At 40.9% G+C, this 288,358-nt stretch overlaps 2 protein-coding genes and 1 long non-coding RNA gene across 9 annotated transcripts; 1 reads left to right on the top strand and 2 right to left on the bottom strand.

Moving 5' to 3' along the window:
* Window positions 1–48,806: 48,806 nt before the first annotated feature.
* CRLF1 (cytokine receptor like factor 1) lies at window positions 48,807–255,680 on the bottom strand. 6 transcript variants are annotated; one of them, XM_077475929.1, is made up of 8 exons: window positions 255,316–255,666; window positions 169,945–170,223; window positions 145,174–145,303; window positions 142,742–142,911; window positions 133,348–133,505; window positions 126,398–126,566; window positions 87,608–87,790; window positions 48,807–49,264 (listed from the first exon to the last, which is right to left on the bottom strand). In XM_077475929.1, exons 1-8 carry the CDS (start codon window positions 255,368–255,370, stop codon window positions 49,176–49,178), a joined length of 1,233 nt encoding a protein of 410 aa, XP_077332055.1. In that variant the 5' UTR covers window positions 255,371–255,666; the 3' UTR covers window positions 48,807–49,175. The 6 variants fall into 6 exon arrangements, with proteins under 6 accessions (XP_077332055.1, XP_077332057.1, XP_077332059.1 ...); XM_077475931.1 differs by having other exon boundaries at window positions 87,612–87,790; window positions 255,316–255,664; XM_077475933.1 differs by having other exon boundaries at window positions 48,807–49,301; window positions 255,316–255,661.
* On the bottom strand, window positions 95,836–97,335 carry LOC143973890 (uncharacterized). Its single transcript, XM_077474771.1, has one exon. The coding sequence runs from the start codon at window positions 97,333–97,335 to the stop codon at window positions 95,836–95,838; it is 1,500 nt and encodes a 499-aa protein (XP_077330897.1).
* LOC143974480 (uncharacterized) lies at window positions 103,551–220,181 on the top strand. 2 transcript variants are annotated; one of them, XR_013272230.1, is made up of 5 exons: window positions 103,551–103,901; window positions 153,488–153,547; window positions 159,740–159,859; window positions 207,113–207,271; window positions 219,266–220,181. It is a non-coding gene; the product is annotated as an uncharacterized LOC143974480 (long non-coding RNA). The 2 variants fall into 2 exon arrangements; XR_013272231.1 differs by lacking the exon at window positions 153,488–153,547.
* Window positions 255,681–288,358: the final 32,678 nt, after the last annotated feature.

Raw genomic sequence — 288,358 nt, 5'->3', positions numbered from 1 at the left:
GACGACGCGGTCCGATAGGACACATTCCGATGGATTCTCCGACCGTGTGTACAAGGGTTTAGGTTCCCAATACTTAGACATGGATTTAGCAGCATTGTTTTACATATATGAACATAGTTCTTGAGGTGCTACCAGTTTTCTGAACTTAGTATGCACAATAAGGTTCAATAAAACTGTAACTGAATTAACCCCCCCCGCCCTGCACCCTTCCCAACTGGTGCAGGCTTGTTCCCTTAACTTTTTTTTGTTTTGCTTCAAAATGCAGCTTTATTGAGCATAAGAGACAGGTTAATGACAGCATTGCCTGGCGCAACAGGCGCCACTAACACAAACAGGTGCATTTCACATACAAGTGTTGGAAACATACAGGTAGTTGCAAGAGTAACTCATGAGACACAAAGCAGTGAGATGACTGTTTGACAGAGGTTGACATTAAGAAGGGGGATACAGTCCCTGCAGGAGATCCGCTGGCACAGCAGACTAAGAACAACTAGCCCTCGACGCTACAAGTGGAGGGGTCTTCCAACCACCCGTCCCAAATTTTATTAAATTTATGGGGGCAGCCTCTGTGAGAGTATAGCATTTTCTTATGGGGGAGAGTAACATTAATCGCTCTTATCCATTGTTGTATAGTAGGGGGATTTCCTCTCAACCATGTTCTGGCTATCTGCATTCTGGCCTGAAATAAGGTTTCTTGTAGAAAAATGTTAAGGTATTTATCGCTGTCAGATAGGGAGAGGAGCCCCAGAAGGCATTGTCTAGGGCATAACGACAGCGGGGAGCCCATGCGGTCATGGAGGAACTGGACAACCTGTGCCCAGTATCCCTGTATGATCGGACATGCCCAAATTAGATGGTAAAAGGAGGCGTCCAAGGAAGTGCAGCGGGGGCAGCGGGGATCATAATCAGGCCTGTACTTGGCTATACGATGGGGTGTAAGGTAGGACCTGTGTAGGACATAAAGGTGGGTAAGGCCGTCCGAGAGCCTAGGCGACACAATTTTGTGGTTCGCCAAAGCCTCGTCCCAGTCTTCAACCGATACCGCTCCGAGATCACCCTCCCACCGAGAACGGACCTGAGAGGCAACAGTCAAGGCAATGGGAGTCAACAGGTAAGTATACAGCCGTGAAATCAACTGTGCGTGCTCGAGACCCAACACTATATCAACCAAAGCCGGAGTTCCAAGTCTCGGGATATGATTGGCGAATTGGGTGTGGAGCGCGTGTCGGAGTTGAAGATAGCGGAATAGCATATAATTGGGGAGATCAAATTCGTCTTTAAGGGCCTGGAACAATTTAACCATCCCGTTGGACACTACCTGCGAGAGATAAATGACCCCCCTACTTGCCCACAGCCCAGGATCCGGGATGAGGGCAAGTTCTGGCATATCAGGATTGTCCCAAAGGGGCGTGTGAGAGTGGGGGGAGGGAGCCTGACCCAGCCGTGTTGCGAGGTGCCAGACTTTACAGTGGTGCAAAAGCATAGGGTGCCCGTGCCTTGAAGTGAGGGGGAGGGGGGGGCCGCAAAACAAAAGTTGAAAAGGGTGGGTCAGCGGGCCAGGGATCTGCGAACATACCAGGGCGGTGTATCGGGACCTGTCTGAGTGATGAAAGTGAAAAAAGTGGGAGAGCTGTGACGCGAGGTAATAAAGGAACAGGTCTGGGAGGGCAGTCCCGCCAGAATCTGGAGGGCATTTTAAAACCCGCCATGGCAGTTTGTGTCGGGACGAGCCCCGGACGAACGTGTTAAGGATCGATTCTAGAGATTTAAATATACGAAGGGGGATGCGTATTGGTGCCTGCCAAAAAACGTATAAAAGCTTGGGGAGGAGTATCATCTTAACTAAATTTATTCGGCCCATCACCCCCAGGGGGAGACGGGACCACACTTGCGTTTTGGATTTTAGGATATCAAATAGGGGCTCGACATTAAGGTCGAGGAAATCTAAGAGGGACCTGGAGACGTGCACTCCAAGATATTTAATGGTGCTTGCCCTAGCAAGCGGGAGAGCCGCCTGTTCGGCAGTGGGAGGCCCCAGGTCAAGTGGCAAAATTTGGGACTTGGTCCAATTGATCTGGAGCCCAGAAAAGGCTCCAAAGGCCGTGATGGTTCGCAGGGCCGCCTGCAATGAGGGGCCAGCGTCCACTAAATAAAGGAGCATATCGTCCGCGTAGAGACTGACCACCTCATGCAGACCGCCACAGCGAAGACCACGGATGTAAGGGTGAATCCTGAGGGCCGTGGCCAGGGGCTCCACCGCCAAAGCGCAAAGGAGCGGCGAGATGGGGCAGCCCTGATGAGTCCCCCTGGAGAGTGAGAAGGGAGGGGAGATCCTGCCGTTTACCTGAATACGTGCCATGGGAGCATAATAAAGTAGTTGGAGCCATTTAATAAAGTTGGGGCCTATACCGAATCTGCGCAGGCATTCCCACAGGTAACACAACTCGACAGTATCAAACGCCTTGGCGGCATCCAGGCTGACAACCACCCTGGAGCCAATGTCAGAGTGTTGGGCTTGTATATTCATGTGGAGTCTCCGAAGATTGAATGCCGTGTTTCTCTGGGGCATAAACCCGGTCTGGTCGGGGTGTATCAAGGAGTGAATGACTTTATTCAGGTGTAGGGCAAGGATTTTGGCCAAGATCTTAACATCTAGTTGGAGCAGGGAAATGGGTCGGTAAGACTCGGGAAGCAGCGGGTCTTTGCCTGATTTGGGGATAAGGACTATTAGGGCCTCGCCCATGGACCTAGGGAGGGTGGCGGAGTCAAATATGTGTGAGTATAATTTAGTCAATTGGGGGATCAGAGTCTCGCTAAACTGGGCATAGAACTCCAAGGGTAGGCCGTCGGACCCCGGGGCCTTGGAAGTAGGAAGTAGTGACAGGGCCTCCGCTACACAGTCAGAGGTGATGGGCGCTTCAAGTTGTAATTTTTGCTCAGGCGTGAGGGAAGGGAAGGGAACAGTGTCAAGGAACGCTTCAAGCTCATCCTGGGTGTACTGTGCAGTGGAGGAGTACAGGCCCGAGTAAAAAGACCCAAACTCCTCCGCCACCATGTCAGGATCAGTAATAATTCTCCAGAAAGGATTAAGTTTCCAGCCGCGGGGTCCAGGAGGGTTTGGCAGACGCAACCGGACCCAGTAAGGGGAGTGGTCGGAGAGCACCCGGGCCCCAAACCCCATGTCCAGGAGATGGGGAAGGAGAGGGGGCGAAATGAGGATCAGGTCTATGCGGGACATGGCTGAACGGGATGGAGTAAAGCAGGAGTAGTGTGCTAGTGAGGGATGTCTGTGTCTCCATGTGTCCGTGAGGGCAAACTCCCCCAGGAACCTCCCAAACCTAGTAACAACCGGGGACGGAAGTGAAGAGGGCAGCGGGCTCAGCCTATCAAGCAGGGGATTTATAACCATATTGAAATCACCCGCCCAAACAGCGGGCACCAGGGGGTACTGGGCCATAAATGTGACACCTTGCTGCAACACGGTATAGGTGAATGGTGGGGGAATGTAGAAAGCAAGGATAAGGAGTTCCAAGCCACCAATAGTGGCATGGAGAAATAGGAAGCGGCCCTGAGGGTCCGATTGCAAGCTATGTAGTTGGAACTGAGCCGTTTTTGCAATCAGGACCGCCACACCCCTAGAATTCGAGGTGTGGGGGGCCTGATAGAGCCAGCCCACCCATGGTTTTTTAAGGCATAACTGTGTTTGTCCCACCAGGTGAGTTTCAACCAGGATCGTAACCTCCGCCCGCTGCGACTTAATATGAGACAGGACCGCAGCCCACTTAGCTCGGTCACCCAGACCCCTCACATTCCACGTCAAGATCTTAAGGGATGCCATGTTGCATGCAATGAGTGTATGTACCCCCACCTCCAATAGCAGTAGTACACACATTAAAAGTCCCAAGTCCGGCAGGCACACGCCCTGCCCCAGCAGCCCGGGTCGCCGGAACCCCCCGAAAGCGCCCCCCAGAGCAAGCAGGGCCGAAACCCAGCATACACAACCAGAGAAGCACAGACCAGGGGGGGACCCGGCAACCGCGGGCAGCCGCAGCAGCGAACACAAGCACCACCGGAGAGGAGAAAACACATTGGATAATATAGCATAAGTCCCCTTGCAGCAAAAAGAAAAATACTGTAAAATGCACATAACAAAAAGTAACAAAAATACTGCTTTAACGCTGGACCGGCTAAGCAGGTTCAACTCTCCAGCCACCTCCGAAGGCAGAGGGGTGGAGGCCGGCCAGGGAAACGTAGGCTTACAACAGCAATGTCACAGAGTGAGCCTCGGTGGGGGGGCGAACAAACTACAGAGCACACATCAGTTTCTGAGGGAGTTCAAATCAGTACCAAACAGGACGGGTCGGCGAGGGCCGCCCGAGGCAAAGTGGCATAGGTGCGGGCATGTGATGCAGGATGTGGGCACGCCGTACCGGGGCCCGGGGACGGCAGAGGGTCCGCGAGGGGACCAAGGAGAAAAGGGCAGATGGCACAGGGAGGGGACAAATGAGACTCACATGTCCAAAACTTGCGCTCTGTCCGTAGGCCGGACAGGTGGTGTCCATCCCGGGAACCGGGCCTCAGGGATCAGGGTGGCCGGCCTCTCTGCGTCGCTCCAGCCAAGCGAAAACGGCCTGCGGGTCCTCGAAGAAGTGCGACCTGCCATCTCTGGTCACTCGGAGGCGAGCTGGGAAAAGCATCGCGTAGGGCAGGTGGAGCACACGTAGCTGGCGCTTTGCCTCAGCGAACTTGGCTCTCTTCTTCTGCACCTCCGCGGAGAAGTCCGGGTACACCGCGACTGTTACGTTGTCAACCGGTATGTTGCCCCGCTCCCGCGTAAGCCTCAAGATGGTGTCGCGGTCGCAGAAGTTAAGGAACTTGGCGATGAGGGTTCTCGGCGGGGCCCCTGCCGGGGGCGGTTTTGCGGCAAGGCGATGGGCGCGTTCCACCACGAAGGTCGTCGAGAACACCTCGCGGCCATAGGTGGTGACCAGTAAGTTCTCCAAGAATGTGGGGGGGTCAGCTCCCTCACAGCGCTCAGGTAGACCCACAAACCGGAGGTTACACCTCCGGAGACGGTTCTCCATATCGTCTTGCTTGGATAGGATGGAGGTCAGCTGGAATTGCATCTGCTCGGTGGCAACCTGAAGGGGATGCAAGCCGTCCTCCACGTGGCCGACCCGGCGCTCGGTCTCCGTCACCCGCTCCCGGAGTCTGTGGATATCCTGCCGTATTAAGAATATGTCCACCTTCACCTCCTCGATCCAGGAGGTGAGGGTCGATTGGCAGAGCGCTATGGCCTCGAGCACGCGGGCAGTGTCGTTGGCGGGCTGTGCACTGCCCTCGGAGGGCTGAGCGGCGCCATCTTCCTCGGCAGGGTCGCGGTCCTCCCGGCGGTATTTGTCAAGCTTAGAGGCCGTACCGGAGCATTTAGGGGGGGACATCCCAAGCAGCAGGGGAGTCCCAAGGCCCGGCAGCGCGTGGAATTCAATAAGAAAGGCCCAAAGGATCGGTAAAAGGATATGTCTCGAGCGGAGCTCCTACACCGCACGTCCTATTCCATGTAGCTCCAGACCACGCCCCCTTGTTCCCTTAACTTATGTGTTCCAACTGAGGAATACTCTGTCTTCCAAATTACATAGAAAAGGTAGTGCAACTGGTTGAGTCTCTGAGTTCTGAATAGGTCAATGCATGTCTCCCTTATCAAAATAGGTTAAAGTGAACCAAAGTTATTTGATCCCCCTGTTTCTACAAAAGGTATTGATCGAGCTCCAGAAAAAACTCCAGCAAACATGATAGCGACTCCCAGGGGTATGTGGGGCAAAGTCTCGCTGCTCAATGCATGTGGCTGGTAGGACTCCTGTGTCTCTGGAGCTACTGTGGTCAGTATGGTCTGGGGTATTATGTAGGGTTCAGTGATATAATGGGCAGGGGTAATAAGACTCCTGTATAGCAAGTGTCTGGGGTTTGTGTTCTGTACTCACATTGGTGTATAGATGGTTCCATATAGCATGCAGGAGCTTGCTGGGTGTGGCACGAGACGTTCCATGTCCATAAGTGGGTAGTTCTAATTAAAGTTCCATGCGACTTTGGGAAACAGTACAGTTATGCCATTCTGGAAAAAAATAGCACTAGAAATGATTGTGAGCACAAGAAATCTGAGTTGTATACCTGGGATTTGATCAGTCAGCCCTTTCAGGGGTAGCATGGCGCTCCAGCCAGGAAATAACTTCTTCCAGATCGTCCATAAAACCTTGGCGGTGCCGTTGTACCTCTACTGAGAAGTCTGGGAAGATGGTTACTTTAACATTCCCCACTGGGATATTACCTTTCTCCCTTGCCATTCTCAGAGCTGAGTCTCGGTCTTTATAGTTAAGGAGTTTAACTATAAATGTGCGGGGGGGCTCCCTGTGGGGGGAGGGGGTCTGGCTGGCATACCGTGTGCTTGCTCCACTACGAACATGGGGGAGGTGGATCGGGTGTACCAAGATGACTTTCCTGAATGCGCCGGCCGTCGCGTGGAAGATCCCCTCTCCGTTCTGGCCGCCATGTGGCTGAAGACTTATAAAGTTTAGCCAAGGTGTGTGGAGAGTAGGGATCGGCCGAACACCCCCCCCCCCCCGGTTCAGTTCGCACCATAACATACTGAACAGGCAAAACATTTGTGAGAACACATGAAAACGAACATGAATAATCAAAAGTACTCATTTTAAAGTCTTATATGCAAGTTATTGTCAGAAAATGTGTTTGGGGACCCGGGTCCTGCCCCAGAGGACATGTATTAATGAAAAAAAAGTTTTAAAAATTACAGTTTTTTTGGGAGCAGTGATTTTAATAATGCCTTAAAGTGAAACAATAAAAGTGAAATATTCCTTTAAATTTCGTACCTAGGGGGGTGTCTATAGTATGTCTGTAAAATTGCGCATTTTTCCCATGTTTAGAACAGTCCCTGCAAAAAATTACATTTCTAAAGGAAAAAAAGTCATTTAAAAGTACTTGCGGCTATAATGAATTGTCGGTCCTGGCAATACAGATAAAACTCATTGAAAAAAACGGCATGGGATTCCCCCAGACCCCCAGTCCATTACCAGGCCCTTTGGGTCTGATATGAATATTATGAATATTAAGGGGAGCCCCAAACCAAAATGTAAAAAAAAAATCACATGGGCGTCCCCCCAAATTCCATACCAGGCCCTTCAGGTATGGACATTAAGGGGAACCCCGTGCCAAAATTAAAAAAAAAGTCGGGGTTCCCCTCAAAATCCATACCAGACCCTTATCTGAGCACGCAACCTGGCAGGCTGCAGGAAAAGAGGGGGGATGAGGGAGTGCCCCCCTTCCTGAACCATACCAGGCCACATGCCCTCAACATTGGGGGGTGCTTTGGGGGGCTACCCCATGTTGATGGGGACAAGGTCCTCATCCCCACAACCCTTGCCCGGTGGTTGTGGGGGTCTGTGGGTGGGGGGGCTTATCGAAATCTGGAAGCCCCCTTTAACAAGGGGACCCCCAGATCCCGGCCTCCCCCCTGTGTAAAATGGTAACTGGGTACAAATGTACCCCTACCATTTCACAAAAGAGTGTCAAAATGGTACAAAAGACAAGACACAACTTGGACAAGTCCTTTATTAAAAAAAAAAAAAAATTAAAATGTCTTACGAAGTCCATTCATCTTCCACTCTCGCTCCCCGCAGACGGACCAAAAAAACCAAAGCCGTGATCGAACCGCCTCCAAGTGACCCGTGACCTCGCAGGTGATAGTTCTTTTATAACTGAGGGCGGAGCCACACAGTGACGTTCCTGGTCCCCCTCTAACACCCCAGGAATGCCATGGGGAAGTCCCCATGCATCAGAGGGGGACAGGGTTGTGGGAATGAGGTCCTTGTCCCCATCAACATGGGGACAAGGTGCTTTGGGGGCTATCAAAGGAGGGGGGTGCTTTCTCATTCCCCCCTATTTTCCTGCGGCCTGCCAGGTTGCGTGCTCGGATAAGGGTCTGGTATGGATTTTTGGGGGTACCCCCAAGATATTTTTTTTTGTCTCAGGGTACCCCTTAAAATCCATACCAGACCTGAGGCCTGGTATGGAATTTGGGGGCACCCCCATTAATTTTTTTTGATTAGGGGTACTGTTTAATAGTCATACCAGACCCAAAGGACCTGGTAATGAACTGGAGGAATCCCATGCCATCTTTTCAATGACTTTTAATGACTTTTAAAAGTCAATGACTTTTATCTGTATTGCCGGGACGGACAATTCATTATATTCACGAGTACTTTTAAATTACTTTTTTCCTTTAGAAATGTAATTTTGTGCAGGGACTGTTCTAAAAATGCGCCCCAGGGGAGGTTTTCCAGGTGGATGCCGGATTTTGTGGAGTTCAGGATGAGGTTTTACAGGAGTAATGGACGGAGCTCATGGCACACATGTCCTACTCCATGCTGCGTCAGGCCACGCCCCCTCAGGAGCTAATATTCTTAATTATTAACGTCTAAATGTGTAAACCCAGAGTAACCAACTAAAATTCACTGTGTTGAATGTTAACATGATAAACTATTAACATAAATCACAAATAATCACAAAGTGACAAAAAAAAGGATTGCATATTTGTAAGCAGTGTTACTCATTGGCCGGATTTTTCATATAGTTCCCAGCCTCAATGCAGAGTATGGATAGTGGGCTCGAAACCCCACTATGCCATCAACTAAACTGCTGCAGTACTGGCCCATTGATTTGGTTGGGGGTCGCTTACTTTGCAAAGCTGTGAATTGTTCTTGTTATTTAAGTCTAAAACTCAGCAAAGCATGTGGGGCCCATGAGACAAGTAGGGTTCAGGTCAACTGATGCATGCTTCATTTGAAGGATCCTCTACTCACCATCAGGTGGGTGACCTCTTTCCACTAGCCACCACCAGCTCCCAAACCGACCAAGATAAACATTGACACATCAAGCCAGAAGCCATATGTTTCTTCTTTTTTTTCTGCAACAAAACAATTCAACTTCCAAATAGTGGTGAAATAGAAAAACACTTTGTGAGCACTTCAGGTTCTTTTTTAAGTCCATGTGCCAATGTCCTCTGGTATTATCTTTGAGTTACCATTCCATACAGGTTAGCAGATAGTGCCCATGAGGGTGGAACCGAGAACACAGTTTCACTACGCCACTCCTATGTCTTGCTTCTCTGAAGGAACAGAACACTCTACTCTGCTCTACACTATATATGGGAATCTGCTAGAAGGGGGAGAGTTAAAATGTCACTTCCTGCAAGGAGGGGCCCAATTTAAAAGGGGATTGATCCTTCAAGGCCCTAGTACAGGTTGGACATTTTGAAATTTTCCTATCATTGTGGCATCCAGTAGACTAAGCAGTGGTTGGATAGAGCTAATTTATAGGTGTGGAGTGCTTACTTTAGGGTTGTGAGTCAGTTTTCTTCATAGGGGGATTTTAGTGTTGTAATTCCTAGGAGAAACAATAAACCAGATAACACAGACTACAATTTTGCCTCCCATAAATTTTGGCAAACTGATGAGTGGGCTTTTAGCCCACTGTACACAATGATGATAGCACTATCATTGAACTGGGCCGTCCTTTTTTATATAGTGTATGCTTGACTGACATTATGTTTTTAAGTGTCTGAGAAATGAGTCATTGTACAAAAAATTGTGATCTGATATACTGTATATACAAAAGATATAAACAAAGACACTGTTTATTTTAAAAGCGTAACAATCATTACACATTTTTAAGTGTTAACAAAAAAAGTGTGTTCATGCATTAATAGTAATGTTTTATTTGTGAGATACCCCTTTTTATAATTTTCCAAATTCATTAGATTAATCAGAGTACACAGTAGAAGATTGCTTTTTTATTTTTCGTATACAGCAAATGTTTAGAGATCTTCATTCTCATAAACCTAACAGTATGCAACACCATGCATTTTACTTTGTCTTTCCCACCAGACATCTTGAAATCTACAAGTATTGTAGTGACCAAAACAACAGTTCATGGTAATAAATAATCTTCAATGTTCTGACCAAATGCAAATGAAAAGTTACAGGACTATTCTAAATCATCTGATACTATACAGCAATCTAAGCTGACAATATCAAGTCAAAAGTTTAAAGGAATTCCAGCTTGCAGATTGACTTATGTAGTTGGTGCATACCTAGATAATGTCTTGCTCTTTTTAAAAAGATCAAACAGTTAACAAAGACCACAGTCAAGAAATGGCAATATGCACTAAAAAATACACTGAATTTTGGTAATACCATAAATGTTTGTGTATGGGTCGATCCCTGAGAACATGTTAAGGTGTTAAAATGTCTCCTCAATGCTTGATTTAACTCTATAATGCCACAATACCGCATCTCAGTTGCATGCATTGTAGGCATGTCAAACTCTGCACACCAAGTTAAAAATTCCACAGCCGCAAAGTATTGCAGCATTGGCAACTGTACAGTCCAGTCCAACTGTGTTCCAGTGGGAGATGGTAAAATCATAGCTCAACCTCCCATTTTTACCTCCCCAGGCTGCATATTTGAAGGAGCACTAACAGAGATTTGGTACAGTATTCTGGCAGGGGCTGCTTTTGAAAGAAAAGGAACTGTAAAGCTGGCCATAGGCACATAATTTTTCTTTTCATTCAGGATACAGGCAAAACAAAAAAAACAGCTGATTCCTCCATCCGTAACAGATCTCCATGTGTAGCTATTGTATTCTGATAGAGCCGGTGGCTGTCACAATACCAGAACAGCAGCTGTATCTAATTGGTTCCAGCCACAATTTAGCTGTCTATTTTCTACTTGGCCCCCTTAATTTTTCAGTCAATGAATGTTGGGCAGGAGGGCGCCAATAATTAAATTTGGAACCAGCTGAAATTCAATAAGCATATGGTCAGCTTAAGACGTTGTACACCTTTTATTTTCGTACCTGGAATGTACTAGTTTGTTTATTTAAAAAGAATTTTCAGTCGGGCTTAAAGTGGTTGTAAACCCTTTACAACCACTTTAAACGACAGGCAAGCCTATACAGGCATACCCCACTTTTAAGTACACAATGGGGTTTATTTACTAAAGCTGGAAAGTGCAAAATCAGGCTCACTTCTGCATAGAAAGCAATGAGCTTCCAGGTTTTATTACCAAAGCTTAATGAAACAATCTGGGGTTAGAAGCTCATTGGTTTCTATGCAGAAGGGAGCCTGATTTTGCACTTTCTGGCTTTAGTAAATAAACCCCATTGTGTACTTAAAAGTGCGGTATGTCTATAATTAGGCTTACCTGTAGCTGCACTGGATATCTCCTAAACCTGCACGGTTTAGGAGATATCCCCTGTATCTGGCTTTAGTAAATAAACCCCATTGTGTACTTAAAAGTGCGGTATGTCTATAATTAGGCTTACCTGTAGCTGCACTGGATATCTCCTAAACCTGCACGGGTTAGGAGATATCCCCTGTATTTGCATGTGTCGACGTCATGCAGCACATGCACACTTAAGCCAACTGAAGCACCGTCACTTCAGTTGTACTGTGCCGATCCCGGCAGCTCTCGCACATGCGTGGGAGTGACGTCATCACGGCTCCGGCCAATCACAGCGCCAGAGCTGCAATACCAGGAGGAACCTCTGGGAAAATTGTCGCCGGCCGGAGGGGGAAAACGAGGACGGCTGTGGGGGCTTCATTCTTGAGTAAGTAATTCATAATGAGCTAGAATGCTATGCATACTAGCTCATTATGCCTTTATATATATATTTTTTTTCAGGAGGGTTTACAACCACTTTAAGGGCTTTATTGTCTACACAGAGAAAAATGAATCAATGTTCAAAATGCACCATTTTGGAGCAGCATGTATAATACCATCTACACTGCTGAAACTATAATTGCAGATGATCTGAACTTTTTTTTATTTTATCAAATATATGTGGGTGTTTTTTTTTTCACTACAAAATGGAATTAAGAATTTTTAAGAGACAGTTAAGTATTCCTCTTTGCATTTGATTTTAGAGCAACATTATCAAGAGGATATTACCGCTGATTCTTGATCATTTGTTCTTGTTCTGTTATTTCCTGTTTCTGTTTAGATTGACAATAGGAGAAAAGAAAAATGGGAGAGTGATCTCATAAGAGAGCCCTAAATTGTTGGACAACAATGGTCTGCTACCTCATGCTGAGAAAATCATTACACACAAAAAAACTAACCATTATATTTAAAGGACTATAATGGTACCAAAGGGATAATAAAGTATCAAAAATATTTATTATACAGAATAAAATATAGATTTTATTCAGTATAATAAATATATTTGATACTTTCTTATCCCTTGGTACCATTATAGTCCTTTAACCAGTTGAGATCTGCGCTATAGCCAAATGATGGCTACAGCGTGGACCTCCTTTGCCGGGACTACGTCTATTGACGTCGTCCCGTGCACGAGCGGCCTGCACGCCCCCTGAGGGCGAGTCTATGTGATCGCCGAGCAAGGGGTCGATCCCGACCCCTTACCACGTGATCAGCTGTCAGCCACCTGTCGTGCCACCCATCCGTGCCATCTTATCTGTGCCCATCTGTGCCATCACTGCCGCCTTATCTGTGCCCATCAGTACTACCTTATCTGTGCCTATCGGTGCCACCTTATCTGTGCCTATTGGTGCCACCTTAACTATGCCTATCAGTGCCCACCAGTGCAGCCTATCAGTGCCCACCAGTGCAGCCTATCAGTGCCGCCTCATCAGCGCACTTCAATGAAGGAGAAAAAGGACCTGTTTGCAAAATTTTATAACAAACTATTAAACACAATTTTTTTTTTTTTTGCATCTTTTTTTGTTTGTTTAGCTTTCACTATTCACTTCCTCTGCCAGGCTCTGACAGATGATATCATCTCTGTCAACTTTATTTACAGAAACCTGGGTCCATACTTTGAAGAACGTTCTGAATCACAAGCTGGGACAACCTGTCAGGGTAAGGTATTACTTGTGCCAAACTGTTAAAATCACCTTACTCCTCCTTATTCATTGCTTGGAATGTTGTATGTTTTTAACCACAGGGGGCTCACACCAGCGGGCATGCGTAGTGCACATACAAAAGATCAACATACATATCTGGCAGCACACCTTGGATCTTCAAGTAATGTCCAAGCGATTTTATTCAAAGAGGTTACATCAAAGAGAAAAAGTGCAATGTTTCAGGACCACGCAGGACCCACGTAGGACCCACACATCCCTAATGAAGGGGTCTTACATGGCCCTGAAATGTTGCACTTATTTTGCTGTGGTGTGGTCTCTTTCATTAAAATTGTGTGGACGATTTTCCCTCCTTGGACACGGAGGACTGGGAAGATGTATGGGAGTACCCTTTCCTACAGTTAGTGTCAGCCAGAGATAGATTGGTGCAATTCAAAATAGTGCATAGGGTATATTACACTCCGCAACGTCTTCACAGAATCTATCCATCTGTCCCTGATTCTTGTTGGAGATGCAACTCACTTTCGGCGGATTTCATACACATGTTCTGGAGCTGTCCTCAGATAGCTGGGTTCTGGGTGGAGGTGACTAATTTTATTCTGGCGGTTACCACCGTTAACGTACCTTTATCGGTCGAGATATGCCTCTTAGGACTGGTCGAGCCGCTGGCTACACGCCGAGCGCTCAGAACACTCCTGGGCTTATTGCTGTACTATGCCCGTAAGTCGATTGTTCTCAAATGGAAGGCCCCGGTAGCCCCCTCTATTAATTTTTGGAAGAACTTAGTGAATACGGCTCTCCCTCTTTACAGGGCCACCTACCTTTCGCGAGGGTGTGGCACTAAATTTCATAAAGTATGGGGCATTTGGACGGAGTCGCGCGACACCAACGCTGACTTGAATCCGGACTGATGGAGTTTCATTAGTGACTAGGGGAAGAGTTCTAAGTGGTGTGCTATTCATGTAACCTTGGGTCATTCTTTACGTGGGCAATAGGGGATTGGTAGGTGAAGGGTGATGTATGCATATTTTATCCTGGGTCTGAGTGTGGACTGTGGTGGAGCATGGGCGAATTAAGTAACTGTCCTGAGTAATGTGCAGTGGTGCTGGAGCGTACAGGGGGAGGGGGGGTTTTTCTTTTTTCTGTTGGATGCACACGCAGGTGGCGGTGTATCGGGTGGGGGGAGGGGGAGGGTTCATTGGTTGTTCCCTGATTGTTTGACTCAGGGGGGGTTTTGTAATAATCAGCCTGGGTATGCCCAATAGGCTGTAGGTTGTTTTATTGTTTTACTTGCAAATTAATAAAAATAATTTTCAAAAAAAAAAAAAATTGTGTGGACATTATTTGAAGAACCATGGTATGCTGGCAAATACGTTGATCTGTGGTGTTACCAGTTTCCAGCTGGTTGTTGCTGCAGCACAGTTTAGTTTTCAGCCTACTCCAGAATGTGTGGGATGGAAATATCAATAGTTGTCTACACTTAACACAGTAGCTGTTGTGCATTATTACAACACTAATCCTAGTGATCCTAGTGCTTGATTTTTTCCTTTTATTTTCCCCACTTATCTTACATTTCGTGGCGTGATGTAGTATTGTTCAATGCAATGTGTTTTTGTGTGTTTTGCTGTAAACACCTGGAGTATGTCTAAATTTTTAATGTCTAAATTCTAGGAATTCTCTAGTACAGTGCGGAGAAAAATAACTGTTGGTCCTGTCAGCCATCTTGTGTCCTTAAATTCCTATGGACTGAACTGAAATCTCAAACAGAATGTATGGGTCGATCACTGAGAACATGTTAAGGTGATGTAGTATTGTTCAATGCAATGTGTTTTTGTGTGCTTTGCTGTAAACACCTGAAGTATGTCTAAATTTTTAATGTCTAAATTCTAGGCACTCTCTAGTACAGTGCTTTGGTGTGAACCCGGCATATGGACAGCAAAACTTTTTCTGTGTCCTTTTATTGTGCCTGCACTGATCAACACAGCTCAACACACTAAGTAGGAACAAGCCCTGACTCCCTGCTTTTGCTCCAACAGTGATAATATAGGTAAGGGGAGAGGTAGTGAGAACCTCCACCTATTCTGACAAAAAAAGCCCAGACAACTATACATACTAAAATATACTAAATTCTGAAAGGATGATAACAAAAATATAGAAAGTAATTTGTGTATAGGAAAAATCCCTCCATATATATATATATATATATATATATATATATATATATTCAGAAAATATGAATATTATACATATGAATCTTATGAATCTTAGGTTTGAGAAAAGTGTTGTATCAATATTGAAAAATGCCTGTAATGTGTGCATTATCCAAGCAACTGGTATGTATTTTGGATGTATTGATAGAGTCAGATATACACTATTTTAAATCAAATAGAATTCACAACCTACTCTCCAAACTTTGCAACTGTTTCCATTTGTATTTGCTAACTGAAACTCAAGTGATAATGATATGTTCCAGATAAGTCTGGTTTTGCTTTAAGCTAGGCTAGAAGACAGAATATGGTGACAAATGTGCTTCCCTTTAAATGCCAAGCTTCTTTTCTTAAGATAAAGAGGATGAAAGGGAGGATTCTGCTATAATGTTCTGTAAAAGAGTAATCCTGCTTCAATTAAAAAGATAGGAGAGTGTGCTAAACAAAGCCATAGCTAAGCCGAAGATAAGAAAAGTTAATAATGTGCCATGCAGCTTAAGTCAACATATACAATCCTCTAATTAGCAGTTTCTGTATTTTATTTTCAATGCAGAATAGTTTAAATGTTGCATACATTTTTTTTTTTTTAATCCTCACTTTAAAAAGATAATTTTGCTTTAGATCATTAACATCTCAATAAATCCTACCTCGTAGCAAAACATGATCAATTAAATGGTAAACAATAGGGAGAAGATATGTGATTAGAACTGTTATACAAATTAATCAACTGAATTGATAATCAAATTCTTTTTTAAACTGATGTTTACCCTAGGTTCACACTTCTGCATTTCGTGCAGGCTGTGTTTGCGTGGGCACGGCATCCCATTTAAATGGATGGGCTGCTGTGCATGCGATTCCACACAAAAAGCTGCATGCACCTTTTCAAAAACGGAGCCGCAAGGAAATCTATTTGACCATGGGATTTCCTGCAGTTCCTGCACCTGCACACACACTGCAATTTTACATGTGTGTTTTCCCCGTGTGTTTTCACAGAACAGCGCATTTTGCTGCAGCACCCACGGCCACACGCAGAAATGTGACCCAAGCCCTAGGGAGAAGGCGCAAACATGGAAACTTGCAGTGATCTCCATCAAGCATTTTTCCTTAAACTGTAAAGTATTCAGATGTTTGTCAGCCACCTCCGTGGTCTTTTGGATGGATTCTAAATCCCCTTATACTTACTCACACTTTGCAACAATAAGTCAGAAACAGTGATGTATCTAGGAATATATACTGTAGAATACTGTAGAATCATAGGGCCCAGCACTTAGTATTTTCAGTAGGCTCTTTTATATGTTTACATCAGTGATACTCATCCAGAGCAGTCTGCCTCAGCCTAAAAGGAATCTGTAAGGACATATATATAGGCGCTAGCCCTGCCAACATGTTTTTGAAAGCGCAAACTCCCTAGCTTTCAACCTTGACTCCCATTGTGTGGTTGAGAAAGTATTTGGCACTCCCAAAAGTGTCAAGGGTTTACCAGAACTACACAGCTGATTATTGAAAAACAGCAGGATAAAAGCAGCTTAAAGTATTTCTAAACCCACAACAGTAAAATCAGTCTGTATATGCTTGTTATATTCACCGTGGAGCCTAAGGGGTTAATCATCTGCATTGTGTAAAAAGGCTGTTTGATCCTGTCTTCTCTGATACTCTCCTTCTTCGACAGTCCCCAATCCATCTCCTGATAGTACAGAGCCTTAGGGGCACTCTGCACTTGCTCAGTTTGTGTGCATTGCTAGAAAGTTTATTTTTTTCTTGTTTTTTTGGAAACTGACTCATAGGACAGTCAGAGGATAATGAAAACTCCTCCTACAAACTTTAACCATTGCTCGGCTGGGACACTGATAGAAGTCATAAGACTGCTATATACTTCTGAGGAAAAAAAGTTATTTCGCAGTTTATATTTACTAAAACAATTTCTATGTTCTGTGTATTGTGGGAGACCAGATATGGTGAATGCAGGGTCCTGGGTTTAGTAACACATTAAGTAAAGGTCTTGAATTACTCTTTTGCATTGTGGTACGTTTCCACAATGCATGTTAATGCACAATAATGCACCTTATATGAGTTAGCACATTACAGTGCTATTCATTATAAAGTCGCTCCTCTGCACATGCATTCCAGCACACCTCAGCACACAGTAATGCAACGCGTTATGGTGTGCTGCACTGAAAAAATGCTGCATGTACATTTTTTTTATTGTCCAAAAAGTTGGGTTGTATGCTGCTACTAACAGGACACTGACTAAAATAAAAAAAAAAGCTGAAAGCCAGCTTCCCTATAAACCCAGCTCTAACCGTCCAAGTCACAAATATTCCAATTAAGTTGGCCAGCACATCAAAGCGAATATCCTTATACCCCTTTTTACTGATGCATCAAAATTCACAAAGAAAGCAGGTTTTCACCAAATGTTTTTGGCAGAATGCTACTTTTTTTGTTGTAGTTTGATGCTTCAGTAAAAATAAACAAAAAACTATAAAACATATTTCTTTATTGTCCATTAAGGGACCTCGTAATGTTAGACATTTTTGAACAGTTGGGTTACACACTGTTGGAAGGTGAGACACTGACAAAAAAAATTTCAAGCCAACACCCATATAACCTTGCCTCCAATTGTCATGTCTCATTTTTTTTTGTGCTAGTTTCTAGGAGGTTAGGCGCTTTTCCCTCAGCTCTGCCAAAAAAAGGTATAATTATATTTTTTCTCAAGATACTTGGTACACTGTAGATATTTTTTTCTTCAGTGACTTCAATCAAGACTTCAAAAACGCTGCTTGAGCTATTCTCGACAAAGCAGCTATTCAGAACAGTGTATCCTCTACAAGAGCTATGGAGGCTATACCCAGACCCCGCCGGACTGCAACATTGAGGAGCCAGGTCCAGCAGTACATCCTGTGGTCTGAGCCATCTCAGACTCACTTGCCCTACCTTCCCACCTATGCTTTTTTTTGGGTGCATTTTGCAGAAATGCTCTACAGCCCATTTAACATGGATTTCATTTACATCTCTGCATTATGCTGTGCTGCGGTTTTTGAAAAGGAACGCAGATTGCGTTTTGCACGCAACAGACTTCAATGGAGTTGCACCAAAAATGCAAGTGTTGTAGTTTTGAAGCATTTTGCTGGGTTGTTTTTCTCATTAAACACACTGTGTAAAGCTGGTTGCTAAGGAGTGGCCCAGGAAGCCATCCGCCATGTCCTTAACAACCGATGAGTCATCAAAATGTAAAAAAATGTAATCTGAATGTAAAAAAAATAATCCATACCAGGCTCTTCAGGTCTGGCATGAATTTGGAGGGGAACCCCACCCCAATTTTTTCTTAAAAATAGAGTGAGGTCCCCCCAAAGCCATACTAGACCCTTATCCGAGCATGCAGTCAGACAGGTCAGGAAAAGGAGGGGATGAGCGAGTGTTGTAGGGATCTGTGGACAGGGGGCATTTTGGAATTTGGAAGACAAGGGTGCTTTGAGGTGAGGGGCCCCCCACCCCAATGCACCACCCCATGTTGAGGGCATGTGGCCTGGTATGGTTTAGGAGAGGGGGTGCTTGCTCATTCACTCCCTTTCACAGCTAGCAAGCAATTGTGCTGCAAGTTTGAAAATGATTTGCTAAGCTATTGCTAGACTTGCCAAGCTTCAAAAGTTTGTTACATAATTGCAGCAAGTCTGCATTGCATGACTCCAGATCAACCTTCCTTGCAAACATTCTGCAAGTCTGCTGCAAGTTCTGGTATAGTAGTGCTGTACAATAGTCACTCCACCACAGGGGTCACTGTGGCTGAATTTTCATGTTCTAGACTTGCAGAGCTCTTGCTGTAGACTCACCACTGAAACTTTGCTCTTGCTAGAGACTCGCTACACAATTTTCTACAAATTTGAAAAGTGTCAACTAGAACATGTGCTTCAAGTGCTCTGCAAGTGTACAACTTGCCAGTGAAAATGTGTAGCAAGTTAACTTACAATTCAACACTGCCACAAATTTGTGGCAAGTTATCCTTGCGATCTAGGTTCCTGACCTGTCGGGCTGCATGCTCAGATAAGGGTCTGGTATAGATTTGGGGGAACCCACACCATTTTTTTTTACATTTTGTTGTGGGGTTCCCCTCAAAATCCCTACCAGACCCAAAGAGCCTGATATGGATTTGGGGGGACCCCGCGCCGTATTTTTTCCCAATTTTTTTTACATTCAATAGTCAGCTGACTACTGAATGACAACTGATGACTCATCAGTTGTTAGTCCTTAGCAACCAGCTATGTACAGTGTGTTTACTGATGACTCATCAGTTGTTAGCCCTTAGCAACCAGCTATGTACAGTGTGTTTAAAGAGAAAAAAAACATAAAATGCATGGAAAAAACATGCAAAAACACATAAAAAACAATGGTTTAAAAGTGCAAAACACACCGCAAAGATGCTTCTGAAAAATGCATCAACCGCAACCACATAGATGTGAACCTAGACTAAATGAACAGGTCTCTGGACATGGTGAGGCTAGCCTGGAATTGTTACTTACTGGTCATTAAGATATCAATCATAGTGACTGATGTTGGATCTACATCACTGGATGACATGATTGACAAAGGATTTACAACATAGACTTATCATTCCTTGCATATACACAATGTCTAGCTCAAAAGGAAGAAGATCTGTAAGAAGTTAGCAAACGTTTCCAATGTGATGAGGAGTTTCCAGAGAGGTGCCATTAGGAGGAGGAGAGTGTCGAGAGTGGAATTGTTGGTGGTGGTGGTGTGGTGAGAGGGATAGTTCATGTAGCAGATCTAAGTGGAGGAAAGGTAAAGGTGGCAAGAAGCATCTTTTGCTACTAGTTCCTCATAAGACATGTCGGTCAAGTGACAATATACTGGTGAAAAGAACACAAGATGACTTGTCCCAAGGTCTGCAAATGCTTGTACTGCATATTTTGACATATTGTTACATATTGTAGTATACAGGAAATTTAATTTCCCCTTTCCAGTAACAACTCTGTTTAGTACGACCCTTTCCACCTTCTTCTATGTTATGTGGCAGTCTTTTTTTAAAAGAGAATTATTTTTTATTTTTTTTATTTTTTTTTCCATAAAGTATTTATTGGGTTTTCAAATAGTACAAAGAGAAACATGTGACAATAAAAGTACTAAGGGAGCACAGTACATATTATAACCGCAATCATCTAAGAATACAAAAGAAGTGTTGGAACATAGCAATAAGATGAAAGGTAACCTTTTTCCATACCTCCAACTTGATCCGAACTAATTGTCCCCATACTCCACTAAATGCTTGTGTCAAATCCCTGAGGGGACATTTTAGCTTATACTAGGGGGGTCCGTAGTCCAGGGGAGAAGACTCGTGTCTTGGGAAAGTCCAGTCATTAAAAGGTTACATTCTGTCTTCCTAAGGTTCAATGTGAAGTAAAGGGGAAAGGGCGAGGTGTCAGAGGGAGGGAGCAGTAAATAGAGGGCAGAGAGGGAACTTGCCCAGCTGGGGAGAAGCGGTCGAATGATCACGGAAGTGGAGCGTCACTGTAAGTTTTGGCAGAAAATCTTTAAGGGGGGGGGTCATAGGGTTGAAAAATCTAAGGGGGGGGGGGAGAGATAAAAAACTAGGCAGGGGAAAAGGGGAAAGGAAGGAGATGGGATGGTTAGAAAGAATGAGAGGAGAAAAAAAAAAAAAAGGGGGGGAAGGGGGGGGATCCTCTCTCCGGGCTCCCCCTGCTGCACAGGCAGATGTGTAGACGGGCAAGCAGCCCATCATGATGGCTCAATTTGTCTGAGTTAATAAGGGCATCTCTTGTCTGTGTAATAGCAAATACCGGGTCAGGCAGGGACCCGCGCGGGGTCTGAATAGGCGTATGGAATGGTCCCGGAGAGAATTATAGTCAAGATAACCACATAATCCTTTATAGTCAAACTCCTTACTTGTCCCAGATACACACTACTGATCTTCATATGGTATAAAGTTCTCCTCCCCCCTACTTTCCTCTAAGAATCTAAGAATAGCATGCAATGCCAAGCTGTGGTTTCCAAAGCAAGCAAAGTCCTTTCTTGTATTAGGAGAGGTATGGACTCCACAGAGAGAGATATCATTTTGCCCCTGTTCAAATCATTAGTAAGACCTCATCTGGAATATGCAGTTCAGTTTTGGGCACCAGTTCTCAAAAAGGATATTGGGGAACTGGAGAAAGTGCAGAGAAGGGCAACCAAACTGATAAGAGGCATGGAGGAACTCAGCTATGAGGAAAGATTAGAGGAACTGAATTTATTCACTCTTGATAAGAGGAGATTAGGGGAGGATATGATCAACATGTACAAATATATAAGGGGTCCATATAGTGAACTTGGTGTTGAGTTATTCACTTTACAGTCAACAAAGAGGACAAGAGGGCACTCTTTACATCTAGAGGAAAAGAGATTTCATTTCCAAATACGGAAAGGTTTCTTCACAGTAAGAGCTGTGAAAATGTGGAATAGACTCCCTGTAGAGGTGGTTCTGGCCAGCTCAGTAGATTGCTTTAAGAAAGGCCTGGATTATTTCCTAAATGTACATCATATAACTGGGTACTAACATTTATAGGTAAAGTTGATCTGGGGAAAAACCGATTGCCTCTCGGGGGATCAGGAAGGAATCTATTTCCCCTGCTTTAGCAAATTGGATCATGCTCTGCTGGGGTTTTTCACCTTCCTCTGGAACAACTGTGAGTATAGAATTGGGTATTTGGGATTGTATAACAATATTATTATTTTTTGTTTTGTGGTTCAACTGTGTAACTGTGTAACTATGTAATCTTAAGTCTTTTTCTCAACTACCCAAACAACATTGCTTCCATTAAAACTATTGTTTCACCATGTCAAACACAAAGTGCCCTATTGACCCTTTACCCCACTTGAACAGTTATTAAGAAGGCTGAATACCCTTAAATTAGTATCTACATATTATTCTGTCTTTGGTGCAGTTTCCAGACATATATAGTATATCATAAGTTTCAAGCTAGGTGGTCCACGCCACTTATTCATCTCACATACCAGGAATGGTCTGAATTTAGGGACACCTATAAAAGCTCTAAGGCTCCTCTAAAGGTAGAGTAATACTCTTGAAACTGTTTCACCAATTTCATCACATCCATACTAATTTAGTTCTATGCTCTTCTTCAAATTGTTTCTCAGGATGTAGAGAAGCTGTCAATGTATTCCACTGTTGCATGAACTCTGGTTAAAAGTTAATGACTTTTTTTTCTTTAGCACTGTGACTTCTTATTTTTTCTCACCCCAAAACCTGCTTTTTGGGTGTCACTTTTAATGTGGAAGTGACTATTGTCCCTAGAAAACACTGATAAACTCTAACCTGTGGCTGTACAAACTTACTGATGATCTCAGAAATGAGCAACAACTGTTTGATAACATTTGGGGATGCTAGGGTGCATTTACTCATACATTTCTATATTCATTTTACTGTCTGTGGAGATATACGTCATGACTATTGAATATGTTTTGATATAATGCTGTCAGTATTCATGAAATAAGGCATGAGATATTATTTTGTCTGTTATATTTGTTTATAGTGTTCAGGTTAAACTAACAAAAAAAAACCCCCACATCTTTAAAAAGTTCACATTGATAATCATGGGATATCAGAGGAAGGAGGTGGTGCGAAAGATCTAGAGCTACAACTTAGCATAACCAACCTGAAAAAATGTATCGTGCTAAGATTGCTGCTTAACCACTAGCCAACCAAATTTGCACCCACTGTGTTACTGAAGGGTGAAGGTAGACTTCAGGTGAAAACAGTCATTGTACATAGTAATCCAATTGAAAGGAAGGGCTAAATGTGCATGCTAAATTAGAGCAAAACTGACATGAAACATGTTTTATATACAACATTTCCACTAAATCTGCACAACAGAGAAAAATTCCCCTAGTGGTGTCCCAGTGTTAGCAGTGGTTTAAGCGTTTTATCAGTGTAAAAAAATACAAAGGTGGTGAGGTGTCAAAAGACAAACTATGGAAAAAAATCCAGTTTTTGATGGCAAATTTGGAACATTAACCATAGACACTAAAAATTAACCTACCCAGATAGAATGTAATATACGCTTGAGGGTTAAGCTCTTGTTCAAGCGATGTAGCTACAGTATATAGCTATTGCAATGATTTTTCTAAAATCCATGCTGTGTTTGCAAGAAAATTACTTCTTAACCACTTGCTTACTGGGCACTTAAACCCCCCTCAGTCCCAGACCAATTTTCAGCTTTCAGCGCTGATGCACTTTGAATGACAATTGCGCGGGCATACAACACTGTACCCAAATGACATTTTTATCATTTTTTTCCCACAAATAGAGCTTTCTTTTGGTGGTATTTAGTTACAGCTCGGAGTTTTATTTTTTGCTAAACAAACAAAAAAAGATGCAAAAAAATAAATCATGTTTAATAGTTTGTTATAAAATTTTGCAAACGGGTCATTTTTCTCCTTCATTGAAGTGCGCTGATTAGGCGGCACTGATAGGCTGCACTGGTGGGCACTGATGGGCTGCATTGGTGGGCACTGATAGGCTGCATTGGTGGGCACTGATAGGCTGCATTGATAGGCACTGATAGGCTGCACTGGTGGGCACTGATAGGTACAGTTAAGGCGGCACTAATAGGCACAGATAAGGCGGCACTGATGGGCAAAGATGGGCACAGATAAGATGGCACGGATGGGTGGCACGGATGGGTGGCACGGATGGGCACTGATAGGTACCACTGATAGATGGGACTGATGGGCACTAATAGGTGGCACTGATAGGTGGCAATGCTGGGCACTGATGGGCGGCACTGCTGGGCACTGGTAGATGACACTGATGGGCAGGGATATGAGGCACTGGGGTGCAGCACCTTTGAGGCAGATTGTGGGCACTGCTGGGTGGCACTGTGGGTGGCACTGCTGGGTGGCACTGTGGGCACTGCTGGGTGGCACTGTGGGCACTGCTGGGTGGCACTATGGGCACTGCTGGGTGGCACTGACGGGGGGCACTTACTTTTAATACATGTGGCACTGCAGGGGGCAGGTGGGCACTGGCAGGGGGCAGGTGGGCACTAGCAGGGCTGGCCGTGATCGGGACTGATGTCCCGATCACGGCCGCCGGTGATCGGCTTTTTTATTTTCTCCTCGCGCTATCAGCGCGAGGAGGAATAATAGCAGATTACCGGCTCCATTATATCACATGATCAGCTGTCATTGGCTGACAGCTGATCACGTGATAAGGGGTCGGGATCGACCCCTTGCACGGATCGGTGATCAGACGAGTCTCATGGACTCGCTGATCACAGAGCGCGCCGCGCGCCCCTCAGGGGGCGCGCAGGCCGCTCTAGCACGGGACGACGTCAATAGACATAGTCCCGGAAAAGGAGATCCACGCTGTAGCCGTCATTTGGCTATAGCGCGGATCTCAAGTGGTTAACCTAAAAAAAATCTATTTATTTTGTTGTTTCAAATTCCCACAAAATGCTTAAAAATCAAGAAAAGTGCTAATTTTACAATATGGCTTTTGTTAAATAGCCTGAAATGTCTACTTTCTTTAGCAGTGCCATTTTATTTGCTATCATAATATTTTAGCAATGCTGGGCCATTGCAAAGTCAGTATGGGTCAGAAAATGAACCATGAATGACGGCTACAGGGCGGTTTCTTAACTCTGGGAGGCCATCATATGACGTCCTCCCAGAATTCCGCTCTCGCGCACCCCTTGGGGCGCGCACTCGAGAGCATCCGTGACCGCCGGGTCCACAGGACCCGGCGCATCACGGATCACGGTAAACGGCCGCTCATAGCGGGCGTTTACCACGTGATCGCTCCGTCAAATGACGGAGTGATCACTTGTAAACAAACCGGCGTCATATCCCTCCCCCTCTCTGTACCGATCGGAACAGCGGAGGGGGAAGAGATCGGTGTCAGCAGCGATGTGGGCTGCGTCTGCAGTGCCCACATGGCTGCTCACCGAAAATTAACCCCTCAATTCCCTGCCAATACTTTGCATTACTCTGCATTACTCTGCATTACTCTGCAATACCCTGCAATACCCTGCAATACCCTGCAATACTCTGCAATACTCTGCATTACTCTGCATTACTCTGCAATACTCTGCATTACTCTGCAATACTCTGCATTACTCTGCAATACCCTGCAATACTCTGCAATACTCTGCAATACCCTGCAACACCCTGCAACACCCTGCAACACCCTGCAACACCCTGCAACACTCTGCAATACCCTGCAACGCTCTGCAACACCCGCCAATACCCTGCAACACTCTGCAATGCTCTGCAACACCCACCAATACCCTGCAACACTCTGCAATGCTCTGCAAAACCCGCCAATACCGTGCAACACTCTGCAATGCTCTGCAACCCCCTCCAATATCCTGAAGCGAAAGCATACGTAAGTACCGCCCACATATGAAAACGGTGTTCAAACCACACATGTGAGGTATCGCTGCGAACGTTAGAGCGAGAGCAATAATTCTAGCCCTAGACCTCCTCTGTAACTCAAAACATATAACCAGTAAAAAAAAATTAAATCGTCGCCTATGGGGATTTTTAAGTAGCGACGTTTGGTGCCATTCCACGAGCCTGTGCAATTTTGAAGAGTGACATGTTAGGTATCAATTTACTCGGTGTAACACTCTGCAATGCTCTGCAACACCCACCAATACCCTGTAACACTCTGCAATGCTCTGCAAAACCCGCCAATACCGTGCAACACTCTGCAATGCTCTGCAACACCCTCCAATATCCTGCAATGCTCTGCAACGCAATACTCTGCAACGCCATACTCTGAGATACCCAGCCATACTCTGAGATACCCAGCCATACCCAGCCATAGTCGGTGATACCCTGCAATACCCAGCCATAGACACCCCCCCCCCCTTCCGCCGCCCTCCGGTGCTTCTACCGACTCGCCAATACGATCAAATCCAGAATCTTTTTTTTTTTTTTTTCAGGCTTCCCAGCTTAGAGGTGAGATGCGGGGTCTTATTGACCCCATATCTCACTGTAAAGAGGACCTGTCATGCCATATCCCTATTACAAGGGATGTTTACATTCCTTGTAATAGGAATAAAAGTGATCAAAAAATTTATTTTTGGGGAAAAAAATGTCAAACTAAAATAAATAAAGCAAAATGAACAATTTTTTTTTTTTAAAGCGCCCCTGTCCCCATGTGCTCGCATGCAGAAGCGAAAGCATACGTAAGTACCGCCCACATATGAAAACGGTGTTCAAACCACACATGTGAGGTATCGCTGCGAACGTTAGAGCGAGAGCAATAATTCTAGCCCTAGACCTCCTCTGTAACTCAAAACATATAACCAGTAAAAAAAAATTAAATCGTCGCCTATGGGGATTTTTAAGTAGCGACGTTTGGTGCCATTCCACGAGCCTGTGCAATTTTGAAGAGTGACATGTTAGGTATCAATTTACTCGGTGTAACTTCATCTTTTACATTCTGCAAAAATTGGGCTAACTTTACTGTGTTTTTTTTTAAGCACAAAACAGTTTTTTTTCCAAAAAAAAAGCATTCGAAAAATTGCTGTGCAAATACCGTGCGAGATAAAAAGTTGCAACGACCACCATTGTATTCTCCAGGGTGTTTGCTAAAAAAACATATATAATGTTTTGGGATTCGATGTAATTTTCTAGCAAATAAATGATGATTCTTACATGTAGGAGAGAAATGTCAGAATTGTCCTGGGTGCTCCAGAACGCCTGATGGCGCTCCATGCATGTTGGTGCTCTGTATGTGGCCACACTGTGTAAAAGTCTCACACATGTGGTATCACCGTACTCGGGAGTAATAGCGGAATGTGTTTTGGGGTGTAATTTGTGGTATGCATATGCTGTGTGAGAAATAAACTGATAATATGACAATTTTGTGAAAAAAAAAAAAAAGTTAAAAAAATCTTGATTTTGCAAAGAATTGTGGGAAAAAATTACAACTTCAAAAAACTCATCATGCCTCTTACTAAATACCTTGGAATGTCTTCTTTCCAAAAAGGGGTCATATGGGGGGTATTTGTACTTTTCTGGCATGTTAGGGTCTCAAGAATTGAAATAGGCCGTCAGTACTTCAGGTGTGATCAATTTTCAGATATTGGCACCATAGCTTGTGGACTCTATAACTTTCACAAAGACCAAATAATATCCACCAATTTGTACTTATTTTTACCAAAGATATGTAGTAGTATACATTTTGGCCAAAATTTATGAAGAAAAAATTACTAATCTGCTAAATTTTATAACAGAAACAAAGAAAAATTCATTTTTTTACAGAATTTTCTGTATTTTTTCTTTTATAGCACAAAAAATAAAAAACCCAGCGGTGATTAAATACCACCAAAAGAAAGCTCCATTTGTGTGAAAAAAAGGACAAAAATTTCATATAGGTCCAGTGTTGCATGACTGAGTAATTGTCATTCAAAAATGTGAGAGCACCGAAAGCTGAAAATTGGTCTGGTTATTAAGGGTGTTTAGGTGCCCAGTGGTCAAGGGGGTAAAAGTTAAATTGTGCATTAATAACTCTAGGCTCTATAAAATGTATGAACAGAAAGTAATGCACATGTGGGATATTCACACTCAGAAGTAGCTGTGTAAATATAGAGGTACCTTTCTTTAGCATTGAGCTGTGAGGGCTAGTGAATTACAAGAGGTTTTACAGTTTAATGTACCAACAAAATTACTAGTGTTATACTTTCCAAACCACAAAGTGTCTACTTCTTCGCTTCTTAGTGGTGACTGTTTGTAGGTAATTTTAAAATATACATATACATATTGTTTGTTCTGGATACAGTTGGGAAAGGTTATACCCAATCAGGTATTTTTCTGTCTGCCCATGTCTTGTTGGGAATATTTCCCTTTCCTTCCAGTCTTAGAGGCCCATCAGGAAGTGAGTTGTACCAGGAGGTATAAAGAAATAAAAAAAAAACTGGCAGGGGCTCCAACCCTTCCCAACGCTATCCAAAATTGGATGCAGCAAGCCATTTAAACAATTACCCCATTTTAGTCAATAGGAGCCGAATATGTAAAATGAATTATTCCCATTTTCAAGGCTAATGGGCAAGGGATTGGCAAAAAAGGGGACGGGGGGCTAGAAGCTGCTCTGGGGGACTTTGCTTGGAAATATTATTTTGTACTATTCCTTTTAAAAAGCTGTGCATGAAGTGAAGTAAGATGTATGCAAAGTACTACTGACATTTAGAAAGAAAAAAAAATGCCATTTAAATTTCCAGTAATTTACATTTCCCTGTAAGCTTTCATTATTAAAACAGCATATATAAACTGCCATGATTCATGCCAGACCCTCAGGCCTAGTACACACATCAGAAAATCAAAAGAAAAAAACTGCTTTCCCAATAAGGATGAGGGTCGGGTATGTATATTGGGGGGTCCCAGTGTCATTTAAAAAAAAATTTAAGCTGGCTGGGAATTACTGGCTAATCTGGTAGGAACCCCATGCGGAAAAAAAATTGATAAAAAGGCAAGTAGAAGTAACATTAACAAAGAAAAAATGCTAGTAATTTAGCTTTTCCTGCAAGGTTTCTTTATTTTGTAATTTAACAATATATGTAAACCTCCAAGATATATAGCAAACCAGACCAGAGCTTATTTTGAGCACACAACCTTGCAGGACTCTTCTCAGCCATACCAGGCCATATGCCCCCAACATGAGGGAAAGGGTCCCTCCCTCACAACCATGGTCTGGTGATTGTGGAGTGCTGAGGTGTACTTATTAAAATCTGGAAGCCACGTTTAGGATAAGGGGGCCCCACATATTCTCCACCCCACAAATGAATGAGTAAGGTTACATACTCCTACTCATTCACAAAACAAAAAAAATGTAAACAGACACACACAAACTTTTGACAAGTCCTTTATTAAATAAAAATGTAAAAAAAACAACAATGCAAGTCCATAATAAGACCAGTGATGCAGATCCTCATCAGTCATGATGAAAGATACAGAAGAAAAGAAAAAAACCTCCCAATCCCGTTGACCCATCCACACCCACCTCAAACCCTGCTGCTAATGATGACCCCCCTAGCTGTCATGTGAAACATAAACAAAGGGGCAAGGATGGTGGCTGACATCATTGACCAAATATGGCCATGACCATATTTGGTCAGTGATGTTAGTCACTATTCCTTCCTTTTGTATACATGGCTAGGGATTCCCAGCCAGCAAATCAATGGGCCAGATGACACAATTAGTTGCTAAGCACACAGTGGGTGGCAGCACCCACCACTTCTATAGCAACCATTGACAGGAAAAAAAACATCATATATAGTAGCAGTAGAAATACCAATACTGTATATAACGTTTGACTTTTGATGAAAGGTTAAAAGTTTTGGGGTTTGGATAAACGACTGAACAAGTTAGGTTGTGTTCAGACCAAATGCAGAGCTCTTCTCTAGCCCTGAGAGTATTTACCCCAGAGTTCTAAGAAAAACAAATGATTTAGTTGTGGACCATTAACTGGCCTTTTTAATCAATCTCTTCTAGCAATTGAAGTTCACCATGACAGTAGGCAGATAATATTGTACTTATCCACAGGAAGGGTAGTAAGGACTGTAGGTAAGTAAATTCAACATCTATAGTAGTAATATTAATGGAATCTTTCCTAAAAATAAGAATCAGTGTTTATTTAAAAGCACACAACTTGATGGACCCAAAGCAGCATGACTACAGAGGACAAATCTTGTCATCCTAATCTGATGGATTGATTTTTTACTATATATCAAGTCTTTTTTATTTCAGCTTAAGACTGTTCCACATAATGATCTCATATAAAAGCTTTACAAGCTAAGACTAAAACCTTGGGTGATTCCATGGATAAGTAGTTGACTAAAGGATAGATATCACAAAGTGGTTGACAATGGGGTTCATCTGGAACAGAGAGCAGTCGCTGGTGGTATACCACAAGGCTCTGTACTAGTACTTGTTTTATTTATTCTGCTTGCAAATGATATAACGTTTTTTAGGCAAGGTCAGTCATTTTGCTATTGGCACAAAGATGTGCAATTGTGTTAATATTTCTGGAGGTGTTTGACATGAACGTGATTTGGCATTCCTGGAAGATTGGTCAAAGCAGTATAAACTATAGTGATTTTAAATATGCTTGTTACAAGCATATCTAAGCGCAGACAAAAAGGTAAAATAAAAAAAAAACCTTAACTGAATAACTTTTGCAACTCGTTTTCCACAAATAAACACAAGAGGGTTAGGTGTGCCCTGCTCATGACAGCTTACTATCTAAATGTGGAAGTTAAGTGATACAAAAATGTAATAACTGTGTGAGGATGAGTTGCAGACAAAGTAAAAATACAGTATTCTTTGGGCTGAAGGAATGCACATAAATCCCACGTGCCCCCTCCCCTGCCGTCTCTGCCAAGATCAATGGCACATCTGTTAGTCCGTCCTCACATGCCAGGGTGCTAGGGGTAACCTTAGACTCTGAACTGTCCTTTCAGGCCCACATTCAATCCCTGTCCAAATCAAATCATGCCGCCTTAGCATCTGCAACATTTCCAGAATATGCCCCTTTTTAACTGATGACACCACCAAGCTTCTAATTCACTTCCTGGTCATCTCTCACCTCGACTACTGAAACTCCCTCCTCACTGGATTACCTTTACATAGACTATCCCCCCTTTAGTTCATAATGAATGCCGCTGCAAGACTCATCCACCTTACCAACCATTCAGTGTCCTCCACCCCTCTCTGCCAATCCCTCCACTGACTTCCACTCACCCAATGAATAAAATTCAAAGTACGAACAATAATTTACAAAGCCATCCATAACTCTGCCCCCAGATACATCACTAACCTAGTCCCAAAATACCAACCAAGCCACTCTCTCTGGTCATTCCAAGACCTCCTGCTCTCTAGCTCCCCTGTCACCTCCTCCCATTGCTCGCCTCCGAGATTTCTCCAGAGTGCTCTCATGCTTTGGAACTCCCTACCCCAATCTGTCCGACTGTCCCCTAATCTATCCATCTTTAGGCAATCCCTGAAAACCCTTCTCTTCAAAGAAGCCTATCCTGCTTCTAACTAACACTATTTTACTTCCTCCATCAGCTCATCCCCCCACAGCTATTACGTTTTGTATTAATTTACCCTTCCTTTTTAGATTGTAAGCTCTAACGAGCAGGGTCCTCTGATTCCTCTTGTACCAAATTGTAATGTAACTGTAATGTCTGCCCTCATGTTGTAAAGCTCTGTGCAAACTGTTGACGCTATATGAAATGTGTTAAAATTATAATAATAATAAAAATAATAAATCACACCCTTTAGAGCAGTGACTCTCAACTCGTTTCCTCATGACCCACTAACAGGCCAGATTTTAAGTTTTTTTTTTTTACAAACAGCATGGTGGTTTATTGAGAATACAAGAAGAACAAAAAGGTAATATGCAGACATTGGTCAGTACAATGATCATGACAGTGGGGTAGTAGGAATATGTGCAGTGTGTGCGGCAGGGGGGACGCGCAGGTCCCAAGCAGATTTTAAGTTTTACCATGGATAGATGCAGACTGGAATACTGCAATCACTGAGCAGCAAATTATATCACCTGTCATGTATTTCAGTTATCTTGCAAACCTGGCCTGTTAGTGGGTCCTGAGGACAGGAGTTAAGAACCACTGCTTTAGAGTGAACTGTGCACATTTTCCTAACAATGTGGCCACTAAAAAGCCACAAAACACATTGATGGCATTTTAAGCTGTTTTTGTAAACAATATTAAATACTGACCTTTCTGAAGAATCCACGTGGAAACATATTTTTATTGTGGAAAAAATGCAGCGCTAGGAAATAACCAAACATATCCAAGCGTCACCTGTGAAGTGAGTGTTGTGTCACTAAATAATATGTGATAAGTGATAATACAAATGAGATGGTGAGTAATCTCATGCATCCATGGCACAAGAACATGCTGAAAATATCTATAGTCACATGACAAAGACCAATTAAAGTAGCAATAGACCTCTAAACAACAAAAGTATAAAGTCAATTGGAGATGACAGTGGGAAATATTCTTTCTTATGATAAAAAATGAAAGGTATATCATGTAGGAGCCAACATCCACATACAGCAATCTGGATTGTACATCAAACACCAAAGAAGGGGAAAGAATACTCTTACCCCAAAGCGTGGACACACCCACCGATGGCGGTGAGTCAATCAAGAATGAATCGATTATTGTGAACATCCAATACAGATCTCTCTGGATATAGACGCAGAACCATACTGTCCTACAACAGTTCTTGTTGAGGAGTTCATTGCATATGATCGATTCACCCATGGATATAGATGCAACTGTCCTAGCTGACAAGTTCGTTGGAGACGATCAATTCATGCTTGATTGACTCACCGCCATCTGCATGTGTGTCCACGCTTTGGGGTAAGAGTATTCATTCCCCTTCTTTGGTGTTTGATGTTGTTGTATGTCAGGGATCTGCAATTAGCGGACCTCCAGCTGTTGCAAAACTACAAGTTCCATCATGCTTCTGCCTCTGGGTGTCATGCTTGTGGCTTTCAGAGTCTTGCTATGCCTCATGGGACTTGTAGTTCTGCAACAGCTGGAGGTCCGCTAATTGCATATCCCTGTTGTATGTGAATGTCGGCTCATACATTATATACCTTTCATTTTTCATCATAAGAAAGAATATTTCCCACTATCATCTCCAATTAACTTTATACCTCCATCTGGAGGAATTTGGGTACTCTTTTTTGTTGTTTAGAGGTCCATTGCTACTTTAATTGGTGTTTTCTTATGACTATATATGTTTTCAGCACATTCTTGTGCATGGACTCATGAGATTACTCACCATCTTTTATACACTAAATGTTTTTAGTGTATTCTTACATATTTGTATTATCACTTATCACATATCATTTAGTGACACAACACTCACTTCACAGGTGACGTTTGGATGTGTTTGGTTATTTACTAGCACTTCTTTTGCTTTTCACCATTTATTTCACATACAATTTGTCACATTGTTGATGCTAGCTGCTGAGTTCATGTAAAAAAAAAAAATTGGGTTATTAGTAGCGCAACTTTTTCTTTATAACATCTTTTTATTTAATGTAGGCCTCTGCTGACCACACATTGGTTCCATTTTTGGGCCTCACCCTTGTTGCAAAACTAAAAGTTTAGTTCTTAGGTAGAGACGAGATTCCCTTCAGGAATTAGTTTTCCTGGATTGCAAAAAGGCAGGAAGAATAGGAGATGGGTGGACTGATTGTGGTAGGGAGTTCCAGAGGATGGAAGAGGCCCTGGAGAAGTCCTGGATGTGAGCATAGGAGGTGGGGAGAGAGCTAGAGAATAAGTGGCCTTCAGATGAGTGAAGAGGATGGTTTGGGTGATATTTTGAGACAAGATCGGTGATGTAACATGTGCATGGCTTTGTATGTTGTTGTTTGTATTTTGAATTGTAGGTATTGGGTGAGCAAAAGTCAATTAAGGAATTGACAGATAGGGGGGTAGTGGACAATGAGTGATTGGTAAGGTGGATGAGTCTGCCAGCAGCATTCATGATAGACTAAAGAGGGTATAGGCTGTGTAGAGGTAGGTTAAAGTGGATGTAAACCCGATTCATGAAATTTGAGCTGGGCACATAGATCTGCAGTGTTTTCTTATCTCTCTTCAAAGCACTACGTCCCATGGATTTCTCCTGCTCTGTTCTTCTTCTGACAAGTTCTCCGTCAACTGAGATAAAAGCAGCCTGAGTTTTTTGTTGGGGAGGATGCTATAAATAGATTAGCAGAAAGCTGAACTATTCAATGAACAGCTCTGAAAGTCTCTACCTATGAGGAGAGGGGTGTGCCTTTCCTCCAGTCAGCTGCTTTGGCTTTATGCCCAGGCTTCACTGCAGCGCTGAACAGGAAGAGAAAATATCCTAACATAATCTGAACTTTTTAAAGAATATATAGAGATGAAGACAGCAGATATGCAAATAAAACTTATGTAGGAGGATTTGTTTAATCCCTGTGTATCATCTGATGCTGTTCACTTCACTGGGTATATGTTAGCATTTCCATCCACTTTAAGGAGGAGGGAATTGCAAAAGTAGAGGCAAGAGATAACAAGAGTGTGAATTAGTAGCTCAGTGGTGCTATTGGATAAGAAGTGACATAGTGTGGAAATGTCATGGTAGTGAAGTCAGCAAGATTTGTACAGATGTGGTACTAAAGGGAAAGGTCAGAGTCCAGGATTACATCTAGGGCCCAGTTTTGAAAAGAGTTTTAGGCAGTAGTGTAACATCCACACTGATATATCAGTTTGTAAATAATTCTTTGTGAGGAGATTGAAGGGGTGATCTGATGAGTAAACAGATAGATTTGGGTGTCTTCAGCATAGAGAGGGTATTGGAAGCCATGGAAGGCTATCAACTTGTGGGCAGGCTTAAGACACCCTAGCATGGACACTGTTGAACTGCGTTCGCTATTGTCTAAACCTTAGGGAACAGCGGTGGTCACGTGAAATCAACATTAAGGCAGGACTCCAGACCTGGAAGCTAGCAGTACACTTGCCCAATTAACTCCTTGTAATCCATGGGCATTACTTCTCACACTGTTAACATTAAGCCCTTCGGACACAACTTCTGTCAGAGATCACCACTCCCAGGTGTGCGGCATTTCCAAGCAGGAACCAATGAACATGTGTACCAGTCTCCACCAACTCAGCAGTTCCGTCACCTCACTTCTGTCACCTCCTCTCAGTAACAATGTTCTGTATGTTGCTATTGAACAAAGAAAACACACTTCATTCATAATTCCATAACTCCATGCTTGTTCTCCTTCCCGAGGCCCCCATCTACATGCCTTTCTCTGTGACTTCAGGCTAGGTCCCTAGGTATTCCGTTTTTAGTGAAACCGGTCTCAGAATGCAAGGATCTGGTAGCTAGTGAAGGACTCAAGCATATCCCCCCTTCACTACCAACATATCCATCACCGCTGCCATGTCAACTATTTCCTGGCTGGTTGATTGATTTAGCAAGTGACACAAAAACTGTAGCCATTAGCAATGGCAATTTAGCTTCCTCTAGCAGAACTCTGCTTGTTACACCTCTGTACTGTATCATCTTTAACATTCCTAGTCCCTTGTTGTAAGCCCTGTCCTTTTGAAATGGCATGCATGCACCTCAATGCGTGTAAGGGTTTCCCTTTTTGTGCTTCTCTAGCAGGGATCTATTCCCCTCTCCAGAATGTCTAGGCACATCTGTGGTGATTATATCAATACAGTGGGTGGTTGTGTGAATAAGAATTATGTATAAATAATTTATAATAAAATATTATTCTATTTAGATTGTATGCTGTACAATTTTGTGTACCATAGGCTCCTCAAGAAGTGGACTAAGTCCAGGAAACGCATCAAGCCTCTTGATCATCATATGTGGACAAGATATATCATACTGACAACTTTGGCCCTTCTTGATCACTTATTGCAATATGAGAATTTTTTTTTATGTAATGTCTTTACATTTTAATGTGAAATAATAAAATGGTGTATTTTAAATACAAGAATGTTGTGCCTCAAAAGTCCAATTTTCCATTTTAAGATAATTGAAACATGCATAAAGTACATATTTTTCACACATATAAATCTGCAAGCCTATACATGGGATTGTGGTAAAGTGACAGAATGTAAAGTTGTTATTTAAAGATAGCCTGTACTGTTGGGGTATGGAAGCTGCCACTGCTGACCTTACATTTTGAAAATGCTAGTTACCTACCTGACTCAGCGGATTCAGTTCTCTCTGAGTGACTAACCTGAAACAAGTAAGCAGATAAAAGGTTCTGTCTTCACTCTGACATTTCTGATTTGCATGATTGAATGGGAATAATGACTTAAGATTGACTACAATCAGAAACAGTCAGTGAACTATAATTTTCAGAGGGAGGTCAGTAATGGTAGCCTTCACATTTTTCATAATACAGGTTTTCTTTAACATGCGATTGGGTTACCTATTTAAAAGGGGGCTTCCAGAATCAGCCCCCCACCCATACCCCCACATTCACTTGGCCAGGGTTGTGGGGAAGAAGTCTATCTTCTTATCAACAAGGGGACAAAATGTTTTTTCCAAGGGTGTCGAGGGCAAGGATTTTCCCAGTGTTGAGAGCACAAGACCTGGAATGGTTCAAGTGGGGGGTTGGGCGAACTGCTTCTTTCTTTCAAGCCTGTCTTTGTGCATGGGGTGCAATTTTACTTAAATGGCCGAAAGGGCCTGAGATCTAGGATGCACTAAAGAAAAGTAATTTAAATTGTGGTAATTGATATTGTCCTGCTGGCTTTTTTTTTTTAAGAACTGGATATAATTCACTCCATGGGTGGCGCTGCTGACTGTCTCCTGCCCAACATTCTTGGATCAGAAAATTGAAGGAGCCAGGTGGAAAATAGCACCTGCATACAATCAGAGGTGCAGAGGCAGCGATTGGGGATATTGACAGCTGACAGTGCTGGCTGTTAGAATACAATATCCACAGTGGAAGATTTATCTGTCATGGATGTAGGAATCTGTTCACTTTTTTTTTCCATTTATCCCACGTGCTAAATATATATAAAAAAAAATCTATGTATGGAAATTTTTTTTTTTTTTACTTTTTGATAGCATGGGGATAGATGAGTGGTTTTAAGGTTGTCTGAGTGTTAGAAAGATCTTCCCTTAGACTCCTTTCACACTGAAGTAACGCTAAAACAGTGCTAAAGCACCAGTAGTTTTTTTTTCGTTTTTTTTTAGGCTGGGTTCACACCGCTGCGGGTGGGAGACCCGGATGTGATTCGCACCGCACTGCAGTGCAAATCACATCCGATCTGTCTGTGCGATGCGAGTTTAGCCATACAGATAGTATGGCTGAATTCGCATCGCACCCGCCGCAAACTCGCACAGGACCCTTTTTTTGGTCTGCAGCAGAATCGGATCGCATGGGTGTTCACACCATGCAATCCGATTCCTGTCCGAGTTTGCAGATCGCACTGCGATATGCGGACTGGTCTGGGGGTGTCATTAAGATTTCATTGACACTCCCAGCAGTCCGCATAAGGCAGTGTGAACTGCCGGCGGGAGGCATGCGATGCGGGAAAACGCCGCGGATTCGCGGCGTTCCCGCATCCCTATGGTGTGAACCTAGCCTTAAGGTTAGAACATGACCTTAAGCCTAGGTTCACACCATAGCGATGCGGGAACGCCGCAAATCCGCGGCGTTTTCCCGCATCGCATGCCTCCCGCCGGCAGTTCACACTGCCCTATGCGGACTGCTGGGAGTGTCAATGAAATCTTAATGACACCCCCAGACCAGTCCGCATATCGCAGTGCGATCTGCAAACTCGGACAGGAATCAGATCGCATGGTGTGAACACCCATGCGATCCGATTCTGCTGCGGACCAAAAAAAGGGTCCTGTGCGAGTTTGCGGCGGGTGCGATGCGAATTCAGCCATACTATCTGTATGGCTGAACTCGCATCGCACAGACAGATCGGATGTGATTTGCACTGCAGTGCGGTGCGAATCACATCCGGGTCTCCCCCCCGCAGCGGTGTGAACCCAGCCTAAATAAAAAAGGAAAGAAGACCCATTTTGTGGCGCTTTTACATGGGCAGGGGCGTTTTGGGAGCGCTATCGTTCCCAAACTGCCCCAAAGATACAAAGAGATGTTTTCTAATGTTCAGCAAGCGCATTGCAATTGCAATGATTGGGAGGCGGTTTTCAGGTGCTTTTCAGAGGCTATTTCTAAAACAACTGAAAACTGCCTCAGTGTAAAAGGGGTCTTACTCGTTGTCCCAAGAACTTTTTCCCAGGCTGAAAGTGACAGAGAATTTTTACTGCAACACAGACAGACATTTTTTATTATTTTTGGGTTATATAGGAGAATGATAGAATAGTCTGTTTCCTGACAGCTCCATGTCAGCGCAGTGGAAGGTTGAAATGGACCTCACCAGGAAAGGAAAAATTGTAAATTGAAAAATTGTAAATTTGATATTCCATTTTCAATTTTCCTGAAAGCACCATGTCAGCCTACCACTGTGCTGCAATGGAGCTCATCAGGAAAGGAAAATTGCAGTAAGTATTTGATATTCAATTTTCAGTTTTTTATTGCTATTGGAGCATTCCCTTCAATTCCTTTCTGGTGAAAGACTGTCCCTGTGGCAGTGAGTAAGTAAGTGAGTAAGTAAATCACTCTAATAGAACTTTGGACTGCAGTAAAACTTGACAAGGGTTCAATTCTTTACCATTCTATCCAAAACTACAAAAAATGGCTATAGATAAACTTGAACAGTGAAGGAACAGCTGTAAGCGTATGAGGTCATGTCTCTGCTCTGTCCTCCTGCCGGCATGTTCTATATTGGCACAATTGCATACTGAATGTCTTCTAATACCCTCCTGTTCCAAGTCTGAATTTTATTGCACAATGGATAACAAAAGGTCTGTATCAAGTTGAATTTAGGAACTCACGCTAGTTGGTTTCAAAATACATTCAGTTATTTTTAATAGATACACAACTATTTAAACTGGTGTTTTTGTAAATCTGTCTGGAGTTTAGATCTAAAGAAAGCATTAGAATGAATATAATAATCATTCTAAAATTTAAACATTTCTGCTGTTTTGTCTTACTTTACCCTTTGCTACTAATGCTAGTAGATCCTAATGTCTGGTTTTGCTTTGAGCCAGGATGAGGGAAAAAATAAAGTGACAAGTACATGATTCCATTTGGAATCCAGGCTTCTTACACACCTGAAGTTAATCACTCTGTTGCCATAGAAGTACAAGCAAACCATGAAGACATAAATTATGATTATTAATAAAATGGGTAGAATTTGCCTGAAGGAGGGGTGATCTTGATTACAGCAATTAACACAACTCGTGCTAGGAAGGCGTGCTTCGTGATGACAGGCTGTTCAGACTTCATTATTCACCTAGAAGGAGCTGCCGTTCTGCGTAATCATCTCCTTTTGGCTCCAGCAGAAAGGGGAACCAAGCTCTGAGAAACTTCAAGGGCAGAGTTTTTAAAACCTGTTGCTTCCGACTAAGAAAAAAAAAAACACACCTACAGGTTTCTTTCACTCTAAATGATTATGTGTAATAGCAATAACTGGAGTCAATCTCTACAGAAAGCCTAATATTTATAAGGTGAGAACTTGCATAAAAACATACCACCTCAACAGAGTTTTCCAGGAAATATGATTATGTAAATGTATAAAAGGATAGCTGCTGTATCTATAATAGAAAACTAAACACGTTGTGATTAATATATTGGCAGCTGTGCTTCGGAAATTAATACCAGTAGATAATTGTTATGGCTTTTCCACATATGTGAGTCATAGCTAAGCAAGAGTTTCCCTGTACGTCAGCCAGCCTTTTCTTTTGTTGTCTGTTGGATGCCAACAAGGGATATCTGAATCAAACGGACTTGTTTTTAGCAACATAACATCATGGAGAGATCCACAATACACATGTTACTCAACAGGACCATTGGATGCCAAAAACAAGGTACTCCCGCTTTGAAGGCTCGATTGCTTTTAAATCAGTAACTGTCATTATGTAATTATGGTTATGATTAGTAATTGTTAGTAATTAATGTCATGATCTTGCATGTATTTCCCCTTCACATGCTACAGATGAAACCCATGTAAAAGCATATTCATTTAGTCATAACAATATATTTTCTGGTATAGGACATCCAACAGAAATAGTTTTGTTTAAAATATGAAGCATTTGATTGAAATGTGTGAGATCTTTATACTATAGAGTAAAATAAAAGTCAATAAAATGTCACAATATGCACATATGGTAAGCACATCTAGGAAAGTAAGTAAAAAAAGTGTTTCCTAATTGGGAACATTTACTTTGGCTTTCTACCCCAGGTGCTACCAGTTTAATGTATACTGTAGGAAGTGAGGGCAATTTTCCCCATGGCAACACAAACAGGAATAAAAAGCTTATGAAATCTATCAAAGACAGGGGGCGTGGCCAGCGCATGAGCTGAATGGAAGCTCTGTGAGAGAGCTCCGTGACACGAACGGGCATATTAGCGACAATTCACAGCGAATATCGGTAAAAAAGATACGAACAGACGACGGAAGAGTTCCTGAATCCGAAGGTGATGTCAAAAAAGCGGAAATAGACGAACGGAAAATGAAAAAACTAATGACATTCTCCTCTCAGTCAGCGGGAGGGAGAAAAAAAGATGGCACAGATCCTCTCACAGCTGCTGTACCAGCAACAGCCTCCTCAGGGAGAGCACAATACACTGACAGGCCTGATGCTGCTCTAGAAGAATCACCTCAGAAAACACATCTGGAATCTCCTCATGAGGAAGATTACCTCAGCCCTACATGTCGCAGCCCGGCTAAAACTCGTATCAAACTGGATTTCACAGGCCAGGAGGTAAGCTATAAAATACCTCATATTAGTCAAGATAACACAGTCATAACTCCTATAGCTTCACCTATAGCCGCATTCCCCACTAATAACCAGCCTATTCTGGACACCCAATTAAAAGAAATGCTATTAACTTTACATACTTCGCTTCATACGGATATTTTACAACTCACAAATCAATTCTCCAAAGCAGTGAACTCCTTAGGTGAAAGAGTACACACTATTGAGAACTCTATGGGAGACATGACCAATACTATTAATGATTTAATAGATGCTCATGAAGAAAATAAAGCTGAAAAAGAGTGGCTTAAATTTAAAATCGCAGATTTAGAAGACCGCTCAAGGAAGAACAATCTCAAAATCAGGGGTATCCCTGAAAATATACAGCAATCTGATCTTAAAAAATATGCCACTGACTTATTCTCCAACTTGCTGCCAGCTATACCAGCCTTAGAGCTCACAATTGATCGTATCCATCGGATTCCGAAACCGTCATTTCTCCCTCCACAGATACCACGTGATGTACTACTTAGAGTACACTTCTACCATGTTAAAGAACAAATTCTATATAAAGTGCGACATCTAGGACAACTTCCACAACCATATAATACAATCCAGATTTATGCTGACTTGTCTAAACATACTCTAGATATGAGAACACAACTTTCCACGATTACAAAAGCTCTGCGTAATCATAAAATTGAATACCGTTGGAAACAACCATCTAAACTACTGATACAGAAGAACGACACCTACCATACAATCACTTCTGTGGAACAAGGCATTAAGTTACTTCACGCATGGGGTATTATCCCCGAACCAACTCCACCTATCGGAGCTAAGAAGAATCCGGAGAAACTTACGCCACAATGGCATGAGCTTTCACTGACTAGATCCGGTCAAAATACAATCCTATCTATAGGAAACCGATCTATCAGCTTGCGCGCCGTGCCGTGCGATACTAAATCTTTGGAACAGCTGACCTTTGAACTAATTCCCCATTCTAATGTTGCAGTATACATTGAAATGTTTACCACTGCAAGTTAAGTTTAATGTTTGGTTATATTTTTGTTTGTGCTTTTACTTTTATTTTTTTCTTCACAGTATCCTATACACAACTCATAGCATTCAAAAGGACAGGTGTGTTGTGAATCTACAAAATTTGAATCAAAACTTTTCAGTCACTACATTTTTGGACATTCATAGTCATTTCAGACTACAGATTGTTCACATGGAAGTAGAATTTAAAGCTATTATCAGGCTAGTATGTACTTACTTTTTCCATCTTATTAATATCCTTTTATGAGTATAACATTAATATCTTTATATACTAATGGTCTTAACCATCCAGCAAAAAGAGCGTCGATGTGGCAAATGGCTAACACCCAGCGATGTCAAATATTGTGTATACAAGAAACCCATTTCAAAACAGGCGCTATTCCCACTTGCACCCATAAGAACTTTCCTCACATATTTACAGCATCAGGCCAACAGAAAAAAAGAGGAGTACTTATTGCCATACATCATTCAGTTAATTTTCAATTGCATGAATCTATTGTAGATACCAATGGACGATACCTAATATTAATATGTACCATTGATAATACACTTACTACATTGGTAAATGTGTATGCGCCTAATAAAAGGCAATCCCATTTTCTGAATGGCCTGATGAGAAAAATAGGTAAATGCCGAAAAGGTGCCTTAATAATTTGTGGAGACTTCAACACAATACATGAACAAGAACTAGACACTTCTAATCCCAAAACTAGAACCAACTGTGCACTTAAATTTTTTTGGAATAAAAGCGATCTCTATGATGTATGGAGATGCCATCATCCTGGAGATCGTGAATACACATATCATTCCCTGGTACATAATACCTATACTCGTATTGATTATATTTTTACGGATAAGTGGTTATTGCAGCGGGTGAGGGAGTCTGACATTGCACCCATCACTTGGACTGATCATGCCCCAATTAGTATGACTATTCTACCTAAACACTCTCAAACGACCCATTTTCTATGGAGAACAAATGCATATCTTATCAAAATGCCTACCTATGCTACAGCTATACAAAACCAGATAACTGAATTCTTTAAATATAATGTGGGATCGGTGTCAGACTCCGCCACCCTATGGGGTGCTCATAAAGCATTTAGTAGGGGAATCCTAATGCAACTGAATGCTCAATTCAGGAAAAATAAAACGAAACTAATTGAGAAACTTACTGCTGACATTAAAACATTAGATTCCCAAAACCAATCTCACCCATCACAACAACTGAAAACTAAACTACAAATATTACGACAGGAACTCAGAACGACTTTATTGGATACATTTGAAAAACATACTAGAAAACTTAAAGCTAAATATTACCATACTAGCAACAAAGCAGGAAAAAACATGGCACTTCGGATCAAAGGCAGATATTCCAAATCAAAGATTCCATATCTATACCACCCTATTACTAGAGAAAAATTGCAAGACCCCCAAGACATAGCGAATGCATTTAGCTGTTATTATAGCTCCCTTTACAATCTTAAAGATGATTCTCAAACTCCCACACCTACCCCAAAGATAATAAGAGATTTCTTAGATACTATTAGTCTCCCATCATTAACTACTGATCAAATCTCTGATCTTAACGTCCCATTTTCAGTGGAAGAAATTGCTAGAACTATAGACTCCCTGCCCAACAATAAATCTCCGGACCCAGACGGAATGATAGGAGAATACTATAAATTACTTCGAGATATACTGGCTCCCCACTTATGCTCACTTTTTAACGAAGCGGCATCCAAATCAGAATTTCCGGCTGAGATGCTTCAGGCCTTGATCATAACACTGCCAAAACCAGGAAAAGATCCCAATGCTCCCCAAAATTTCAGACCGATTTCATTATTGAACATTGACATCAAAATATACGCCAAAGCAATAGCGAATCGACTGATGAACTACATACCAGACCTCATTCACAAAGATCAATCTGGCTTTACTAAAGGTCGACAATCTTCAGATGCAACAAGACGTCTGATTGATATTATACACTTCACTGAGAGACATCAAACGCCTTCTCTGCTCCTTTCTTTGGATGCAGAGAAGGCGTTTGATAGGGTCCATTGGGGCTATTTACAGTCAGTGCTTTTAAAATTCGGCTTTCATGGAAATATTTTATCGGCAATTTTTGCACTGTATAAGGGCCCCTCAGCGAGAGTATACACAAATGATATGATGTCTAGGCCCTTTGGCATCTCGAATGGAACACGACAAGGTTGCCCCTTATCTCCTTTAATATTTAATTTAGCCATCGAACCTCTAGCAGAACGTATACGATCTGACACAAAACTATCTGGTATAAAAATTGGGCAAATAGATAATTAAATAAGTCTGTTCGCAGATGACATAGTGCTTATAGTGTCTGATCCTATTTCATCTCTCCCGAATCTCCAAAATATACTAACGACATTTGGAGCAGCATCATATTATAAAATCAATGAAACTAAGTCCAATATTTTAGACCTAGGATTAGATAACACAACCAGGCAGTTATTGTCTAATAAATACCCCTACCACTGGAAAGACGAGGGGATTTCTTACTTAGGAATCACTCTCACTAACAAAACAAAACAGTTATTTAAAACAAACTTTTTACCATTTAAGAAACATTTTGAAACAGATCTGACAACACTTAGTAAATTCGAATTTACATGGGCTGGTCGCCTGGCAGCTTTCAAAATGATGACCTTACCAAAATTATTATATCAACTCAGGTCCCTTCCAATATGTATCCCTAAATACTACTTTAAATCCTTACAAAGCAGTTTGGGAAAATATCTATGGAATGGCAAAAAATCCCGTTGTGCATACCATATACTAATTAACCACTTCAGTTCCGGACCAATAAACACCTTAAGGACCAGAGGTCTTTTTGCAATTTCGCACTGCGCTGCTTTAACTGGTAATTGCGCGGTCATGCAATATTGCACCCAAACGAAATTTGTGTCCTTTTCTTCCCACAAATAGAGCTTTCTTTTGATGGTATTTGATTGCCTCTGCGATTTTTTTTTTTTGCGATATAAATGAAAAAAGAGCGAAAATTTTGAAAAAAAAAGATATTTTCTTCTTTTTGTTATAAGAAAAATCGAATAAACTAAATTTTAGTCATACATTGAGGGCAAAATTTATTCAGCCACATGTCTTTAGTAAAAAAAATGTCAATAAGCGTATATTTTTTGGTTTGCGCAAAAGTTATAGCGTCTACAAACTAGAGTACATTTTCTGGAATTTACACAGCTTTTAATTTATGACTGCCGATCTAATTTCTTGAGGTGCTAAAATGGCAGGGCAGTACAAATCCCCCCCAAATGACCCCATTTTGGAAAGTAGACACCCCAAGGAAATTGCTGATGGGTATGTTGAGCCCATTGAATATTTATTTTTTTTGTCCTAAGGGATTGAATAATGACAAAAAAAAAAAAAAAAAATTTTTTTTACAAAAAGTTGTCACTAAATGATATATTGCTCACACATGCCATGGTTATATGTGAAATGACACCCCAAAATACATTCTGCTGCTTCTCCCGAGTACGGGGATACCACATGTGTGGGACTTTTTGGGAGTCTAGTCGCGCACGGCACCCCGAAAACCAATCACCACCTTCAGGATTTCTAAGGGTGCAAATTTTTGATTTAACTCCTCACTACCTATCACAGTTTCGAAGGCCATAAAATGCCAAAATAGCACAAAACCCCCCCAAATGACCCCATTTTGGAAAGTAGACACCCCAAGCTATTTACTGAGAGGCATGTTGAGTCCATGGAATATTTTATATTTTGCCAAAAGTTGCGGGAATATTACAAACTTTTTTTTGTTTGCACAAAGTTGTCACTAAATGATATATTGCTCACACATGCTATGGGCAGAAGTCAAATTACACCCCAAAATAAATTCTGCTGCTTCTCCCGAGTACGGGGATACCACATGTGGGGGACCTTTTGGGAGCCTAGTTAACTAGCTACCTAGCGACACTAGCGACACTGATGCAGCGTTCAGAAAAATTATCGCTTAGTGACACTGGCAAAAGGGGGTGAAAGGGTTAACTAGCGGAAATCAGGGGGTTAAAACCATTATTGGGTAGTATATCGGGGTACCTAGCGCTATAAAAACCTGGCGGTGAACCTAAAAAAATAACTAGCTACCTAGCGACTGTAGCGACACTAATGCAGCGATCAGAAAAACGATCGCTTAGTGACACTGGCAAAAGGGGGTGAAAGGGTTAACTAGCGGCAATCAGGGGGTTAAAAACATTATTGGGTAGTCTATCGGGGTACCTAGCGATATAAAAACCTGGCGGTGAACCTAAAAAAATAACTAGCTACCTAGCGACACATGCAGCGATCAGAAAAATGATCGCTTAGTGACACTGGCAAAAGGGGGTGAAAGGGTTAACTAGCGGCAATCAGGGGGTTAAAAACATTATTGGGTAGTATATCGGGGTACCTAGCGCTATAAAAACCTGGCGGTGAACCTAAAAAAATAACTAGCTACCTAGCGACTGTAGCGACACTAATGCAGCGATCAGAAAAACGATCGCTTAGTGACACTGGCAAAAGGGGGTGAAAGGGTTAACTAGCGGCAATCAGGGGGTTAAAAACATTATTGGGTAGTATATCGGGGTACCTAGCGATATAAAAACCTGGCGGTGAACCTAAAAAAATAACTAGCTACCTAGCGACACATGCAGCGATCAGAAAAATGATCGCTTAGTGACACTGGCAAAAGGGGGTGAAAGGGTTAACTCTAGGGGCAATCAGGGGGTTAAATCTTTATTGGGGGGTGATAGGGGGCTACCCTGGACCTAACACTAACTGTCCTGACAGTTTTTACTGTCACAACTGACACTGAATGCATTGATCAGTAAAGAAATGATCAATGCAATCAGTGACACTGTGACTGGGGGGGGAGGGGGGGCGGGGGGGGGATCGGGGGGCGATCGGGGGGGGGGATCGGGGGGGTTTGTGTGCCTGTGTGTACCTACATGTCAGTGTAGTGTTCGTGCAGACTTACTTTTACTCTTCTCCTCGTAGTCCGGTCAAAAAGACCGCCCCGAGGAGAATGACATCACTTCCTCCTTCCTGTGTAAACAATACACAGGGGAGGAAGCTTCTCATTGGCCAGGAGCGATCCAGAGGGGGTGGCCGAAAACGAACGGCCATCCCCTCATCACGGAGCGCTCCTGGACCGAATCGGACCGCCGTAACCAGCGGGAGGGGGTCCGATGGGACCCCCCACCCGCTGGAAGGCAATCACGTAGATGTACGTGATTATGCCTGCCTGTGCCATTGTGCTGACGTACAATGGCAATACGGCGGTCCTCAAGTGGTTAAACATAGAAATATAGGTGGTGCGACCGTACCTGATCTACAGGATTATTATGACGCAACTCTTTTGACCCAATTGCAAGAATGGTTCTTGCCTACTCCTAAAACTTTATGGGGACAAATTGAGAAAGACATCACACGACAGCCTAATATGCAATTCTGGTTACTTAGTAGGAAAATTAAGTCCACAATTACAGCTCAATACCCACCAACGGTGAAAGCGACGCTACACTCTTGGCAGAGAATCATCACATACAAATGGGATAAAACTCCAATAACGGTGTTAAACCCTCCTCTAACAATTATACCAACATTAATTCCTGGCGTACAAATACACGACTGGAATTTGGGTCGGGATATCAAACTTGGTTCCTTCTTCCAACAGGGCTCATTAAAGTATTTTTCTCAGTTAAGTAATGAATTACAGCTTCCGAATTCTGAGCGATCTACATATATTCAAATAGAAAAATGTCTGCTACACAATCCACAACTCAGAGCTTCAATCCCGGTTAAAATATGGTCTTTCCTCAATAACCATGCCACCTCACAGAAAGGAGTAGCTACAATATACCCAATTCTAGGGGAAAAAAACATACCCAGCAAACTACCTTCCTTCCTTAAATGGGAACAAGATTTGGGGCAAGACTTTTCAATTAAACAATGGATGGCTTCCCTACGAAGCATATATAGGGCCACTGCATGTGTTACACTATGGGAACTGGCACAAAAAATTGTTCAAAGACAATACCTGACTCCACATATCCTAGCAAAATTCAAGGGGAACTCGTCACCTAATTGCTGGAGAAATTGTACCCAATTGGGGACCCTATTTCATATTATGTGGGACTGCCCAAGCTTACATAACTACTGGCAGGCAATCTCCCATTTACTCACTTCCGTAACAGGTATTGTCCTTCAACTTTCACCAGAACTAGCCATTCTGAATATGAATTTACATACGATTCCCAAACAATATCGTAAAGTAGTAACACATATACTTTTAGCTGCGAGACTATCCATAACTAGAAAAGGGAAAACTGACTCTCTTCCTACTATGACAGAAGTTATAGAATTAACCCAACTCCACCACTCCTATGAATTGTTATTTCCTAATGACAAATCCCTATATATTAAGGAACAACAACTATGGGAACCTTGGAGTACATGGTACAAAAATTATACTTCCACAATTTAGATAATGCTGATTCTTTAATCATATAGAAGAAAGAACTCCTGTGCGTTTTAATATTTTTTTTTGGATGGCTTTAAAAATAATTTCATAACAAAGTGACAAATATATCACATGTTTGTTTATCTGAATTGAGCTGCGGAGTAAGAATAGATCTTTATTTTCCTTCATAAAAGATAACTACTGTGTTTGAATTTCCTTTAGGATGTTGGACTAGGTACTCCAAGACACAGATAGATCCCTGTGAGGGGTGTCTTGGGGCCCAGAAGTGGCCATTATCCATATCGCTATTTATAAATCTTACAATAATTATATTACGGACTTTATTATACAAATTCTAAGAGACTTACTCTTGTTCGAGTCCCTTTATGACTATGAATATTAGATACTTGGGAATACTACTTTATTCTTTATTGTGGATTATTTGTTTATATGCTATATTGTGCTGAGAAAACCCTGTCACTACATTATACTGTGTTATGTTACTTTTATTACTATATATTTTTTTTTTTTTGTTTTGTAACCCTTGTTGTAACTAACTCTGCTAAAAATCTCAATAAAAACATTTGAAAAGAAATCTATCAAAGACAAAATAAGTTCAAGCTGAAGCTTGAATTTAGTTAAAGTAATCCAGACATATCAAGTTGAGAAATTAAAAATAGACACCATCTTACTTTAGACAAAATATCATTTTAATTTTTGTTGACATTTGGATTCATAAAAAACAAAAACAAAAACAAAAACTGATAAAAAGAAAATGTAACCATTCAAAATAAAATCATAAAAAAGTAAAATTCTGTGAGCATTAAAAACATAGCCAACATTTACAAATTTTAAATAAGCATTAAAATAGTTAAAGCATTCAAAACACACAGTTCTGTAAAAGACAGTCTTTTGCAAGACTATTTGGTCACCTTCAAACCATGGTACCTGGAGGGGAATGCGATGCACGTTGAAATGAAAACACATAACTTCATCTCTGTCAGATTCTCTTTCCTCGGGACAGCAAAGCTCACCATCGCGATCTCAAAAGTCGAACTTAAAAGTCTTCTTCAGAGCGATGCTCAAGTTTTGCTGATGTTTTGTATAAAGTCCTCAGCTCCGCTTCTTTTGTGTCCTCCTGCCCGGCTAAAATAAGATGCTATAACTTATCACCTGGTAGAACCTGAAAGTATAGAAAACATCTTCAAGGCACTTTTTTCAGTTTTAAATGTGAAAACTTTTTGTTGGTGGTTATTTCGCTACAGTATTTGGATGGTCAATATCTTATTTTTGTTATATTAAAAGCTTACAAATTGAATTTAGATTAAATAGAATTTTAATTAAATAGATACATACTCATGATTTTAAAGACTGTGAGCTGCTTAGCATTGTAAAGTGAATACTTCCCTGTATACTGTATTTACACTGGTGGTCCTAATCTAACTAGAATGCCTTTGTTTATTTTTAATTTTATTCATTATTTTGTTCCAGAGGAGAGCAGATTAGCACAATAGCATATATCACATTAGACACATGAATATACAGAATGTGATTTATGCTGCTGTGTACATCTACTTAGTGTACTCCAATGGCACTGAACATTTTCCTCTATCGATTACAAGTTTATGTGCTAGTCTTATGCAGAATAGTTCTTTCAAGTTTTACTCTGTTTGCTCCAGATTTTAACATTTTCAAAAAACTAAAAAAACTAAATCAAAGATCATGGGGTAGGAGACATAAATAAGGGGCATGTGAAGTAAGGGAGGGGGAGGCGGGAAAAGACTGGACAGATGATGTAGGGGGTGAATCCCCAGTGAAAGCTCAGGGCCAATAAACTTGACCAGTGTTTTTTTTAATAGAAGGAAAGATTATCCCTTGTAATGGGTGTTCCCATAATTCTGCAGAGAGCGTAATTCGTTGTAGCATAGGTTTCTGTAAACTTTCATTTACCGTTACGTGAAACAGAAGAATCATTAGAAGAGAAGTGCAGCATTCAAAAACCATTTTTTTATATTAACTTATGAGGATGCAGCATTGATGCAATGCTGCATTTGTTCCCCGCGACCTCTACACCAAGAACTGAGCAATCAAAGACTGTCAATCACTGATTCTCAGATATGCCAGCCACTGTTCTGTGCTCTGCCCTTCCAGCACTCACTGGAGCACCGGACTGTGGGGACAGGAGTGGTTGGCTCAGGATCTCAGGAGCACGATGAGAGGCTGAGGCAGCTTTTGGTCCAGGCATCTGGGTGGATCCTGACAATATTGTTAGGATCCCTGCAGAGCCTGGAGCGGCTCTGTGACATCAGCCGCTTAGCAAGAAGCATTGCCAAAAAGAGCTTTGGCTTAATTCTTCTTGAAAACACTCAGGTCTCAACACTCAAACTCTCAGGTCCCCCCACCAGTGCTCCTGGTTCCTCCCTCCTGCCAAGTGCCCCCAAAGCAAGCGGCCGCTAGCAGACGAAAAGGGGTTAAATCCACCCGCAAAACACTGGGGAGCAATGGTGGAGGATCGGCGAATTCACCACTCCTTCACCGCTCCAAAGAAGCTGCTGGCAGGACTTTTTCTGATGCCCTGCCAGCGCACCGCTCCAGTGTGAAAGCCCGAGGGCTTTCACACTGGTGTGCATGGAGCAGCTGTTTTAGGGCGTTTTGCAGGCCCTGTTTTTAACGCTATAGCCCCTGCAAAACGCTCCAGTGTGAAAGGGGTCTAAGAGTGTATTGCATAGCACACCACATTTTTTAGCCATTATGTACCCTGTTATGATTTTGAACATCTCCCCAAGCATAGTTATGCCTGATTGAAGACACATACCCAGGAATTATTAAAGGCTAGTGAGACAGATTTTGTGACTTGCATGCGTTTTAAAAGTGGTACAGCATGCCCCAAATTCATGGACCTGTCTAGAAGTTGCACTTGATTTTGACACATGCTGTGGCACTTTTCTCTATATACTAAAATAAAATTTGTCCTAATAGCTCTATTATTATAAGATACTGTATGTCTTTATATCATTTTGAATTTGGTGCAGGCATTGCGCCACAATATAGAAGTGGAGCAAAGTAGAACTACGTGAATTTGACACAAAAAAGTTGCGGTCAAAACCAAAACTGTTGCACATGTTTTCTTTTCATTAGGCTCAACACATGTATAAATAAATATTTAATCTCAGTATATAGTTAGGAAAAGGTTCTTGGTGTTGGCTGATTTGGTGGAATAAGCCATTTATCTCTCCAAGTAATTACATTTGCTGCTTTTGTTAACAGAGAACCTCTTTATATGGCCGTTTATGTTTGAACAGGTTTCAATAAAATATGTATAGTGCAAAGTAATTTTTCCCTGTTCTCATAGGTATTGTACAGCTACTGGCCCACAAAGCAAAAATAAAAAATGTTTTCAACAAATTTAATTTTAGTGACGGTAGAAAATGGTAACCACATTATGCAATAAATCCAGTAAAAGAAAACAATGACCATCTTCTACAGACACTAAGGTCTAATACACTATAGATTTCATAAGAGATTCCAGCTGTCAACTTTACATATGTTTAAACCAGCCTTGTGCTCTTAGACCAAAAGGCCTTGTGCATACTTCTTATTAAGCACCCATGCTTTTGACTTTGTCACACTCATGATTACTTTTACTTTGACTGTCCCCAGACCACCCAGTCCAGCAGACACTCCAGTTAAATTCCTAATTAGCTTAAACTGCTGATGTGGTAAATCTTCAAATGGTATTTAGAATCCAAGAGTGATTTAGCACAGATGTTCACAGTGCATGCACATGCATTCCTTTTGGCAAAACCATTTTTATTGCAAATGTGCTGAAAAATGCAAAGTTTATCAGAATAGGAAAAAAATCTGAATGGGGACAGAAATACTATTATCCCTTTTGTCAACACTAGGCTAAGACCCCAAAGCTTAATTAATTTATAGAAGTTTACTCATTCTCAAGGAGATATCCCCCTATTTCTGACCCCCCAACCAGAAACTGCTATCCATTTATGAAATTACTTTTTTCACATGTCAATAAATTAGTCCATTACTGTCAACAGACAAAGAGTAAGTTTCCACAGGAGGTGGATGTAAAAGCGCATACAGTACTGCAATTATGTATCCTCTTATATTGGTTCTCCAAAATAGCATGAACTGAAATACAACAGTACTACAAGTTACAAATGTCCAGATCTAGCTTTTGGGACACTAAGTAGACATTGGAAATGCATGTCTTCAGCAATGGAAATTGTCAACCCCACCTACAGTAGACGATCAATAGGACATGTCCACTGTATAAATGTACCTTTTTTAGGAGTCATACACTGCTATTATTATTCTGCAATACACTGACTATTCTATCATCCTATATACTGTATGTACTATTTAATTTGGTATGGAAATGTTTTAATTTATTTGACCTGTTATACGCTGTATATGATGACTTATATACCTTAAATGGTTATTTCTTTTTTTGTATGTCTGTCCTACTAACATTTAATAAACATTTTCCTGTTACACTTAAAGCAAAAGTGCAGTGCTACCCTTCCAATTTATTTATGAATAATGGTGAAGCCCCCTCCTATTGTATAAGCTAAAGTATATCACAATTTACATCACTGTATGAAAATAAATATTATACGTGAAACAGTACTTTACTATGAAACCCAGTGGTTTCCAAGTGAAATGTGCAGATAAACACTACAAAGGAATGTGCATCTTTAAATACCAATATATGTGCTGTGATGAAACCATGGTTAAAACCCCTTAAAGAGGAAGTAAACCCTGATGGGTTTACTTCCTCTTTGATTCCCTGCAAAGGTAAAGCATAATGGACTACTATGCATCGCATAGTAGTCCATTATGTGTCACTTACCTGACACAGGAGTCAGCGAAGTCACTGCTGTCCCCTGTAGTTCCGAGCGTCCATCTTCTTGGTGGGTCTCGCTGCTCCGGTGCTGTGATTTGCTGGAGCAGCGATGACGTCACTCCCGTGCAAGCCGATCTGCCCAGTGTGCCTGCGCGCCGCTTTCTACAGCGCATGCGCCATAGACAGCGGTGGCTGTCTTCGGGTAAATATCTCCTAAACCATATAGGTTTAGGAGATATTTCTCTGACCTACAGATAAGCCTTAATCTAGGCTTACCTGTAAGTCAAAGTGGTTTGTAAGGGTCTACAACCACTTTAAAAAGAGCTTGCACAATCAGATAAATAAATATAGTGAAAAATCAAAAAAAGTCTGTATCAGTACTTCATATCAGCATGAAGTTAGGTGTCCAATCCCATATCTCTTTGGTGTACACCAACTCCAGCACCACGTGATCTGCCACCAATCAACCTATGCGCTCACCTTCCACTCAGACCTATCAACAGGTCCCAATACGTCTTCTCCCTCTGATGTTATTATCCAGTAGTTACAATATCTCCGGATTTACCAACACTTTCCCGCGTATGAATTTCAGCTATGGGATCACCAATCTTTAGCATTCATATCTTGAAATCTGGACCTGTACACACGGGCCGAATGTCGGCCAGTTTCTACTGTACCAGCTGATTTTAGCTGATATTCGACCAGTGTGTAGTGTACAGGGCTTTAGAACTTGTACAGTTCTATTATGACTTCATTTAATCCATTAAGGTGAAACAGGTGGTATACCAACAACATGTATAGCTACAGAATAGGCTTTACAGGCCCACCATGTGTACATGCATGCAATTTTGAGGAACATATATGACAAAGGACAAGGAATGGAGTTCAGAAAATAATTAATATGTACTGAAAGCACATGGTTTGCAAGCGTAACATATGCTGTTACTGCCGGATGGAGTAAGGTAGAGCTCAAACTTATATCTGATCTGGAGGTTATGAAGTTATCAAGATTGCAGAACACTGAGCATCAGTGTGAAAATAGTAATAATACTGTTTTATAAAATGTCACTTATGTCACAGTATTTAGATTTTTATTTTGTAATAATATTAGATTTTCTTCATTCAACATTTTAACTGCAACTTTTGCAGCTCTTGAAAGCTTGTTAATATTTTTTAAAGTCTGTTTCCTGTTCAAGGAATTAAGATTAATTCCTTTATTGAAATAAGCCAGTCTGGACCAGCTGTGACTTCTATTCCTGGCATTACGTCCTTACACTCCTCCAAAGCTTTCTCCCTGATGCCCGATAAATCCAAATGCGACTTTCTATTGTCAGATGACTCTAGCTGTAAAAGGTTCATGGTATTCGAGTTAACACTTAGAAAGGAGTAACAGTACTTGTTATTGCTAAATAGAGAAAAATACTTCACTTGTTCTATGAGTCATTTAAAAAGCAGGACATGTTCCTGTGTGACAGATCCTCCTTCTAGAGACTACGGACTGGAAATCAGGGAAAAGGTACATTATTATTGTTATTAAAGAGAAATTATAATAAAACTACCATATATGAAAGAGATTTTTTGATGTTTTGCTGATATACATATTAGTGGCGGCTGGTGCTCAATATTTTTTGGGGGAGGGCAGAAAACAAACCCCCCTCACTCACACTAATGCTATCACCCTCCTTCCCCACTGTAATGGGAGAAAGACGGGAAGGCGGCGATCAGCAATTGCTTCTCCTCCAGGCCAAACAGGAAGTGGGTCCTGAGACCCGATTGGCCGGGAGTCCTAATGGAACGGTTGCCACTGATAAGTACATTTGTATTTGTAAGAAAATATGGATCACAATGGGGCATGTGTTAGCATACTTTGAATTTATTTTTAAACCCAGGTCCAGCCAGGTGTAATCCTAAACCAGACTAATGGATCACAGGGGTATTAAACCCAAAACCTAAATTGTTATATTTTGCAGCTTACCAATAAATAAATGTGGTGGCTGCAGTAGTTTACTTTTTTAAAAGCTTTTATCCCTTTGTTTTCAGCTGGTGATTTATCCAGTAACCCACCTCCTGTATTAGAGTGCCTCCACTCTGGATGAAGGAGCACAGGGGATTCTCTGGACTGCAGAATTGTTAATCTTGGGGGAGGGGAGTGTTAGATGAACTAGTAGATTTAGATACACTAACAAATTGAAGCGGAACTCCAGCTAACACTTTATAAGCAGTTACAACAAACATTTTTTTCCTTTTGGGATAAAGATTTCACATAAATAAAAGTTGATCATTGTAGGCATCCCTGTCAGTAGTAAGTGGTTTGTCTTAACCCTGTAACTGTTACGTCCGCACGACAGCTTGTTCTTGAAAATCAACAGACTTAGTGGCTGGATCAACAGGTGCAAATAAAAGAAAGCCTAACAAGAACACTAATGCATTACATCAGAATGGCTGCATTTGGTGCATTAGGCTGCATGGCACAAGAATTTGTAAGCTGTAACATAATACATATTTGCTTTTGGGTTTAATACCACTTTAAGACTTTGGAAAGGTCAGCTTTAATTAACAGTTGAACCCAGTATTATTAATGCAGACAACACTGCCAAAGTGCTGACTTCCCTGCTGACAGCTGAATGAAGACAAAACCCATTGCTAACAATAGAAAAAAGTGAAAAAATTGGTGTAGGGTCCCCCCAAAATCCATTCCAAACCTTTATCCAGGCACGCAGCCTGGCAGAACAAACTGTTAAAAATAAATAAAGACAGGAGGCAGTTTTTGACAATGTCCCTCGATGTAGATTCATTGTCAATCACGACATCCGCCGACACCACCGGACCTCAAAAAAGAGAAAAAAAAACACTCAGCTCACGGCGAAGGCTAAGCGCCAAATGCCTGCTCTGACATTTTACAGTTCTTAAATAGGTATGGGACAGGATCAGTTGGTGACTCTACCTTTTGGCACCGCCCCCTTGTGATGTCACCACCAAGCATGTATCGGTCATGCAACAGTCTGGAATGTCACAAGGGGGTGGTACCACCAGGTGATGCCACCAGGTGGCCGCGCTCCTTACCTATTTAAACTCTGTGAAACAGCAGAGCAGGCATTTGGCGTTTAGCCTTTAACGTGGGTGGAGAGTTTTTTCTTTTTTCTGGTCCGGCAATGGTGGCGGGCATCATGATTGATGATCAATGGCAGAGCCTCTCCACCCCAAAGCACCCCTTCAAGTTGAGGGCATGTGGCCTGATATAGTTCTTTCCTGTCCTGCTGGGCTGCATGCTCCGATAAGGGTCTCATATGGATTTTGGGGGGACTCCGCAACGTTTTTTTTTTTATTTAGCACGGGGTTCCATTTAAAATTAATACTAGATTCATACTTTATCCTTATAAATGTCACTTTTGTTCTATGCACGTTACAGATGTACCACTTTGCAGGCGGACTAAGGGGACCCCCATGCCCTATATTTAAAGGAATTTTTTTTTTATTGTTTCACTTTAGCCATCATTAAAATCAGTGGTCCTGTAAAAACGATCTTTATGCAAAAATATTTTTTACATTGATACATGTCCCCCAGGGCAGTGCCCGGGCCCCCCTACACTTTTTATGGCCAATACTTTGCATATAAGCCTTGAAAATTGTAATAGGGTTCGGGTCCAACTTTTGCGATGTGCGAGAATTCAGGCATGAACCAAACCGGGGGGGGGGAGTTCTGCTTATCATATATATAGCTATATATAGATACATATATCTATCTATCTATCTATATAGATATATATATATATATCTATATATATATATATCTATATATATATATATATCTATATAGATATATATCTACATCTATATATATATATATATATATATATCTATATAGATATATATCTACATCTATATATATATATATATATATATATATATATATACACACAAAACGTATATATTTTCACCTTTTATGTTTCCTTTTTTTTCCCTGACTCAACGTGTCTTTACCATCTGTGTCTTACAGTACTCCACACTGGAGTCTATTTTATTCCCCCATTTCCACTCTCTCCATCTACTTGATACATTTAGCAGTGGATTCCCGGGTGGTGTTAAGCAAGTGTGACATGGTTAGTAAGTTAGCCATATGAAATAAGACATGCCATTAATCACAGGAAATAATTGTCCTTGGAGTCCACTGAAAAATATCAAGTATTCCTAAATAATGTAGTAATGTACTGAGAGTTTCACAATGGAAATGCAGAAAACAGAGAACATAATTGGAGTGGATTTACCTCTCTTAATTACAATTAAGGCTACGGGCCACTTTCTTACTTTTGTAACTGTCATCTGCAACTAGATCCCTTTCAGATAGATTTGTTTTAAAAGAACGGGTTCACTGAACTCTGTTATAACATTTAATATGACATCACCAGAGACATATAAACACATTAGATATTGAGCAGAGAACCGCTTGTAAAATGCTGTATACATTTTCTACATTTAAGTACTTTTTCACAGGAATAAAAGGTTTGGAAAAAGTATTATATTTTTGAAAGGCAGATATGGTAACCTCTGCAAATTAAAACTATCTTGTAGTAGGAAACAGCATGTTGCATTTTTAATTTGTATAGTTTTTAAGCCTTATGTATTATTAAAAGAGAAGTGTGAGAATTAAAAAAAAAACAATTATACTCACCTAGGTCAATGCTGCATCTGTCCCCCGCCACTTCTAAGTCCAAAAACTGAGTGATCAAAAACCACTGATCGCTCAGTTCTCGGGCTCCAGTGAGCAGAGAACCGGTGCATGTCAGTTACCGGCTCTCAGCTCTGCCCCTCCAGTGCTCACTGGACCACTAGGCCGTGGAAAGGATGGGAGTAGTTGGCTCAGTTTCCATTTGGCTTGCTAAGAGCCCGAGACAACTACCAGTCAAGGCATATGAGTGGATCACAACAATAACATCAGGATCCCTCCAGAGTCTGGACCGACCGAGTGATGTCAGCTAACAGCAGACTTTAGCCCAATGTCTGCTGAAAATGAGTCACAGGAGTGCAGAATGGAGTGCACTCCTGTAACCCACAGGAGAAGTAGGGCCAAAAGAGCTTTGTATTTGTATTTTGGAGTTTGGCTTTAAGCTACCTATTGAAACAGATGACAGACAAATCTGACAGCAGAACTAAAGATTTTCATAAACATGCAAGTATTACCCATGCTTGCATTCTTATGGAGAAAGAAGAAAATAAGATTTTATGGATGCCAGTTTTCTTGTGGAAAAACAATATTAATGATCTGGACAAATTTAACATGGCCATTAGATTCTTCCTTTGAGAATTAGCATAGCATATCTGGTCCAGAGCACCCATAAATATAAGATTATTTCCAAATCTGGCTACTACCAGCAGGACTGGAATAAATAATGTTATATCTAGGAGTATGCTAAGGAAAGTCCTGCACCATGAGTAAATGTCACCAGTATATTTCCGGGCAAGCTGCAAAATCATAGGGACTTAACTGACTGTACAGCGAATGCATTCTCATATTCCACAACATGAATGCAGGAAGTTGCCTTTCCGATTTTATGTTTTCAGTAGAAAAAACTCAGGTTATTGTTGCTCCAGTTGCATTCATTTTGTTTATTCATGAGAACCAAGTTTGACAAAAAAAAAAAAGAATTAGTGATAGTGCTACAACAATTCTATTAAACTGCACATATCCACTTTCAGTGTATTCACAAAAAAGAGAATTCCAAATATGGGGGATGGAAATTGTTCCTTTAAATTCCATACCAAACTATGTTTTCATAGCAACTACGTGGGATGGCACCTTTAAACACTGAAAAAGACATTATATAAATAGGAGTTATTGTGTAACTGCCTAACATACCAGTAACTCAAGTCTTTATGGTCTTATAAAAGCAGGTATATTATAGGGTATTCACCTCTGAGAAGGCCTTGTGGGTTTATAGGCAGCAATTAAGGCATGGTATGTATCAGAAATCTGAAAGCAAAATATACAAGACATTTTTAAAAGGTGAAATAGCTCTCCCACAACCATAAACGGCACTTCTCACCAGCAATAACTTAGTGAATTTGGCATAACATCAGGTTCCCACAGCAACTAACATAGGTACATGCATTGGCTTTCTAAATATGACATTTTTTTTCACGTCATAAAAAGATATAACGCTTTAGGTTTTATTCAGAGTATACATGTCCCAGATCAGTCACTAAAGCATCATATTTCAAAATTTGATGCCTTTAAGTCTAAGCTGATTTGGAAATAAAGTAGCTGATAGGGAAAATCCTTGCTTGTGGTCTATTAAAATTATTGTTATAATATATTTGCATTTTATCATATACGTGTCATTGTTTTCAATTAATGTACATTTTATTGTATTTAAAATGTTGCATAATGTATAGTAGATACACTATAAGCAAATGGCTGATTTAAAACGAATTACTGTTTTAAAATGTATCACAAATTTGAGAATAATTCAAAGCTTGTTCTCTCCAGGTGTCAGAAAGAAAATCTTCCAAATAAATGTAGGTCATAAGAAAATATAGGCAGTTGACAATTTGTGATGTTTTTCTGTATTTATGATGTAATCTAGGTTTCAAGACACACCAAACTCACAAAAAAACTAAATTGTTCCAGAGAAATTACCCCAAATATTAAAGAAACAATTTCAGGTTTTGTCCATACATGTTGCTAATATGCTCATTCACCCTTCTCCTCAAGGGTTCAGAGTAGCAACTTGCCATTAGGAGATGCAGATGTCCTCAAGGGCCAAGAGCAAGCACATTTCTTATTGCTGCTAATGTTCCCTTTTCTTCCTCCTTAAGGCTTCTAATGCACCCTTTCTTCCTTCTCTTAAAATGCGCCCCTTTTCACCTCCTCCTCACAACGAGGAGCCACTTTCCTGCAAGTGTTGCTAATTAGCCCTTTTCCTACACCTCATCAAGAGTGCAGAGCAGCCATTTGCATGCAGATGCTGATATTACACATTTATCCTTCATTCCTCCATATGAGTGCAGAGCAACCACTTGCTTACAAGTGCTGGTAATGTGCCCCTTTCCTGTTGCTCCTCCCCAAGTGGGCAGAGCAGTCATTTCCCTTTCTAGTCTTGCTAATGTGCTCTTGTTCTTCTCCCTCTCAAGGGTACAGAGTAGCCACTTGCCTGCAAATGCTGCTAATGCACCTTTCCACTTTGTTTGCAACATCACGTGGGCCTTAAGAAAAGGAGTCTAACAAAGCATGCAAAAATGTGCAATACACATAAGAACGCCCACACAAAAGTGTGTAGGTGGATGCACAGCATGTCCATCACAGATATTAGTGCCTATCGGCCTATTCAAAACAAGGTCCTGCATGAGATCATTGCTGAATAGTCTTTTAGCTTGAGTAGATCTTGAATCTGCTTGACCCTGTTATTGTCCCAGCTTTTATTTGACCCTTCCCTGTGTATGTTTGCTGCCTACCTTTGTGGGCAGCACAGTGGTGTAGTGGTTAGCACTTTCACCTAGCATCAATAGGGTCACTGGTTCATATCCTGACCATGACACCATCTTCCTGGAGTTTGCATGTTCTCCCTGTTCCTCCGGGTACTCCGGTTTCCTCCCACACTCCAAAGACATGCTAGTAGGTTAATTAGACCTTGTCTAAAAAAAATTGGCCTTAATATGTGTATGTGTATGTCAATGTTGTATGTGTTTGTAAGCGTGTCAGGACCTTACGGGGTAAAGGACCATGCAAAAAGCCGCAGATGGACTCTGGTGGCAAGAAAGTGCCCTGAGGCGATTCAGTTCACATAGGCAGCGCTATACAAGTCACTCACTGACCTCGGCCTGAATGCTTGACCAAGAAATCGCCTAATGATTCTGTACCTCTGCACATTGCCAACCTCTGCTAATCACTAATCTAGGTGTTTCACATGATTTTGTGCCTTCCTGCTCGACTGTTATCAAACTTGGTTTGTGACCTAGCTCTGCTCTCTACTGGACTTGATGAATTTCAGCTGTTCTCATTCCCAGATTTCTGGTTGCACCCTCCCATTGCTCTAGCAGCCCCTGTCCCAACTTCTAGGGGTGCTCAGGCAAGAATTGTGCATGAAGACATTCTTATCAAGCTCCTTGTGCATATATTTGACCCACCTCCTCAAGGGTGCAAAGCAGCCACTTGCCCACAAGTGCTGCTAATGCATCCTTTTCTTCCTCCTTCTCCTGAAGGACACAGAGTAGTCACTTTCCTTTCTAGTGTACTATTTCCCCCCTGTTCCTTAAGGGTGCAGAGCAGCCACTTGCCTGCAAGTCTGATAATGAGTAGTAATGACCTGTAGGTACTGAGGTTCAACTCGGTAAACATGCTCCAGAATCCAAACCCCAATGATATCAATGGGATCCAAACAATCCTTTCTGGTAATTTCCATTTTTTTTGTTATATTTCAATTAATCTTTTTTATGCTTTTTAAAAAAAAATTTAATTCAACTTTATTGCTATCACAAGGAGTAAACAAGACCCCTTGTGATAGCTTTGGCCAGCGATGCCGCAGCTGCAGCCATTATCCTGGCTTAACCACTTGCTGCCCAGGATGTATACAGTGGATATGTACCCTGGAGAGCACGTGTTTAAGCGCTTCCCAACCGGCGCACGGCGATGTACGCTGGCAGAATGGCACGGACGGGCAAATTGGCATACAGGTACGTCCATTTGAAATTGGCGGCGGGTGAAAGTGTGTGCGCTGCCGGCGACACACGCACGTGCCGGTCAGGACCCCCATGAGTCTGACTGCGGGTCCCGCGGACTCGATCACCATGGGGACACCCGCGATCGTCTCACGGGGAAGCTGAACGGGAAGATGCGGAAGTAAACAGCATCTCCCCATTCTGCCTAGCAACTGGTGACACTGACCTCTGCTCCCTGTGTTTGGAGCAGAGATCAATGTTCACTAACACACAGCTACGCTCCCCACAGTTAGTAACACGCCCCTAGGACACACTTAATCCCTAAACTGCTACCCCCTGGTTAACCCCTTCACTGCCAGTGTCATTTACACAGGAATCAGTGCATTTGTATAGCACTGATTGCTGTATAAATGACAATGGTCCCAAAAATGTGTCAAAAATGTCCGATGTGTCTGCCATAATGTTGCAATCACAATAAAAATTGCTGATCGCAGCCATTACTAGTAAAAAAAGATTATTAATAAAAATATAAATTTTGCGCAAACCAACCAATCGCTTATTGCGATTTTTTTTTTTAACTAAAAATATGTAGAAGAATATGTATCGGCCTAAACTGAGAACATTTTTTTTTAGATTTTATATATTTTTGGGGGATATTTATTATAGCAAAAAGTAAAAAATAATGCGTTTTTTTCAAAATTGTCGCTCTTTTTTTTGTTTATAGCGCAAAAAAAAAAAAACACAGAGGTGATCAAATACCACCAAAAGAAAGCTCTATTTGTGGGAAAAAAGTACGTAAATTTTGTTTGGGAGCCACGTCGCACGACCACGCAATTTTCAGTTAAAGCGACGCAGTGCCGAATCTCAAAAAGTGGTCTGGTCATTGGCCTGCAAAATGATCCAGTTTGAAAGTGGTTAAATAACAAGCTTGAGGGATGGCTGAAAGCTGTATGTGGAATTACAGAATATTGTGATTCTCACAGACAGGGTCAGCGACACCATATTTTGGCATCATATACATTGCAAATCTAATTATATACTTTACTTTTATCCAATTGCTTGGCCTACATAAATCAGTAGGAATTAGAGACCCTGTTTCACAGGGGTATGTAAGTAGAATTTGTGATATAGTATTTTACAGCAGGGCCCGTTCCTGCACCCACCAAGAGGCCGTATAGTATATATACTGCTGGTCAGAGTACCTAGGGGACCCTCCACACCATTTTTTTTTAATTTGGGTGCGGGTTCCCCTTAATATTTACACTAGACCCAAGCCGTTTTTTTCCACTATATTATAATAATAATTTCCCACTATATTGCCCGACACCCAAAACAAAATTGAAGTCCTGTTTTTCCCTGAAATAGAGCTTTGTTTTGGTGGTATATGATTGCCTCTACGGTTTGAATTTTTTTGCGCTATAAAAAAAAGAGCGACAATTTTGAAAAAAACACAATATTTGTTCACGCAAAAGTTATAGCGTCTACAAAATAGGGGATAGATGTATTTTTTTTTATACTTGTAATGGTGGCCATCTGCGACTTTTATAGAGACTGCAACATTATTTTGGACACATAAGACACTTTTGACACATTTTTGGGACCATTGGCATTTATACAGGGATCAGTGCTATAAAAATGCACTGATAACTGTAAAAATGTTACTGGCAGGGAAGGGGTTAACACTAGGGGGAGATAAATGTGTTCCCTGCTACGTGTTTCTAACTGAAGGGGGGAGGGGACTGACAACAGGAAGTGACGGATCGTGGTTCCTAGCTAATAGGAAAACACAATCTGTCACTCCTCTCAGAACAGAACAGGGAAGTGTGTGTTTACACACGCTTGTCCTTGTTCTGTCGCTTGTGCTCGCGATCGTTCATTGCCGGCGGTCATCGCAACTGATGATGCAATTATGGTGGCTGGTTGGCAAGCGGTTAAGCTTTATTAAAATCACTGCTCCCGAAAAATGGACAACTTTAAAACTTTTTTTTGCATTGATATTGCATATAAGCCTTTAAAATTAGCACTTTTGATTTTTCACATTCGTGTCCCATAGATATTAATGGTGTTTGCATGTTCGAAACAAATTTTTTTGCCTGTTCGCATGTTCTGCTGCGAACCGAACAGGGTGGTGTTCAGCTCATCCCTAGTAGCAATCATTAATCATGCTTTCAACTGCTAAAAATTATAGTTTTTCCCAAACTGTGTATCAGTAAAAAGCAATAATAACTTATTGGATGCATGTCTATACTTAAAAGAGAAGTATGGGAATCCATTTAAAAAAAAAACATACTATTCTAACTGGATGCAGCATCGGTCTACTGGCTCTGACACTGAGAACCGATCGATCTATCACCACTGATCATTTACAATACACCAAACAGCACAGAGACAAGCCTCAAACCTACTGGCACAAAGTCATTTGGAGTGATAAGACCAAGATTGAGCTTTTTGGCCACAACCATAAATGCTACATTTGGAGAGGCGTCAACAATGTCTATTATGAAAGATACATCATTCCTACTGTGAAACACAGAGGTGGATCATTGATGTTTTGGGGATGTGTGAGCTACAAAGACACAGGAAATTTGGTCAAAATCGATGGCAAGATGAATGCAATATGTTAATAAAAAATACTGGAGGAGCTCACCCGCTCATAGGGGCCACCCTTCAGGAATCGGGCAGGGCCTGCAAAACACTGGTGCTTTCAAACTGAGTGTCTGATTACCCCTATCAGGGGTAACCCTGACTTTCCCCGGGACTAGCCAAAAGCTTCTTGGCACAGGAATGGCCTTACACAGAGATGTTAGCGAAACATTTTTTCCAGAGGAGTAAGTTCATGAGAAGACAAGACTTAGCTACAATGTCCAGCACAAAATCATTTCCTTACTGGTCGTACATTCAGTTAAAACACTTTTTGGACAACCCGGGGAGAAGATCAGGATATGTAACAAAACCCGTGCGGCCCCCCCTTCCCCAAGGCACCCCCCCTTGTTGAGGGCACGCGGCCTGGTACGGCTCAGGAGGGGGGGGGGGGGCGCTCGCTCGTCCCCCCCTTTCCTGGCCGGTCGGGTAGCGTGCTCGGACAAGGGTCTGATGTGGACCTGGGGGGGACCCCCACGACGATTTTTTTTCGGCGTTGGGGTTCCCCTTTAAGTCCATACCAGGTGGCGGGGCCAGCGACGCATCCTTCGCGGGCCCCGCCTACCTGGAGACGTGCTAAAAATGAGCGGACTTTTCTCCGGGCGGGAAAAGTCCGTTCATTTCAAAAGTACGGTGGACTGGCATACGCACGGCCGGATTGTCCATCGAAATGCAAGACTGGCGGGAAGATTGGAGTGCAAAACTACTTTCTAAGTCCGCCGTATTTTCGGGTAAAAAAAAAGTCTGCCAGAGGCTACACACGGGGGGATTGTCCGGCGGACTTGAATTTGCCGGACTTTTCCACCCGATTGTTTGATTGTGTGTACGCGGCATTAGGCTGCATTCACACTTCAGAGTTTTGAAAGTGCTGATGTGTGATTGACAAATCGCGGGACTCACATTTGACATGCCATTCATTTGAATGACACCTCAAATCGCAGTGCAGGTCTGCTGTGATTGTCACGTGATAGATCGTGCTGCAATCGCTCCTGAACTTTTTTGGGGCGACATGCTTCCCGCAATGCAGGTTGCCGCAATTGCAGCATGATTTATCGCGGCAAACACGCACAGCGATTTGAGGTGTCATTTCATTGAATGTCATCTCAAATGAGAGTCCCGCAATTTGTCATTGACACCTCTATTCTTTCAAACCGTGGGGAGATTTGTGACAAATCTGCCTGGGATTCAAAGCGCTGAAGTGTGAACGCAGCCCAATACGCAAGCTAGGTACTAGCCTGCCCTGCTGCACGTGACATGTCAAAGACACTATATTGTCAAACGTATTGGGACACCTGCCTTTACACACACATGAACTTTAATGGCATCCCAGTCTTAGTCCTTAGGGTTCAATATTGGGTTGGCCCACCCTTTGCAGCTATGACAGCTTCAACTCTTCTGGGAAGGCTTTCCACAAGGTTTAGGAGTGTGTCTATGGGAATGTTGACCATTCTTCCAGAAACGCATTTGAGTGGTCAGGCACTGGTGTTGGATGAGAAGGCCTAGCTTACAGTCTCCGTTCCAATTCATCCCAAAGGTGTTCTATCGTGTTGAGGTCAGGACTCTCTGCAAGCCAGTCAAGTTCCTCTACCTCAAATTTGCTCATTCATGTCTTTATGGACCTTGCTTTGTGCACTGGTGCGCAGTCATCTTGAAACAGGAAGGGGTCACCCCCAAACTGTTCCCACAAAGTTTGGAGCATGAAATTGTTCAAAATGTCTTGGTATGCTGATGCTTTAAGAGTTTCCTTGACTGGAACTAAGGGACAAAGCCCAACCCCTGAAAAACAACCCCACACACAATTTTTCATTGACACATGCAACACTGTACCCAAATGAAATTTTGCATCTTTTTCCTACAAATAGAGCTTTCTTTTGGTGCTATTTGATCACCCCTGGGCTTTTTATTTTTTTTAGCTATAAACAAAAAAAAAACACTTTTTCCTATAAAACATATCCCATAAAAAAGTTATAAAAATCAAAATTCTTCATACATTTAGGTTAATATGTATACTGCTACATATTTTTGGTAAAAAATAATCACAAAAAGCATTTATTGATTGGTTTGTGCAGTAGTTATAGTGTCTACAAACTACGGGATAAAAACTAGAATTTTTTTTTATACTAGTAATGGCAGTGATCAGCAACTTATAGCGGGACTGCGACATTGCGCTTTTGACACTTTGTGGGAACCAGTGACACTAATATAGTGATCAGTGCTAACAGTATGCACTGTCACTGTACTAATTACACTGGATGGGAAGGGGTAAAACATTTAGGTCAATCAAAGGGCTAAATATGTACCTAACAAGTGTTTTGGTGTGCTTTGCAGGGAAAGAGAAACCATCATATCCCCACTGTCAGGACAGAGATCTGCATTGTTTACATATGCAGAGCTCTGTCCGGCCTCTCTCCTCAATGATCAGTGGTTGCTTGCAGACATCCATTGGCTGACACCCACTGATAAGCTTCTACTGTGACTAATCACAGCAGAAGCGGCACACGTCCGTCCCCTACCCGAAGTGCAGAATCACATGTACTGTATATACAGTACATTGTTCTGCCCCACATTTAGCCCAGCTACTCAATTAGTCCCGGCTGCTGCCTCACCTGCGGAGTGACACAATGATTCCCTGCTTAGCTCAGCTCTGCTCTGTATCACCCACATTCAGGGGGCCCAACTGTGGTAATCTGTACTCCCCTTCCAGCAGGTAAACCCACCCTATGGTCCCGGCTCCTGGAAGTATCTCCAGAGCTCTGAAGTTCCCGCCGCAGTCCACACACACCAGCAAGAGAGGAGCCGCCCCATAAAGGATCCAATTGAATGAGGCCTGGCCGGGGCAGGGCTTGTGACTGCTGGTATACCGAGACAGCTGATTGGTCTTCCTTCCGGCTGTCATTGCTGATCTCCACTGTCCACAATATACACATGGCTGCTCAGACTGATTCCTGCCCAACTGATTCGGGAAAACCATCATAGCTTTTTCCAACGAGAATTCCGATCGTGTGTACGCGGCATAAGTGATCATTCGTAAACTGTCCCCTTATGTATCATCTATACACCACCCCCTTATATATCATGCCTTGGAGACTAGTGAAGTAAAACTATTTCTTTTACCTCTATTTTAGCTATTAAATACCCTTATCCTATCTCTCAATAAATAAATAAATAATAAATATATTAACCTCTTACCGGTAGTCACTTCTAATGCCGCGTACACACGGTCAAACTGTATGACGTACTTAGTCTGGCGGAAAAGTACGCCAGACTGTTCGTCGGAATTTCCGAACAGGCTACTTGCCCACACACGGCACTTTTTGAGCGGACTAATACGGCGTACTAAGTCCGCCGTACTATCCGCCCTACTTTTGAAATGAACGGACTCGCCCACACACGCGGAGGAAAGTCCGCTCATTTCGAGCGCGTCTCCAGGTAGGCGGGGCCCGCAAAGGAGACATCGCTGGCCCCGCCGCCTGGTATGGACTTAAAGGGGAACCCCAACGCCGAAAAAAATCGCCGTGGGGGTCCCCCCAAAGTCCACAGCAGACCCTTGTCCGAGCACGCTACCCGGCCGGCCAGGAAAGGGGGGCGAGCGAGCGCCCCCCCTCCTGAGCCGTACCAGGCCGCGTGCCCTCAACATGGGGGGGTGCCTTGGGGAAGGGGGGCCGCGCGCCCCCCCCACCCCAAAGCACCTTGTCCCCATGTTGATGAGGACAAGGGCCTCTTCCCGACAACCCTGGCCGTTGGTTGTCGGGGTCTGCGGGCGGGGGGCTTATCGGAATCCGGGAGCCCCCTTTAATAAGGGGGCCCCCGGATACCGGCCCCCCACCCTATGTGAATGAGTATGGGGTACAATATACCCCTACCCATTCACCTGTAAAATAAAAGTACAAAAAAAACACAACACACGAGATAAAATACTTTATTGCACAGCCCCGGGGGACTTCCGTCTTCGGGGGTCTTCTCGCCGGACTCCTCCGCTATCTTCTTGTAGCTCTTTTGCTAGCGGAGGAGTCCGGCTTTCTTCCTCGCCGCCGGCCTCTTCTTCCGACTTCGGGGGTCTTGTCCCCCTCTTCGGTTCTTCTGCCGGGCCACCGCGCCTTCTTATAGCTCTTTTACAGGCGGTGGACCGGTCTTCTGTCACCGCCGCCGCCGCCGCCTTCCGCTCTTCTTCTTCTTCTCCTTCTTCTCCAGGAGATGTTGACTCGACGCTCTCTCCGGCCACAATGCCAGGGCCGTGCTGCGCGTCCACTTATATAGGGACAAGGGGCGGTGTCACATGGCTTTATGTCACATGGGTTGGTGTCACATGGTGACCCCGCCCCCTTACGATGTCATAGTCCCCATGTGACATCAACCCATGTGACCAACCCATGTGACATAAAGCCATGTGACACCGCCCCTTGTCCCTATATAAGTGGCCGCGCAGCACAGCCCTGGCATTGTGGCCGGAGAGAGCGTCGAGTCAACATCTCCTGGAGAAGAAGGAGAAGAAGAAGAAGAAGAAGAGCGGAAGGCGGCGGCGGCGGCGACAGAAGACCGGGCCACCGCCTGTAAAAGAGCTATAAGAAGGCGTGGTGGCCCAGCAGAAGAACCGAAGAGGGGGACAAGACCCCCGAAGTCGGTAGAAGAGGCCGGCGGCGAGGAAGAAAGCCGGACTCCTCCGCTAGCAAAAGAGCTACAAGAAGATAGCGGAGGAGTCCGGCGAGAAGACCCCCGAAGACGGAAGACCCCCGGAGCTGTGCAATAAAGTATTTTATCTCGTGTGTTATGTTTTTTTTTGTACTTTTATTTTACAGGTGAATGGGTAGGGGTATATTGTACCCCATACTCATTCACATAGGGTGGGGGGCCGGTATCCGGGGGCCCCCTTATTAAAGGGGGCTCCCGGATTCCGATAAGCCCCCCGCCCGCAGACCCCGACAACCAATGGCCAGGGTTGTCGGGAAGAGGCCCTTGTCCTCATCAACATAGGGACAAGGTGCTTTGGGGTGGGGGAGCCACGCGGCCCCCCCTTCCCCAAGGCACCCCCCCATGTTGAGGGCACGCGGCCTGGTACGGCTCAGGAGGGGGGGCGCTCGCTCGCCCCCCTTTCCTGGCCAGCCGGGTAGCGTGCTCGGACAAGGGTCTGCTGTGGACTTTGGGGGGACCCTCACGCCGATTTTTTTCGGCGTTGGGGTTCCCCTTTAAGTCCATACCAGGCGGCGGGGCCAGCGACGTCTCCTTCGCGTGCCCCGCCTACCTGGATACCCGCTCGAAATGAGCGGACTTTTCTCCGGGCGGGAAAAGTCCGCTCATTTCAAAAGTACGGCGGACTTGCATACACACGGCTGGATTGTCCGCCGAAATGCGAGTACGACGGACAGAATTTTGAAAAAAACGAAATTCTTAGTACGCCGGACTGCACGCTGAAAAAGTCCGCTGAAGCCCACACACGAGCGGACTGTCCGCTGAAATGTGTTTCGGCGGACTAAGTACGCCATACAGTCCGCCCGTGTGTACGCGGCATAATAGACCCCAGATCTTTTCATAAAGAGGACCCGTCACAGCCCATGCTATCACTCCTTTATTGCTTGTGATAGCAATAAAATACTGAAAATAAAAATTAAAGATACAGCATAGGATTCTTTTTTTTAATAAAATAAATAAAACCATTTAAAAGAATTGTGAATGCACTTGTTGGTGCCGCATGCATATGTAAACAGAAACAATTCTGCATTTTTTATCAAAGTGGGTCCAGGTGGGGTCGAGGGCAAAGTTGAAGGGGGCCCTGTCAGGTAGCCTGCATGGGGCCCCATAATATCTAACAGTGGCCCTGGTTAGATCAGTAAAAATTTTGAAATCCCTCCCCAAGGCAGTGGTAATATCTGAGAGTGTCCACAACTTCAAAAAACTTTTAGGTGTGCTCCTCAGGGAGGAGGCTATACAGGGCTAAGGAAATTGTTAGAGAATACAAATAATTCACACATATACAGTGCCTTGAAAAAGTAATCATACCCCTTTAAATATTCCACATTTTGCCATGTTACAACCAAAAACGTAAATGTATTTTATTGGGATTTTATGTGATAGACCAACACAAAGTGGCATATAATTGTGAAGTGGAAGAAAAATATGTGAAAAGTGTGGCGTGCACTTGTATTCAACCCCCCTTGGTCAATACTTTGTAGAATCGCCTTTCTATTCAATTACAGCTTCAAGTCTTTTTGGGGATGTCTCAACCAGCTTTGCACATCCAGAGAGTGACATTTTTGCCCCTTCTTCTTTGCAAAATAGCTCAAGCTCTGTCAGATTGGATGGAGAATGTCTGTGAACAGCAATTTTCAAGTCTTGTTACAGATTCTCAATTGGTTTTAGGTATAGACTTTGACTGGGCCATTCTAATACATGAATATGCTTTGATCTAATGCCGCGTACACACGATCAGACTATCCAGCGGACTTAGTCTGGCGGATAAACTGCCGGAAAGTCCGGCAAATTACCAAACGTATGGACCTGCCCACACACTGGACTTTTCCGGCTATGGCGGGAGTCCGCCGTACTTTTGAAATGAACGGACTTGCCCACACATGAAGGAAAGTCCGTTCATTTTGAACGCGGCTCCAGGTAGCCGGGACTAGTGAAGGAAGTCAATGTCGCTGCCTTTGGCGGTGAGATTGACATGTCGCTGGCCCCGTCACCTGGTATAGACTTAAAGGGGAAGCCCTACGCCGAAAAAACGGTGTGGGGTTCCCCCCGGTCCATATCAGACCCTTATCCGAGCACAATACCTGGCCGGTCAGGAAAGGGGGTGGGGACAAGCGCCCCCCCCACCCTAAAGCACCTTGTCCCCATGTTGATGAGGACAAGGGCCTCTTCCCGACAACCCTGGCCGTTGTTTGTCGGGGTCTGCGGGAGGGGGGCTTATCAGAATCCGGGAGCCCCCTTTAATAAGGGGGCCCCCAAATCCTGGCCCCCCACCCTATGTGAATGAATATGGGGTACAATGTACCCCTACCCATTCACCTGTGAATTTTTTTTAATAAAACACAATACACAAGGGTTTAAAATAATTTATTGCACAGCTCCGGGGGTCTTCTTCCATCTTGGGGGGTCTTCTCGCCGGACTCCTCCGCTATCTTCTGCTCTTTTACTAGCTCTTTTACTAGCGACTGAGCCTGGCTTTCTTCTTCGCTGCCGCCGCCGGGGTCTTCTTCCGACTTCGGGGGTCTCGGTCCCCCTCTTTGGGGGTCTTGTCCCCCTCTTTGGTTCTTCTTGCCGGGCCTCCACTCCTTCTTCCAGCTCATTCACATAGAGTGGGGGGCTGGTATCCGGGGGCCCCCTTATTAAAGGGGGCTCCCGGATTCCGATAAGCCCCCCGCCCGCAGACCCCGACAACTAACGACCAGGGTTGTCGGGAAGAGGCCCTTGTCCTCATCAACATGGGGACAAGGTGCTTTGGGGTGGGGGGCTGCAGGGCCTCCCCTTCCCCAAAGCACCCCCCCCAAGTTGAGGGCATGCAGCCTGGTACGGCTCGGGGGGGGGGTTTCGCTCATCCCCACCCCCTTTCCTTAACGACTGGGCTGCGTGCTCGGATAAGGATCTTATATGGACCTTGGGGGGGACCCCCATGCCATTTTTTCGGCGTAGGGCTTCCCCTTTAAGTCCATACCAGGTGACAGGGCCAGCGACGTGTCAATCTCACTTCCTTCGGTAGTCCCGTCTACCTGGAGCCGCTTTCAAAATGAACGGACTTTCCTGTGTGGGCAAGTCCGTTCATTTCAAAAGTACAGCGGATTGTCGGGCGAACTATGTCCGCCGGACCTAGTCTGCCGGGAAAGTCCGGTGTGGGTAGGTCCGCTCGTTCGGAAATTTGGCCGGTTTGTCCGCCAGACTAAGTCTGGTCGTGTGTACGCTGCATAAGATTATCCTGTATTTGGTTCCATCCATCTTCCCATAAACTCTGACAAGCTTCCCCACAACATGATGCTGCCACCACCATGTTTCATGGTGGGGATGGTGTGTTCAGGGAGATGTGCAGTCTTAGATTTCCACCACACATAGCGTTTTGCTTTTAGACTAAAACATTCACTTTTGGTCACATAGTTTCATAGTTAGTAAGGTTGAATAAAGACCCCAGTCCATCCAGTTCAACCTGAGTGTCTACGATTGTCCCTATCCCTGCACATTGCACACTCTCATCGGTCCCTACCCTCAAGGAGCCCACAATCCAAGGTCCCCATTCATATACTAGGGCCAATTTTGGACAGAAGCCAATTAACCTACCTGCATGACTTTGGATTGTGGGAGGAACCCGGAGGAAACCCACGCAGGCACAGGGAGAACAGGCAAACTCTAGGCAGGTAGTGTTGCGGTTGGGATTTGAACCAGCGACCCTCCTTACTGCTAGGTGAGAGTGCTAATCACTACACCACTGTGCCACATCTGACCAGAGCACCTTCTTCCACGTGTTTGCTGTATCCCTCACATGGCTTCTCGCAACAGCAAACGGGACTTCTTATGGCTTTCTTTCAACCATGGCTTTCTTCTTGCTACTCTGCCATAAAGGCCAGATTTGTGGAGTGCACACCTAATAGTTGTCATGTGGACAGATTCTTCCACTTGAGCTGTGGATCTCTAAACCTCCTCCAGAGTTACCATCGGCCTCTTGGCTGCTTTTATGATTAATGCTTTCCTTTCCCGGCTTGTCAGTTTAGGCGGACAACCATGTCTTGGTAGGTTTGCAGCTGTGTCATACTCTTTCCATTTTCAGATGATGGATTGAACGGTGCTCCATGAGACGTTCAAAGCTTGGGATTTTTTTAATAACCCACTTGAGCTGTGGATCTCAGCAGCTCCTCCAGAGTTACCTCGGGCCTCTTGGCTGTTTCTCTGATTAATGCTCTGCCTCCTCAGCCTGTCAGTTTAGGTGAATGGCCATGTCTTGGTAGGTTTGCAGTTGTGCCATACTCTTTCCATTTTCGGATACATTTAAAAATGTGTGGATGGATTCATTTAAAAATAGATAAATACAGTGCTCTGTGAGATGCTCAAAGCTTGAGATATTTTTTAAATGCTAACCCTGCTTTAAACTTCTCCATAATTTTATCCCTGACTAGGGATGAGCTTGGTGTTCGAATCGAACGCACGTTCGGCGAATACCGAACGTTATGGGCCATTCGCGCCAAATTCAGGTGGAACTCACGGCCCACAATGCACTGCGTCATCACAGTGCATTGCTGCCTCATGATTGGCCAAGCATGCACTGTGACCCCGCATGCTTTGCCAATCACAGCGCCGGCAGCAAAGAGAGACATAATTGGCCACAGGCCGGATGCCTGTATCTACCCTTTATTGCTGGTGTTAAAGTGTGTGTTGTGTGCCTCCAGCACAGTATACACCTGTAGCTACCCTTTATTGCTGGTGTTCTCTAATACAGACATCTGCAGGAGTTAAAGTGGGTTTTGCGTGCCTCCAGCACAGCACAGTATACACCTGTATTTACCCTTTATTGCTGGTGTTCTCTAATACAGGCATCTGCAGGAGTTAGTGGGTGTTTTGTGCCTCCAGCACAGTACAGTATACACCTGTATATACCCTTTATTGCTGGTGTTCTCTAATACAGGCATCTTCAGGAGTTAGTGGGTGTTGTGTGCCTCCAGCACAGAACAGTATACACCTGTATCTACCCTTTATTGCTGGTGTTCTCTAATACAGGCATCTGTAGGATTTAGTGGGTGTTGTGTGCCTCCAGCACAGCACAGTATACACCTGTATCTACCCTTTATTGCTGGTGTTCTCTAATACAGGCATCTGCAGGAGTTAGTGGGTGTTGTGTGCCTCCAGCACAGTATACACCTGTATCTACCCTTTATTGCTGGTGTTCTCTAATACAGGCATCTGCAGGAGTTAGTGGGTGTTGTGTGCCTCCAGCACAGCACAGTATACAACTGTATCTACCCTTTATTGCTGGTGTTCTCTAATACAGGCATCAGCAGGAGTTAAAGTGGGTGGTGTGTGCCTCCAGCACAGCACAGTATACACCTGTAGCTACCCTTTATTGCTGGTGTTCTCCAATACAGGCATCTGCAGGAGTTAAAGTGGGTGTTGTGTTTCTCCAGCACAGTATACACCTGTATCTACCCTTTATTGTTGGTGTTCTCCAATACAGGCATCTGCAGCCTTTACAGTGGGTGCTGTGTGCCTCCAGCACAATATACACTACCCGATTTCTGGTTTTACCATCTCCCTGCAGGCCATTACTATGTCTGGAAGGCCAGCAAGGAGAGGCACACAGTCACGAGCCAATTGTCATCAGCACTTGGCCATGGGACATGCTTGTCCTTATTTTCGGCAGCTGGACGTGTTGAGCCGCATCATGCCGAAGACTTGGTAGAGTGGATGACCAAGCCCTCCTCATCCTCTCTCACCCAGGCTCAGGTTACTAGCAAAGTAGCTGCCAACGCGTCCTCTTCCCTCGTCTCAATGTCATCAGTCACTCCTTCCCTAGACGCACCATGTCCTCCTGAGGAGTCCCCCGAACTGTTTGAGCACAGTGTTGGGTACATGCTCCAGGAGGATGCCCAGCGTTTTGAAGGCTCTGATGATGATACCCAGCTAGAGGGGATGCTCAAGAAGGACAGAAATCTGGCAGTCATGTTCCACCAGCTGCAGCATACTGTAAGGTTTGCTCCAGTGATGAAGAGGGAGGGGATGATGAGGTCACTGACTCCACGTGGGTGCCTGATAGGAGAGAGGAGCAGGATGCCCTCAGGGGGCCAGCTTAGGGGCAGCACACTGAGGCCGCGTACACACGGGCGGACTGTCTGCCCAACTTAGTCCGCTGAACAGTGTTTCAGCGGACAATCTGCTCGTGTGTGGGCTTCAGCGGACTTTTTCAGCGGACAGTCTGACGAACAAAGTCTTACGGAATTTCCGTAAGACAGTCCGTTCAAACTTGGTTTTGTCCGTCCAAACTTGGTTTCAGCGGACAGTCCGCTCATGTGTAGGCAAGTTGGACGGACTAAGTATGGCGCATGCTCAGAAAGGGTTTACACGGCCGAAGGTTGCATTGCAGTGTATAGGACGTCGTTTTTCTAGTCCTGCCGTACGTGCTGTACACGTCATCACGCACACTTTCAGCGGACTGTCTGCTCATCGTGTGTGGTCAAGTCCGTTCATGCTAATTTTGAACGGACTGTCAGTTGGATTGTCTGCCGAACTTAGTTGGGCAGACAATCCGCCCGTGTGTACGCGGCCTGACTGAATCACACCGCAGAGCTCCGCCTGTGCCGGGCACTGCCTCTGCATGCTATTCCAAATGTTCTTTGGTGTGGGCCTTTTTTGAGACCAGTGAATCAGATCGCACCGCTGCTATTTACAACATATGTCTCAAGCGTATATCGCGTGTCCAAAACATCAGCCGCTTGGGCACCACATGCTTGACCAGTCATATGTTGACCTGCCATGCAGCTCGTTGGCAAGCGTACCTGAAAGACCCACACCAAAGAACAAAGTGGACCTCTCCTTGCTCCTCATCAGCTGGGATCTCCAACCCCACTAGACCTTTAGTTCTCTCTGAAACCTGCACTGAGAGGAATGAAGGTGTAGAATTAGGTGTGTCACAGCCAAGTACTTGCGGGCACTCTGCTAACAGTACACCCACGTCCGATTGTAGCAGGCAAATTTCCCTGCCCCAGCTGCTGGACCGTCAAAAGAAGTTCACTCCCAGCCATCCACATGCCCAGCGGTTGAATGCTAGCTTGGCTAAATTGCTAGCACTTCAACTGCTGCCTTTTCATTTGGTAGACTCTGCCCCCTTCCGTGAGTTTGTACAATGTGCGGTTCCTCAGTGGCAGGTCCCCAAACGCCACTTTTTCTCACGGAAGGTGATTCCGGCTCTCTACCAACATGTGGAAGGCAATGTCCATGCTTCGCACCTGCGCAAGAACTGCCTTATATGTGACATGCCCACCAGGTGGAACTCAACGTTGGCCATGCTGCAGTGGCTGCACATGCAGCAGAGGGCCATCAATGAGTATCTGTGTGACTATGGTACCAGGACAGGGTCAGGGGAGCTTGGCTTTTTTTCACCATGCCAGCGGGGCATGATCAGGGATGCATGCACCGTCCTGTCACCATTTTTAGGAGTCCACGAGGATGGTGAGCAGTGACAGTGCATGGCAATCAGTGACACTGTACCTCTTGTCCACCTGTTGAAGCATACGCTGCGTGGAATAATGGACAGGGCACTTGAGGCAAAACAGAGGCAGGAAGAGGAGGACTTCCTTGCCTCTCAAGGCCCCCTTTATCCAGACAGTGTTCCTGCTGTCCCACCCATCACACAGGAGGAGGAGGAGGAGGAGGAGCAGGCTTGTGTCAGCATGGAGGTGGAGCCTGGCACTCAGCATCAGCAGCAGTAGTCTTTTAGGGATGATTTACAGTCCCAAGAAACACGTGGACTTGTACATGGCTGGGAGGAGATGGCTGTGGATCATGTTGTCCTTAGTGACCCAGAGGACTCTGGACCGAATGCCTCAGCTAACCTACGCTGCATGGCCTCCCTGATCCTGCAAAGCCTGCAGAAGGATCCTCATATTCTTTGGATCAAGGAGAGGGACCATTACTGGTTGGCCACTTTCCTTGATCCAAGGGTAAGATTGCGGACCTTATCTTGCCGTCGTAGAGGGAGCAGAGGAAGAGACATCTCCGGGAGGCCTTGCAGAAAGGTCTGTGCAATGTGTTCCCAGATACTAGGAGGTTACAAACTCCTGGTCCTGGACAACGTTTTGCTGAGGCTTCGGTCAGTCACAGAAGGAGCGGTGGAGAAGGTGGCCATCTGACCGATGCGTTCAGACAATTTTTTAGTCCGCAGCCCCAAGGTATGATCGGTTCCAGCAACCATCGCCAGTGTGTGATTTACATGGTGCAGGAATACCTAGGGGCAAGGTCAGACTTGGACACCTTTCCCACCGAAAATCCTCTGGCTTACAGGGTCTTGAGGATGGATCACTGGCCAGAGCTTGCACAGTATGCAATTATGCTACTGGCTTGTCCTACATCCAGCATTCTTTCGGAACACACCTTCAGTGCTGCTGGTGGATTTGTAACCGATCACAGGGTGCGCCTGTCCACCGACTCGGTTGATTGACTGACCTTCATAAAGATGAATCAGTCTTGGATCACCACCAGCTACCAAGCACCTGAAGCTGATGTAACCGAATATTTTTTTTTAAATGTCACATCCCTTAAAGACTGCCTATGCTGATGCTGAGTGACTGTCCTGTTATGTTGACTGACTATCCTCTTCTCCCTCAATGATCCTGCTGATATCTTGGAAGAACATTTTTGGTTCTGGGTGATGCCACCAGTCCAATTTTTCAGCCCCTGTTTAATTACAATTTTTGATGCAATGCTTTGCAGTAGGGCTCATTCCTGCACTCCACCTAGAGTATATGGGAGAGGTTGCAGTTTCGTGGCACCAGTGCCTAAGGCCCAATTTTTCAGCCCCTGTTTAACAGGGGTATGTAATTACAGTTTTGGATGAAATGCTTTGCAGCAGGGCTCATTCCTGCACTCCAACTAGAGTATATGGGAGAGGTTGCAGTGTCATGGCACCACCAAGCACTGCCTAAGCCCCAATTTCTCAGCCCCTGTTTAACAGGGGCATGTAATTACAATTTTGGATGCAATGCTTTGCAGCAGGGCTCATTCCTGCACTCCAACTAGAGTATCTGGGAGAGGTTGCAGCGTCATGGCACCACCAAGCACTGCCTAAGCCCCAATTTCTCAGCCCCTGTTTAACAGGGGCATGTAATTACAATTCTTGATATAATATTTCAGAGCAGGACCCATTCCTGCGCCCACCGAGAGTAACTGTGAGGACATATAGTGTTGTGGCACCAGCACCACCACCACAACCACCAAAGGCCCAATTTTTCTACCACTGTTCAACAATGGCATGTAATTACAATTCTTGATATAATAATTCAGAGCAGGGCGCTCCAGCGCCCACCAAGAGTCACTTTGTGGGCTTACAGTGTTAACTTGTGGCAACACCAACACCTTAGGGACAAATTTCTGCAGAGGATATAGGGCAGGCCCCTACTTTCAACTATCAAACTTACAAACATCTCCTATTTGCAAATGGAACAAGACAACAGGAAGTGAGAGGAAAAAAGACGGACGGCCAAAAAAATTATACAGGGGTGATAACCCTTCCCTATGTTTTCCAAACTCTTAAAAATAGATTTTTGGACTGGGGCTACACTTTAAAAATGTACCAGTTCAAAATTATAAACAGATTCTACTTAACACAACACACCTACACAGTCCCTGTCTGGTTTGCACCGCCTGTATACTGCTGTTCTGAGTATATAGGGCCTTGGGGGCCCCACGCCTTTTACTTTTTTTAATGTGGGTACGGGGTTCCCCTTAATATCTGTACAAGACCCAAAGGGGCTGGTAATGGGCAGGGGGGCTACCCATGCCATTTTCTCAATGATTTTCATCCGTATTGCCGGAACCAGATATTACATTAAAACCACAAGCAGTTTTAAATTACTTTTTTTCCGTTAAATATCATTTTGTGCAGGGACTGTTCTAAACACGGGAAACACGTGCCCCTTCACAGGCATACTATAGACACCCCCAGGCATGATATTTAAAGGAATATTTCACCTTTTTTTTTCACTTTAATCGTCATTAAAATCAGTGCTCCCGAAAAAACGCCCGTTTTAAAAAAAAATTTAGGCATTGATCCATGTCCTCTGGGGCAGGAGCCGGGTCCCCAAACTCTTTTTAGGACAATATCTTGCATATTAGCCATTCAAATTAGCACTTTTTATTTTGAACGTCCCATAGAATTCAATGGGATTCTAAAGTTCGCACAAATTTTCGGTCCGTTCAAAAGTTCTGGTGCAAACTGAACTGGGGGGTGTTTGGCTCATCCCTATCCCTGACCTGTCTGGTGTGTTTCTTGGCCTTCATGAAGCTGTTTGTTCCCTAAGGTTCTCTAACAAACCTCTGAGGGCTTTCATGGAACAGCTGTATTTATAATGAGATTAAATTACACACTGGTGGACTCTATTTACTAATTAGGTGACTTCTGAAGGCAATTGGTTAGTTATGGGTATCGGAGTAAAGGGGGTAGAAATCAAATGCTCGCTCCACTTTTCAGATATTTAGTTGTAAAAAATTTTGAAAACCATTTATCATTTTACTTCCACTTCACAATTATGTGCCACTTTGTGTTGGTCTATCACATAAAATCCCAATAAAATACATTTAGTTTTTTGGTTGTAACATGACAAAAAGTGGAAAATTTCAAGGGGTATGAATAATTTTTCAAGGCACTGTACATACATAGGTTGAACTTGGATGTACCGGTTTCCCTTTTATTCATATAAACAATGTAACTATGAAAGGGAAATATGACAAAAACCAAATATTTACTTGAAGTACATGATGTGAAGATGTAAAAAATGTATGTAAGAAATGTATAAGAAAACTGAAAAAGGGAAAACAACTTTTTCCAGTAATGTATCTATATATTTGGGGCTCTCTGATACTATGTTGTTACATAGTAACTGAGTTCCTATGTTACCTACAGCAAATGCTGTGAATGTAACAATACCTTTTTATAATATATAACAATGTGATCTGTGTAGATTTCATGACATCCATACCAGAGAGATTAACTTGTCTCTTCAACAAAAATGAGCATATGGGTAAAAGCATCTTGTATGTCTATGAAGTTACACTGCATCCTGTATTAAATCCTTAGCCTAATCCTTTGAAGCCCTTTGGCTACTCCAAAGCTCACATTCCCTTACTTCGGACACTTAGAAAAGTATTTGCACTGTCGTTTAAAAATAACAGTCCGTTCTGCTATTACAAAACTGAAAGGGCTCTGTCAGGCAACCCAGGTGAGTAGAAAAAAATTGAAAAGGAAATTCCTATATATTCATTTTTTTGTTAAACCTTTTTCTGCCATGGGGGATCTCAATACCTTGAAGTTGTCATTGCAGATTTTTTTTTGTCTGACATACTGAAATAAGGTGGCGACTTGAACAATATCAGAGGGATCACCAAATATTAGAGGGATCACCAAAGTGCCAGCGGCACAAGTAACCCAATGCAGTCACACAAATTCCCAGTCGTTCAAAGTGCAGTAGTGAAAAATGTAAAAAGGAAAGTAGACTGAAAAATAATATATTGGATAAATGTTTAGGAATATACTGAATTAAAAAAAAAATAGCCTTACACAATATTACATTATATTATATTTATTTCCAAAAAAACCTAAGCAAGGGATGAGCCTGATCAGTCTTTATTTGAAAGAAATAATGTTGGAGGACCTATGATAATTGTATTTCCTCTATAGGCACAATATATTGTGATTTTTTTATCAATTGTATAATAAATTATTTTACAATCTCCTATACATTACTCTAAGATGGACCTCTTAATCCTTTGCTCACTTCAAATACAATTGATATCTCTTTCCCTGGTTTGTTTTTGCATTTTAGGGTAGAGGCGTTTACCTGCATTACAGGCTAGGAAAGAATATATGCGAATAGTTGTTACATAAGCAGGTATAAAAGCATTTACCGTGCTTGGAATGTGATGGAATCTGTAATTTAAATGTTATATTAGTGGTATTGTTTGTATATCAGAGATTCGATATGTTCCTCCTAAATCTTCTAAAGACAAAAAAGACGGGGCTTTCACCGTATTAAAAGCTGTGGCATAGCTGTCCCATCCCTACATCAAATGCAAAAAAGAAACCCCCTTGATGAGACCACCAATACCACCAAAATTGCAGGTAAAACTTATATTTTTATTCATTACAAAATAAAAAGAGACACCCAGACACAAAGTGTCTCCAATAAAAATATCTAATCGAAGAAATACACAGAAAAAACATCTATACAAAAAAACACTGATACTCTCATAGGTGTCCCAAACCTGACGCGTTTCAAGTCTCTGCTGTCACAGAACTTTCATCAGAGGTAGAGAGCAGGAAATAACAATATTGTGGTAGTTCTTAACAACAGCGCTCCTCCATGTATGTAAGGTAGGAACGCTTAAAGATGGCGTGATCATATGGCCACACTTTCAAGATCTTTCATTAGAATAGTCACACACGGTACAATCCTCCAGAATTGTTTCACAATAGGGGATGTAAAATATACATCCGCTTCCCCAAAGGGGCTATGGGTGTTTTTTTTTAATAATAAATAGCCCCTCAATGACATGTTTGTCGGCCCCAAAATGGGGCTCCTCAAGTCGCCTATGGATACAAATACAGACACATGATGGAGCGCTGTTGTTAAGAACTACCACGATATTGTTATTTCCTGCTCTCTACCCCTGATGAAAGTTCTGTAACAGCAGAGACTGGAAATGCGTCGGGTTTGGGACACCTATGAGAGTATCAGTGTTTTTTTGTATAGATGCTGTTGTATGATGCAATTTTGGTGGTATTGGTGGTCTAAATCTTCTAAATAAGCTGATTCATGTTCTGAGAAATGTGTAGAGATGGGATAAGCCTTCCTAAATATCTCCCTATGAATCATGTATAAATTGGAAGGCATCATATTAAAGTCAATCTGTAGCTAAGCACTTTAAAGTATGAAAGGAGTCGAACTAGGATGAGACATGCATACACACCAACAGTGCTGGGCTGCATTGTGTAGCATTGCCCAGTGCAAAAACAAGGCATTTTACCTTATGTACTATGACCTCATTTCAGGCCAGTGTTGCATTGGCGTGCACTGAAAAAATAGGACATGTTACTTTTTTTGTGCAGTGTATTTTCATGTGTTGTAATGCATTGCAGAGCTTTGCAGCACATAAGAATAACATACAAATTGAGATAAAAGCAATATATTCTAACAATGCACTACAGTTCGCATTCACAACACACATCAGAGCATGTGTTATGCACACAATAATGTGCATTGTGAATGGGCCCTTAGAGGATTAAAATATAGCTTCTTTGAAATATATATTTGTAAATAAAATGTTATATTTTAAATGTGTATGTATTTTTCATAATGTGCATAGAAGATAACCATTTTTTGCCCCGCCCATCGAAATCAAAAGTGGAAAGTCTGCATTCATACTAGCTAAGCACAAACAAATGATTTATTAATCTTTATTAATAATTATTATTAATGCCTGAAGTATATGAATACATATTATTAACAATTTAGCTTTAGATTTAAAGATGTTATTATTAATAAATATGGGTAATGAACAAGATTAGCTTTCACATATTATTTATTGTTATTTTTTTATTGATATACTACAGGGTTTTCACAGTTTTCCCATTTAACCTTGAGAGCCAATTCCCATTTGGTAGTGCAGTGCCTTAAAGAGGAAGTAAACCCTGATGGGTTTTATTTCCTCTTTGTTTCCCTGAAAAGGTAAAGCATAATAGGCTACTATGCATTGCATAGTAGCCCATTATGTGTCACTTACCTGACACAGGAGCCAGCGATGGCACCGCTGTCCCCTCTCCCACAAAGTGTCCATCTTTCTTCTGGGTATCGCGGCTCCGGTGCTGTGATTGGCCAGAGCCGCAATGACGGCACTCCCATGCATGCGTGTGGGAGCCACTGCTAACGGCATGAATGCCATTAGCAACGGCACGCTCAGTGCGCCTGCGCGCCGTGGTGCCTGTCTTTTGCAAATATTTCTTTCACCTATAAGTAAGCCCTAATCTAGGCTTACCTGCAGGTCAAAGTGGTCTGTAAGGGTTTACAACCACTTTAACACATGGTAATATGCGATGTTTTAAGAAAGCCCATTCAAATGAATAGACTGGCCATGGCAATACAGCACACCACAATAAATAGTAACACATTACCATGTACTGTGGTGACAACAAAACATGTGCATAAGAGCTATGGTAACTTAATGCATTGGGGTGCCATTCAAAATAATTATTATGCAACATGCTAATGCACGTAATGTGTGCTGTGGTAACACACACATTAGTGGAACACACTGCAACACAAAGGTGTGAATGGGCCCTAAAATAATTTTACGCCTTAAATATTAGGCATTAAATACTGACCACGTGTTTCTTTATTCATTGAGTACATACGAGTTGTGAGATTCAAAACATTAACCAGTGACTACAAAGTGAACACTGCTTGTCATCAATGGCTAACGTGAACCCAGCTTTAGTGAAAACTTAGTAAAAGCAACAAATATCAAAGAAGTAACAAGCTGAATGTCATGGGCGATATGGGAAATAACCTTTTTGTAAAAAGCAAAGCATCATATTACATGCAACAAGCATAATTTATGCAGTGAGATGGCCTTGTGCTTTAGTTTTCCTTGGATGCAAAACAGAAGCTGAGAACAGGTGTCTCCTGTATGCTTTCCAATACTCCTTTTTTAATTTTCACTTAGTGTATCTTTAAGATATTTATCTTATCTGCCATTCCAGTCTAAAAAGTCTGCAGTGGTAGTTAATAGGATTATTGGACAGTAAGGCAGTGGGAACGATATGCACAAGTAAAGTGAGGTGAAATTAGGTTTCAATCAAATATCCAGTCATGTCTGAATGAAGTGAGAAATAGGAACTTCTACTGCTAATTAAAATAGGCACTCTTGGTTTAAAGGCGTAGTTCCCCTTCACCAAAAAACTGCCCTATGCAGGTAAAGAGTGCCTGTAGATAACAAAACAATCTCTGTAGCTCTGACTAATGTTGGATATGCCCTTATTTAAGGTATAGGCCATTTATGTACTTTCCAAAGACTGCGTTCATCCCATCCTGCCTTGTTGCTAGGATGTTGCTAGGACACACCCAGCCCATCCAAATCCATTTGCATGCATTCTCTATCCACTGCTGCAGTCGTTCTGAGCATGTGTGTGAGCTCACACCCACTATCACCACTATTCCCTTTGTCACCACATCGCTGAGCTCAGAGCTACTGGGACAATGAAGAGATAATGAATGTAAATGGGTTTGAATTGGCAAGGAGTGTCTTAGCAATGTCAGCATGGGGTGATGCCATCTCTATGAGTTGCTTAATCAGGCTTTGGGAGGTGTGGTAATGGCCTACACCTATAGCAAGGGCATTATTTAACTTTTGGTCAAAGCTGCACAGTTTGTTTTTATCTGCTGGTGCCCCTTATCTGCATAGGCAATTTTGTTTGGTAAAGGTGAACTAACTCTTTAAAAACAAATATTGTAAAAAATATATATATATTATATATATTGTAATATTGTAATAATATTGTATTTGGGAACAGTACTTCCTGTGTACTCATTAACCACTTCAGTTCCGGACCAATAAACACCTTAAGGACCAGAGGTCTTTTTGCAATTTCGCACTGCGCTGCTTTAACTGGTAATTGCGCGGTCATGCAATATTGCACCCAAACGAAATTTGCGTCCTTTTCTTCCCACAAATAGAGCTTTCTTTTGATGGTATTTGATTGCCTCTGCGATTTTTTTTTTTTGCGATATAAATGAAAAAAGAGCGAAAATTTTGAAAAAAAAAGATATTTTCTTCTTTTTGTTATAAGAAAAATCGAATAAACTAAATTTTAGTCATACATTGAGGGCAAAATTTATTCAGCCACATGTCTTTAGTAAAAAAAATGTCAATAAGCGTATATTTTTTGGTTTGCGCAAAAGTTATAGCGTCTACAAACTAGAGTACATTTTCTGGAATTTACACAGCTTTTAATTTATGACTGCCGATCTCATTTCTTGAGGTGCTAAAATGGCAGGGCAGTACAAATCCCCCCCAAATGACCCCATTTTGGAAAGTAGACACCCCAAGGAAATTGCTGATGGGTATGTTGAGCCCATTGAATATTTATTTTTTTTGTCCTAAGGGATTGAATAATGACAAAAAAAAAAATAAAAAATTTTTTTACAAAAAGTTGTCACTAAATGATATATTGCTCACACATGCCATGGTTATATGTGAAATGACACCCCAAAATACATTCTGCTGCTTCTCCCGAGTACGGGGATACCACATGTGTGGGACTTTTTGGGAGTCTAGTCGCGCACGGCACCCCGAAAACCAATCACCACCTTCAGGATTTCTAAGGGTGCAAATTTTTGATTTAACTCCTCACTACCTATCACAGTTTCGAAGGCCATAAAATGCCAAAATAGCACAAAACCCCCCCAAATGACCCCATTTTGGAAAGTAGACACCCCAAGCTATTTACTGAGAGGCATGTTGAGTCCATGGAATATTTTATATTTTGCCAAAAGTTGCGGGAATATTACAAACTTTTTTTTTTTTGCACAAAGTTGTCACTAAATGATATATTGCTCACACATGCTATGGGCAGAAGTCAAATTACACCCCAAAATAAATTCTGCTGCTTCTCCCGAGTACGGGGATACCACATGTGGGGGACTTTTTGGGAGCCTAGTTAACTAGCTACCTAGCGACACTAGCGACACTGATGCAGCGTTCAGAAAAATTATCGCTTAGTGACACTGGCAAAAGGGGGTGAAAGGGTTAACTAGCGGAAATCAGGGGGTTAAAACCATTATTGGGTAGTATATCGGGGTACCTAGCGCTATAAAAACCTGGCGGTGAACCTAAAAAAATAACTAGCTACCTAGCGACTGTAGCGACACTAATGCAGCGATCAGAAAAACGATCGCTTAGTGACACTGGCAAAAGGGGGTGAAAGGGTTAACTAGCGGCAATCAGGGGGTTAAAACCTGGCGGTGAACCTAAAAAAATAACTAGCTACCTAGCGACACATGCAGCGATCAGAAAAATGATCGCTTAGTGACACTGGCAAAAGGGGGTGAAAGGGTTAACTAGCGGCAATCAGGGGGTTAAAAACATTATTGGGTAGTATATCGGGGTACCTAGCGCTATAAAAACCTGGCGGTGAACCTAAAAAAATAACTAGCTACCTAGCGACTGTAGCGACACTAATGCAGCGATCAGAAAAACGATCGCTTAGTGACACTGGCAAAAGGGGGTGAAAGGGTTAACTAGCGGCAATCAGGGGGTTAAAAACATTATTGGGTAGTATATCGGGGTACCTAGCGATATAAAAACCTGGCGGTGAACCTAAAAAAATAACTAGCTACCTAGCGACACTAGCGACACATGCAGCGATCAGAAAAATGATCGCTTAGTGACACTGGCAAAAGGGGGTGAAAGGGTTAACTCTAGGGGCAATCAGGGGGTTAAATCTTTATTGGGGGGTGATAGGGGGCTACCCTGGACACTAACTGTCCTGACAGTTTTTACTGTCACAACTGACACTGAATGCATTGATCAGTAAAGAAATGATCAATGCAATCAGTGACACTGTGACTGGGGGGGGAGGGGGGGCGGGGGGGGGGATCGGGGGGCGATCGGGGGGGGGATCGGGGGGGGTTTGTGTGCCTGTGTGTACCTACATGTCAGTGTAGTGTTCGTGCAGACTTACTTTTACTCTTCTCCTCGTAGTCCGGTCAAAAAGACCGCCCCGAGGAGAATGACATCACTTCCTCCTTCCTGTGTAAACAATACACAGGGGAGGAAGCTTCTCATTGGCCAGGAGCGATCCAGAGGGGGTGGCCGAAAACGAACGGCCATCCCCTCATCACGGAGCGCTCCTGGACCGAATCGGACCGCCGTAACCAGCGGGAGGGGGTCCGATGGGACCCCCCACCCGCTGGAAGGCAATCACGTAGATGTACGTGATTATGCCTGCCTGTGCCATTGTGCTGACGTACAATGGCAATACGGCGGTCCTCAAGTGGTTAATCTATAGGAACCTGGATGGAAACTTATTGATGCTATAAGCAGCCACTATTTCTGTTGATTTTTAGCAAAAGTTCAGTTAGGTAGACCATGGCAAATTATAGTAATGTTAAGCTCTCACCATAAACACAATATACTCCCACAATATATCCCTTGAGTATTGATAAACTTTTTTATATTTTTATACTTACTTTATATTTGTGGCGCATTAAAATAAAAACAGATCAGTTTTTTAGTATTTCACTCTCTAAATTAGCGGTTAATGTCACTGAACATGATTTTTCTTACATTTTTATAATGCAAGAGTAATTTACTGTCATCCTGTAAATCAGTGTTTCTCAACTCCAGACCTCAAGTACCCCCAACAGGTCACGTGTCAGGATTTCCCTCAGATGAAACGGCTGTGGTAATTACTAAGGCAGTGAAACTGATCAAATCACCTGTGAAAAATAATGGAGATCCTGAAAACATGACCTTTTGGTGGTAATTGAGGACTGGAGTTGAGAAACATTGCTGTAAATGACCACCACCACTACGATAATTCTCAAACTGTCAAGTTATAAATAGCTTAAAGAATGTAAAAATAAAATATTCCTTACCTACCTGGTTCCGTGTTTTGTGTGATTTCTGCAGCCACACCCTCCACTGGTCATATAATTTGATGCTAAGGTTGGAGCAGCCATATGCATGTTTCTTCACCCAGCCAAAGAATTGTTTTAATTCCCGTCTTAAGGTAGAATTCTGCTCACCACTCTTGGGGTCACATACTCCCGTGATTCTTTCTGATGGAAATACAAATTAAACATGTCAATACATATATCACTGAAAAACATGTGACCTTTTTAGGTTTGTACAGCAAATCTACATAATCAATTTACCCCAAGGTGATGTTTCAGGTTTTGGTAGATACCTTTCAATTGTCAGGCTCGTGCAGATTTTTGTGTTAGTGGGAACTAGCATTCCCACTCGAAATTGAGGTGTGATTAACATGCATTTCTGAATGTCACGCATAAGGTAGCCCATTCACTTCAATGGGCTTTGTGCAATTTTTGTGCAAAACACAACATCTTTTAAAATCTATCTAGGAACACAAAGAAATGTGACCTATTACCTTGTTTCTTTTCTTCTCGCTAATTTTGAAACCTCACTTTATAAACCCAGAGTAGTTGTAAAAGTTGCTTTAACTACTTCAGCCCTGGAAGAATTTACCCCCTTCCTGACCAGAGCACTTTTTGCGATTCAGCACTGCGTCGCTTTAAATGAAAATTGCGCAGTCATGCAACGTGGCTCCCAAACAAAATTGATGTCCTTTTTTTCCACAAATAGAGCTTTCTTTTGGTGGTATTTGATCACCTCTGTGGTTTTTATTTGTTGCGCTATAAACCAAAAAAGAGCGACAATTTTGAAAAAAAAGCAATATTTTATACTTTTTTGCTATAATAAATATCCCCAAAAAATATATAAAAAACGTTTTTTTTCCTCAGTTTAGGCTGATACGTATTCTTCTACATATGTTTGGTTAAAAAAATCGCAATAAGCATTTATTGCTTGGTTTGCGCAAAAGTTATAGCGTCTACAAAATAGGGGATAGTTTTATTGCATTTTTATTAATAATTTTTTTTTTACTAGTAATGGTGGCAATCTGCAATTTTTATCGTGACGGCAACATTATGGCAGACAGATCGGACACTTTTGGTGCAATTTTTTTTCAGCATGTCATGCTTTTCCACTTGTCTATTCAAAGTCAGTCGGGATCTAAAAAAATTTACTTTTTTCCTGTAATGAAATCTCAGAACCATTTAATAGCTGAAGAAACAAATATCCAATTTGTGCAAAAAACAAGCACAGTATGGGTTTAGCTAGGCGGAGTTCATTTCCACATCAATTCTACTAGCCAACTGTGGAGAGCTAATTAGACATCTAGAGGGATCCCTGATATACTTATTGTTGTTCTTAGGGCCTGCCTAAAGTGGCCTAGCTCCGCAATGTAGTGATATAATATAAAGTATAGCGTTGGGTAGATGATTAATTCGTTATTATAAGTCCTCTTCCGCAGCAACCCAATTCTTCCAGAGAGATGCACTTTATTGACTTCCAATACAGAACAAAGTCTTGCAACAGATGACAAAATATCCAACAGAGTATATCTTACAGATCTAGAACATATTCAGATCCCCATATTCCTTAATCCTTGATGCCTTCACACACACACACAAGACAAGACTGACTGCCATGTTATATATCCTAAGCATTGAATGGCTGAGCAACTTTGAACTTTGAATTGAATTGGCCTTTTCAATTAAATGCTTTGATCTCCTTGTGTCTTCTTTTCAGAGTGACAAAAGATTACCCCTACCCGTGAACAGCTGTAGTCATAAACTGCCCTAATTTGCATTCTTGCATATAAGCATAAACAAGTTCCTTTCAATATGCGTAATTAGATTAACAGATCCCACCTTAACAACCTTTTGGTGTATACAATAACCCAATCTAAATTCTTGCATATTAATACCAACAGGTTTCCTTCAATGTGTGTAATTAGATTAACAGAAACCACCTTAACAATCTTTTGGTCAACAAGTCCCCTTTGATATGTGTAATTGAGTTGGCTCCGACAAGGCATTCAACAAGTCAGTCCACTGACACACATATATGATACTTATCACATATATATATATATATATATATATATATATATATATATATATATATATATATATATATATATATATATATATATATACATATACACACATACACACACACACACATACCGGTACATATATATATACATACATATATACATATATATATACATACATATATACACACATATATATATATACACACATATATATATATATACACACATATACATACATACATACACATACCTACATACATACACACACACAAAGCCTACTACATATATCCCCACTTGGATCGGTTCGAATCAGAATCGATTCACAACCAAATTGCTCAGACATCCCTGGCTCTTAAGATTGAAGCCATCTCTATCTTTTCCTTCTTTTCCTGGATGGTTCTTAGTTGTCTTCTACCACAACAATATAAACCAAACAAAAAACATATTAATATAAATTGAATGAACACAAAAATCATGGAAAGAGTTCTCAATAGTGGGTGAGTAAGAGTGTTATTGGGTATGCTCCACCAAGGCTCCTGAAATTCTTTAGCAATTTTATTAGAACTGATGAGGTTTTCCTTCACCAGTTCTTGTAATTCTATAATTTTCCTATTATCCCTCTTAAATAATGTATCCAATTCAACTGTAAGTGGTGGAATTTTCTTAAATAAAGGAGAGATCATAGAGTCCCAATTGCCAAGATCTGTTTGCTCAATGTTCATAGATATTTGATTCATCTGAATATTGGCTCGAATGTCTTCCTGTCCAATTGTTAACAGTCCATCTGTAAGGTTCACACACCATCCTGTGGTAGGTGTCCGGCACTGAATTTGTTTCTGCCAAGTGAATGAGGGAACCCCCAATGCACAGACCCTTGAGCCTTCTCCGTGAATTATTCTCTTCCAGGCCGGTTCAAATTTTTGTAATCGAACCAGGCAGTTTCCAGAGTGTGTAGCAGCACAGCCCTCTATGTACTCCAGCCGCTCAAAAGAGCAGGAACAAAGCCAGGCCTGGGCCCGTCTGGTGCAGCAGTTGGGGTCCATGGTTTTCCAGACTTGGTTGTCCTTGACGACAAGTCTGCTTTGTGGTAACAGTTGTTTCAGTATATTAGTGCCATTTCTCACCTCCACCTCACCAAGAACGATCATCTTATATACGGGTAGGGGTGTTGTTGACCACGTAGGGATGTCGACGGTCAGAGGTATTTCCTGCTTTCCAATGCGATCTTTATTACAGAGAGTGTCCAGGCTCCTTACATTAGCCATGGCCAAGTTCCTACAAGTAACACCACTGTCTTTGATAAGATTGAATAATAAAGTTGAGTTCATTATCCTTGGCCATTCTCCTCGTTTGATTTCTTGGAGCCCTAGGCTCAGATGTTCACTCAGCAAGTTTCCTATAATACCACAAACTATAGATTTGGATACATTATTGGTTTGAATGGTTTTATTCAGCGCACTCACAGACATTTGAATGTTCTGCAAATCTGCAGCAATGGTGTGAATGTTTTGAATATCTATTTTCATTTCAGCTAGAGTGTTTAAATCCACTCTTCCCCCTTTAAGCAGTATCTGCTGTAATCCACCCACAAAATTCTGTTCTCTCATATTTAGACTCTCTATATCAACCCTATTCCAAATTGAACTACCCAAACTGAGGCCTGATATGATATCAGTACCCAGGTCCCTCTTTGCAACTTTCTTAAAATTAAGCCCTTGTGTAGCATCCCAAAATAAGTTTATATGTGATTGAAAGACTGTTTTAAACCACCATCCCATTGATTTTGGGCAACTCTCTGGAATGTTAAATGATGTGAAATTCAGCAATAAGGGTAATGATAAATATGAAACATCACTATACACTAAAGTTTGAGTTCGCTCAAGGAAAAGTCCATGTTCTGGCCACTGTAAAATTGTAGGACAGTCTCTAGAATTTGTGACCATTATATTTAGGGTTTTTGTATAGACTCCATCCGTCACATCATGAGGGCTACAGGATATAATACCCTCCTTAAATATTGTAAAATTCCTTTCTAAAGTCATTTGCATTTGTGGTCCACTCTTTGTCTCCATTAATATTATATCTGTACTCCTGTGACGGTCGCTTCCTTCTGGGTAAGTCCAAACAGCAGATTCCACCAAGTAATCAGATTTAGGCATCATGATCTCACATCTAACGAATATCCACCCCCCGACTATGCCCTTTACAGTATCCCCATGTATCTGGATGCTTTCTGAGACTTCTAAAACAGTAAGTTCTGTAGTATGATCCATTACACTTCTTTTATTTCGATCAGATTTCCCCACTGGTAAGCTTTTTAATTCCTCAACTTGACACTTTTCCACTCTGATGTTTGTGATGCAAAGTAGTAGAGTGATGTTATCAACACACATGCTAATAGAGAAGGCTTGTATTTGTCCAGGGAATATGTCTTCATTTTGGTGTAATCTTCCGGTATTCGCATTACTCCTGGGACCTGAAAGACAATCTCAGGAAGAAAGTTAGACAATGCTCACATCCATCAGATCCATTTTTCCTTTAAATGCTTTGATCTGACATGCATGACTCCATCTTGACCTGTCCTCTCCCAAGTCTAATAAGTAAACAGAGGGTCCAATTTTGTCTATGACTGCATAAGGGCCCTTCCACTTGGCCCTGGGAAATGGGTGAAAGCCAGAAAAATCCTGTAACATTACTCTAGCCCCAATTTGGTATTCACTAGTGTCACCCATTGCATTAAACCACTGTTGTGAGCTTTTATGGGTACATTCATCAGTTGCACACACAGCCTTATGTACTGTAATCACATGATCCTTTAAGATTTCTACCCATGATTCAGATAATGACACAGTTTCTAATGCTGCTGGGACTGGATTTATTAGATGTTCCCACGTTCTCATTGTTCTGCCGAGCAGAGCTTCATAAGGGGCAAAGCCTATGGACCTGCAAACTCTGGAACGAATAGTTGCCAGAACAAAGGGTAATTTTTCATCCCAATCGGTACCTTGCTCATTTACAACCTTTCTAAGGGCATTTTTTATTGTCCTGTTCATTCGTTCGACCTGTCCCGCAGACTCAGGATGATAGAAGATGTGAAATTTTTGGATGACACCAAGAAGCTTACATGTTTCTTGCATCACATTACCTACAAATCCTGGCCCATTGTCACTGTCTAAAACTTTTGGTATCCCCCACCGACTAAATATTTCTTTGATCAAGATCCTCGCAGTAGTAGTGGCAGTACAGTTTTTGGTAGGGAAAGCTTCCACCCAGTGACTGAAGGAATCCACCACAACCAGTAAATATTTGTTCTGGTGGGCAGTGTTAGGAAGTTCACCTGTATAATCAATTTGTATTCGCTCCCATGGTCCCATGGGAGCTTGTCTCATCAGTGCCCCTCTCCTCTTCCTATTTGCAGGATCATGTCTGGCACACATCAAACATGATAAGATATGGTCCTGCATGTGTTGTTTATTTTGGGGCCACCATGCTACATGATCTAATCTCTCTAAAGCTAAAGGAAGTTTGGGGTGCCCACCAACAGGGGACCCATGAATCCATGTGAGAATGTCTTTCCTCACACCTTTTGGGGCAACCCATAATGATAAATTGTTTTTGTAAGTTACCAAAAGGCCATCCTTCACCTGCATCTCTTGACCTTCAAATTGTATGGGTCCAGTCCCACACATTTCTTTTAGCTGAGCTAATTCCTCATCCTGATCTTGTATTTTACCCAACTCACATGTCCTTTCTTCAACTCCTTTTGCTTGAGCACGTGTAAGGGCAGACACTGGAAAGGACAAAGTACGTTCTATATGAGGCCATTCGGGGGATGTTACTGCAGCCTCCTTCGCTAATCTATCTACAGTATTGTTCCAGTAGTGCTCTGTTGTTTGTTTTCTGTGGGCCTGTACCTTTCGGATATTGATTTTTTGAAAATAATTGCGTTTCCTCCTCTATCATTTTCCATAAGGATGCATATCTTATCTCACTGCCATCTGTTCCTTTAAAGCCCATCACATTCCACCATGAAAGATAGACAACTGCGCCCTTGCATACCTGGTCTGAGTCAGAAGCAATGTTAACAGTTCCACCATCATCTCTTAACTCAATGAGAACTTGCAAAAGTGCTGCAATTTCCACATACTGTGCAGAGCGAGCTCTGCATGAATATGAAAATTGTCTCTGGACCTCACCATCCTTTACACAAACACCAGCAAATCCTGAGATCCGACTTCCATCTTTATAGTAAGAAGAACCATCAATGTACCAGCAGCCGCTTTCAAGGTCAAAGGGTTTGGATATGGCAGTAAAAACTCTGTGCTGCAAACTATTTCCTTGCACTTGACATTCATGAGCTTCACCTTCAATCATCAATCCACCAATCAGAACACTAGGTTCCTTTAACATCAAACCCTCAATATTCTCTGACAATAGAGCTGTAGTCCATCTCGCCAACCTTTTGCAATTCACATCTGCTTCTTTCCATTTCCCATTGGCCAACATGACTATAGGAGTGTGATGACTAGCAATGATGACCCTTTGTGTACCTGTCAAGTATCGGAATTTGTTGATTGCCCAATAACAACACAGCACCATACGAGTACACAAAGGATACTTCTGTTCTACAGATGATAGTAAACGTGATGCATAGGCTAAAGGTCTTTGTTTTCCAAAACAATCTTGGGTGAGTGCAACAGACAATGTACTAAGGCCCACGTGTGGATAGAGTCTGAATTCTTTGTTGGGGTCTGGTGATGCTAATGAAGGGGCATTGCCTAAAGTTTCCTTTAATGCTTCAATAGCTTGTGTGTGCTCTGATTTCCATTTCCATTCATCTTGCTTCAGCAGATTATACAAACACTCCGTTAATGATGCATAATGAGGCACAAACTCCCTACAGAAACCTGTCATGCCTAAGATCTGTCTCAGACTTTTTTCATCAGTGGGCAAAGGTAGCTTACCGATCAGCTCAACCCTTTGTTCATTGATACTTCGCCCTGACTGTGCTACAGTAACACCCAGAAATTGGACTTCCTGCTTCCCCAATTGTATTTTCTTTGGATTAACTTTCAAACCGGCTTCTCTCAAAAGCAATAACATTTCACTCACATCGTTCACATGCTCCTCCATGGAGGCTGACCCAATCAAAATGTCATCAACATATGAAATTACTCTTTCAGGTTTGGAAAACTTATCAATCACTTCTTTCATATGTGAGTGAAATATTGCTGCACTGTCTTTGTAGCCTTGTGGAAGAACTGTCCAATAATATTGAAGGCCCGCCCAGCTGAAGGCTGTTTTGTATTGACAAGTTGGGTCAAGGGGTAAATTCCAATAACTGTTACTGATATCAATGACCGTAAACCATTTCATTTCTGGTGTTAACTTGGCAATCATTTCCGGGTAAGCTGCTACCACAGGTGCCATACTTTTAGCATATTTGTTTAAGGCACGGTAATCTATCGTCAGCCTGAACGACCCATCGGGTTTGATGACCGGCCAGGCTGGCGAATTACATATTGATGCACCCCTTTTTAACGTACCCTGCGCCTCCAATTGTTTTATAGCTTCTGTTATAGGTTTAATGGCCTCTTTTGGGACTGGGTATTGCTTGAGAGGCGCGGGATCAAATCCTTCCAATAAAATCATTGTATTCATCCTACCACAATCTTGTTTATGTTTAGCCATTATGTCTTCAAATTCACCCATCAGACTATCCCAACAGGGATCCCAATCCCCCTGTAACACACCAACGGGCTTTACTGCTGCTGTTACTAATTCCATGGGAGGATGCCACACATGACCCAATCCGTCATTTCCAGACATCATCCACAACTTCATGTTTGCAAGATCAACCACCAGACCTTGCTGTACACAGACATCAGCACCAATTATGTCCTGATTTTGACAAACAACGTCACACTCCCACTTCTCTCCTCCTATTTGCATCTCAACACCACGCACAAAAGGAGCTTCAATGGAATGTCCAGTGACACCTGTTATTTTGATTGTCTCATTTCCAGGGGCAACTGATTTACTAAAACTAATAGCTGCCCCACTATCTAACAGCGCATTTACACGAGTTCCCCCTAATGTTACATCAACAGTGGGCCGCCCCCAGGAGTCTAATGTTAAATCAGTTAAGAATCGGCAGGAAGGGGCTTGGGGGGCTCGGAACCCCTAACAATGACTGTTAGAGGTAGACACAGCACATTCCTTTCCTATTGCTGCTACTTTAACCCCTCCTGCTTTTATTTTTTCCATTTCTTCCTGTATCTTATATAGCTCCTCCCGCAAACGATCTCTTTCACTTCTCATCTCATTAAATGGCACCCAAGGCTGTTTATTAGGCTTTCCTCTGGATTCTGGCTTCCTATAACTACCTGAAGTGTCATAAGATCTTCCTCTCCATGGTCCTAAATCATCTCTATTTTGCTGACCCTTGACTCTAAAAATTCTAGCTGCATCAACCGCAAGACTGTCTTCTCTGCACTTTCTCCTCCACACATTATCTGCTCTTAACAAGATATCATTAAGGTCACTAGGATCAGGTGTAACAGATAAAATTCCTTCCCTGACATCACCATCCAATGCTTCTAATAACATTGCCCTATGTACCAAACCACCACGTTCAAAACCGGGATTCCCAGTCATCACATATTCCATCACACTGCTAATTCTATCTGCAAGTTCATATGGGCATTCATCCTTCATTTGCCTAATCTTCCCTGACAAAGACATATTTGTTGTCACACTATATAATGCTTTAAATAATTCCTTTAAAACATCCTTAGTTTTATGACGTTGGCCACAATTTTGCAAAATCCTTGCCCACAATCCAGTGCCTATACTTTTCTGCAAAATTCTAGCTAGGTCCTCCACATTCAAGTTGTATGCGTCTCTGACTCTCTGCAAATCACAAAACCATTTCATGAATCTATTTATATCATAGCGAGGTACCTGACCAATCTCTCTTATAATAGCTTCCATCTCCTGTGGCTTTAGTTGTTTTGTGATTAGTTTAATTTCACTTGAATCGTCAGTATTCAATACAGTTGTTGTAGTGGTAGGAGCTGCTGGTATGCATGGGGCTGCATGTAAATCATCCCAGGGATATATTGGCTTATAATCTTTGGTATCAAGCTTTACTTTAGTGGTATCATTTTGATGCGTGTAACTTGATTTCTCTGCCAATTTATCAAAAGCAATGTTAGCAGCATGTTTACACTCCTCCAACTGCTTCTCAACAGTTTGTATTTTTACTGACAATTCCTCATTTGCCCGACTTAAATCATCACATAATTTTGCCTTTTCAATCAGTGCCTCCCCAGTAGTGATAGCATGTAACCTGAGATCTGATATCCTCTCATTCAACCCTTTCTCCTTCTCCTCATATCTCTGAGTCTGTTCTAGAATTTTCTGTTTTTTTTCTTTAATCTCCTCTATTAATTCTGTACAACAAGACAGTAGTCCCTGAATAATGATACCCTTACGTTTCTTTTGCTTTGTTTTCTTATCAAAGACACTATCAGATAAAAAGCATTTCATTAAATCCCATGACTGTCTATATTCTTGGGGAATCTCGTAAGGCCCCCCATGATTTTTTATATAATCTAACAGCCATATATTCACATCCTCTCCCTTAGTGTTATTGTCACCACCAGACACAGCCAAAGCCATTGTGGAGAAAAGAAAAAAGCAATGAGAAGAAAAAATAAATAAATAACTAAATAAAATAAAAAATTCTATTTAGAAAATAATGAACAAGGCACACTTACCAATTGTTAGGTTTCCTAGAACGTCCTTCCTGGGTCCTCACGGTCTTCTTTCACTTCACAGATTGTGAATTCCAGTCTCCAGCGAACAATTCTAGGCGCATTAGTTACTCCTTCAGCCTCCAGTTCAGGTCTTCTGGTACACGATAGTCCTTTTCTTGTTGTTTCCAGTCTCCAGAGAATAATTCTGGGGTTCCAAACTTCTTTAATTTTGTAGATCAGACTCTCTTATGTCACAACCAGACATTAGAGTTACAGCACAGGTCTCCATCAAACTTCTGTCCACCTCACAGGATTGTTGTCACCACCGACTTCTGTTACTAAGTCCTGAAAATGCTCTTCTGGTCACTTGTCACGGCACCAATGTAGTGATATAATATATATATAGTGGCGGGTAGATGATTAATTCGTTATTATAAGTATTCTTCCGCAGCAACCCAATTCTTCCAGAGAGATGCACTTTATTGACTTCCAATACAGAACAAAGTCTTGCAACAGATGACAAAATATCCAACAGAGTATATCTTACAGATCTAGAACATATTCAGATCCCCATATTCCTTAATCCTTGATGCCTTCACACACACACACAAGACAAGACTGACTGCCATGTTATATATCCTAAGCATTGAATGGCTGAGCAACTTTGAACTTTGAATTGAATTGGCCTTTTCAATTAAATGCTTTGATCTCCTTGTGTCTTCTTTTCAGAGTGACAAAAGATTACCCCTACCCGTGAACAGCTGTAGTCATAAACTGCCCTAATTTGCATTCTTGCATATAAGCATAAACAAGTTCCTTTCAATATGCGTAATTAGATTAACAGATCCCACCTTAACAACCTTTTGGTGTATACAATAACCCAATCTAAATTCTTGCATATTAATACCAACAGGTTTCCTTCAATGTGTGTAATTAGATTAACAGAAACCACCTTAACAATCTTTTGGTCAACAAGTCCCCTTTGATATGTGTAATTGAGTTGGCTCCGACAAGGCATTCAACAAGTCAGTCCACTGACACACATATATGATACTTATCACATATATATATATATATATATATATATATATATATATATATATATATATATATATATATATATATATACATATACACACATACACACACACACACATACATATATATATACATACATATATACATATATATATACATACATATATACACACATATATATATATATATACACACATATATATATATACACACATATACATACATACATACACATACCTACATACATACACACACACAAAGCCTACTACACGCAATCTCTCAGATCACACACAAAAGAAGGACAAAGTTCTGCAGAACTTTCTTTTTATACTTATTCATCTTTATTCATGCACGAATGAAGCATACTATAAATCTACGCAAATACACAGATAATATAGGAATACACTGGTAATTTTATTCTCTTGCTGCTAAGAGATTAAATTGATACTAAAGTCAAAAAAATTTTGGGTTTAAAAATAACAAACATGTTATACTTACCTGCTCTGTGCAGTGGTTTTGCACAGAGCAGCCCAGATCCTCCTCTTCTTGGGTCCCCCCACTTCTGGCTCTTCCCTCCTGCTGAGTGCCCCCACAGCAAGAAGCTTGCTATGGGGGCACCTGAGCTGAGCTTCTGCTCTGTGTCCATTCAGATATGGAGCTGCGGTTCAGCTCCACCTCCTCTCTCTCCTCATTGGCTCACTCACTTTGATTGACAGCAGCAGGAGCCAATGGCGCCCTGCTGCTGTCTCAGCCAATGAAGAGAGTGAGTCCCAGACAGCCGAGCATCTTGTGCAACATCGCTGGATTGAGATGGGTTAAGGTGAGTATTAGGGGGCTGAGGGTGGCTGCTGGACACAGAAGGTTTTTTATCCTAATGCATAGAATGCATTAGGATAAAAAAACCTTCTGCCTTTACAACGGCATTCAACTTTTTTGTAGCAGTTATCTGAATAGGCTAGAGCTACAAAGGAGATTTGTAGCTTAACCCCCGCTACTAAAATTGCTAGGGATTTACTTTGTATGCTTAACAAATGATTGCTAAACAAAGGATCAAATGGTTCCCTGTGGAATAATCTACAAAAGTAGTATTCAGTAGCAATCAATCTTGCATGCTTGCACAAAGTGCAGTTCATGTGTGATTGACTGCTACATGGTGGTACTGAATGCTACTTGTGTAGCCCTCTCCACAGGGAGCCATTTGCTCTATTTGTTTAGCAATCATTTTCTACACGTAAAAAAACACTAACAATTTAAAAACAGGATTGATCTACTAAAAATCTTTTGTGCAGCTTTGGCCTATTCAAGCAAATGCCAGCAAGTAGCTAAATCTCTTAGTAGTATGGTATTACAATTACCTCTGTAGGCCAAGGCTAAATACTCAAAATTTCCAGTAAATAGGAATGAGCTGAACATATCTTGGTTCAGTTTGAGGTGGGTTTGTCAACATTACTGAGGTTTGGGTTCCATGCAAGCATGCAGTCTGCTAGGCCAGAAAAGTGTGGACAAGCATGTTGCCCCATTTCCCCCATACCATACTAGGCTACATGCCCCCAACATCCCCCCTTTCACAGCAAAACACCTTGTTCCTATGTTGATGGGAGCAAAAACCTCTTTCCAACAACCCTGGCCTGGTGTTTGAGAGGCTCGGCTGTTAGAGGGCTTATTAAAATCTGGAAATCCCCTTTGAGAATGAGAAAGTAGTAGATAGTACCTACCCATTCACAAAAAATATGTGAATCGTTAAAAAAAAAAAAAAAAAACACTTTTTGATAAGTCCTTAATTTAAAAAATGCAAAAAAAAAACATAAACTAAAAAGGACTCATGATGTAAAGCTATTTTGAATCATCTCATCCAGCAAAGCAGATCTTCGTCAGTCATGAAGGACACCTGGCCCACAGAAAAAAAAGAAATCTATTGACCGCCAAACACTTCTGGATTTTTTGCTACACTTGCAGCAAATGATGGCAAAAGGGATGGGGTATACCCAGTGATCACATTGACCAATTGCTTTAACCTGTTGTTTTCCTTAACAACCATTGACAGTAGAAGCTTTCATATGTAGCAGTGGTAGGAAAACAGCTACTATATATGACGTTCGGCTCTTGTTGAAGGAATTAATATTCTGCCATTCGGTTAAATGTCCAAAGTTTGGTCTGAACCTGGGTCTGGAGCAAACGGAGAGCTCATCCCTGATGGTGAATTATTGTCAAATTAAGTAGATATCAAAGAGTGAGGGAATAACATAGGCCATTGTCTCTTTACAAGTTCGATTTTTTAACTTGATTTGTACCCTTGAGTTTGGTATTTACATGTAATTATCAAATTCTTTCATCAATAATATTATAAAGAAATAAATAAATCAGCCTTTTTACTTTAAACAAGTGACTACTGCAAATTGGGGATGGGCATCATATTCAGGTTAAAAACAATCCTGGAGTTTGATTTAATTATTTTTTCTTATTATTATTCATTGGGTTCTGTGAGACTTCCAACACCTTTGAAATTACAGTGTCCATCTTTTCCATTATCCTATCAAAACCCTTCACACTGTTAGTTGAGGGCAAGCTGAAAAGCTTTTTTACCTCATGGAACCATGTGCAGATTAGGCAAAGAGAACTCATGTAGCCATCACCTTTGCAAGGCAGTATCTGAACTGGTGGTCATATCTTGCAAGGAACCCATGTTTTTGAGGTATAATGATAAGGTGATGTTTAGGCCTAGGACTTTCTGCTTTCAAACATAGTAGTAACTAGTTTGCATTGTCGTCCCTGCCTGTGTTTCCTTCACCAGGGTAGGGATGGCCTTACAATAAAAAAAAGGAATGCAAACAATTATAATTTTAGGCCCGCCTGATCTTGTTTTTTTTTTTTTAATAAAGAGGATTTCAGAAATGTATGGGCAATTATGGTAATAGAAGGGATACATATGTGGAACTTTAGTGTACACAAATTTACAACACAAGTATGCGGGGACATGTTGCAAACAAAGAGCAGAGTTGCCTGTGTCTGCAACAATTGTCAACGTTAAACTTCCCCTGTTGAAGGGAAACCTGCGTATAGATGTAGGTTTTCAACCTGCAGCTATGCCTACAGTGTGGGAGATTCAACCACCATTAGAAAATGTACAAAGAGTTTTTTTTTTGGCTTTTGGCTTTTTAGGCTTCCTCTATAATGGTGGCAGTAGATTCCCAGATTTTTCCTCTTATATCAGGGAGGAGGGGGAAATGTCACGCTGGTGGCCTCTACCAAAAATGTCCTCCTCCTCACTGCCATAACCCAACACTCCTCTTCCTAGTTGCCTGCACGAAAACACTTATAGCGATACCCTCACTTAAGAGGGCCGCAAGTTTGGTTTGGGCCCTGAGCACAGCTCCGCCAACCCCCCCCCGGCAATCTGCTCTACCCACTCTAGCACAGTTAGTATCTAGCAATACACATTAAATCGCTTATACTCTAAATATGTGTGTGTGCGTGGGTGGATAACTCAAGCTCATAGACAATCTTTGAAAGTATATATCTGACTTTACTTGTTGTTTTTATAAAAGGAATAACATGAATCGAACATTTGGTTTGCAACACATAAGCAGGTCCCTGCAGTAACCAGTAATAAAAATAAACAGAGTAATCAGCATAATAAAGTATTGCTATGCAACTCTAGCGCTGCCCTTTTTCAGCTACTTCCCCGCATGGGTAAACTAACACCCAGCACTATCTACCTATGCAGTCAGGCCTGACTGATCTAGATGGAAGTCCAGTGAAACAATATTCGCTAGCAATCTTTCGGTGGTGCACTTGAAGAACAACTTTGTAATCCAAACGAATAATAAAGATAAAATATCTGTCTTTAAACAGCTCTCACCACCCGGACAAGTCCAAGTCCGTTTCCTCCGCCGATTCGTCTAGGAACAGGAATCCACCGACCTCCGAGTCTTCAATCCTTCTGGTGTACTGCAGCAAGGATGAGAAAATGTCTCTCAGGTGCAGCTAGGCTGGCAGAGGGCTCTTTGGAAAAGAGCACAAGGCCCAGGCTTCAGGTCTTGTGCCTCCAGCAGTTCAGCACAGACCTCCTCTTGCTAGGAGAGGGGGGGTGTCCAAAAAGAGCGAACTAGGCCTCTCCCCCTCCTTATATGTCCTCCCCCATGAGTCTCTGGGGCATAACTCCAAACATCCTGGGAACCAGCGGGGTTCTGGGAACAGTAGTTTTATAGTCCTTAAAGAGACCCCGCTACACACTCTTTTGTCCTCCTTTGCCTCCTGCTGCCTCATGGCATTCCACATGAAGGGAAGGGAGTGACCTTGTGTTTAAAATAATGGTGCTGGCTTGACCTTCTGGGCAACATAATGGTGGCTAGGGACACAAATAAGGGAGCATTAGCATTCCCAAAAGATGACAGCTATGCACTTTTGATGAGTAAAAGGATACATTAGCAGCTCTCAAAATAAAATGGCTGCTAACTGGGAAAGGGTACATTCTTCAGAATTAGGAAGAGGAAGCAAATGGTACATTAGCAGCACTGTAAAAGAAAGTGATTAGTATGAATCATTTAGCCTAGGCGTATACTGATACGGCGCGAGTTGAATGTGTTCTTCAGTCCAATTTCAAGGAGCAGCTTCAGTGCAAGTTGATGCATTTGGATACAGTCTCTCTCCTTCTCTTCTGATATGGACCAGGGATGGGAGATAAGGAACAAAGTAAATACTTTTAGAAAACATACTGGAATCATATTATTTTAGGAAAGATAAGCGACCTGTATGTGATTTACTTTCAAGTCTGTGTAGCTACAAATCGCACCACACTGCACTAAGCTCACACAGGACCTTTTTTAAAATTGCATCGGATTTGTACTGCATATATTGAATGGCCTCCATAGAAATTAAGGTTATTTCACTTGTCATGTGATTCCATGTGTTCTGGAATGCATAAACAATCGCATCAGTGTGAGCTAGGGCTTAAGGGGGAGGAGTACATGTCATTTACTGCTGACTTGTCGCATTGAGGTGCTACTCACAAGGGCTCTGTGATGATGAGTCATGCATATCTTCATATATGTTGCATCTAAAAGACTGGCCTTTTACCACTACTATTACACTGCAGGCTGAGGCTGCGGACCATAATGGTGCTGTCAATGGCAGATATGTTATAGAGCCAGCACAGTAGGGCTCATTCTATTTTCTGTCTATTCAAATGCAAACATACTGTCCTGCAGGATTAATTGCTACCAGACACATTTCTAGTAGAACTGTACCTCCTAAACTCCGAAGAGCCAGTGAGCATTTGTGGAATACAGGAAAGCTGGATGAGGTTGCCAGGGTTCTATTTTGCTTAATGCTAACAAACAACGTCTTTCTGCTGAGAAGTGGAGCTTGGCACCAGCAGAGAGATTAGGGCACCCCCCAGAGCAGTTTGAGAACACGTTGATAAGTAAAAAAGGAGGAGCAATATGCATAGAGGTAAGTGCACCCACCAGAGGATTATTTCCTAAATTACCTGATTGCAATTTATTTATTTTTTGACTGCTATTATCAAAGAACAATTGGCTCTACTGTATGAATGAGGATGCTTTTTCCTAAGAAACATGCATAGAATATAATTAAAAAATGTTCATAAATTCTGCGTATGTCCAGTTATATGCTATGTGCTCCAAACTATTGCTTTTTGTATGCTGTGCTGTATGGAGTCCATTGCAATCTGTTCTCTGACCATATCAATTCATATTCTATGCAGTACTTTACATACACCAGACAGCTGCCCTGTATATTTTATATTGTGGACATCTCCAAAAGGCTGGTAACCCTGATGCTGGGCTTCCAGAGCACATTGTAGAAAGTGCAACAAAGTGTTCCAAAAAGCCTTCTCCATAAGCCCCCGTACACACGGTTGGACATTCTGACAACAAAATCCGTTAGATTTTTTCCGACAGATTTTGTCTGAAACTGGTGTTGCATACACACGGTCGGACAAAGTTGTCGGAAAATCTGATCATTCGGGAACATTATGACATTCTTTCATTGCGTCAGGACTACATTGTGGCTAGTAGCCAATAGCTTTGGTCTCGTAATTTGATCTGAGCATGCGTGGCACTTTGTCTGATCGGAATTCTCTACAAACGATCGGAAAAAGTCCGACGGAAAAAGTCCGATAGAGCCTACACACGATCGGATTTTTCAACAATATAATCCGATCGGACCTTTTCCGTCAGAATTTCTGACCATGTGTACGGGGGCTAAGACCTGCTATTCATTTCACTCACACACCTACTGCCACTCTGTACAGCCTTACAACAATTAAATCTTACCATGTCCACCCCACTAAACAAATTATATTTGTATACACATATAAAAATAAATATTATATTTGAAGTCTCTGATGGTTTAGAGGTAACTTGTATACCTTTCCATAAAGCCATCATGTAAAACAAATTCTTATCATCAATAAAAAAAATATGGTTTTGGGAAAAAATCTGATATTTTCTATCAGAAAAAAAAGCATTTTAGAAACTTTTATTTTCATCTGCTAAATCCCCTGGTTCTCATATGACATTAAACATTCTCAAAAATGATCCCATCTGTATAGTATAGAGGTTTATATGCAATCATTTTTCTCCATGCAAAAGCATTTTAAAAATATATCTATCTATCTACTGTATTAGTGTTCAAAATAATGTTTTTATAACTGTTTCATCGACTCAGATTTGAGGCACAACTATATGTTTTAAATAACTTGTCATGGGAGTTAGCAAAGCTGTTTTCTTCAAATCCTGTTTATATCCAGGATTATAAAAACCGGAAAATAATAACATGGAGATAGGTTAATAATTAAGGAACAGAGAACTGTTGAAATCTGCTGGCAGCTGATAAGGTATAAAAAACAAGAGGTATTTCCCCACTGGGAAATAATTTTGAAAACTGGCTTTTTCGCAAGAACACCAGGTGTCGAAGCATAGTTAAGACATTCTTGACTAGAATAAAGAGCAGTCTGTAGACTATTAAGTGTACAGCCAACTCAGGCAAGATCCTATCTGCTCCAAATATTGTCAGCTCTTGACAGTTCAGAAGGTAATGGTATATCATAAGAGTGTGTCAGTGTTATCATGAAAAACTTTGCCAGACTACAGTTAGAAATAGGACAAAACATAGGAAACGTCAATACTAAAGCCAAACATTTGGGACTGGTTTACTAACAAATTCATTTCACACTGGCATGAGTTCTCAAACCATGAACTTTAGATTAATTTAAACTTTTGAAATTAGAAATTTTCCTAAATTTGATTGAATGTTTAAAAAAATGCACAGTAATATAAGTAAAACAAATAAGCCCCTAATGCATAGTAACAGTCAGGTTATGTTCACATGGGTGTTAAAGAAAAAAAAAAAAAAAAAAGTAAATGTAACATATTTGGAATGCGTTAGAAAGTTAGAAGGCTTATTTAAGGATTTATATATAAATATATATGAAAACTTTGCTATAAACACCCCCAAAAACTCATATCTACAGTTATCTACCATCAGTTGCCCAGCTGCTCGTAAAAGGTACACCCCAGTTTTTTTTTTTTTTTTTTAATAACCACATATATATCAACACTAGCTTAAAAGCACAATCAGACAAAAAGGGGTTGATTTGCTAAAACTGGAGAGTGCAAAATATAGTACAGCTGTGAATAGTAGACAGCCAGCTTCTAATTTTAGCTTGTTCAATTAAGCTTTAACAAAAAAAAATCTGATTGATTTCTATGCAGATCTTCTCCAGTTTTAGTAAACCACAAAGTGACTGTGTCATACACTCATCAAATACAAGTCTCTGATATAGTGCTCAAAAGAACATATTGTATATTGCTCAAAAATAATGAAAACAAAACATTACAGTAGTGAAGCCATGAGGCAAAAATAGTCCTTAACATACAATCCTTCTTCAACTTCCAACAAATTCCACTAAAGTGATCCTAGTACATATTATTAGTTTTTTTCATTCAAACAGCGGGCTGAATGAAAAGAAAACGTAAGATCTCAGGAGGAGCCGCTGTACTAAGTATAGTGTATTGAAAAAGTATTCACACCCCTTGAAATTTTCAACATTTTGTCACGTTACAACCAAAAATGTGAATGTATTATTTTGGGATTGTATGTGATAGACCAACACAAAGTGGCACATAATTGTGAAGTGGAAGGAAAATTATAAATGTTTTTCAAAATTTGTTACAAATAAATGTGTGAAAAGTGTGGCGTGCATTTGTATTTAGCCCCCTTTACTCTGATACCTCTAACTAAAACCTAGTGGAACCAATTGCCTTCAGAAGTCACCTAATTAGTAAAGTCCACCTGTGTGTAATTTAGTCTCAGTACAAATACAGATGTTCTGTGAAGCCTTCAGAGGTTTGTTAGAGACCCTCAGTGAACAAACAGCATCATGAAGGCCAAGGAACACACCGGACAGGTTAGAGATAGAGTTGTGGAGAAGTTTAAAGCAGGGTTAGGTTATTAAAAAAATCCCAAAGCTTTGAACATCTCACGGAGCACCGTTCAATCCATCATCTGAAAATGGAAAGAGTATGGCACAGCTGCAAACCTACCAAGACATGGTTGTCCGCCTAAACTGACAAGCTGGGCAAGGAAAGTATTAATCAGAAAAGCAGCCAAGAGGCCCATGGTAACTCTGGAGGAGCTATAGAGATCCACAGCTCAAGTGGGAGAATCTGTCCACAGGACAACTATTAGGTGTGCACTCCACAAATCTGGCCTGGAAGAGTAGCAAGAAGTTTGCCATGGTTGAAAGAAAGTCATATGAAGTCCTGTTTGCAGTTGCAAGAAGCCATGTGGGGACACAGCAAATATGTGGAAGAATGTGCTCTGGTCAGATGAGACCAAAGTGAACTTTTTGGTCTAAAAGCAAAACGCTATATGTGGTGGAAATCTAAAACTGCACATCACCCTGAATACACCATCCCCACCGTGAAATATGGTGGTGGCAGCATCATGTTGTGGCGATGCCTTTCTTCAGCAGGGACAGGGAAGCTGGTCAGAGATGATGGGAAGATGGATGGAGCCAAACACAAGGCAATCTTAAAAGAAAACCTATTATGCCACATACACACGACTGGACTTTCCAGCAGACTAGGTCTGACGGTCTTCCCGACTGACTTTTCAACTGACTTCCGAACGAACAGACTTGGCCACACATTTTGAACATGATGACGTAAGATGGGACTAAAAAAGGAAGTTCAATAGCCAGTAGCCAATAGCTTCCCTTGCTTTGTATTTGGTCCGTCGGACAAGCATACAGACGAACGGTTTTCCCGATAGGAATTGAGTCCGTCGGACAGATTTGAAACATGTTCGATTTCTAGATCCATCTGATTTTTGGATTAGCCCACACACAATCGGATTCTCCGACGGACTGATTCTGTCGGACCTAGTCTGCTGGAAAGTCCGGTCGTGTGTACGCGGCATAAGAGTCTGAAAAAGACTTGAGACTGGTGCGGAGGTTCATCTTCCAGCAGGACAACAACCCTAAACATACAGCCAGAGCTACAATGGAATGGTTTTGATCAATGCATATTCATGTGTTAGAATGGCCCAGTGAAAGTCCAGACCTAAATCCAAATGAGAATTTGCGGCAAGACTTGAAAATTGCTGTTAACAGACGCTCCCCATCCAGTCTGACTGTGCTTGAGCTATTTTGCAAAGAAGAATGGGCAAAAATGTCACTCTCTAGATGTGCAAAGCTGGTAGGGACATCCCCAAAAAGACTTGCAGCTGTAATTGCAGGTAAAGGTGGTTCTACTGCGTATTGACTGAGGGGGGCTGAATGCATGCCACACTTTCACACATTTATTTGTAAAAAAATGTTGAAAACCATTTATCATGTTTCTTCCACTTCACAATTATGTGCCACTTTGTGTTGGTCTATCACAGAAAAACCCAATAAAATACATTTACGTTTTTGGTTGTATCATGACAAAATATGGAAAATTGTTAAGGGGTGTGAATACCTTTTCAAGACACTGTATACGATGTTAGTACAGCAATCTCACCTGCTGATCTATTGTGTTCTGACAGGGGGGGCAGTCAGCGATCTCAGCCATTGGGTCAAATAATGATTTTCCCCATGGAGTTTATTTAGACAGGATCTCAGGGTACACTTCTTATTTAAGTTGAAAAAAAGACACTAATCTATCTAGTTCAATCAATTAAAAAAACACACCCACACAAATTGAAAACCTCCATACACACAATACTATACCCACAGTTGATCCAGAGAGGGAAAACATACATCAGTTTGGTTGCCCTTCTCTGTACTCCAATTTCCCAATATCATTTTTGTGAACCGATGCCCAAAACTAACTGTATATTCCAGATGAGGTATTACTAATGATTTGTACAGGGTCAAAATGTTGTCTCTCTCTCTCTGGTGTCTCTACCTCTTTTGATACAAGAAAGCCTTTTGCTAGCTTTAGAAACTGCAGCTAGGCTTTGTATGCTTATATTAGGTCTATGATCTACCAGAACACCCAGTACCTTCTCTACCATTGATCCCCCAGCTGTTCTCCTCCCAGTATAAGTTGAAGTTTTCATGTTTTTAGTCCCTAAATGCATAACTTTACATAAAGCTTTTTAGGGACCATAACATCTCCAACCATCTCTATGGTCTAGGAGACTGGAAGCGATGAGCATTTCATCACATCTAGTTAGGGCAAACGTAAATAGAGGCATTTATTTCTTCTTTTTAAAGCATGAGATCAATGTTTTTCTTTTCTTTAGCTCATGCTTTCAAGGGTAGAGGAGAGATCTGGGGTCTTATAAACCCACAATGTCTCCATAAAGAGGACCTGTCATGCTTTGTTGCTATCACATGTGATGTTTAAATTTCTTGTGACAGCAATAAAAGTGATAAAAAAATGAATAAATAATACAATAAATAATAAGAAAAAAAGTGCCCCTACCCCCCTTGGCCTCAGGAGTGAGCACATAGGATGGTGGTGCATGCATATGTAATATGTAAATAGGTCTTGTAGTTTTTCCCCAATTCATGAACGTGTACAATTATAAAGCATGACATGTTAGGTATCTATCTATTTTACCAAAAAATTGGGTTATATATTGTGGGGGGTTTTTTTGCATTTAAATTCATCAAAGTAATTTTTTTGCAAAGAGAAATTACATTTGATAAAACAATGCATGAATACCGTGTGACATAAAAAATTGCTGCCATTATATATATTATATATTATATTATATTATATTATATTATATTATATTATATTATATATATGTATATATATTTATATTTATATATATAATGTTTGGGGGTTCTTAGTAGTTTTCAATAAAAAAATACAGATTTTTACTTTTAAACAAAAAGTGTCAGAAAAGGCCTGGTCTTCAAGTGGTTAAGGTATAAGACAACAAACCTGTAGCATTCACCTTCAAACACAGATCAGTAATGTGAATTCCTGTCCCATTTTATAATTAAAAAAAAACAACATTGAAAAAAAAATGTGTACCATATGCCATGAAGATTGTCTGCTTAGAAAGAAATGATAAGTCGGGGACATAGTATGAATATAATAGACATTGTTGCAAGCCTAAAGAACGTCCCACATTGAAATTATTTAGTAATACAATAATATTTTTAATATTTTTCTGACTGGTTTAGTGAAAGGAGATTGCCTACAAAATTGATTTCCTACAAAATATGATCTTTTGTTCTCTAAGTAAAACAAAGACTGACCTTGCTATTTATAGGAAGTGAACACCAGCAACAAATGGTCTGGAATAATAGCCTATGGCCCCAATTCCTGTAAAATATTCAAATGCTTTCCCTGAAAGCTTTGTTAAAATGCAGTTAAATGGTTATTTCACAGGCAGAAAAAACATGTGCCATACAATTTAAATGGCCATAACATTAACAACAGTAGAACCTTTCAAAAGAAACCAATAAATTCCTCAAAAAGACATTAAATTGAAAGGAAGCAGCATATGAATCTATCTATCTTTCTATCTATATAAATTCATGGACAAACAGATAGATAGATAGATAGATAGATAGATAGATAGATAGATAGATAGATAGATAGATAGATCTATTCATCTATTTGTAGTCAGAGTCTTCACTTGGAAATGTGATAACCCTAACTACCAAGATCTGAGGTGTGCCTTGGCCTAGCTGGGCAGTATGCCTAAAAGAGGGCATACCCTGAATGAATATATATGAAATGTGCAAAATGTAAATGAAATAAAGAAGGTATGGGGGAACAGGAGGGTGGGAACCAGGAAACGAGCCAATGAAGGAGCCAACAGAGGAGGAGGAAGGATATATACTCCAAAACTCCTCCTACAAATACAGGCTAGCCTCCGGCCATCTTTCTAACTTGTAGTCAGAGTCTTCATTTGTAAATGCAATAACCCTAACTACCAAGACCTGAGGTATGCCTTGGCCTAGCTGGTCAGTATGCCTAAAAGAGGGCAAAAAAGACACGAAAGTAGGTGTGTTATGAAAGCTTTAATGAAGGGCTGGAAACAACCATCAGTCCAGTAAAATACTGAGTGCCTGGATTACTTTAGTATAGGGTTCATGTATGTAACTGCTATAAAAGAATTATCTCCAGTGCCCCATGTACTTGATGATATAAGAAGGGACCCCCTGGTTGGAACCTTCAAAAGCATCCCCAATCCTAATGAATGTCCAGAAAATGGTTTTGCAAGTAAGCCTAACTTGACAAGTAAAACCTGGACATGAGAATGAACAGTTTGTAGTGAGAGGATGTGTGGGAAAAGGGAGCAAAGAGCTGTTTAGAGGAATAATTGCAGAGAAGGTCAAATACTTCAATCCGACACAGTTACTGTAGTACTTTAAAAGTACCAGGAACCCCTGGCTTTACTATCTATTCTAATTATTGGGAAGTTGTAAGCATAGTGAAGAGGGAACTGCCTTGAGCACTAAACTGGGACCTGCGCCAAGGGGTAGGAGATAGTAATTCTGAAAATCTGGCGGGTAACTGCAGAAAGGTGGAGAAAGAACTGGACCAATCACATTTGATTCCTGATTGGTGAAATGCCTGCGGAAAAGTTGCATGTCAAAATTGCTCCAAGATGTCACCACCTAGAATTATGCCCAAGTGGCCGCCACCTTTGCTGTAAAATCGATGGTAACTGTGGAAAATGAACCCGCAGTGCTGATCTAACTCTACTCTCCTACCAGGACTGACAGAACAAATTAAATCTCTGAAAATACCGAATGGTAGAACGAATTCTGCCACGCCAAGTTTGTGGCTAAGCTTGGGATCTTTAGTTTCGAGCACCACAGGACCTCCCCGTAAGCAAAAGCTCTGATTTCCGGAATGTCCTGAGATGCTATCGGAAGAGCGGCCAGGTTGACATCTTAGCCTACCAGAATATCCTACCTGATATAGGCAGAGTTTAAATGGGCCGGGAACACTGAAGGTAACACAGCTAAGGGTGAAGGAGCTGCCACGGTAAAGAAATGTCAACATTACCTGCAGACGCACTTAGAAGAGCAGGAGCTGGGGCGCAGCTGACACCTCAGCTTCTAGCCGAGTGGGCTTCGATCACCTCCATCCTGTCTAGCAATCGTAGCATGGGCGCTAAGAGCGGATTAAGTACCGCATGAATCTGAGTTAAAGAATTATGCATAGAAACATGTTCTGCGCTGGTGAATGGAAGAGGTTGGGATGGACTTGGAAATAACAACCTGAAGAGTACTGCCTCCCGGGCTGAGGCCGGGAAAGGGATACCCCAGCATTGAAACTCAGCTATGAGCTTAGGTATAGTCTAACTCCTTAATGACAGGGTGCTACCATGCTCTGAACCCCCACACGGGGTTGGAGAGATGAATGTGAATTTGTCGCTTTCCGAAACACGTAACATCCCCTGATCTAAGGAAACACAAACTAGGGAAAATAAGTATAAACAACCAGACCATGAAAACAACACCCCCTTGTACTTAACAAAGTATAAGGATCTAGGTGCAGAAATGATGAGACCATCAGCGCACGAATATGAACCTAATGACAACACCACCCTAGTGTGCAGTAAGCCCGCATAACCTGCAGTGCAAAGACAGCTAATTAAAACAAACTCTCACAGACCATGGCGGGCAGTAGTAAAGGTGTAATGGTGAACATAAATTGTATAACGTATGGTATATGGGTGAGAAGATTGTGGGATGACAATTAAAAATGAAACCTCAGCCCGTATGGATCTGTAGACGTGACAGATTCTAGATGTGAGCACTAGCTAACTATACCCATGATAACAACCCCACACATGCCCTTTTGCTGGCCCTGCATGTAATGCTGCAAATTCCCTGAAACAATAACATAAGCAAAAACAATGAAACAATATCAGAGGGAAAACAGTACAATGATACATGGAAATGTTTAAGACGACAGGAAAGGATACTGGTGTATGTGCCAGACTAATGATACCCCACATAACCAACACAGAAATTAATGCCCCAATGAGAATAAATGACAACTGGGCCTACCCGTACACCCGCCTACAATGGCAGCTGCAGGATGCTGAGACACCTCCCCCCATGAATTTAAGGGTAATGGACTCAAGCTGTGGGCCCCCCATACCTCCACAACCAGAGCTGAGGGTCTGCAACCCCCTCCTCCCAAAATCTCTGTGGTCCTGCAGACCCAAGTAGAGTTCCTGACAACCCTCAAGACTGCCAAATAACAACACCAGATGCAACACTGCTACGACAGGAATGCTATGACAGAATCACGTGAAATGAGCGTGATAGCGGAGCTGAGCCACCAACCAGCTACCCCCTTTTTATTTTTAAAGAAATCTGGCAATCAGACTTCATTAACCTGTAAAGAGTGATTAAAGTTTGTTATACAGTAGTTGTACTCAGAGGAGTCACCAGCCTGGGGCCACAGGGGGCCCTGACCTCCCCAACATCATACTGGGCCCCATGTGCCCTCCCCAACAGGGCTGGACTGGCCTACCGGGATACTGAGATATTTCCTGGTAGGCTGCCTACCCTGGGGCTGCTTGGATCTATGCCATGCGTGGCTGCAGCACAGCGCTCCTCTCCCTCCTTCCCACGCACAGGCATATCGGGAGCCCGATCTGTCACAGAGCTGTGAAAGGTTCTGCCGTGCTATGACAAAAGTCTTGCCCTTTTCCTAGACCAGCTCGTGTGACAGATACAGTGTTCTGTCTATCACATGAGCTGGTCTAGGAGAAGGGTGGGACTTTTGTCATAGCACAGCAGAACATGATTTCACACTCAGCTCCGTGACACAGCGATAAGGCTGCAATGATGGTGAGGCTGTCATGAGGGCACAGTGAGGCTACAATGAGGGCACGATGAGGCTGCAATGAGGGCACGGTAAGGCGACAATGAGATGGGCACTGTGAGGCTGCAATGATGGGCACAGTAAGGCGGCAATGATGGGCATAGTAAGGTAGCAATGATGAGCACAGTAAGGTGGCAATGATGGGCACGGAGAGGCTGCAATGATGGGCATGTGAAGCTTCAATGATGGGCATAGTAAGGCTGCAATGATGGTGAGGCTGCAATGAGGATGCGGCAATGATGGGCACAGGAAGGATGTAATGAGGGGACGATGAGGCTGCAATGAGGGCACAGTAAGGCGGCAATGATGGGCACAATGAGGCTGCAATGATGGGCACGGTGAGGCTACAATGATGGGCACAGTAAGGCTGCAATGAGCTTATGAAGAAAAGGGGAAGTAGACTTGGCACTATACCTTAAAGGCACCTGTTTTCATAACCTTAAAGTAAATAATATATATTATAAAAATAATAAAAAACCTGTTAGTTGCACATGTGCTAGATATGTTAGATCTGAACGTGGATCGATTAAATAAATAATAAGGTGGTGGTGACAGAAGAAAAAGAAAATAATACCAATTAATGTACGTGCATATAAATATCCAAATATAACTTTCCACATCCAAGAAAAAATAATTAATAATACCAATCAATATACGTGCATATAAATATCCTAATTTAAATTTCCACATCCAAAATTTGTGCTCAAGTGCATGTGCCGTAAATGTGAAACTATCCACTTAAACATGCAATAAATCTTAATAGTGTAAAAATCTTAATTAATAAATAGCACAGTAAGGCTGCAATGAGGGCACAGTATGGCTGCAATGAGGCCACAGCAAGGCGGCAATGAGATGGACACGGTGAGGCTGCAATGAGGGCATGGTGAGGCTGCAATGAGGGCACAGTAAGGCAGAAATGATGGGCAAGGTGAGGCTGCAATGCTTTGTCCGTGCTGCAGGCCCTCCCTCTTCCCCTCCCACCCGCCACATTTTGATTACAGTTCCAGGAAGAAGAAGCCAGAATCAACCCTCAGATACCTAACGTGGCACTACCATCCTAACCTGGCACTACCACCCTAACTTGGCACTATCACCCTAACCTGGCACTACCACCCTAACCTGGCACTACCACCCTAACCTGCCACTATCACCCTAACCCGGCACTATTACCTAATCTGACACTACCAGCCTAACCAAGCACTATCACCCTAACCTGGCATTATTGCCTAACCTGGCACTACCACCCTAACCTGACACTACCATCCTAACCTGGCACTATTACCTAACCTGGCACTACAACCCTACCTGGCACTATCACTTAACCTGGCACTTCCACCTAACCTGGCAATTCCACCAAGCCTGGCATTATTGCATATCACCTAAACTGGCACTTCCACCTATCCTGGCACTATTGTATATCACCTAACCTGGCACTACCACCTAGCCTACCACTACCACCTAACCTGGCACTATTGTAAATCACCTTAACCTGGCACTATATCACCCTAACCTGGCACTATACTACCCTAACATAACTTGATGTCGATGTACGGTGGCTGCCTGTCCACCTGGGGGGAGGGATGCCAGATATAGGATCCGCCCCAGGTGCCAATTTGAAAACCATTTATCATTTTCCTTCCAGTTCACAATTATGTGCCACTTTGTGTTGGTCTATCACATAAAATCCCACGTGTTCAAATAACACATCAGTAAGAGTCATAATAAGTCATTTATTTTTAAGATGTGCTAAGCAGGTTAGAATAAAATACAGGCACCTAGGGTAGGGTTGTCTTCCCATACAATTGGATCTCGAAATGAGCATCCTGAGTGCCCTAAATAATAGGTTCTCTAACACTCTTCAATACTTCTAGATTAAAAAAAAAAAAAAAAAAACTTTTACCATACCTTAGACATACAGTGCAAGCCCAATTTGTCATTATCTGCATTGCATCCAATATTGGATGGACCAATGAGATCCAAGACAACCAAAGGATTGATATCTTCTATCAGCTGTCAATTTTTCACTACACTTTATAAAGGAGTAGGAGTCGGTTTTAGGCACCATGACTTATGAGCCGTGGGAAGATGCCCTTCAGTTACTCTGATGCCGCGTACACTTGATCGGAATTCTTGTCGGAAGAAGCTCTGATGGTTTTCCCAATGGAATTCTGATGAAATTCCGCTCAAGCTGTCTTGCCTACACGCGGTCACACCAAAGTCCGATCGTTTAGAACGCGGTGACGTACAACATGTACGACGGGACTAGAAAAAGGAAGTTCAATAGCCAGTAGTCAATAACTTCTGTCTCGTAATTGAATCTGAGCATGCGTGATTTTTGGCGTGTCGGAATTGCATACACACGATCGGAATTTCCGATAGAAAGTTTTTCCGTCTGGAAAATTGAGAACTTGCTATCAATTTTTGGCTGGCGGAAATTCAGACAGCTAAATTCCAATGGAGCATACACACGGTCGCATTTTCCGATAAAGCGCTTTCTAGGGATGCACCGAAAAGGAAGAAAAATTGTGGGTCACTTTAAGCATTCTCCACTTGCTTATTCCAGATTACAAGCTTTGCAGATACAGTTTGGAATGCCACCGAAACGACTGCAGCAAGATGTAGCCACTCGTTGGAACAGCACCTACTATATGCTGCAAAGTCTTTTTGAACAAAAGCGTGTTTTAGCTGCATACATTGCAGATTACGAGCTGCCGGCAACACTGAGTGCACATCAGTGGATGTTAGTTGAAAATAGTTTGTCTCTTCTATCTCCATTTGAACAGTTAACAAAAGAAATAAGCTCAACTAATGCTTCCATTTCTGAAGTTATTCCCTTGATTGCCGCACTGAAGCGTCTGCTAGGAAAAGAGATAGAAACAGACCATGGCGTAAAAACGGCTAAAACCACTCTACTGGAGGCTGTTACCAACCGGTTTCAAGACCGCGAGTCCAACCCTCTGTACTGCATTGCAACAGTTCTAGATCCTCGATTTAAAGAGCATTATTTTAATGTTGAGAAAAAGCAGCGTGCACGGGAAATGATACAGGCACAAATGGAGGTGGTGGAAGCATCCGGTGAAGGAGTTTTGAGGTGTAGCACAGAGGAAAGTGAGAAGAAACGGTTGCATACAAGTGAAGAGGAACACGCTCCCTCCATATCTGATATGTTTGAAGAAATTTTACATGAATGCACCCCGGTCCATAGCAGTGCAACAACAAGTGCAGCTACCCAACAGCTGGACATTTATTTAGCTGAACAGCCTATCGCCAGAAGTGACAATCCCCTTGTGTACTGGCGCATCAACAAACAACGTTTTCCTTTGCTTGCACAGATTGCACGCAGATATTTATCTGCCCCAAGCACCAGTACAGAGAGTGAGAGACTATTCAGTCTAGCATCTCATATTCTTGATGAGAAGAGAAACCATCTCTCCTGTGAGAAAGCGGAGCAACTTTTGTTCTTAAAGATAAATCTGCCACTTATACTGAAATAGATGTATAAATCCGTAGCATAGACTAATTCCTTTACCATGTTGTTGAACATAGTAAATGAATTGGCATTGGACTGTGCTATTTGGACAATTGGAACATACAACATAGTATGACTGACTACCAGTATGTTCCAGTTGTCTAGTTGTGCCATACTGCCATTAGTTGTTTGTTCATTGTAGTAGTTCTACAGTTTTTGCACTTCTTCAATTTAAGAGATCTCCAGTTTTAGTACTGTACACAGTCACACACATCATACATAGTTTGTTACTGTTGGGCCAAACTATATCTCTCTCTCCCTAAGCTTTCAGCCCGCTGCATGTGCAAAACTGTATGTCCTGTATTTGTGGCTGTCCACATATTCCAGTACTATACAGTATACCACACTGTGTTCCAGATATGGGCAGAGACTTCCAGAAACAGACTAGTCTACATTGCTTGCTGTGATTGCCCGAGCACCACTGCTGTAGACCAGACTGTAGACTGTGTTCCAGGATGTCTCTGCTCATATCAGGGGGCCGGAAAACAGTGTGGTCTACTGTATGACTGTGTATGTAACCCGCAGCTACATACATACACTTTTATCGCACATGCAGCCGCTGACACCTTAGGGAGAGAACTTAGGGGGGAAAAAATAAATTACTACAGTTCTCTCAGGTTGAAAATATTTATTGCATTTAGCATACTTATATATTACTGTGAAACAGAATAACAGCCTTCTGCCATTGTTATTCTTCATAGTTTGTTGTTGGGACAAAACTGTCAGTCATTGATTGTCTCTCCCTAAGCTTTCAGCCCGCTGCATGTGCAAAACTGTATGTCCTGTATCTGTGGCTGTCTACATATTCCAGTACTATACACTATACCACACTGTGTTCCAGATATGGGCAGAGACTTCCAGAAACAGACTAGTGCTGTGATTGCCCGAGCACCGCTGCTGTAGACCAGACTGTAGACTGTGTTCCAGGATGTCTCTGCTCATACCCAGGGGCCGGAAAACAGTGTGGTCTACTGTATGACTGTGTATGTAACCCGCAGCTACAGTGGTGTGAAAAAGTGTTTGCCCCCTTCCTCATTTCCTGTTCCTTTGCATGTTTGTCACACTTAAGTGTTTCGGAACATCAAACCAATTTAAACAATAGTCAAGGACAACACAAGTAAACACAAAATGCAATTTGTAAATGAAGGTGTTTATTATTAAAGGTGAAAAAAAATCCAAACCATCATGGCCCTGTGTGAAAAAGTGATTGCCCCCTAAACCTAATAACTGGTTGGGCCACCCTTAGCAGCAACAACTGCAACCAAGCGTTTGCGATAACGTGCAATGAGGCTTTTACAGCGTCCTGGAGGAATTTTGGCCCACTCATCTTTGCAGAATTGTCCTAATTCAGTTACATTAGAGGGTTTTCGAGCATGAACGGCCTTTTTAAGGTCATACCACAACATCTCAATAGGATTCAGGTCAGGACTTTGGCTAGGCCACTCCAAAGTCTTCATTTTGTTTTTCTTCAGCCATTTGGTGGTGGACTTGCTGGTGTGTTTAGGATCATTGTCCTGCTGCAGAACCCAAGTTCGTTTCAGCTTGAGTACACGAACAGATGGTCGGACATTCTCCTTCAGGATCTCTTGGTAGACAGCAGAATTCATAGTTCCTTTTATCACGACAAGTCTTCCAGGTCCTGAAGCAGCAAAACAGCCCCAGACCATCACACTACCACCACCATATTTTACTGTTGGTATAATGTTCTTTTTATGAAATGCAGTGTTCCTTCTACGCCAGATATACTTGGACACACACCTTCCAAAGAGTTCCACTTTTGTCTCATCGGTCCACAGAATGTTGTCCCAAAAGTCTTGGGGATCATCAAGATGTGTTGTGGAGAAATTGAGACGAGCTTTGATGTTCTTTTTGCTCAGCAGTGGTTTTCTCCTTGGAACTCTGCCATGCAGGCCATTTTTGCCCAGTCTTTTCCTGATGGTGGAGGCATGAACGCTGACCTTAACTGAGGCAAGTGAGGCCTGCAGTTCCTTGGACGTTGTTGTGGGGTCTTTTGTGACCTCTTGGATGAGTCGTCGCTGCGCTCTTGGGGTAATTTTGGGCGGCCGGCCACTCCTGGGAAGGTTCACCACTGTTCCATGTCTTCGCCATTTGTGGATAATGGCTCTCACTGTGGTTCACTGGATTCCCAAAGCTTTGGAAATGGCTTTATAACCCTTTCCAGACTGATAGATCTCAATTACTTTCTTTCTCAATTGTTCCTGAATTTCTTTGGGTCTCGGCATGATGTGTAGCTTTTAAGGATCTTCTGGTGGACCTTACTGTGTCAAGCAGCTCCTATTTAAGTGATGCCTTGATTGTGAACAGGTGTGGCAAAAATCAGGCCTGGGTGTGGCTAGAGAAATTGAACTCAGGTGTGGACAACCACAGTTATAGTATGTTTTTACAAGGGGGGCAATCACTTTTTCACACAGGGCCATGATGGTTTGGATTTTTTTTCACCTTTAATAATAAACACCTTCATTTACAAATTGCATTTTGTGTTTACTTGTGTTGTCCTTGACTATTGTTTAAATTGGTTTGATGTTCCGAAACACTTAAGTGTGACAAACATGCAAAGGAACAGGAAATGAGGAAGGGGGCAAACACTTTTTCACACCACTGTACATACATACACTTTTATCGCACATGCAGCCGCTGACACCTTAGGGAGAGAACTTAGGGGGGAAAAAATAAATTACTACAGTTCTCTCAGGTTGAAAATATTTATTGCATTTAGCATACTTATATATTACTGTGAAACAGAATAACAGCCTTCTGCCATTGTTATTCTTTATAGTTTGTTGTTGGGACAAAACTCTCAGTCATTGATTGTCTCTCCCTAAGCTTTCAGCCCGCTGCATGTGCAAAACTGTATGTCCTGTATCTGTGGCTGTCTACATATTCCAGTACTATACACTATACCACACTGTGTTCCAGATATGGGCAGAGACTTCCAGAAACAGACTAGTCTACATTGCTTGCTGTGATTGCCCGAACACCGCTGCTGTAGACCAGACTGTAGACTGTGTTCCAGGCTGTCTCTGCTCATACCCGGGGGCCGGAAAACAGTGTGGTCTACTGTATGACTGTGTGTGTAACCCGCAGCTACATACATACACTTTTATCGCACATGCAGCCGCTGACACCTTAGGGAGAGATAACTGAATTACTACTAGTTCTTCTGGTTTAAGTTGAAAATTAATAAAGTCTAAGACATTAAGTCTTCTTAGACTTAGTCTTAGTCGTTTTATTTTTATATTATTTTATTTCATTTTTTTTATTTATTTCTTTGTTATGGTTCAATGTGCACTGACTGCAGTCTACACTGTAGGATATGCGGTAGTAATTTATCATTTAATTTTGTATTTTATTTGATTTTATGATTTTATCTTCTGTGTCCACTGTCCAATTTATTTGGGTTGCTTTATTAAAGTACTGTTATTTTCCATTACTGGACTATTCTTTTATTCATAAAATTAATGATTCAGTTGAATATGAATACTATAATGAATAATACTATATAAGGCGATTTTATATATATATATATTTTTTTTAATATATAAAAAAAGCCATTTTCGGTTTTGGTGCTGTTTCGGTATCGGTTTCGGTTTTCGGCCTAGTGTATTTTTCATTTTCGGTATCGGTTTCGGCACCAAAAAACCCATTCGGTGCATCCCTAGGCCGCTTTCATCTGCCTTTTTCTGGCCGGAACTCCGATCGTGTGTACACGGCATCACAAGTATCATTGCCCCCCTTACCATAGGCTTTCTTCATAGAAAAGGAGCCAGAGAGACTTGTTGTTGTAGGCAATGCAACTGAAATTAAGGTGATCTAAAACATCTTTTGTGTATATGCCCTAAATTTCTGTGATGATGTTTCACAGTGGTGTCTAGAATTAACAGCATATTCAAAACCCACATAAGCAATACCCCAGTTATTACTTATCTAATTGCTTTCAATGCACTAAACTAGACCCACACATGACAATCTATATTTGCAGTCCAGAGAATGTTAGTACTGAATTTGGATTACACTGTGGCCCCCACATTAGAAGAATGGTTTGCTGAACTCAATAAATGTATTACATATGATAAAATACATGAACAATGTGAGTCCAATAAATGTTTCCCTATCCTTAAGAAGCTCATTGTGAAACATATTAAAGAGACTACTTGTTAGAATTTCATCCACAATTATGTTTTGTCACAGCAAAATTCAATAAACAAGTTTATTTGACATCATAGGTTATATATAGGTTATAAACAGTACGCACACGGGATTTGTTACAAGCACCTATGTACCCTAAAAATCATTTATTTTTACAACATTTCTAGAGATTGATACATATTGCAGTAAAATATCTTTCACTTACTGATTTAATGCTCAGCTAGCCTTCCCGGCTATACCTCATATTTGGCCCATTGCCATGAGGGAAGTGTGGAACAAACCATTTAAAGCAGAAGTACAGCCGAAGCTTGTTTGGCTATACTTCTGTGGACCACTCCACTCTGCACTCCTGTGACCCATTTGCAGCAGACAGCAGGCTGAAGCACCGCTGTTGGCTGACATCACAGAACCAGTCCAGGCTCAGGTAAGATCGCAAAAATAAAGTCGAGATTCGCCCACATGCCTGGACTGGCATCTGGCTCAGCCTCTCAGCAAACCACTGAAAGCCTGAGCCAGTTTCTCCCACACCCTCCATAGCCCAGTGCTCCAGTGAGCGAGGGGGGCGGGGGCAGGTCAGAGAGCTGCAGACTGACAGTCACCAGATCTCTGCTGAGGGAGCCCTGAGAACCGAGCAATTATCAGTGTTTGATCACTTGGTTCTCAGTGTTAGAGACAGTGGGGGACAGATGCAGAATCTGACTGATGCTGCATCCACCTAGGTAAGTATGCTTGTGCAAAAAACAAACCCCATACTTCTCTTTTAAGAAATAAACCAGGAAATGTCTAGGGATGTCAGAATTCATCTTTTTTAAACATCACAGAGTTTAGCAGGTTTTGGGTGCTCATCTGAACCTAAAGTGACTGCGTTTTATTCATATAGCCAGCCTAGGTGCTATCATCTCTATAAGTGTTGGGGAGGAGTGACGTACTGATGTCACCGCACGCTACATCCCATTGTTTGTAGCACAGGCGTGTGTACTGCAGCCAGCCGGCCGCAATTTTATTTATTGAATCTTTTACCTGTTTTTTATGTCGATGACGTTTGTTTTTTAATATTAAATACTAGACATATGGGATTAGTTTCGCACAAATCGAAAATTCATACGAATTTACGGAAAGTCGTACATTCGTACGCATCCGAAATGCATAGGTATTCTGTACGAAATTTGGTTTACGAATTTTGGATCCAAATTCATAACAAAAATTAATTACGAAAAGTTTACAAACCTAAAAAGTTAAAAACCCAGGAAGTCAGCACAGCACAAGCATGGTGGGGACCCCTCATAATGATAACTAGCGTTGCTAGTTCAAATCCCAACCATGACACTACCTGCCTGGAGTTTGCATGTTCTCCCTGTGCCTGCATGGATTTCCTCTAGGTGCTCTGGTTTCCTTCCACACTCCAAAGACATGCAGGTAGGTTGATTGGTTTCTGTCCAAAATTGGCCCTAGTATATGAATGGGGACCTTGGATTGTGGGCTCCTTGAGGATAGGGACTGATGTGAGTGTGCAATGTACATGGATAGGGACAAGGATTGTAGACACTCACGCAGGTTGAACTGGATGGACTGGTGTCTTTATTCAACCTTACTAACTATGTAACCTCATAATGGACACAGCAGGTGTACAGACCTGGGAACTCAGAACAGGAATGGTGGTAACCCTATGGGAATTTCTATGCATGCAAAATTTCAGATCCAAATGAACAGAAACATGATTGGTGTTTTGTTCAGAAATCAGAGTAAGTCAGCATAGGGATGGTGGGAACCCCCCATAATGGACACAGCATGTGTACAGACCTGGGAACTCAGCACAGGGATGGTGGGAACCCTCCTTAAAAAAAGACAGCAGTGCCTGTCTTTTTGTAAGTATCTCTTAAACCATATAGGTTTAGGAGATATTTCCTGCACCTACAGGTAAGCCTTAATCTAGGCTTACCTGTAGGTCAACGTGGTTTGTAAGGGTTTACAACTACCTTAACCGGTTCCCGACCAGCGCACGACGATGTACGTCGACAGAATGGCACGGGCAGGTATATTGGCATACAGGTACGTCCAATATTCAATGCCGCCCTGCCAACGGGAGCGCGCCGCCGGCGGCGCGCTCCCGCGCTGGTCGGGACCCCCGTGAGTCCGGTCGTGGGACCAGTGGACTCGATCGCCGCGGGCATCCCAGTGATCGTCTCACGGGACGGCTGAATGGAGGAAATGCCGTGTAAACAGCATTTCTCCATTCTGCCCAGCAACTAGTGACGCTGATCTCTGCTCCATGTGATTGGAGCAGAGATCAGTGTTCACTAAATGAAAGCCCAACCCCCCCACAGTTAGTAACACACCTCTAGGAACACCTAACCCCTACACTGCCACCCACTGGTTAACCCCTTCACTGCCAGTGTAATTTACACAGGAATCACTGTATTTATATAGCTGTGATTAATGTATAAATGACAATGGTCCCAAAAATGTGTCAAAAATGTCCGATGGGTCCCCCACAATGTCGCAGTCACAATAAAAATCGCTGATCGCCGCCATTACTAGTAAAAAAAAAAAATAATAAAAAATTATTAATAAAAATGCTATAAAACTATCCCTATTTTGTAAACGCTATAACTTTTGCACAAACCAATCAATAATCGCTTATTGCGATTTTTTTTACCAAAAATATGTAGAAGAATACGTATCGGCCTAAACTGAGGGTAATTTTTTTTTTTATATATGTTTTTGGGGGATATTTATTATAACAAAAAGTAAAAAATAATGCGTTTTTTTCAAAATTGTCGCTCTATTTTTGTTTATAGCGCAAAAAATAAAAACCGCAGGGGTGATCAAATACCACCAAAAGAAAGCTCTATTTGTGGGAAAAAAAGGACGTCAATTTTGTTTGGGAGACACGTCGCACGACCGCGCAATTGTCAGTTAAAGCGACGCAGTGCCGAAACGCAAAAAGTGGTCTTGTCTTTCACCAGCAAAATGGTCCGGTCTGTAAGTGGTTAAGGCCTGAAGATTACACAAAACCCACACATATATATTTTCTGAAAGCAGACACCCCAGAGAATAAAATAGTGGTAGTTGTAATTTTTTATGTCACACGATATTACCACAAAGGTCTAGGAAATGCAAAGTTTTTGTAAAAAACACACCAACATGAATTTTAGGACAAACAAACGCAATAAATGACCCAAATATTTATAAAATATAAAAGATGAGGTTACACGAGTAAATAGATACCTAACATGCCAAACCTTAAACCTTAAATTTATGTGTACCTGTCAAATGGCTACAAACTTCAGTACCCTATATTTTCTATAGGCAACACTTCAAAAGCCCCCTATAGGTATCAGTTTAGTGTTACAGAGGAGATCTGGTGTTACAATTATTGCTCTCATTCTGGCGTATGTGGCGATAGGTAACATATGTATCACAATCAACATTTTCACACGTAGGCGTCCCGATGTATGCATTTACATTTGTGCGTGTGTGTATATGTGGTGTTAGGGGGTTCTCAACATTTTCTTTGAGGGGGGGGGGGGGTTATGTGCTTGTGTGTAACTTTATTTTTTTGCAAAAAAAAAAAGATATATTTTTTTACTTAACTTTTTTCTTTCATCACATAGGGGACAATCAGTCCCCTATGAAAAGATTTTTAGGTGACAGGTTCTCTTTATTGAGATATGCAGGGTCTAAAAGACCCTGCACGTCTCCCCTGTACTCCACTGAATGTTTTGCAATTCAGAACGCATTGCAAAACATACTTTCCAGGCAAAGCAAGCTGGGCTGCAGCCACTGGATTGTTTGTGATAACCACACAATGTATGTTCCTGGCGGCAAAAGGATTAAAAGGATATGTTCACCTTTGTAAAAAAAAAATAAAAATGCACATGTTTTGGAGGTAAAAAAAAAAGTGCATTTTTGTTTGCAGATGAGCCTGCAAAGCATTGCACCCATAATCAGTGGATTACAGATGCAATGTCAGATTCTTGCAGATACTTCTTACAACTCTCTGCCCATGCAGAGGTATAGGCAGACAGTTACCGAGTTGCAGAAAGTGTCAATAGACTACTAGGGCACTGATCAGCATGCTCATAGTCATTAAGCTCAACAAGGCATCTGCTGAGGTGGAAGACAGGATGTTTCTTCAGTCACAGATCCCGGTAAATGAATGAGATGGCCCACACAGTCACACCCATTTTAAATGTGACAGTTGCTGCTGGGGAGACGAACCCCTGCCCACTGTCACGGGGGGCTGGGTGGTGTGGAGAACTGGTGCATAGCAACATGTTACAAGTTACACCAACATGTTACAGGTTATAACATGTTGCTAAGTCTGAACCTATCCATTAAAGAGGTTTTGAGTGTTCTGACAAGTTCCTTCTATGTTTTAAACTATTGTCATAAATTGTTCTGTTGGTCAGCATAGGCTAATTGAAAATCAAATCTAAGAGAGATATCTAGAGCTTCTAATAGTGTACAGCATAATTGTCACTTTCTCACATTTGCAAGACTCTTAATTGCAAAAGTAAACATCTGTGCATTGTTAACATTTCTTTTCCACACAAGCAAAACTTATACCCATTTGACAAAAGTGAATATTATTTTCACTGACCACATTGCTGCAAAAGCACAGTTCTAGAAATCTGATCATTGTGATCATGTGCACTTATTGCGTGTCAGGTACATTGTGCTGCAATGCAACCCACTGGCTTGTAAAAATGTAAGTGTATTTCAGCACTAAAACTAGTGGAAAGCTAGCTACATAAGTCAACACATGTGCAATAAAAATGACTAGTCTCTCTACAATAAAAGACCTTAACACCACACAGTTTAAGTGCTCTTAAACAAAATGTTCATCTTTTAAATAAATGAATCTGTGTATATGTCACATTTAACCTTTAAAAGAATAACATAACTATCAGCAGAACACTAACCACTTCTTGGCGTAGATGCAGCAGTTGGATTGCTCCAGTCACTCCAGATGCCTGCCTTCTTAGATCCATAGATCCCAAACGGGTTACACCGAACCTGGACAAAGTATACAGTTCCTGGTTTTAATCCAGCAAGACGACAGGAAGTCTGGTTGCCTACATCATCTACCACCTGAAAAGTATAAATGCAAAACAACCAATCAGTTTCAAGGCAATATGTGTATATACAGTGATTTAAAAAATAAAAAATTGCCTAGCAGGTCGGATAGCATTTACAGTTTTCCAACTGAAAAATATCTGGTTCTGAACAAGCAAACAACTGCAGACAAATGTACAACTATAACCACACTTTTGACTGCCAGCTCTTTAGGCTCTTATAAAGTGCATTCACTTAATTTTCTGCTTCCAATGGAGGATCTGCTCATTCCCATGAGTTCCCCATAGCAAGCATTTGCAGTATCTCAGAACAGCTATAAACATGAATCTTAAGTCTAATATCCTCCTATATTTGTTGACAGTACTTCTTTATTTGTTGCCTCTCCTGTAGTGATGTAAAGGGTAGAGATAGTGCTTTTTTATATGCCAGCTGTGGATGGGGCCCAGTGTACTTTACGAATGGGAACAGGACACTCCTGTAGAGGTGTAATGCTGTGCTGGAGCTGCATTCAAGAGCCCTTCTGTAAGGCTGGACTTCCAGGGTGAAAAGAGAGGACACTTAGGAGCAGATAGAGAGACCTTGACACTCCTGACCTTCAACTGCTGGTCTGTGGCTTCATTTGGAGGGAGGGGCCCCTGGGTCTACGGAGGATCTCCTTTGTATGAGAGGAAGTGAGTAACTTCCCTGAGTGAGTAACATATATGGCTAAAGTGACTGTATCATCTGGAGAAGATGGCTTTACTGTTCTAGAAGGGTGATGGCAGAAAACAGACTAAGTGGTCTATCAAGTCAGCCCAATTTTGGTTTTATTTGTACATGTTTTTGTGTTTTTTTCTGCCTTTGTGTGACCACTGTAAAGCAAGTTATATAAGAAAGAGGAATTAACTTTTGTTAGTAAGTCTGAACTGTTAAAGTGGTAGCAAAGTTTGTATTTTGACTTTTACCTACAAGTAAGCTTATAATAAAGCTTGATCATCCAGATGAAGCTACATTACCCTGTTTAGCGAAACGCATTGACGTCATAGCCATCCCATCACATGACGCAGCTCCCAGAAGTAGAGGATGCTAGATGCATATAGGAAATTACTGATTGCGATCGACTTGCTGCCAAACATCCACCCACCTGAAAGCTTCTGACCACAAACCGGAGCCCTCAACGGTCATTAATCTAAGTGATGATGTTACAACAAACTGCCGAACGGAAATACGAAGGATGAAGACAAGCTGACACTCACCACTGAGGATGGTATAGTACCTCCACTATAGGGAGACTCTTGACCCCACAAACGATGTGTTATGCTGGTTGAATGTAATATATGAAAGAAGTCTCTCCCCTTTTGTGCTATCTTGTTCCGGTGGATTTATGACTAACGGTAGATCAAGTTCACTTACAGCCAATGAGCTATTGCTTGTACACAAACATGGATATCTTTTTGATAAAATAATCCACTTACTTCTAGCTCATTATAAGGTGGTCATGAGCTATTTCAGGATGGCTAACCAGGAAACAAATTGTTAATTACCATGATACAGTGAGTAAGCTTGGCCCTTTTTGATTTTTTTATATTTTGATACATCATACCAACATTTACTAGCCCTTCTCCTATCCTCTACTGAAATCCTCCCTGGGGCCACATGTGGCTGGGTTGTCATTTACTGATAAAGCCAATTTGGCTTTTCTTCTTTCTATAGGGATTTTTTATGACGATCTGTTTCATCTGACAGCCTGCCTGCGTGTTGTCACGTGGCGTCTGGACGTTTCTGTTTTAATTGTCTTTATTGTTGTCTTGTGTCCGTGTGTGTTTTTTGTGGTAAAGCCACACTTTTTGATATTTAGGCCCGAATTTGTGCCACATTTTTTACATTATTTAAATAAAAATGTAAGATTTTTAAGATAACTCTAGTATGATCAGATTTCTGCTGTCATATGTAACCCTTTCTCGGTGTCTTCTGCCGGGTTGACTCTTGTGACTTATAATAAAGCTTACCGGTAAGTTAAATGAATATCTCCTAAACGTGGACCATTTAGGAGATATTCTAGGGAGTAACAGCTGGTGACATCATCAGGACATGCACTCTGAAGGAACGGCATACCCATGCCATTCCTTCAGAGCTCTGTGTCATGCCCGTGACTCCCAAGGCCATTCAGGTGGTCATTCAAGCACACCACTGGAGGGCTTTGTTTCAAGGTAAGTCTTTCATAATGTGCTAGCATGCAATCCATACTAGCACATTTTGCTTTTACCTTGCAGGGTTTTTATTTATTTATTTATTTTATTAACCTTTACTACCGCTTCAGTGTGCTGTGATGTGGCAATGTGCTCGTAACCTAGGAAAAGTACTGGAGAGGATTATACACCAGCAGATATACGACCAGCAGATAAAGGGGGGGGGGTGTGGTACTTCTTGATAAACAGTTTTACCACACTCAGTTGTGCGGTATGTTGTCAGATCAAACAACATATATACCATTAGATAAAGATCCTACGAACTTGGTGAACTTTGGGTATTATATGCGTATTTTAACCAAAAAGGAACAATTGTTTCTGGTACCGAGTTATAATAGAATTCCCAATATCTATACGCTACCTAAGATCCATAAAAATCAGACCGAACCCCCGGCTAGGCCAATTGTTAATGGAATAAATTCAGTGACGGCGAGGATCGGACAATATCTAGACCACTTTTTGCAGATGAGTGTGGTGACTACACGGTCCTACCTGAAGGACACAACTAGTTTTCTAAGGCTGTTGCGGGAGGTTGAGTTCCCTGCGGATGCTGAGATTTTCTTAGTGACGGCAGATGTCGCGTCTCTCTACACGATTATACAACACGAGGATGCCCTGTTGGCTCTCAACTGGGTGTTCTCTCAGAGAGACGATTTACCTTACATTCAAAAGAAATTTTTGAGTATGGCTCTTGATTTTTGCCTTTCACACAACTACTTTTGGTATGATGGTAAATTTTATAATCAAAGAAAAGGGGTGGCGATGGGTTCAAAGTTCGCACCGAGTTTGGCTAATTTATTCATGAGCCAATGGGAGGACATTCGGATTTTTGCAAATCGGAGAAGCGAATTACTATTTTACCAGAGGTATATAGATGATTTGTTTTTTATTTGGCAGGGCACCGAGGAATCTTTGAAGTGTTTTTCTGATAGTTTGAACAATAATAATAATAATATCAAATTAGAGTTCAGTTGGAGTAAAAAAACAATAGATTTTTTGGATGTAACAGTAATGAGAGAATTGACTAGCCTATCCACAAAGGTGTTCTTTAAGCCTACGGATAGAAATAGTTTTACCCCTATTCATAGTGGACATCATCCCCTTTGGTTACGGGGTATACCGAAGGGACAGTTTCTCCGTGTGAGGAGAAACTGTACTTCTGATGATGATTATCTAACACAAGTGTCTCTGGTTAGAGATACATTTGTGGAGAAAGGGTATTCTGTTGAGATTTTGGATCAAGAATTGCAACAGGTGCTTCGGGTACCTCAGGAACAATGTTTACAACCCAAAGAAGGCAGAATTGGAAGCACACATGAATGGGGTTTTATCAGTACGTTACATGCTCAATATAAGGAGGTAGAGGGGATTATCCAAAAATATTGGAGTATCCTTAAATTGGATAGGACACTCAGGGATGTAATTCCGGATAAACCTAGATTTATATATAGGCGGAATTCCACGTTTGGGGATAAAATTGTTAAAAAGGTTCTGGATCCTCCTTCTAGGCCTCTTATGTTTTGGGATAGAGCTGGCTTTTTCGCTTGTCAAAGATGTCGAGCCTGCAAATCGGTACATAATCATATGCGAGGGACAGATCAGTTCACCTCTACTGGGAATGGACAAAATTTTAAAATTGATCAATTTATTACATGTGTTACTACGCATGTGGTATATGTTCTCCAGTGCCCATGTGGGCTGATGTATGTAGGACGAACTAAAAGAAAGCTATGTACTAGGGTGGCAGAACATATTTATAATATCTCTATTGGTTATAAAGAGCATAGCGTTTCCCTACATTTTAGACGTAAACATGGCAGGGATCCAACAGGTCTCAAGTTCTGGGGTGTTGACAGGGTCTTTCCTGATTGGAAGGGCAGTAATCTAGTTCGAGAAATATCGAAATGGGAAACGGAGTGGATTTTTCGTACAAACACTCTGAGTCCCTACGGTTTGAACATAGAGGTAGACATTAACTGTTTTATTAGCGATTATTGATTTTAATACACTGGAGAAGAGTTTAGACTTTTTTAGTGCATTACACATTATATAGTGTATTTATTCTGTCATTTGTGCATTTTTATTTTTATTTCTATTTTTCTTTACATTTATTTTTATTTTATTTCATTTTCAATTTTATTTCAATTTGTTTCATATTTATATTTATTTTCATTTTTACTTTTATTCTTATTTTTGTTTTGGGTTTGACTTTTATTTTTGTTTTTATTTTATTATTATTTTTATTTTTTATTTTATTTTTATTTTTTATTTTATTTTTTTTTATTTTTTTTTTATTTTTTTATATTTATTTTTATCTCTATTTTTATTTTCATTCATTTTTATTTCTTTATTTTTATTTTCATTTTCATTTTTTCATCTCCATTATTAATAGGGGTGTATTTACTTATTGGTTGCACACATTTTAAATGTAGGTGATTTTAACATAATTTTCTTTGATGAATATTTGTAATATTTAGAATAACCTTTTTTTATATACTTGATGATCATTGGTGGTTCTTTTAATAAGGATATGCCCTGTCTAAATTAATACAGGGCACCTGAGGGCATATATATGTTTTAGGTCCACCAGAAGGGAAAGCTCTTGTGGTTCTCTGTGTAGGCAGTCTCGTCGGTAGGTTGACAGCTTGCACGGCGGGACCTAATTACTTTTACACTGTGCTCAAATAAGAAGCGGAAGTCTTTCTGTTTTCTGTTTTTTATTCTGTATGGGTCTGCTTTTAATTTGTATGGGCCCGTTGTTATGGCAATCGCTCATACGGCGATGCCAAATCATTTCCGCATTGGACGGGGAGGTGAGGGGGCCGGACGTAGGTGTAACCATGATCCGACTTCCCGCCCCGCAATGTATTTAGGTGTATGAGCTGCGCTGCCTGGCCGCGCCCACAGACGAAGACGTGATGACGAAACGCGTATGGGCGTGACCAGGCAGCTACACGTCACTACTGAGCAGACGATTGGTGTTGTTACCCGGGACCCGCCGTGGAAGCTGAGCCTACATTAGATCGAACACGCTCAGGACTGCGGTGAGACTACTCTGATCATGCTGCCAGTGACATTCTTAAGGGAGACTTTTGCTGTATAAATTGTGGAACCTGAGGTTGAGAAACTTTTGGCGGTGTGATAAGAAGATTCTCCAGAGGGATACCAGTGGGATTTCTTTAACAGTCGTAACGAAGTGCCTGTTAACCCTTGGGGGTCTGGTGAGTGAATTACCATAAGGGGTGTCACCGGCTGTCAGACTTTTCATGCACTGGTGGTTCTTTCTTGGAGATGGACTTTCTTTCCTGACCTTCCAAAGTGTGAACGTTCAATTGAAAATTGAGACTTATATGTTTGGGAATGCTCTGAACACTTTTCAGTGACTTTCTCTAATCATAGAATAATTATCCTCTTTATATGTTATTAGTTTATTGTTTATATTTCTGTTTCAGCGCTGTCAATATGGTATATATGAGGTAACAAGTGAACGGGTGTTATATACTATATAGTTTTGTGATTATACAGCTTGTTTCACTTAGCTTTTATAACAGCAGTGTAAATAGCTTTTATGAAACTTTCAGCAAGATTTGCAAGGCTTTTGGCAAGCTTTGAGCAACTTTCTTTAAGCCTTTAAAGCAACCTTCAGCTTTGTCAATCTGCTATTGACCGGACGGGAAGTGGTTAAGGGCCAGTTCACACCAAAGAGCAGCACAGGAAAGGTACAATCTGCAACACGTCGCACAAAAATGCACACGCATTCCTATGTGATTCTGATGTTCACAGTACTGGGATACGATTTTGATGTGATTTAAAGTGTAATTATGTAATGCACCTTTGCATAATCTATGTGTCCAAGTCACACTGTGAATTGCAATTTTTTCCAACGTTGCACCATTCTTTTGTTTTTTTTGCATTGATTAGAATGGGCGCCATTGAAAACAATGTGATTTCCCTTGTCATGTGATTCTGTGTGACTCAAGTCCCACTAGTGTGAACCAAGCCTAAGTAACACATCTTCACAGTACCTTACAGTATAGCAGTATCAACTACGTTTTTCAAAGCACATTCTCCTTGCATTCAAAGTATTACAAACCAAGGCTTCGAATGGAGGCCTTTAAAGGACCACTTCATAAATTAGCATTAGCAGGTAAATGACTGAGATATTATAAACAACCATTGATGTGGAAATAATAGGCCAATACAGAGGCATGTAAAATTTAAAAATTACACAAACATGTAACAGAGGATTATGATTATTGATCAGCAGGGGAACTCAGAGATAGGCTTGGTTTCGGGAAAAAATTGGGCAATGGACAGAGACAAAGCATGTTTGGGAGTTGCTGCTTGATCTGCAATGCTTTCATTGCAACAAGAAAGTGCTTAGTAAATTGTGGATTCCCCTGCTGTAAAGTACCAGCAAATTCTTTATAATTAAAAAAAATAAAAATAAGCAAAAGGCTAAAACTGTGAAAGGAGCAGTAATTGAATGTCTTATATACACTACAAATGTAAAAATGGCATAACTCATTGCTCTAATGCATTGTAGCCACTCAGCAAGCTCTTCTCACCTTCCATTCAGAACTATCTTCTACTCTGTATCGAATCTGGTATTTAGCTTGAAACAGAAAGTCCTTTAAAGCAGGAGGGGAACTCCATCGAACACTGAGTTGATCCTCCAAGTCACCGACTCGACTCACATGAACATCTGATGGTGGGTCTGTGGTGACTGCATAAATATGTCAAACATGGTTGGAATTTTGACAGAAGCTCAATTAACATCATGGCTACATTTTTTTTCTGATGTACACCATATAGTAAACATAAACATCCAAACATTTACATTTATGGCAAAAAAAAAAAAAAAATATATATATATATATATATATATATATATATATATATATATATATATAGTTTCTATTCACTATGAAGGCAGAACATATATTATATTTTGTTTACCTTGTGATTATGCCCTATGTATGCCCTATGTTTCCCTTATGTATGCCCCATGTTTGCATTTTTGTTTTTAATTGTTTTTTAATATACTCCCTTCATCAAGTGCCTGTGACACTTCCTGTTAATGATTCTGTATCCATATAGAAAGCACATACCAAAGTCCAAGAGTATTGATTATACATTTGGACCAGACCACTTTCAATTTGTGAACCTGTTGCCCTTCTGGATTATCTTTTCCCAGAAAGAAGTTTTTGAATCAGTTGTGGCTCTATATACTGAAACAAGAGGCTATAATACTGAAAATAAATTGAATGTATATTTCTATCAATGTCCATAATTTTGCAGCCATCTGACACATTGGGGGTTATTTACAAAAGGAAAATCCACTTTGCACTGCAAGTACACTTGAAAGTGCACTGACAGGGCACTTGTAAGTAAAGTTGCTGTAGATCCAATGGGAACATTCAAGGAAAATATAAAACAGCATTTTAGCTTGCACATTATTGGATGATAAAATCAGCAGAGCTTCCACTCATTTCAGATCTACCCCTTAGATTTAGAGCTACTGCACTTCCAAGTGCACTTTTAGTGCACTTTCAAATGCCCTTGCAGTGTGTCAGATGGAACAAATTGGAGCAAAAATGTGCTTCTTACCACATTATCTCACCATGTAATATAAGGCCCTACCTAATCTGTCCAGTCGAGCAGGCTCTTGCACTACATAGTTATTGGTAGATCACAAGGAGATTGCACAATCAGATAGTAGCATGTGTGGTGAGCCTTTTTGTGGTTGATATACTGAAGGAGTAGAGCATGGTCACTTTGCACATTGAATTGAAACTTGGCAAGGAACATATAACTTTCATTTGTATATGTGGTGAAAATTCAGTTTTCAAAAAATACCCAGTCATGTGCACTTTAAGAAAATTGAAGTCAGTATAGCTTCACCTCATTTATTAAGCTTTCAAAATGCTTTACTTCTTTTGTAAATCAGCCACAGTGTATTTGTATATATGATCCAGGTATCCATTTTTCCAGTGTCTTTGTTAACATATTGAAGCCAGAGACAGAGACTTTATACATGATCAAGATACTGAACTCATCTGCTAATTTATAATTGAAGTTATAACTCGCGCATTATTTTCACAAATTATTTACAGGTATGTGGTAATGAAGTAATAATAGTAATGCTGTAATTGCATTATTTGTAACTCGTAATAGATCTTCTTCAGTAGAAGGTTAATTATTAGTTGCCAGGTACACATGAATTCAATGTTTAAATGCAAATCGCGCTGCCATGAGATTTAGGTAAAGTAATTTGTTGCATCGTTTCACAACAATTTAACATTCATTAAAACAGTAATTAATTAGACAAATAAAATGTGTATTTTTGATAGCTGTCTGTGTGATTTGTTGGTAATTGAAAGGTCCTAAATGATCATTGATTTGATTTAGTTTAGATTTTATTTATTTTTTGTTATTTTACCGAATTGGTTAAGAATATTATTTCATTTATGTTTAACTAATTTGTTAATTTAATGTATTATTAACTTATTAGATAAGGCAGCCTATTAACTGATTCTTTGGTTAGTTGTTAGTCAGGTTGACCTATAGCAAATATTGTAAATTTACAATTTACATTTTTACTAGTTAAAACTGATATTTTGTTACTTGATTACTTAGGGAGTCCAGTCATTTTTATTAGAGATATAATTAAATGGAAACTGTATATTTATTGGACTTAAAAAATAAATACCGTATATACTCGAGTATAAGCCGAGATTTTCAGCCTCTTTTTTGAGGCTGAAAGTGCCCCCCTCGGCTTATACTCGAGTCATCGCCGTCTGACTGCTCGATCAGCGTATCGAGCAGACAGACGGCGGACATACTACAATTCGAAAGCCGCGCCTCCGCCTCCGCCTGTGATAGGCGGAACACTCAATTTCCCAGCAGTCAGTGTTCCGCCTATCACGGACATCCGCTCATCCTCGTACTACGGACGAGGATGAGACGATGTCCGTGATAGGCGGAACACAGGCTGCTGGGAAATTCAGTGTTCCGCCTATCACAGGCGAAGGCGGAGGCGCGGCTTTTGAATTTTAGAATGGCCGCCGAGGCGCCGACGAAGAGCGGCGATCCTGGCAAGGCACGGGACGGAGGCAAGGCAAGGCACGACAGGGGACGGAGGCAAGGAGGCAAGGCACGGCACGGGACGGAGGCAAGGCACGGCACGGGACGGAGGCAAGGCACGGGACGGAGGCAAGGAGGCAAGGCACGGGACGGAGGCTCGGGACACAGGTAGGCTGGACACACACACACACACACACACACACACACACACACACACAGGGATGGATGGATGGATGGACACACACACACACAGGGATGGATGGACGGACACACAGGGATGGACGGACACACAGGGATGGACGGACACACAGGGATGGACGGACACACACACAGGGATGGACAGGCATGTCTCACCCTCGGCTTATACACGAGTCAATAAGTTTGCCAGTTTTTTTGGGGGTAAATTGGGGGCCTCGGCTTATATTCGGGTCGGCCTATACTCGAGTATATACGGTAAGACATAGGTGATATTGTAATTGCCATTATATCAAAAAATGTAAATTGCATTAAACTTTTATTTAAGAAAATGGAAAGCAATAGAAAATTGAAAGAAAGTAGGAATATAAGTCATGGGTAAAGAAATTAAAAACATTTTTTAACCAGTTGCCGTCTGGCCACGGTACATTTACTGCAGCAGGGCAGCATGGGCAGGCTGGATCATGTACATGTACCTCATCCAGCCGAGGAGGGGTACACAGCAAGCTGTCTGTCACATGATCACAATGCCAACAAAGCTTTTATGAATTAATTTTATTCATGACAGCTAGGGCTGCACCGATACCACTTTTTAAGACCGAGTACAAGTACTTATACTTTTTTAAGTACTCCCCGATAGCGATTACCAATACTTTTTTAAATGTTATGTGACAGTGGCACTAATATGCAGCACTGATGACTCATGGACTGTGTCAGTAGTTTTTTTTTAATTTGTTTTTACATTTTTTTAAATTTATTTTATTTATTGTTTTACTTTTTTTTGGGGGGGGGGGGGGGTCAGTGTGTTTTTTATTTATTCTTTTTTTATTATTTTTACAATTTAACCTTTTAAATATTTATTTATGACAATTCTTTATTTTTATTTTTTATGAGCCCTGTTGGGGGGCTTTGTTGAGATATCAGGGGTCTTTAAAGACCCCTGACATCTCCCTTTTGATACACAGAAAAGGACTGAGGACACAGATTCCCCAGTCCCTTTCTCAGTAGCCTCGACTGCACTGAAGATGAATGGACAGGAGACAGAGGCTCCTCAGCATTCATAAACGGAAGCATCGTAAACATAGTTTACGATGCTCAGTTATGAATGGACAGAATCAGTGATCACTTGGAATAGGAAGGAGCTGACAGATTTACCGGCTCCTTCCTCCACTCTCCATCCTGAAAGATTAACACAGAGGGGGGACAGGAGCGGAGTACAAGGCGGGGGGACAGGAACGCAGTACACGGAGAGGAAACAGGAGCGGAGTACAAGGAGGGAGACAGGAGTGGAATACACAGAGGAGGACAGGAGCAGAGTACACTGAGGGGGGGCAGAAGCAGAGTACAGGGAGGGGGGACAGGAGTGGAGTAAAAAGAGGGGGGACAGGAGCGAAGTACATGGAAGGGGGACAGAACCGGGGGGAAAAGGAGGGGGGACAGGAGCAGAGTACATGGAGGGGGGACAGGAGCAGAGTACACAGAGGGGGGGCGGACAGGAGCAGAGTACACAAGGGGGGGAGACAGGAGGAGTATACAGGGGAGTATACAGGGACAGTCAGGGGTGATTGGTACGGCAGTGGGGGGGAGTTACAAGATACCCTATATAGATTTCAATAAAGCAGCTGGAAGGGGCTGAGGGGAGAGGAGGAGAAGAGGCTGTTAGCTACTTTATTGAAATCTATACAGGGAGATCTGTGATTGTAACTCCCTCCACAGCCCGATCATCCTCTGACTGCCCAGTTATTGGATTAGGCATCGGAACATTTACCAGAGTACAAGTACTCAGCAAATACTCGGTACTAGTTTCGGTATCGGTGCAACCCTAATGACAGCTGTGATTACTATAGTGATGCTGTGATTGGCTCGCAGCTATCATATGGAACTTGGGCCAATCACCGCACCTAGTACCATGTGATAGCTGTGGGCCAATCACAGAATCACTATAGAAATCACAGCTGTTATGAATGTAACCCATTAATGACAGTTCAAATAAATGCTGTAAAAAAAAAATCCCTGCGTGCACATCGGGTAGTAGAGTGTCACTATGGTTTGAGTATGAGAAAGCCAATTGGACAGAACGTGTTAGGTGGGCAGTAACGTCATTACCTAGGGTGGAGCTAGGACGCCATTTTGCTGCGTTTTTTTTGTATAGTGGAAAAGCCCTTTTACACTTTCCACCATGTGAGTGTATTTTTACAAGTTTTTTTTTTTTTTTAAAGTGATTTGAGATCTGCCTTTTTTTTTATGACATATAAATTGGAAAGATGGATCTAGTATGAAGAATGGTCCTGGATGCAACCTGTGATACATCTTTATATTAATATGCGTGTTTGACCTAATAAAAAATACCAGGCAAACAAACAATTCGCTTACTACAAACAAAAGGAATAAAAGTATAATAATTATTTTTGCTTCCATTCTGTGGCTGCAATTGTAATATCTGTAAAAAAAAAAAACTTGTGAATGCTATATTAGTTTTTTTTTTTTTTTACATTGGACATTATTCTGTGGTAATAAAAACAAAAAGTGTAAAGAGAAAAAGGCAATTCTTAAAAAAAGGGAATTCTACCAGAAACATATCATAGAATAATTAGTTACTTACTGAAGTGGTTTGCCTTAACCATAATCCACCAAATGTGGTGCAATTAAAGCCTGTTTTAGCAAAACATTACTTCCCTACCAGTCTAAGCTTATTGGTATAGTAAACATACCATCCCAGGCCTTGTATGCTGGTAGGTAAAATGGTATTCCCACTGTTAAATGTAGCTATATATTTTAACACGTTCTGCCTAGTAAATTTTGATTTTGCTTGTCTTTTAATTGAGGAAAAACAGAATATTAGTCTAGCGGTATATACCCCTTTGAATATTTTATTGCAGCTGATTTCTCTGTGGAATTTAAGCAATTTTTTAATTCAGTCTGGAACACTGAAAAGACAACATGGTGTCAGAAAATCAGCCTTTGAAAAATAAAATCTGAAAGTCAAAAGGGGCATCATTAACAATAAGCAAAAATAGCTCCAAGAAGTCAATAAAGCACACATTTTACCTGTAGAAGCAGCTGTAACTATACAAGTCTCCTAAATAACATGTTAAAAGTATAATACATTTATTGTGTTTTGCCTTTTATTTGGGACTATTTCCCCAAAATTTGGAGAAAAAACACAAATTCTCTCTTAATACCTTGCGGTATAAATTTCTCTCATGTTTCGGGTGATTTTAATAGTTTGGTATATCTAGGCCAATAAAATAAAATAAAAATGTAAATACCACCAATCCGCGCGATTGTAATAAATTAGTATACCGTGAAAAATCGTGAGGATATGAGAGCAGCACGTTATATGAATTAAATGAAAAAGGAAAAAACAAACAAGTTAGTTAAACCACGCTCTCTTACAAAGTGCAAAATGGTTAACACAACAAAACTAATAAAAAATTGCAAACACCATAAAGTGCTTAATAAACTAAAGTCCAAAATATAAATGTTGATGTGTTCAAATAAAATATTGTTCAAGCTTGTTCAAGCTTAACAGACAAAATCTGAATGATTTCTGGATAAGGTCTTCCTAATATTCAACGATCAATCCCGCATCAAGGGTTTAAACAAGTCCACCCAGTATCAAGGCAGGCACAACATTTTCTATCTCCACATCCTTTGGATCAAGCCACAGTAGTGAGAGACCAATCAACATTTTCCATATAAGCTTACTTGACTCTTGTAATGGGAGACACTACTTTCTGGTGAGTAGACTGTGTGACCAGTGTTGATGGTGGAAGATTAATCCTTTTGATGATCGTTGAATATTAGGAAGACCTTATCCAGAAATCATTCAGGTTTTGTCTGTTAAGCTTGAACACTATTTTATTTGAACACATCAATATTTATATTTTGGACTTTAGTTTATTAAGCACTTTATGGTGTTTGCAATTTTTTATTAGTTCTGTTGTGTTAACCATTTTAATGTTTATGCACTTGCAGTTTGTAAGAGAGCACCATTTAACTTTGTTTTTTCCTTTTTCATAGCTAGACCAATGATGATAACAATGTGTGGTGACAGAAAATCAACCACGCAAAAAATGTTGCCTATGCAAGTTGCAGGGCAAAGTTAAACACACAAATGCAACATAGATTCTTACAGTTTTTTTCACATGTAGTAAAAATAAATTAAGCAAAAAAATATTAATTAAAAAAAAAAAGCATTGTTGGACTTTATTCACTATATTATCAACATCATGGTTTAATTAATCTAAATGTATATGTGTATATATATATATATATATATATATATATATATATATATATATATATATATATATATATTTATATTTATTTATTTTTATTAACATGAAGGTATTGGTTTCCACTGATCCTTAGCAGAGTGCAGGGAGATTGTCTGACTTAGCTGCCATCTTAAAACAATATATTATATAATTTAGTGATCTTTAAAATAGTTTAACATTTTCAGTTCCAAGCCTTATATCTGTTTATCAAACATCTGCATTTTCAGTAAAACAGAGCAAGAAGATGTGATGTAACTAAAATATTTTTTTTATTTTAATTCTCTACATGTTTATCATTTACATTCTTATAAACTGGTAGCTTTGGAATGAGCAAATCTGGTTCTCAGGTAGATACCTGTTCAAAGTTGTGTGCGAGCTGCCACTCTCTTTGCATGTGGTAAGCAAACACCTTGCCTACAGCAACCAATCATATTTATCTTTGCAATAGCTTTTGGGTTACTGCACTTCACTTTTTTAGTTTAGCAAGTGAAAATTATTGTGCTAAGTTAAAGAAATAACTGCATAGTCAAATAAGGGGAATATATACAAATTCATCAACAGAACACATTTTGTTAACACATAAAAATAAAAAAAAATAAAAAGTAGAACCATTATCACTTCAACACTATAAGTAGTCACCATTAATGATCACCATTAGTGATAAAAAGCTCGCTCAAGGTAGCTGTAAAATTATACACAGAAGCAATTAAAAAAGTCAGCAATTGACAGACATTCTTTCAACTCACAATAACTATTGAGAGTTTATATACATACAGTTGTGTTCATAAGTTTACATACCCTGGCAGAATTTATGATTTCTTGGCAATCTTTCAGAGAATATGAAAGATAACACAAAAACTTTTCTTTCACTCATGGTTAGTGTTTGGCCGAAGCCATTTATTATCAATCAACTGTGCTTACTCTTTTTAAATCATAATGACAACAGAAACTAATCAAATGACCCTGATCAAAAGTTTACATACCCTGGGGATATTGGACTGATAACATGCACACAAGTTGACACAAATGGGTTTGAATAGCTAGTAAACATAACCAACCCCACCTGTGATCTGTTTGCGTGTAATTAGTGTGTGTGTAGAAAATGTCAATACATTTCTGGACTCCTGACAGACCCTTGCATCTTTCATCCAGTGCTGCACTGACATATCTGGATTTTGAGTCATGGGGAAAGCAAAAGAATTGTCAAGGGATCTGCGGGAAAAGGTAGTTGAACTGTATAAAACAGGAAAGAGATATAAAAAGATATTCAAGGAATTGAGGATGCCAGTCATCAGTGTTCAAATTCTAATCAAGAAGTGGAAAATGAGGGGTTCTGTTGAAACCAAACAGCAGCCAGCTAGACCAACTAAAATTTCAGCCACAATTGTTCAGGATGCAAAGAAAAAACCCACAAATAACATCAGGTGAAATACAGGACTCTCTGAAAACATGTGGTGTGGCTGTTTCAAGATGCACATTAAGGAGGCACTTGAAGAAAGATGGGCTGCATTGTCGAGTCGCCAGAAGAAAGCCATTACTATGCAAATGCCACAAAGTATCCCTCTTACAATAGGCCAAACAGCATAGAGACAAACCTCAAACCTTCTGGCACAAAGTAATTTGGAGTGATGAGACCAAAATTTTGCTTTTCGGCCACAACCATAAACACTACATTTGGAGAGGCCGATGATGAAAGGTACACCATTCCTCTGGTGAAACACGGAGGTGGATTGCTGATGTTTTGGGGATGTGTGAGCTGCAAAGGCACAGGAGATTTAGTCAAAAAATAATGGCAAGATGAATGCAGTATGTTATCAGAAAAAACTGGAGGAAATTTTGCATTCATCAGCCAGGAAGCTGTGCATGGGACGTACTTGGACATTCCAACATGGCAATGATCCAAAACACAAGGCCAAGTCAACCTGTCATTGGCTATCATTGGAGATCTCAAACATGCAGTTCATGCAAGACAGCTCAAGAATTTACAGGAACTCTAGGCTTTTTGCCAAGAGGTATAAGAGCCTCATCAACAAATAGCACAAAAGACTTCAAGCTGTTAAGGATATTAAAGGGGGCAATACGCGGTATTAAGAACTGGGGTATGTAAACTTTTGATCAGGGTCATTTGGGTAGTTTCTGTTATCATTATTATTTAAAAAAGAGTAAACATAGTTGATTGATAATAAATGGCTTCAGCCAAACACTAACCATGAGTGAAAGAAAAGTTTTTGTGTTTTCATTCATATTCTCTGAAAAATGGCCAAGAAATCATAAATTCTGCAAGGGTATGTAAACTTATGAACACAACTGTAAATATACAGTTTACTGAAGTTATCACACTAAATGAATACAAAGAAATTCAAGTTCCACTGGTTATAGGGAAGGCTCTAATGTATCTTACCCACATCAAGAATGTCCAGGGTTATTATGTCAGAGGAGATGGATCCTAGTCTGTTTGAAGCCTCCACCCAAATTTCATATGGCGTGAAAAGAGCAAGATCCTTAGGAATGTGGCAAGAATATTGACCCATAGTATGGTATTCTTGACATGTGTTATCTCTGCCATACCACCTGGAAAATAAGTTTGCAGTTTAATGTGGGAAAATGTTCTGTCAAGCTGAAGACAGAAGAGCTCTAGGTACATGTAATACACATCATGTCACATTTACCATTATATATTCATTTCAAATGTACAACATTTCTGATTTAAATCTTGCACATGAAATCATTAGAAAATGCGTTTAAATTTATATTATTTTATATATAAAATAATCTGGTAACCTCACTGATAACCTTCTATTGCAAAAACACTACTATCCAGGGTATAAAATAAAATCCTAATTAAAGCAAGTTATTTGAATATTTTGTTTTAATTGTAGAGAAGAAATAGAAGCTGGATTTTTTTATAAGATATAATAATTGAGACATTGTTGACATTTTTACAGTATTGTTTCATGAATATTGTTCTTTCCACACCTAAGTGTTGTAATAAAATTCAAAAGAAATAAAAATCCCAAATATATATATATATATATATATATATATATATATATATATTTTTTTTTTTGACTAACATTTTACTGTTTTATAGGAAAGTATGATAATTTAGTATAATGTATATATTTGTCAATTAAATATAAAAAATGTTTTGATATGTTTTGTCATATGTTTAGTCACCAGGTGGAGCTTCACATCTACAGCTCTGTCTTAAGTTTTGGGTTTGTGTATGTACAAAAGTCAGGGTTCCCAGCAGCCATTTATCAGTGTGTGTTGGAGCAGACAAAGTGGGGATAAATCAAAGAGTGAGCTATTTGTTGCTGCTGCTGATTGGTGAAAACTGAAATATGTACACTGAGCCACCAACAAAAAATCACTGTGTGTTGGACAGTCCTGATGCAGATAGGAATCGATTCAAGATTTCTGCACAACCTGCCCCCATAGAATTCAATTGGGTTTGAATTTAGGTTGGCAATTTTTGTACTTTATCATGGGTTACACAAATGGTATGAGAACCGAACCCAAACAGCAGCCTTCCCCAATCTCCTATACAAATATAGTTTATTTCGGTTACTTTTTAGTTCAGTATTTGCATAGCTTTTGGCATGCTTTCCATTTGACAATGCCAAAGTTTGCCAATAGTGTCATTGTGGCATGCGTGTAAAGGAGGGCAGGACTATTCTCTATTATGAGGTGATGGAGGCATTTCAGTATTCTCTGGGTGACTCTGCATTCTAAAGTAAAATATATATATTTATCTTTTGAGATGTTTGTTAAATCTTTTGCATTATTATTATTGCACCAGGTTTATCTTAACCAATCTTGGAAAAATAAAAAAAATGTTCCTTACCTGATTGGGTCTTGTTAAATAATTACAGCTTTGATTGCTTAAGTAGAATATAAAAGCAAAACTTAAAGTGGTTGTAAAGCCTAAACATTTTTTACCTTAATGCATTCCTTGCATTAAGGTAAAGAATGTTTCGGTATCAGCATTTCTGTTTCAATATTTTTATTACGTTTTGAGAGAGTATGACAAGCCATGGTTTTTCCACACAGGGGCAATATTGAACAGGCACATACAAAAGAAAAAGCGTATGTACGTAAAATGATTAACATAACTATAAACTGTTGCCTGGACCCAAAAGGGTCAGGGTAGAGGAAAGGCAAATAGCACAAGTTATACTGTATTGCCCCCTAGGGAAATCAGTCTCCATATAATGGCTGTCATATCAAGAATGAAGAGGAAAAGAAAGACAGAGGAGGAATAAAAAGGGGAAAGAAGAAAGAGAGAGAAAGGCCCCAGGAGAGGGCGATTACCACGGATGCGAGACCTGCACAAGCAAAGTTTACAGTCGACCATAGCTAGTCAGGGGCAGAGACGGTCAGGAGTACGTCATCCAAGGGTCCCAAAATTTTAAGAATTTTAAGAATTTTGTATGCGAATCCTTCAAAATACTAGGCATCTACTCATCCACCATCAGAGCGGTCATTCTGGCTTTCACTCCTTGAAAAGCAAGAGATGGAGTCTTCCAGGCCTGGGCTATAGTTCGCTCAGCAGATAAAAAAGGGCAATTTCTGCTGATGCGTGAAAATACCTGGTATAGGACAATGTAAAGGTGTCAACATTTCTTTTAACTCTTCAGTGCAAACAGATTGCACTGTTCCATATACTTGTTTTGCAATGTATTCTGGAGAATGCATTTAAACAGCAGGTGTACTGCCCTTAGAATTAAACCATAACTGATCTATCAGCAATATGGGCTGAAGACATAGCAACTGTTTTTGTACACTAAGACTTGTAAACAGGTTTTTTACATTTTCCCATTTGCACAGTACCTGAGCTTGTATTTCAGGGTATAGTTGGTGTGTAGGTAGGTTTCTCCTTCACTACCTGGAATCCACTTGCAGGTCAGGTCTTTCATATTCTTCGACCAGCAGGTAATATTGGTTGGTTTTTCAGGAGGTACTGTGCCAAAAGAATAAAAAAGGCATGTTAGAAATAGCTTTCTTTCATGTAGGACTCTATAATGGGGGGGGGGGGGTGTTATTAACTAACAAGGGAATAAAGAAAATGAAGTAAATATGGCATTGATGGGCTTGATCCTAACATATCCACCACATGTGAATTATTCCCACTAGGAGGTTTTATAGGATTAAAGAAGGGTTTAAATGGCTAAATCAGGAAAAATCTTCTCTAGTGTGTTCCCCATAATGTCATCCACCTTTTTACACCTGAAAATACATATTGGTGTCCAGATAAAAGTAGGAGACAAGTGGGCTATTGTGATCACTTGCAATTGTCTGGTTAGTAATATTAGCATCCTGGACCAAGCGGGGATCCTGGCATTTAAAAAGCTAATATTTCAACTGAAATAAAGGAACATTTAACATATTGTGGTAATGGCAAACACTGCAACACATTTTAGATATCAACTTTGGAAAGCAGAAAAAAATCCAACAATTTTAAGGAAGACTTGTTTCTGCAGAAGAAGAGATCTATATACTGTGTATATATGTATATTGGTGAATTTCATCACTTTCTACGAAGATCATATGAAGAATTATCAAAAGAGAATTCTGCAAAAATATAAGTTTGTCCTGACTGACTATGTTTGCATCTTGTGAATATGCTAACACAATACTTACATTTTCAAAAATTATGTTTTTATAATGAATTAAAACCCTTTAATTTAAATTTCACAATTTCTTTTTTAATTTAAGTTTTTTTTTTTGTTTTGTTTTTTACTGAATTCTTATAGTAAACATTTTCAAATTAAGCTGACAATTATTACATTTAGTAATCATTCTTCAGATAATTTAAATGTATGTAAAACCTAACATTAAACGTATCTACATTGCTCTTTTTGAGGAATTATTTCACAAAACTATATCCCATGTGACATTTTGCCAAATGACATACGTAATCCAAATATTGCATGTGATATGAAAAATTTCACTATATTCACTATAGGTTTATGCGATATATACCGGAAAAATGAAAAAAAAGCTTGATAAATATTACATAAATCTGTCTAAAAGTCAATACACAAAAAACAAACAAACAAATACATTATTTAACTAAGTCATGATCTAGCCACATGCTATTTAATGAATATATTCAATTACTAGCTGGGTGTTAAGAAGCTGGCACCCACTACAGTTTACTAGTGACTCCTCTGCTGTCAGCTGCTAATTGTCACCTGACAACAGAATGTAAACAAAAGAGCAGACAGTAAAAAATAATAAATGGAATGTGTTTTACCCCTAAATCCATACCAGGCCCTTATCAGAGCATGCGGTCCAGCAGGCCAGAGTAGGGGGGAAGACGAGTGTGCAGCCCCCTAAAAAATAATAATAAAGCATACCGGCCCTCAACAAGAGGGGTGCTTTGTTAATGAGGACAAGGGCATCTCTCCCACAACCCTGGCTCAGTGGTGGCAGGGGGTTCTTATTAGAACCTGGAAGGCCCCTTTAACAGGGTCCCCCAGATCCTGGTCCCCATGTGAATGAATAAGGAGTACTGGGCCTGGTATAAATTGTAGGGGGGCCTCACGCCTTTTTTCTTTTTTTTTTTTACTATCCGCTCTTTTGTTTACATTCTGCTGTCAGTGGAGAATCCCCCATTGACAGCAGGGATGAGGCATGGTTGTTAGGATGGCGGCCTTAACAACCAGTATCTTTGAGCTGAACTGTCACATATAACAGTGGTAGGAATACCACTGCTAAAAATGTCACTTCCTGCTGCAGCCTGAGGTCTGGTCTGAGGTAAAATAAGGTGGAAAAACCATGTTAAATACCGCAAAATAAAACATTTAATGCATGCAATATTTGCATTATTTGCACATGCACATGCATTATTTAATGTGTGTTATTTTTTGTGGCTTGACTGCTTCTGAGAAAAATACCACATGAGTTATTTTAACACTAATACTCATGCAGTATTATGCACTTAGCCTAGGGTCATACTACTGGGTTGAGATGCACTGCGAATTTGATACTTTTTTTGTCCTGTGTGAGGTGCAAATTTGCCTTGCATTTTGAGGTGGACATGTGCAAATTTATTGCGATTTTACCACAAATTTCAGGAGGCAGATAGTGAGCAATTCACAGGTTTGTGAACTGTGTGTTGTGAGTTTACTGCAAGTTTAATTGAAGCCTATGAAGATAAAATTCCCACTGCACCATAGGAATTTGCATCTCACTCGCAGTCCACATGCACAGGACCCTTTCTTTTTCTCGCACCAAATTCGCGACGCATAGATGTGAACCAAAGCCATGGAATACTTTGCTTTTTACATGACCTGCAAATCTGTGTGTTCCTAAATGCATCAAACCCGCTGTAAACTCACATCAGTGTGAACCCAGGCTCAGTGAATTGAGCTCTGAGTCTTTTAAATAGAGCATTTTATCATATCTGTCTAACAACTGCAAAAAAAATATTGATTCTTCCAGAAATTTAGTGTCTTGCATTCTCTGCAGCAGGTGTTACCTCAAGCAGTATTATTGGCTTTTGTTCAGTATACCTACAGAACACTCACCCCCTCCCCCCCACACGTTATAGAGGTGAGAAGAGGAGGAGATGTTCTGTTGTACTAACATAATTTCTATCGTAGAGTGACAACTCTGCTCCTCCAAAGTTAAAGTACTGAGCATTGTCAATTAACACTGGCAGGATCCTCAGTTAATAACCAAGAAGAAAAAGCCTAAAAAAACGAATGCATCCACCATGTATGAGTATTGGTAAGTTGAATTTCATTGAGTTTTGTTCTTTAGATTATACTTTAAGATTTCTACTACATTTTGTTTAAATAGCCAACTGTGGCCAAGAACAGCAAAATGTAATTAAATAAGAAATAATGTGCCTCCCATACTGTATATATCTTTCAATATCAGAGTACTGTGCAGATGACTTTCCATGTATCTGTTTTTACCTAAACGTGGATTTACTCATTTTGAAAGCAAAATTTTGTTGAATTTCAAGTAAAAGGTGACAGAGTGGATCCATTGGTTTTTACTGTAAATAAGAAAAATGTACAAGCAAGGAAAGCTTGCAGTAGATTAACAAGCACTACAAAGACAACTTAAACTATGAAATGAAAAAAATAATTCTCAAACTAATAAGTCAGCTAAACTGGTTGCGTAAAGAAATAAATTAAATCCTGCCAGCTATCCATTAACAGTCCCACTAAAATGTATGGTATACTGTCTAGCACTGAAAAGCAAAGATTTGCTGGAACATCCAACTAGGAAACAATGTTGTTTTAAGTAAGTCAATTCTGATAAAATAAAATAAAGCACAACTGACACACTGACACATTCCTCGAAAAGAAAATATTCTATCATATTACGTATACATATGTGATGAAAGATTTTCTTGTATTCTGGGGTTTTTATAAAATAAGCTTTAATCCCTCAGCATATCATTCTGACATTACGGTATTCTTGCACAGTACCTAGTTTGATCCATATGGATAAAAAGGCTATACGCAGCAAAATATGATTTCACACTGATCCATGTCCTCATAATAGAGTTCAGTATATGTCCACAATTGAATTGTATCAGTTAACAAAATCATAAACACCATCATCATTATTCACTCTAATGTCAAAGCAGAAGAGAGTAATGAATCAAAGCTGCTTCATTTTCAAATGCAATGATATGCTCTTTTGAACTCCTCTTAATTAATACTTCTCCCATATGTTTTTTGCAGAGGAATATATGGGGGCTGATTAATCAAAGATGTGAGTTCCATGCTAGCCTATGCTCATTTTAAATACACAGTCATTGTCTAGGTAATTAAGAATATAAAGTTAAATACATTTGACCTAAACCTGATTCAAAGTAAACATAGGTCAGGTTTGTAATAAATCTAATTTATGTGCAATCCCTGACCCAACTAGAGATGTTCAAATCGGATATTACGTGTTATAATACATTAGTTCAGATAATCAGATGTTTGTCTAGTTGGAGACAAGCCATGCAATGCTAAATAAGAGAAAAAGCAGAAGGATTTACCAGGAGAGCACATGAGGCATACATACACCCCCACCCCAGGTAAAATGATCCAGCCTATGGGGGAGATTTACTAAAACCAGTGCACGCCGAATCTGGTGCAGCTGTGCATGGTAGACAATTATGCCGCGTACACACGACTGGACTTTCCAGCAGACTATGTCCGACAGTCTTCCAGACGGACTTTTGGCTGAGTTCCGACGGACATTCCGAACAAACGGACTTGGCCACACACAAGCACACCAAAGTCTGACGGATTTGAACGTGATGAAGTACAACCGGACTAGAATAAGGAAGTTCATAGCCAATAGCTGCCCTAGCGTCGGTTTTTGTCCGTCGGACTAGCATACAGACGAACTGATTTTTCGACCGGACTCGAGTTCATCTGAAAGATTTGAAACATGTTTTAAATCTAAAGTCTATCTGATTTTTAGACAGCAAAGGTCCGATGAAGCCCACACACAATCGAATTGTCCGGCGAATTTGTTCCGTCTGACCTTTTCTGTTGAAAAGTTTGGTCATGTGTATGCGGTATTAGCATCTAATTTCAGCTTGTTCATTAAAGCTTTGGCAATAAAACCTGGAACCTGATTGGTTTCTATGCAGAGCTGCACCAGATTTTGCACTCTCCAGTTTTAGTAAATAATCCCCATGAGTCTATTAATATCTGTGTGAAGTGATTGTATTTTTTTAAATTTATACTAATAAACGTCATGTATTTCATTTCTTGTAATATGGCAATCATCCCAAAATATCACTACAGTTGGGGGTGACTAAATTAAGAAATGCTGATTTTTTTCTTCTGAGTTACTAGAGTATGTGTTAGAGAATTTTGGGCCCTTCTTATGGAAATGCTAGCCCACTGAGAAGGGGATCCAGGCAAATATTTTAAAGCAAGAGCCAGCTTGCTCACTGTCCATTTTTAGGGGACAGAGATAGAGATACCACTTCATATTTGTGCTGGGATCCTAACCCAGCTATTACTGGAGTTATCAAGCGAACTGGCTACACAGCAGGTTTAATAGATCTGTCTGGCAGTCCATCAAGCTGATTATTGAACTGCAGACCAAAAACTAATGTCATGTGTATGATAACTGGGTCATAACTACAAAATCACAGGGCCCTATAGCAAAACATTTTAATGGGTCCCTAACATGAAAAACAAACAAACACTAGTTACCTTGGCAGATGATGAAAAGCTAGATGTGTTTGTGATTCTGAGGATAGGGCTAGAGGTTAGAGAAAAATTATGTGTACATTTTATATGTGACTGATAATAACGACAAGACCAACTTGTAAAAGAAAAACATAAATACCTATCTGGCAGACAAAAGGCCTAAAACATAACTGTATTGCAGGTCTCTGGCCACTGCTAATTTCCAAAACTCCTGGGTGTGTCCTATACCTTATTCCGCTATGCACACTGCGATTCCTCTTGTGGATCCCCATTATACTACTGGGTCCTATAGCCAAAGCAAAGCACAGTCCACAGGTAATAGACACACCCAGAAAGGTCAGATACTAGCAACAATCAGAGATCTGTAATACAGCAACATTTTAGTCCTGCTGGAAATCTGGTTATCTTCTTTTTTAAAAGGTGGTCTTAGATTTCCAAGAAAAAGCTAGTGGCAGGGTTGCTTTAAGGGGGCTTTATTCTTAAGAATAAATCCCCTTTTGATTAGGAGTCCTAATGACCCGGTGCAATGCCCCCCTGTTGGACTCATGTACAGTACAGTGTTCAGAATGGTTCATACAATGTACATCACAGTACATAGAATGATGTGTGGAACAAGGAATGTACAGCACTTTAAAGAATGAGGTGATGAGATATATAAAACATCAAATACAGCGTACAGGAGTCGTCAAAATGGAGAGAAAGGGTACCACTGCTCCAGGCAGGTCCACAGGAACAAAAAAACACTCCTCTGGGAATGAAGAGACCCCGGTGCAGGCAAAGGCATATAGCCAATGAAGATAATTAGAAAACTCTGGACAGCTGTACTCCAAATAAATCCTGTGCCTTTTATTTGTAAAAACAGGATCACACGGTACAAGTCACAGCAAAGCAATATCAGCTAACGCATTTCACACTACCTAAAGTGCTTACGCATAGCTATGAGTAAGTGCAGGAGGAGTCAATATGGAATAGGGAATGTAAAGGACTGCATACAGAATAGGACAGCTTAAAATACCAAGCATACAGAATGAATCCATGTGAAACAAAAACTATAGTACGCGGTATAGGATGGAGCACTGTGCAGTATAAAATGTACAGAACAGAGCATAGTAAAGAGTGGTGTGGAATATAAAATGCACAGCCAAGGGTCCAGAATCAGTCAGCATCAGATATAAAATCTACAGTGCAGAATATTGAATCTAGCAGGTGCATTGAATGAGCCAGTACAAAATAGGAAATGTACAGCATGGCATGACGAATAGGAAATAATAGGAATGGCACACAGAATTATAAGGTGAATATACAGCATGATTAAAAATAAAGGCTTACCGTGATAAGTAAATCAAACAAACAAGTGAAATCTAAAGCAAAAAAGCAGTGGCTTAAAAGTGAGATAAGCATTATAACAATAAATAAACAAAAGAGCCGGTTGGCTAGCGAACATCCGTCCTCTCGGGAACTGAGTGTGATGATGTCAGCACACCACTCCTCCCGACATGAGTTTTGTCACAAACTGACATCTTTCTGGGGCGTCAGTTTGTGCCGAAAATGCATCTGGAGGAGTGGTGTGCTGACATCATCGTGCTGAGTTCCCGAGAGAACATATGTTCGCTAGCCGGCCGCCTCTTTTATCATTTATGCCATTTTCTATGCCTTCTTTGTAAGTGAAATTTTTTTATCTTATTAAACATGTGTATTACATATTACACTATGGTGAGTTCTCATTTATTGGGTAATACTGCCTTGCCCATGGCAATCGGATAACGGAGTTGCCCTATCCCTTATTGATGTCCTGTTTACTGCATACCAAGAATCATTGTGTGTTGGATAAAGGCCCTGGCTGGGTTGTAAGCCGCAAGCACGATTTAGCTTGCTTCTGATAAACTTGTATTTCATGTGGTGGAGGTTCACAAGTCTGAGTGGTGTTCGGGTGCTGTTTCAACCAGTCTCAATGTATAACATATGCACATTCACCTGCGTTTGAAGGACTTTATATGCTCAATCCCACTGAAATTATCATTTATGGTTTATGGTTCACTTACTATCATTTTTATGTATGTTAATATTAGCGCGGCTTCATTTGTTTATGAATATCCGGCATGGAATGTGGAGCGCAGCAGTGTGGAATAGGGAATGTGTAGCATGGCATATGGAGTATGGCGGTGTGGAATACTGAATGTAGAGACTGGCATGCAGAGCAAGGGGCAGTGTAGAATTGAAAATGTATAGCCAAGTGTACAGAACGGGCAGCATCAGATATAAAATCTACAACACTGAGTACAGAATTCGGCAGATGCATGAAATAAGTCATGCAAAATAGAAAACTCGCAGCATGGCATGGGGAACGAGGCATCGCAGAACAGTTATTCCATAGAAGAGTGAGACAGTGCAGAGCTAAGTACAAACTGTTAATGTACTGGAAGTGTTGTTTGATTACCTTAATTGAAAAATAACTTTCTACTCAATGCCCTACTCTGTCTAACTGTCTGATGCTGATGTCTCTGATGCCAAATTTTCATGCTTCTCATTACTAGTCTTAGTTGTTGTAATAGTCCTCCTAAAATACTTAATATCAAGAAGTACAACTTTATTTAGTTAGCCCTATTTTCAAAATATTACTGCTTTCTGAAATCTGTGCAGATTTACAAGTATATGAAGATGACTAACATTAATGCTACAGTATTCTATTTAACCATGTTAACCTATTTTTATTTAACATTTGGGTATGTTACCTTTTATAATTGCTTAGAACAGCACAGTCTAGACTAGCTCATATTATGTACAGAGGATGCTATGTTCTTTTGTTCACTCACACTGTGTGCTTTAATACCCTGTGGATAATTTTGTTCTAATTTGGCTCAAATGTCCGGATTTATGAAAGAGATAATTTGTACACAGACCTGATATTATTTATTTTTGAAAATTGGCAGACATAAAAAATGAAATACATTTTTTTTCAGCAAGGACATTCTATTATCCTGTTGATATGAAGAATCTACACTGAGGAATTCATTGGATAGGTCAGTGGCATACGGAGTCTTATAAATATTTTTTTTTTCCCCCAAGTTTTAACAGCAGATGTGGCTTAGTATATTTACTGCCATTAAATGTATATATAAAATATAATAATAAAATGCCTATATGATTGAGGATGTTGAAATAAGGACGCCTTTCACATTCTGGCGTAAAGGTGCAGACCTCTTGTCATTCTTGTACCAATAATTTCATGTCTTTTACATTGGACCAGGCTTGATGTTCACTTGCATAGGCTCTTATACTTCTAAAAATCTTATGCCTTATTGAAATAGTGCATGTTTGTAATTTAACACAATAATTCAAACTTTGTTTTGAAATCTGAAAAATAAATTTTATAATGAGCAAGACAAATATTCAAGATATTTAATCTTATGTAGGCAGTTTGAGACCATTATTTACATTTGTAAGTACATGTTGGAAGTTTAAATTTAGTTACGTTTCAGGGCCTGAATTACTAAAGCAGGAAATGAGGCAGAATACAATTCTGCAAACACAAAGTGCCCCCACTGCAATCCTTTTTCTTACTATAAAAAGTAACCAATGTGAGTGTCATATTCAACAAAGCTATGTGACGTGCAATAGAGAAGTGCAGATTGCAGCAACTCATTTCAGCTAAACACATTTAGGTTGCTGGAGTCAAATCTATGAAGGGATTTTGAGAGGTTGCATTAAGTCCATACGTTTGTCATAATGGAGAATATTAGAAATATGAGGTGCCTTTATATGAAGATCTCACAGTTAGACAGAATACAGTGGGTTTATAAAAAAATTCTTTGATATTACCATCACTTTTTTACATGTCACTTCAACATTACAACTTGTTATGATGAACTTTTATATGCTGGATGGAAAAAAGGTATTTTTTTAAATATTATATTGCATTATGGGGAATGCCTTACTTTGCAAGGCAAAGGCTGTGGTGGGTTGGGTGGCAGATTAAGAAATATCTTTGATGCTGAAAGTTCTCCAAGAGGCTGTGAGAAACATTTGGCTTTGGCATTAATCATGCATAAATACATGAAACAATGGGAAGGAGAACACTGCTAAACAACACTTGCAATCCAAAGGAAGAAAGGGTAAATACAATCGGTAAGGGAGACTTTACAGCAGTTTATGTACTATGAAAATATCAAGTGAAGCAAATCTAAAGGCAGCTTTTCCTTTGGCTGAAAATGTGGGATTAAGTGGGTTTCTCTGTGATGCTGATGCATGCTCAGTATATGTCATTCAAGAGAGACGGCCTTGAAAAACTAGGCACAAGTGCAGTATTGATGGATTCTAAGCTTTTATTTTGCTGCAGCTAGGCATAGAGACATTCATTCTGATAGAAATTTAGAGACTGTAATTCTTATGTAAATAAATTATAATTCTTGGGAACCATTAAGCTTACCAACACTATAGTGTTGATTTAATAAAGTAGTAAGGAATGATCACTTAGCTTAGCAAATAGTGAGGCTGTATTCATTTCAATTCTCCAATTAGCAATGGCAATATAGTGCAAAACTCTCTTCCGCAGGATTGGTCAACAATTATCTGCAGCAACAGAGTGTATATAAACCATATCCAAGGTTGCAGACTGATTTAGTAATATTTTTACAGAGTGGTGACCTTAAAATGTAGCGGTAAATAAGTCATTACATACATTTGGGTGGCAAAAATATGAATGCAATCTATGTGCGGGGGGGAGAACCTCTGGGGGATTGTAGGATGGGAAAGGACATTGGGGTCCTAGTAGATGGTAGGCTCAGCAATGGTATGCATTGCTGCTGCTAACAAAGCAAACAGAATATTGGCATGCATTAAAAGGGTGATCAATTCTAGAGATAAAACGATAATTCTCCTGCTCTTCAAGACTCTGGTCTGGCCGCACCTAGAGTATGCTGTCCAGTTCTGGGCACCAGTCCTCAGGAAGGATTTACTGGAAATGGAGCGAGTACAGAGAAGGGCAACCAAGCTGATAAAGGGTCTGGAGGATATTAGTTATGAGGAAAGGTTGTGAGCACTGAACTATTAGATAAGCACCTGAACGGCCGCAACATACAGAGATATACAATGTAATACTGACATATAATCACACACATGGGTTGGACTTGATGGACTTGTGTCTTTTTTCAACCTCACCTACTATGTAACTATGCAACATTAGTCAGGGCTGTTTTTGTGAAATAATGAGAGTGGAAGCCAGCTTGGACAGGGTCCACAAGTGAGTTTGAGGGAAGAAAGCTTGATATTTCCATATGTTTATGTATTTTAAGGAGTTTAGAGGAAAGGAGAAGAAAAAACATGTGATGACAGGAGAGACATGAGGGGTCTAGAGAAGGTTTTTTTTAACCATTATTTAAATAAAGCATGCTTGAAAGAAAATGGGCAGGAGACACTGCAGAGAAAAAGGTGAAAGAGATATATAAGTGTAGTAATAAAGAGAGGTGAGATAACGTGAACTGTAATGGAATCAAAACAGTTGGTGGGAGTCAAGAGGTTGTCTGTTTTTTTTTTTTTTTTTTTTTTTTACTGGAGACACAAAAAGTGCTAAAATGGTAACAAGGTTAGACTGTGTGTGAAAATTATTGACTTAATTTCCTGTTTTATCACATTTTTTTATTTTAGCAAATGTCAAAGTATTTACATTTGATACATTTGATAAGGAAGAAGATAAAGTAAAGGGAAAAGTTTGAGTTTGGAAAAGATTGTTTTGCAGGTAACAGTTGTCACAAGGAATGTTGTACTATCAAAACTAGTTACGCTTACTCCAGTGTAAATCAATAGTCGAGAACTCTTGATCAATTGTGTAAGTAGCTTGCCGGGGATGCCAAACTGTAAGCAAGCTTTTATTTCCCCAAAAAGATGCTATATCATCTAGTTCTGCATAATTGTGTGTATACAGGAATTGTGTTGGATAATATAACATTCTGTAACATTTAGCAGCTGCCAAATAAATGGGAGAGACTGATGATAAACGGTGCTCTTATATAACCCATGAGTCACTGTACTTTATGTTTCATGGATTTTTTAACTTATTAAACAATATTTTAGTAGTTCATTTAAGGTACTTAATTACAGACAGAAATGTCAGCTGGTATATGCTAAGAGGTGACAGCTTCCAAACTAGCTAGACCAAGGTGGTTTAAAGTTGACCTATGTTAACATTACTGATATACTTATCATTGCTCAATAAAATGCTGCTCCAGTTTTCTTTCAGTACAATGCACATGAAAAAGCCAAGGCATTTGTCTTAAAGGGAGGATTAGCCAAGTTGAATTCCAACCCTTCTTTCAACAGAAAATTGGTGGTAAGATCTCAAGCTGAAGAAAGCATATCACCAGAAGTACCGCTTTGGTCCTGGGACCAACTGTGGAGGCAGTCTGGAGCAGCATTTCTTCCAAGAAAGAATAGTATTTCAATATGTTTTTTACTCTTCTTTTATACATTCCAACAAGTCTTTTAACATTTGGATACATGTCCACAGTAACCAGATGATGTTTAAAGCTTATGTAAAGACAGAATATTTTCTTTTAGTTTTGATAATGGTGAAGAAAGGTTAGACTATAAGGCTGAGAATGTTCACTCAAAATTCTTTAATTATCCAATCATATGCAGGTGAAAATAATTAACAGGGATAATTGAACTGAAGCTTCAAAAAAAAATTTCTTGAGAGAACATTATCAGTTTCTTGAGTAAATCAGTCCTATGGCGTAATTTTTTTGTTATCTTTGTCTCCGCTGCTGTTCTCTTTATTTTTCCTGGAAACCACTGTACCTGAGAGAGAACTTGAGGAAAATCCAAAATGTTAATGTTGTCAATAGGGATGAGCCAAACCCCCCCCCCCCCCCCGCGGTTCAGTTAGCACCAGAACATACCAAATAGGCCCAAAATTTGGTAGAACACACAAACACCGTTAAAGTCTATGGGACACGAACATGAAAAAATCAAAAGTGCTCATTTTAAAGGCTTATATGTAAGTTATCATCATAAAAAGTGTTTGGGGCCCGAGTCCTGCCCAAGGGGACATGTATCAATGCTCAATGATCATGTATCGGGAGCAGTGGTTTTTTTCAATGCTTAAAGTGAAACAATAAAAATGAAACATTCCTTTAAATATCATGCCTGGGGGGGTAGCTATAGTATGCCTGTAAAGTGGTGCATTTTTCCCGTGTTTAGAACAGTACCGCAGCAAAATGACATTTCTAAAGGAAAAATTGTCATTTAAAACTGATTGCAGCTATCAGGCCCTTGAGCTCTGATATGGAAATTAAGGGGAACCCTGCGCCAAATGTAAAAAAAATGGCGTAGGGGTCCCCCCCAAAATCCATACCAGACTCTTATCCAAGCACACAACCTGGCAAGCCACAGGGCAAGAGGGGGAACGAGAGAGTGCCCCCCCCCCGAACTGTACCAGGCCACATTCCCTCAATATGGGTAGGGTGATTTGGGGTCTGACAGGGAAGCCACGGGGAAGCCCCCGTGGTGTCAGAGGGGGCGAGGTCACCCATTTATGTCATCAGGTGGCCCCGCCCTCAGCTATATAAGAACTGTCACCCAGAAGAAGTGTCAGTTAGCGGGAGCCTCCCATGGAGGCAGATTTTTTTTTTTTCGGTCCGTCAGGGAACATTTTTATTTTTTTATTTTTTAATAAAGGACTTGTCCCAAGCTGTCTCTTGTCTTTTTTTACCATTTTTGACACTTTTTTTGTGAAATGGTAGGGGTACCCCATTACCAATTAACATAGAGGGGAGGCCAGGAACTGGGGGTTGCCTTGTTAAAGGGGGCTTCCACATTCCGATAAGCCCCTCACCCACATACCCCCACATCCACTGGGCAAGAGTTGTGGGGATGACATGGGGACAAGGTGCTTTGGGGTCTCATGTTGAGGGTATGTGGCCTGGTACAGCAAGAAAGCACCCCCATCTTTTCCTGTGGCCTGCCAGGTTGCATGCACAGATAAGGGTCTGGTATAGATTCTGGGGGGAACCCCTACACCATTTATTTAAAAAATTTGGTGCAAGGGTCACCTTAATATTCATACCAGACCCAAAGGGTCTGATAATGGACTGGGGGGATCCCATGCCCTTTTTTCAATGAGATCTATCTATATTGCCGAGATCCGACAATTCATTACAGCTGCGATCAGTTTTGAATGACAATTTTTCCTTTGGAAATGTCATTTTGCTGTGGTAGGGCTCTAAACAAGGAAAAATTTGCCACTTTACAGGCATACTATAGACACCCCTTAGGCACGATATTTAAAGGAATATTTATTTTTCATTGTTTCACTTTAAGCATTAAAAAAATCACTGCTCCCGAAAAAACGTCCGTTTAAAAAAAAAAAAGAATAAATTGCATTGATACATGTCCCCTGGGGCAGGACCCGGGTCCCCAAACACTTTTTATGACAGTAATTTGCATATAAGCCTTTAAAATTAGTTCTTTTGATTTTTCATGTTAGTGTCCCATAGACTGGTGTTCCGGCGGCTTTCGCATTTTCCCCCGAATATCACATATTGTTCGATTGTTGCTACTTTAGTGTCAGTTTAATTTGTCAGGGCAGAATTCCTGCAGTATATATCAGTGCGTTACTACACATTTAACGCACTATATATCAGTGCATTACTGCACGTTTAATGCAGTACATACCAGTGCATTTCTGCATGTTTAACGCAGTATATTTCAGTGCAATACTGTATGTTTAACGCAGTACATATCAGTAAGTTACTGCACATTTAATTCCGTATATAGCTGTATGTTACTGCACATTTAATGCAGTATACAGTATCTCACAAAAGTGAGTACACCCCTCACATTTTTTTTTTTTAAATTGTTATTTCTTTTCATCTGACAACACTGAAGAAATTACAGTTTGCTACAATGTAAAGTAGTGAGCGTACAGCTTGTATAACAGTGTAAATTTTCTGTCCCCTCAAAATAACTCAACACACAGCCATTAATTTCTAAACCGCTGGCAACAAAAGTGAGTACACCCCTAAGTGAAAATGTCCAAATTGAGCCCAATAAGCCATTTTCCCTCCCTGGTGTCGTGTGAATATATATTCATATTAGTCACTGGAAGTTCAACTTGGGATGAGTTCTGAGACTTTACACTTGTAATGGTGGTGAAGGAGGGTTGCCAACCAATAGTGATCCTTCTCCTTAATGTCACGTATTCTTGGGTCCTTTCACAGGCTTTGAAGAATGAGGGAGCCCATGCCCCGCAAGTTACCCATACCCACAGAGGGAGCAGAAGATGAAATCTCTTAAGGACAACTTAAAGAGGAGTTCATGTAACGTCTTCCCTGACTCTGGTAGGTTACATTCTGGTGGAAAATGTAGTTTTGAGGCTTCTGTTGGTCAAGAGAGCAGTGGTGGAGAAGGGTGCCGCTTCAGTGATGCATTTCAATTTTTTTTGTCCTCAGCGCCCAGGGATGTCAGCTTCCACATCTCATTGGCAGAATCTCCATCATATGGTGGGAGATAATCTAGGGGTAAAAACAGATATGGAGATCTTTCCAGTTGACAATCCTCTGGGTTACTGGATGATGATAATAGACCACTGGCCAGAACTTGCCCAGTATGCAAAAGACATGATGAGCTGCCCTGCATCCAGAGTGCTTTCCAAATGGGCATTCAGTGCTGTCGAGGGGTTTTGTGACAGATAGGAGAGTGAATCTGTCCACAGACTCCGTGGACCGGCTGACATTTATCCAAATGAATCAGTCCTGGATTAGCAGCAGCTATCAATCTCCTGATGCTGATGTTGTTGATTAAGTGCTTTCTGGATCTGGAATCTCTGTCTAGGCTACCTAGCTTTGTGGCTGCTGATTTTATCTGTAAGAAATGTTTTGATGTAGGTTTGGCAGGTGCATATCATTGCAATTTTTGACATCAAGGCCAAGTTTTGCTTACATCAAGAGTACCACTATAGGGTTATGGTAGGAAGGCACCTCTGACACCCAAAAACCATTTTTTCTGCAACTGTTTGAGCGGGGCATCAAATTTCAATGTTTGACAGCAAGGCCAATTCTTGCTTTCGTCAAGAGTACCTCTATAAGGCTACTGTTTGAAGGCACCATCAACGCCCTAAGAACAATTTTTCTGCACCTGTTACTTATATCCAAAGTCTGCGTAAGAAACATCAGAATTTAACCAAAAAATCTCTAATCTTGTTCCGATTACACTAAATTGTGGTCTCATCATACAGACTGGCTCCCAAACCTGTTTATAAAATAAAGAAAACTTGGAAATTTTCTTTTTTTTGGCTTTATAAATGTCATTATGGCAGCAGCATGTTCTATACATGGTATAGATGTGCCACTTTACATGCAGATTAAGGGAACCCCCAGGCACTATATTTAAAGGATTTTTTCATTTTTATTGTTATTTCTCATTTGATGCTTTCACTTTAAGCATCAGTAAATCACTACTAATTTAAAAATGATATTTTTTACAAACTTTCTTTTCATTGATACATGTCCCCCAGGACAGTACCTGGATAAGCCTTCAAAATGGGAACTTTTGATTTTTCCACTTCGGGTTCCATAGACTTCAATGGGGTTCGTTATTCGGTTCAGAATGTTTGCGATGTTCAAAAGTTCTGCCACAAACTGAACAGGGGGTCGTTTGGCCCATCTCTAATCAGGTGTAGCCTCTCTGAGCTGTTGAGGGAGGGAAGCAGAGAAATATATCTTCCATGGCCATATCCAGGACACCAGGATGTTGAAGGGACCTGCACCTGCATCTGAGCATAGTGAGTAAATAGGTACTCCGCTACATGATTTGTTCCAACCAACAAACAATTGGTTGTTCAAACTTGTTGAGATTGTGGAGCAAGTCGTCTGAAATCGTTATATCAGAGATTTGCGTTTTAAGATAAAGTAGTGCATTGGGCATAAATAGTTTGTATGAGAACTTTTTTAAAACAATCTACTGGGCAGGCCAGAACTACTTATTTAGGGGAGTCTATTTCACATTTTCACAGCTCTTACTGTGAAGAGTCCTTTCTGTATGTAAAGGTTACACTTATTTTCCTCCAGGTGTAAAGAGTGCCCCTTTGTCCTCTGTAATGACCTGAAAGTGAATAATGTTGTGACTGGGATTCCCACCTACAGAGAGCCCAGGTATTCTAGAATTCTTTACTACTATAGCAGCTCCACTTGCTTGAAGAGGCAGAGAGACCTTTTCAAGGGCTGAAGGAAATGTTATGTGAGGGACCAATGTTAGCTGCTCTCAACTTCAGTGTCTTGTACAAATAAATGCCTCTGATGTTGACATGGGAGCATTAATGGTCTATTGGGGAAGAAATATAACTCAATAATATAACTCCTAAACTAGCCCCTGTAGAGAGAAGCTATTCAATACTTTAAGTGGGCAATAGAGCAATTGCGGTGTTACCTTTTGCTTAGCGCCAACTTATTACAGACTACTCTCTATTATACTGGATGGATCATAAAAAAGGGAACAGTCAAAGGGTCATAGATGGTCTCTGGCTCTGCTGGAGTTAGTTTAAATTAAAAAATTTAGGCCAGGAACCCAGCGAGGGAATGTTGGACTGTAACATGTCCACTGTATGTCAGCAAATAATGCTCCTTCCCACAGGTTTGAGCACAGAGGGACGGTAAGTGAGGCACTGATTGTGGATGGTGTATATGGATCACCTAGGACTCTTACCTACACTTATAGCTAAGCAAATAGCCAGAAAGAGAATGCTAATAGCCACAAAACCACTTCATTGAAGGTAATTACATGCAATGTAGGATCCTAAACCTGTTTGTTGCCTGTTTATTGCCTTATGTATAGTGTTACAAAATTATTGGTATTTTCTGGGCCTGGCATTCCAATTGTATTACTAGGAAAGACCTCAGCCATGCACTAATGCAGCAGTAAGACATTCTATGATACTTCTTTTCTAAAATACATAATACACACTTCTAAATATTCTGTTTATTTAACAGGTGGTTGTTAATGGAAAGGCTAGAATGAATTGCAAAATAAATCTGGTAATAAACCTGCAAATATTCAGACAGAAATAAAATGCTACTATGTGACCACCAGTTTGAGAAATCAGGAAAAAGTTCAGATCACAGCACTGTATGTTGCTCTGTTACCATTACACATGCAAAGCCAAGACCATTGACAATTATGCTACAACTAGGTAATAAACAAAATAAATACCTACTGAAATGCAAGCAGTTTATGTTCATTGTAGTTGCTAAAACATAAATTGTGTGACCACAATTTCCTTTTACTTGAGATTCCTCAGTCATCATAATATGGTTGGTCCCATCCCCTGTAACCCTCCGGACAGCCCTTTTATCAGCTAAAAATTTCTATCCAACCTCTAAATCATGCTCTTGTTACAAAGCTAAAAAGAAAATGGATGCATAATCGAATAAACCATGCTGGCATGAGTTGAAATCAATTGAGGAGGCCACTACATAATTTCTTTAGGGCCAGAAAAAAAGTAAATTGATACCAACTTGCTTCTTTACTAAGATTGAAACTCATGCAAAGGATGCAAATGAAGAAGCCAAGCTGCTAATAAAGAAACGCTTAATGTCTAAGATTGAAGAGCCTAGCATTTATATTTATATTGCTTTGGTGATCATGGAGGCTATAACTTTTTGGTTATGTTGGTAGCACAAAGCTGTCTGTCACAACTTATGTTATTTTCTGAAAGTTGCAGATAACATTGCAAAAGCTGTATTTTTGTTTCAACAGGAGTGGGGCATTACATTTTTTAAAGCTTTTTTAAAAAAAAATGGAATTTGGCTTTAGGACTCAAACTTCTCAGCTTAGCATAAAAGCCAGCACATTCAGTTTCAGCACTTCCTGAAGTAGGTTTCCCTTAAACAAATAATCTTTCTCAAGTGGGAAGGAAAAAAAATTACTTCAGATTCCACAAGAGGGGAAACCATTACCCAAATTCTAAAACAGGGTGATCACTCTGACCTTTACATTTCCCCTTAAAACCTTCTCAAAGGTCCAGAGCATCATTAAGAAAGGTAAACACAAACAATAGAGGGAACATCAAGGTGATATTGAAAGGCCATCTGCTATGCAACTTTCAAGTTTCAGAACATGGAGGTGTAATTTGGGAAGATGAACATGGTCTAAAGTTGCTACAAGATCCACAAAGGAGTCCCCACCATTTCAAAAATTGTTCTCAGATAGAAGAGATTTAGGGAACATTCACTGTGTGTGCAATCACATTCAAACTCTCATTCAAAATAAGAGAGTACATACCGTACATACTCGAGTATAAGCCGAGATTTTCAGCCTCTTTTTTGAGGCTGAAAGTGCCCCCCTCGGCTTATACTCGAGTCATCGCCGTCTGCCTGCCCGATCAGCGTGTCGAGCAAACAGACGGCGGCCATTCTACTATTTAAAAGCTGCGCCTCCCTGTCTGTGATAGGCGGAACACTCAATTTCCCAGCAGTCAGTGTTCCGCCTATCACGGACATCCACTCATTCTCATACTACGGACGAGGATGAGAGGATGTCCGTGATAGGCGGAACACTGACTGCTGGGAAATTGAGTGTTCCGCCTATCACAGGCAGGGAGGCGTGGCTTTTGAACAGAGGAATGGCCGCCGTCTGTCAGACGAGGAGAGCATGGCACACAGAGGCTGCAGATTGGCACAGGTAGGCAGGGATGGACGGGACACAGCGACGGACGGGACACAGCGACGGACGGGACACAGGGGACACAGGAATGGACACAGGGATGTCTCACCCTCGGCTTATACACGAGTCAATAAGTTTCCCAGTTTTTTTGTGGTAAATTGGGGGCCTCGGCTTATATTCGGGTCGGCCTATACTTGAGTATATACAGTATATTGAAACTACAGGCATACCCCACTTTTAAGTACGCAATGAGCTTTATTTACTAAAGCTGGGAAGTACAAAATCAGGCTCACTTCTGCATAGAAAGCAATGAGATTCCAGGTTTTATTACCAAAGATCAATTCAACAAGCTGAGGTTTGAACCCCCCAAGGTTTCTATGCAGAAGTGAGCCTGATTTTGCACTTTCCAGCTTTAGTAAATAAAGCCCATTGTGTACTTAAAAGTGTGGTATGCCTGTACTTAATTTCACTTAGTGTGAGCATCAGGGAATTAAAGCTACCAAAATGCAGAGAGAAAGAACATATAATCATACAGATCAGATAGGAACAAAGAAGAGGTAACAGCTGCTCATGAGAGACAACATATACAGTAATCTAAGTAAAACAATAATACACATTCAATACAGACAGTCAACTTAAATCACAAATCCTTGGAACAACCAGACAGAGCAACACACTTGCGCTGAAAAGGCAGTGGCCACCAGAGCCATAACTAGCACATGTTCAGATCTTGCACATAAGAAACTACTTTACACCTTCCTTTCCACATAGGAAGCTGCTTCAAGAAAGGTGAAGGCATTGAGGGTGCCAGAAACTGGATATGACAACACAGACTGTGTTTATATATATATATATATATATATATATTTATACACATACACATACAGCATCTCAAAATAGTGAGTATACCCCTAACATTTTTGTAAATAGTTTATCATTTCTTTTCATGTGACAAACACTGAAGAAATGCCACTTTGCTACAATGTAAAGTAGTGAGTGTACAGCTTGCTGTCCCCTCAAAATAACTCAACACACAGCCATTAGGGTCTAAACCGCTGGCAACAAAAGTGAGTACACCCCTAAGTGAAAAATGTCCAAATAGGGCCCAATTAGCCATTTTCCCTCCCTGGTGTCATGCGACTCGTTAGGCCGTGTACACACGGGCGGACTGTTCGCCCAACTTTGTCCGCTGAACAGTGTTTCAGCGGACAGTCCGCTCGTGTGTGGGCTTCAGCGGACAGTTTCAGCGGACAGTCTGACGAACAAAGTTTTTCGGAATTCCCGTAAGACAGTCCGCTGAAACTTGGTTTGAGCGGACAGTCCGCTCGTGTGTGTAGGCTTGTTCGACAAACTAAGTTTCGCGCATGCTCAGAAAGGATTTACACGGCGAAGGTTGCATTGCAGTGTATTGGACGTCGAATTTCTCGTACCGTCGTACGTGCCGTTCACGTCATCGCGCACGCTTTCAGCGGACTGTTCGTTCATCGTGTGTGGTCAAGTCCGCTCATGCAAATTTTGAGCAGACTGTTTGTCGGATTGTTTGACAAACTAAGTTGGGCGAACAGTCCGCCCGTGTGTACGCGGCCTTAGTGTTACAAGGTCTCAGGTGGGAATGGGGAGCAGGTGGGTTAAGTTTGGTGTTATCGCTCTCACTCTCTCATACTGGTTACTGGAAGTTCAACATGGCACCTCATGACAAAGAACTCTCTAAGGATATGAAAAAAAGTTGTTGCTCCACATAAAGCTGGCCTAGGCTATAAGAAGATTGGCAAGACCCTGAAACTGAGCTGTAGCACAGTGACCAACACCATACAGTGGTTTAACAGGACAGATTCTACTCAGAACATGTCTCACCATGGTCAACCAAAGAAGTTGAGTTCACGTGCTCAGCGTCATATCCAGAGGTTGTCTTTGGGAAATAGATGTATGAGTGCTGCCAGCATTGCTGCAAAGGTTGAAGGGTTGGGGGATCAGCCTGTCAGTGCTCAGACCATACACCTTACACTGCATCAAATTGATCGGCATAGCTATCATCCCAGAAGGAAGCTTCTTCTAAAGATAATGCACAAGAAAGCCTGCAGTTTGCTGAAGACAAGCAGATGAAGGACATGGATTACTGGAACCATGTCCTGTGGTTCAATGAGACCAAGATAAACTTATTTGGATTAGATAGTGTCAAGCATGTGTGGCGGCAACCAGGTGAGGAGTACAAAGACAAGTGTATCTTGCCTACAGTCAAGCATGGTGGTGGGAGTGTCATGATCTGGGGCTGCATGAATGCTACCGACATTGGGGAGCTACAGTTCATTGAGGGAACCATGAATGCCAACATGTACTGTGACATAATGAAGCAGAGCATGATTCCCTCCCTTCGGAGACTGGGCCACAGGTCAGTATTCCAACATGATAATGATCCCTAACACATCTCCAAGATGACCACCGCCTTGATAAAGAAGCTGAGGGTAAAGATTATGGACTGGCCAAGTATGTCTCCAGACTTAAACTCTATTGAGTATCTGTGGGGCATCCTCAAATGGAAGGTGGAGGAGCGCAAGGTCTCTAAAATCCACCAGTTCCATGATGTCGACATGGAGGAGTGGAAGAGGACTCCAGTGGCAACCTGTGAAGCTCTGGTGAACTCCATGCACAAGAGGGTTAAGGCAGTGCTGGAAAATAATGGTGGTCACACAAAATATTGACACTTTGGGCCCAATTTGGACATTTTCACTTAGGGGTGTACTCTTTTTTGTTGCCAGCGGTCCAGACATTAATGGCAGTGTGTTGAGATCTTTTGAGGGGACAATACATTTACACTGTTATACAAGTTGTACACTCACTACTTTACATTGTAGAAAAGTGTAATTTCTTCAGTGTTGTCACAGGAAAATATATAATAAAATATTTACAAAAATGTGAGAGGTGTACTCACTTTTGTGAGATACTGTGTATATAGATTATATATATATATATATATTATATATATACACATATATCTGAAGTAATTTGCATATTTGGGCAATGCACACATTTTTTCAGTTTTCCCCATTTTTTAGAGATTTTCTTGTCAAACATTGGACCCAATCGATGTCAATAAGAATTGACAACAGCTTGACCTTTTGACATATTTGACCCATGGCATGCATTATACTACAGTGCCATCTAACCTTTAGATAAAGAAAATCTTGTCTTATGAAAATCAATGTAGGTAGGAAGTAGAAAGGGGCTATGCCCATATAGGAATGGTTCATGGCATAATATGCAGCTCTCAGATACACAATCAAATACTGATACAAAACTGTGTGACCAGAAGGGAAAAACTAAATAAAAGGGTTAATAGAACCCTACAATAGTGTCGTTAAAAAAAATATTATCACTAATGTGAAAAATAAAGAGTGCTGGAACCACACTGGAAACAGGGTGAAAAAAATATATGCAGACAACCACCACCACGACTGTGCATAAGCATATGGGATTGTATGGACTTATAGGGGTATACACCTCTTAAGTCTTGAAGGCTTGTGGTGTTACACACTGTGTATACGGAGCTGTAACATCTATGATCGCTATCCCAGATCAAGACCGAACACTCCTCATTGACAAATACCCAGTATGATGTGCAAATGTATTTCATGGATGGAGAGAGGACCCAACAAATCTCAGTATTCACTTGGTGCAAACAAAAAATGAAAGAAGGTACCACATAGTATGATATCGTAGAGAGGAAAAGGGACACATATGATAAAACAGCAAAATGAGCATGTGCAGAGTACCACCAAGGGTCTTTTCTATCAGGAGATGGATTAGGGACACATAGTCCAGTTCCAGTTGGTCAGAGTTCCAGCAAGCAAAAAGAGTGGCAAGCTCAATGTCAGCCGGTGTCCTGGCGATCGTGTCAAGGAGCCACATAACGGGGAAGTGCTTATGTAAACAAGACATTTCCCAGTTCTGCCTTGTGACATGACAGAGATCACTGCTCCCCGTCATCGGGAGCAGTGATCGCTGTCATGTGAATGGAAGCCCATCGCCCCACAGTTAGAATAACTCCCTAGGACACACTTAACCCCTTCATCATCCTCTAGTGTTTAAACCCCTGGCGGCATTCCCGAGTCTGGCTCAGGGGGAAAATTCAGCACCAATTTGATCTGAGCATGCGTGGCACTTGGTCCGATCAAAATTCTCTACACATGATCGGAGTATGTCCGACCGGCCCAGTTGGTGGGGAAATATTTCCAACATGTTGGAAAATTGGGTCTGACGGATATTCCGACAGAATCAGTCCGATGCATACCACACACAGTCGGATTATCCGACAACACGGTCCGATAGGACACATTATGACGGATTCTCCGACCATGTGTACAAGGGCTAAGAATTGCAGGACGACAATCTAAAACGCCAAATTTTCATGCAAAATAATGGTACTGCTTTCAGCACCTAAAATCCAAAATAATCATACAGCCAGGGAGGTTAACCCCTTCCCAGCCAGTGTCATTTACACAGTAATCAGTACATTTTTATAGCACTGATTGCTGTATAAATGACAATGGTCCCAAAATAGTGTCAAAAGTGTCCAATTGTGTCCGCCATAATGTCGCAGTCGTGATAAAAATCGCAGATCGCTGCCATTACTAATAAAAAAATAATAATAAAAATGCCATAAAACTATCCCCTATTTTGTAGACGCTATTACTTTTGCACAAACCAATCAATATACGCTTATTGTGATTATTTTTTTCCCAAAAATATGTAGAAGAATACATATTGGCCTAAACTGAGCAAAAAATATGCTTTTTTTATATATTTTTGGGGGGATATTTATTATAGCAAAAAGTAAAAAAACATATTTTTTTTTTAAATTGTCACTTTTTTTTGTTTATAGCGCAAAAAATAAAAAATCAGAGAGGTGATCAAATACCGCCAAAAGAAAGCTCTATTTCTGGGGGGAAAAAGTACGTCAATTTTGTTTGGGTGCCACGTTGCATGTCGCAATTGTCAGTTAAATCAACGCAGTGCCGAATCACAAAAAGTGCTGGTCAGGAAGGGGGTAAAATCTTTCGGGCCGAAGCGGTTAAAAATGTACTTTCTGAAATGCAGACTGCAAAAAATTGGAGAATCAAAATTACATGTAAAGTATAAAATAGGGGTATATACATTTTCAATGGGAGCTCAGTGGGCTAAAATAATACCGTACCTACATAAATGACAGCACAATATGTTTTAGGCTGCCTTTTACTTTTACAGATAGAAAAGCTATGTGTAGCCAGGCTATCATATGTAGATTATCAAGTGACTTGAAAAATAAAAACTTAACTTTTTTTTAATAATTTTTGCAAAAGCTGGAAAATGTTTCTGGAGGGGAAACACATTTTATATATTTGTTATTACTCACAAATTTTAAATCTAACTATATAGTTATATTTTTAAAGTATCTTAAAATGTACACATTTATAAACAAGGGGAGTGTATTTTTCTGAAGTAAAGATGAAAAATTTGAAATGTTAGCAGCTGTGCAAAGTATTTTAGCATCATTAAGACCACTTACATCATTTTAGCCTAGTCTACATTTTGTCTAAATCAAGCCAAGCTGTAGGCGTACCCCCCTCCTCCCAGCCCTAATTCAGACCCTTCTTAAGTTGGAATGAAATCCAATATGCTAGTGCCACAGAGCAAGTATGCTAATAATTTTGCCAAAAAACGACATTGCTGGAACAGGACATCCAATCAGTTTGTCATGCCTGTGTTTACTAAGTCTGAAAATCAGACATACATCCAACATAAAGACATGATCCTGCAAGGATTCTCCCATCTTTGCTGTGGCACACCAGGTTGTCTCCCGATTGCTGCTTGGATCCGTTTAGGTTATTCAAGGCCACACTCAAGGTTGTGCCATTCAGTGGCTTATACAAATCTGTGGGGAGCCTTCTCCCATTTAGGGTCCAGAACAGGTCCTCTGCTTTCAGGTTTAAGTCAGAGTCCACTAAACAAGCTGCAGTTAGTGATGATCCTATCATTAAGGTAGGGTCCTGTGGGGATATAACAGCAGGATCTGTAAAAAAAATGGAATTAAATGTTTATTGTGAAACAGGGTTAGAAATACATGTTATTGAATGTGAGAAGGATTGGGGGAAAAGCATGCACAGGTTTAGCAGTTTAAGAAGAGAATGGATCTGTCAGCATGCACATTACCTAAATGTGTATCTTACAAGAATTCCATTCTAGAGAATTGTACTAAAGCAAGATAACAACTGAATTTGCAAGATACAAATATATTTGCCTATAAGCTGTGTAATACGCTGGTAGAATTTTGTTCTACGTTTTCTGTTGCAAGAACGTTCATTCAGTTTTCTAATCATTAGTGGGGTCAAACCAATGTTTTTTCAACCACAGTGATGAGAAAATACGAAGGAGCAGGATGGAACCTTTTTATCAAATGTACGAATTTCTAACACTGTATGTGGTTTTAGTTTGATAAAGTCCATTCATTCAATACTTAAAAAAAAAATGTTGAAGTACTTTCAAACAACATTTGAATGTTCCGAGAAATTTCATATACATTTTTCGAAGGATTTCTGTATAAATTTTTATTTGAAAATTCTACTAGCCCCAGTTTAAACCTCATGTCTACAATATATCTTGGTATTCAGGTCTCTGTGATACTTTTGTCCTTGTAGTTGTCTAGAACTATTTTTGTTAAGGTATTAGGTATTCCACATATGTCTTGTGGTATTTTAATACAGTTAGAATTCAACATTTATAGTGTTCAACAGTTAGATTATTAGATAATGCCATAGTTAGACATTCTCATGATAATGGCAACAACACTATATAAACACATTTTTCAGGGTGTTTGGATAATATCACTTGAACATTTTTGACTCAAAGATTAAAAATCACAAAAGTTATGTGGTTGATAGTCTGTCCACCTTGTAAGGGAATTAGCCCCAGAGTTAAGTGAATGTGGTGAAACTTCACTTGGCAAAGAATACCCAATCACATACAAGGAACACAAAAAAAGTTTTGCATGCACATGATTGAATGACAAAGTCAGCAGAGCTTCACCTCATTATCTAAGTTCTGGGGCAAATTCCCTTGCAAGTGCATCTTTCCTTGCAAAGTGAACAGCCTATATGCTTTTTGCAAATCAATGCCTGTGTATCTTAAAGAGCTATAAATTCTAAAAATCGAAATAAAAATCTAAAGAGAGTAAGACATAATATATGTATTGAATTAAAAATTTAATTATATATATATATATATATATATATATATATATATATACATACCCCACTTTTAAGTACACAATGGGGTTTATTTACTAAAGCTGGACAGTGCAAAATCAGGCTCACTTCTGCATAGAAACCAATGAGCTTCTAACCTCAGCTTATTTAATTAAGCTTTGGTAATAAAACATGGAGGCTCATTGGTTTCTATGCAGAAGTGAGCCTGATTTTGCACTTTCCAGCTTTAGTAAATAAACCCCATTGTGTACTTAAAAGTGGGGTATATATATATATATATATATATATATATATATATATATATATTTTTTTTTTTTTTTTTCATAGGGCCAATTCATGTCTCAGTGCACAGGGTTTTTGTAAAATTCCTGCCTGCTGAGCTTTTTTCCTTCAAAGTCATTGTAAATGCTATGTTTTGCACAGAGCCGCCCTAATTCTCCTCTTCTGGGGTCCCCCACCAGTGCTCCTGGCATTGGAGTGTTTATATAGTGGTTCTAAAAGCAGAATGTTTTTTACCTTAATGCATTATATTAAGATATTAAGGTATTAAGGAACCACAAAGAAGAGATTTAGGTCTGCTCTGTGCAAAACGATTGCACAGAGCAGATAAGCATAACATTTTTGTTATTAAAAAACAAAAACAAAAACAAAAAAAAAAAAGTTAGAATCTCTTTAAGAATGAATGGCATTGCAAAAAAAACAACAACAAAAAACATGTGTTTTAGTGCCCTATGAGGTGCAAAAAACACTACAACAAAGCATCACAGATTTCCAAATTTGAACTAGACAGGAAGATCTATCGCTTGAAAAAAAGTCACCGTGGCCCATGGATTGAAAAGATGTTTGCTATATTGCAGTGCTGTCTTAATAAATCTTTGGAAAAAACACATAGAATAGTTGTTTTTACCCTATGTGCTAAGTTCTTTCATTTAACATGCTTGTTTTTCATAAAATGTACTTTATTATTTTGCAGCTTAGCCTGCCATCTGTTGGCGTTATAAAATGCTTACATGCCCTGAAATCATTTGTATAAAAATAACTTGCAAAACTGTGCCCAGACTCTGAGTGGTAAAAAAAAAAATTTAAGTGATGTAAGGACCTGACAGTGGCACATCCTGTATGTATGATGGAACACAACATTTTGAAAGCATGGTACTGTCAACTAATTTTTATAAGTCAGACCCTAAAAAATGACAAGTGTCAATGTTAGAACACTTTAGTACAGAAGATATATCACCAGAATAAAGTTAATGTTAAAGATCAACAGTTCTATCTGCATTCAAGTTCAAGATTTCTCTTAGATTGTGGATGTTTTGCATTTGTTGTCTCAATGACTGAGGTGTCTACGTGCAATGTACCGGTCTCCCAGATCTGTTGAAACTCTTACATGTGCTCCACAACACAAATTATAAGTTAAAATAAGATAAGATACATAATTCACACACCCATACATCCACCTCTTAGTTTTGCAATTTAAAGCTGAACTTACCTTCAGTCGTGTAAAGTTGTACAGGCTCCTCTCTGCTACTAAAATTATTTACTCTGACTCCTCTCTCACCGAGAAGCTGCAGTAAGTCAGACAGAGTAGGCATTATTTCCTGACTGGATGACATCAGCATCATCCAGTCCTTTTCTCCTCATTCATTGGATCTCATGTTTTTCCATCACAGAGGTTCAGCATTAATCATGTACATTATTGGGTTGGGCTGCATGCAGATGCAGCCTGCCAAGGAATGCCCACTCCTCCAAACTTACTGTACATCCACCTATCAAACTTACATTCACTTATCATGGCTTTTTATTCAAGGGGCAGACTGCTGCTTGTATTGGGGCTGAGAGTTTTTGAAAGGAGCAGGCGGATGACAGGTTTGCCTCTGCTCACTGTGCAGAGCAGAGACGGACAGAGTCCTGCTCTTCCCTATGGGGAAATTGGGTGAAAATGGACCGCCTATCCGTTTTCCCACGATCTTTTCTTATCCAGTCCTCCAGATGGATGGAAAATAGGGTCACCATCCATCTGGATTTGGCAGACAGGATCGGATAGCAGCAGGTGTCAGCAGACATGTTACCACTTACGTCCAATGTTCCGAGTGGATGAAGAGTCCGATTGGGTCCGCCTAAAAAATTGACAGACGGACCTCATCGGACCACCCGCATGAAAGGGCCCACAACCTGTCGTCATTGCGTCACTTCCCGTTTACTCGGCTGCCAATGGCGCAGGTTTTAAAAAAATATGCAGTATTCAGAATCGCCGTTTTCGGCGATCTGAATACTTTGAAGTGTAAAGGAGGGATGTTTACATTCCTTGTGACAGCAATAAAAGTGATCAATTTTTTTTTTTTTTAAAAACAGTTTATTCATTTTAAAAAAAAATTAATTTTTTTTTAAAGCGCCCGCCGTCCCCGCGAGCTCGTGAAGCAAAGAAAACACATACGGAAGTCGCGCCCGCATATGTAAACGGTGTTCAAATCACACATGTGAGGTATCGCCGCGATCGTCAGAGCGAGAGCAATAATTCTAATACTAGACCTCCTCTGTAACGCTAACCTGGTAACCGTAAAAATTTTTAAAGCATCGCCTATTGAGATTTTTAGGTACCATACTTTATCATCATTCCACGAGTGCGTGCAATTATAAAGTGTGACATGTTTGGTATCTATTTACTCTGCGTAACATTATCTTTCACATTATGCAAAAAAATTGGGCTTATTTTACTGTTTCGTTTTTTTTTTTAATTCATGAAAATGTTCATTTTCCCAATAAGTTGCGTTTAAAACACCACTGCGCAAATACCGTGTGACATAAAATATTGCAACAATCGCCGTTTTATTCTCTAAAATCTCTGCTAAAAAAATATATATAATGTTTGGGGGTTACAAGTAATTTTCTAGCAAAAAATATGGATTTTAACTTGTAAACACCAAATGGCAAAAATAGGCTTAGTCATGAAAGGGATACAATCAAATCAAAAAATTTATTATTTAAATAAAAGGTTTTATTTCCCCTTCTTGATGCAAAAGAAGCACAAAAGATTCAACTTAAGCTTGAATTAAAATATCCAAAGGTTTTGTTTTATTTTAGACTACATCGATATTCAAAAATCTCTTCTACCACAATCTAAAGGTGCAACCTCCCCCCCCGGTCTGACACATTTTATTGGAAAATAGAAATATGGGTGATTCCCATGCTCTAGTTTTCCACACTATGCTAAATACAATTTTTTTTTCCTTTAACAGAAACATTTTTTAAAACAATGTAATCATAAATGTTCCAAGTAAGTGAATGATCCAGTTTTAAAAATACTATGTGAACTGGCAATTGGAATCTCCCAGTTTGTAAAAGCAAAAATGCCTACTTAACCACTTTCAGACCGGACCAATTTGCTGGTCAAAGACCAGACCACTTTTTGCGATTCGGCACTGCGTCGCTTTAACTGACAATTGCGCGGTCGTGCGACGTGGCTCCCAAACAAAATTTACGTCCTTTTTTTCCCACAAATAGAGCTTTCTTTTGGTGGTATTTGATCACCCCTGCGGCTTTTATTTTTTGCGCTATAAACAATAGAGCGACAATTTTGAAAAAAACACATTATTTTTTACTTTTTGTTATAATAAATATCCCCCAAAAATATATAAAAAAACATGTTTTTCCCTCAGTTTAGGCCGATACGTATTCTTCTACATATTTTTGGTAAAAAAAAAAAAAATCGCAATAAGCGATTATTGATTGGTTTGCGCAAAAGTTATAGCGTTTACAAAATAGGGATAGTTTTATAGCATTTTTATTAATAATTTTTTATTATTTTTTTTTTACTAGTAATGGCGGCGATCAGCGATTTTTATTGTGACTGCGACATTGTGGGGGACCCATCGGACATTTTTGACACATTTTTGGGACCATTGTCATTTATACAGTAATCACTGCTATATAAATGCAGTGATTCCTGTGTAAATGACACTGGCAGTGAAGGGGTTAACCAGTGGGTGGCAGTGTAGGGGTTAAGTGTTCCTAGGGGTGTGTTACTAACTGTGGGGGGGTTGGGCTTTCATTTAGTGAACACTGATCTCTGCTCCAATCACATGGAGCAGAGATCAGCGTCACTAGTTGCTAGGCAGAATGGAGAAATGCTGTTTACTCAGCATTTCCTCCATTCGGCCGCTCCGTGAGACGATCGCGGGGATGCCCGCGGCAATCGAGTCCGCGGGTCCCGCGACCGGACTCACGGGGGTCCCGACCAGTGCGGGAGCGTGCCGCCGCCGGCGCACTCCCGATGGCAGGGCGGCATTGAATATTGGACGTACCTGTACGCCAATATGCCTGCCCGTGCCATTCTGTCGACGTACATCGTCGTGCGCTGGTCGGGAAGTGGTTAATGAATGAATCAAATTACTATATTCATGTACGTACCGGGCCAAAGAAATCTAACATGATTATGTACTCCAACAACAACGCCAATTGTGCAGAGACGTGAGACGTGATAGAAATGCTATTCAAATTTTAACCTCTGACAGAATTCAAACAGAGAAAAGAACCACACACAAGACAAAAGTAGATAGAAGATCCAGAGCTTAGTAAATGAGGTGAAGCTTTACTTTGAAGAGAATATCCAATCACATGTAAGAAAAGAAAAAACAGCATTTTTGCATGCACATGATTGGATGATGGAAGTCAGCAGAGCTTCCCCTCATTTACTAAGCTCTGGAGCAAATGCCCTTACAGACTGTAACTGCACTGTGCATTTAGTAAATGAACCCCAAAGTTTTGGTTAACAAGGCAGAAATTGTTTTGATCCCTTTGATTTTCAACTGGTGCAGCCGGTATCTTGAAAGGTAATCCCAAGATTTCAGAAGCACACACCCTTAAACCACCCATATAGGTTGATATTGAAGGGAGAAGGAAAGGTGTACAAACACTCATAGCTCTTTAGCAATATTCTACATGTATATTTATATCAACATGCCCTTTCCAAAATTTTGATTGACTTTTTATAATTATTGAATTAATTATATGTGGTTCTCACATTCAACACCTCACATATTGATATAAAAGATGAGAAATTCTCAGAGGATCTGTTGGTTTAATGGGGGTTGGATCAGGAGACTAATAAGAAAAAGAAGCAAAAAAAAAAAAAAAAGTATAAAAAGCTATCAGGTTGATTTACTTAAGACAAGGCAAGTGCAGTTGCGCTCCTCTTCCCTCTTTGTAAAGAATACCCAATCAGGTGCAAGGGAAAAAAAAAACAGCATTTTTGCTTGCACATGATTGGATGATGGACATCAGCAGAGCTTTACCACATCCACTAAGCTCTGTGGAAAATGAATGGATCTGCACTTGCAAAGTGCACAGTCTCTTTGCTTTTAGTAACTCAATCTCAGTTTGAATATGGTCCTGTGTTGATGAACTTACGTCAATGGCATCAGTTTGAGAATATTGTAAGATCCTTCATAATTTATTGACAGCTGCATTTGACCTGCAGTTGACCTTATAACTTGCATTTCACTTGCATCAAAAGGGTTTTGCACTCTTATAGACTTGTATGAAAATGCAAAACTCAGTTAAAGTGAAAAAAAAGCCTATCAAGACAGGCCCAAAAATTAAAATACGAAGGCTCTAACATGATTGGTTAGTTGGTGTAAAGTCACTGATCCTTCTTTTTACTGATTTAGATGTATCATCTAATTATCCTTATTACACTGTATAGTATCTAGTCATATATATCTCTTAGTCCTTGAACTTGTATAATTATTTTATTGGTAGTCTTCTAAAATGGTGCGCTGTCTGACAATGTAACACTACAACACAATTCACAAAGTAAAAAATGTAAAATTTCCCTGTATAGATCTCAGTATTAAAGTTTTCGACCATGTAGGCGCCACCCTGGAATCTTTCTTCTCTGTTTATGAAGTCAAGAGCAGTTAAACTGCTCAGACAGCTTGATTTTACAAGACAAGGTCACAGTTATGAATAAAACAGTCATGTCAAGAAATTGCCCTATATGGAGTGTAATTTAATTTGGCAGGAATACCGAGTGTCCTTCAAAATAAAATCCACATAGTCTTCATTCTCCATGTTTATTTTTTGTGCTGATTTTTAAAACACTATTAAAATTTTAGAGAACTCAGAATAATTATCTAAAGCTGAAAGAAATAGATTTTATCTGGTTACAACTGAGTAAAACCAGACAGTTTACATACAATTCACTGTTTGGGTTCCTAGTTGTCCACAAATTGAATGAGTTAAAACTATGAGTTTCTGGTAGGATTGTTAACATGTTGTATATAAGATACATTGTATGAAATAACATTTCTACCACCTGGAGGTAGGAGAGACGATTGCAACACTTGTCCCTTATTTTGTAACAGCTCACTGCTCTGTACAACCGGTAGCAACATGTTGGTGTCACACAACACATCATACATGTCAGAATATTGTTGGAGCTAAGAGAAAGGGTAGGTTGTAAACCTGATGCTTTCATACATCTGCACACATATCCAATAAAAGTTAGATTTGGTCAGTTTTCTAAACAAAATTACAAAATTTCAGTCAAAGGAAGCTGTATTGTTCAATCACATGGTCTATTAACTACAGAGGATATGTGTAAGAATGGTACACAACAGTTCACAGAACAGAAAGTACATAAGCATCAATCTGAATTAAGTCGTCATTATTTTTATAGTACATAAATCCGATCAGGGTTAGCTTTAGACATGCAAGGACAGATACATAAAATCACACAGGTAGCAACTACTTTGGGTCGGTTTTGCATACTTGTATTTGAAAATGACTTTCCCAAATTGTTTGTTAGGTTTCCCACTTGCCTAATGTATAAACTTAGGTCTGCTGGTTTAAAACATGTTAGGCCGCGTACACACGGGCGGACTATCCGTCCAACTAAGTCCGTCAGACAATCCGACAGACAGTCCGTCCTACTTTTGAATGAACGGACTTGACCACACACGACGAACAGACAGTCCGCTGAAAGCTTGCGCGATGACGTGTACAGCACGTACGATGGGACTAGAAATAAGACGTCCAATACACTGCAATGCAACCTTCGGCCGTGTAAATCCTTTCTGAGCATGTGCCATACTTAGTCCGTCCAACTTGCCTACTCACGAGCGGACTGTCCACTGAAACCAAGTTTGGACGGACAATATTACGGAAATTCCGAAAGACTTCGTCCGCCAGACTGTCCGCTGAAAAAGTCAGCTGAAGCCCACACACGAGCGGATTGTCCGTCAGACAGTCCGCCCGTGTGTACGCGGCCTTAGATGTAAATCAACAGATTCAAATTATTAGTTAAAGTGGTTGTAAACTCTCCCCCACAACTTTGTCCCATATAAATCAACATAAAAAACCCTAATGTACACTGCTTGTAGATATCTCCTTACTTGCTTAGTATTGTTGTAATCCTTTTTGTTCTGTAGAATGAAGTCACTGAGCATGCCCAGATCTCCCCTGATTTATGGCACACTCTCTATGTGCTTATCTATCTGTTATCGGGACTTCCTACGGCACAACACAGAACTCCCAGGAGACTGCTAATCATGCAGAGCCTCCTCCTACACACCATGTGACCGTGTGACCTCACATACAGTCTAAACTTGGCCATTACTGCAGTCTTATCAGCTGAAGCTGATAAGTCTGACAAAGGCAAACATTAGACATTGGCACAAGTAAATACTATGAAATAAACAAGTAAGCCATGAACAGGGAAGGAGGGTTGCCATAGAAATGTTGGATTGAGAAGGAGGCTTGGTTAACAGTACAGAAAGTGCTCAATGTAAGGGCGGAAATACACTCCACTGTGGACTGTAAGTAAACAATACTTAAGATGTCGCTGCCTAACCCCTGGAAACAAGTTTTTTTTAAGTTTCTTTAAACAGTAAGTAATATGTGATTTGGGCTGGATTACAGTATAATACGTATAATACGTATTATAATTACGTATTATAATGGACTAAATGAAAAGAAGCATCAGAGTGGGAGAGTTTACTTCCTCTTTAAAAGGTCGAAGATAGTAAGTGCTATACCCAAACATTCAGTTTTAAAATAGTATGGGAACAACTCAAATAAAATAAAATTAATATGGTGTATACAACTGTGACAGAATCATATTATAATTTAATGTTTTTTTTTAATTCCCTTTTCCTTTTCAGTCTGCAGTGCTGAAATTATCTTTAACGGCTTCAGCCCTGGAAGATTTTACCCCCTTCCTGACCAGAGCACTTTTTGCGATTGGTCACTGCGTCGATTTAACTGACAATTGCGTGGTCGTGCAGCATTGCACCCAAACAAAATTGATGTCCTTTTTTCCCAATAAATAGAGCTTTCTTTTGGTGGCATTTGATCACATCTGCGATTTTTTTTTGCGCTATAAACAAAAAAAGAGCGACAATTTTGAAAAAAAAATATTTTTTTTTACTTTTTGCTATAATTAACATCACCCAAAAATATATAAAAAATATATTTTTTTCCTCAGTTTAGGCTGATATGTATTCTTCTACATATTTGTGGTAAAAAAAAAAAATCTCAATAACCATATATTAATTGGTTTGCGCAAAAGTTATAGTATCTACAAAATAGGGGATAGTTTTATGGCATTTTTATTATTAACTTTTTTTATTAGTAATAGCGGTGATCTGCAATTTTTATCGTGACTGCGACATTATGGCAGACACATCGGACCCTTTTGACACTATATAAAAATGCACTGATTACTGTGTAAATGACACTGGCAGGGAAGGAGTTAAACACGAGGCGGCGATGAAGGGGTTAAGTGTGTCATAGGAAGTGATTCTAACTGTGGGGGTGATGGGCTACAACTCACACGACAGTGATCACTGTTCACGATGACAGAGAACATTTGATCATGTCGCAAGGTAGAATGGTTAAATGCCTTGTTTGACCGGCGGACATCGAGTCGCACCAATTAAAGTGGACATACAGGTACACCCATTTGTCCAACGCTGCCATTGTGTCAACGTATATTGGTGTGCAGTGGTCGGCAAGTGTTTAAAATGCAATGCAATGCAATGCAATGCAATATGGCAACCTGGAGGCCTTCTGTACACAGATCGCGCACAGAATTCCCCCCCAGAAAAGTAATGGCTCACTGATTTTACCAGAAGTCTGCACTAACATACAAGTCAGATTTTGGGCATCCCCTGCAACAAAAAAGTCATCTTTGGTGAGATACTCCTGAAGGGAAATCATATTTGAAAGGATGCAGACCCTACCACTTTCCTTATTAGAGCCCTGCAGGTGTAGTTTGATAATCATCACACTACACAGACAAACAGCTATTTCTTCAGAATAACAAAAGGTAGGAATCTGCAACAATGTTTGTTAAAATCCCGTGCGATATACATAGATCACCCAGTGAGTGGAGTTACACTTTAAAATTGATACATAATTTTGTATTTCAAGTGGGTGCAACTTATGAGCTAAACCTAAGCACACTGATGGAGGATTTGTGGAAGCAGCATTTGTTGTAACCAATAGATTACAATATGGATTAGCACTATTTTTTGTTGATCCTTTTTAGAGCAAAGCTTATGCTTGGGGGAGAGGCTGGATAGAAATACAAATCCTTTGACAGGTAAAACAGTTCACATATGTGTTTTCATAGGTCTAGTTTTCTAGTCTAGCTGACTGCCTACAGCTAAGAATTAGTATATTCTAATAGCTCATAATCTGTATTCCACTCAAAAAACATATTTTTGTGATTGCATAAACAAGATGAGACTGTATCAAGAATATGTATTGGTGCAGAATTATTTTTTATCTCCCTTGAATGTGTGCCTCTTTTATGGCTATGGCATATATACTGTATATACTCTATATTATATGTACATTCAACACACAGCTATTAATGTCTAGACCTCTGGCAACTGAAGTGAGTACACCCTAAGGGAAAAGGCCCAAATTGGGCCCAAAGTGTCAATATTTTGTGTGGCCACCACTATTTTTCCAGCACTGCCTTAACCCTCTTGGGCATTGAGCTCACCAGAGCTTCACAGGTTGCCACTGGACTCCTCCATGATGACATCATGGAACTGGTGGATGTTAGAGACCTTACGCTACTCCACCTTCCATTTGAGGATGTCCCACAGATGGTCAATAGGGTTTAGGTCTGGAGACATGCTTAGCCAGGCCATCCCCTTTACTCTCAGCTTTTTTTTATCAAGGCAGTGGTCATCTTGAAGATGTGTTTGGGGTTGCTATCATGTTGGAATACTGCCCTGCTGCCCAGTCTCCGAAGGGTGTGCATCATGCTCTGCTTCAGTATGTCACAGTACATGTTGGCATTCATGGTTCCCTCAATGAATTGTAGCTCCCCAGTGCTAGCAGCCCCAGACCATGACACTCCCACCAACATGCTTGACTGTAGGCAAACACACTTGTCTTTGTACTCCTCACCTGGTTGCCGCCACACACGCTTAACACCATCTGAACCAAATAAGTTTATTTTGGTCTCATCAGACCACCGAACTTGGTTCCAGTAATCCATGTCCTTAGTCTGCTTGTCTTCAGCAAACTTTAGAAGAGGCTTCCTTCTGGGATGACAGCCATGCAAACCAATTCGATGCAGTATGCGGCATATGGTCTGAACACTGATAGACTGACCCCCCACCCCTTCAACCCCTGCATCAATTCTGACAGCACTCATACGTCTATTTCCTAAAGACAACCTCTGGATATGATGCTGAGCATGTGCACACAACTTCTTTGGTCGACCATGGCGAGGCCTGTTCTGAGTGGAACCTGTCCTGTTAAACCGCTATATGGTCTTAGCCACCGTGCTGCAGTTTAGTTTCAGGGTCTTGGCAATTTTCTTATAGCCTAGGCCATCTTTATGTAGAGCAACAATTCTTTTTTTCAGATCCCCAGAGCGTTCTTTGCCATGAGGTGCCATGTTGAACTTCCAGTGACCAGTATTAGATATAATATTAAGAGTGAGAGTGATAACACCAAATTTAACACACCTGCTCCCCATTCACACCTGAGACATTGTAACACTAAGGAGTCACATGACACCATAGAGGAAAAATGGCTAATTGGGCACAATTTGGAAATTTTCACTTAGGGGTGTACTCACTTTTTTTGCCAACGGTTTAGACATTAATGGCTGTGTGTTGAGTTATTTTGAGCAAATTTACACTTTTACACATACAAGCTGTACACTCACTGCTTTACATTATAGCAAAGTGTCATTTCTTCAAGGTTGTCACATGAAAAGATAAAATATTTACAAAAATGTGAGGGGTGCACACTTTTGTGAGACACCGTTATATATATATATATATATATATATATATATATATATATATATATATATAGCCAATTTAGAAATTGAGAAATTCATGATTCCTGAATTCTATAATTTATTGAAGAAAGAACAAATCTGTATGCTTTTGTGCAGGAGAAACAGGCCTTATTAAGAAAGCCACCTATTAAATTGTTACATTTGTTACAAAACAACTACATTTAGGCATACCTGTGTGAGGTTGCATCCGCGGCCGACCTGGTGCCTGCCTGATGCCTATGTTGGCGCGCTTGTCTGGGAAATTGGACACCGGCCCTTGGCCACCTTATATGGATGGAGTTGGAGTCCCCCTGTGAGGTCCTTTCTGATGCCCACTCCCGTCCTCCCTCCTCCCCCCCTCCCCTTTTTTTTTTCTCTCTCTCTCTCCCTCCTTTTCCTCTTCTCTCTCTCCGTTTCCCTCTCCTCTGTCTTGGTCTGTCCCTTCTGCTCCACCAAGCCACATCCATGGGAGCCCGCGGTGTTTTTAACGGACCTGCATGGACCACGCAGCTATTAAACGGCTGATCTGCAATGTTGCTCTCTGGGGGGGTGTCACTAGGATACTTGGGACCCCCTGGTTGCCAGCTCTCTTACTAAGGATGGCACGGTACGTCCACGCAGATCAGCGCTTATGTACATTGTATTTGTGTTTGAAAATTTTCAGCATACGGTTGCATATCTTTATTGTTCGTACATGGAAGTGAAGTGTATGACCGAAAAAAAATTTTTTTTTATAAGAATGTATTGTTTACTGTGTACATCTTGCACTAAAAAAACTTAATAAAAGCAAAAAAAACAACAACTACATTTAAGGCTCAATTGCAATTTTAGAGTTGCACAGAACAAGCAGGACAATCAAAATCCCATTGTTTTCAACTGTGTCTGTTCACATCAATGCAACCCAGAATGGTGCATGTTTGGAAATGGTTCCTGTACTACTTTGGTGATTTTGGCCTGAATGTACAAACCTTATCAAACTTGAATCCAAGTAGCACTATATAATCGCACTGAAAGTCAGATCAAAATCCGATTGCAGCAGTATGAACCTAGCCTCCAGATTCACAGGTCTCAGCAAAGGATATTTCAACATTGTTCAAAAACACACAGGCAGTACTGAAGAAGAAAAAGCTGCAGAGCATTAAAAAGGCAGTATGTATATGAGTCAACTGATAAACCACAGGCTGACACAATAAAAGGATTCGGCTTTTCAATGTTTTGGTAGACAGTAGCATCCACTCACTGGAAGACTGGTTGCACTCTCTAGAGTAAGAGACAACTTTGAAATGCTTCTCCAAGCCAGATGCACAGATATGGAGCAATAACTGTAAGCTTTTAGGAAATGCAATCACCTGAGTAGAAGAGTAGCTACAAAAATGAGAGCCTTCTAGAAATTCCTAAAAAAAGAAGAAGATTTTGATAACAGCTAACCTGTAAAATCCTTTTCTTTGAAGTACATCGTGGGACACAGAGCCATAATAATTACTAAGTGGGTTATAGGCCACCTTCAGGTGATGGACACCGGCACACCCTAAGACAGGAAGTCCACTCCCTATATAACCACTCCCACTACTGGGAGTACCTGGGGGCAAAGCAATACACGTGTATACCAGAAAGAGGGACGGGACCTCTGTGTCCCGTGATGTACTTCAAAGAAAAGGATTTTATGGGTAAGCTGTTTTAAAAATTATAGTTTATTCATTGTACATCATGAGACACAGAGCCATAGTAATTACTATGTGGGATGTCCCAGAGCAATGCCAATTGAGGGGAGGGAGAGACAAACAGAATTAGGGCAACATGAGATTAGAGGAGTTATACTGCTGCCTGCAGCAGACTATGCCAAAAAGGTAATATCCTCATGCCTTTTTACATTCACCTGATAAAATCTGGTAAATGTATGGACTGAAGACCAAATTGAGGCCTTGCCGGTTCGAACCATGGAAGCTTGGTGATGCACTCCCACAAAGCACTAACAGTCCTAGTGGAGTGCACTTTTGATTTGAAAGGGTGGAATCCTCCTCATTAAACCTTAAGCCCGAACAGTTACTTGCTGAATCCATTTAGAAATAGTAGATTTCAATGCTGCCTGTCCTTTTTGTAAGACCTTCAAGCAACACAACAAAACATCTGTTTTTCGAATCTGAGCAGTCGCCTTCAAGTAGACCTTGAAGGCTCTCACCACATCAAGAGAATGTAGTAATTTTCCTTCTGTAGAACAGGGTTCTGGAAAAAATGAAGGTAGAATATACTAGTTTGGATAAAACTAGACACAACCTTTGGTAGAAAGTTAGGAGGAGGGCGCAATACTACCTTATCCTTGTAAATAATCAAATATGGCTCTTACAAGAAAGAGCAGCCAACTCTGATACCCTTCTTTCAGAAGATATGGTTACCAGAAAATTAGATTCCTTGTCAAAAGGACCAAGGGAATATGCTATATCACTCAAAAAGGCTGTTTCAGCAATGCAGAACTAAATCCAAGTCTCAAGGGTTCAGGGGTGACTTGACCAGAGGATTAAGCCATGTTACCCCCTGAATAAGCTACAGACCAAAGAATGCAAAGCAAGTGGTTGTTGAAATAATACAGATAAGGCAGAAACCTGGCCTTTTGATAGTATGCAAGGCCAGCTTTATTTCTAACCCCATCTACAGAAAGTCAAGGATTCGACACACTTTCTGGGGTGCCAACCACACCAGGAGACATATGCTTTCTAGACTCTAATCTATGATTCCGAAGCCAGCTTCCTTGCATTAATCAAGGTAAATACCACTGGACCTGACAGCCCACACTTATTCAGAATGTGGGATTTAACAACCAACCAGCGTTTGTAAGGAAGGATGGAATACCAGCCCTTGCAAGAGAAGGTCTGGACGTGGTGGTAGGGTCCATAGGTCCCCAACTGCCATCCATATGATCTCTGCATAACAAGATCTTCTGGGCCGCGTCGGGCCGCAAGAATTACTGATCTCCCGTCCTGCTTGATCCTGCGAAGCAGTAGTGAATACAGCAGAGGAGATGCATAAATCAGTGAGAACTGATTCCACGGGAACACCAAGGCTGTTTCGCATGCTAGCAGATCCATTGTTCTTGACAGAAAGTTGTCGATTTTCTTGAACCTGGTTGCAAACAGATCTACGTCTGGGATCCCCCATCTTCGGCATATTGCAAGGAAGATAGCGGGGTGAAGGGAACATTCTTCTGGAAACAACTGCTGGCGACTCAAGTGTCCGCCTGCCAATTTTCTATTCATGGAATGAAGACTGCCGATAGGCAAGGTACATTGTTTTCTGCCCAAGTTAAGAAATAATTCACCTCTCTCTGGGCTGCACGACTTGTCATGCCCCCTTGGTGATGGATATAGGCCACTGCTGTGGTATTGTCAGATTGTATCCTGACAGGATAATTCCAACCTTAACATCCAGGCCCTCAGGGCCAATCGCTCTGCCGGGATCTTTAGAATGTTGAAGGGCATTTTTGATCTGGACTATTTCCCTTGGATAGTCACTTCTTCCATGACTGCTCCCCAACTCAAAAAGGCTGGTATCTGTTGTTACCATCTTCCAGGTAGGATGTAGGAAAGATTTTCCCTTCTTGGTTATCAACCACCAACTGAGGCTCAGACACATAGGAAAATCTGGAGCTTGGACCTACTTGTTCCAAGCCGACAAAATACTGTTTTGCAGCAGCCTCAATGAAACTGAGCATAAGTCACAGCCTCGAATGAAGCCATCATCTTTCCCAACAACCTCATGCAAATTCAAATGAAGGATTCTTCTTTGCTATGACCATCTGAATCAGTTCCTTTATGGCACCGATCTATGCCTGGGGCAAGAATACCTTTCCTGAGCTGTAGCAATAATCAGACCCAAGTATTCCAATCCCCTTGATATTTTTTAAGGAGGATTTCTCTAGGTTGAGAATCCGAACTTGGTATTCCAGGTAGTTAACTGTAGATCATACTTTGGTCTAAGTGGGCTACCGACTGGTCTATCACGAGCAAATCATCTAGGTAAACTATAATCGTTATACCTTGGGGCCTTAATCCAGCTACAGGAGGGGGCCAGACCTTTGTAAATACTCAAGGTGCAGTAGCTAGACCAAAAGGCAGAGCTAAAAACTGAAAAATATGATTTTCTACCTCGAAATATAGATAAAAATATAGGTACATGGAGGTATGCATCCCTGATGTCTATTGACGCCAGAAGTTCTCCACCTTGTAGGATGAAGACCACTGATCAGATTGACTCCATGCAGAAAGAGGATATTTAGAACCTGTTTCGATATTTGAGATCTAAAATGGGTCTTACATACTCATTTGGTTTTGGTACCATGAAAAGTTTTAACCGCCTCAATACTGGGCACTTTCACCCCCTTCCTTCCCAGACCAATTTTCAGCTTTCAGTGCTCTTACACTTTGAATAACAATTACTCACTCAGTCATGCTACACTGTACCCAAATTAAATTTTTATCATTTTGTTCACACAAATTTTCTTTTGGTGGTATTTATTCACCACTTAATTTTTTATTTTTTGTGATATAAGCGAAAAAAGAGCGAATATTTTGAAAAAAAAAAATCTTCTACTTTCTGTTTTAAAGAAACCAAAAAAAAAATAATCGAATTTTGTCGAAAATGGGCCAAAATGGATTCTGCTACATGGCTTTGGTAAAAAAAAAAAATCTGATAAGTGTATGATCATTGGTTTCCGTCAAAGTAATAGAGTCTACAAGCTATGCTACGAATTATTGAAAATGTATCAATCCTAATGCACTGATGGCCTATCTCAATTCATGAGGCCCTAAAATGTCAGGACAGTACAAATACCACCCAAATGACCCCTTTTTGGAAAGAACACAGTCGGAGGTATTTAGTAAGAGGCATAGTGCATTTTTTGAAGTTGCAATTTTTTCCTCACAATGCTTTGGAAAATTAAGATTATATATATATTTTTTTTTTTTCTTTTTTTTTTTCACTAAATGTCATATTTACAAGAAGTTATTTCTCACACACGGTGCAGGTAGTATTGCAATTACACCCCAAATTACATTCTGCTATTAGTCCTTAGTATGGTGATATGCCATGTGTGAGACTTTTCCACAGCCTGGCCACATACAGAGGCCCAACATCCATGTAGCACCATCAGGCGTTCTAAAGGCATATATTACACATTTCATTTCCTGAGTACCTATCACATTTTTGAAGGCCCTGGAGCACCAGGACAATGGAATTACCCACAAAATTATCCCATTTTGCAAAGAAAACATTTGAGTCAACGTAAGTTTAACTCGAACATCCGGTTTTCTCCCATTCGCTGAACAGGGAAATTTATGGGGCGTTCTCAGCAAATTTCGAGCATCCCATAATGCACTGCAAGACTGCACGGTGAAGGAGTAATCCTGTAGAACCAAAAACCACCGGTTCACCCGTCTATTAGTCTCCTTCTTTTGGGCCATCCATTTCAGGGGAGCATGGTTAGTTATTAACTCAAACTGGCGCCCTAACAACTAGTACCTGAGTGCATCCATGGCCCACTTTATGGCTAAACATTTCTTTTCAATGACTGCATACTTTTTCTCATGGTCTTTGAGCTTTCTGCTTACGTACACCACAGGGTGTTCTTCCTCATTGTGTACCTGTGATAGTACTACCCCGATACCAACATCAGACGCATGCGTCTGAACCAAAAAATCTTTGGAGAAATCGGGGGAGTACAATACTGGCTGTGCACAAAGAGCCTTCTTCAGGACTTGGAAAGACTCCTCTTCTACTGAGGACCATTTCACCATTACAGACCATTCCCTTTCATAAGGTCTGTCAGAGGGGCAGCTATAGTTGCAAAATTTGGGATAAATCTTCTATAATACCCCGCAATGCCAAAAAAGGCCCTGACCTGCTTCTTGTTTGCAGGATGTGGCCACTCCTGGATGGCTTCTATTTTACTCACTTAAGGTTTTATGATAGCATGGCCAAAAATGTAGCCCAAATACTTGGCCTCCTCTAGACCAATGGCACATTTTTTTGGATTTGCCATAAAACCTTCTTTGAAAAGGGAATCAAGGACAGCCTGGACACGGGGCAAGTGAGACTTCCAGTCAGTGCTATGTACCACTATGTCATCTAAATAGGCTGCTGCATATCATTGGTGGGGTCTTAGGGTCCTGTCTATGGCCCTCTGACATGTCGGGGCATTTTGCAACCCAAACGGCATTTTTTTTATATTGAAAGGAACCCTCTGGGGTCATAAATGCAGTCTTCTCTTTGGTGCTATCAGTCAGGGGTATTTGCCAATACCCGTTTGTCAAGTCCAAAGTGGTAAGATAGGGAGCCTTGCCAAATCGGTCTATAAGTTTGTCTACTCTGGGCATTGAGTATGTATCAAACTTTGTCACTGCATTAAGCTACCTGAAGTCATTACAGAACCTCCAAGTGCCATTCGGTTTTGGGACTAACACAATGGGGCTAGACCAGTCACTATTGGATTCATCAATGACATCTAGCTCCAACATTCTTTTAAATTCATTACTGATGTCCTTTCTCCTCGCTTCAGGAATTCGGTGTGGTTTGAGCTTGACACGTACCCCAGGTTCAGTAACAATATCATGCTGAACTGCTGAAGTCATGCCAGGTAACTCTGAAAATGTCTCTCTATCCCTTATCAGGCACTCTCTAGCTTTCTGTTTTTGGGAACATGACAAGGTGTCTGGAATCGTGACCTCAGGGATCAGAGGGGACTCAGTACACTTAGGCGTTACTGGGAGGGACCTCGCAGTTAATGCCAGTCTATCCTTCCAGGGCTTTAACAGGTTTATATGGTAAACCTGTTCGGGCTTCCTTTTTCCTGGTTGATATACCTTGTAGTTGACTTCCCCAACTCTTTCAATTACTTCAATTCACTTAGCCAAGAACTTGCTCTCAACAGTACGAACTAACACCAGGACCCTGTCACCAGGTGAGAAAACACTGAGTTGGGCCCCCCTGTTGTATATTCTCTGTCAGGCTGCCTGGGCCTGCAGCAAGTGTTCTTTTATCATCGGCATGATTGCTGCAATCCTCTCCTGCATTTGAGCGATATGCTGAGTGACACTTTTATGGGGTGTCTGCTCCTCCTCCCAAGTTTCTTTGGCTATGTCTAAGAGTCCCTGAGGGTGTCTCCCATAAAGCAACTCAAATGGAGAGTACCCCTTAGAGTACTGGGGAACCTCCCTGATGGCAAACATCAAGTATGGTATCAGGAAGTCACAGTTTTTCCCATCCTTGTCAACAACCTTTGTTAACATGCTCTTTAACGTCTTATTGAAGCGTTCCACCAAGCCATCCGTTTGAGGATGATACACTGAGGTTCACAACTGCGTCACCTTAAATATCTTGCACAGCTCCCTAGTTATTCGTGACATAAATGGGGTGCCCTGGTCTGTAAGGACTTCTTTAGGGATGCCAACTGGACTGAATACCATAAACAGCTCTTTGGCAATGTTTTTAGCAGACGCGGTGCGTAAGGGAACTGCTTTGGGGTAACGGGTAGCATAATCCATGATTACGAGGATATGCCGATGACCTTGGGCAGATTTGGGGAGTGGACCCACCAAGTCCATGGCAATTCTCTCAAAGGGCACTTAAATAATAGGCAAGGGCACTAAAGGACTTCAGAAGTGGGGTAGTGGGGCTGACATCTGACACACAGGACAGGATTGACAATAATTCTCAATATCTTTCTGTATCCCGGGCCAGTAAAACCTGAGCAACACCCTTTCAGTTGTTTTTTCAACCCCTAAATGGCCTCCCAGCAAGTGCCCATGGGAAAGTTCCAACACCACCCGTCTGTATGGCTTAGGGACCACCAACTGTTCAACCACTTCACCATTCGTTTTACATACACGATACAGTAAATCCTCATTGCTGCTGAAATAAGGAAAACAGGGCCTGTCCCCTGGTTCAACAGGTACCTCATTAATCACTATTAGATTTTCCCAGGCCCTGGCAAGGGTTTGGTCTTTTCTCTGCTCAGTACCAAAAATTTTCCTTGTGCACATTAAGGTCAGCAGACTCCAAAGTAGGCTCGCATTCAGCAGACGGCTGTCCAGCTCTACTGGTGGTGGGGACTTCCTCAGACTCCTCCAGCTCTCCTGCCATTACCAATAGAGGACAACCCGGGGAGCCCTGAGAGGAGTCCCCTGAACCCACATTGTCAGTAGTGCCCAGGAGTTCTGGCTCTGCCACTGAGGGGCCGGGACGATCCAACAGTTCCCAAAATTTAGGAAAGTCCCTACCAATGATGGCCTTGTGCACCAAGTGGGGGACAAGTCCAACCAAATGGGTCATCGTACCTAAGCCAGTCTTAAACCGAACAGTGGTTATAGGATACTCCCGGGTATCCCCATGTATACAGATCACAGCAAATTTTTTAGCATGACAATTCACAGGTTTAATCATTTCAGCTGTAACGAAAGTTACTAGACTTCCAGAGTTCAGCAAGGCTGTCAATGGACAATTTCCTGCAACATGTCCCAGTTCTTGGCAACAAAAACACCTGATGTTTCCCCAGTTTGGTTTGCTGACAGGCAATGGCTTACCTTGTTTGGCACGCCAAACTTCAGTCCTGGCACCAAAAATCCTCCCCCCATTTCCTTGGCAAGCTTACCAGCCACTTCCCCTGGAACAGTCTTACCGGTTGCCTGGGGAGACCATGGCTTTGGGTGGAAAGTCCATGCGGCTGTAGGGGTGGTGACCAGGCTCTCTGCAGCAAAGTACCTTTCAACTAGTTCCACCAGGTTGTCCACCGAGTTGGAGTCTTGTTGACTCACCCATTTCTGCAGGGGAATTGGTAGTGACCTCAGGAACCGGTCCATGACCACACGCTCCACTATTTGTGGACCAGACAGGGACTCCGGCTGTAGCCATTTCCTCACTAGGTGAATTAGGTCAAACATCTGCAATCTTGGGGGCTTCACGTCTTGGAAGAACCCACTGTGCTCGAAATGCCAAAGTGACACCAAGTCGTGCCAGGATTTCCCGTTTGACCTTTTCATAGTTTCCCGCTTCTGCTGATTCCAAATCATAATAGGCCTTCTGCGATTCTAAAGAAAGCAAAGGAGCAACCAGTCCTGCCCACTGTGTTTTAGGCCAACCTTCCCTCTCAGCAGTCCATTCAAACGTTAGCAGAAAGGCCTCTGGGTCATCCTCTGCAGTCATCTTAGAAAGAAATCGACCCACATGGATGGCTGAGGGCATGTCTCCAACATCATCACCTTTAGCAGGTGACCACTGTGCTAGCGTCTCCACAACTTCAGCCAAGGTTTTCCTATCTGCTTTTGCATCAGTGGCTAGCTTTTCAAACAGCCTCTGCGATTGCTCCTTTGCCATAGCATTAGCTTGCTGTTGTGCAGCATTGGCTTGCTGTTGTGCAGCGTGGAGTGCAGTGTTTGCTTGCTGTTGTGTAGCATTGGCTTGCCGTAGTGCAGCGTTGGATATCATAAATTGTTTTAGGATTTCCTCCATGTTTATTCACTATAGGTCCTGGCCTTTTAAGTAGTAACTTACTACAGCTGGTCGCAGCCTCCACCATATGTAACCTGGGGGACAGGTAGCAGATACAAAAGCTTCCTGGGATAAGCAGGCTTTCAGGCACATATACCAGATCCAGTGAGGTAGTGACAAACAGTGCTGTGTTTATTTGTGTTATATACAAGTCTGTATACAGGTGCTGTACAGTGTTCCAGAAAACAAATAAGAACAAATATAGCAAAACAAAAGTCCTAGTTGTGTCTCGGCTCTAACGACACAATATGCAGGCCCTAACCACCAGGCTGAGCAAGCCTACCACTTGTCAGTTTCTGCATATACTGCTCAACAGCTTTTACTAACCTTTTGCTCTTCACAGACCAACGTTGTTTGTGTTTCCCAGGCAGAGAGCAAAGGCTGTCTGCTCAGGTGAGTTTAAATTAGCCTGGGAAAAAGGACCAAGACCCAAACTGAATCATGGATCAGAGATTTCTAAATGTGTACGAGAGAAGCCTGGGAGACGTATAAACCCCAAACAGGACTTTTCCTGGCTCTCTCTGGGGCACTCTGCTACTATATATATATATATATATATATATATATATATATTCCTCTGCATTCAGCGTAACTTATATATACAGTGTAAAGTCTATAATCAGTCAGTACAGGCAGTGTATTTGAGATATATATATAGCTGTACAGCCCTCCTGTACCATTTGTATTGAACTGTACTGTAATTATTATTATTATTATTGTACACGATTTATATAGCACCAACAGTTTACACAGTGCTTTACAATGTATAGGGAGGATAACACAATTACAGTATAATACAAAAGGTACAGGAGGGCCCTGCTCGTCGAACTTACATTCTAAACGGAGGGGGTGGTGGTACAAAAGGTAATAGCTGCAGAGAATGATTTGATGGGGGTGTAATTGTGTTGTCCTCCCCCATATACATTGTAAAGCGCTGCGTAAACTGTTGGTGCTATATAAATTGTGTATAATAATAATAATGTATATATATATATATATATATATATATATATATATATACACAGTCAGACTAGTATATAGATGTAAGAAGGCCAGTATGGTGGCCTGAATTTATGGGAGGAGCCCGGGGGGTATTTAACCAGCCCACTCACCTGTGGTCTTTGTCGGTTTCCTGTGCGCAATACTACATCACTAGGCCGACTGCTCGAGTTTCGTCGCCATTCGGATAACTTCGCTCTACTAGAAGTCTCGTGGTTTTCGTTACCGTTCGTGTTTTGTACAACGTCTCTGGCTCGACTGCCGCAGGTAAGGGTCTCGATTGACCTTCCTTTACTAGAAATATTTCTGTTTTTGAAGTGTCGTTAAAACCCTGAAATCTCGAATCATTCGTTACGAATCCGGGTTGTTATCACTCAAAAACGCACCTTTTTCGTAGCGCCCTTTATTTCACGGGCCTCATTTCAGTAGAAGTTACTTGAACAAAACTGCACTATTTTCGTAAACTTGTTGTGTTGTCTGCCTCGTCACCGTGTTCCAAAGACGAATCGTTGCCAGTCGCATCACTCGGCACAAACGATTCGTACCTCTGCCACAGCTGGCTCACGTAGGTCATTTCATCATTTCACTCATTTCTGTCACACACTGCGCTCCGATTCGAATCCAGTCGCATCCGCTAAATGCGCCGATTCGTTCCGGTGTGCCCCTAGTTGCTCGGCCTCATTTCGGTACATGCTCCAGAGCCCACTCGCTGCTAAATCGATCCGGGTCTCTGTCATGGGAGTCATTTCACTGTCACCTACTACGTTCCGATTCGAAACCAGTCACGTTTTTAAACGCACAGGTTCGATCAACGTGTCCCAGTTGCGTTGGCCTCATTTCAGTACATGCTCTAGAGCCCGCTCGTTGACTGTCGCAGGCTGCGTCCTCTCCGATTCGTAGCTCTATCATGGGAAACATTTCATTTGTCACATTGTGCGTTCAGTTCGAATCCGGTTGCATCCCTGTGCATCGATTCGTCCGGACGGCCCCAGGTATTTTTTCAGCCTCATTTCAGTGCATGCTCCAGAGACCGGTTCGGTTCTAGTCTCAGTTCACGGCCGGCCGATTCAGGCCTCTGTCATGACAGAAGTTGTTCATTTCATTTCACTGTCACGCTCCGCGTTTCGGTTCGAATCCAGTCGCATCTCCACATGCACCGATTCGTCCCGGTTCGCCCCAGGTTATTTTTCCACATTTCAGTACATGCTCCAGAGTCCGCTTTGTTGTCAGTTGCACTTGCGACACGACCATTTCGTGCCTCTGTCATGGTAATTATACTTAATTTCACTGTCACTTACAGCGCTCCGACTCAAATCCAGTAGCATCCAAGATGCATCGATTCGGTTCGGCGTGCCCCAGATGGAACGGCCACATTTCACTTTCTCCACAGGTTGCCTTTCTGTATGCTCGCAAATTGCAGCACTTATTCGCGCTCCCGCATTGGACACAGGTCATCCCACACTTTATCCTTCACGCAATGATACGTCGGATTGGGACAGCAAAAAAATAAAAAATAAAAAAGTAAAAAAAAAATGATGATGAATAAATGGTGGTGGTTATGAAAGGAATTTATGACGAAACTGTCTACTCACCGATGCACCTCGCTCGTATTAGCCAACCGTTTACGTCACTCTTCAGTTTACTTGTTAGGCTCCTCACTAGTTGTCATCTGTCATTTCTCTCTCCAGGTCAGTCAAGTTCAGTAGGTCCACCCTGCACCAGCTTGGACGTTATCTTCCCAGGTAAAAAAAAAAAAAAAAATGAGAGAGGGGAAGGCGTAGAAAAATGCGACAGCAACCATGCTGGCATACGTGTATATATATATATGTGAAGGCACGTGACAATATATATATATATGTATACACGTTCGCTCCCGCCTTGGCATTCAGCAACAGGTGGATTCGCTTGGTTAAATAGAGAAACAGTCTTGACTTATGTCACCCTCTATAGGTTCCGGTCGTCCATCCTTCGTCCCCAGAGAGATAGGACATCACTCCTAGGGCCCGATTCACCTGGAGCCATGTCTCAAGTCGGCAGCGAAGACCTTACCGCCCCCTTGTCTCCTCGCCCGCCTTCAGTGAGCGACAGCATACAGTCCTACAGGGGTTGGACTATCCCCAGGCTGACAGCAGAGCTGAGACGCAAGGGCATTCCCTTCCCCGCTACCGTTAGGAAGGCAGAGCTTTTCAGGCTCCTCTCTACCCCGCCAGCTACGGCCGGGCCCAGTACCCCACCTCAGGCTTCTCTCCAGTCAATCTCAGTGGCTATTTCTCAACTGCACTCAATGGTGTCGTCCTTAAACAACACGGTCACGGACGTCCAGACCAGAGTGACGCTTCTAGAGGCTCACCCAGCCACAGCCGCCCCTGTTCCAGTTACAGTCCCGCTACCACTGTCGACAGGTAATGCAGGGACATGTCCTGTTGTCCACCCAGCACATCTGGTGCCGGCCAGCATAAGGAAGGACATCTTGGACGGCAAGGATATCAACCTTGCCTCCCTGCTTATCTCAGTCTACGACGTCTCCGTAGTCCTCAAAGCCAAGGATCCCAGGCTGAACCGCAAACTTTCCATCCCAGAGTTTGCCCTAGCCTTTGGGATGCTTAGAGACGTCATTTGTTCAGCATCCCCCGCCAGAAGGGAAGAGCTGGACTTCTACCTCCACACAGGAAAAGGAACGATGGTAATCGTAGAGATTACCATCGTTCCTTTTCCGCCAAAGTAGCCGCTAAACTGGCACAGTTCCAATCACCCACGGACTGGAGCCTGATGGACCCCGAATTGTTCTGCCGGCATTTTGCCGGCCTTCGTTCACCTCTGTGTGCCATCTGCCAGTCCTCCACCCATACCGCCCCCTGGTGCGCCAACGTCACGGCTAGCCGCCCGGTAGAGTTCCCCTCCACCTCCGGCACAGGCCAAGGCCCATCAGGCCCTACACCGAAAACTCAAGTGGACAAGTTTGGGCGTTCGGTCCGAACCATGGGGGGTGCGGCCATTTGCAATAATTACAACTATGGCTCATGTAATTTTAGCCAGTGCTGCCTATTGCACGTCTGTGTCATATGTCACAGAGCGCACCCCAGAAATCTGTGTGAGGTTAAAGCTCGCAAGGGCTCATGACTGAGCCGCATAGACGTCCTATGCCTGGGCTTCTACCTCACCATGCACCCCACTCCTTCACTAGCCACTTTCCTCATCGGTGGCTTCACTACAGGCTTCCATACCGGCCTCATCTCCCTGCCCCACACAACCTACGAGTGCGGAAACCTCCGCTCAGCAGCTTCCGACGAGCAGGCCATTGATCAGTTGCTGCAAACCGAGGTGGAACGAGGCTTCGTCATAGGCCCCTTCACACAGCCCCCCTTCAATATGTGGAGAGTTAGCCCTATTGGGCTTGTCAAGGGCAAGTTTTCAAATAAAAATCGTTTGGTGTACGACCTGTCTGCGCCTCGTTCTTCCCACATTCCCAGCCTAAATTCCCTGATTCCTTCAGAAGAATTTTCATTAAAATACGCCTCCGTGGACATGGCGATCCAGGCCATCCTTGAAGTAGGCACAGGTGCGTGGCTGTCCAAAGCCGACATATCCGATGCCTTCAAGCTGTTGCCTATTCACCCATCCCTCTGGTGCTGGCACGGCATTAAATGGAGAGATCAATATTATTTCGCCACTAAATTAACATTTGGCTCCAAGAGCAGCCCCTGGCTGTTCGACACGTTCGCACAGTCTCTTGCTTGGATCCTTCGGCACAAGGCCTGTTGTCAGAAAGTTATCCATTACCTGGATGACTTTCTATTGATTGAACAGCCGGGCATACCTCCAAGGGACCTTGGTAAGTTAAGGACCGTCTTTGGGAATCTCAACGTCCCCATCGCCGAACATAAGGTTGACGGGCCCGCACAATTTATCACCTTCCTCGGAGTCAATCTCGACACCAGCGCCATGCAGGCCAGCCTGCCCTTCGACAAACTGACCCGCATCAGGGCAGTCCTCCACGAATTCACCTGCACCAGGGGATCTACAAAGAGGCAGCTACAGGCGCTACTAGGCATGCTGAACTTTGCCATGCGAATTATTCCACAAGGTCGCTCCTTTATCTCGCGCCTGTTGGTCTGCCTTTCTCAGGCACAAGACCCGGATCAAGTCCTTAGCCTGGATGTCGCAGCTATAGCAGACTTATCAATGTGGGACGAGTTCCTGTCCTCCTGGAACGGTATCTCCCTGTTCATCCCGTCCATCTCACCTCTCTCACCACAGGTAGTAACAGATGCCGCAGCCTCCACAGGATTTGCGGCTATTTTTGGCCACCATTGGTTCGCCGGACCCTGGCCTTCTCAAATACTCTTGATCCCTGGGTTTAGTCAGTCTTCATCCCTTTTCGAGCTCTACCCCATTGTAGCAGCCGCCCAGCTCTGGGGTCATACCTGGACAGGACAAACCGTAGGTTTTACCACCGATAACCAGGCCACGGCCGAAATTATCGACAAAGGCAGGTCTAAGTCTCTCTCCGTGATGTCCTTCCTTCGCAGGCTGGTGCAGCTGTCTCTGCGACATCAGTTTAATGTATACTGCACGTTTATCCCTGGAAAGCACAACCTTGCCGCTGACGCACTGTCCCGTTTTAATTTCCTGTCCTTCTTCCAGCAGGTTCCCGGAGCAGATACGGTGTCAGCTCCTATCCCACACTGGTCTCAGTTGACCCTGGACTAGAGCCGCATCTACATGGAGCCACTCGGCTCATCAACCAATCACTCGCAGACAACACTCTGAAAGCCTACCAGGTAGCCTGGAAAGCGTTCAATACATTTCTGGTTGCCTCCTCAGTAGGCACCCCAACTGATGCCAGGCATATACTAGCCTTCACCTCGTACTGCCATAGTCAACTGGCCTTGTCCTTCAACACCATCCAGTTATACTTAGCTGGCATACAGCACTACCTCTCATTACAGGATCCTACCAAACCGTCCATCTTCTTATCTCACGCTATCCGAGCCGTCCTACGCGGCATTCAGAAACAGCAACCACCACACAAGGTCAAGCGGCTCCCCATCACCAGTTCCATCTTCAGGGACATGTCCACCATGCTTATCAGCTACCCCTTCGGTGTTCTCCCCAGTGTGGTCATACAGGCGGCCATTTATCTAGCCTACTACGGCTTTCTACGGCCCAGCGAGTTCACCCATAACAACACACACAGTCCAGTCCTTCGCAGACGTCATCTGATCCGTCACCAGGACCACTTCATTCTCCACCTCTCGGTTACCAAGACTCAGCAAGCAGGCACCGGCGTAGATATCCACCTCTACAAAACCAACAACGCCTGGTGCCCGGTCGCTGTACTTTCACAGTTGCTCTCTCTACTACCCGTGCTCCCGGACTCTTGTCCTCTGTTGCCCTTCCCGGTCAAACCATTAACGAACCACCAGTTCATCAAGCATGTAAGGGTTCTCCTCCGCAATTTGCTCCTCAATCCCGGTGAGTACTCCGGTCATTCCTTCCGCATCGGAGCAGCTTCATCTGCATCCCGGCACAGGGTCCCGGACCACGTCATCAAAAGATTGGGCAGGTGGAAATCGGCCTGCTTCGCTCGATACATCCCTAACCCACAGGTAGAAATGTCTCGGGCATTCACCCAACTGGCTCAGTAAAGATAAAGCTGAAAACTATAAAACTCTCTTACCCCTACCTAAGTGTTTTTGCCCCCTTATTTTGGTATACCGTCCATTAGACCAGGGCACACTTTCAGGTCCATTTCATATAGGGTATCTTATGATAGACTTGTATTGCTCAGATACGTATCGGACATAGGGCTTCGGCCATAAGTAAGAAGGCCAGTATGGTGGCCTGAATTTATGGGAGGAGCCCGGGGGGGTATTTAACCAGCCCACTCGCCTGTGGTCTTTGTCGGTTTCCTGTGCGCAATACCCACCCTCCCATCCCCTTTTTTAGGGCATTTCTCAAAACATTTCTCTTCAAACTCATTTATTTCTAATCACTGGGTATGCCCCCTTATTTTGGTATACCGTCCATTAGACCAGGGCACACTTTCAGGTCCATTTCATATAGGGTATCTTATGATAGACTTGTATTGCTCAGATACATATCGGACATAGGGCTTCAGCAATAAATATATATATATATATATATATATATATATATATATATATATATATATACTTATACATTATTATTATTATTATACACAATACTATTGTGTATAATAATACAATATATTATTATACTATACAATATTATACACACGCACACAGTATATAATATAGTGTGTACAGTTTCAAATACACTTCAGGTGGTGTACACAGTATATACAGTAATACAGTGTGATGCGGTGTTAAAAAAAAAAATACCCATCACGTACCGAAGGCCTCCAAGGAGAGGCAGACACTCACAGGCCACTAAAAGTGGGCAAGCAGCCTCTGAAATAATTATTTTACAGCAGGGACCATTCCTGCACCCCACAAGAGTAACTATGAGGGGTTACAGTGTTTTGGCACCACCAACACCTAAGGCCCAATTTTTCTACAGCTGTTTAACAGGGGCATGTAATTAAAGTTTTTGAAATAATATTGAACAGCAGGGACCATTCCTACACCCAACAAGAGTAGCTGTGAGGGGTTACCGTGTTCTGCCACCACCAACATCTAAGGCCCAATTTTTCTGCAGAGTATATAGTGCAGTCCGTATAGTATATATACTGCAGTTCAGAGTATATAGTGTAGTATATATAATAAAGTGTAGGGTATATAGTGCAATGTAAAATATATAATATAGTGTATTGAAGTGGTTAAGGGGAGCCCTATGACAGAATTAAGAAAATAACGGCATGGGTTCCCCCGTCCATGCCAGGCACTTTGGGTCTTGTATGGATTTTGGAGGGGGACCACTACACCATTTTTTTTTTAATTGCCGTGGAGTTCACCTTAATATTCATACCAGACCCGAAGGACCTCGTATGTACTGGGGGGGGCACGCTGTTTTTTTAAATAATTTTTAATGTATATTGCCCTGATATGGCAATATATTACAGCCATGAGCAATTTTAAATTACATTTTTTTCCTTTAGAAAAGGCATTTCTCTGCAGTACTTTTCTAAACATGGGAAAAATGCGCTACTTTACAGCTTGACTAATGGGACCCCACCAGGCATGATATTTAAAGGAATATGTCATTTTTATTGTTTCACTTTACGCATTCTTAAAATCACTGCTCCTGAAAAAAACGGCTATTTTAAAAACTTTTTTTTGCATTGATACATGTCCCCTGGGGCAGGACCCGGGCTCCCAAAAATGTTTTATGGCAATAACTTGCAAATAAGCCTTTAAAATTAGCACTTTTGATTTTTCACAAGTTCTGGTGCGAACCGAACCAAGGGGTGTTCAGCTCATCCCTAATTATTGACTATTATACAGTATCTGCAGTGCATTTCTAAGCTCAAACTTATTGCCATGGACAATAAGTAATAGTAAGCAGCACCAATAATGTTGACAGTCATATCTTAAGATGATTTTTTGGGCCATCTGTCTCTCACTAGGGAGATTTCCCTTCAGTGCTTGTCCTGTAACCTCAACAGGAAGCAAGAGGATATCTTACCAATGTAAGGGGAATCCCCTCTTAGATACTTGTAACTGCAACAAATATCTCTATCTGTTATGGTGAAAGCTCTACATTTTGCATTTCTGCTCACTTTTATACCTGGTGAAATTGGTGATCAGGGAAGTTAGAAAAACTAAGTTTCCCTAATAAGGAGGCAACAGTAAAAAACTGACAACGGTATTAGCCCCTAAACACTATGCATGTTAAAAAAAGTTTTTTCCTTAGTTGTACTTTACTTTTACTGTAGTTAATAACTACTACTGAGAATTTGATAGTGGTATGTCTGCTGAAAGTATGTCAAAACTCCTACTAGATAGACCCTAACAAGTAGATGTCTGCAGAGTAAATGTATAGTTATCAATTTTTTTCAGTTACTACTACACACAGTACACGATGATATCATCCTTGATGTCAGATATTGTTCAGAAGGACATGATTTCTTTTTAATAAAAAAATTTAAATAAAGTTCAAACGTAGGGATCAAACTAATCACCACTTACATTACAGCAGATCAGTCCATTCATATTGTCTATGGATTTATTTTACTGTGATAGATAAATACATATTTTACATACACAGTATATCTATCTATCTATATGTATCTATATATCTATATATATATATATATACATCTATATATATCTATATATATATATATATATATATATATATATATATATATATAGTTCTAGATATATATAGCTATATATATATATATATATATATATATATATATATAATCAGTTTAGAGTTTAATACTAATCTTTTGATCCCACCATTTGCAACAAGAACATTCTTCTAAACAAAATATGATGTGACTTTTGTGCCCTGACAAGTAATACAACAGAACAAATTAACAACAGTTTGAGCAAGAACCATGTTTTACTTAGTCTTTTGTATTTCAAAGTGCCAAAATTTAGCAGGTCTGGAAATAAAGTAGCCCTACTTCATTAAAATGCCACTTTCAACTCACGCAGTCGGCCTGAGGCAGAAATGAATATATTCTCTTGAAATAATAATAACCTTGACATCTAGAACCATATGTCTGTCAAAAGCTCTGCTGCAGTTATCATCTTAAAACATCCTATAGTATTTAAAGGATTGGAATATACATGAGGACCTCACTCGGCTAAGGGTTCAGGTCAAATCTAGACCTGATTATCCCTTTGCTGTCACCTTTTAACATTTCAGCGAGACAGTCCACATGGGAAGCAAAACACATTTAACTAAACTGCCTGCAGGATAATTGTCTCAGTTTGACTGCAATTAGTTTTGTAACCAAAGTGGAAAAAAACTGACATTATGAAAACTAACGTGAGATGGACAGCTGAAATAACTCGTAGTTTTGCATTAGTAATGTAGTAGTGGATATGTTCATTACTAATGCATAGCAAGAGGTAAATTCCTTGAGTTTAACATATTTAAATAGTAAGGGCAGTACTCACAGAAACTTATTAGAAATTATGTTTTATTCGTCTAATTAGTAATTACACTAGTCTGCTAAAAGCCCATGTTGTATGGGTTTCCATAGATGGGTCTCCTTAGATGACTGCATGTCACTGCTTTTTGTGATGTGCTAATATAATATATATATATATATATATATATATATATATATATATATATATATATGCCTTCAGAGGTCTCCATGAAAATGACAACAATCAGTTAGACATTTGCCTATCCTTTGTAGCACTGGCAACCAAACCTGTTTCTCATAAAATTTGTCTTATGGACAGAAGATACATGAGGTTAATATCTTTCCTCTTTCTTCATAGTTTGAAAGGGGAAGAATATAAAAGGTCACACAGTGATATGTCAACAAGTGCAAAATATCTGAATTATAATAATAAAAAAAAAAGCTTGTTACGACTCTCAGGGGTAGCTGTAAACAGTCTGTCTTTACCCAAAGATCTTTTAGGGTATGGGGTCAGTCCAACCTGAATATACTGTATATCTAAAGCCAATTTTTCATTTTGTATTGAATATGAGAGGATTATTTTTATTTTTTGCAATCTGTGTCTCTTTAGAGATATTTTCCTTCACTTCCTTCCTGCATACTCAGTAGGAAGTCAGAGGATATCCCCTCTTAGCCCTTGTACACATGGTCGGAGATTCCAACAACCAAATCAGTCGGATTTTGTCCGACGTATTTTGCCCGAAACTGTTGCATACACATGGTCGCACAAAGTTGTCGGAAAATCCGACGTGATTACGTTATTTCATTACGACGGGACTACGTTCAGGCTAGTAGCCAATAGCTTTGGTGTAGGAATTTGATCTGAGCATGTGTGGCACTTTGTCCGATCGGAATTGTCTACACATGATCGGAGTATGTCCAATCGGAGCATTTTGTCGGAAAATTTTACCAACAAGTTGGAAAAGCTGGTCCGTCGGATATTCCGACTGAAACAGTCCGATGCAGACCACACACAGTCGGAATATCCGACAAAACGCTCTGATAGGAAACATAGGACATAGACAGTTGTCACAAAAACAAGAGAAACCATTAGACTATTTTCCCTCTATTTTCTGGTGAAAATTTCGATTTTTTTTTTCAAAAGCGCAACAGCATAGTGTGGTAATTTTTTTAGTTGTAATAAAATGAAGGTATCACATTCAGAAAAAGAAGTCTTGCAAATGGGGCAGATTTGGCAAAAAATATGTCAGTGTGTTTATTATTTAACATATAAATATATAGTATAAACAATTCCTTAATCCTTCACAATGTAAGATATACTATATTGACAGCGCTCAATAAAACACGATTTCACAGAAAATAGGAAAATAATAGTTCATAAATTCCAAAGATTCCAACAGGGTGCAAAATCCTAAGATGTGGATAGGAAATTTCAGCTTAAATGTTCATAAGGAAAAGAAGAGGTCCATCTCCAAGCCATTCACCAAACCGCCAGTGTGAACAAACTCCACGCACAGTGACACTCCTTATGGTAATGCACTTACCAAAATTCTAAAAGAGTATAGGCACGTCTAATAGTTACTGGCTCCTGGGATTCCTCAACATTACACCTCCAGTTCAAAAGTTCTCCACCCAGCACAAGTTCAAAAAGAGATCAGAAACACAATCCATAGTGCAAACTGATTTTAATAGGTTCAATTCTTCCGCATTCTTTAAAAAACATACGTACACAATCAAGCTATATCATGTCACATATCCTGTCACCCGCAGAGGTCAATGTTTGTCTCACCGCGGTCCGGATTCCTAAGCTCGTAAATGATCTCGGTAACAGTGGCGGGTCCCGAGAAGAAAACAAACCCTCTCTCTGTGATGACGTACAGCTGCTCGTCACGCGTTTCATCACTACGTCTTCATCTGTGGGCGTATTTAATTTTGTTTAGGAGGCCACCTTCATTTTAAAGGGGGCTTCCGGACTCCAATAAGCCCCATGCCCGCAGACTCCCACACCCACCAAGTCAGGGTTGTGGGGAAAAGGCCCTGCATGCTCACCCCCCCTCTTATTTCTTGGCCTACCAGGCTAAATGCTCATATCATGGTCTGGTGTGGATTTCGGGGGACCCCATGCTTTGTTTTTTGTTTCCCCCCCTAAAAAAATTATACCAGACTCTTAAAGGTCTGATGTTTATTTCTAAGGTGAATATCAATTCTTTTTTTGTATGATATCTATACCAGACCCTCATCTAGGATAAGGGTCTTGTATTGATGAAGAGAATTTCCAGCCACTTTGTTTACAAAGGAAACAATGCGGAGGGAGCTGTCATGTACTGGCAATATATATAGCATTTAGTAGGGGTAGCCATTGGTTGCGTATATCAAACAGATGTGTCACTTCACAGGCAGGTTCAGGGTATCTTCTAAGGCATGTTATTTAAATAAATTCAGCAATTTTAAGGTTTCATTTTAAGCAGTATCAAAATCACTGCTTTTTAAACTTTTTTTTGCTTTTTGGTGCATGCTCCTTTGGGCAGTAACCAACCCCCATTTCCATTTGTTTGACTATCTTTTGCCTGGAAAGGGTATGTGTGCCACTCAGGCTTGGTAGAGGGGAGGTATGTAAATGGTGCATCCGCAGCTAGTGTAATGCTGTGTACACACGATCGGAAATTCCAACAACATCCTGGGATTTATTTCTGACGGATGTTGGCTTAAACTTGTCTTGCATACACACGGTCGCACAAATGTTGTCGGAAATTACGATCGTCAAGAACACGATGCCGTACAACACGTACGACAAGCCGAGAAAAATTAAGTTCATTAGCCAGTGCGGCTCATCTTTATTCCGAGCATGCATGGAATTTTGTGTGTCGGAATTGTGTACACACAATCGGAATTTGCAATGGATTTTGTTGTTGGAAAATTTGAGAATGAGCTCTCAAATTTTTGTTGTCGGAAATTCCTATGGAGCCTACACATGGCCGGAATTTCCGACAACAAGCTCCCATCAAACATTTGTTGACGGAAAACCCGATCGTGTGTACGCAGCTGACAGGGGATGGAGCCCGTCCTGGCTAATGCAAGGGTTCAAAAAAAAAAGGAGGTAGCCCCTGGAAGTCACACATCTAAGATGTCCTAGTGAGTGAATGGAGTGGCAACCTCAGCCTGGACTCCAACCAGGCCACACCCCAACATGTTTCACTCCACTCCAGAGCTTAGACATGGGAAACCATCTATCTTTTGCCTATTAGCCTGGAAAATGTTCATTACTGAATGAAAAGCGCAAAATTAAAACGAGAAATGAAAAGTGTGAAAAGAAAAGCACGAACTGAAAAGCAGGAACTTAAAAGCACAAAATGAAAAGCACAAATCAACACTCACCAAACTTCTAATAACACGAAATTAGCAGAAGGAGTCCAAAGGGTGGCGCCTGACTATTGAACTTCCTCTTTATCAGCTCTTAGTACGTCTAGTACGTCACTATGTTCGTGTTTGTTGGCTGACAATTGTGTACCGTTTGTATGCAAGACAAGTTCCCGGCACACGCCCTTCGGACATAAGTTTGACGCTCTGTTGGCCAACAATTGGATTGTGTGTATGAGACTTTGGATTTGATGTAAGCAGCATATACTAGTAAGACCAAGTACTCCCTGGAATATTTTGTAATTTCCGGTTGATCCTGCCAACTGAATTGACAATTCCTTTAGGAGGGTAAAAATGCTCTTCCCTTGGCATTGAGTTTGCTGTAGAGATGTCACCGTTGTGACTGCTGTAGCTATGTAGATTTTGGCATCGTTGATAGCCCTATCAGTGAATAGCCACGCCCCACTCCAATCACAGCCCTAGGTTTATCTTAAGGAACTTGAAGTAGACATTAAGTAGAAACCCTGTTCAGTTCCTCCCACCCTATGCAGCATTGTCTAGCACAGTAAATGAGAAATCCATCTGCATTTACCATTAAAAAAACAGGAAAATTAGAGTTACTTTAAGACACTTAACATACCAATTTGCTTTGAAAATGCCTGTTTTTCATTCTGAATGGATAGAGGATTTAGATGGTCTTTAAGCATACTGTAAAAATAAAGGAGAAAAGCATTTGCATATGGGCCCTGCTATACTTGTGCCCTAGGCTATCCCTGAAGAACTGGGAAGATAACAGGCAGCATGCATACACATCAACACTCTACCCCACAATCTAGAGCGCACCCCTGAAAGTACTCCAATCACAGATCATGCATTCTCATTTCTAAAAAACGGGAACTTCACTTATTCCCTTTTGTGGGCCACCACCTAACCAGATACATGATTTGTCTCCCTTAGCATAATTCTCGAGTCCTCCTTACTCACCCACTGTATAGCCGAATGATCATCCAATTAAGTCTTCATTTCTAAGTCCCCACTAGGCCAGAATTTTATTGAAGAGGAGGAGTACCCCCAAAACTAACACTAATACAGCAATGACAATAGGTCCTGTGTCTCCGACAGATACTGCTACAAGAGAGTGTAGTCGTTTAGGCTGATTTTCTAAAAGAGACAAAAATGCTCATACAATAAACTGTGTAAATATTCACTTTAATTGTGCAGTTAAGTGCAGATCAAATAAGTTAATAGTGATTTTCATTTTGTGATTGGATAATTGAAGTGAAACTGCACTTGGGTGAGCATTCTCAACTGCTTTAATAAATTATAGTTATTGATGTCTAACTTCTAAAAGGCAGTTTATCTGCATTGGTGTTAATGTTGCTTAGCTTAGTACAGAATCAAAGAAGTTTCTGTCAGCACATATCAGTTGCAAATCATTATAAAATGAAATATTTCTTTGCTTTTTCAGGTGAGGCTATGAGGCTGTCATGCAAGATATACTATACTCATTGCAATGAAATATAATTTTTTCATTTTCCTGGAAGTTGTTTGTCAATCATATCCTGATAAAAACATACGACCTACACATGGCTATGAATTTTAGAGGATGCAAATACTGTGAAATCAGGTAACTAACTATTCTCTATTGACTAAACTGATAAAATTACCATTTGATTCTATATAATTTAAAGCATATTACATAATGTTGAAATATAGAATGAGTTATACTTCAGCTGTAATAAATAACACATTTAGAAATTAAATAGAAACATGCCATGTTGCATATACATAAAGATGTCAAGGATGTAACAACTTTCAGTCTTGTACACATATTGCACATAAACCCCTATTTATTCCTATAAGGAAAAAAGTCTTGCAGACACTCTAGGAGCACGTCCATCCTTCATCTATGAGGTTGGATACCCTTGGAGAAGGTCAGTGCAAAAATGGAAACAGATCACTTGTATTTCTTTATCTTTGAACTCCTTCTACGTTTGAGCATTTGCTGTTGAGAAACTAAAATACCTGCCATCACATTACAATATAATAGCCTAAGAGAGGCAGTATTATATGGTCAGAGCCATAGAATAATATTGGAAATTGTTTTATGTCTGGAAAGTCATCAAGCTACTGCACAATATAACATTTTTTTTTTCTGAAATTACATAGTTACATAGTTAGTCAAATTGAAAAAAAAATCCATCTAGTTTAACCAATAAAATAAATAATTAAGCCTTGTGCCTGATACATGACAAGTTGCTGTAAATTATCACATATTGTTTTACTTTTTAAATATCTTTTAAATTTATTTTTCACATAAGTAAATTGAGGTGGTGGGTACCTTTTTACACACCAAAAATGGATGTGTTTCAGGAAGTATTTTAGGAATACCACCAGTTGAGATAACATACCAGAACTGAACTGCTCCCCAATTTAGTTTGTAAATTATAAAGGTAAAGCTGATCTATAACATGGATGTAGCAGAAACTTTTTTACCCAACATTTTTCTACTTGGTTTTAGAAATCGGAGACATCACATTTTACAATGTTTTTTGCATTGACCGAGTCCAATTCAGAAAAGGCATTTTGCATCTATAACTTAAAGTGGTTGTAAACTCTTACAACCAACTTTGACCTACAGGTAAGCCTAGATTAAGGCGTACCTGTAGGTCCAAGAAATATCTCCTAAACCTACACGGTTTAGGAGATATTTGCCGAAAGACAGGCACCGCTGTCTACGGTGCATGCGCTGTAGATAGCGGCACACAGGCGCACTGAGCGCGCCGCTGTCGACGCCGATATTCCGCGAGTGGCGGCTCCCGTGCGCATGCGCGGGAGTGACGTCATTGCGGCTTCACCGAATGACAGCGGTGGAGCAGCGAGACCCACCGAGAAGATGGGTGCTCGGGACTACAGGGGACAGCGGTGACTTCGCTGGCTCCTGTGTCAGGTAAGTGACACATAATGGACTACTATGCGATGCGATGCATAGTAGTCCATTATGCTTTACCTTTGCAGGGAATCAAAGAGGATTGTCCTATAAGGAGGTTGTAATTTATAGTTGTAAAAATACATGTGCAGTGCTTTTGGCTGTATGTACGCTCAGCATTCATACATTTCAGACATTATGTAATAAATCGCCAAACAGTAAAATGGTCACACCCAAAAAGGCAAAGTATGACAACACACAGCCAAAAATACACCCAGAAATGGAATATATAGCAATGGAAAATGAAAAGTTAAATATTACCCAGAACCTAAACCCTACCTTTAAAGACTTTCTAAACCTTCCTACCTGCGCCTCGGGTTGTTTCACCTGAATGAGATGTGCATTGATCATGTTGTACGCACAGCCTATAGTAGAGTGAATCTTCACATTCCAGTGTCCGAAATTTCTATTTTTGTTCCAAAATTGAATGCATGCCTTCTGTCTGTAGTCTAAGCCCTTGTACACACGGTCGGAGATTCCGACAACCAAATCCGTCGGATTTTGTCCGAAACTGTTGCATACACACAGTCGGACAAAGTTGTCGGAAAATCCGACGTGATTAGGTTATTTCGTTACGTTGGGACTACGTTCACGCTAGTAGCCAATAGCTTTGGTGTAGGAATTTGATCTGAGCTTGCGTGGCCCTTTGTCCGATCGGAGCATTTTGTCAGAAAATTTTACCAACAAGTTGGAAAACTTGGTCCGTCGGATATTCCGACGGAAACAGTCCGATGTAGACCACACACAGTCGGAATATCCGACAAAACGGTCCGATGGGACACATTCCGTCGGAATCTCCGACCGTGTGTACAAGGGCTAAGAACGGAACTTCCTGTGAAGTCTCAGTCTTGCACTAGTGCAGGTGAAGCAATTAGATGTGATAAAAACAGGCACAGAATTCAGCAGGAAGCTCACCAGGCTGAAAGAGATGTGTTTTCATCACATTAGCCTGGCATGTAAACGTAAACCTCAAATCTATAACCAATTGGAATATTTCCTCTTAACTCTTGTTCTGATGACAAATATAAAAGTTTGTGTTTTTCCATCACTTTCTGTCTAAGTGATAATAGCCACTAAACCAAATAGAGAGGGTGAATTCCCAGCATGGACACAGACAACAAGAAAATCTTGATAGGGGATCTAAGTTTTGGCTATAGATAAACTTTACTGTAGCTATTAAAGTACACCCTATTGTTCAGTGTATACCTTGCAGTGTACATCCAGAGATAGCTGTTTTGTGGTTTATAAGAAATGTGAAAGTTAAGCATATGCATGCCTACATTGACAATGTATGCACATTGAAGTTACTATGAAAGTATACATTTTAAGCATGGTTTGAAGACCCAATATTCCCAAGAACTCAATATTCTTTATTCAGTCAGGCCACTGTGTCCATACATGGTTTGTTTAGTGTTTATATTCTGATCAGGAAACTCTTAATTCTAAAAACCTGATGATGTCAGTAGGTGAAACCAGGAAGTAGCACGAACATACAGGAGGAGACAGAGCAGCTTGCTGTGCTAAGACATGGGAATTAGCAAGCTGTATACCATACTGGTACAATGTGCAGAGATTCATGTACGTTTTTAACTTTTTTTTAAGCAGAAGCACTATGAGACGTACTATATGTTATTTTTTTTTTTTTGGAGCACACCTCTATCATATATAAGAAGAAGGAAGAGGTGTGAAGCGGGGCAATCAATCCATAAGGCTGGGTTCAAACATGCTGCGGATGTGGCTCACAGCATGGGGTCCAGTGCGTCCCTGTTCACCGATTCAGGTGCAGATCAGGTCCGAATTTTTATCTGAATCGTAACCAAAGACGCACAGGACCCTGTCCAAATGCGGACCTTGGCTGCCCCATAGTTGTGTGAACTGGCTCCATTGGAAGCTGGGCGCACTCTCCTGGCACACAAATTAGTTGCGGGGGAACTCACATCTAATTCACATAAGGGGGAACCCAGCCTAAAGGGCAAAAGCTCTTATAACCATTTGCATTAAAATAAATCTAAATCTTTTAATAAAAAAAAAAAAATGAAACATGTCATACTTACCTGCTCTGTGCAGTAATTTTGAACAAACAAACCTAATCCTCCTATTCTTCTGAGGTCCCCTGTTGGCACTCCTGGCTGCTCCCCCCTGCCGAGTACCCCCCAGCAAGACACTTGTTAAGGGGGGTACTCATGTGGGGTTGCTCGTGAGCACCGCCACCTGTGTCTATAGACACAGAGAGCAGGGCTTTGCCCCACTCCTCGATCTCTCTTCATAGGAATTGCTACCAAGTGAGAAGGGAGAAAGCAGAGAGAGCCGATGCTCTCAGGCACAATGCTAGATCAAGATTGGGCTCTGGTCAGTATAAAGGTGGGCTGGGGGGGATCCTGTACACAGAAGGTTTTTTTTTACGTTAATGCAGAGAATGATAAAAAAAACCCTTAAGGCTTTAGAACCACTTTAAGGTCATCCACCAGAAGTGAGGGCACAACTACACATTTGTGGTCATGCAGTGGAGAACATTTGAGTTGGATTGCAGTGCATTACAGGGAAATCTATGAAGATATGTGTTTTTTTCTGCAAAATGTACAATTTCTAGTGTGAATTTTGATTTGGCACAAATAAAGTGGAGGATTATTTTGTGTTTGTATATTGGCGACTCTATGATGAACGCAAACTGTTTTTATTGGTGTGTATCATAAACAGTGAATATATAAATCAAAAGGACACTATTTTATGATGCACAGGTTTATGTGGCATATTGCTGCATTTGTTACATGTTGTTTAGGTACCTAGTAGTGGTGCTCTATTTGTTTTGATGTAATTATTGATTATTTAAAGTGCTGGCAAGCTGCTATTTTAGGGGCAAAATTGATGGTGTGGTAGCGTGGGAGAATATAAAGAGTTTTTTTTATATGTTCCATAGAACAAAATACAATTCTAGCTTGTATTTTATTATGTGCTGTAGTGTAATTTCCGTTTCTCTCCAGCATAAGGAAAAATACATAGTTCTCAGTGCTCCATCTTAACTTATTGTGCTATTCTTACTGATGTGTTTCATGTGTGTTTTCATGTGTTAAACATTTCCATGTATTAATTTCTGACACAAGTGTAAGTGTGATGACTTAGAATGGATGATTTATATACTACTGCTGAGAATGAGAGGTAGAGGTAGAAAGATATTTCTGTAAAATATCTGGAAAGAGAATGGGACAGATTAAAAAAGGTTTTTGACCATATCCATTGTCCATATAGTACGGGGTATTATTTCAACCTAATGTTAAGAGGACTGACAGTAGGAAATGAAGCAAAGGTACAATGGTCTTTAACAGAAGTTTAAGCAATACGTCAAGCCTGGATTTGTCCAGAAATGTTGCTGTGACTGAAAATATTATTGGACGGATTCTGGTGTTACAAACCTCTGTTGAATTATCTGATTTTATCTGTGGAGTTGATGGTGGTTATAAATAAATACATTCTCATGTTACATTAATAAAAATGAAGGAAACAGTAATATGCTGAAATAAATAATAAATAATAATAATAAAAAAATATTTTTCTGTAGCCAAAGTTTGTATTTTCACTCAGTCCATCTCAGTGGGGTTGATTTACTAAAGGCAGTTAGGCCGTTCACTTTGCAACCTGATTTCTACAACACAGGGGAATTTTAGCTTATTGAATGCAGTAAAAATGTATGTTGCAAGGAATATCCAATCCCATGTGAGGGAAATTAAACAACAGCATTTTTGTTTGCACATGAGTGGATGATGGAAGCCTGCAGAGCATTACCTCATTCACGAAGCTAGGTGGAAATTCCCTTGCCAAGTAAACAAACTATCCATTTTTTTGTAAATCAACCCCAGTTTGTTTATAATGTAAAAAATAGCTTTTATATTTATGTATTGTTATTTTAATATGCAGGAGTAGATTTAAATTACAAAATTGTTAATACAGCCCTCTAGGCGGCGAATGTGTTGCCTGGAGCTCTCCGAAGTGCTGAAACTTTTTTTGAATAATTGGAAAGTCAATATGTTTTTATTTTTCCCACTTTTATTTTTTTGTTTAAAGCAAAGCTCCTCATTTCTCTTTTCTGAGGGTTTCTGAGCCCTCAGCCAAGAAATGAGGGAGAGCCCAGAAAGGTTGTGGGTAATGTCTTCTTGGCGTTCCTTGTGACACACAGTTGCCTCCATATTTGGTCTTAGTTTACATACAGGCAATGTACAAAATATGAACTTACAATCAGTTCTAATTTAGCATGTGCGTTGTTTATCCTTTATCACAAGCGCAATGAATTACTTCATATCTCCCATAATAACATTACTTTTTGAGGCACAGGGGAAGCCAAAAAATCCTATGCTCATCAGCTAAGGGCACCAGTTCTTTGGGATGGATATCCAATTTTTTGAAGACCCCTCTCAAAGAGCCCTCTTACCAAATGCTTAAGGGTTTGTGGGATGCAAGGGTCTAATTGCTTTCTGTCTGCTTTACAAAGGCATACCAGCCCACATACCGTGTATGCTGAGCTAGTGTGGTCTTCATTTGACATGCATTATTTAAATCAAATGTTTTAAATACAATTTTATTTAAATAGACAAAAATACCCTCATTAAAATATATGTGAACCCTTCTTGTGAAACAACCCGTTTAATTTAAAAAGAAATGCAAGGCATGATGTTTGTGCGTGTGTGTATATATATATATATATACAAAAATCCTATAAATACCTTTTTTACTTTTTTTATATATGAGCACAATTCCTCTGGGAGTAAAGGAAGCCCTTTAAGCAGTTGAGAACAGAGATAATGTGCTCATGTATTAAAAAAAAAAGTAAAAAAGGTATTTACAGCCTTTTTGTATATATACACAATATATATATACACACACACACACAAACATTGTGCCTTGTATTTAAGTTGAGGAGAGAGGTGGGGGTGGAGACTGCGGGTGAGAGGGGGATACGTGTCAGCAGAGAAACAGCAGTACACTGACCTTCCCAGTAAATGGCTGTGCGGGGTGGTGTGCCAGTAAAGGCCTGGCAACTACATTACAGGCAGTTTGTGCTCCCAAGTAGAATGCAAAGAAAACTGATCACACTGGCATGGCTGAGCTTCCATGACCTAGAGTGGGCAGTTTGAAATAGGAAAGCAGGGAGACAGGCAGGATCATCAGGTATTTCACACAAAGGAAGCATTGCAACAATTATAGGATATTTTCTAATAAAAGTACACAGTATCACAGACAGATCAGATATATGAAATGTTGGGTTAACAACTATTATAAGGACTAAACTTATTAAAACATAAACGCATTCTGTATATATATTGGGAGAATAAAACAAGATTTGCACTAGGGCCAATAGGCACAAAATGTGTGTGTGTGTGTGGGGGGGGGGGGGGTTACTAAAACCGGTGCACTCGGAATCTTGTGCAGCTGTGCATGATAGCTAACCAGCTTCTAACTTCAGCTTGTTCAATTAAGCTTAGGCAATAGAATCTGGAAGCAGATTTTCACCAGATTTTGCACTCTCTAGTTTTAGTAAGTAACCCCCAGAGCGACTCCTCAAGGGTTCCCAAATACTGTATAATAAGCATAATTCTTTTGAATAAAAAATATTCTTGCTCTCCAGGCAAAAGTAAGTAAGCATACTAAATACTAGTTGATGTTTCTGTTGAAGATTACGATTTTAATATAACTTTTCAGGAACAGGACACATCGTTGCCGGAACCTTCTATTGCGTGTAATCAATATTTGATTTGGCTATTTGAGGTACCCGTGCCCACACATACCTACATATATTTAAATGCAAGACTACTCACATGCTCAGCCACGCTTTATGCAGGCTATATACAGCAGGATGGTATACTTCATAGCAAAGCTATGTTATTGCTAGCTCTGTCTCATTTTCAGACATGAAAGTACCATACAGAATCTTTTATTTTGCTTTGACAAGGCTTTTAACGGAACATATTGTTGTAATTTGAAGTTGATTAGAGTGGCTTCATTGTGCTCAGGCTAAACATAATTATAACAGGGCACCCAGAAACTCAAATGAGTACAATCATGTGAATTGCTATAGAAAAGAAAATAAAACAGCATTTCAGTCATTTGTATTAGTTTAAATTGCTTAAAGTCTTTCATGTGCAAGTATTTTTTCTTGCTATGAACTATGCTATTTATTGTTTAAAAAGAGAAGAAGCATGCTACTTCCAGTACTATAGAGAGAAAAGTCAGCCAAAAGTTACCTGACGTTTCAGCTATATTCCAGGTATGGAAAATGGTTTTAAAGGAAATCTTTCATGAAACTTAAACCCCTTTCACACTGTGGCAGTTTTCGGGCATTTTAGTGCTAAAAATAACGCCTGTAAAGCACCTGAAAACTGCCTCCCATGCCGTCCGAGTGTGCTTTCATACTGGGTGGTGCGCTTGCGGGACGTTAGAAAAAGTGCCGCAAGCAGCATGTTTGGGGCAGTTTGGGAGTGCTGTATACAGCGATCCCAAAACACCCTGCCCATTGAAATTATTGATTTTTAATATCTATAACATATTATAAAACACTCACAAACTATATTAACTATCACGTGTATTCCTATTTCTTCCAAAAACACAGCCTACTGTTTTTTATAGCTGTTCTATCATTTGATGCATGCACCTTTTATAAATTGGTGAGTAATCACTGTACTTGTCACATAATCTTTTTTTTTTGCTTTTTTATGGCAGTATCTTAACAGTTGCATTCATTAACCACCTCAATAATGAACCTGCCCAGGCCAATTTTCATATTTCAGCGCGGTCACACTTTGAATGACATTTACAGTCATACCATACTGTACCAAAATTATATTTTTTGCATTTTTTTGGGACAGAGCTTTCTTTTGTTGGCGTTTAATTACCAGTTTTTTTTTTTTTTTTTGTTATATAAGCAAAAAAATACCCCACATTTAAAAAAAAAAAACGAAAAACTTTTTTTTGGTTTATGTTTTAAAAATTTGCCAAAAAAATTCCAAGGCCAAAATGTTTTGCTACATTATTTTGGTAAAAATAACCCAAATCGGTGCATATTATTTAGTCTGTGTGAAAGTTATACAGCCTACATACTATGGTATATATATTTTAAAATTGATTAATTCTGATGCACTGACAGTATAAATAACCCCCATATGACTCCTTTTGGAAAGTAGACAGTCTTTAGCAACAGGCATGGTGAGTTTTTTTGAAGTTATAATTTATTGTCACAATTATTTGGAAAAAAAAGAAATCAGGGATACTGACTAGTGACAGTATATATACAAAACATTTTTTTCAGTTTTTAACTTTTTTGGTTTACAATTTTCTTTTCTTTTTTTACAATGTGTTTTTACATACTGTGACCAAAGCAGTGCAGTTTTACCATGGTGACACTGTACTACTCTGGGAAGGTGAACATTATTTTTTTACACTATGATTGCTTATCGCAGTGATGATCAGTGTGATAAGCAATCATTTTCATTAATGCCATCCATTCATTGCTACTGTACACAAATATGACACCTGTGATTGGTCACAGCTATCAAATGGTACAGATGCATTGTGATCAAACACAGAGATCATCACAATAGTATACAATGAATGGCTATGACTAAAATCCATTAATTGTTTCCAATTTGCATGTGATTGCTGTTATTGGTCATTGATCTGGTGACAGACGAAGCTCCTAGAGCGTGCAGGGGGCATGCATCTGAATTACATAATATGATGCCCACCCAGAATAACCGTAGTTTCGCACAGCCATTTTTCCAAAACAGGGTGGGTGGCAAGTAATAAGAAATACTGTCAGCATTCTTTTTACCTTATTGTCTGTGTCCCTGATTGGGAAATTAGCTTTCTCTAATTGTTGTAAACACCAATAATGTAACTAAGAGTGAATCAAATATGGTGCATTCATACCAGGAGAGAAATAGAGGGGAAATCTTCCAATGAGAACATTTGTCTAGGAGGGAATTTCACTTATATATCCTCTCTTTTCCTGTTGAGGCTACAAGACAGGAATTCAAGATAAATCCTTCTAGCAAGAATCAGAGGGCAACAATTTACTGCAATTTTAACCCTCTCCCAAAAAAAAGAAAAACAAAAAAAAGCAACTGGAAGCTGATTTGTTTCTATGTACAGCTGCACCAGGTTTTGCACTCTCCAGTTTTAGTAAATCAACACCCGTATCTCGTTTCTCTGCTGCCACTTTCCCCTTCACATTTACAAACAGGTTTAAAAGTTGAGAGCTGCTGTGTAAATACATTGGCTATAACAGCAGCTGCTGTTAAAAAACTGGTCTTTCTGACACAGTGGGGTTAATTTACTAAAGGCAAATAGGCTGTACACATTGCTAGGGAAGTTGCAGTGTAAAAGCAAATTGTTCACAGAGCTTAGTGAATGTGGTGAAATTTCACTTTGTAAAGAATACCCAATTACTTGCAAGGAAAATTAAACAAAGTTTTTAATTATTGCATATGATTGGATGTTGGAATTATGGACAGTCTATTTGCCTCTAGTAAATTAACCCCAGTGTTTATAAACACTGTTTTTACATGGTTGGAACATGCCTATGTCAGTCACAGCAACCTGACAAACACAAGTTGTTTTACAAAATAATAATTGTTCTTATTTAATCCCTTATTAAACACTAATGAGCCATAGTTAATTCATTCTTTTTCTTCTACCTTTAGCTAATTTACCTTTAGTTAGTTTCCCATCAGACTTTTTCTTTTTGTTTAGGTCTAGTTTCTAACCTATAATAATTTTACAAAAATTATTTTTTTTTATTAGTTTTTTCATTCCTTTTTTTTTAGTGTCGCAATAAAAAAGCACAAAATTGAAAAAATATTTATTCATTTCTAAACTTTGCATTGCTTTTTACCATAATCATAATGATTGTGTCATAAGACAAACTAAAGAATATTATTTATACTTTTTATCTAAAGTAATACTATTTTTTTTTTTTACAACTTAGATTGATAAATAATAAAACAGTGCTTTTTTTAGGTTTTCCCTATATGCATTACTATAGATTGTTAAAAATAAAAACATTTTGCAAGGCAATATTACCAAAAGGAAACCTTATTTGTTTTAAAACAACAGTATACTGTGGGATTGATTTACTAAAAATGGAGAGTGCAAAATCTGGTGCAGTTCTGCAAAGAAACCAATCAGCTCCCAGGTTTTATTGTCAAAGCTTAAGTGAACAAGTTGAAGTTAGAAGTTGATTGGCTACCATGCACAGCTGCAACCAATTTTACACTCTCCAGATTTAGTAAATCAACTTGTGGATGTAGTAATCTCTTATTTTGAGTTATGTCAATGTATTGCAGAAAAAACAGGACCACTTTCCACCACGTGTGAAAGCTCCAGTGGTAAAGGGTTTGTTTGAGGGTTGCATAAGGGGGATGCATACGGTTAAATGGTAAGTTTAGGTTTAATGTCAACTTGTTAATTTACTGGGGTAAACTAAGGGGTAAATGGTGGGAATGGGTTAATGTTAGGGCCTATTTTTTTTATCTAGTTAAGAGGTTCAGTTTAAAATACATGTAAACTTTAACTGAAAGATAATTAGTCAGCTATATCACTGTGTCATAAATTTTTTGAAATTTTTTTTTTAAATAATTGCTTTTAAGGGAACATGTTTCTGCATGCACATTCATCCATGTGCATACTCCCTGCTCTTGAGTATTTCCCATTAAATCAAGCCCTGTGTGTCTGGGGTGTCTTTGTTGCCCTGTTGAATGAAAGAATTTCAACTGTGAGTGCCAAACATCCAGGCTTTCTGCTATTAAATGGTTTTGTATACTACATAAATTTGCTACACTGTTTGCGGAAAACGCATAATGAACCAGTAACAAGTTCCTCATCTGAACTGAACCGTTTTCTACCACTCACAAGCCACGTCACACAGCCTTAGCAGAGAAGGAGTTACATTTTTACCAAGTAGAGTGGAACAAATGTAAGCCAGATCATAACCAAGAACTTCTGTGTACAAAGGACTCCAAGGTTGATTTGAGCAATATAAACACTAGACAGACTTCCATGTGTACAACACAGTTCATTTTTTTCTAGGAACTCTGTGTCAGTTTAAAATATGTACAAGTTGGATATAAGAGTGGAAGTATAATGAAGACATCAAGCTTCAAAGAATCTGATCACAGATATTTTTAAGTCCTGATTCAGATGATAACATTCAACATATCATTATCCATTAATACTCTTAAACAGTTATAACATACTTAAAAGAAATGCACCTGCACAAAGTTAGAAACCTAAGCATCCAAGATAACGCCATATGGTATATATTGTTAACAATTCAAAAATAATTTTTAGAACACTAAGACTTTTGATTGTGAATACGTTTTCTAAAACGAACACAGAAATATTATTTGGAGCCATATATTACAACAAGAAAATTATAAAAAAAACAATATTTGTTAAGCACAGGTCTGTGCTTAACAAATTATTGTAAATTATTATTTGTAAATCAATATAAGAGAAGACATATTTTGAACCACAAGCAGGTTTTTGGAAGCTGTTTTAAATAAAAAAATATATTTAGTTTACTGAAGCAATGTGTACACACAATTGCAATTTTTTTTGTAAATAAAATATTTGTTTTTACCATTCTAGATACTGCAGAGGAGGAAGCCACATCAGATGGAGCCTTGAAAAGACTCAGAGGAGCAATTTGATTCCAGCATGGGCAACAGTCTAAGCTGTTGGCATCAAGTCCTTTATTAAAAGGACATGGTATGCTGCTCCGAGCTGTTAGTCGATTGTGATCTGGAAAGGTGCAACTCCCAATTGCTGAATTTATGATTCATCATACTGCTTAGTACATAGAAGTGAAAATTGCCCAGAAGGTTACTTAAAATGTAGCTACTGGAGCAGAAGAGGTTTTTGGCCATCTGTGTGAAGTTACTGTAGGCAGCAGCAAGAAGGGAAGAGTATGCAATTCCCCACAGGAGGAATTGCCTGCAGTGAACATCCTCAGGCAGCAAAACAAAAATCATGATGGGAGTGGGAAGAGTTATATTGGCTGATCAACAGTCTTTTTTTGTATCTTTAATAAACAACTAGGAAATTAATTTTTGTGTAAATAAAACGTATACTGTTCTGTTGTGACATAAAATATTTGTCAGGGCTGGTCTCTCAGCCCTTCCTTCTCTGTGCTCAGGTTGCTCAGCTGTCGGTTAATTGCCAGTACTCATCCTTCCACAGTGGCTCACCCTTTGATCATCTCCTGCTCGTCAGTCAAGCCCACAGCCAGCCCCTGCTGGCTATTTAAACTGCCTGCTTCATTACTTCAGTGCCTTTGCCTTGGTCAACATATATAGATACCATCTGCTGTGTTCCTGTTGAAGACTTGCCTGGCTGACGTCCCTTCTGGTTCCTGATCCTGTCTGCTGCCTCTGACTATGCTGAATTCTGGCTTTCAATTTCCTGGCTTTTTCTAACTACCCAATTTGGCTACTGAACCCTGGCTATTTTTTGACTATGTTTACCAGTTGTACCATTTTTACCATTTTATTAAAAGGTGTGATATTTTTACTGCATGTTCTGTCTCCGTCTGTTTCATGGCTCCTGAAAATACTATATTATTTGTTCAGTGTAAAGTAACACTGAAATTATGTTTCAAAGCATGCCAGAGTTATTAGCAAATGAAAAAATGTTTGTTTGTTTTTTTCAGCTGACAAACATAAATAAGTAAATGTTTAAAAAATGAATGGCTGGAATCAGCAGAAAAAATAATATCTATGAGGAGATAGCAAGGAAGTAGTTAATTAGGGTTGATTAGAGCTAAACTTAGATTATTACGGGGTTAAATCGGAATATAGATTACTTTGTTTCTTGAAAGATTTCTTTAACTGATGTCATATGCAGATCAAAAGTCACAAATGTGATTTAATGAAAACAGTGTAATAATACATTGCTACACTACATTACTCAATAACACTTGCAGACAAGATCATTTTAATTTAATGGCTACATCTATTTTAAAGGCCACATTTTGATAACCATTCCTGCTACATAAAACATAGCCTATAGAAAATAAATAAAACGGTTATTAATTGTCAATTATTATCAATGCAAAATATTATTATGTCTTTTTTGCCAACAGTTTCCCACAAATTCCCAGGAATGGAAAGACCTTGCTAAAGAATTCCATGATATGTGGAATTTCCCTAATTGTCGGGGTGTAATTGATGGGAAACATGTAAGGTTTACCCATTACTGTATGTGAGCTTTTGTTTATCGCTCGATGCATCGTTCAGAATTCGCATCGTGTATGGCCTGCATTGGGATGTCTCTCATACATTTAAGGACAAAGATATATCAGCTTTCTTTGTGTGAACGCTTACTGTTTTTGAAGCCACATGGCTCTAACTATCCCTGAATGCAGAGACATTCACACATGCATCTTTACTCTGTGTCTTCTACTCTTTCTCTGCACTACCCTGTAATTATGAAATTAAACCCAAGTCATAAAATGTAAATAAAACTCTGCTTCTCCTTGGCTTCACACAACTGTGACTCTCTTCTACAGCCTTTAGATGGTGCTATGTATATATCAAATATATGATGCAGCAGTGATGATAAGAAATTACCACATTAGACCTTTCCCTTGCTTCATACTAAAACATACTAAAACATGGGCAGAGATCAGTGGGTGTAAAATAAAGCTCACTGCAACATATTTTGCATATATAAACATCATGATCATGCGCCAGAGTTCTTTAAAGCTCTTTTATCATCTTAATTCCCCAGCCACTGACATTAAACCCAACTATAATGTAACCCTTAAAATGGAAGTGAAGGCTACATATAAATATGTTTAAAACCACTTCTTCCCCCTCCTCTTATCTATGCTGTATAGATCTGTGTGAATACCATATTTTAATCTGCTCCATTCCAGCCACATGATGCAGAAGCTTTGGCACCTCTGTGTCATGGAGCAGCCTCTGCAGGGGAGAGGAGGGAACAATGGATAGGCAATGGAAGCCCATGGGTGCCCTCATGCCCCCCCCCCCCCAGAATTCAGCCCCAAAGTTTCTGTATCATGGAACCCATGGAAATAAGGTATTTACACAGATCATTTACTCAGTTTTACCAACACTGTACAGCCTAGGTAGTAAGGGGTAGTAAGGGGGGAGTAGTGGTTTTAAAATGCTTATATGTAGATTTTACTTTTTATTATTATATTATTATACACAATTTATATAGCGCCAATAGTTTATGTAGCGCTTTACAATGTATGGGGGAGGCAACACAATTACAGTACAATACAAAAGGTACAGGAGGGCCCTGCTCGTAGAGCTTACATTCTAAAGGGAGGGGGTGGTGGTACAAAAGGTAATACTTCCACTTTACTTCCACTTTAACCATATTTCTATAGATAACTTAACCTCAAACATTAATCTTTCTCCTGAACTATGAGGCCAATATCTACCTTGCATCAAAAGTATCAGTGAGCAAAGTTAATAGCCATGCATTGCAAAATACCTATGTCTAGATTGCAGGGCAAAAATCTACATAATCTGCAAGGTGGCCAAGAAACATAATAATAGAGATATAATATACGGGATGCACTTTGCCAACATATTTTAAATATACAAAACAAAACATTCATATAACAGATATTGGAGGTTGATACAGAGAGCAATATTTGCGTATTAGCGAAAGAATGCATTGCAGTTGTAGTTCTTATTGAAGTTAACATCACATTTGTAAGATATTTTCTGAATTTTTTTTTATTTACAGTGTATAGACACTACACAACAGGTTAACGCAAACCAGTCAGTTATTTGAAAGTGGCCCTATCAAATACAGATTAAAGTACAATGTTATTAGCAGTAAAATAATGTTATATATGAAACAAGATCCTATGTTTTACAGCATGGGGGGGAAATAAAATAAAAAAAAGCCCAGGAAAGCAATCTTTTAAAAGGATCAAAAGTGTGCTGTGCATCTGGAATCCTGTTGAAAACTGCCAGCAAGTGTTACAAATAATCACAAATCAACAGTTATGTTTCGACAGACTAAAATATTGCACAGCAGAGACAAAAGACAGGATCACAGTAAAGCTTCCTATGGAGATATTATTTGCTCTAGCTCTAGGGCTAACGTTTTTATATGTCTTTCCTCCATGATTTTTTTTTTTTTATTAGAAGCTGCCTGCAACATTTTATAATTGTTGAGTTCTCACTTAGCTTCAGATGTCAAGTCACACTAGACTGGAGGTAACACCTTGGACATTTGGTTACATCAGAAAGTCTAATGACTTTAGAACAAAACTTGGAATACTGCTGGTGTTCCTTAAGCTAATAGTTAGACACTATGTTTCTGAGCTAAAGCTATAAAAAATAATTGTATCACAATATACTTTTGTAAATACTAGAGCTGCTATTGTTTTTTTCAAAGTAAGAAGTCAGATTCCTAGCCTAATGGTGAGTGACAAATGTTAAATTAAGAAATCAATCTACGCATGTCATTAAACATCAGCTTAAAAGAAAACATAAAAGGTGTCTAGTACATTATGTACCATAGCATATGTTTATAGTGCAATGTAATCTTTATTGCCTTCCAGTCAGTCATTGAGCCTGTTTTACTTAGGTTTAATATTTTCTAACCAGGACCTCCAATCCAGTGTATTCATCTTGGGTGCCTCTCCCACCTAAAACTGACCATAATAAATATTACTTAATATTTCATAATTGTATTACACAAACAACAATTTTTTTCACTATTTGTGTAATTTTAATTCTGGAATTTTTACTTTCCCATTATTATTAATTTTAATGAGCAATACTGTAGCTAATAATTATTAGCTAATAATTAGCTAATACGTATCCCTTGGTAGTTTAGATTAATCTAATAATAATAATATTAATAAAAAATAGTAATAATAATTGCCATCATCAGAATCTTAATTATTATTATGTTTTGCATTATTTCATTAAGGCTGAAGTAAGATGCAATTCATACCTTATGGCAGCCAATATGCATATACCTGCCTAGTTTGGCACCTAGTATTCGCTCACTGTTCGAAGAATCACTGTTGTTGTGTACTAGTTTATATTAATGATTTTGCCTTTTAAAAGAGTATATTTGGTGAATTGTTTTATATTTAAGATCTGATTTTCCACATTTTTTACTTATTGTCTTTAATTTATCACCAATACTAAACAATGTCCTAGTGAATAACTCATATGCGTCAACATGCATGTTCTTGGCCATTGATGTACTAATAAGCAAACGTCCTTTTGATGGCAAGGGAGGGAGGTTGACTTTAGTATGTCAGGGACATCAAATGTATACTTTTAAAATTAAACATCAATGTCATGAACATTAAATATTGCCAGTTGTATTTATTTTTATACAGAGGAGGAGGCCAGGACAGTCAAAGCTGGAGCTGCCAGAGCCTACTGGAGGCAGCTGGGACAGGCACCTAGACGGAGACATGTAGATGAAGAGAATCTCCAGAAAGTATCTGTTAGGAGGTTCAGTTCTTTTTATCTTTTCTCAGTGACTCCTTTAACAGAAACGACAGAAGATGACCAGCACACCTGGATCCAATACAGAAATAGAGTCTACCAGAAGTACAGCGTATATAAAAGGCACTGCAAAGAAGTTCTAAATGTTTCTGACATCCTGACAAGTTTTGACAATACCAGAAATGTGTCAAGTGACAATACATTGTAATTGTATTTGGATGTTGAACATACTGCACTAGTGGAGCTTTACCTTTGTCCTCTATGTATATGAGCTGGCCATATTTGAAACAGCACAAGTGGAGATCGCTTGGTTGGATCTATCAACCCTGCGTGGGTAAACCACTTTACTGTCGAACACGAAAGTGTAAGGCAAAAACCTCTGGGGAGTTTACACCTAATGGGAGAGGAGTGTGGCATGAACATTTTCATCTTGGTTGAAGGAGTTCTTCTGTGTACCACACATTTTGTTTACATATGGACTTCTTGCACATTGAACATTGGCTTTTATGTGTGTTTTAAACATTTCACATAGGGTGATTACACTATATGTCTTGATTAATTTATGATATTGAGACACATTTATCTACATGAGGTAGTGTTATTTATTCATTTTTTCACATGAGTATTTGTTTATAAATTTTAGCAGCGCTGTTCACTTACAATTTGACTAGAACTAGACAAGGGTTCGCTTCCCTACACACAAAAAGGCCACTTAACCAAAACATAACCTTTATTGTAAATCATAAAAAGTAAAGGGTTAAAGGGTTACTAAACCCTTGTTTTTTTCTTTAAATAACAAACATATCATACTTACCTCCACTGTTCAGTTTGTTTTGCACAGAGTGGCCCAGATCCTCGTCTTCTGGGGTCCCCCAATGGCGCCCATGGCTCTTCCTCGCATGAGGAAACCACCTAGGAGAAGTGCTCTCCTTGGGGGACACCTTGGTGGACCCCGTGAGGGCGCACTCTCAAGTCCAGCATTTGTGTCCGTAGACACAGAATGCCAGACTCGGGCCCCACCCCCTGTCACCCGCACCCGCAATGGCTGTGCTGCTATCAATCTATCCAATCAAGAGCCGAGACAACGGGCAGAGAGGTAGAGCACGTCTCTGCCGTGGGAACGAACAGGCTCAGGTGAGTAAGATGGGAGGTGTTGGGGGGCTGGTCAGCATCAGAAGTTTTTTCACCTTAATGCATTAGATGCATTAAGGAGAAAAAAACATGAGGGTTTAAAACCCCTTTAGCTTCCAATCCTGCAGACAACATTGACAGTAGTTTAGAAAGGGAAAGGATATCTCCACCAGGGCCACAGACAGCAACAAGAATATTTTTTTGTTTATTTTTATTTTTTATTAAATGTACTTATCTATCACCACCAATTTAGGCAGCATTTTACATATTTATATACTGTATATTGTACATTCACATTAGTCACTGCCCTCAAGGATCTTACAATCTATGGTCCTTATCTCACATTCATACACACACATACTGTAATAGTGACAATTAAAAAAGCAGCCAATTAATCTACCTTTGGTCTTTGGAGTGTGAGAGGAAACCGGAGAACTAGTGCAGAACGGAAAATTTTGTTTTGTTTCAGTTAGGATACTAAACCAGAGAACTAATTTTGTTTTGTTAATTCGTTTCGTGATTTGTTTAGTTTATTTTGGTTAATTTTGTTTCTTTTATTCATTTTCTAATGAATTCCAAATTTTCGGAATGATCGGAATTCAGATCTGTCGGAAAATGATTGACCGATTTGAATTCTGTGTGAAGAATAGCTGGTTGTTAAGGAGTGGACCAGGAAGCCAGCCACCGCGTCCTTAACAACCAATGACTCATCAGCTGTCAGCCAGCTTCTATGGATAACAAAGAATTTGTCTGAATTTATATTCCGACCAAAATGAATTGCATATGTTTACTCAGGCAAACACATCTTAGTAGATTAGTGTAAGATGAGTACCCATTATTTTTCTTTTCTTTTTACACCCTGCCTTGAGGAAAATGTTATCAATAGGACAGAAAGTGAATTGACATTAGACCATATTAAAATACTCACAAAGGTATTAGCCTTTCCCCTTCTACACAATAAAAAATATGTTTTGGCTGGAGTTATACTTTAAACTTCTGAATTTCAAATCCTAAAGCTGTTTCACCCAAGCCTAAGTAAAAAAGTATAGTTTACACAGGCTTCAGCCTGTATAAGAGCAGTACTAAAAGTTAGCTTTTACAAAGCATTTGCAGAGCTTTAAGCAAGCTAAGTTGACAGATCTTAAAATGGAATTAAGCTGTATCTGAGCACCACAAACCGAAAACACAATTTCATGCATTTTTAATTTTTAAAGTAAATATCTGATTGCCTCTCGGGGGATCAGGAAGGAATTTTTTCACCTGCTGTAGAAAATTGGATCATGCTTTGCTGGGGTTTTTTGCCTTCCTCTGGATCAACTCTGGGTATAGGATTGTGTATATGGGATTGTATGATATTTTTATTTCTTATTTTATTGTAACTATGTAAAGCAAACTTAACTATCCATCCATGTCTCCATGTTTTATTTTGTTGAGAAATCACTTTGAAAAACATCCCCTTCATTTCTACCCACAGCCATCTTGAGTGGATAGATGATTCATATAGCACTTCCATAAGGATCAATGTTTAACATTTCAAAGGGGTGTTCTAAAGCCATCAAAAAAAGATACTTGAAGCGTGATAAAAGCTGATCACAGTGCTTTTATACAAGCCTGTGCCCTTTTTCCACTGGGGTAAATTGGCAAAATGAATTGGTTATCTTAAAGTATAACTAAAGGCAAAACTTTTTTTGTTAGTTTTGGATAAAGTGGAGATGGATTAGAATGCTTGTCAGTTTTTATTGCTGCCTGTGCCCCCTTTAGGAAGATTCACCCTCTCTATTTGTCCTGTTTACTATTATCATTGAAAGTGAAAGTAAAAGAAAATCCCAAATTTTGGGTTGTCCCCAGAAAAGTAATAGAGGGAAAATATTCCAATGGGGACACTGGTTCCGGTGACCTGGGGTTCCCCAAGGAATTCCTTTAATTTGCAGGGATTTCCTCTCAGTCCTGTTTGGCTATGGAACAGGAAGTGATGGCAAATCTCTGCAATGGGACACAGGTGGTGGAAAAAATTTGACAGGGGTTCCCTAAACAACGAGCCTTGCTTGAAAACATAAATTGGGATAAAATCTTAGGAACAAAGAACACGGGGGAGAAATGGGTTTTCTTTAAGAGCATATTAAATAAGGGTATTAGCCAATGCATCCCATTGGATAATAAATTTAAAAGAGCAAAGAAAAGTCCTGGATGGTTTAATGGCAATGTAAAAATGCATATAAAAGCAAAGTCTTCAAAAAATACAAGGTTGAGGGATCATCATCAGCATTCAGACTTTATAAAGAATGCAACAAGAAATGTAAGGGTGCAATAAGGATGGCTAAAATAGAACATGAAAGACACATAGCGGAGGAGAGCATAAAAAATCCCAAGAAATTCTTTAAGTATGTAAATAGCAAAAAAGGGAGTACAGACCATATTGGCCCCATGAAGAATGAGGAAGGACATCTGGTTACAAATGATGGGTAGATGGCGAAAGTATTGAATTTATTCTTATCCTCAGTCTTCACGAGGGAATCGTGGGGCTTCAGTAACCAAAACTGCAGTGTTTATCCTCATGACACATCACAGGAAGCACCTCCATGGTTAACAGAGGACAGAATTAAAATTAGACTTGGGAAACTTAACATTAATAAATCACCGGGACCAGATGGCTTGCACCTGAGGGTACTTAGGGAACTCAGTCAAGTAATTGCCAGACCATTGTTCCTAATTTTTACAGACAGTCTACTGACTGGAATGTTACCAGCTGATTGGAGAAAAGCCAATGTAGCACCAATATTTAAAAAAGGCCCACAATACATCCCTTGGAATTACAGACCAGTTAGCTTAACATCAATAATATGTAAACTCTTGGAGGGGATGATAAGGGACTATATACAAGATTTTAGTAATGAGAACGGTATCATTAGCAGTAATCAGTATGGATTCATGAAGACTCGTTCTTGCCAAACCAATCTTTTAGCCTTCTATGAGGAGGTGAGTTGTCATCTAGATAAAGGAGGGCCCGTGGATGTGGTGTATCTGGATTTTGCAAAAGCATTTGACACAATTCCCCATAAGCATTTACTGTACAAAATAAGGTCCATTGGCATGGACCATAGGGTGAGTACATGGACTGAAAACTGGCTACAAGAGCAAGTTCAGAGGCTGGTGATAAATGGGGAGTACTCAGAATGGCCAGGAGTGGGTAGTGGGGTCCCCCAGGGTTCTGTGCTGGGACCTATCCTATTTAATTTGTTCATAAACGACCTGGAGGATGGGGTAAACAGTTCAATCTCTGTATTTGCAGATGATACTAAGCTAAGCAGGGCAATAATTTCTCTGCAGGATGTGGAAACCTTGCAAAAAGATCTGAACAAATTAATGGGGTGGCAAATGAGGTTCAATGTAGAAAAATTTTAAATAATGGATTTGGGTGGCAAAAATGTGAATGTGAACTGGGGGGAGGACCTCTGGGGGAATCTAAGATGGAAAAGGACCTGGAAGTTGTAATAGATGATAGGTTCAGCAATGGCATGCAATGCCAAGCTGCTGCTAACAAAGAAAACAGAATATTGGCATGCATTAAAAAGAGGATCAACTCCAGAGATAAAACAATAACTCTCCCGCTCTACAAGACTCTGTCCAGTTCTGGACACCGGTCCTGAGGAAGGATGTACTGCAAATGGAGCAAGTACAAAGATTTGCAACAAAGCTAATAAAGGGTCTGGAGGATATTAGTTATGAGGAAAGGTTACGAGCACTGAACTTATTCTCTCTGGAGAAGAGATGCTTGAGAGGGGATATGATTTCAATATGCAAATACCATACTGGTGACCCCACAATAGGGATAAAAAATTTAACAAGACTCGTGGCCACTCATTAAAATTAGAAGAAAAGAGGTTTAACCTTAAACTATGTAGAGGGTTCTTTACTTTAAGAGCAGCAAGGATGTGGAATTCCCTTCCACAGGCGGTGGTCTCAGCGGGGAGCATCGATAGTTTGAAGAAACTATTAGATAAGCACCTGAACAACCGCAACATACAGGGATATACAATGTAATACTGACATATAATCACACACATGGGTTAGACTGATGGTCTTTTTTCAACCTCACCTACTATGTAACTATGTAAGGGGTTATTACTCTATCCAAAATGAAAAAAAAAAAGGTTTGCCTATAGTTCTACTTTAATGCAACACATGTTAACACACTGCACAGATATGAAACTGGCCTGAGGAGTGCAGTCGAGAAGGACAGGTAGTTTTTATTAACCTCTAGGGCCCTACAGAGCTACATAGATTAGTAGAGGGGAATGTTACTTTTAAAGCAAATCCAGGCGATAAGCAAAAAAGTCAAATCAGAAAGGTCACTCAACTAAAGTTTAAATCCACTGCAGCTTTATATCGAAGAGCACTTCACATATGGGATGGGTGTTGTATTCCTGAAGCCTCTGTTCTCTAACCTTCTTTCACTGCTTAATGTATAAGAGGTAAGTTTCAGTGTGTTTGGTGGCTGAAAAACTTTTTTTTAAAATATATATTTTATTTATATATTGAGCTGTATAATGTCCAAGCAATGCCCATAAAAATTACATGTGCACAAAATCTGTGAAGTAACAAAAATGTGTTATTTTGTGCCCAATTTCACAATAAAAAAAAAAAAACAATGAGAAAAAGTGCTCAATAAATACAGTCCTTAGTGATCAACCAACTCACAATTAGAAATGAACAAAGGAAAAATATGCATAATAAAATTCAATCAAATAAAATTAACTATAGTGATCTTCCTCTCCAAAAGACAACACCACCAGTGATATCTTCACCTGTGTAATAATATTTGGATGCTTACTCTCATACAGGAAGGTTTATTTACTAAAACTGGAGCACTCACAATCTGGTGCAGCTGTGCATTGTAGCCAATCAGATTCTAACTTCAGCTTGTTCAATAAAGCTTTCACAATAGAACCTGGGAGCTGTTTGGTGTCTATGCAAAGCTGCACCAGGTTTTGCACTCCCCAGTTGTGGTAAATCAACCCCATGGACTCCTTAAATTACAAGAGGTCATGGAAAGCCTGTGAGGGGTAGCAACAAACCCCATCATTCAATCTTCACTGCGTCAATTAAAAATGTGCTTTTCCTCTCAGGCAAAGAAAGAAAAGGAAAATCTAGTGCTTTCCGCTTGAAAACGATTTATTGAACAATTAAAATGGTACTTACATCTCCAAATAAATAATACAAATGCTCTCATTAAGCAGCAATCATTTTTAATTTTATTTGTATATTTATCATAGGTGGTTTTAATATTTTAGTTCATATAAATAAGGGTAGATTTAATTATAAGAGTGTGTTAAACTTGAAAAGTAAACAGAGTCCACAAGACGGTTTTAATGGGTTCATTGTAATCATATGACACATTGTAATAGGCATATATATATATATATATTTATTTATTTATATTTATATATATACAGTATATATATATAGTCAGAGGTCCAACCGAGATAGACGTGATACCACATAAAAACGTAACAAGACTCACAACATAACATAGACCTGAGGTTTTCCCTGGGGGCAACTGGTCGGTACACCAATAAGAGGGCATACGCAAGATAAGTAATGGTTGATCGTAGAAGAGGGATGTGAAGGAAGTGCCCTGTAAAAGGGGATGGGAGGGAGGTTATCGTGCAGTGTAATCGACAAGGAACAAAGGTGACTGTTGTTTGTGACCTCTATAATAGGAAGGTTGTGTATTTAAGGTGAGAGCAAATCTTGATTTGTTGAGCACTGCAAGTGAAGAAAGTGTTAACAGATACACAGAGAAGTTGTTGGCACACACTTCACAGAAGGTTTTTTTTTGTTTATAACACAAGAGACTATATTTTGTATTGGATGTGTATTTATGGACACAAAAGATGTTCATTTAAACACAAGATCGATTACATAAAATGTATTGCACATACTGTATTACAGCACTGTTCATAATTTGGGTGATAGAGTTATCGTGTAAGCACAGCTTGATTGCACTAAAGTAGTGCTGTACTAACTTTGGAATTTTATGTGTACGATACTTTGAATGGTACTAAGAGGTTTTTATTACATGTTAGGGTATAGCAGTTATAGTGGTTTAAATACTGTATATATTGTAAACTGAAACCGCAATATATTAATTGAGCATGAGTGTATGCTTTACCAAATTAGTAAGGAAATCAAAACTGATGGGTGAGCATCGATCCAAGCACTCAATTATCTTCCTGCTCACATGCATTTCCATTTTTGGAAATCAGGTCGATATCAGAATATATATATATCTTTTGCCACATACACTGTTTTGGAATAAACTGAATCCTTATACAATCTGGATCATTTTAATATTTGTGCTTTCACATTTTCACAGTCTTTTTTTTAATTACAATTTTTTGCCTTTACCAGTACTGGGGAGGGCTTCCATATGGGTTACTAGTTCTGGGCTGTGACACAATGTTTTAAATAAAACTACTTCACCTAGCCTGGCTGATTTCCTGATTGTTGTAAAAACAAAAGGGTTTTTCGAATACATGAGAAAGGCTGATCTGATTGATATACATACAGCATATATACCAGTACTATAAATGATTGGTTCATTTCAATTTGTATGTTATAAATGATTTAGATATTTTAATATTTTTTAGTAAAAAAAAGTGGTTCTGTGTTAAAAAAGTTAAACAAAGGTGGTGCCAGATGCATGAAAGCTTTTTAAGTTAGGATTGACATAATGCATCAGATGAAGCTTGATGAGAACACTACTATGATCAGGTTTGTGGTTGTGAATAAGGATGGGCCGAAAACCCCCCTGTTCGGTTCGCACCAGAACCTACGAACAGACCTAAACTTTGTGTGAACTTTAGAACCCTATTAAAGTCTATGGGACTCCAACGTTCAAAATCAAAAGAGCTAATTTTAAAGGCTTATATGCAAGTTATTGTCCTAAAAAGTGTTTGGAGACCTGGGTCCTGCCCCAGGGGACATGTATCAATGCAAAAAAAGTTTTAAAAACGGATGTTTTTTCAGGAGCAGTGATTTTAATAATGCTTAAAGTGAAACAATAAAAGTGTAATATTCCTTTAAATTTCGTACCTGGGGGGTGTCTATAGCATGCCTATAAAGCGGTGCATGTTTTCCGTTCTTAAAACTGTCCCTGCACAAAGTGTAATTTCTGCAGGGAAAAAAGTCATTTAAAAGCACTATATTGAATTGTCGGCTCCCCGTAATACAGAGAAAAGTCATTGAAAGTAATTTATAAAAAAAAAAAAAAAGGGTGAGGTTCCCCCCAATTCAATTACCAGGCTCTTCAGGTCTGGTATGGATATTAAGGGGAACCCCGCATCAAGTAAAAAAAAATGACATGGGGTTCACCCCAAATATCCATACCAGACCCTTCAGGTCTGGTATGGATTTTAAGGGGAACTCCATGCCAAATTTTTTTAAAAATGGCATGGAGTTCCCCCCAAAAATCCATACCAGACCCTTTATCCGAGCACGCAACCTGGCAGGCCCTCAACATTGGGAGGATGCTTTGGGGGTCTGTGGCCCCTCAAAGCACCATGTCCCCATGTTGATAGGGACAAGGGCCTCTTCCAATGGCCGGTGGTTGTGGGAGTCTGCGGGTGGGGGCTTATCAGAATCTGAAAGCCCCCTTTAACAAGGGGACACACACACACTGTTGGGAAAAGTCCCAAAAATAAAAAAAAGATTCCAGTGGTGGTAATCCACTCTTGCTATCCAGCGATGGCTGATCTCTTCTCCAGGGTCAAGCGATGTGTGATCTCTCCCAATGGTCCAGCGCAGCGCATCCTGTCTCCACCGGAGACACTTCGGGAATCCTGGCAGTCTGACAGGCTTTAGCTGAGGAGGACGGGGCCACCCGTCACCTGACCCCGGCTTCCCCAATGATGTACGGGTGACCCCGCCTCCCTCTGATGTAATGCAGGTTTCCCCCGCCCGCAGACCCCCACAACCACCAACCAGGGTTGTGGGGATGAGGCCCTTGTCCCCATCAACATGGGGACATGGTGCTTTGAGGGGTCACAGACCCCCAAAGCATCGTCCCAATGTTGAGGGCATGTGGCCTGGTACGGTTCAGGAGGGGGGTGCTCTCTCGTCCCCCCCTCTTTTCCTGCGGCCTGCCAGGTTGCATGCTCGGATAAAGGGTCTGGTATGGATTTTTGAGGGGGAACTCCATGCCATTTTTTTTTAAATTTGGCATGGAGTTCCCCTTAAAATCCATACCAAACTTGAAGGGTCTGGTATGGATATTTGGGGGGAACCCCACTTCATTTTTTTTTATTTGACGTGGGTTCCCCTTAATATCCATACCAGACCTGAAGGGCCTAATAATTGAATTTGGGGGGAACCCCACATTTTTTTTTTTTTTATCAATGACTTTCAATGACTGTATTAAGGGGAGCCGACAATTCATTATAGCCACGAGTGCTTTTAAGTGACCTTTTTTTCCTGCAGAAATGACGCTTTGTGCAGGGACAGTTCTAAGCACGGGAAACATGCGCCCCTTTACAGGCATACTATACACACCCCCCAGGTACAAAATTTAAAGGAATATTACACTTTTATTGTTTCACCTTAATCATTATTAAAATCACTGCTCCCGAAAAAACTGCCATTTTTAAAAGTTTTTTTTGCATTGATACATGTCCCCTGGTGCAGGACCCAGGTCCCCACACCCTTTTTAGGACAATAACTTGCATATAACCCCTAAAATTAGCACTTTACATTTCTCCCATAGACTTCTACAGGGTGTTCCGAGGCTTTTCGAAAATTTGCCAGGCACCCCAAATTGTTCGCTGTTCGGCGAACAGGCAAATAGGCAATGTTCGAATCGAACATGAGTTTGACTCAAACTCAAAGCTCATCCCTAGTTGTGAATATAACTTTGGGTTACTTCAGTTGCTCTTATATCTTATACAGTTGCTCTTATATCTTATTGTGGGTATTTGGCCTTAGTTTTGCTGGACATGTGACCTAAAGAAAATTTTGTTGGCGGCCTTATGGACCTCTTAAGTTGAAAAACACTCCCTTGTTGACCCAATAGCCTTAATGCTTTCATTGTCACTAATCCAGCATGTAGATCAGGACCTAACCTCACTTGCTGATAAGCCTGAAATGATCATCCTGATCCTCTTGGGAACCTCAATTTAGTGCTGTTGACAGATATGCACCTTATAATCTATAGGTCAAGTAATGATGACTCAAGATGAGCTGGGTTTAAAATGTTTGCCCTATGGTTTGTTCACATGCACAAGTCTTTTCTGCAGCATTGAGTGTATAATATATTAAACTGACAGATATGGATCAATTTCACAAAGACGTACATAGTGAAACAACGTTATTAAAATTAACCTATAGCAAGCACTCGTCATTTTAAAGTAGTCAGGACAATAAAAGGTGCAACCTGATAGATTTGTATGCAGGCTGCATATTACTCTCTGCCTTAAAAAACAAAGTACATTTTACAGAAAGCTATACAGTAATATAATAATGTTGTACATTTTCATCTTTGTTAGCATTAACAGTCTTAATCTTGACTTAACTATAATAGTGTCATTAGCATTTAGGTGCAAAATCCTATTTATTATAGTACTTTGCTGTTATTCACTCATTTATTCACCTTCCTCTTGGAGTTAACAACTAGGTATGGGTGAACGGTTTGGAAAGAACACAAGTTTGTGCTGAACTTTCTTCATTTGGACATTCGGCGAACATCCAAACAAACGGGTCATTTCACTGTTTGTTCGGCCCCCCGAAGTGACCACAGTGCATTGCGAGCCATGATTGGCTGAAGAAGTGAAAGCTTCAGCTAATCAGGGCACAGAGCACTGTCAGAGTTATGAATGGACACTGTCATCATGATTTTATCCAATCATGGCTCATTCCTATCCCACAATATAAAAGTATTCTTTCAATGGCAGCCATTTTCAGTGTGATTTTGGCGTGGAGTGAGATAGAACAGGGCTCTGTTCAGTGCTATTAGTTAGTTAGTGTGCTATACTGTGCTATTTTGCTTCAAATGTCAGTGTAGAATATTAGTTTAATGTCATTCTAGGGATAGTGTGAGTATAGTGAGGAGGACCAGCATTCAGCTTTACATAGTGTGCAGCTAGAGACAGCTCATATAGTTTCATTGTAGTGTAGTGAGACCATGTCAGTAATCTTTAAATATAGTTACATAGTTAGTCAGGTTGTAAAAAGACACAAGTCCATCTAGTTCAACCATTAAAAAAAATATATATCATACAATCCCATATACCCAATCCTATACCCACAGTTGTTCCAAAGGGAGGCAAAAAAAACATAGAAAAGCAGGATCCAATTTGCTACAGCAGGGGAAAAAAATTCCTTCCTGATCCCAGAGAGACAATCGGATTGTCCTTGAATCAACTTTACCTATAAATGTTAGTGCCCAGTTAAATTATGTACATTTAGGAATGAGTCCAGGCCTTAATTAAAGCAATGTACTGAGCTGGCCAGAACCACCTCTGGAGGTAGTCTATTCCACATTTTCAAGCTCACTATATTGACCTGTTACTGTATATTTATACATGGTAAATTCAGTTCCTCTAATCTTTCCTCATGGGTGAGCTTATCCATGCCTCTTATCAGTTTGTTTGTTCTTCTCTGCACTTTCTCCAGTTCCCCGATATCCTTTTTGAGAACTGGTGCACAAAACTTAACTACATATCCTAGATAAGGTCTTACTAATGATTTGTACAGGGGCAAAATGATATCTCTCTAGAGTCTATACCTCTCTTAATACAAGAAAGGACTTTGCTCGCTTTGGAAACCGCAACTTGGCATTGCATGCTATTTTTGAGCTTATGATCTACCAAAACCCCCAGATCCTTCTCATCCATTGATTCCCCCAGTTGTACTCCCCCCTAGTATGTATGATGCATGCATATTCTTAGCCCCCAAGTGCATAACTTTACATTTATTAACATTAAACCTCATATGCCACATAGTCGCCCAATTAGACAAGTGCATTGAGGTCAGCTTGTAAATTGCAGACATCCTGTAGGGACGTTATGCCACTGCATAGCTTAGTGTCATCTGCAAAGACAAAAATGTTACTTTTAATACCAGACCTTATATCATTTATACAGATACATTGTCTATTTGATTGCGTTATTGCCAATTTAACGCCATTTACTTCTGTGAGCCTTACTGCCAGTTTAACATCATTTACTTACCTCAGCAGGGCATCAGTTCCTCTGTTTAGTGAGTTTGCCCATGCTATCCAGTCAAAGCATGCAGAGGAGGTGGTTGACTGCCTTACTAAACCTTCTTCATCCTCCTCATCTTCTCTCATGCAAGCAGAGACAAGTGTGCGGTACCATGCAGTTGCCAGAGTGGATAAACCTGCTTCCTTTTCCACATCTATTCCTGCCATAACCCCAACATCAACCATGGAGGAGTCAGCTGAGTTATTTGACTACAGCATCAGCCACTTGCTCCTTGATGATGCCCAGCCATTACTGGATTCAGATGTTGGTTCTGAGGTTGAGGATGACAGGAACATGAGCCTAGAGAGAGGGGAGAACACTGGTAGACAAATTGGCATTCATGTTCCCCCAGCCGCAGCGTAAAGCCAAGTGGTCTCCAGTGGTAAGGATAATGATGAAGATGGAGGAGATGGAGATGATGATGATAATGACGAGGTCACTGATGTGACTTGGGTGCCAGATAGAGCAGAGGAGGAAACTGAAGGTGAGGTGGCACAACCCCAAGGAAGCCGACGTCAAGAAAGAGTAGAGAGCATCCAGTCTATTCCATCACATTCTGCAGCTGTTATCTCCCGGCCCACTCCCAAAAGCTCAGCAGATCTGCAGCAGATTGCACTGTTGCTATCTGCAAACTGTGTCTCAGGCACATCAAACGTGGCAAAAACACTAGTCATTTGGGTACCACATGCTTAACAAGGCATTTAACATCCAACCATTCAGCCCATTTGCAAGATCACCTAAAAGCCACACAAAAGGGGCACAAATCTGTCCCTCTTCCTCCTCCTCCTTACCCACTTCAGTCTGCCCCTGCTATACCGAGTCATTACATCTCAGCAGCCTCCACTGACAGGGATGATGGTATAGCACAGGGTGTCCCAGGCCCTAGCAAAACATCTGCCAGCCGAACACCACCAGCTGTAGACTGTTGCCACCCACATGCCCAGCGCCTAAATGCAAGCTTGTCAAAGCTGTTGGCTCTCCAACTTCTGCATTTCAGCCTGGTGGATTCTGCCCCCTTCTGTGAATTTGCACAATGTGCTATACCACAATGGCAGGTTCCCAGTCGCTACTACTTTTCACGTAAGGCTGTTTAATCTCTCTACCATCACGTGGAAGGGAATGTTCTGGCATCATTGAGCAAGGCAGCAAGCCGTAAAATCCACCTTACTGCTGACATGTGGTCCAGCAAGCATGGGCAGGGATGATATATTTTGTTCACAGCACACTGGGTAACGCTGCATGCAACTCGAAAGGATGCAGGACAGGGCTTGGTGCTGCAGCTTGTTGTGCCCCCACATCTCCATACAGCTGGTGGTGATGATGCCAGACTTGTGAGCTCTACCACCCTCCTCCTCTGACACCTCCATGCCCTCCTCTGCAGAATTGTCCTATGAACCTCAGGTACCCCCTAAGCATTCAAAGGGCTATTCCATGAGTCAGGCTAAAAGGTGCCATGCAGTGCTTCAGCTGGTGTGTTTAGGGGACAGGAACCACACCAGAGCAGAGATTATTGCAGCTCTGCAGGGACAAGTCCAGAGGTGGTTCACACAGCTGGAGCCAGGAATGGTGGTGTGCGATAAAGGCTCAAACCTTCTGTCCTCCCTTAGCCCACGTACACACGGTCTGAGATTTTGCCAACCAAATCCGTCGGATTTTGTCCGTCGGATTTAGTCCGACGGATTGTGTCCGAAACTATTACATACACACGGTCGGGCCAAGTTGACGAAAAATCCGATCTTTCAGAACGTGATGACGTAATTTCGTTACGATGGGACTACGTTCAGGCTAGTAGTCAATAGCTTTGATGTAGGAATTTTATCTGAGCATGCGTGGCACTTGGTCCGATGAAAATGCTCTACACATGATCGGATTAGGTCCATCCGGCCCAGTTGGTCGGGAAATCTTTCCAACATGTTGGAAAATTGGGTCGGACGGAGATTCGGACGGAATCAGTCCGATGCATACCACACACAGTCGGATTATCTGACGACACGGTCCGATAAGACTCATTCCGACAGATTCTCCGACCGTGTGTACAAGGGCTTAGATAGGGAAAGTTGACACATGTGCCATGCCTGGCACATGTCCTCAATTTGGTGGTGCAGCGTTTTCTAAGTACATACCCAGGGTTGCAAGATGTACTAAAACAGACCGGAAGAGTCTGTAGCCATTTCAGGTGCTCTGAAATTCAGCAGGAATTACACCTACCTGTAAACCGCCTGATTTGTGACATGCCCACCAGGTGGCACTCGACTTTGGCAATGCTGCAGCGGATATACATGCAGCAGAGGGCCGTCAATGAGTAACTGTGCGATGACGGCATGACAACAGGCTCAGACCGCCTCTGCTTTTTTCCCCCCATGCCAATGGCTGATCATTAAGGATGCATGTACTGTATTGTCACCATTTGAGGAGGCCACAAGATGGTGAGCCATGACAGTGCATGCATCAGTGACACAATCCCTGTTGTGTCCCTGCTGGAGCAGAGTCTGCGTGGCATTATGAACAGGGTACTTGGAGGCAGAATTGCAGTAGCAAGAGGAGGACTTCTTTTCCTCTCAAGGCCCACTTTATCCAGGCACCATCATTCCAATGTCACAGAACACAGAGGAGGAGAGAGGGGAGAGGATTAGGAGGAGGATGCTGGCACTTTCGTAGGCTTCGAAGAAGAGGAAGGCATGCGTCAATCTGTAATCGATGGCTTACCAACCCCAGGACCCTTGAGAGTAGTACATGGCTGGGAAGAGGAAGTTCCATATGCTGTCATCCTGAGTGACCCCGAGGAGTCTGCTTCTCAAGCCTCTGCAGATTTGAGGTGCATGGGCAACCTCATGCTTCAAAGACTGCAAAAGGACCCAATAATACGTTGCATAAAGGATAAGGATACTTACTGGTTGCCAATCCTCCTTGTCCACCGTTATAAGGGGAAGGTCTCAGAACTCATCCTGTCCCCACAGAGAGTGCAGAAGATAATATCTCTTGAGGACACGTTAAAGTAGGTTACAGTGTCATGGAAAACATAGTTTTGAGTCTTCTGTTGGTCAAGAGAGGAGCGTTGGAGAAGGCGTCTGCCTAAGTGAGGCATTTCGGAATTTTTTTAGTCCTCGCCGCCCAGGGCTGTCAGCTTCTACATCCCATCGGCAGCGTCTGCATCACATGGTGGACAATTACCTTGGGGCCAAAACAGAGATGGCGAGCTTTCCAACTGACGATCCACTGACTTACTGGGTCATGAGAATAGACAACTGGCCAGAACTTGCCCAGTATGCTATTGAGTTGTTGGGCTGCCCTGACACCCAAAAAGTAATTTTTCTGCACCCGTTTGACAGGTGCATTTTATTGCAATTTCTTTCTTACAGCAAGGCCAATTCTTGCTTTCATTAAGAGTACCTCTATAGAGTTACGGTGGGAAGGTGACACCAACACCCAAAGACCAATTTTTCAGCACCTGTTTGACAGGTGCATATCATTGCAACTTTTTACAGCAAGGCCAATTCTTGCTTTCATCAAGGAGTATCTCTATGGAATTACAGCGTAAAGACGCCCCTGACATCCAAAGACCAATTTTTCTGCACCTGTTTGACAGGTGCATATTATTGCAATTTTTTTACAGCAAGGCCAGTTCTTGCTTTCATCACCCAAAGACCAATTTTTACGCACCCGTTAATTCTATCCGAAAGTCAAATTGACACCAGAATGTATCCAAAAAATCTCTAATCTTGTTCTTAGTGCGCTACATTGTGGCCTCATCATACACACTGGCTCCCCAACTGTTGCGGAGCAAAATAAAAGCAGCTTGCAGGGAATTTTTTTTATGGCTTTATAAATGCAATTATTGCTGCAGCAGATTCTAGACATGGTACAGATCTGCCACTTTACAGGTAGACTAAGGGGGCCCCTCAGGCACTATATTGGAAGGAATTTTCCATGTTTATGCTTTCACTTTAAAATATAGAAAAAAATCACTGCTCATTTAAAAATGTTTTTCACAAACTATTTTTTTATTGATACATGTCTCCCAGGGCAGGACCCGAACCCCTATAACCATTGTGTACCCAATTACTTGCATATAAGCCTTCAAAATGGGCACTTTTGATTTTTGATGTTTGGGTCCCATTGACTTTAATAGGGTCCGTTATTCAGTTCCAGACTTTCCCGGTGTTCGAAAGTTCTAGTGCAAACCAAACAGGGGTCCGTTTGGCCCATCCCGATTAACAACAGCCACATGTCTTTAAACACCACAGATGTGTTAAACAAGACTACTTTGTATGGGACATTACTAAAGCAAAACAAACATATTTCCTAATAAGACAGAGGGATGGAGTAATGTTATTTTATTTAATGAGCAAGAACAGATTGCTTCACCATGTGGATCTGTTTATTATATTACAGTATATTGAAATGAACAGCTAATGATCCACTAATTTATACTTAAGTGCTAGGAAATAACCAAATTGCATTTGATGTCATGGGGACTTCTGTTCTTTTAAAGGTGAGTATAATGTCCCACCCCACACATCTGTCATCAATATGATCTATCTATCGGAACTGAATGCAGGGACAAGAGTCTACTACAGAGAAAGAGCAGGAATAGGAAAAAAAGAACCCTAATTAAGCAGGAAGCTTTTGGAAATTATGGTAGATGGAAAATGTGTTGGAAAAACAAATGTATCATAAGAAGCAAAATGCGAAAATGTAATTACACCATATAAAGAGAAAGTCATATAAATGTTTAAAATTACAACTGAACAAAAACTAAGGTTAATAAATGACATATTAAAAAATAAATGAATGTTAACTAATTTTTTATAGGCTGCAACACTATTATAAATCAAACAAAAGTATCCTACTTAGGTATGGAAAAATTAGCAAATGCACAAAAACCTAAATGTATATCTATATCTAGCCCATAGCTAGTAAAAGCCCACATCAAAATTCATGGAAAGTCTATAAGCTGGTTACCCAACTGGGATTCCACAATACACAATATGTGGTGCAAATTGCTATGTGTGAAATACAAGCTGTACTCTGTTAGGGTCATCTATCTTGGAGGCTACACAAACCTATACTACTGCTCCAATCCTTTCATGTAAACAGACAGCACAATTCCTGGGTGTATTGTCTTATGAATCAGGTTTGCGTGATGTGGCAGACAGCCTCTGTAAAGTGGTATTGAAGTGGATTTCTTATACAGAATGGCTCTGTCTTGTATTGCTCTTTGTAAATAACAGTATATTCTGAAGGATAAGAAAAACAATGGGAGTATGGAATGGCCTGTAAATTATTACTTTCCTTAAACATATATAATATTATATTGTAGCTCTGTGTTACATGATACAGGAACACTAGCATATTGACCTGCTACCTACTCACTGACATTTTACAGCATAGTATTTATGTATAGTTGCTACCAACAGTCAAGGCTCTACCCTAATACCCCAATTTGCAGCAGGCATATTATTTATATAGATATATACAGGTAAATATATAATTCAGTAGCTGCCACATGCTTAAATATCCAAGAGAAAATGAGTCTAGGCACTCAGCAAAGCATGACGTACATATAATCCGAAAGATAGAGCGGCACCCGTGGGTCTTGAGAGGTGAGCACCCAGTGATGACGTTTTATTTTTATGTTTTGATAAGGCACAAGATCATCTTCCTCAGCCTTGTGTCTCATTCAAATGTTGAAATAAAACTTCATCAATGTCTGTTCACCTCTCAAGACCCATTATTAAAGCTCTTTCTTTTGGAGTGCATTTAAAAATTTGCTAAAAATTCACCATTATTTAATATACCCCCTTTTGCTACTTTGTTTTATAGTCCAGTCCTCTTTAAGCAGCAATTGGCCAACAAAAACTTTATATCTCTGAAAATCTTTCTATTTGCTTACTCACTGTTCCTGTACCTATAGGATAGTGCACAGTTACTAATACAGCTGTCTCTATATCAATGTAGGGCCAAGTATTTATTGAGCCATTTGGCAATGTAGATTGTAAAACATGCTTACTAATTTATACTATAATTTTCTGCATGTAAGTAACAATTAAAGCTATGAGTAGGTACACAAGTTTATAGTGAGAGCCCTCAACAGTTTCTTAAATCAAAAGAGACCATCTGGGTTGCTTGTAAAGGTCACAAATACATTAACATATACAGAAATATATATTTTTAAACCACTTGCGATCCAGTCCAATTCTGGCACTTTGCTCCAACATGTAAAAATGTACTTTTATTATATAAAGCTACTCCCAAACATTATCTATATATTTTTTTTAGCAGAGGCCATATAGAATGGTGGGTGTTGCAATTTTTTATGCCACATGGTATTTGCGCAGCTGTTTTTTCAAACATAATGTTTTTGGGAAAAAAAACACTTCCTTGAATTAACCGCTTTCTGGCCGCCTCACGCATATATACTGCGGCAGAAGGGCACATACAGGCAGGTTAATGTACCTGTACATTGCCCTTTAAGAGGTGGCTTGCAAACGCGCTGGGAGCTCCGTGACCCCGATCGTGGGTCTTGCGGACCCGATGTCTGTGCGGATATCCGCAATCGTCTCATGGTGAGGAAGAATGGGGAGATGCTAATGTAAACAAGCATCTCCCCTTTCTGCCTAGTGACACTGTCACTGATCAGCTCTCCCTGTAAGTGGGAGTGCTGATCAGTGATGTGTCACTCTCCCCCCACTCCCCCCCATAGTTAGAATCACTCCCTAGGACACACTAAACCAATACAGCGCCACCTAGTGGTTAACCCCATTCACTGCCAGTGACATTTTTACAGTGATCAATGCAATTTTTTAGCATTGATCGATGTATTAATGCCATAGTCCCAAAAATGTGTCTAAATTGTCCGATGTGTCCGCCATGTTGCAGTCATGATAAAAATTGCTGATCGCCGGCATTACTAGTAAAAAAAAAAAAAAATCAATAAAAATGCCATAAAACTATCCACTATTTTGTAGATGCTATAAATTTTGCACAAACCAATCAATAAACACTTATTGCGATTTTTTACCAAAAATATGTAGAAGAATACGTATCGGACTAAACTGAGGAAAAAAACGTTTTTTTTTTAAATATTTTGGGAGATATTTATTATAGCAAAAAGTAAAAAATAATACGTTTTTTTCAAAATTGTAGCTATTTTTTTGTTTATATCGCAAAAAATAAAAACCGCAGAGGTGATAAAATACCACCAAAAGAAAGCTCTATTTGTGGGAAAAAAAGATGTCAATTTTGTTTGGGAGCCAGGTCGCATGACCGCGCAACTGTCAGTTAAAGCAACGCAGTGCCGAATCGCAAAAAGTGCTCTGGTCAGGAAGGGGGTAAATTCTTCTGGGGCTGCAGTGGTTAAAAAAAAACACTAAAGTTAGCCCAATTTTTTCTATAATGTGACATATGATGTTACACCAAGTAAATAGATACCTAACAAGTCCCGCTTTAAAATTGCATCTGCCCGTGGAATGGCAGCAATCTACCATGCTTACAATTCTTCATAGGTGATGCTTGAAATGCCTTTACAAGGTTACCAGTTTAGAGTTGCAAAAAAGGTCTGGTGCAGGAATTATTGCTCTCACTCAGACATTCGCCACAATACCTCACATGTGTGGTGTGATCACCGTTTTCATATGTGTGCGGGAGTAACATATGTGTTCACATTCGTGCATAAGCACAGTGGGACAGGGATATTTTTAAAAAGATTTTTGTTAATAATTTACTTTCTACAATTTTTTTTTTTTTTTTTACAGTTTTTTTATGAACTTTATTGCTATCACACAGGATGACCAACATCCCTTGGGACAGCATGGGCAGGTTCTCTTTATGGAAAGATCTGGGGTCTATTAGACACAGAATGGCCTGATTGACTTCTTTACTGGCCGCTGGCGGCTAGGTAAACAAAGAGGCATAAACGTTAGTGACAAACTACTCATCGCTCCCAGTTTCTAGGGTTTCAGAGAGAGAGGAATGATGTCAGTTCCTTTCTCTCTGTTCAGGGCAGCCATCACCGCTGGCCCCATCGCTCCTGGGACCTTGATGGGACAGGAGAGCCTGGGACCCCCTTTCACTACCTGAAGAAGTGGAAGTGGTCGAGTGGCTAATTAGCCACTCGGATCACTTCTGCATGAAAGAGAATGACCGGCTAAAAATATACATATCGGAATGATGCCTGTAGGTGCAGGCATCATTCCAGTATAACCACTGAATCTGGGGGATGTCCATGGATGTCCTTCCAGTGGGAAGGGGTTAATTAGAAAGTACACAAAAATGTTTTATAGTCTACATTACCATAATTACCAGGGAGAAGGATTCCAGACAGAAGACTCTATATTCCCAACTTTTGGCCACCAAGGACATAATTAGAAACAACTATATCAGCTATAATAGTAAATCAGCCATGCAGTTGATGTACTAAAAAAGTTTAGAATATTCACTCAGTAGAGTTATGGTTCTCTAAACTTATTGACTAAGATGAAGATAAGTTCATTTAAATCATTCAGATTCACCTTATTCACTAAGCTACATTTATGTAAAGCGTAAACCTTTTTTAGGCTTGGATTAAATATGTAATTTTCAAAACCCTGTAAGATTTTTATTGCTGTCTATGTCCCCACTGGGGAAATTCCCCTTCACTATTGGTCCTTGACCCTATTGCTTCCAGTACAGAAAGTGATAAGAAACTCAACATTTTAGAGTTGCCACAGGAACAGGAGGTAGGATGAGAGAGAAACTTGTTCTGATGACATATGCCTACTCCATGCAAAACAAAAATGTATTTATTAAATTAACCCAATCATGCGCAGGGAAAAAATAAAAATCCTTTGCCCTGTGAAAAATGCCTCCACCCTTACCCAACCCAATGTTTAAAACGGCTGCATTTCACAAATATACCAACATCCTCTACCTCCAAGAAATGTTTGTCTATTGTTCATAGTGAGAAATGCAGTCAGTTTAACTGTATTTTGAATGTATCATTCTATCAATGCCTGCAATCTTTTATGACTGCATATTTTGCTGCATGAAAATGAATAGAGAAAAAAGAATTTCCAAAAGTTCCATAAGTTGAATTTGCGTAAGCAAAAGCACATTAACTGCACTGCTGCAAATAACATAAACCCCAAAAATTGTGACCCTAGTGTTAATTAAAACGCACATGGTAAAAACATTAAAGACATGATGATGCTTATTAAACTTATGAATCAACCAGTGTTTTAATTATTACCAGCTACTAAACACTTTTGGAATAAACAACATAGTTCAAGAAAGGTCAAATGTATCATTATGCATGATACATGTAGGTGCCTATTCACAACTCTGTGATATTATTGCAAAAAAAAAACGTAATGATTACCAAACCTCGGATAATTTTTTTAGATAGTGGCAGGGGTTCTTATGCCACCACTAAAACTAGTTTATTTATGTACCCATTTCTAATATTGAATCAAGATGGAATGCAAAATAATTTTTGTGATCTGGATAAAAAATTTGATATTATGATATATATATATATATATATATATATATATATATATATATATATATATATATATATATATATATATATATATATATATCCTCCCTCCACATAATAGTATAATTCCTATGTATTGAGGCCACCAGCTCACCACCCAATCCTCATCTAAACCATTATCATTCATTTTGGTGATGAACTGCATTTTGTAGCATGTTCCCACTTGTAGTAAAGTGTCTATTTATGTCTATATCTATGGAAGAATGCAATTGTAATAAACAGAATGCAGACATAAAAATATTAAGACACAATTGCCTGTTTTTTTTTTTTCACTGATATCTGCTTATGTACATACACTATGTAGTGTAAATGACAGTTCATTTCATCCATAAATATAAATAGAACCTATCATGAATACAAGAACATACAACATTCACATACATACAATTTACCAGGTTGCAGGTAGTCATCTTTCCAAACATGACCTTAGATAAAAGACCTCATTTACGTATACGTATTTGTGTGCAAAATCTTCACTATAACCACACCAAGCAGTTAAACTGCCAGGCACATACTCAACAATGATAAGAAGCAAAAATGCAGTTGTTTTTTTTGCAGTTTCTTATGATGCTACTAAGAATTTGTTGATAATTTAGCATTATATTGGTCTTTTACAATGCACCTGTCAGTGTTCTGTATTAAAGGTTTATTTTCTAAGCCTGATGGCATTCTCATCTCTTGGTTTTCACACCAGGCATGGACATGATGATATGGTGTTTTTAAACTAAGCTTCATGCTCTGGAGATACTTACTAAGAATTTAAAGCAATCTGAAAAAGTGAAATAGACTCCAGAAACCAAAGCTGGACGAGAAGCCAAGTACTTGGTTGGGCAGTTTAGTTCGTTCTCCAAACAGAGTCAAACTGCATCAAACATATATATAAAATGGATTTACATGTGTTCTATGTTTAGAAAGTCTCTAAATGCCTAGCTATCACATATAGTCATTGTTACAATCCTGCCAATGATGCCTGGATGAATGCCTTCTTGTGAGCTGATTTTGTATTTTCTAACACCCGCCACATTGTTATTTACAGAAAATCCAGCCTAGGTTACTTTATAACTTCTATGAAACTTACACAGATATTATTACATTTCCAGGTTGTCATTAGATAAGCACCGAATCCCTAACAACTCACAGTATGAACACCAAAGATGTCACCTACTACTATTTATGGTGCTGTCTTCATAAATTAACAAAGTAAGACTTCGGGATCTATTTAAAAATGTTTTCACCCACAACTCACACATTTTTTACTCGGATTACTACTGAAAAGTGTATGACTCTTCGGTGAAAATTGTATGAATATTTTTTTAAAACATTTTTAAATAGACCACTGTCACGGTTTACCCTGCAATTATTTCTAAATATGTATGTTTAATATTCAACTTGTTCTTTATATTTATTTGTAATTCATTTGAAATGAACTTTCCTGACAACCATTTTTAGAAGTGATTGGATCATCCTCTTTCAAATCTTTTCCAATTTTAGGACATTTTCTTGAGGTTTGTTACTCAAAAATACAATCAATTTTAAGTATATAAAAGAATATTTGCAATTTAAGAAGATGCTTTCATTGACCAATATAGTGAAAAAACTTCAGAATTTCTAAACATTGATACAATTATCTTTTTTACTTGCCAAATGGTATTGCTCCAAATACAAAGTCTGGAAGAACATTACTAAGATCTATTTTTAGACCTAATCTCCAAAATGTCTTGAGTGCATGACTGTTAGTAAAAAGAAATATTTAAGATTTTATAATGAAAAATGTATCTTTATCATAACTAACTTAAATGGGTTGTAAAAGTTAAAATGATAAATACAGGTGTTCCAAGCAAACTGCATTTTTGAATAGTTAATCATACTCAAAATAAATGACCTGTGGGGATATTATTCTTAAAAGAAATAATATTACTTCAATAAAATCTTTCTTGATTATCTCTCAGCTAAGTTTCTAAAATAAAAGCTGTCTTTGCACAATAATTTTTTCTACTATATACCATCAAACTTGCACAGAAAAAATGACAGAATGTAATTGGTTGCTATGGAGTACCATAAGTTCTTTCTTTCCGATGACTTGATAAATGAGACTTCTGAGGTACATCACTGAGATAAACATGCCATATGTGTTCAGAAAATGGTAGCTTGCATTGACTAAAAAAAATGTCGGTATAAAGGTGCCAAATCTAGTAATGTCAGTACGTTCAGTATGCTTATAAATTTAGGTGTTCTTTATCTTTTTATAATTATCGACCCTATATGGATTGAACAATATCAGTCCTATTATTAACCAATATGACTTCAAAATAAGTCAATAGCTTGGTTTTACATTAAGGGTAGCTAGGAACAGAGCAGCTGAAAGAAAATCATAAGGATGCCACCATATGTATTTATGTAAAAAGCAGCAAGTCACAACATATACAAGCTGGCAACAACTTGTAAAAATCTTGCTGGGACTGTGCGAGCAGATCAATGTTATGCAGATGTCATCTGACATATCAATTTTAGATTCAATAATGCAGAGAATCCTGTTTCAATTTTTTAAAAGTTATTCAGAGATCCAGTCTCTGTCAGCTTATTGCTGACAAAATGGTGCAATTGCCCCTCATCTCTTGCTTGCAAATATTTTTATTTTACAGATGCAAAAAATGTTTTTGTCCTTACCTACAGATTTAAATGCTCACCATTCTCTGGAAAACAGTCTCCATAAGGAGCACTGCTAGCAATGTAATGTATGCAGAGTGGAAGAAGCTGTGGGTGGGTCTATTTTAATAGGAAAAAAAACATATTTAGGATATGGTTCACCAAATTCTGCAATGAGTTTTTACAAGTTAAGCCTCCAAGTGCCCAACAAAATGTCAATGACCCAAAGAGACTTGTCTGAAAATGTCTATGCAGTTGATATAGTTTACTACACATGGCAAATCATCCCTTTATTGATCACGCCTGTACCTATGCAATACAAGTTGGATATTTTGCTATCTTTTTTTATACTGTGATTGTAGTTTTATGAAGTTTTAAAATTAAAATACAGTTAAACTATTCATTGAATTGGACATTGAGGGTATGATTATCTGTTAATAAACGGTACGATTAAAAAATAGCATATAATAATACATACACATACGTGTTAATATATTTCCATGATGTTCTGTAATTAATTTGCTATACTTATTTATTACGAAATAATTGCAAAGAGTAACAAAGAAAGTAGTATTAGTTGTGCTGAATGCCTATTTTTTTCATAAGTATGAAATCTTCTATTCTATTTCTCTACTCACATTGTTTAGGTAAGTATTAAAACTTTCCTTACTCACATACTTCCAAAACTGTTACAAAAGGCATGGTAACAAAAGATGTACCATAAAATGAATATTTCATCAAACTGCAATTCAGACAAAGGGGTTGATTTACCAAAACTGGAGAGTGCAAAATCTGGTGTAACTCTACATAGAAACCAATCAGCTTCCAATATTTTTTGTCAAAGCTTAATTGAACAAGCTGAAGTTAGAAGCTGATTGACTACCATGTACAGCTGCACCACATTTTGCACTGTCCAGTTTTAGTACTTTAGTACTCCAGTTTTAACTGGAACTTAACTAAGTCAGAGGTTGATAAAGACATTCCCCTAATCATATCTATTTACACCTACGTGCTCCTGATTCACTAAAGGAGTCATTTTTATGCTGGCCGAACTAACCTTTGCTTCCTTTAAATATTTAATTATGTTCAAAGTCTTTTTTTTCCCTTTATACATTTTTTCTAAACTAATTGGGTGTTTGAAAAGAGTACAAATTTGCTGGGCCAACAAAATATACTCATATAGTAAATCAGTTGCATAATATTAAAGAGCAACATTTGTATGAGAAAGCATGGCACTTATGGCTAATTATACACAGAGCAAAGATAAAGACTCATAGGGGGTTATTTACTAAAGGAAAATCCACTTTGCACTGCAAGTGCACTTGGAAGTAAAGTCGCTGTAGATCCGAGGGGGACATGCAAGGAAAATAAAAACAGCATTTTAGCTTGCACATGATTGGATGATAAAATCAGCAGAGCTTTCACTCATTTCAGATCTACCCCTCAGATTTAGAGCGACTGCACTTCCAAGTGCACTTGCAGTGCAAAGAGGATTTGCCTTCTGTAAATAACCCCCATAATGTTGTTTACTCAGTGGGAGTTTTTTTATCCGAATACTATAAACAAATAAGCATCCACATTGCATTTGTGCCATTGTAAATGTTTTATTGTCAGTTTCGCTAGCAGACATGCATACGCTAATACATTTACATGCAATACGAATATACGTTTACATGGTCAACACTAATTTTGTTCCTCATAGATGTACTGCATACTCAAAAACATGCCTAACTCTGTATAAGATGTACTTTCATTGGAAATATTAGGAACTAGTTATAGTAATTTTAAGGTTACACTTAGATGAAAATTTTACAAATCAAAATAAAATATTTCAGAGGCCTTACTGTTGGGCAAATTAGTTAGACTGTGCTTCAATGCTGCAACTTAGGCATTTCAAACAGGAAACCTAATTAGGTGAAAAAAGCAATTTCCCCTCATTCTGAGAATGGGTTTAAAGAGAAAGTAGACTAATTGGCCTAGTAAACCTTTGGTAAAGCATACTCTAAATACCAATATTGTGTACATTACATGTGCATTATATGCTCAAAGGCATCAGCACAATGATTTCGAATAGAGAATACCCTACTTAGTTGTAGGGTTTTTTTATATAAAAAGTCACAAGCCATATTTTTTTACCAGTTTACCATTCCTAGCACAATATAGATCAAGTACAGAATAACACAGATTAGTCATGAGAAATATTAATTGATTTTGCCTATTTATAACTCAGTTATGGGTAATTTGTTAGCTTATTTGTGCCATATATCTAAAAAGGTAAAACGAATCCAGGGAACTATATTTGGTAATTAGGTTTTACTCGTTTAGACACAATTTACACTGGTTTTCTTTTAAAAATGCTCCCTATATTTTATTTAATCCTGAAACTTGCATGATCCAATAATTTTCAGGTAGGGAAGCTAGAGAAGAAGCTTGATGTGGCATAATGTTTTCTGTTTGTTTTTGGCATACTTTTCATTTTTAATCTATCTTTTACCTTTAGATATAGTTTTGTTACACTGTACTTCAAGTTAAGAGCTGAAAGAACATGCATCAATATTATTCTAGTCTACAGTAGTTACACAAATTCTGCCATGTAAAGTGTTCATGTCCTTAGGATTTAGTTGAATGCACTGATCTACTTAGCATCCTGTATGTACTAAAATGTTTATTTTCAGGAGAGATAAACAGCCAGGTTAAAGGCACTTATAGATAATTACTATACATGTGTGGGAGTTTTTAGTGCTCATTTCAGTTATATGACCCTAATCCACTTAAACCTCTAATGTTTAAGCATAGTAAAGGCACTAATGCAGAAGGGCTTATGGTAATTCTTTGTGGAATGAGCGGACTGCTTTGTTACCCAGCATGCATATCTACTGGACAGTACTCATTGGGCAAGGTACCCATATGTGTCAACTTATGTCAGCTAAACTAGGAAAGAAGAATAAAAAGTCCCTGAAAAACAACATCCTACTCATTTCAGATACCAACTGTTGGCTCTGATCTAATACGATTCTCCCTAAATAAACAAACTGCTATACAGTTGTAAACACTTACATTGTCCTACAGTTTAGCACTGTGCATGTGTACTTTAGCAATGATGTCTGTTCATAATTGTACTGAATATAAGTTGATAGGCCAGAAATAAAAAAGCAACAAAAAATCTTCATTAAATATGCTTCTCTGGGGTGTTTTGTGCAAATGCACAGAACTTATATACAATGAGAGAATGACTTCATAACGACTTCATAACAATATAACTTAAACAATTAAATCTTAGTCAATGTTACAAGTATCATAAGGGTCAAAGACTAATAAAACTTCAGTAGTCAGGAATGCATTGGAAAGACTGACTCCATTGTAGAACATTATTTTACCTATAATCAATAGATGCCATATTTCTGAAGGAGTTTTACTTATTTGCCTCATCTAGCATCCAATAGACTCTAATAAATAACATACGATTGCAAATCCCATCTGGTGCCACTTTGGACCAAAAGAAAAAATATCTTTAATTTGGAAAAAGCATCCAACTTCTGTTCATAGTTTTTTTTTTTGTATTGTGAACTCTATGCAGGTTTCCTAATGATGAAACAAGGCAATTTAGAAACAGGGAGATGGTTTTAACAAGTACAAGATGTTTTTAACACGTACAATTCTATGTGACCCCAGGTCTGCTTTGTTAAACTGATTTTATTACAATTTCTTGGTCACTGAGCGGCACAGACCAGACCACTTGTTAAAGTGAAAGAAATGAGAGTAGTTCCAGCAGTCTGTACTTACAGTCAGTACAAACGTTGAGCTGAAAATTAAATTAAAATCTTTTTCAGCATTCATTGACACAGATGCTGGCCAAAATCTAAGCGCAGTCAGGCCAAATTGGTGGCTGAAATTTAAAACGTAAAATCACTGCCTACATTATTATATTTCCTTTAGTGTATAATGTTAAAGAAAACAGGGCTTTCTAACACCCTGGTAGGCCATGTCCCTCAGCAAGTAACATGTAAACATGGATTCATGCAGTAATGTAAATTGCTTGATTAAGGTTAAGTTGAAAAATTTCCTGCCAAATCTCAGATTTTCCCTTATCCCCCAAAAAAAGAATCAGCCCCGTCACAAACTGCAGTATTTTTACTCCACGATTGTTACTGAATTGCACTTGTATTATCTGCGATCACAAATGACAGAATAGTTGAATTAGTTCTCAGATGTATACTACAAATTAAGTGGTCATCAATATTACTCACAGAAACCGTGAACATTTTAAAACAGAAATGTCATTTTTAACTAACAACTTTCACTTGCCCATTATAATGTTTCAAGCAAATATATGAGCTGTTTTCTGTCTTAGCTCGACAGTGTAAGTAAGGTATGTTTAAGTTTATGGCTGCACAACACGAGAGGTATACGATGTCACAACTCTAAGTAGTGAAATCACTATTCCACAAAATGGAACTCCTGAGAACCACAACAACTATTTTAGAAAGGACTGACACTATATTTTCCTGCCCTTGCATTATTGCAAATGTAAAAATAATGTATTAATACATTAAAACTGTTTTATAAAATTCTTATAAAATAGTCTGAAACCCTTTTTCTAGACAAAAAAAGCAAATGTTCCTAACCGTGTAGCACATGCAAAAATACGTTTTGTTCACTATGATTAGTGAAGTTTATACTGAACATTTTGCCTACCATATGAATCTGTATACACACACATGCAATATGGCTGCATTGTGCTGTCTGTTCACATGTCTGTTCTGTCTGTCTGTTCACATGTACATTTAATAATTTGGTAATGACTAAGACTTATAAGCATTAAAATTATGGGCTTTCCCATAATCTGCACAAAGTATATAAGGCTTCATTGGCTTTCTCTCGTACGCTGCAGATATGCTGTGACTTTACATGTAAATTTATTTTATGTTCTGTATAGTACCAGATCCTCTGACTCTGATGTGTTAATGATAACAATATGATACCTCAGCCAAGCAGTATTGTTTCTTAAAAGGCACAACAATGTTTCCAAATTTAAACACCATTCACACAGACCACAGAGTCACCACAATAACATGCTATCAGCTCCAGACCAATACTATATTAAATATGTGATATGTATTATACCATAAAACAGTAAAAAAGAAAATCTATACTTAAGATAGCTATTTGCAGTAATTTGTGATCATCTTTGCATGTGGATTTTAGCAAAATGAAATAAAAATACCTGCCCTCCATCCTTAAAGGGGACGATTAGAGTTTGCTAAATTTTAAGTAAACATGATTCAATTGTACATATTCTGATAAAAAAACACATAATTCAATTGTACATATTCTGATAAAAAAAAAAAAAAAAAAACAAGATTCAATTGTCAAATTAGTGTTCAAATCACACTTTTGCATTTATTAATGCAAATAAGAGATAAAATCATATGCATATGCCCCACTCATACCAAGCATTCATTAAACATACTATGCCAAATTGAGTGTTTGGAAATATGAGTGATGCTCAGAGCCCCTTTATGAACCTGTTATGTGTCAAATATAAAGGATGAATGAAGAATGAATGAATGAATGAGTGAAAGCAGTGAGCAGCAGTGGGACTAAGCAGCAGATTCCTAAAAAGCCTTATTTGCTTCTCATCATCCATGTCCATGCTACTTAAAACTGTTCCCCATTTATTGTTCCAATTAATATGTTCCTGCAGGCAACAGCTTACCCCTCTTACCAAGAACCTCTAGGAAGATTACATTTTCTGCTTTCCTTCAAGCAAGTCAAATCAGGAATTCACACATAAACTTCCACATTCGTTTTTTTTTTTTTTTTTTGCAGACCTTCTTTACATCTCCTGTGCATATGCACATCAGTTGGAAAAGCTGTATTGCACCCAGATCAAATGGACTTTTTTTTTTTGTTGTTGTTGTTGCTACACGTGATCTTGCCTTTCCTAACTAAAGAGCAAATCTTACAGCTTTGTATATTTTCACTATGCTTTAAAACAATAACTTCAGCATGCATTTTAGAGGCACAGCGGAAACACTGGCAATTCTCAGGCAGAAGGATTTATGTGGACGTACCTTTTCAATTTAAAAAAAGTCTGTTCAACAACTGCATTTGCCTTCATATGTTCTAAGCTTCACTTAAACAGCTGAGAGCTGTACCACTACTGTTTATATGTAGAGTCTCGTATCCGGTGCTTTCATCTTTATCTCCATTTTATGATAGGAGGATGGCAGTTTATTAACTTATTTATTTGTAAAGTATTAATGCAATCCACTCCACTTTACTGTTAAGTTAAAACACATAAATGATTTTCAAATCCAAACAACATATATAAGCTAAAGGAAAAAAATAAATAATTCATTTTAATATTTTAAATAATTAGTAACTCATAACAGAAAATTGGATATATGATATATATATATATATATATATATATATATATATATATATCTGTCTGCAACAATTATTCAGTTTACAGCAAAGGCTAATGTTAAATGCATAGTAAGTTCAAAGCTGTCATTTTTTTTTTTTTGCTGTGGACAAAGTATCACAGCCTTTAAACTGCTGTTAAACCTGTGCATGCATTTACCTAAAAGACATACAAAGAATATTACTTACGAGTCAAGGAGTTCACAATTAACATGCATATCCATGGGAGCACTAAAGCGATCATATTTCAAGGCTTTTTGAATACACTTGAGCGCTTTAAAAAAAAAAAAAAATCCACCTTGATTCTTGTAAATTCCTGGAGATTTTTTTTTTTGCTTGTAGGTACTGCTGTTAGGAAGTAGTTTGTCTATGAGGTTTTAGTATACTATAGGTTTTTCAGCTTGTGCAATGGAAGCAACTGAAGCATATAAAAAGGAAACCGACAGCTTGTTAAGGAAAACCCTTTTGCAAGTCTGAGCAACTGAGAACTGACAAGCTAAATATGCCTGTAGTCCCATTCATTTCCCCGCCCACATTGGTTGCCAAAATTACCAAGCCCTACAGAACTGGAGAAGGGATTCTTTACTATTCCACCGCTGCCCCCTTTTTGTCATTCCCCCTGTTTTTACTTTTTACGTCTGCTGACATTTCCTGAAATTCTTTTTTTTTTCTTTACACTCATGCTTCGTAAAAAAGAAAGTCAGATGTGAGTCACGGTAAGGAATTGTCTGCGTTGTTAAATGAGGTCATTCAGAACATCACTGCTCCTGCCAAAGTCTAATGTGTGTCATCATTAGAATATTAAATTAGTTATTGTGTCAGAATGTCAGGGCAAATATTATGAGCATTTAATTTAGAGGCTAGCACTGATGGAAAAAAGAAAGTCCTTACTTGCAGAGGAAAAAGTTATATACTGACAGTGAACATGTGAGGGGATGCATCTTTATTGCCCTACAACTGCTAAGATTGTCCCATATTTTAAAACTAACCACAAATGTCACACAAAATTATTGTAGCAACCATCAAAGGACTGCTGGCGTGTACTGGGAATTTGGAGCCTCCTAGTGCTGGAGTAGTGTAACCAGAGACTAAAACGTACTGGATATCCAGGAATGATGTAAGAAAATGTATGTGGGGAAAGTCAAATGTCAAAAAGAGGGAATTAATCAGAAATTATACTTAGACAAGAAACACAACCAGAAGGATAACAGAGCTCACCTGGCACCCATACAAATGTACTCAAAAAAGGGTTTGTGATCTCAGCAATCTCTTCACCTGCAGAGGCCTCATTTCCCAAAGAACTTAAAGCTGAACTCTAACCCCCTCAAAAAAAAAAAAAAACAAGAACAAAAGTGAGTACACCTTTCACATTTTTGTAAATATTTTATTATATCTGACAACACTGAAGAAATGAAACTTTGCTACAATATAAAGTAGTGAGTGTACAGCTTGTATGACAGTGTAAATTTGCTGTCCCCTCAAAATAACTCAACACACCGCCATTAATGTCTAAAAATGACAAAAGTGAATACACCCCTTAGTGAAAATGGGCTCAAAGTGTTAATAGTTTGTGGGGCAACCATTATTTTCCAGCACTGCCTTAACCCTCTTGGGCATGGAGTTCATCAGGACTTCATAGGTTGCCACGGGAGTCCTCTTCCACTCCTCCAGGACAACATCACAGAGCTGGTTGATGTTAGAGACATTGCACTCCTCCGCCTTCTATTTGAGGATGCCCCACAGATGCTCCTTAGGGTTTAGGTCTTAAGACATGCTTGGTCAGTCCATCACCTTTACCATCAGCTTCTTTAGCAAGGCAGTGGTCATCGAGGAGGTGTGTTTGGGACCTTATAATGTTGGAATACTGCCCTGTGGGCCCAGTCTCCGAAGGGAGGGGATCATGCTCTGCTTCAGTGTACCACAGTACATGTGTAAATATGACTGAAAAACAGCAGCAAATAAACTCCGCGCCACTTAATAAAAATACTTATGTGAAAAAAAATTAATTTAATAATCAGTGATTCAATACTAGCTAAGTGAAACACTAATAGCTGCTCCCTAGAAACAAGAGAAAAAAACTTGTCGTGCTGAAAATATGGTAATAATAGGGGCGCTAGAATGTGAACATTAATTACAAACAAGTGTAAAACGTATTAATCATAAACAACTAGAGTGATAGACAACCTATCACCATACATTAATAATCATAAGACAATTGCAAAAAAATTTATAAATAATAAAGTCCCAATTAGATGCTAGAGAACAACATATATCCACAGTCCATACAGTGATTCATTTAGTGATAAACTCTGTCTATATCCATTTGCCAAAAAAAGACTGAAATCTTCTAAAGAATTGTGAAACGTCCCTTCACCAAGATTTGGACACAGACAACACCCAAACCGTGAAGATATAGTTGTCTTCTTACCAGATGGTGTTGACTACTTTAATTAAAAAGATAGTCAGCTGAGCTTATGCAGGTGATTCCCTGCTTACATGGAATAAGATGGATCTCTTATGGAAAAAAACCTTCCTCCTCATAGACTCAGACAGGTCATAAAAAAGGAGAGCAAACAATATCCATAGTGTAACACCGTTTTAATAAAAAAAAATGAAAAACATAAAGCCAAATGGTTGCTTACATTTCCCGGTGCCCGACCTGGCACTGGGGCTGCTTGCTTAAACCAATCGTTTTGTGGTAGGTTCGTAGTTCCTCGTTGTGTACGGCGTGCATTCCACCAAAAACAGCCGACAACCAAAACGTCCGGAACTGTACGTATACGAACGTGACTAGGTACCGCCTCGACGTATGTTTAGTTTTCACGTCCTCAGGAAGCTTTCACGAAACGATTGGTTTAAGCAAGCAGCCCCAGTGCCAGGTCGGGCACCGGGAAATGTAAGCAACCATTTGGCTTTATGTTTTTACATTTTTTTAATTAAAACGGTGTTATACTATGGATATTGTTTGCTCTCCTTTTTTATGACCTGTCTGAGTCTATGAGGAGGAAGGTTTTTTTCCATAAGAGATCCATCTTATTCCATGTGAGCAGGGAATCACCTGCATAAGCTCAGCTGACTATCTTTTTAATTAAAATAGTCAACACCATCTGGTAAGAAGACAACTATATCTTCACGGTTTGGGTGTTGTCTGTGTCCAAATCTTGGTGAAGGGACGTTTCACAATTCTTTAGAAGAGTTCAGTCTTTTTTTGGCAAATGGATATAGACGGAGTTTATCACTAAATGAATAACTGTATGGACTGTGGATATATGTTGTTCTCTAGCATCTAATTGGGACTTTATTATTTATTAATTTTTTTTGCAATTGTCTTATGATTATTAATGTATGGTGATAGGTTGTCTATCACTCTAGTTGTTTATGATTAATAAGTTTTACACTTGTTTGTAATTAATGTTCACATTCTAGCGCCCCTATTATTACCATATTTTTACCACAGTACATGTTGGCATTCATGGGTCCTTCAATGAAGTGTAGCTCCCCAGCACTCATGCAGCCCCAGGTCATGACACTCCCACCACCATGCTTGACTGTAGGCAAGACACACTTGTCTTTGTACTCACCCCCTGGTTGCCACCACACACGTTTGACACCATCTGAACCAAATAAGTTTATCTTGGTCTCATCAGACCACAGGACATGGTTCCAGAAATCCATGTCCTTAGTCTGCTTGTCTTCAGCAAACTGTTTGCTTTCATGTGCATCATCTTTAGAAGAGGCTTCCTTCTGGGATGACAGCCATGCAGACCAATTTGATGAAGTGTGCAGCATATGGTCTGAGCACTGACAGGCTGTCCCCCACCCCTTCAACCTCTGCAGCAATGCTGGCAGCACTTATACGTCTATTTTCCAAAAACAACCTCTGGATATGACGCTGAGCATGTGCACTTAACCTCTTTGATCAACCATAGCGAAGCCTGTTCTGAGTGGAACCTTTCCTGTCAAACCCCTGTATGGTCTTGGCCACCGTCTGTAGCTCAGTTTTAGGGTCTTGGCAATCTTCTTATAGCCTAGGCCAGTGATGGCGAACCCATGGCACGCGTGCCACAGTCGGCACGCCGAGCCCTTTTACAAACAAACTAAGCCCTCAGCTTTCCATGTCTAGGCCCAGACTCATAGTTTGTTTGTAAGTATGAGTGGGGGACCTACCCTTGTACTTATTTTCTTTTCCTTTTTTTATATTTTTTTATATACGCAATTTAAATGTACTTTTAACATTTTTATAGACACCTACTCTGCATCTTTTCCTGGAGTGGCACTTTAGCCACAAAATGCATCAAGCTATCAGATGATACTTCCTTTACATTCTCAAGATTATTACATACATTATGTTTCTTTGGATCATACCAATTTCAATTATGCCATTAAGGCTCCATGCACACTGAAGCTCAAAAAAGCTATTTCTGGACGCCAGATTGCTGGCAGAAAACGCTGGTTGAAAAACCTGCTTTTAACAGCGTTTTATACTAGCGTTAATGAGCGTTAATGAGCGTTTTACAGCGTTAGCGTTAATGGGCGTTTTTTATAAAAATACACAGAGGACACTCCAAAAATCCCACAATGCATTGAAAAATAGAATGCCGAACACTAATGAACGAGCGTTAATGAGCGTTAATGAGCGTTAATGAGCGTTTGTCGTTTTTTGCCGCTGAAAAACGGCACTTTGAACGCGAATTTCTGGCGTTCAGAAAAAAGCCCATAAACTCCACTGCTCATTAAAGCTGAAAAACGTCCATGTGTGCATGGACACATAGGCTAACATAGAGTGGAGTTTATGGGCTTTTACAAAAAACGCCCAAACTCCAATAAACTGCAGTTTATCAGCTTCAGTGTGCATGGAGCCTAAGTCTTGGGTTTTTTCATGATGCTACTACTATGTACTATTACGTTGATATGCCATTATGCCATCATATTATTATGTATTATGGTATGTAATAAAGTTTTTTATGCTATTATTATAGATGTAGCATGTTATTATATTATGCATGTTATATGGTCGCAATTATGGTATACCCAGCAGACACATCTATTTTGTGAGGTCTCCTTGGCTGCATGTTTCATATTAAGTCCCAAACCCTGCTCCTATATATTTCCATTATCGGGAATGGAGGCATCTTTATTGGCCTCATATAAAGTCCCATATCCTTTTTCTATTCCTCATGGACCAAATTTAACACACCTGCTGCCCATTCACACCTGAGACCTTGTAACACTAACGAGTCACATGACACCAGGCAGGCAAAATGGCTCATTTGGACATTTTAACTTAGGGGTGTATTCGCTTTTGTTGCCAGTGGTTTAGACATTAACCACTTAAGGACCGCCGCATGCCATTGTACGTCATCACAATGGCATGTACAGGCACAAGCACGTACATGTACGTGTTTGCCTTCCAGCGGGTGGGGGGTCTGGTACGTGTTTGCCTTCCAGCGGGTGGGGGGTCTGATCGGCCCCCCTCCCACTGGATGCGGTGGTCCATTTTGCTGCAGGAGCGATCCGGGATGAGGGGATGGCCGTTGGTTTCTGGCCATCCCCACTCAATCGCTCCTGGCGAATGAGAAGCTTCCTCCCTCTGTGTATAGTAAACACAGAATAAAGAAAAGGAAAAAATTGCGCTACCACCACAAAAGTGAAAAAAATATACACATCAAATACTGCTGCAGTTCTGCTATATACCAAAAGTTATATACTTATAAACATGACACAAAAAAAGAACCGCGCTGTCCTAAGGGTGAGCTTAGGGTGTGTGCTTCCCCAAAAAAAGGAATATGAACATAAAAGATTAAGATACAATGTCATCAAAATTATTATATCAATACCCCATACCTGGAATAATAATTAAGTGTTTACAATCATAATCATAGATGTGCATTAACAACACTAACACATCGGAAATTTGTTATAAATGCTACAAAATTGTAACATCTACACACTTATCACAATATATGTGCAAAACAGTGATTAAATTGCATGATAATAAAATTAAAAAACTCAATGGTAAAGTGTCCAATTTCTAAATTATCAAAGAAAAGTCCAAAAAAGACTCTGAGACCACCACGTGTCTAATGTATATCAACTCTCCATGTCCTGTTCGAAGTCTCAAAGTATATTATAGTGCACCACCACCGAGAGTGAGGATTGGCTCCTTACCAGATTTCTCTAAACAGTACGCTCTATAAGGCCAAGCCAGGCTGCGTGCATCTCTCACTCGTCCACAGGTTCCGCCCACAAGCCAAATCACATTTCAGTCAGGAAAAATGCTGCAAAGTTAGGCATATCACAGTAGGAGGCGCCGGCCGAACGCAATTCTCCACAACAATACCCTTTCACCAGCTGGTCAGTTCAGAGGCAATAGATGGCGTGTCTTCGCCGCCCGACGCGTTTCGTGAGATATCACGTCGTCTCGGGGCTCCTTAGGCTGAAAATTGGTCCGGGGCTGAAGTGGTTAATGGCTGTGTGTTGAGTTATTTTGAGGGGACAGCAAATTTACACTGCTATACAACTGTACACTCACTACTTTACATTGTAGCAAAGTGTCATTTCTTCAGGGTTGTCACATGAAAAGATATAATAAAAGGGTGGGGTGCACATTGGTCGTAATAACGTGTGCAAAGCAATCAAGCCTTCCCAAGGGCTTATATTCTAAAAAGAACAAGAAGCATTGCTGCACAAAAATGTTTTAATTAAAATTTTAAAACATCAAAAATATACAGGCAGTTATGATAGTTAACGGTTTCAGGCTAATACAGATCATGCCCTTCTTCAATTCGTCTACGGCCTCCACAGGTTCTTTCACTAATCCCCGTAAAAGGTTATTTTTTGGAACGGCACCCTCTGAGTTCAAACACAGGAGGACAGGAGTTAAGAAGAACCGAAAACGCAACAGCAAGATTCATCGCTACCAGGACCAGGAACAGACAAAGGACTTAACTACATGTGTGGCACATAACATTTCATCTATCTCTTTCAGTTACAGGTTTTGAATAAGGGTCTTCATTTTTGTACTAAAACTAAAATGGATACATTATTTTTTTTTTTTTTAGAAATGTTTGTTTAAAATCTTTCTTTTCATCTAGGCCTGCTGCCAGTAAAACCAGCTCACTAGCATTGTCTATTTCCAATTTACAACAAAAAAACAAAAGTAAATTTGTTCCACCTACTTTGTGTGCAGCAGCTGAGTTATTCATTAACCATTCAATGAGGCAGTGTTTCTCAATTCCAGTCCTCAAGGTGAACCAACAGGTCATGTTTTCAGGATTTCCCTCAGATGAAACAGCTGGGGTAATTACTATGGCAGTGAAACTGATCAAATCGCCTGTGCAAAATAATGGAAAGCCTGAAAACATGACCTGTTAGTGGGCCTTGAGGACTGGAATTGAGAAACACTGCAATGAGGGATCATATACCTAACAATCTCAATCGGGAGGAAGCTATAGCTCTTACTGCCTTGTCTACTCGGAGGGAAATCAAGCCTGCCAATAAGGGCGGCTCGATAGTGATAATGGATACAGATCAATATGAGAGGGAGATCTACAAAAAGACAACTGTCAGATTCCAATGTATACACAAGTCTGCAGACTAATACCACATATCGTGTGTTAAAAAGAATAAAAACCACTGTAAGGGCCAGTTCACACTTGTGCGATGGCAGACATCGCATGTAATGCGCAGCGCACTGCTGTTCACATTACATGTGATGTCTGTGCGGGTGCGATGTCAGCCATACAGATAGTAAATGCACAGGACCCTTTTTTCAGTTTAGACCCAAATCGGATTGCATGTGTGTTCACACATATGCGATCCAATTCATGTCCGAGCTGTCAGTTTGTAGTGCAATATGCAAGCTGAAACGGGGGTGTCGTTAACATATAATGACACTCCCCAGCAGTTCGCATATGGCAGTGTGAACCGCCATGGTGCCTGGTGTGATGCGGGAACCCGCAGTTGATTTGCAGGGTTCTCGCATGGCAATAGTGTGAACTGCACCCGCAGTATGACAAAACATTAGTGATGTCAATACCCAGTCATATTTAATTTCTGAACACCCTGTTACACCGATTATTTATATACTACCCAAAATTCACAAGGATCCCAAAAATCCCCCTGGATGCCCAATTGTTTCTAGTACCAACTCAGTGACTATGCTACATTTTTGGACAATTGTCTAACACCACTTATTGTCAATACCCACTCGTATATACGGGATACACAAGATTTTTTTAAATAAAATTCAGAAAATTATATTACCTCTTGGTAACTGGTCACATGGGATGTGGCTAATTTATACATGGCCATGCTACATACTCTTGGCCTAGAAGCATGTAAACGTTTACTAGACAGATCTAAAACATACACTCCTGTACAAATTTATTTTCTTATGGATTTGCTTAAAATAGTGTTGGAGGAGAATTTCTTTTTATTTAAGGATACCTACTAGTTGCAGCTCGCTGGAGCAGCGATGGGTTCAAATGTGCCCCCCCCCCCATATGCCAATGCATTTATGGACATGATAGAGCAAGCTTTTATTTTTTAATTGCACACTCTTCAATGATAATTGTACAGTATGGTACAGGTTCATTGACGCCTTTGTCATCTGGACAGGCGATCTTGAATCTTTATCTCTTTTCAACACATATTAAAATTTATTGATTACAGATCTGAAATGTAACATGTCAGTTAATCAGGAGGAAACTCCATTTTTAGATACATTGTTATCCATTAAAGATGGACATATTGTTAGTGACCTATACAGGAAACCAACTGATCGCAATCAGTGATTACATTTTTTTTAGCTTTCATCCCCCAGGAGTTTTCAAGTCCATTCCCCGGAGTCAATTTAAACAAGTAGCCAGGATTACGAGTAATCCCTACACTCTAGAGATTAGACTAGGAGAGATGGAGGACAGACTGCGATAACAGGGATATCCCAGAGATGTAATTTATATGATAATACCAAAACCCCTATATCCGCTCGCAGAATGCCCTTCATCTCTCAATTCCACCCCTTCTCAAACAAAATAAATAATATCATAAAAAAACACTGGTCCATCTTGAATAATAGCTATACTTTAGTTCCAGAATTTTACCCCCCCCCCCCCATTGCCATCGTATCGTCAGGGTATAAGTATTTATGACAGAATGGTAAGATCTGACCAATTCTACTCCTACCCCTCGTATTACCTTTTTGGGTCCCAAGAATAAGGGATCTTTTCCCTGCCTTTCTTGCATACAATGCACTAGTATGATGAAAGGCAAGTGTTTTTACCCCCCAAAAGGTTTAAGATATATCAATTAAAGATTATTACACCTGCCAATCTACTTATGTAATTTATATTATCAAATGTCCATGTGGTCTCTTCTATGTGGGGGAGACCACACAGAAAATAAAGGATTGTATAGCGAGACATAAATATTCCATTAGGGACAAGTTGGAAAATTTGCCACTAGCAAGACACTTCATGGAAAAGGGTCATACAGTGTCTCAAATTAGATTTATGGTGATAGATGGGGTACCAAGAAACAGATGGGGTGGCAAGTTAAGTTAATTGGATACACCGATTGGATACCCTTCAACCAAAAGGGTTAAACTCAGTTTTTGATTTGTATTTATTTCATTAATGGTCTTCTTTTGAAAGTATGTTTATTATTATTATTTTATTTTGTTATATATACTCAACATCATACATAATCATTATACTACCATCTATGTATGTGTTTGTGGGTGCATGTTTGGGTGCATATGCACACACATACACAGGGCAGGACTTAGGGTGGTGGGGGCCCATGGGCTTGAGTCACTTTCGGGCCCTACCTGCTATACATTACCGTATTTATCAGCGTATAACACGCTCCCCAAGTTTAGGAGGGAATTTTAAGGAAAAAACTTTTAGGAGAGAAGTTTAAAGGTAAAAAACGTACATTTAAATGCCCATCAATGCAGCCTTATCAGTGTCCATCTGCAGCCTTGCCCAGTGTCATTTGCAGCCTTGTCAGTGTAGCCTTGTCATTTGTAGCCTTGCCTCAGTGTCATTTGCAGCCTTGTCATTGCAGTCTTGAAGTTTAAAAATGGCGCCGCCGAGATACAGAGTCCTGTATATCTCGGCGGCTCTCGGGTCCTCTCGGTGGCTCCCGGGTCCTCTCGCAGTCCCGAGCGGAGCCAAGAGTAGCTGAGTGTACTCGCCTCGGCTCACAATCACACCCAGTTCCTGTGTTATGTCCATCATAGGGCGTGACTGGGCGTGACTGTGAGCAGAGTAGTGTACACTCAGCTATGTATCTCGACGGGGCCCCCTATTGGGAGGGGCCCATGGGCTTGAGCCCAGCCAAGCCCAATGGTAAGTCCAGCCTGGTACATACATATATATGATTCTTATCTTTATTTTTTTTCCATTATTTTCTAAAAAAGTTTTCATTTGCTATAGGATTCCGGATCGATTGACACAATCTGTGAAGTGTGGGAATATTGTCACGCCTGTTGATCTTTTGTTCCGGGATCATTTCATGTCACATAATATTATGTAGTTCACTATAAGGTTTTTTCTAACTGTGATCCAGTGATTAATTGATTCCAGACAGGCTTGTTGATTGTTTAATAGAGTGCACATTAGCTCTCTCTATATAAATTGTATCATGCATGTAATCATTCCTAGGCATGATGTTTTGAAGAAGGGCGTGATCTCCATTAGCCAGAAACCGTTAACTATCATGACAGCCTGTATATTTTTGATGTTTTAAACTTTTCATTAAAACATTTTTGTGCAGCAATCCCTCTTGTTCTATATATATATATATATATATATATATATATATATATATATATATATATATATATATATAAAATACACACACACAGTCAAACTTACACACATACACACACATACCACACACAAAGGCCTTTTTGCTGGTCCAAGCAAGGTCCTTACTCCTTGTGTGAGCACTCTTAAGTGCAGTAGAACTCCAAACCCAGGAAGGAAGGTACCCATCGGAAGATGAATCCATGACAGCCTTAGAGTAAGTGAATGACCAGTGCCATCTCATGGTGGAAACAAATGACTGACTGGGGACAGCTCCAGACTGAATCTGTGTATTGCAGCAAAAGCTGCATTTTTATAAATATTTAACTTTTAGTAGTGTATGACTTTTTTGTGGAGTTCTTGTCAGGGCTGGCTCAGCCCTTCCTCCTCTGGGCTGGCCGCTCAGCTGTCGGCTAATTACCAGCTCTCTTCTCTTTCCACAGTTACCAGCTGTTCCCGATGATGCTCGTCTGACCTGCCTATTTAAAGCCTTCCTGCTCACTTTTTCATTTGCCTTCTCGTTGGTCACATCACAGGGAACCATCTCCTGCTGTTTGTTTCAAGACTGGCTTGCTGACATCCCACCTGGCTTCTTATCCTGCTTGCGGTTGCTCTCTTTGGATCCCTGACTTCCGGCCTGGCTGATTACCCGATCTGGTTAATGAACTTTGGACTGGCTGACTACCCGATCTGGCTACAGGACTCTGGCTATGCTTGACTACACTTTTTTCTATTTACCTTTTTATTAATAAACAAGTGTGATTTGATTGTACTTCTGTCTCTATCTGTTTCATGGTTTCTGACAGTTCTGTTTTAATGTGTTCAGCTAAAATAGAATGACAGGATTTCCAACTCAATTATTTCCCTCCTTTGCCCAAAGTGCGAGAAAGGATGCACAAGGACAATCTTTGGGATAAAAGAATTACAGAGATGATTATGGAGGAAGCAAGACAAACTTGACAAATAATGGTCTGAGGCTTGAGGTACAGAGCATCTAGGACAAACAGATGACAGGATAAGGAATAAATGTACAAAGACTGTGTAGAGTTTTAATAGCGGGATATAGCCTCAGGAAAACAACACCTTAAGATGCATGCAAGGAGCATACACTAACTTCTCAGTAGTTTCATTTTTGTCAAGACATTGTTTGTACTGCACCAATTTACTCTGTACCTTTATATAAGTAACCAAGTGAGGCTTAATTTTAATGCCAGAATACCACTGGAAGCTCCTTGTTGCCTCTCTATACAGAAACCCAGAAGTAAAAAAATAAAAATAAAAATATTAAGGTGTTTCTCACAGCAACCAATTAGAATGTGAATGGTGATGCAAGATAATCAGGGAAGGCAAACAGCACAGTCTCCAAGAATTAAATTTCTACTGCATTCCCACTGATTTTGTTACAGCAGTGTGCATGTGCATGAAAAGGACTACAGTCAGCTCAGATTAAACTCAGTGAACTATTAGGCTTTAGAACGCATGCATCATTTGCTGGATATCATTAACAGGTGCCATTCCTGACCTCCTTCTAAAAAAAATGCTAGCTGCCTGGCTGTCATGCTGATTTAATGACTTTCTCTCTTATTCACTGCAACAAGAATGCAGCAAGTAATGTTAAATAAAAGTGGATATTTGGTCTCTTTATTTCCCCCCTCTTTTTCTTTCTACATCACCCCCCTTTTTTCCCCTATGTCCCCCCTCCACCATCTCCCATTTCTTTCTCCTTCTTTTGCTGCCTGACCTTCTCTGCTCCCCCAGAGTTGATTAATTTACTAGTTGCACTATCCTTCATGTTCAACTGTCAATAGTATCTTGAGCAGCAATATCAGCTTTCCCTGTATGTGTCTGATTACTTTGTCTGTTTAAATTGCTGTATGATGCATCAAGCATCGTACTATGTAATTTTGCATACTTGATATTACCCTGTGAGATACCAATAAAGCACCTTTGTTTTGTAAAAAAAAACCTAAAAAAACAGATTGAACGAGAAAAGTCTGAACTCCTAAGCTGCTAATTGTTCCAAGTCAGTATTTCGAAAATCACTAGAGCCATTAGATCTGTACAGCAGGAGATGTCAGCAATGGCAGACTTCATGCTTCTTCAACCATAGGTTTTCTGTAAGAGAGCAAGGATTAAACTGAGAAACGGGCACAAGAAGCTTGGGGATATTAGAGAAAAAAAGTCAGAAGAAGATATTAACTTAGTTGACAGCACAGTGGTAATGGAAAGTGTATAGAAAGACATACAGTAGGACTTGTAAGAATGTAGAATTCGGCCAGACCCTTAATTTACTTTAGTCTACTTCATAAAATTATCAATTAAAGTTTTATTGATTTGTGAAACAGGGATGCCCAATTTGGAGGCTGTACTATATAATTTAATTAATTATTTCAGACATCTAAAAACACATAACAGTGGGATCAAGTATTTATCTCAGCAGAAAACTTCAGGATCAACCATATTAGAACTGTGACCAGGGTAAAAATCGAATGCCCAATATAAGGTGAACTAGAACTGCCAAGCAAAGACAGAATCCATCTGACATATATTTTGCAAGTGTAGTCACTGATTTCCAGCATACGCAGGAAGTGGAGTACAGAAGGAGAAACAAATTAGATCTCCCCCAAAATACACCTAGCTTGCTTGATAGTATCCAGACTACCAACAAGATCTGCACTCCAGCACACAATAAGTTCTCCTCATCACACTACATAAACCAATCCTATTCTACTTTATGGTGGAGGAATTTTTGTCACCCTGTCAGTTTCTCCTCCCCTAGAGTGTTACAAATTTTGGAGGATATGTGGAGTTGTCTTACTTCCTAGTAGGGATGAGCCAAACACCCCCCAGTTCGGTTCGCACCAGAACTTTCGAACGGACCGAAAATTTGTGCGAACTTTAGAACCCCATTGAAGTCTATGGGACTCGACCGTTCAAAATAAAAAGTGCTAATTTTAATGGCTAATATGCAAGATATTGTCCTAAAAAGGGTTTGGGGACATGGCTCCTGCCCCACAGGACATGGGTCAATGCCTAAAATGTTTTTAAAAACAGCCGTTTTTTCGGGAGCACTGATTTTAATGACAATTAAAGTGAAAAAAAAGTGAAATATTCCTTTAACCACTTGGGTACCGCGCTATTGCCGAATGACGGCATTAGCGCGGACCTAGATTTCCGGGACTACGTCTATTGACGTCGTCCCGGTTACGAGCGGCCTGCGCGCCCCCTGAGGGGCGCGCGCGGCGCGCTCTGTGATCGGCGAGTCCGTGAGACTCGCCTGATCACCGATCCGTGTAAGGGGTCGATCCCGACCCCTTATCACGTGATCAGCTGTCAGCCAATGACAGCTGATCATGTGATAGAACGGAGCCGGTAATCGGCTATTATTCCTCCTCGCGCTGACAGCGCGAGGAGAAAAAAAAAAAGCCGATCACCGGCGGCCGTGATCGGGACATCAGTCCCGATCACGGCCAGCAATGAAAGTCACCACATGCCACCTGCCAGTGCCCACCTGCCTCCCGCAGTGCCATCCTGAAGTTTAACAAAGTAAAAGTAAGTGCCCCCCGTCTGTGCCCATAATGCCCACAGTGCCACCCACAGTGCCACCCACAGTGCCACCCCACAGTGCCACCCCACAGTGCCACCCACAGTGCCACCCACAGTGCCACCCAATCTGCCTCAAAGGTGCTGCACCCCAGTGCCGCCCATCAGTGCCCAGTAGTGCCGCCCATCAGTGCCCAGCAGTGCCGCCCATCAGTGCCCAGCAGTGCCACCTATCAGAGCCACCTATCAGTGCCACCTATCAGTGCCCATCAGTCCCATCTATCTGTGGTACCTATCAGTGCCCATCCGTGCCACCCATCCGTGCCACTTATCCGTGCCACCCATCCGTGCCATCTTATCTGTGCCCATCTTTGCCCATCAGTGCCGCCTTATCTGTGCCCATCGGTGCCGCCTTATCTGTGCCTATTAGTGCCGCCTTAACTATGCCTATCAGTGCCCACCAGTGCAGCCTATCAGTGCCCACCAGTGCAGCCTATCAGTGCCCACCAATGCAGCCCATCAGTGCCCACCAATGCAGCCCATCAGTGCCCACCAATGCAGCCTATCAGTGCCGCCTTATCAGCGCACTTCAATGAAGGAGAAAAATGACCCGTTTGCAAAATTTTATAACAAACTATTAAAACATGATTTTTTTTTTTTTTTTTTTTTTGCATCTTTTTTTGTTTGTTTAGCAAAAAATAAAACTCCGAGCTGTAACTAAATACCACCAAAAGAAAGCTCTATTTGTGGGAAAAAAATGATAAAAATTTCATTTGGGTACAGTGTTGTATGCCCGCGCAATTGTCATTCAAAGTGCATCAGCGCTGAAAGCTGAAAATTGGTCTGGGACTGAGGGGGGTTTAAGTGCCCAGTAAGCAAGTGGTTAAATATCATGCCTGGGGGGTGTCTATAGTATGCCCGTGAAGTGCCACGTGTTTCCCGTGTTTAGAACAGTCCCTGCACAAAATGACATTTAACGGAAAAAAAGTCATTTAAAACTGCTTGCGGTTTTAATGTAATATCTGTTTCTGGCAATATGGATGAAAATCCTTGAAAAAAATGGCATAGGTAGCCCCCCTGCCCATTACCAGCCCCTTTGGGTCTTGAACGGATATTAAGGGAAACCTTGTACCCATATTAAAAAAAGGAAAGGTGTGGGGCCCCCAGAACAGGAGTATACAGGCGGTGCAAACAAGAGAGGGACTGTGTAGATTTGTAGTGATAAGTAGAATCTGTTTGTAATTTTGAACTGGTACATTTTTAAAGTGTAGATCCAGTCAAAAAATCTATTTTTAAGCTTTTTGGAAAACATAGGGAAGGGTTATCACCCCTGTATAATTTGTTTTGCCATCCTGCTTTTTTCATCTCACTTCCTGTTGTCTCCTTCCGTTACAAGTAGGAGACGTTTGTAAGTTGGATGTTTGAAAGTAGGGGCCTGCCCTATATGCTCGGCAGAAATGGCGGAACAAGGTGTTGGTGTTGCCACAACACTGTAAGCCCTCAAAGTGACTCTTGGTGGGCACTGGAGCACCCTGCTGTGAACGATTATATCAAGAATTGTAATTACATGCCATTGTTGAACAGTGGTAGAAAAATTGGGCCTTTGGTGGTTGTGGTGGTGGTAGTGATGCTGGTGCCACAACACTGTAAGTGCTCACAGTTACTCTCGGTGGGTGCAGGAACGGGCCCTGCTGTGAAAAATTATATCTAGAATTGTAATTACATGCCCCTGTTAAACAGGGGCTGAAAAATTGGGCCTTAGGCACTGCTTGCTGGTGCCACAACACTGCAACCTCTCCCAGATACTCTATTTGTCGTGCAGGAAAGAGCCCTGCTGCAAAGCATTGCATTAAAAATTGTAATTACACGCCCCTGTTAAACAGGGGCTGAAAAATTGGGCCGGTGGCATCACCCGGAACCAAAAATGTTCTTCCAAGATATCAGCGGAGGAGGAAGAGGATAGACAGTCAACATAACAGGACAGTCACTCAGCATCAGCATAGGCAGTCTTGAAGGGATGTGATATTTCAAAAAAAATTATTCGGTTACATCAGCTTCAGGTGCTTGGTAGCTGTTGGGGATCCAAGATTGATTCATCTTTATGAAGGTCAGTCGATCAACCAAGTCGGTGGACAGGCGCACCCTGTGATCGGTTACAAAGCCACCAGCAGCACTGAAGGTGCGTTCCGAAAGAACGCTGGATGCAGGACAGGCCAGTAGCTCAATTGCATACTGTGCAAGATCTGGCTAGTGATCCATCCTCAAGACCCAGTAAGCCAGAGGATTTTTGGTGGGAAAGGTGTCCAAGTCTGACCTTGCCCCTAGGTATTCCTGCACCATGTAAATCAGACGCTGGCGATGGTTGCTGAAATCGGTCATATGCATCGGTCAGACGGCCACCTTCTCCACCGCTCCTTCTGACCAATGCCTCAGCAATTGTAACCTCCCAGTCTCTGGGAACGCGATGTACAGACCTTTCTGCAAGGCCTCCCAGAGATGTCTCATCCTCTGCTCCCTCTGCAATGGCAAGATAAGATCCGCAACCTTACCCTTGTACCGTGGATCAAGGAGAGTGGCCAGCCAGTAATGGTCCTTCTCCTTGATCCGAAGAAAACAAGGATCCTTCCGCAGGCTTTGCAGGATCGGGGAGGCCATGCAGCATAGGTTAGCTGAGGCATTCGGTCCGGAGTCCTCTGGGTCACTAAGGACAACATGATTCGCAACTACCTCCTCCCATCCACGTACAAGTCCACAGGTATCTTGAGACTGTAAATCATCCCTATAAGACTGCTGCTGCTGATGCTGAGTGCCAGGCTCCACCTCCATGCTGACACAATCATCCTCCTCCTCCTCATCCTCTTCCTGTGTGATGGGTGGGACAGCAGTAACAATGTCTGGATAAAGGGGGCCTTGAGAGGCAAGGAAGTCCTCCTCTTCCTGCCTCTGTTTTGCCTTAAGTGTCCTGTCCATTATTCCACACAGCGTATGCTCCAACAGGTGGACAAGAGGTACAGTGTCACTGATGCATGCACTGTCACTGCTCACCATCCTTGTGGCCTTCTCAAACAGTGACAGAACAGTGCATGCATCCCTGATCATGCCCCACTGGCGTGGTGAGAAAAAACCGAACTCCCCTGACCCTGTCCTGGTGCCGTAGTCACACAGGTACTTATTAATGGCCCTCTGCTGCATGTGCTGCTGCTGCTGCTGCAGCATGGCCAACGTTGAGTTCCACCTGGTGGGCATGTCACATATAAGGCGGTTCTTGGGCAGGTTCAACTCCTTGTGGAGCTCAGCCAGCCGAGCACAGGCATTAAATGATCGGCGGAAATGCACATAGACTTTCCTGGCCTGCTTCAGGACATCCTGTAAGCCCGGGTACCTGCCCAAGATCCGCTGCACCGCCAGGTTAAGGACGTGAGCCACACAGGGCACATGGATCAGTTGTCCCTGTTGGAGGGCGGAGAGGAGGTTGGTGCCATTGTCGCAAACCACCAATCCTGGCTTAAGCTGGCGTGGCGTCAACCACCTCTCGGCCTGCCCCTGCAGAGCTGACAAAATATCTGCCCCAGTGTGGCTCTTGTCCCCCAAACAAACCAGCTCAAGCATGTCGTGGCATCGTTTTGCTTGCGTACTTGCGTAGCCCCTCGAATGCCTACGGAGCATCGCTGGTTCCGAGGACAGAGCACTGGAAGAGGCCATGGAGGAAGAAGAAGAGGAGGGGGTGGAGGAGAGAGGTGTGTCACAACCAGTAGTAGCATTTTGGAGGCGTGGTGGCGGAACAACCTCCAACACTACTGCACCTTGTCCTGCATCCTTCCCAGCTGCCAGAAGAGTGACCCACTGGGCCATGAAAGACAGGTAACGTCCCTGTCCATGCCTGCTGGACCATGAGCCAGCAGTAATATGCACCTTACCGCTGACCGCCCTGTCCAGCGAGGCAAGGACATTGCCTTCCACATGCCGGTAGAGAGCCGGAATCGCCTTCCGTGAGAAAAAGTGGCGTTTGGGGACCTGCCACTGAGGAACCGCACATTGCACAAACTCATAGAAGGGGGGCCAAGTCTACCAACTGAAAATGTAGCAGTTGAAGTGCAAGCAATTTAGCCAAGCTAGCATTCAACCGCTGGGCATGTGGATGGCTGGGAGTGAACTTCTTTCTACGGTCCAGCAGCTGGGGTAGGGAAATTTGCCTGCTACAATCGCACGTGGGTGTACTGCTAGCAGAGTGCCGCAAGCACTTGGCTGTGACACACCTAATTCTACACCTTCATTCCTCTCAGCACAGGTTTCAGAGAGGACTGGGGTTGGAGATCCCAGCTGATGAGGAGCAAGGAGAGGTCTGCTTTGTTCTTTGGTGTGGGTCTTTGAGGTAAGCTTGCCAACAAGCTGCATGGCAGGTCAACATATATGTGGTCAAGCATGTGGTGCCCAAGCGGCTAATGTTTTGGCCACGCGAGATACGCTTGAGACATATGTTGCAAATAGCAGTGGTGCGATTTGATGCACTCGTCTCATAAAAGGCCCACCCCAAAGAACTTTTAGAATAACGCACAGAGGCAGCGACCTGCACAGGCGGTGCTCTGCAGTGTGAGTCAGTCGGTGTGCTGCCCCTAAGCTGGCCCCCGGAGGGCATCCTGCCTCATTGGAGATGTGCCTCCTCCTCCTCCTCTCTCGTACCAGGCACCCACGTGGAGTCAGTGCCCTCATCATCCCCTACCTCTTCATCACTGGAGCAAACCTGGCAGTATGCTGCAGCTTGTGGAACATGACTGCTATATTGCTGTCCTTCTTGAGCATTCCCTCTCTCTGCGCTCACGCTACTGCCTTCCTCTAGCTCTAGCTGAGTATCATCATCAGAGCCTACAAAACACTGGGTATCCTCCTGGAGCATGTACCCAACACTGTGCTCAAACAGTATGGGGGACTCCTCAGGAGGACGTGGTGGGTCTAGGGAAGGAGTCACTGATGATGACATTGAGACGAGGGAAGAGGATGCTTTGGCAGCTGCTTTGCTAGTACCCTGAGCCTGGGTGAGAGAGGATGAGGAGGATGAAGAGGGCTTGGTCATCCACTCTACCAAGTCTTCGGCATGATGCTGCTCAACACGTCCAGCTACCGAAAATAAGGACAAGCGTGTCCCATTGCCACGTTCTGATGACGATGCACCGCGTCCACGACCAGCACTGTTTTCTCCAGACACAGAGCCTTCTTGCCCTCTTTTATTGGCTTGTGCCTGTCTACCTCTCCTTGTTGGCCTTCCAGACATGGTAATGATCTGCAAGGAGAAGGGAAAACCAGCAACTGGGTAGTGTATATTGTGCTGGAGGCACAAAACACCCACTAACTCCTGCAGATGCCTTTATTATAGAACACCAGCAATAAAGGTCAGATACAGGTGTATACTGTGCTGTGCTGGAGGCACACAACACCAACTAACTCCTGCAGATGGCTCAATTAGAGAAGAGCAATATAGGTGGCTACAGGTGTATACTGCGCTGGAGGCACACAACACAAACTAACTCCTGCAGATGGCTCAATTAGAGAACAGCGATGAAGGGTAGATACAGGTGTATTCTGCGGTGCTGGCACACAGACAACACCCAGTCACCCACTAACTATTGCAGATGGCAGATGGCAGATGGTTCAAATAGAGAACAGCAACAATGGGTAGATACAGGTGTATTCTGCGGTGCTGGCACACAGACAACACCCAGTCGCCCACTAACTACTGCAGATGGCAGATGGCAGATGGCTCAATTAGAGAACAGCAACAATGGGTAGATACAGGTGTATTCTGCGGTGCTGGCACACAGACAACATCCAGTCACACACTAACTACTGCAGCTGGCAGATGGCTCAATTAGAGAACACGCAGAACAGCAATGAAGGGTAGATACAGATGTATTGTGCGGTGAAGGCACACACACAACATCCACTAACTCCTGCAGACGCCGGAACACTACACAAGGCCGCCGCGCTAGTGGCCTTATATAGTGTGGGGCATGTATTACACAGCCTGAGCTATAATGGGCCACAGGCAGGATGGCTCTCCTCGCTGCCGGCGCTGTGATTGGCCAAGCGTGCGAGGTCACAGTGCATGCTTGGCCAATCATGAGCCACGAACATGCGTTTGACTCGAACACCAAGCTCATACCTACTTCCTAGCCATTGGAGAATCACAAGCTCACAAGAAATCATTTACCTTCCCCTCTGCACCACAAGAGCTCCCTTGTTTGATTTACTTGCTCTGTTGCACTTCTCTCCTTTTTCTATGTCCATGCATCTCTGTTCACCCCTCCTTTATTCTGTGTTACTACTTCCTGTGACGATAGTAAGATCTGATGACCCCATTTCCCCAAAATTTTCAAGTCAGTGATGAAAACGATCAGATATGGATGAAATGTCTATATGGGAGAGGTGACACATTTCATGTAATCCCCCACTAGAACCAGCTTTAGGACATATTGACACAAGCAGAGAAAGAGACACCTTTAATAATGATATACCAGATGAAAACACCTTGAAAATTAAAATGGCCAGCCCAAAATATACAGTATCTAACATAAAAGCAGAGCCTTCATAAATCCTACTAAAGCAGCTCAAGCTAGAACAGATCAGAATACCATAAACTTTCTTTAGCCCAAATCCTCAAAATACCCTTAATCAGCCCTGCTGGAAGCTAGTCATGAACTGGTTTGTTGACTTTTTTGAGCAATTACAATCCACACACAATCCAAGTCTGATTTTTTTCAACTAACAGAGCCTAAATCTTTTCATATCCCACAACTTCTGCTTTGCTAAAGTTAAATTCCGAAAAAAGTGTACTAAATTGCTTTCATAAACAGTGTTTACACAAATGTATAAGGCAATAAGAATCAGGGAGATACCAAACACATCTACATTGCGAGGCACAGAAAGCAGATGGGACACATTACTGAAGGACAATATGAATAAGATCCATATCATGTTTGGTGTCTATTAAATCATAATTTCATTCTGTTCAGATGGATATACACTATATTGTCAAAAGTATTGGAATGACAGCTTTTACACCCACATGAACTTTAATAGCATCCCAGTCTTAGTCTGTAGGGTTTAACAACTTAACTGGCCCATAGCCGAATGATGGCTACAGGGCAGTTGCTTAACTCTGGGAGGGCGTACAGTGAGGACCTCCCAGAATTCCACTCTCATGCGCCCCCTGGGGCGTGCACACGAGAACATCCGTGACCACGTATCATGTCAAATTATGGAGCGATCACATCTAAAAAAATTGACGTGATTTCCGGTTCCTCCCTCCCCTCTCCATCCAGTGTGAGCGAAGAGGGGAGAGATCGGTGGCAGCAGCGCTGTGGGCCGCATGTGTAGTGCCCACAGCGCTGCTCAGTGACAGATCCATCCATGCATACCCATCCTTATTCTGCATACTCTGCATATCCATCCATACTCTGCATACTCTGCATATCCATCCATACTCTGCATACTCTGCATATCCATCCATACTCTGCATACCCATCCATACTCTGCATACTCTGCATACCCATCCATCCATGCTCACCCATCCATACTCTGCATACTCATCTATACTCTGCATACCCATCCATCCATGCTCACCCATCCATACTCGGCATACTAATCCATCCATCCATGCTCACCCATCCATACTCGGCATACTCATCCATCCACCCATGCCCACCCATCCATACTCAGCATACTCAGCAATCCATCCTCATCCATACTCAGCATACTCATCCATCCATCCTCATCCATACTCATCCATCCATCCATGCTCAGCCATCCATCCATCCTCAGCAATACTCATCCATCCATGCTCACCGATCCATACTCGGTATACTCATCCATCCACCTATGCTCACCCATTCATACTCAGCATACTCAGCCATCCATACTCAGCATACCCATCCATACTCAGCATACTCATCCATCCATCCTCATCCATACTCAGCATAGTCATCCATCCATGCTCAGCCTTCCACCCATCCTCAGCAATACTCATCCATTCATCCATCCATGCTCAGCCATACCCAGACGTACTCAGCCATACTCAGTCATACTCAGTCATAACCAGCCATACTCAGTCGTGCTCTGTCACAGCCACCCATACTCAGCTGTACCCAGCCATCCCATCTATACCCATCCATACGCAGCCATACTCATTCATGCTCAGCCATCCCCATTCATGCTCATCTATGCCACATCAGTTATCATCCATGCCACATCTATGCCACTACAGTGCCTCACAAAATTGTAATAGGTAGTCAAATTAGATTTGAAGCTTATGTCCCTAGAACACCTGACGGTGCTCCCTGCACGTTGGTCCTTTGTATGTGGCCACGCTGTAGAAAAGTCTCACACATGTGGAATTGCCAGACTCAGGAGGAGTAGAAGAATCTATTTTGGGGTATAATTTTTGGTATGTACATGCTATGTGTTAGAAATATTGTGTAAACGGACAACGTTGTGTAAAAAAAATGCGTTTTCATTTTCTTTACACATTTTCAAAAAACTTGTAGAAAAAAATGACATGTTCAAAAGACTCGATATGCCTCATAGATTATACATTGGGTTGTTTTCTTTCCAAAATGGAGTCATTTCTGGGGCGTTTCCATTGTCCTGGTGTTCCAGGGCCTTCAAAATGTAAGAGGTAGTCAAGAAATGATATGTGTGATTTATGGTCCAAGAACGCCTGATGGCGCTCCCTGCATGTTGGGCCTCTGTATGTGGCCATGCTGTGTAAAAGTCTCACATATGTGGTATTGCCATACTCAGGAGGAGTAGTAGAATGTATTTTGGGGTGTAATTTGTGCTATGTATATGCTGTGTGTGAGAAATAACCTGCTAATATAACAATATTGTGAAAAAAAAAAAGAAAGAAAATTTGGATTTTGCAAAGAATTGTGGGAAAAAATTACGACTTCAAAAAACTCACCATGCCTCTTAGTAAATATCTTGGAATGTCTACTTTGCAAAAAGGGGTCATTTGGGGGGTATTTGTACTTTCCTGGCTTGTTAGGGTCTCAAGAAATGAGATAGCCCGTCAGTAATTCAGGTGTGATCAATTTTCAGAGATTGGCACCATAGCTTGTGGACTCTATAACTTTCACAAAGACCAAATAATATACACCGATTTGGGTTATTTTTACCAAAGATATGTAGCGCTATAAATTTTGGCCAAAATATATGAAGAAAAATTACTAATTTGCAAAATTTTATAACAGAAACAAAGAAAAATGCATTTTTTTACAGAATTTTCGGTCTTTTTTCTTTTATAGCGCAAAAAAATAAAAAACCCAGCAGTGATTAAATACCACCAAAAGAAATCTCTATTTGTGTGAAAAAAAGGACAACAATTTCATACGGGTACAGTGTTGCATGATTGAGTAATTGTCATTCAAAATGTGAGAGCACCGAAAGCTGAAAATTGGTCTGGTTAGGAAGGGGTTTAAGTGCCCAGTGGTCAAGTGGTTAATATTGAGTTAGCCAAACTTTTGCAGCTATAACAGCTTCAACTCTCCTAGGAAGGCTGTCCACAAGGTTTAGGAGTGTGTCTATAGTAATGTTTGTCCATTCTTCCAGAAGCGCATCTGTGAGGTCAGGCACGGATGTTGGATGAGAAGGCCTGACTCGCAGTCTCCGCTGTAATTCATCCCAAAGTTGTTCTATTTGGTTGAGATCAGGACTCTGTGCAGGCCAGTCAAATTCCTCCACCCCAAACTCGCATATCCATATCTTTATGTACCTTGCTTTGTGCTGCAAAGGGTGAGCCAACTCAATATTGAACTCTACAGACTAAGACCGGGATGCCATTAAAGTTCATGTGCGTGTAAAGGCAGGCATCTCAATACTTTTCGCAATATATATAGTTGCAAAAAAAGTATGTGAACCCTTTTGGAATGATATGGATTTCTGCACAAATTGGTCATAAAATGTGATCTGATCTTCATCTAAGTCACAACAATAGACAATCACAGTCTGCTTAAACTAATAACACAAATAATTAAATGTTACCATGTTTTTATTGAACACACCACGTAAACATCCACAGTGCAGGTGGAAAAAATATGTGAACCCCATAGACTAATGAGATCTCCAAGAGCTAATTGGAGTGAAGTGTCAGCCAACTGGAGTCCAATCAATGAGATGAGATTGGAGTTGTTGGTTACAGCTGTCCTGCCCTATAAAAAACACACACCTGTTATGGGTCTACTTTTTTAGAAGAAGCATTGCCTGATGTGAATGATGCCTCTCACAAAAGAGCTCTCAGAAGACCTACGATTAAGAATTGTTGACTTGCATAAAGCTGGAAAAGGTTATAAAAGTATCTCAAAAAGCCTTGCTGTTCATCAGTCCATGGTAAGACAAATTATCTATAGATGGAGAAAGTTCAGCACTGCTGCTACTCTCCCTAGGAGTGGGTGTCCTGTAAAGATGACTACAAGAGCACAGCGCAGACTGCACAATGAGATGAAGAAGAATCCTAGTGTCAGCTAAAGACTTACAAAAGTCTCTGGCAGATGCTAACATCCCTGTTAGCGAATCTACGATATGTAAAACACTAAACAAGAATGGATTTCATGGGAGGATACCACAGAGGAAGCCATTGCTGTCCAAAAAAAACATTGCTGTACATTTACAGTTTGAACAAGAGCACCTGGATGTTCCACAGCAGTACTGGCAAAATATTTTGTGGACAGATGAAACCAAAGTTGAGTTGTTTGGAAGAAACACACAACACTATGTGCGGAGAAAAAGAGGCACAGCACACCATCATCAAAACCTCATCCCTACTGTGAAGTATGGTGGTGGGGGCATCATGATTTGGGGCTGCTTTACTGCGTCGGGACCTGGGCGGATTTCTAATATCGAGGGAAAAATGAATTTCCAAGTTTATCAAGACATTTTGCAGAACTTAAGGCAATCTGTCCACCAGCTGAAGCTCAACAGAAGATGGGTGTCGCAACAGGACAACGCCCCAAACCATAGAAGTAAATCAACAACAGAATGGCTTAAACAGATAAAATATGCCTTCTGGAGTGGCCCAGTCAGTCCTGACCTCAACCCAATTGAGATGCTGTGGCATGACCTCAAAAAAGCGATTCACACCAGACATCCCAAGAATAGTGCTGAACAGAAACAGTTCTGTAAAGAGGAATGGTCAAGAATTACTCCTGACCGTTGTGCATGTCTGATCTGCAACTACAGGAAACGCTTGGTTGAAGTTATTGCTGCCAAAGGAGGTTCAACCAGTTATTAAATCCAAGGGTTGATATACTTTTTCTACCTGCACTGTGAATGTTTGTATGGTGTGTTCAATAAAAACATAGTAATATTTAATTCTTTGTGTGTTATTAGTTTAAGCAGACTGTGATTGTCTATTGTTGTGACTTAGATGAAGATCAGATCACATTTTATGACCAATTTGTGCAGAAATCCATATCATTCCAAAAGGGTTCACATGCTTTTTTTTGCAACTGTATATAAGAAGGCCAGTATGGGGGCCTGAATTTATGGGAGGAGCCCGGAGGGTATTTAACCTCCCTGGTGGTATTCTCGAGTCTGGCTCGGGGTGGAATTTCATAACCAAAAGCGGTAACCCGAGCCAGACTCGGGATCGCATTGCATTATCCAGGAAGAGTGTGCTTACCTTATCCCCTGGATCCAGCGATGTCCCCCCGCTCTGTGAGCCGAGCTCCGTTTCCTGCGAGCATTGCGACGCGCAGGGACGGAGAACAGCACCAAATTCGAAAAGTGAAACAAACACACATTACATACAGTATAATGTAATCTTACAGATTACATTACTGTATAAAATTATTTCACATCCCCTTTGTCCCTAGTGGTCTGCCCAGTGCCCTGCATGTCGTTTTATGTTATAAAAACTGTTCTTTCTGCCTGGAAACTGGAGATTGTCCATAGCAACCAAAACTGTCCTTTACATCAAAAGAGGTTTTAGACCAGCTAGAAAACAGCGATAATAAATTAGAATCACTTGCAGAATTGAGCGATAGTGATTTGTGGGGAGATCCATCATCAAATACTGAAAAGTAATGACAGTGACAATTCTGCAACTGAGCAAATTTCAGTGTTTTTGATTTGATTACATTATTGAATAATAATAATAATTATTATTATTATTATTATATTATTATTATTTGGTTATTTATAGTTATTATATTTTAATTTATGATTTTGTTTTTCAAATTTTATCATACCCGGGATGTCTACCAGACTCTGGTTTGGACAGATTTAAGTGAGTTATTCCTAAGAATTACAGACCTACAAAATAAAACTCCAAATTTCCATGCAAAATAATTGTACTGCTTTAAGCATCAAAAATCTGAAATAATCATACTGCCAGGGAGGTTAAGCAGCACACTCACCCATGCTCTTTGTCAGTTCAGTGCATGATACTACAGGTCAATGGGCCGACTCTTCCCAGCTCACCTCATGTTTGTGAGTCTGTGCATTCGATCGCAAGTGCATTGTGGCTTCTCCGTTTTTGGTCTTCGTCTGATGTTCCTACTCATTGTCGCAGGTAGTATTTGAACCTTTTCTTATCATGTGCAATCTTGCGATTCATTATGCTTCCTATCCTGCATCCCTTTCGTAAAAAACCTGCCTCCGAGTTGTTGTGGGTCATATCCCGACATCATTCGGCACAGGTGTGGTACATTTGTAAGTTCCTTCTGCCAAACATGATTCATTTGTAGATCCAAGCCTCTGAGCCGCTGTTGGTCATTGTCCGATATCACTAGCCATAGGCTTCACTGGTAATAAGATTTTAAGATTTACATGGGGTTGCCTTCTCATCCATTTGGAGATGAGCATGTATTGTTTGTATGGGTTCTGTGGCTATTTGAGGTGGTAATTAGCCCCACCCAGTGCCTTGTCTGCACTTGATTAGCCTGGGAGGCCAGGTAGTTGGTAGGTGTTTGGTTTCAGAGTAAGGGGTGGCATACACTCTACAACCAATTTGTTTCAGATTCATTCAATACTCCTTACTACCGATTCGTATCGGATTCATTGCATACAATTTGCAACCGATTCGTATCGGAGTAATTTCTCTTTACAACAGATTTGTGTCAGATACATTGCATACTTTCTACCATTTCCATTCCTTGTATCCCCCATGCCTTATGTTTTAGTTCCCGCAGTGGAACTTAAGAACTGTTTGTACATAATTCTTCTCTCATTTATTTAAAAAACCAAAGTTATTTTCTGTGCATCATGCACGGCGCCACACCACATGCTTCGGATGTGTGGCACACCCGCTCCAGTCCAATTCAAACCAGTCGCACGGTCACTAGTAGGATTCGTTACCGTGTTTTGTCATGTAAAATTTGTGGCCACTCGTGGTGTCGCCCATACCATTTGTTCGGTTCCTGCAGTGGAACTTATGAATCATTCGTACGCACTTCTCGTGTTCTATTTTCTACACTAAACCTTGTTGTTTTGCCTTGTGCATGGCATCACACCACACCTTGCTAATATGTTGCACTCCTGCCACAGTCCGCCGAAAACTCACTCGCAGGGCCCACTGTCACAAGTAAGATTCGTTAGCATATTCTTTATGTCCCATTTGTTACCATTCCTTGTCTCCCATATCGTCCGTTAGTTCCCCCTACGGAACCTACGAATCAAACAGACATTGTCCTTATCCCTTATACTGCTCGCTTAAGGGTACAGTAAGCCACCAAACAAACCAGGTGTTTCTATCCTTTTCTCAGTACCTCAACTCTAATTTGTTGCGACCCTTGCAGCCATGCAAAACTGTCTCAGCAGCCTGTCACTCTTGTCGAGACCCTTGCAAAACTCAATATCATTTCAGCAAACTCTCACTCATTAAAAAAAAACCTTTGCCACCATGCAATCTAGGCCTAGCAACCGGACTCCTGACTCCTTGCAACCATGCAAATCCTCTCAGCAGCCTGACACCCTTGTTAAGACCCACCCTTGCAAAATGCAACATCATTTAAGCAACCTCTCACTTGTCAAAAAAATAATAATAAATAAATAAATAATATAACCCCCTTTGTCACCACGTAATCTCAGCCCAACAACCTGACACCTGTTGAGAGCCTTGCAACCACGCAAAATTGTCTCAGCAGCCTGACAACCTTGTTGAGACCCTTGCAACCATGCAATACCGTCTCGAGCAACCTACCACTCATCAAGACCTTTGTGATCACTCAGTCTCACCCTAGCAACCTGACATTCTTGTTGAGACCCTTGCAAATGCAATATCGTCTCAGCAGCCTCACACTCATCGAGACTCTCGCAGTCATGCAATATTGTCTCAGCAACCTGACACTGATCTGAGACCCTTGCAAAACGCAACATCGTCTCAGCAACCTCACACTTGTCTAGACCTTTGTGACTAAGCAATCTCATCTCAGCAGCCTGACACTCATTTAAGACCCTTGCAACCATGCAATATCATGAAAAAAAAACCCTAATACTCATCGAGACACTTGCAATCACGCAATATCGTCTCAGCAGCCTAACACTCACTGAGACCCTTGCAAGCACGCAATATCGTCTCAGCAATCTGACTGAGACCCTTGCCAACACGCAATATTGTCTCAGCAAACCATAATGAGACTCTTGCAACCACACAATGTCTTCTCAAAAAAAAAAAAACCTTTATACTTATCGAGACCCCTGCAACCACGCAATATCGTCTCAGCAACCTGACACTCACTGACACCCTTGTAACCACGCAATATCTTCTCCAGTAGCATAGAACACTTTGCGGCATGCACCTACTTGCAAACCCACATACAAACTAGCTTGCAAACACCTCAGTGGAAAACAATCAGCTACACAAACATGCAGTGGCACCCAGTTGGCCATTCATCTCCAGTGGCACGCGGGCCATTCATCTTTTCTCTGTCTTTCTCCCAGAAGTTAGTTCAGGCACCAGGTTGGACTTTATCTCCACTGGTAAAAAAAAAAAATATATATATATATATATATATATATATATATATATATATATATATATATCTATACATATATATATATATATATATATATATATATATATAATGGGAAAAACGTACAGTTCGCATCTTCACCAGAGTCAGTCGCATGACAGAGGTGAGCAAGTTCATTTCACGTAAAGTCACACCAGACCCACCGCCAGACAGTTATCCACCACCTCGATGACTTCACGTCACTGGGCCGACTTTTCCCAGGTCACCTCATGTTCATCGAACAACCAGGCACACCACCGGCAGATCTAGAATGAGAATAGTGTTCAGCAATCTCAATGTGCCCATAGCCGAGCATAAAGTGGAAAGCCCGGCACACTCTATCACTTTCCTAGGTTTTATTCCGGACACGCGTGCCATACAGGCTAGCGTGCCTCCCGACAAACTAGCCCGTACCAGGACAGTTATCCACACCTTCACCCGGTCACAAAGGTGCACCATGAGGCAGTCACAATCCTTACTGGGGATGCTGAACTTCGTGATGAGGATTATTACTCAAGGACGGTCCTTCATATTACAGCTTTTAGTTTATCTCACACCAATGCATGATCCAGACCAAGTTCTCAAACTAGACCAAGCAGCAGTAGCAGACTTAGCTATGTGCGGCAAGTTCCACACCAGCTGGAATGGCATTTCAATGTTCATCCCAGCAGTGTCAATGGAGCCACCATGGGTGGTCACCGATGCCGCAGCCTCCATGGGCTTCGCGCCCATTTTCAGTCGCCACTAGTTTGCCAAACCTTGGCCCCCAGAAATTCTCTTAAATTTCTGCTTTGACTCAGTCTTCATCATTCTTCGAGCTGTATCCCATCGTGGCAGCTGCCCAGGCAAATGCAAAATCTCAGCTGATGTGCTGTCCTGTTTCAACCTTACTTTGTTTTTCCAGCAGGATCCTGGAGCTGACCCAACAACTACTCCCACCCTGGTCATTACTGACAATGGATTGAAGTTGCATCTCACCAAGGCAACCCAGATCATTAACCACTCCTTCACATGTAACACACTGAAGGCCTATCACACTGCTTGGAACACCTACTGCAAGTCTTTGGTCCCTTGCCCCAGAGCAGCGATAGACGACATTAGGCATGTCCTAGCCTTTACATTGTATTGCCGCAGCGCAGCTGGCCCTTTCTCACAATACTCTCAGGCTATACCTAGCCGGCATCCAGAATTTCCTGTCCTTACAGGACCCCAGTAAAACGTCAGTATTCTGGCCCATGCAGTCAAGTCCCTCCTACAGAACATACTGAAGCACCAACCCATAGTCAGTGGCAAACGCCTACCTATCACAAGTGCCCTCTTCAGAGACATGTCTGAAATCCTTACTCATTCTCCATTTGGGGCTTTGACCAGCCTAATCAACCAGGCCTTCTTTGGTTTCCTACAACCTAGTGAATTTACCGCCAGCGGCTTCAGCAGTCAGACACTGCTCTGACGTCACCTGACTCACTTTCGAACCATCACATCCTTCATCTCACAGTCTGCAAAATGCAACAAACTGGCCCCAGGGTTGACGTCAATCACTTTTAGGACTAACAACGCCCGGTGCACCGTGATGGTGCTTGACAGACTACTATCTCATTTACCCAGCCAATCTGATGGTAGCCCGTTGCTACCCTTTCTAACCAGCCCCCTGAGGGGCAGCCAGTTTATCTAGCAAGTCAGGATCCACCTAAGCAACTTGGGCTTCAACTCCATTCAGTTGTCTCAACATTTCCTGCCAGATTGGAGCAGCCTCAGCTGCCTCCCAGGATGGAGTACCAGACCATATAATCAAGAAACTAGGCCAATGGAAGTCCGCTTGTTTTGCCACATACATCCCAAATCCTCAGGAAGAAATAGCACAAGCCTTCACCAAGCTGGCTCAATAACCACAAGAATCAATAAAGAGTTATTCCCCTATCTGAGTCTTTTGCTCCCTTTTCTTGGCATACCAATCAGACAACCAAGGCACACCTCAGCTTATGTGATCCACATCTCTCTCAGTCATAGGACCACGGCCATAAATACGACAGCCAGTATGGTGGCCTGAATTTATGGGAGGAGCCCAGAGGGTATTTAAGCAGCCCACTCGCCTATGCTCTTTGCCGGTTCAGTGAGCAATACCCTCCCGCCCTTCCCTTTTTCAGGGCACTTCTCAGCACATCCTTCTTCATAAACTACCCATTAACAGCCTTGGGTATGCCCTCTTTTTTTGGCATACCGACCAGACCGCCAAGGCACACTTCAGGTCTATTTATGTTATAAGTTTTGATGCGTGTTTATGTGATCCACATCTCTCGGTCATATGGCCACCACTATATATATATATATATATATATATATATAGAAAGGCCAGTATGGTGGCCTGAAATTATGGGTGGAGCCCGGTGGTATATAAGCAGCCGTTCGCCCATCCTTCCTCGTCGGTTCCAGTGCGCGATACCTGATACGTCAGATATCAAGGGCCGACTATCCAGACCAGACGCAGTGAGCCGTTCGTCAGCTCCCGCGTTATTCGTCTCCAATTTTTTGACAAAACCGTCTCTCGTCCATCAGCATCCGTAGGTTTCGCCGTCGGAGTGTCATTGTACCCGTCGAATTCGTCGCTACGCCTCGGGCCGGCTGTCGCAGGTAGGGCTTCGGCACCCTCTTTTCATTATGTTTTCGATGTACCGTCATCATGCTTATACTCACGAGCCGCTCGGTCCTTTCATATCGAATGTTTTCGGTGGCCTCGTACGCATGTCACTATGTTCTACTTTCGATGTAGTCGTTATCATCGTTCGACACGTTCGATTACGCCACGTCAGGCGATTCATTCGCAGGTACGGCAGTCAAAACCGTTCGACTGCCCGAGCATTTCATTTGTAGCGGTCGAATCGTTCGACTCACAGCCGACTGCTTGTTACGACAAGGCAAACAGTCCGCACGTTTCGCTTGGTCTACTCCAGTTCGAATATGTCTCTTCATTCATGCAATTGTGTTATGTGTCTCATTTTCATCTCGTTTCATTCATTTCAGTCCCAGTCATTTCTACTGTTTCAAAATCATTTCTGTCACTAGTCGCGCTCCGGCGCGAATCCTGTCGCACCTCCGGTGCACCGATTCGCTTTGAAGTGCCCCAGGGTTCGGCCTCATTTCTGTACATGCTCCAGAGACTGAATCACTCGCAGGATCACGCACGGTCCCCGATTCTTGTCTTTGTCATGGCATACCATTTCTGTCACTTATTACGCTCCAAATCGAGTCTTGTCGCATTCCTCTATGCACCGATTCGTCCTGGTGCGCCCAGCTGCTACGCCTCATTTCGGTACATGCTCCAGAGACGGATTCTGTGGTAAACCTACAGATCAGTCCTTGAATCCTGTCTCTGTCATGGGACATCATTTCTGTCACTTATTACACTCCAATTCGAATCCTGTCGCATATTGTTATGCACCGATTCATTCTGGTGTGCCCAGCTGCTACGCCTCATTTCAGTACATGCGCCAGAGACGGATTCTTTATTGCTACCATCAGTCCAGTCGTTGATTCCTGTCTCTGTCATGGGATATCATTTCTGTCACTTATTACGCTCCGATTCGAATCTTGTTGCATTTATTGGATGCACCGATTCGTCCCGGTGTGCCCAGCTGCTACGCCTCATTTCAGTACATGCTCCAAAGACAGGATTCATCTGTTAGGTGCATGGGCTCGTCTTCTGATTCCAGTCTTTGTCATGGGTTTCATTTCATTTCACCTATCACGTTCCGGTACGAATAAATCACATTTACGATCCAATTCGTCCCGGCGTGCCCCAGGATTGGCCTCATTTCAGTACATGCTCCAGTTTCCGTTTCGTGCTCGGTCGCAAGTCTGTGGCATGGCGATTCGGATCTC

Source organism: Lithobates pipiens, unplaced genomic scaffold, assembly GCF_037356315.1.
Source record: "Lithobates pipiens isolate NorthernLeopardFrog02 unplaced genomic scaffold, aLitPip1_a1.2 Scaffold_13, whole genome shotgun sequence".
Taxonomy (NCBI): Eukaryota; Metazoa; Chordata; class Amphibia; order Anura; family Ranidae; genus Lithobates; species Lithobates pipiens.
Note: the sequence above shows the minus strand (reverse complement) of the source record. Positions and strands in the feature narration are given on the sequence as shown.

Excerpts from the sequence above, each read along its gene's own strand:
- LOC143973890 (XM_077474771.1), bottom strand. The coding sequence starts at position 97,335 with ATGGCTTTGGCTGTGTCTGGTGGTGACAATAACACTAAGGGAGAGGAT.
- CRLF1 (XM_077475929.1), bottom strand. The coding sequence starts at position 255,370 with ATGATCGCTTTAGTGCTCCCATGGATATGCATGTTAATTGTGAACTCC. Across the intron at positions 126,567-133,347 it reads AAGATAGTTCTGAATGGAAG|GTGGTAGATGATGTAGGCAA; the intron begins GTGAGAAGAGCT and ends TATACTTTTCAG. Across the intron at positions 87,791-126,397 it reads TGCATCTACGCCAAGAAGTG|AAAGAATCACGGGAGTATGT; the intron begins GTTAGTGTTCTG and ends TATTTCCATCAG.